This window comes from Saimiri boliviensis, chromosome 6 (assembly GCF_048565385.1).
Source record: "Saimiri boliviensis isolate mSaiBol1 chromosome 6, mSaiBol1.pri, whole genome shotgun sequence".
Taxonomy (NCBI): domain Eukaryota; kingdom Metazoa; phylum Chordata; class Mammalia; order Primates; family Cebidae; genus Saimiri; species Saimiri boliviensis.
The window spans coordinates 63610454-63854246 of record NC_133454.1 but is presented as its reverse complement, the minus strand read 5'-3'; the positions used below and the strand labels follow the sequence as shown (position 1 = coordinate 63854246).

At 41.3% G+C, this 243793-nt stretch overlaps 1 protein-coding gene across 4 annotated transcripts; it reads left to right on the top strand.

Moving 5' to 3' along the window:
* Positions 1–5947: 5947 nt before the first annotated feature.
* ETS1 (ETS proto-oncogene 1, transcription factor) lies at positions 5948–135354 on the top strand. Of its 4 annotated transcripts, none has more exons than XM_074400850.1 (10): positions 5948–6036; positions 19543–19625; positions 37060–37204; positions 103818–103937; positions 105339–105539; positions 108417–108494; positions 109493–109741; positions 114042–114302; positions 130470–130588; positions 131549–135354. In XM_074400850.1, exons 2-10 carry the CDS (start codon positions 19557–19559, stop codon positions 131762–131764), a joined length of 1458 nt encoding a protein of 485 aa, XP_074256951.1. In that variant the 5' UTR covers positions 5948–6036; positions 19543–19556; the 3' UTR covers positions 131765–135354. The 4 variants fall into 4 exon arrangements, with proteins under 4 accessions (XP_074256951.1, XP_074256952.1, XP_074256950.1 ...); XM_074400851.1 differs by having other exon boundaries at positions 5955–6027; XM_074400849.1 differs by lacking the exon at positions 5948–6036 and adding an exon at positions 17359–17377.
* Positions 135355–243793: the final 108439 nt, after the last annotated feature.

The window sequence follows — 243793 nt, the reverse complement described above, 5'->3', positions numbered from 1 at the left end:
AAAATTTTGTTTTTTGTTCTTGTTACAGGTGCAATATGACATTGTATAAAAATCAGAAAACACAAACATAACAAGACTAAAACAAAAAAACTTCCATAACACCAGAAATAACCTCTCAATACTCAGTTGATTTATGCCTTTAGATCGTAAAAATGGCATTATGCTGTACATAATGTATTTTGAGCTGTCAAGCCCCGACTTTTTATATTTATCCGGTCCATAATGTTCAAGGGAGTGTGCTGGGGAAGCAGTTTATGTGACTACTGGTGATAAGGAAATGTCAAGAGCACAGACCCTGCACCCCTAGAATCATATTCTAGCGGGGAGGTAAGGCAGGAAAGACATGGAAAGGAGATAACAGCTCATTGTGACAGTGCAGGAACAAAACACTGGCTGCGTGGAAAAGTGAAGGGAGAGAAAGAAGGGACTGGAGCTGGAGCTTAAGGGATGTCACAGGGGATTACTGGGGCTGGCTGAGGTGATTGAGGCAGCTCTGAAGGGCCAATATGGAAAGACGTAGCAGCTGAATGTGCTGCCGGATGCACGATAGCAAGTCCCAGAACAATACATCGAACACAATCCCATGAAAAAGACCCAGTATAAATATAACCATAGAGGAAAGACTGGAGGGCTGCATACCAAACCTTAAATAGTAGTTCGCTTTTTGGTGTGAGATTGGGCGGAAAGGCACCTAGGTGGTGATTCTCAGTTTTGAGTTCATACCCTTCTGTATGGTTTGAATATGCTACAACCACATATTCATCTCGTAATTAAATTGAGATTGAAAAATAACTTTGTAGGAGTTAGACTGGTAGAGAGAAAAAGTGAGAGGTATTTTGAGGGAGAAGGGACCAGGGAGACAGAGTGACAAAAAGTACATAGAAAGGAATGGGGGTTGAAGGAGGGGGTGGTAAGAGATGGGGTTTTCAGTGGGCTACCATACATCCCACAAGAGTCCGTTCTGCTGAAACTCTCTCTGTTTGTGGAGTCCAAAGGATGTTCATCAGGCCCAGTGGAACCAGAATGGAGAAGAATCTTTGACTGACATTAGCTAAGCTACTTTGCAGAGAGTCTAGCTGGGACGCTGTGCCCAGCTCATTCCACATTCTAGAGAGGAAGGAAAAAAACCAGAAAGTTGGTCCAAGGACTAATGGAGCAGCATATCAGGGTGTCACGGGAGGACTACACCAAGAAATCCGGGTCTCCATAGGCTCTCTGGCACACACGGAAGGATGAGCTCCTGCGTGCCAGATGTGTGCACACATATGCGTGCCAATGCAGCCTCATCTGTGGCTCAAGACAAAGGCTTTGCTTTTGATCATGGAAAGGAGAGAGTCATTACAAAGTGTAAGCTAAGAAGTTCCAGAGGTGGCGTGGGAACAAAGGTTCTCTGCTCCTTGCTTTCCTTTCATCGTATTTTCTTGTTTTCTTCAATATTTGGTGACAACCACCTTATAACGGTATCTGGATTTCACTCCACTCAGTTTTAGTAGTTTGTTTAGATACTGCTTCTCTGCATATATTCAGTCTTCTGAATTATCACAAGGTTTTTTTCTAACTGAGATGGAAAGTTAATATGTAAAATGCGATACACGTCTGATGTTTTGCTTTTCCTAAAATTTAATGCTATTTTCATTTCAAACTTTACTCTTTTCATGTAGAGGGTGGTTTTACAGAATTATTGTAAGTTGTTTTGAAGAGGGCTACTGCATTTTTGGGGTTTGGGGTGGCAGTGAGGGAAAGGTGTTGGTAGGAGCATTGAAGATCCTTGCAGAGCTAAAATTCTGGAAATTTACTTCCATGTTTCCTCTTAGGACATGCTAACTTACAATGCAGCTTGTTATAATTAGAAAAGGAAAAAGGTTTTCTTACAGTAAGAAATGCTATTCTAGAAATCCCTTCACGCCCTGTCTCAATTGTATCCAAACTATGCTGAGACTACTATTGTTTAGGCTGGGCTACAGAGATACTCCTTCAGAGAAGCAACTCATTTTCGCATATCTCTTTTACATCGGGGCCTAAAGGTACCCATGTTCCTGGATCACTGAGTTTTAATATTTTCCTTGGGAATCATAATGGTCCTATGGTCCTATCAGCAGAGGTATTTCCTCATAGAGTTCAATAGCTACGGACATGGAAAAGAAAAGCATTGCTTCTACTGTTTACACAGTCATCCAACAGCATGGTGACTTCAGCAACGCTGTGAAGTTGGGCCAGTATTACCACACCCTCTCTGACAGCTGGCAAAGGGAGGGGACGGGGAGCCACCGCTGTGCAGTGCAGGGATTCTCCGGGAGTTCATACCTTCTTCTTCTAGAGGATCGTTTTCTTTTGCCCGATATCATCCGTGTGAGTCAGAAAGCTTTCTTTCTGTGGAAGCCTACTTATCCCTAATGCCATATATATATATATATATATAATTATATATAATTTTTTCCCTTGGGACAACAGTATTTTATTGTGGTAAATATATATAACATAAAATTTACCATCTGAACCTTTTTTTTTTTTTTTTTCTTTTTTTGAGACGGAGTTTCGCCCTTGTTACCCAGGCTGGAGTGCAATGGCGCGATCTCGGCTCACCGCAACCTCCGCCCCCTGGGCTCAGGCAATTCTCCTGCCTCAGCCTTCTGAGTAGCTGGGATTACAGGCACGTGCCACCATGCCCAGCTAATTTTTTGCACTTTTAGTAGAGACGGGGTTTCACCATGTTGACCAGGATGGTCTCGATCTCTCGACCTTGTGATCCACCCGCCTCGGCCTCCCAACCATCTGAACCATTTTTAAGTGTAAAATTCAAGAGCATTAAGCACATTCAAATGTTATGCAACCATCACTCACATCCATCTTCATTCCTTTTTATCATCCCCAACCGAAACTCTGTCCCCATTAAACACTACCTCCCCATTCTCCTTTTCCCAACCCTGTTAACATCTATCCCTTTTTCATTCTCTATAAATTTTACTATTCTAGGCACAAATTATACCATATTTGTCTTTTGTATTTGGTTTATTACTTTTAGCATAACGTCCTCAAGGTTCATCCATACTGTAGCATGTATTGGAATTTCATTCTTTTTCAAGGCCGAATAATATTCAATTTTATCTATATACCACATTTTGCTTATCCATTTCATCTGTGGATAGTTGGGTTGTTTCTACCTCTTGGCTATTGTGAATAATGCTGTTATGAGCAATGCTGTGCAGAGATCTTTTTGAGTTCTTCTTACAATTCTTGCAGCTATATATGAAGGGGTTGAATTGCTAGATCAAATGGTAATTTCATATTTAATTGTTTTGAAGAACCACCACACTGTTTTCCACAGTGGCGGCACCATTTTACCTCCTCAGCAGCAATGCACACTTGTTCCTATTTCTCCTTATTCTTGCCATTATTTTCTGTTTCTTTGATAATAGGAATCCCAATAGATGTGAAGAGGTATGTCAGTGTGGTTTGAATTTGCATTTCTCTGATGATTAATGATGTTGACTATCTTTGGAGAAATGTCTACTCAAGTCTTTTCGCCATTTTTAAATCAGGTTATTTGTTGTGGCTGTTGAGTTGTAGGAGTTCTTTATAGATTTTGGGTATTTAATGCTTATTAGATCTCTGACTTGCAATTTCTTTTCTCATTCTGTGGATTTCCTTTTCACTTTTTTTCTTTCTTTCTTTCTTTTTTTTTTTGAGACAGAGTTTCGCTCTTGTTACCCAGGCTGGAGTGCAATGGCGTGATCTTGGCTCACGGCAACCTCTGCCTCCTGGGCTCAGGCAATTCTTCTGCCTCAGCCTCCCGAGTAGCTAGGACTACAGGCGTGCGCCGCCATGCCCAGCTAATTTTTTGTATTTTTAGTAGAGACGGGGTTTCACCATATTGACCAGGATGGTCTTGATCTCTTGACCTCATGATCCACCCGCCTCGGCCTCCCAAAGTGCTGGGATTACAGGCGTGAGCCACGGCGCCTGGCCCTTTTTACTTTCTTAATAATGTCCTTTGATGTACAACATTTAAAAATTTTGATGAACTCTAAGTCATCTATTTTTTTGTTGTTGTTGCCCAAGCTTTTGGACCCATTGCTAAATATGAAGTCATAAAGTTTTCCTCTTTTTTTTCTAAGAGTTTTATAGTTTTAGTTCTTATGTTCATATCTTTGACAGATTTTTGTTAATTTTTAAATATGGTGTAAGGTGGGAATCCAATGCCATGCTTTTGCATTTGGATACTCATCTAATGTTATGTTTTTGAAGATATTGTTTAAAACAAAAATTACTGTTTTCCTGGGCATTTGCTAGGCAATTTATGACAGCTGTGGCTTATTTTGCTCATTCGGATTTCTAGTTTATGTTCTTCCACACCATAAGAGGTAGTGGCAGAGGAGGGTGCTGCGGTCCTAAAGAGATGCTGTCTATATAAACTCAGCATAGACAACTCCAGACTTCAGAACCCCTCAGTAGCCACACTGTACACACCCTTATAGAGCAAGAATCCCAAGTCTTCTCAACTTTTTAAATTATCCTGCGAACATAGTGAATACAATTGTAATTAGTTATGATTGGTATAATTGACTATGGGCTCTTTAAATGGGGTAGTGTGCTGAAATTGACTGGGCTATAGAGGAAGGCTGAAACTTCCCTAGCTCTTTTTATAAACTTCTTTCATAGAATGTATTTTTTTTTCTTTCGGAGATGGTTGATTTATGGGTCTGTTTTCTCACTACAATGCAAACTCGCTATCTTTCTAGTGCCTAGAAAAGTGCCCAGCACAGACAGTTTATTAAACTAAACTGAACCAATAGCACTGCATCTTCCTTTCTTCCAACTTAATGTGCAAAGGCAGAAGATGAGCAGTAAAATCTGGCTTTACTTACGATGCCATTTTAACTGCTTTGCCAACTTTATACAATGAAGGCTGATGGTGATGTTGCTCTAAATGACAGTTACTAGATTTTCATAGACTTTCAGTTTGTATCTTCATTAAAAAGGGAAAGAAGCCAACTACAACAAATTTTAACTCCCACCTCCTACTCAAAGAAAATGGAACCTCTTAGGATACAAGTCTTAGATTAAGCAGTCAAATACTGACTTTTCAAAAAATAATTTTTGTAATAACTCCATTCATAGAAATGAGATTATGCTGTAACATTCTTACCATAGACCTGAATATGTGAATATGATACTGTATATTTTCACTTAGGACAGATGTAAGATTTTCATATTGCTTACATTTTCTCTAAATGAGAAATGTATGAACACTTCTGCCCTTTTATTCCTACACCACAAAGAGTCAGGGCTACTAAAGGTAACCTTATTCTAGAGATTGCCTAAAACCATACTTATATAAAAAGGGAATCTTAGCTTTACTTTTCAGAAATCCCAAGTCCCTATCCAGTCAGCTGTCTTGCACAAAATTATTTTCTTTCTTTTAGAAAATATCGCATTTCATATCAAGTTATTAGTGAGAAACAGGAAGCCTGAGCAGGTGACTAGGTGGTGGATGTCCTGTTTGCTGACAGTCTCCAGCTCTGTTTCTAAAGCTATCCCTTTTCCTTACCTGACCCTTGCCTAGGTTAGTGGAAGCTCCATTGAGAGAGTCACGGGAACGCAAAGCATGAATATTTACATATTCAGGAGAGAGCAAATGCATCAGCAAATGATGAGATGATATGCAATGTTATCCCACTGAGCTATTCCCCAAGGCTGAGTTGTATTCAGTTGAAACATAATTTGAAGAATAAAAAACAAAGTGTGATTTGGTGCTGCCACCGCCAATAAACACTGCTTTCCACCTAGACCACGGAGCTTGTGCTAGTGGCTGCTGTCCTGGTGCCAGGGGCTAGAGGAAGACTGTCTGTTTTTTTTCCAGCTTTCCCTGGCTTGACCACACCCCCCAATTTAAGGAGGCAGCTCTATTAGAAACATTATGGTCTTTGCATCCTCCTAAGCTACCGAACAGAGCATTCCCGCAGGTAGTTGGAAAGAGACCACGGACTTTGAGGGAAGCTCACTCAGGATCTGCTCTCCGGCAAAGCAGTAAGTGAGGTGTGTGTGAGTTTCTGCCTAAAACTTTTCAGTCCATTTTCCTTTTCCTGTTTTAAAAAAAAAAAAAATTCTGTGGAATTAAGGAGTAAGTTGATAGGGACATTCCAGATACAAGTGCGTTTTTGCTTTCTCTTTTCACATCTTTCTATATTCTCATTTAATTGTTTAACAACAATTTTCAAAAATACGTGCTAACCTTGTCAGAATAGTCTGAAAGCAAGACTATATTTTTAAAAATGTTACCTGCTTCTTAAAGCAAAACCATCCATGTTTTAGATACCCATAGACTACTTGTCAAAAACCCCGAATTTTTTTTTTTTTTCAAATTGGAGCACTTCCAAAGAAATAAAGCTGAAGTTGAATATAAAAATTTCTTTTTTTCCTCTTTCACTCCTCTCCTAGTAAACCTATTGGTTTACTTTTTTTTTTTTTTTTTCTGTCTAGCAGCTTAATGAATTGCTTTCAATAGAGAGGAAAGTGCTACAGGTTTGAATTTTGCAAGCAAAACTAACCTGTTTGGTGTTTTGAATCTGTCTTGGGACTGATTTGCAGTTGTCCAGGGATCTACAAGTTCTTAAACCTGCTGTTGAGACATGGTGTGTGTGTGGCCAGGGCTTGTCTCAGAGTCAGGGAAGGTTTCTTTTCCCCACTGTAAAGCTGGACTTCATGGCAGGAGATGTCGATGGCAATTCCTCTCCATCTGATGATTTTATCTGGCTGTGACACTTTGTATGTGACTTCTCATCCACTGTTAAAGGTCTCTGTTGCCACCTTTTAAAGTAGCGTTTTCTTCGGGCGAACTTAAAAGGTGCTGGGTCACTGAAATCAATGCATTCTATTGCAGGTTTTCCTTATTACCTTTTGGATAAGTTTTTGTTTTTAATCTCAAGGCCATTTTTCTTCCTACTTTAGACCACTGCTGTGCAACTGAGAAAAGAGATATTTGTTAAGCAGGAGGAAATATTGAATCTAAAATGATAACTGGCAGCTCCATTTGATTTGTAAAATTACTGATAGTATAACTCTTTCATCAGTTGTGGTTTTGGATTGCGTGGCCTCTTTTTTTATCCGAAGAGAAAACTTTCGTGCACAGCTGTGGGCTGTGCACGAAGGCTGCAGGGTGGCCACTGCTGCTGTTGAGAGTCTCGCTCACCTGTTGTTCCTGAATGGAGGGAAGGGAGAGCTAATGCGTTAATGTTTGCAAAGTGCTTTGAAGATGAAAAGGTCTTTTCATGTGTTCAGTAGTGCAGTTATTAATATTAATATTTGAAGAAGCATACTGCTTCTAATTGTAAATCAACTACTCCATCCTTGCCAACTCAGCAGTGAAATAACAAACAGTTCAGGCAGCCATGCAGCCTCTTCCGTCCTGGTTCCGCTGCTGAGGATGTGGGAAGCCAAGCCCAGAGCCTAATTATGGAGGGGGCATCTTCGCCTTGCAGGTTTCTTAAGCCGAGGTGCTAGTTGCTGGCTGTGAAAGGATGTCTTGAGGCAGAGCCTGGGGGAAGCTGGTAGAGGATGGAATCCTTTGGTATCTGTCAGCCTATGGTACTGCTGAACCAGCCAGAGCATGGACTTGGACCAGTGGCTGATCCCAGGTGGTAATGGAGTTTAAAGGCGAGTAGGGTCAGAACTTGAACCAGCGCTGGGTCGGAGTAGGGAAAGTGGCTGTGCACTTGGATTCTGTCAGTGATGAGCTTTGTAACTGAGAACAGTGATTGAATGTGACTGTAACTTATTCTCTTCATCTCTAAAAGGTAAACAATCATTTCCACCTCACCAGGTTTACAAAGATGAGAGAATAGAACTAAACAGCACAGGGCTATGAAAAATCAGAGTGCCAATGAGGTCAAGGACTGTCGGAAGTAATAATACAACAAACTGGTGTGTGGGTGCAGGTCCTGTCACCTAGGGGAGGGTGAGACAGAAGGCAAAACACTGTGCAAACAAATAATCAACACATTTCTCTCTTTGATTGCACTGGTGAATTGCTTACTGATAACCGAGGTTCTGACATACCTTGTGATTTTGTTTTATTGGTGAATGGATCTGTTTTCTTCAGCGACCATCATTTTCTAATTACCAGTTCAAAATTTCCAACTGTTCACATCAAACAGCAGAAGGGAATGATAACATCCCAGGAGCTGGGACCTCCCTTCCTCCCTCCCTCCCTTCCTCCATTCCCTCTTTCCTTCTTTCCTTCCTCTCTGCCTCCCTTCCTTCTTTCATTCTTTCCTTTTTCCTTCTTTCTCTCCCTTCATTCTTTTCTCTCCCTCTTCCTCCTCCTTTCCTTTCCGCCCTTCCTTTTCTTCTTGATTACGAAATTCTAAAGTATCTAGCATTTGAGCAAAATTAATGTGGTATGCAGCAATTTAGTGGCATTTGAGGCAAATCTTGTAAGTTTCTTCAATCCTAGGGAAATTTAGATGTGAGGACATAACTTACTTTTTGTTTTCTCAACTCCTTTATCCCTGTCGTACTGAAAATATAGCTTACCAGACTACACTTTTTAATCTAGATAATTCTCTGATTATCATACTCGTTTTTCTTCACTTCATCTAAGGAAGGATACTCAGCCCGAGTGTTTACTGAGCACTAAGTATGTTCCAACACCCTTGCTAGGTGGTTTGGAGGACTGCTTCATTTAATCTACAAGGAAGTTTTGAGGTGAGCCCTCCACTCTTGTCATCTCCATTTACCAGTTGGAGACTGAGGCTCAGTCATGTGACTACCTTAACTCAAGGTGGACCCTGCTTAGAGCTAAGGGAATGTGAACCCAGAGCTTGTGATTGAAACTGCATGTCATAGGAATCTCAATAACTCTAAGACACTTACATAAATTTAGGATAGGTTTTTCTGCTTAGGCTGATGATATGCTTATCTAGGGGAACACTGTGAGTTAAGCCTATTTTCCAAAGCGGTATCTGTGGATTACTTATTCATTGTTATGAAGAGACAGACTTTGAAGAAAGGCCACCAGGCCTATTTTGCTGCTTTAGTAAGTCAATCCCTTCTGTGACACATAGGACTTTTATTTCCACTCCATGCCCAGCCTTGTGCTGGAGACAGTGTCAGATACGGAAGAAGCAATACATAAGCTCCATTTTTAAAATTGACCAATTTATCTTAGAAAGCAGCATTTTACCAGAAAAGAGGATAAAAATAAAAGACAATATAATTATTAAGTGGTGTAATATAATCTATACTTGCTTTGGGAGTTCAGGTGGGAAAAAAATGATACCTAGAGCAGTCAGGGAAGGATGTTTCTGATCTGTCTTTTTCTCAAAAGAGGACAGATTCCATATTTCAGTGATCAAGCGTTGATGCTGCCTTCAGAACTTAGAGGCGACAGGCTGGGTAATACACACTAGGATGAGAGTAAGCAACAAACATTTAGTGCAAATGTCAGGAAAATATTCTCAATGAGGAGAAAAAAATATATAAATCTTCAAGAGATGTGGAAAGGTAGAAAACTCCAGAATTTTAGTCTTTTTAGAGGCAAAAAAAACAAAAACAAAAAACTTTTCACTTTAAAATAATTCCAGATGCATGAAAGTTTGCAAAACAATGTACAAAAAGTTTCCAAAACATTTGAGTCTTTTACAATTGTGAAAGAATATATACCATGCAAATAACTCTTAAATTATCTCTTGGTACCTCTGGTAATCCTTAATCCAAATGACTCCTGCTGATGGGAGACATCCATGTCTTCTCAGGAAAAGCAAGAAACCTTGGCAGATGTGCATCTCGCATGTGGCTCCAGAGACAGACAGGCTGAGCTATGCAATTCTCTGCAGCTGGGTTTGTGTTGCGCCTGAGATTACCAGCGTCTGCTCAGCCTTGGGACAGAAGTCTTGCCTGTTCCTCCTTTGGCTCTGCCTCCTAAATATCTGCTTTGTTATAATCATTCACGAGTTTAACCAAGTTAGTCCAGCGCTGCCTTGCTACTCACATTGAAGTCCTCTGATGGCATCAGCATCAGGTGGGAGCTTGTTAGAAATGTGGAATGTCTGGCCAGACCTCAGACCTACTGCAGCAGACCACATTGTCATAGGATCACCAGGTGATTCATATGCACATTACAGTTTGGGAGGCACTGTTCTAAAGAAAAAGCGAAAGCAAACAAACAAAAAAGCAAAAACGAAAAACATCAACAAACAAAAAAACTTTGCGCCGTCTTCCCCAGCACTTTACTGCTTCCTTATATTTGTATCTAGTTGCTAAAGTGTTACTCCACAAAAGATTGACATTATATCAAAAAGATGTTGGTTTAACTCAGGAAGTTGCAATATTTCACCATTTGTGCTATGCAATCTTTCAATGCTTACTTCTTGGTTTTATGCATAACAATGGTACAAACAGACTACCATTAAACAGAAATTGTGGCTCTTTTCTCCTGCAAAATTCTTGACTAATGCCACTCAACCAATTAGTATGAAAGGGAATCCTGTTTTCATGACTTGAATACAAGTCTTTAGAAAAAGAGATGAAGGATTTAGCTATCCGTGTTCTAGCTCTAATACTTAAATAACCTCTGCCATGTTGGGCAGTAGAAAAAAGTAATGAATATAAACCAGTAGTGTTACTAATTAGTAACATTAGCAAGCATTTACTAATGCTTACTAATTGCCGGGCACTATTGATAAAATAGCAATAATAACAATTATTATTTATTGACCATTTTACCATATATACAGGATGCTGCTAAGTATTTGTGTTTTGTATAATCCTCCTGTATAATCCCGAAAGGGTTGGTGTTATTATCTGCATTTTATAGTTGAGGAAACTGTGATGGTAAGAAATTTGCTCATGGTGACACACTCAGCAAGCAGTTCTATGTTTACCCATGGTATGTAACTCCAGGGTTCTTGATTGCTGCTAATCACTTAACCTCTTGGGCCTTAGTTCATTGAAATAAATGAGAAGGTTGATGAATTTCTTTCCAACTCCAAAATTCATTGAATTAACACAATCCCTCTTTATGTAAGAATGCTAGCAAGCTGTTTAGCATTATACTGAGAAATTGGAACCTTGCAATTTGGGCAATAAAACAAATGAAACTCCACCATGAAAATCACAATCAGACATAGTCCAAGAAGTTGCTTGCTGGATTTGAGAGATCTAAGGCAGCTGGTATCTTTTAGTTTAATTGTAAAGGGGCATCGTTGCAACTATCCAGTCCTCTTTAATTGTTTTCGTATTTTTTTTCTCTCTCTATTTATGGTGCTCTCAGTTTTGTTGAGAACACTTGAAGAGCCAGAATAAGTCTAAACTCTAGATTATGTCCAACATGCTCAACAGGCTAAGAGCTAAGATGTAATTATTTAAAATTCTAGGCTCTTCACAGGTTTCACTGGCAGCATTCATTGGGTTAGAGTTGACATTTTTAATCTTCCGGCCTTTCTTTGCATTTGACTTGGAAAATAATCTCTTATTTCATGGCTTCTTCTACAGCCATTCTTGTGCAGCAAATAATACTTTACCTCATTCCTCCAGTTTACTCTTTTTTGTTTTTAGGTTCTAAGTAAAACACAATTCTCATTTATTTATTTAGTTATTTATGAGTATCTACCATGCTCCTGGCTCTGAAGTACATCCGAAGGCCAAGTGTGATCATTTGTTAAATTTCAAGATAAAATATAGGCTTTGAGGCATGGAATTTGTGCACAGGCTATAGCCACTGTTACTGCAAGGCAGTGTATTGAATATTACCTTTGATCTTCCAGAGGATGTTCTGACGGAAGCATGATTGCCTAAAAAACAGACATTGTTAGTATTTGAAAGGTTTCAGACACTAGAATTGTCATTTTTTTGGTTAGATTCCTGGACATAAGAGTCAGCAGGTTTTAATGTATTTCCTTGACGCCTAGGAGAAGCAAGACTTTTCTGTCCATTGTTGACAATGCTATTTCAGTACTGTGTGTTGAGGGATTTGCTTCTACTGAGAAGGAAATGCATAAAATGATCCATGAAACATTTCTTATTTCCTAACTGCTATGGTATACCAGAGTAAAACCATCTTCTAGTCTTTCTGTTTTTCAGGAGATAGTAGCGAGCTACTCCTTAAGGCAGGGTAAAACAATATACTCTTTAAAATTATAATGACACGAGTTCACTTTAGTATTCTAAGAAGGATTAGTTGGTATATGTCAATTCATACAGTATTATGCTTAATTAGGAGATGGGTTTATTTTTAGAGAAATAGGAGATGGATATGACTCATTTCCATTTAAGCAAGGGTTGGGGGAATAATTATAGCAAAGTTGGGAAGAAACAAAGACTGAGATGTTAATTGTACTATGAGTTGCTACTCCATGACCTTAGTGAAAGAATAAGTGCACTTGGTTTAAGACACAGAAATCAGTAACCCATAATTCAGAACACCGCCTTCATTTGTCAGTGCTGGCACTTAAAATAAGAAGAAATATTTCCTACTACAGTAATATTGGATTACTTAGTTAAGCAAATGAGTTCTTACAGATTTAGTAGTGAGACAGAGAAACCATCTTCAGTTCTTCTCATCCTTTTTCTTTTCTATGTGTTGTAACCACAAAGTTTCCATGGGGAATGAGGAATGTTCACCCTTCTAGATATGATGGCTCTTAAACTTGAGTTCTTAGAGAATTGGACTTGGGAGCTTTTGTTACAGTGACAGATCAGGGGAGCCATCTACTCAAATGATTTGAGAAATAAGCTCAGGGGCTGACACGCAAGGATTGTACACACTAACTCTGTTTTAAGTACTTCAGGTACTTTCCCTCATGTAGTCAACGGTCACTTGTTGCATGGCTACTATGTGTCATCTGAAGAGACACTATCCTTATTCTCAAGTTACTCATCATTCAGGAGCAGAAACAGGCATAGATACGGGAAGTGTCATGAACTTTGTTACATTGTTACAGTAAAACCCATGGAGGGCATCAAGGAGGTCCATGCAATTGCCAAGTTGTGGCGGGGGTGGGGGTGGGAGGGGATGGGGGGGAGGCTTCCTGAAAGAGGCTATACTTTGAGTCTCCAAAGATACATTTCGGTGGTATTCAGAAAGAAGAAACTAAAAAGAAGTAACTAAACGTCTATACATTGCAGATTAAATATGCTTTCTTGGTAACACAGGTGTTGCCTTTAGTTTGGCAAAAGTGCTGTTGTTTGGAGCAAGTTTCATTTACATGGCTAGTTCTTTTGGAAGCCAAATTATCTCTCTCTTTCTCTTTGTCTGTGATGGAGTTTTGCTTTTGCTGTCCAGGTTGGAGTGCAATGGCATGAACTCGGCAACCTCTGCCTCCCAGGTATAAACGATTCTCCTGCCTCAGCCTCCCAAGTAGCTCTGACTATAGGCATGCGTCACCACACCTGGCTAATTTTGTATTTTTAATGGAGATGGGTTTTCGCTATGTTGGTCAGGATGGTCTTGAACTCCTGACCTCAGGTGATCCACCCACCTCAGCCTCCCAAAATGTTGGGATTACAGACATGAGCTACTGTGCCCCACCCTGGAAGCCAAATTCTTTATCTCCTGTATTCCAAGCCAAAAGGACATGCTTTTTGTATAAATTGACAGGAATCCTGAATTATTGACATTAGGATAAATGCTCATTGGGAAACTATTCAAATTTTGCATAGTTTTCAAAGAGGAAAGCCTGGGATGAGGGGTGCTGGGGAGAAATCTACATTTTCTGCCACAGCTTTATTGTGCTTTTCAATTTCCCATGTGCCATCTTCATACCCAACACATTTTAACCACAATTCCTTGCCTATGAAGCTGATATGAAGATGAGAGGGCAAGTTGAAATTTAAAACACAATGCCTTTGTTGGTGGGAGTCTAATTTTGGCTTATCTATTATGGAATGCAGCCAATCAATATGTATTCAAATATAGAATGTCCATTTTCTTTGTCTCCAAAATACTCCTTTTCGGCATTTAATGGGAATGTAAAATATTTTAGGAATTTTTATAATGACAAAGATTTGGGGACAAATTAATGATACAATAAGAGGCTTGTTAAAAGTATGATATTGACATACAATAGATTAATTGGCAGTCATCATCTTCAGGATAGAGAGCCACATTTATCAACAGAGAAAAATATCCATAGCATTATACTAAATGTCAGTGAACAAAGCAGATCACAAAAGAGCATGTGGAGAATAATCTCATGAAGGTGAATTTATAATCACATGTGTGTGTGACATATATGTTCCTTTAGATACATTGAAAAGTACTCAGAAGAATATTGAACAAATTATTAGTATAATTATCTCTACATGGTGGGGTTTCAGGTGCTTCTGATCCACTTGTGACTTTTTTGTGTTTTGATGTTTGCAATAACATTGTATTAGTTTGACAAAAACAATTTCAAAAGAAATTTTGTTTTTCAAAAGAAAAAGAATTAAAGTATAATTTACTTGGTATTTACCTAAAGGCATAGTTTTCCTTTTAGGAGCACATAACCCCAAATGAAAAGGGTTTAATTCATGTCAGACTTATCTAGAAATACAGCTAAGCCGGGTCAGAGTTGACGTGAACTGGATTCAGCCTTGATTCAAGCCTGGTCTCTTAGGGATTTCTTGTTCTGCTGCTGCCTTGGCCCAAACCGTCCCTCTCCTCCCTATTTTTTTCTTTATACTGTGTCTCTCAACCTGCCCTTCGCTGCCCTATCTTGCCTTGCCCTGGCAAGCCCCGGGTGAAAGGAAGCGACAGCCTACAGGTCCTGGCTGGATTGCCAGCTTGCAGGGGGTGGGAAGTTGGAGAAGTGGTCACTTGCTCTATGAAGAATAGAATGCTCTAGAATCAAGCAGAACGATAGTTTTAAAGTGATTTTTTGGACATAAGACACCCACATAAGCCAAAGTGTTTCCTTTTTTTTGTCTTCTCCAACGAATGCTTGTTTCTGTCCCTGCCATCCAGGGTAATGAGGGTGCTTAGGGAAACACAGTGGACAGAAGCTTCTTCTCTAAGCACCAGAGGAGGCTGAAGACTCGGAGTATGGTCTCAGCTTGGCCGATTAGAAGCATCACCTTAGTTTTTCTCCTCATTTGTAAAAAGAGGAACGTACACGAAAAGAGTGTGTACAAGTTTTCTAACTTATACTATTGTATTTAACAGTTACCTATGTGCCAGCTCCTTACCAACACTGGCCTAGGGATCTAGAGTGAAGAAATGAACTAAATCTCCCCTCCTGGGGAGGTTAAATTCTAACAAAGTAGACTTTGGAGAAGACAATGAACAAACAACTGAGTGTCAGAATGGGGAGAAAGGCGTTGCTATTTATACGCAATGTTGGGAAAAGCCTTCTTAGCTGAGGTGGCATTAAACAGCTATGTGAATAGAAGGAAATGGTTTTCCCTTAGAAATAGATCATGAAACAAACTGATTATTTCAAGTGGTTCTTTTTCTAGACCTGCAGTCTATTCAGAGTCTCTATTTCGAGGAACAAATATATTCACATCTGATCTACCTCTTTCATTTTTAGTCTTGTGAGACCAATTCATTCATTCATTCATTCACTGATTTAAAAAACAATGAGTTTCCATTATGTCCCATGGTCTGTCTTAAGTGCTGAAGACCCAAAAATGAAAAAGCCATGGTGCCTGCCTTCAAGTAGCTCAGAATTTTTTGGGAGAGACAAACAGAAACAGATGTTTCTAAAACAGTGTGACATGCACCATGACAGAAATACACTTGGGGAACATGGACAAGGAGCCGCTAACCCTGGCTGGGCTGAAGGGTGACTCAGGAAGGATTCCAGGCTGCAATAACTTTGGAGATGAGCCTAAAGCCCTGAGGAGGAGGGGTTCACTCATCGTGAGGGTTCCTAGCAGAGGGGATAACATGAGAAGGGCAGGGGAGTGACACCTGGCACCACATGCCTAAGAAAACAACAGAGTTCCGTGTTTCAGTAGAGGGTGCAGGGGGCATGGCGAGAGGGGGCTGGAGAGGTGGGAGGGAGTGCAGGGGCACAGCAAGCCACAGTGGACAGCAGGACAGCCTACTTTCCAACCCACTTATCCTGCGGCTTGGGTGGCGCAGGTCCTTTTCAAGAAAAATAACTCAGCTCTGCAAGACCCTCTGTTACCAAGCATCCAAATCATTTTTGCACCCAAAAAGGTCTCATGGATGCTTCTTGACTGGGGAGAGTCAATCTTCGAATGCTACAGTTGCTTTGTATTTGTGCAATGAACATGTGCAATGCTAAGAAAAAAAATTGGTGCAGCTGATGTTCAAGCAGTTGTCATGTGGGAGGGAATTCTCTTTTGCCAAAAAGCCAAAAAAACAAAACAAAACAAAACAAAACAAAACAAAACAAAACAAAACAAAACAAAACAAAAACAGAGAAAAAGAAAAAAAAACGCTACTTGAAAAACCACCTAAGCACTTCTTATACTTCTTCTGAGAAGGCTTACGTCTCTAGCAGCTGTTCTGTGTCACAATCTACAAGTGGAAAAAGGGCGGGTTCTTTTTTTCTCTCTCCAAAAAATAATAAAGCAGCAATCCATTTCTGTCCGAGAGTTATTTCCTGAGACAGGGCCCTTGAGAGCCCTGGCAGCTCCCTCTTGTCAGCTTCCTCTGTGGGCAAAGGGCTTTTCCCCAAGGGAAGTGTCATTCATACAGTCATAGCTTCAAGAATACAAACCAGCACAGAGTGCACCAGATGTTGGGCCAGAGCTTTCCTCCCTCACTCTGTCAATGAGAAGAGAAAACATATTTCCACAGAACCCTTTTCCAGGAGTGTTGCTATGAGGGGGAGTTGTCTGGCCGGCAGACAGAAACTCTTGGTGTCTTTGAGCTGGGCTTCAGGATGTGGCTGCCAATTCCAAAAGTCCTTTCTTTTACAAATATGTAAGTAAAATAGGCATTTGAAAGGTGAAGGTTCTGTACCACTTGTGGGACTCTAGGGATGATTTATAGGGCCATGTGGTTACACCTTGGTCTGTGCAATCTTCCACAATTTCCGATTCCCTGCACCCAGCAGAGCTGACTGCTTCCTATTTCTTTTTCCATATTGTTGGCCAACTACTCATTACATTATGCTACAGTAACATATGAGCTGATTGGTTCCATTGCCGGAAGACAGAGACCCTGTCTTTCTCAGCTTTTTCCTGAGTCTGATAGAATCTAAGTGCCATGAGGTCAGGAATCTTTGTTTACTGGTGTGTTTCAAGTGCCCAGGGCCATGCCTGGCACATAGTAGGTACATGGTGATTATTTAGCAAGTGAATAAACAAGTTGCTAACAAAGGAAGCCTGTGACATGATTGTTGGATGAATACGCTCCTTCTCCCTTACCTGTGGTTTTGCTTTCCGAGGTTTCAGGCACCCTCCTTCAACCAAGGTCTGAAAATAGGTGAGTACAGTAAAGTAAGATATTTTGAAAGAGTGAGAGAAAAACCACATTCAATAACTTTTATCACAGTATATTGTTATAATTGTTCTATTCCTTTATTAGTTATTGTTAATCTCTTACTGTGTCTAATTTATAAATTAAACTTTATCATAGGCGTGTATGTATAGGAAAACACACAGTATGTATGGGGTTCTGCACTAGCTGAGGTTTCAGGCCTCCACTGGAGGATTTTGGAACAAATCCTATGTGGGTAAGGGGAGACTACTGTAACTGAGGTCTGTGAAGACTCAGGAGATCCTTAGGGCTTTTTTTGGGGGGGGGGGAGGGAAGAAATCAGACAGTTGAACGCTTGCATGAAACAGCATTCCCACATCACTGGGGGGAATTCCAAAAGGCATTCATTTCTAAAAGGTATTAGTTGCCTTGCGGGACCCCGGAGGGATGACTGACATCTCCCTAGGGAATTTGATTGTGGTTAAGCCATTGTCAGTATGACACAACCAATGTTGTTAACTTTTGTGTCTCATCCAAAGATCTCAAAGTAGATAAAAAACTTTGAAGTGGGATAGATGTTTTGATGATGATTCATCAGGACTTTAAAACTTTATTCTAAGAGTAAAAATGAAGAACACTTTGGTGGGAAAGGGGCCATGGAGCTCAGTGACATGATCCTTACAGTTTATAGTCATGCTTCTTACTCTTACGTCATGATCAGTGCCTACTACAGAGTCTGACACATCATAGCTACTTACTGTTCTTGGAAACAAACACTGAATAGTGGCCCCTGATGCAGATGTTAACAACATCCCTGGCCTAGGGTACTTTGACCTTTTCCTACTATTCAGCTTCACCACTGAGGAGCTCTTCCTGGGTGGTTTTGCTGTAGTGGAGATCCATTTCCTGAAAAACTAAAGGGCAAAATCTTGATTAATATCGTCTGGCTATCCAGACCCTTAGTTAAATTTTAAAAATTAATGTTATTTTGACTGCATTCTACCTTTGGAAGAAAAAACATAATAAATAAAGAGGCAAGGTTTTAGTTAAAAACACAAAGCATAGTTCTAGGATAAGTTATGTCTTTGGGAAGTTTGTAGCTTACATCCCTCAACCATATGATATTAGTAGCTTTTGGTTGTAGCCCTTAGGCAGTATAGTTTTATGAAACATTTAAATATATTTCATGTGAAAGAAGGGCTCAAGATGATAAATTGAAACTGCAAATTGAACATAAGACATTTCTTAATACTCTATTTTTCTTGAAATGTATTAATTGCTTTAAATGTTAATAAGAATTAAGGAAAAGGACAGACAAATACAAACTGGAAAGCAGTGAAGTTAAAGTGTCACTTTCTAACAATAAGAATTTGGCCTCTGAGTGATATGCCTAGGAATTTAATCTCTAGATCTTTCAAGAATGACTTTTTAAATGCATAGTATTAAGTTTATGAAAGTGTGTGATGCACTTTCGAAAGCATTTAGGTCAACAGAGACATTCGAAATATAATGATGACCAGTAACTAGCTGGAAAATCCCTTCAGCCAGAATATTGCGCAAACATTCTAGTCACTCAGACTTCCAATGTAGAAAAGAGCTCTCCACAAGAGGTATTTAAAAGGCTTTCTCCTTTTCTATTTTTTTTTTTCCCCCGCAGGGTTTCTCTCTGTTTATCTGTGTCTTGGGGTAATGGGTGACATACCTCTTCAGGAGAGCTTTTTCCACCCTTCCTTTCTCCAATCCTTTCTCTGTTTATTTCTTTATCAATTAATTTATGCCCCAACTATGTGTTGTATGCCTACTTATGTGCCGGGGCTGGTTATGGGTGGAGGAGACACACAAGAATTGGTTCCTTCCCAGAAACCCTGCAAAAATGTGCCTCTTGTCCACTGGTTTACTGCTTGCTGTTTGCAGCGCGTAGACATGGTCTGTTATTCATGCTGCCTCCCAACCAGAAAACTGCTTCTGTCTGAGGACTGCTCCCACCAGTGCTGGGGGTTAGTCAGTCACTTTATCTTTCTGAATTTCCATTTCTTTCCCGGACATGCAGAGAAGTGAACCGGTTGGTTCCTAAGGAGACTCTTAGTTCTAAGGTTCCTGCCTACTTTGTGAATTCTAGTCCACAGACCTGTGAGCATCCATAGGCTCAGTGAATATCTTCTCTCACACAGGTGCTGAGAGCAGGATGAGCTACTTTGTGGATTCTGCTGGGAGCAGCCCAGTGCCTTACTCAGCGGCTCGTTCTGCAGTGGTGGTGAGTGGTGGCTCCCTTCCCCGCCCCCCTTGCCACGCAGCCTTCTCCCCTCCTCCCCGTGCTTCCTGTATCCTGACATCCCATAGACAGAGAAGACAGGAACTTGAACTCCAAGGTTCAAATCAGCTTTGGATCTTTTGGAGAATCTCAATTGTAAGATTATCTATGATTTTATCAGCATATAAAATAAAACCAAATACTGATGGATTTGCTGAGGAAGTTAATAGCATGTTTGAATTTGAGAGAAATGACTCCAATATGATGACCATTTAAAGCCATTGATTTTCACTGCCCAGTTTATTTGATAAAGATTTTTTACATGTTGATGTTCTTTATTCCAATTCATATTATAATTTCACTTATTTTTGGCCTCCAACATAAAAAGCCAATAATGCAAGTTTTCCTTTTTTTTTTTTTTTGAGACGAAGTTTCACTCTTGTTACCCAGGCTGCAGTGCAATGGCGCGATCTCGGCTCACCGCAACCTCCGCCTCCTGGGCTCAGGCAATTCTCCTGCCTCAGCCTCCTGAGTAGCTGGGATTACAGGCACGTGCCACCACGCCCAGCTAATTTTTTGTATTTTTAGTAGAGACGGGGTTTCACCATGTTGACCAGGATGGTCTCGATCTATTGACCTCGTGATCCACCCACCTTGGCCTCCCAAAGTGCTGGGATTACAGGCGTGAGCTACCACGCCCGGCCCAATAATGCAAGTTTTCTAATCACAGACTTTAAAAGTGAAAATGAAATACGACAATAAGTTTTTGGAAAAATTTCGTAAATCCTAGCATAAGAGAGGACAAAGCAACTTTAAAATAGGATTAGATAGAGTTTTTTGTCCATAGGTGAGAAGACTCTTGCCCAAGCTATATGTTGATCAGTAGAACAGCTTTGACAAATTTCTCAAAAAATGTATTGTGTTTTGATCTTATAGTGGTGTCATTGATCAGTACCAGTGTTAAAAGAAACTAATATCAGCGGCTGTGCCATTAATTATTCTTTCTAATTATGTTTTTATCCTAAGATTGCCATGATAAATGTTGAATTTTTTTACTTATAATGAAATACGGACAGATAAATTTAATTAATTAATTTATTTATTTATTGGGACGAGTCTCCCTCTATCATCCAGGCTGGAGTGCAGTGGTGCAATCTTGGCTCACTGAAAACTCCACCTTCCTGGTTCAAGTGATTCTCCTGCCTCAGCCTCCCAAGTAGCTGGGATTACAGATGTGCACCACCATGCCTGGCTAATTTTTGTATTTTTTAGTAGAGATGTTTTTTTTTTTTTTTTTTTTTTTTTTTTTTTTACCATGTTTGCCAGGCTGGTCTGGAACTCCCGACCTCAACTCATTTTTTTTGAGATGGAGTCTTGCTCTATTGTCCAGGCTGTAGTGCAGTGGTGCAGTCTCAGCTCACTGAAACCTCCGCCTTCTGAGTTCAAGCAATTCTCCTGCCTCAGCCTTCGGAGTAGCTGGGATTACAGGCACCCATCACCACGCCCAGCTAATTTTTTGTATTTTTAGTAGAGACTGGGGTTTCACCATGTTGGCCAGGCTGACCTCAAACTCCTGACCTCAGGTGACCCATCTGCCTCAGCCTCCTGAAGTGCTGGAATTATAGGCTTGAGCCACTAAGCCCAGCTGCAGATAAGTTTATTATATTGTTATTATTATTATTAACTTTTCCCAGTATCCTTATGGGTCTGAATTAACACCAATAAATAAGAACTTACTGCTGACTTGTCTCTATGTCTCGCTAGAGAGTGTATAATTTTTAACACTGGTGCGTTAACTATGACCTCTCACTGTAATTGTATATTAAAAGATCTGAATTGTTTGAAGTTTTTTTTTTTTTAGCATTTAAAAAAAAAAAAAATCAGCCGGGCACAGTGGCTCACGCATATAATCCCAGCACTTTGGGAGGCCGAGGCAGGTGGATCACTAGGTCAAGAGATCGAGACCATCTTGGTCAACGTGGTGAAACCCCGTCTCTACTAAAAATACAAAAATTAGCTGGGCATAGTGGTGCATGCCTGTAGTACCAGCTACTCGGGAGGCTGAGGCAGGAGAATTGCTTGAACCCAGGAGGCGGAGGTTGTGGTGAGCCGAGATCGCGCCGTTATACTCCAGCCTGGGTAACAAGAGCGAAACTCTGCCTCAAGAAAAAAAAAAAAAAAAAAAAAATCTCTCAGTAGCTATTCTATGTTCAATGGAAAAAGACACATTTAAGGATGATTGAGACATCTCTCTTCAGTAGCTGTTTGTATCACATTTTTCTTCTTTTTAAAATGGCTTCTGTGTTCACGTACACAACATTTACTATTACAAAAAATTACAATCAGAAAAAGGTTTAGACAATAATATACATCAGAAATATGTTAAAATTGTCCCTCCAATGCCCCTACTACATGACAAGTTCAGGCAAGAGGAGTCACTCGAGTTTGCTTAATAGGTAGAGATTGTCAAAAAACTTGGGGTTTAAGATCATAAGAGCTGAAGAAGCTGCCAGAGAAGGGTTTCTCCTCCTCTTCCTCACATAGAGGTCATCATTTAAGGTCAACACAAATGACATTAAATTTTTCTTAAAGATGATATTGTAGAGATTTGTTAAAATCAATAATGATACTGTGATTTCAAGGGAAATTTGTTATTGAGTTGAAAAAGAAAATTTAAAAGCCCGCCCATGTTAATTCTATGTACAGTTATTTCTACGTACAAATTAAAACAGATTAATATCGTAGCTAAGAAATGCCATAGCCGGGCGTGGCAGCTCACGCCTGGAATCCCAGCACTTAGGGAAGATCACTTGAGGTCAGGAGTTTGAGAACAGCCTGGCTAACATGATGAAACCCTGACTCCATTAAAAATACGAAAAAAATTAGCTGGGCGTGGTGGCGGGTAACTGTAATCCCAGCTACTCAGGAGGCTGAGGCATGAGAATCGCTGGGATCTGGGAGGTGGAGATTGCAGTGAGCCGAGATTGTGCCATTGCACACTCCATCCTCAGCGACAAAGCAAGACTCCCTCTCAAAAGAAAAAAAAAAGAAAAGAAGGAAGGAAGGAAGGAAAGAGAGAGATTCAGAAAGAGGGAGGGAAGGAGGAAGGGAGGAAGGAAGAGAGGTAGGAAGGGAAGACAGAGAGAAAAAAGAAAGAAAGAAAAGAAAGGCCACACAAATATGTACTTCATTTAGACACTGAAATAAAAAGCCTATTATAACTATAAAAGTTGCAGATATAATATAATGTCATCCTAGACAGAGTTATCTCAAAATTGTAGGAGAATAAGAAAATCCCAAACCAAATACCTCTAAGTGCATAATTTCAGCTAAAGTTACCTCCATGCAGTTGAACACCCTGGATATTTTAAAATAAATTTTGAATGGTTTCCATTGGTTTCAAACCAAGTAACTCATTTACTCCCACCCATGATAGCCCTGTCTGAAAAATGTCAAGTCAACGTGAGATCCTTTCTCTACAAAGTTAAAAGTTGTTTAGGTAAAAGCAGAAGTTCGCACAAAAGACCTGATGAATTATTGCTCTTGAGCTTTCACTGATAACTTCTCTCTAGGCCTCAGTTACTCTGTCACTGAAACTATTTAGGCAATCTTTTAGAGCAAGCAAGAAAGCCCTTTAATTTTTTCACATACTCTTTCTCTAACAAAAGTTAAGAAGTAAATAACACTTATTAGTAGAAACTCAAGTTCAATAAACCAACTCTAACCATAACCTCTAACTTTAGGCTGGGCTGTAATAAACAGAGAAAATTGTCTACAAAATATAACCTTAGGACATTGGCAGTAGAGATGCTAGCAAACAAACCTCACATTCAGTTGCAATCTGAGATTCCCTGGAGGGGTAAGCACAGCTTCATTAGCTTTCCTAGATAAGAAAGTCAAAGCCCCAGACAACCAGTGTCTTCTCAGTTCTCTTGGAGCCTCTCTGTCTAGAGCTCAATCCAGGGTGCTTAATCCAATAATCCAAGTCCTCCTACCTGGTGCTCGAGTCTCTGATTTAGTTATAGTAAATTGAGAGTGAAAAGAAAACCATGATAGCAGTGGAATTCTCAGTAGGGGGTGGTTTTGCCCCCCTAAGGGATATCTGGCAATGCCTGAAGATATGCCTAGTTGTTAAAATTTAGGGAGTGCTCCTGGCATCAGAGACTAGAAGCCAGGGATGTAACTATCACATCCAGTAACACAAGATAGCCCCCTATGGCAAACAATTATCCAGTCCCAAATTCTGAAAGAGCTGAGGTTGAGAAACCTGGTCTAGAGTAGCCACGGATGAAGCTTGAAGGTAGAATGGAACTATTTGTACAGACCGCTCACTCTAGGTAGGTCTTGGTTGCTAGTAAATTAATTGCTCTAGAAAGGGAAATCTAACAAAAGGAAGAGAGACTATGTTCCTACTCTGAGGGGCTCTTATTTTTCATGCTGCATTAGCTGGCCAAGAAACACTTTTTTTTTTTTTTTTTTTTTTTTTTTTTTTTTTTTTTTTTTTTGATACAGAGTCTCACTCTGTTGCCCCAGCTGAAGTGCAGTGGTGCGATTTTGGCTCACTGCAACCTCTGCCTCCTGGGATCAAGAGATTCTCATGCCTCAGCCTCCTGAGTAGCTGGGATTACAGGTATCCACCACCATGCCCAGATAATTTTTTATTTTTTGTAGAGATGGGGTTTCACTATGTTGGTCAGGCTGGTCTTGAACTCTGACCTCGTGATCCGCCTGCCTTGGCCTCCCAAAGCCCTGGGATTACAGGCATGAGCCACTGCGCCTGACCTGAAACAATCTTTTCTAAACTAGGATGTCAATATTTTCTAGTGCCTAAAGATTGCTAAGTCTCAGAGTCCTTGCTTTTAAATTAGAGGTCACATTAACGTTATCTGGTCATTTGCTGTGGAAGAATGCTTAGAAATCGAGACAGCCGCCGGTTGCGGTGGCTCAAGCCTGTAATCCCAGCACTTTGGGAGGCCGAGGCGGGTGGATCACGAGGTCGAGAGATCGAGACCATCCTGGTCAACATGGTGAAACCCCGTCTCTACTGAAAATACAAAAAAATTAGCTGGGCATGGTGGCACCTGCCTGTAATCCCAGCTACTCAGGAGGCTGAGGCAGGAGAATTGCCTGAACCCGGGAGGCGGAGGTTGCGGTGAGCCGAGATCGCGCCATTGCACTCCAGCCTGGGTAACAAGAGCGAAACTCTGTCTCAAAAAAAAAAAAAAAAAAAGAAATCGAGAGAGCCACAGTGGTTAAAATCCACACCACTCTCAGGTAATCACCGTTTTGCACAGAATTCATATTCTCTGCCTCAGGGTCAGTTTTTCAAAAGCAGGACTCATGTTTTCCCCACGTGCAAGGTCAGCCCTTCAGGAGACCATAATGAATGAGGGATGTCACAGTGGGGAGGAGGAGAAACACCACTCGGGGAAGTTGTCTGGCCATTGTGTGGGAGGGATGACCTTTCCAGGTACTTCTATGGGCTCTGTGTCAGGGAGCCTTTCATCCACGGGGAGGAAGCTCTCCTTCCTGTTATGCTGCCTCTGCAAGCCCAAGCCCACTGTGAGCCTGGAAGTCCCTTGCAGGCCCAGTACTTCTGTCCTCTCATGCGTCATTCTCCCCTTACAGCACCATGCTGACCCAGCGGAGAGTGGCAGGAATGAGCGGGCTGGGCTGCTCTCGATTTTGACTAAACATGGCTCAGCCTGGGCTGTCTCACCGGCAAGGAGGATGTATGGAGGGGTTCCTGGGGGATTAGTGACCTTTGGCCATGCAGCTTTAGGAAACACCTTGGGCTGTTCAGAGGAAAGGAGCTGCCCCCTCACCTCCTCCCAGAGCCATAGACTTTGGGGGATAGAGCAACGTGCTCTGGCAAGAGAGGCCCAGTGTGCTCACAGAAGGCGCCTATGCCCCAGGGGCTAACTGTATATCCCCAAGTGCCAGAATTTTCTGTAGTAAGACTCTGGGCTTAGGGGACATCCCTTCTAATTTGAGGGTGATGTAACTGCATTAAAAACTCGCCACTCTTGCCTGTAATCCCTGCACTTTGGGAGGCCAAGGTGGGTGGATTACCTGAGGTCAGGAGTTCAAGACCAGCCTGGCCAACACGATAAAACCCCATCTCCACTAAAAGTACAAAAATTAGCCGATCGTGGTGGCAGGCACCTGTAATCCAAGCTACTCAGGAGGCTGAGGTGGGAGAATCACTTGAATCTGAAAGGTGGAGGTTACAGTGAGCCGAGATCATGCCACTGCACTTCAGACTGAGCAACAGAGTGAGACTCCGTCTCAAAAAAAAAAAAAAAACAACAACAACAAAAAAACCCAAAAAACCTCGCCACTTTTTGACTTTCCCTAGATCAAATGTGTTTCTCTTTAAAACATGATCTCTATTTTTTTTAATGAAAACAGGGGTTCACAAATTGTCGAACAAAGAGTACTGTTTTTTTGACCTGTGAGTTAGTGCTCTGAAAGCCTTCAAAGTCGTATAAATGGGATCCCATTTATGAGACACTTAATTTCTTTTGTTGTACAGAACAAAATATCATGAAACCAAGGATATGGCAGACATATGAGCACTGAATGAACAGGGTACTGGAAATACATGAGTTCATGCTGGATGTCACCTTGGGAGGGACACCAGGGAGACTGTCAGTCATTGTCAACTCTGGGCATTGGCCTCCATCCTTCCCGTGCAGTTCCAGTGGAACTTAGGTCCTGGAAGTCAGCTGAATCTCTAGTTGGTGCCAGCATAGAGGGTAGTCCTCCCATGAGGCTTAGCTAAGTGCATTGCAGAAAAAGAGCTCCAAATTAACTACGGCCTTCAGAACAGCTTCCTGTCACAGAGACTTTTGGGCAATTCCTCTTTTGTACATTTTTTTTTCTTCCTTCCATAATTGATTAATAGACTGATTGATTGATACACAGAACTTTATTTCCACCTTCAGGCCCTCTGGTGAGGTAGAAGCAGACCCACCTTGCACTGTCTCCTTGACACCAGACATGAGATGGAGCCTTTACTCCTGATTCAGGCAGCTGTGGAATGGGTCCCAGCCAAATTCTAGTGAAAAGCACTTGGGCTTTAGAGTCAGAAAGACCTGGATTAAATTCTGTCTGGTACTCCTTAGCTATTTGATCTTGGGCAAGTTACTTCCTCCTTTGAACCTCAGTGTCTTCATCTGTAAAACAGGCATAGTATAAGGTACATGGAAGGTCATTGTGACGGTTTGGTGAGCACATGCTCATCAAGCGCCTCCATAAAGATGACCTCCATCAGTTCCCTTTTTCTTTAAGTTACTATCTCATTTCTTTCTACTCAGGGACTTTTTGATTGTGTTAGACGGATACTGGGGCTGGGAAGGGGTGATGATTTCCACTTGTCCATACAAGCGTGTTGCCAGAAGAAGATGGGGCTACTGGGGTGAAGATGGAGACATCCTCATTGGGAAACCTCCTTGTTTCATCACTACCCTGCATGAGAAACAGCTCCCTTGCCACCAGATCAAAGTTCTCTTGTCCCGGCCTGTGGTTTACAACCCCATTGTGTAAACAGACCTGGTTCTCTTATCTTGAGTAATTGCAGTTTAATTGGGCCTCCTTGGGATGCAGTTCCCTTCTTACCCAGGGCTCTGGCTGTTCGCACACTCAGTTCCCGCCCATAGGCCTCAGGACTTGAGCCATTGCATGTGTTCACAGAAGGGTCACTGTGCTGTCCCTGCACTTTTTGTGCAGTGGCTGTGCTTGCTACCATGAAGCTTAATGCAGACACCCTCTCCTTCTCTCTGGGAATCTCGGAGAGCCATGGATAAATTTTTTGGGACTAGAGAAGTGGGAATCCACAAAAAGAAAATGTAAAACCTAAGTGGGAATGAGACTGCTGAAACATAATGTTTAGGAAAATTATTTATACATATAACTCATAGTGGTTATCATAGAAATTGAAGAAAAAAGAGAAGTAACATTTATTTTTCCAGCGTCTTGGAATGTGGGGTTTCTCTAAGCTACGAGGTTCGATCAGCACAAGCTAGAGAATTTCAGAGTCAGACTACAATGTGAAGACCATCTCACAATATCAGGAAATTAAGATCCCAAGAGTTTAAATGAATTACTGAAGTTTCCCCAGGTATTTTGTATAGCACTCCTGTCTTGGTCCATTAGTGCTGCTATAACAAACTCCCTGAGACTGGGTAATTCCAAAAGAACAGAAATTTATTGCTCATAGTTCCAGACCCTGCATGTCCCAGATCAAGGCTTTGGCAGGTGTCTGGTTAAAGTCCAGTCTCAGCGTCCAAGATGGAGCCTTGCTGCTGCATCCTCTGGAGGGGATGCACGCTCTGTCCTCAGTGGAGGAAGGGAGGGGGCCAAACCCATTTCATCAAGCCCTTTTAAAGGACCCTAGTCCCATCCTTAAGGGCATCACCCTGACAACTTACTCACCTCATAATGCCCCCACCTGTTAATACTATCCCATTGGTGTTTACATTTCAACATGTAAATTTGGGGGGATACATCCATAGCAACTCCTTACGGACACGTTTATTTAATTAATTTTTTTTTAGATGTTTGGTGATATGTAAGAACTTATAATGTATTTTCACTTATGTATTTATATGCTTTGTTTATGAAAAATTAGCTTTTCCTGATTCAGGAAAAAACAAAACGAACTCCATTGTGTAGACTGCTGAGCAAGTTGAAATTACTGGGTAGTCTTCTGGCCATGGCAGGTTCTACCAACCTTGTCCATAATGAGGTTTTGAGTCAGCCTCAGCCTCCATCTCCATACCACAAGATGCCTAAAGCTGTCACCTGTGGTACCACTGGGCATCTGAAGGCTTCATGCTCATCAAGGGGCAACTTGGAACCTGCAGATCTAGAAGCTGACAAATAATACGTCTCTCACCTAAGACCTCTCAGCGAGAGAGTGTCAACTGCAGGCCCCCAGGACTGTGGTCTCAAGTTCCACCCCCTCCCTGTCCATCAGCCTGTTTCAGCGAGTGTTGGCTGAGCGTGGAGTTGTGGTGGTGGCCTCAGTTTGGTATGAGTTGTAGTGTTGGTGTTGGCTACACCCCCTCCGACTTTGTGTGCTGCCCCAGGGGGTCCCTAGGGAAGCTAAGCTCGGCTTTACATTAAGAACGTAATTGGACGTCCCCTTCTCTACAGACCTCTGTACTTCAGATTTTTTTCTGCAGAAACCTGCAGTGTGTCAGGCCTGCACTTTCACCAAGGCCCAAGCCCACTGCTCCCATTGTTTGAAAAAGAATTTCCTGGCCTTGAGTCTAAAATTAAATTGCCCTTTCAGAGTTTCCTATTTTGTCTGTTCCTGCGGCTCCTGATGGCTGCACCCCCTCACCACCCTCCGGCTCCATCAGCAAATGCCAGAGAGCTGGGGAGTGATTCTGCTTGCCTCCTTCCCTTTTGCCTCTCAAGAGAGCAGGACAAATGTGCCCCCTGAATAGCTGTCCTTCAGAAACCACCCCCCTGCCCCTGTCCTTCAGAGGCCAAATACCCTCTGACCAAACTATTCCACCCCAATCCCAAACAGCCTATACGTAGAGTGGTTGGCAGGGTATGGAGATGCTAGCTCACCAAGCGTCTTCTGAGGATGAGAAAGTCTAGACTTTATCAGCATTGCATGGAGTCACTTAAGGGTGAATGCATGCAACCAGGTGGAAGGTTTTAAGCGGAGAAATGGCCTAGGTATTGCACACACTTTAATCAAGCACCTGCCAGGCGAGAGTATCAAGGCTCTTCCTAAGCTTCAGTGTTCTCTGCTGAAATGTGGTGACAAAACTGCTGGAGCAGGGCTTCGAGGGAGAAGGAAGACAAATGATGTAGGGCCTTGCATGCATTTCGAGGGCATATTGTATGACACAGACCCACATTATGACTCCGATAACTTTTGGCTCTGCAGGCTCGCCCACCATGGTGGCTGTTTATCCAGTGAAAGTTGTCAGTCGCAAGGTCAAGAGAAAGAATGTGGATGAATCAGCAAAAATGAAACAGAGTTGGCAAGGAACTTGGAGATCATGGAGGCCGACCTCCTCAGGAAGCAAATGTTCAGACAGGTTAAGGAACAGCCCGGAGGTTACACAGCTCCTTAGATGTAGAGCAGGACTTGAACCCAGGCTGCTTGATTTTTAGTCTTGTGTCTTCCTGCTAAAGTGCCTGAGCATCTATGACATTCCTGGAAAAATAATACAACATTATGTCCGTGGTGGCAGATCCCAGTGCCCATCCACCCAGTGTTGACTCAGCCTTGCTTCTGGTTTTAAAACATTTTGAGAAAGCACCAGCATCTAGAAATATCTATAGTGTCTTACATGTTTATGGCCCTGTACTAAGGCTAAACCCTAGGATTCTGAAGGTAAGCAAGGAAAAGCCAGATCTGCTCCCATGGAATTTAGACTCCAAGTAACACATACAGAAGGTAAGCAACGAGGGAGTTACTCAGCATGTCGACATTGAAGACGCTCTGCTAAAGACAGAATCTGACCGAAAAAATGGATCACACTCTCCACAGACACAGACTCCTCATGTTCATGATTTGCTGTTGTAACAATGTTCTCCTCCTCTTCTTCTTTTTTTTTTTGTTCCAATTTTTTGGGACTTTAGGGAGTGGAGACAGGGAAAGCTATGAGCAAAAGGAGTGGCTTTAAGATCTGGCTGGCCGGAGTGGGCAGGTGAAGGGGCAGTTCCAGGGAGATACTGTGGGCAGTGGAGGAGGGAATGGGCTGGCAAGGTCCAAGTTCCTGACTTTGAAGCACTGGGAAATGGTGCTAGGGAAAGATCGCAAACCAATGAGCTCCTCCTTGCAGGAATGGTGGAGGTGGTCAGTGCAGGTGGTAGCTATAGGGCTGGCTCACCTCAGAGCAGAGCAGGGTCAAAGTGCATCGATTGTCCCAGTAGTTTCCAGACTTCCAGGGCTTCGTTTCATTCCCAGAACTAGATGGGTGGAGCATTCAGGCTGCGGGTTTGTGTCCTCTGGTAGCCTCTTTCTCAGAGGACAGGGAGAGCCATGCTGTTTCCTCTGCGGCTCACCACTGCATGTGATGAGCAGGGCAGAGGTATACGTTTTCTGAAGATGTCTGGGGGGGGTGGCCCTTGCTCCATGACTGCTGGGGACCACCCTTTTTTTAGTGGCCTCTTGTTCATTGCATCCGGTGCTTAAAGCTCTGCTCTTGGCTTCTATAACCCTGTACATTTCCCTGTTTTTCCTCCTATGTCAAGCAGTACTTCGTGTTTTTTTCCCCCTTGTTTCTCCTCGTAACTGTCAGCAGCTTCACAGATCCACTTTTGATTCTTTCCCTTGCTATCCTGAATGCCATTGTCTTGAGTCTGTGCTCTAACTCGACCCTTTTCACTGCTAGGTCAAGCTTGACTCTTTCCTGTCTTCTCCCACCATGCATTCATCTTAGGGACCCTCCACCAAGTTGCCATCATTCCATCTGAACCCAGCCAAAGGCGACATTGTCTTCCACTCTCCTTATTTATGTCCCATAGAGTCACCATTTTCACTATATAAACATAAGCAATCTAAGTGGCATCTAGGATTTCTCTCTCTTCATCTCCTATGACCAATCAGTCATAAAATCATGTCAATTTTTCCTTTAAAACCCCTCTACTATTTCTCATTTCCTCTTCACCTCAACACCAATGGCTCAAATCTTTCTTCAGAACTGGACTACAATGAGGTGACTGAGGCACTCATATGGGGTGCCCCCAAACTCAGTAATCAAGTTGAATAACATCTTAATGTAGTATCTTTTACAAATCAGAATTAATGTAAAAATTATTATGAAAAATATCAAAGTTTTAAACAAAGTCAGGATCAGTATTACTGATTTTTCCCACTGTGGCTCGGCAAGGCTCTGCTCCTGACTTGGGTCAGCCTCCTCACCTTCTTGCCTTGCCTTATTTGTCCTACTCAGCACCATCAAATGAGTTTTTCTTTCTTTCTTTCTTTCTTTTTTCTTTCTTTCTTTTTTTTTTTGAGACGGAGTTTCGCTCTTGTTACCCAGGCTGGAGTGCAATGGTGTGATCTCGGCTCACCGCAACCTCCGCCTCCTGGGTTCAGGCAATTCTCCTGCCTCAGCCTGCTGAGTAGCTGGGATTACAGGCACGCGCCACCATGCCCAGATGATTTTTTGTATTTTTAGTAGAGACGGGGTTTCACCTTGTTGACCAGGATGGTCTCGATCTCTTGACCTCGTGATCCACCCGCCTCAGCCTCCCAAAGTGCTGGGATTACAGGCGTGAGCCACCGCGCCCGGCCAAATGAGTCTTTCTTGAAGGCGTTGCTTCACCGTGTCCCAGGCCCCAGCACTGCCTCTAGTGGTTCACTCCTGAGGTCAGATTCCAGCTTGGCATGCATGCCTCTCTGCACTGTGGTCTTACTCTGCCCTCGGGCTTGAAGTTTCACTACTTAACTTCCCCTCCCACCACCCTCATTGCCCAAGGGCATACTTTTCCCTCATGCTTGTCACCTGCAAACAACAGTGTTTTTGTTTGTTTTTTTTGTTTTGAGACTGTCACTCTGTTGCCAGGCTGGAGTGCAGTGGCACCATCTTGGCTCATTGCAACCTCCGCCCTCCTGGGTTCAAGCGATTCTCCTGCTTCAGGCTCCTAGGTAGCTGGGACTACAGGCACATGCCTATATTTTTGTATTTTTAGTAGGGATGGAGTTTCATCATGTTGGCCAGGATGATCTCGACCTCTTAACCTCATGGTCCGCCCACCTTGACCCCCCAAACTGCTGAGATTACAGGCATGAGCCACCGCGCCCAGCCACCACACAGTCTTTATCTCTGTGTAACACCTCCCTGGATCTTTCTTATTGCTCCTTACATAGCTGTATGTGTTCTCTTTTACCTTTGGGCAGATTATCTCCCTTTTCTTCTGCTCATGTGGCCCTTCACCAAATAGTTTAGTACAAATCTTACTCAATCTTTCAGTTATTACCTTAATCTGCTTCCTCTAGGAAGCCTTCCCTGCTTCTCTTTCCCTCCCCCTACACACTGATACTTAATTCTGTCACATCCCTTGCTGTAATTTCCTGTTTACTTGTCTGTATGCTCCTAAGGCCATGGTTTATTTGTTGCTCATGTTGTATTCTTAACATCTAACATAATATTGGTCATAGACTAGGTGCACCAAATATATTGGTCCATGAATGCACATTGCCATAGTTCATTGAGCACCTATTATGGAACAGTAACTGCCATTCTTGAACAATCTGTAGTTCAGCCATGCAAGCTGCATATTGTGCATGTAGCAGAAAAGACAATCTGAAATCAAATAGACTTGGGTTGGAATTCTATCTCTATTATTTTATTAGCTGTGTGGCCTTGGGAAATCTACTTGACCTCTTAAAACCTCAGTTTGATCTTCTGTAAAAAGAAGATGAAAATACTAATCTTGCAAGATTGTTGTGAGGCTTAAAAGGGACCATCTCAGCCGGGCATGATGGCTCATGCCTGTATTCCTAGCACTTTGGGAGGCTGAGGCGGGCTGATCACTTGAGGTCAGGAGTTTGAGGACAGCTTGGCCAACATGGTGAAACCCCAACTCTATTAAAAATACAAAAATTAGCCAAGTGTGGTGGCACAAGCCTGTAATCCCAGGTTCTTGGGAGGCTGAGGCAGGAGAATCGCTTGATCCTGGGAGGCAGAGGTTGCAGTGAGCTGAAATTGTGCCACTGCACTCCAACCTGGGTGACAGAGTTAGACTCTATCTCAATTTAAAAAAAAAAAAAAAAAAAAAAAAGAGACCATCTCTGATGTCAGTGTGCCAGGGGCACTGAGCAGGTGTGTGATGTTTGTTATTTTTTTTTGGCAATCACCTGTGGGATGGATGAGTGAGAACCTGTTAGATGGTTTTCTTAAACCTGTGGTGAAGATGGGGAGTGTTGCTTGCATCTTGTTGACTCATTTCCATTTGCAGCCAGGAAAGGAAGACGCCAATGAAGAGACTCAATATGCATGCTTCGTGTGGTAGCCTTTTCAAGCAGTGAGGTGGCGGCTTGGGCTGCCCAGATTTCTGACCTGTTAATAACTTGCTTTTTTCTGCTCAACTGAGGCAGTTTCATAATGAATTGGAACTGGTGATGTGGTTCTCTTGAGTAAAATTATCATTTTCATACTCTATGAAATAGTTATTAAGTCAGTTCATGAAATGTCTAATAAACAGACAGGTGTCTAGATAACAAAACCACAAAAGACTTCTCAGGAACATCCCCTAGCAAAGATTCTAGTGGTTAATGGTAGGTTTTGTACATTATTGCCTTCTCATTCTTAAAAATAGGATCCTGTGGCTCCACTGAGGACAGCTACAGAGGAACTATGCCTTAAAAATATACAGAGGGTTTCATTTATGAAATAAAAAAACAAACAAACTATCCTCGTTGACCAACAGCCCAGTTGTGGGCAGGAGAAACTCCAGGAAAAGAAAAAAAAACCACCATGTCGAATCCAGCTGATTCTGTGCATGGCTGTTACTCAAAGATTGTTAGTTGACCTACAATATGGCTACCCTGCTATCACCCAGGTGTGAAGCCGCATCATCTTGTACCCTACCTACTTACTGAATATCTGCCTTCCCATTGTCCTCTGCACATTGTACCCAGATCATTTTTCTTCAGCCCCTCTTTACCAGTTTACACCTTGCCTTCAAGTGGCTTTTCTTTAGCAGAGAAAATCTAAACTTTTAAATCCGAATTCAAGTTCTTAGATTCCCACCACCCTAGCAAGACCTGTAACAAACTATCTACCAGCTTACAAGAACCAACTCATACTACATTTTGCAAGGATCTTTTGTTTTTTTGGCAAACCATGTATGCTGTCCCAGAAGAAGACAGATGTGGGTAACTTAGAGTTCTTCTTGATAGCATTTAGAATCAAAATTCCTTCACTCAAGACCCTATTCCTGCAACTCTGTTGCTTGATATTGCATTTTGAAAAAGGCTCTAAAGGAATATGAAAAGATGAGGATATATATCGAGAGCACAGGGCTTGATTTGTAAGACTAGAAAGTGTGTTTTGAATGGATTCAGTTTCAAGTATTGTTGAAGACCTGCTTATTGTTGGGGATTCAAAAGAAGTATTTAATGTAGCTGCCGCAGGAGCGTATAGCATTAAATAACATGCCAGCAAAATGGTTTGAGGCCAAAATTAAGGAAATATTTTCTGACTGATGCTCAGTAGTGTATCCTTGCTGATGGTTTCCCTGTCTCTTAGCCTCACACACATATAGGTGGCAATTCTGCCATTGCTCCATTTACATTCTCAGAGTGCTCATCAAGGCTCCTGGCAACAGCAGGCTAAGGATGTTAGCCTTTGATGCATCACAACTGGTGGCATTTCCATTGAGTCTCACGGGTGTTTATTACATCTTCAGTATCTTTAAGCAGTTGGAAGATAAACAGCCCCAAAGTAAACTTCATCCAGCTCTAGTTTGAATGATTTTATGAATATTATAGAAAACCAGGTCCAATATCATGTACCTGGAACCTTCCTCTACATTTTGGGTTCATTGTCATTTTTCTCAGTGCCAGTATATTCTTTTCTGCTATTTTCACTGAACTTAAGTGCGTGGCCATTGCAAATTGGGGGAGAGAACAGATCATGAGCAGCTGAATCTAACATAATAGGACCGAATTCTTGTATGGTCTGAAGAAGAGAGGACATAAGAAGTTCTCCAATTAGACAATCTTTCTGGTAGTTGCAAGCTAGTCTTTAGTGAGAATGCCATCTTATGAGCTACATTTATTGAGACCTTAATGTCAATAGATTTAACCATATTAAATTCTAGCAGAGTTTGGTTTTTCTTAGTTGGGGTTTTTATGAAGGTGCAGGGGCCATAAGAGAGTAATAAGAAAAAAAGAAAGTTGAGGATGGGCAAGTGCAGATTAGACTCCTAGTTTCTGGAAATCTTGTTTCCATGAATTTGCTGCTTTTCCTTTTGTGAAAAGTAGTTTTTAACCTACGTGCCCATTTCTAGGAATGTTAAGGATTTCTTAAATTAAAATAATGCCTATCTTATATTGAAGATCAGACCTCACATACTTATCACATGCATTTCATACAATATATAATTTCATTAAATGCAACTTTACATTTTATCTTACTTTATGGATAATTTTCTTATATGTTATTTCATTCAATCTTCCTACTTCATTAGGTAAATATTACTACTTCCATTTTATTTTTAGAGGTAGGGTCTTGCTATATTACCCTGACTGTGTGGCTGGCTTCAAATTCTTGGGCTCAAGTGATCCTCTTGCCTCAGCCTCATCAGTAGCTAGAACTATATGTACATGTTTCTAGTTTCTATTATTTTCATTTTACAATTGCATGAACTGAAGTTTGGATTAAGGAGCAGGCCCAGGCTCCATGTTGGTAAGTGGTGGAGCTGGGATTTGAATTATGTATACCTGACTTCAAAGGCTAGGGTTATAAACATGGCAAAACATGACTTTCCACATAGCACATTTGTCTTCCTTAGAGAGTACCATGTGGATCGTGATTGTATATTTTATGGAGTTCATAAAGCTACTAAGAGGGTGACACAAGTCCCCAAGAACTAAGGGAAATGGACAATTCCGTCCTAGCAATCAATGTCTTTAAAACCTATACACACTGATTAACCAAAAAATGATGTGAATTTTATTACATAGGTTCGTTTTTTTTTTTTCCTTTAGCATTTATCATTTACTGGTTGTATGGTAGTGGAGTAAGCCTTGTAAGAATAGCCTTTCATGCTGTTTTTATAAAGTAAGATATAATTAAAAACATGAGTGTATAAATTCAAGATGGTCAGTATTCCACCCTGCTTTTAACCATGGGTTCTTATTTGAAGGTCAGCAAAGTAGTCCTCAAAAACTAGACGAAATGGAGGAAGATAAATGCATAAGTAGTCTAAGTCAGAAATTCTTCTCGTTCCCTGCATCTTTTTTTTTTTTTTTTTTTTTTGAGACGGAGTTTCACTCTTGTTATCCAGGCTGGAGTGCAATGGCGTGATCTCGGCTCACCACAACCTCCGCCTCCTGGGTTCAGGCAATTCTCCTGCCTCAGCCTCCTGAGTAGCTGGGATTACAGGCACACGCCACCATGTCCAGCTAATTTTTTGTATTTTTAGTAGAGACGGGGTTTCACCATGTTGACCAGGATGGTCTCGATCTCTTGACCTCGTGATCCACCTGCCTTGGCCTCCCAAAGTGCTGGGATTACAGGCTTGAGCCACCGCGCCCGGCCGTTCCCTGCATCTTTATTGGGGGGTTAGATAAGAGAGGAAAACAATAGTTGGTTGTACTCTGTCATCCTCTATAGATGATTCCTACTTACATGTGATTGGATGAAGTGAAGTCATAGCTCCTTTAGGACTAAACAACAGAGATTTTCCTCCTAATACATTTTCTTCTATTTTTTTTTTTTTCTGGTTATAGAGGCAAGGACCTAGCAACATTTATGAAGATCCTCGAATGACCTGTGGTTTCCAGTCCAATTATCACCAGCAAAGGCCTTGCTACCCCTTTTGGGATGAAATGGCAACTCAGGAAGTTCCTACTGGTCTTGAACACTGTGTCTCAGGTAGGAACATAAAGCAGAAGCTGGGATTAAGGGTAGAGTTGAAGGCAAATGGAAATCTGATGAGGGCTGCATTCTTTCAAATAACAGCTGCCATGGCTTATGCGGGTATGGATGCTATTGTTCTCGAATGGAAAGTCGCAGGCCTTCTCCATAACTTTTGGGTTATTTTATTCCCTGACAGGAAGACTGAACTCTAGGAATGGGCCCAAGAAAGGTTGCTTTAGGTCTCCACCTTGCAAATAGTTCTGCTTACCCTGCATTTCCTGACACCCGTTTTGTCAGAGAGCCTAGAAGTTTTGCAGTCACAGAATCTGAGCTGGATAAACAGAGATGTGTGAATTGCTTGGCCTTCTTACAGAACATAGTTTCTTTCGATCTTCAACTGTTTCCATTGTTCCCTCCCTCTCTGCCCATGTCCACCTGGATCCCTCTCCCTTCCCTCCTTCACTTGCTGGTGGCAGTGCTGCCCTCTGGTGAGCGGGAGTCAAGCTCCTCCAGAGAGCTCTCAAATCAACGGATCTGCGTTCTCAGGGACCTCGGGAGTCTAAAGCCCTTATCTCCATGCTGTTTTCAGGAGTCACTCCGTTTCTCACAAACGGCATTAGTCCTTGGTTTGCTAGCTAGTGGTTTTTCTTTTTTTAAATAAAAAACATTAAATTTGAATTTGGAAATTCCGAAATGATCAATTCAGGTATTAAGTTTACTTTTACATGAGATCATATTATGATAACATAGTTGAATATCATATGGCCAGTCAAAATCTGTGTTTTCTCCCAGGATGAATTCTTGGCATAGAAATGTAATTTCTCTCACATGTTGGGAAATTGAAGTTCTGGGGAGTTACCTGGGCATGGCATGGCAGGGGGAGTCACTAACTTGAAGGCTACTCTTTGGTTCAGTCTTCTTTCACTCCACAAAATTCTTTGGTTAACTACTTTTATAACAGTGGAGAAATAAACTAAATATTTGCTTTGTTACATGCTTTCTTGCTCATCAGGAATAAACAGACACAGGGCAAGATGCTGCGACACTCCATGGGCTGTGTATATGGTGGGTGAGGAGGCATGGGGAGTAGCTTTCCATTTGCCTGGTTGCTCTCTAAGGCAGAATGAAATCAATTCATGTGTCCCATGTTCCCTTCACTCAACTGCCATGATCTTTGAGGCTTCTTTGGCATTGCCCTGGATTGTAGACATAATAATATTTATGCTGACACTTTCTGCTTGTTATCTCAGTGCCTCTAAACATAAATACAAATGTCTCAGCTACCTACCCATTTCACAAGGGAGCTGGGAGGATTTTGTACCTGTTCACAGGTACAAAAGGACTTAAGGACTTAAAATTTGAGGACATGAGAAAAGTGATCCTTTTAAAATTCTAAACAAAATAGATTTTGTTTGTATAAGCAAAAGGTCAAAATGGTTGTGTTTATGTTTGCATAATTCTTGAATCCTATTAATGCCACTAGGCTTAAGTCTTTTATCTCCCAATGCAACTGAGGTTAAAACTGCCTTGCTTTAACACTTTCAGCTCTGGATGGTCTCTGCTTGCCACAAGTTACATCTTATTAATGGCTGAGGCCATCTCTGCTTGTCCATAGCCTGAAGATCAGAATGTCTCTGCTTCATAGCAGAGACATAGCCCTCCTTTTTCTTAACTGAGCTCAAAGTATATAAACTCCCAAGTGAGCTGATTTTTCATGCTACTCTTTGTCAAGTTTCTCAAAGGCAATGACATTTTTATTTCAGAGCCAATGAGACTGTCTGGGAAGCATATGAAGAACAGCTTTAAAATGCAAGGACTTGCAGCAGGATAATATTGTCTTCTTCTCATAGTTTATAGTTGCAAAAAAGAAGCTGGGATGATCCCTACTTTTGATAGGTTGAGAAGATTGGGGCATATAACATCCATTCCTAGAATGACCCGGGTTGCCATCAACCACAGCTCAGAGATGGCACACAGCTTCCATCGGGGTGTGGCCCCTACCAGTTGGGGGCAATGTCTTCACAAATGTGATGGTTGTAGTTCCCACTGTCCTAGACTCCCTCTGATGGAAACGTCTGGCAAGAACCCTGAGCTTTTCTAGCCCCTCCTTTAGCTTTTGAGCTTCCCAGACGAAGGAGTTGGAGGGATTATTTCTGGGCTGTGGTCCAGCTCTCCTCAGTGATGGGTGTTGTTTGGACGGGGATCGTGGGGTTATAGGGAAGAGAGATGAAGACATAGACCAACCAATGATTTCTCCAGCTGTGGCACATTTCCTTGGAGATGTGTTGAATATAAAGAAAGAGAAAAAATACGCGACTTTTTTTTCATCTCCTTTTATCCTATTTATAACTTCGGTTTCCTTCCCGTCCTCCGTCTCATGGCTACTGCCCACCCCTGCTCCCCCGTCACGTTCGTGCTCTCAGAAGGGATGAATGAACTTCTTTTCCAAGGACTACACATCTGTCAGTGCAAAGAATACTGATAGGAGGGGCCATCAAGGAGCAAGCAGGCCTTTTCAGAATGTTGTTTCTGTTCACGAAGGGGCAGAGGCTGAGGAAGAGGAGGAGAAGGAGGAGGGTGGGAGGGAGGGGGAAGAGAGAATCAAGCAGAGAGAAAGTATGAATGAGGGGGAAAGCCTTACCAGGTGAGCGGGAGAGAATTCTTAGGCACCAAGGCCTGTCGGGGATCGACTGGACAAAATAGATGATAAAGCGGGTGTAGTGGGAGAAAGAAGACATGTGTGAAAATGCACAGAAAATGAAGGTGGATATTAGTAGCGTGGTGGGGAATAATGGGAAAAGAAGATGAACGATGAATGGGAAGGGGAAAAGAAGTGGGGAGCCCAGAAAAAAGACAAGGCAAGAAGGGGAGGGGAAGATGACATGAAAGAGAAAAATAGATGAATCTGAGGACATTAGCTATACAGCTAAAAAGGGAAGCCACATTTGCATGCAATTGCCTGTGCAGCTGTACATTTCTTCATAACAATCTTGTAGTCATCATTTTCTTTCATTTCTATCTCCTCCTACCGTCGGCCTCTTCCCCCTCCTCCCTATAAGCCTGGAGCCATTAGCGAGAGCCAATGGGGCTGAGTGCTGGTGCTCTGCATGAATGAATGGGCCCTTTCTGTCTCAGCTTCTCGTCATCCTTCTGTTAGGGAACCTTGTGAATCAATGGAGCCTCTTACACAAGACACGGCTGAAATGTCTGTTACTGTTTATAGTCTGACTGGAGTGGAGACACTGACCCTGCCTCCTCTCTGTTCCCTTCCTCTGTTCTGTCCCTCAACCTCAGCCCTTTCTCTCCAACCATCCTAACAAGAATCATTTTTGCATTTCAGTCTCTTGCTCTCTGTCTTTAAGAGCTCACTGACATCTTACCATCATCAACTGTCATGACTAGTTCCTACCCACAGTCCTGTTGGATACAGTGGGGTAACGGCAATGAGCCTCATAGTGGTGCCCAGGCCTTACTGAAGTCAGACACTGCCTGTTTTCCAAAACTGACATCAGAGACCCAACTGAGCACCCAGGACCCAAGACCTCAGTCCATTCAATCAATGCCAGCTGTTCACATTTGATTTCAGCCTCATGATTGTGATGCTCATGAATGCTCATAGTTCGTATCAGAAAATACGATGCTTACTTGGCAGTCTTTCAAAGTGTTATAGTATCAAATTATTTTTCATTTCAAGGATGGATTTGTCTGGAATCAGCCAAACTTAATGGATGTGATGTTGTGAGCAAAGCACACTTTTGCAAATTACTTGCTTAAAGCTGGGAAGCAGCCTGGAGCCTATAGAACATAGGAAACACAACTTAATTTTGTGAGACAGAACCTATAGTCTCAGTACTATGGTCCTTGATTTGAGAAACAAGACAATACTTTTTCTTCTTGTAGAATGCAGTTTGCTATGTCTTTGGCCACTGAACATAGTAAAACCTTCACTGAACCACATTCATAGCCTCTCTGCCACTTCTCATTCTTTATAAGAAGGGGCGTTTATTTAGTGTAGTAGGAAAGAACCCAGATTCTGGACCCAGGTAACTTATGTTTGCATCAGCTCTTCCTAACAGTGTGACCTTAGACAACTTAATCTTTGTACCCAGTTTCCGCATCTATACCAATGATTCTCCAAGCATGGTCCTCAGACCAGCAGCATCGCTCTCATCTGAGAACTTGTTAGAAATGTAAAATCTTGAGCTGTACCCAAGACGTATTGAAGCAGGAACTCCCAAAGTACATCAGAATCACTTTAGGGCTTGTAAAGACACTGGTTATGGGGTTCTACTTCCAGGGTTTCTGATTCAGTGAGTCTAGGTTAAGGCTCAAAAAATTTGCATTTCTAACAAGTTCTCAGGTGCTGCTGATGCTGCCGGGCTGGAGCTCACACTTCGAGAACCACTAAATTAATATGCGTAAAGCATAAAACAGTGCTGTCACTTAGCAAGCCTGATGTGAATATCTGCTATTATGACTCATCGTCCCAAAGCACATTTTGGGGGTCCAAAACCAGGTTTAATTGATTCATAGAGTGACCCACTGATTGGCTGAACACATATGGTGACCAGTGCCACGTCCAGGATACTGAGAAGATATATGGAAAAGGGAAAGACTCAGTTCTCCTTTAAAGCAACTTTTATGCAAGTGTGTATGTGAGTGTACATTTACATGCTGGAACAAATGATTTCCATATGAAATATTATACTTATTTATGACATAAAGTTTGGCAGTGCTAATGTGTTGCTTTGGATCTCACTAAAATCTCTAAAACAAATTTACTAACAAAATGGTGGAACTAAAGAATGTCTTTCCCAAATAAACTTTGGAAGTTCAAGTGGGAGACAGTCTGAAAGGCTGAGTTCATAGTCTCTCCTGGGGCTTTCTCAGACAGCCGAGCGGCTGGGAGAGATCAAACCTGGGCCAGTGTTTGGAAAGTGCTATCCACAACCAGGTGGGACAGCTCAGCAGGAAACACAGATGCCTCCAATTTGGCTTTTAAGTGTTGAGAATGCTGAAGGAGTGCCAGAGAGACTTGTTAAATGGAGACTCACCTTGCTCTGAAATGTTTATTCTCTTAGCAGGTCTGTGGTTTTACAGAATGGTGTTTCAGACTCTATCGTCTGCTGCACCCCTTCTTCTTTCCTCATTCAGGGTGTGTTTTTCTTTTCTAGAGGACCTGTGTCAGGTTCTTTGTTCTTCAGAACAGTTCTGATCCTGTGTGTGCATTTTAGGGATGTTGTAACATCGGATGATTACAATATTGGCCTAATGCTGTCCCTGAATTCCTCTCAGAGAAAACTTATAGGGGGTCCAGGTGAAATGAATTAGAAACACAACTGAGACACTCCAGTTTCAGGATTTTATTTAATTTTTTCAATTTTCCAGCTCAATGTGGAACTGTCTGCACTGATGCACAACTGTTCCCTAGCACGAGACTAGGGAATTAATCTGTCTTTAAATAAAGTCCAAATATTTAGGGAGATGGGGAAATGTGGACCTTCTTGGATTCTGCCTGGATGGCTGCGCTGTTTGGGAGGAGCAAGCTGTAACCCTATCTTAGGTTCCAGCCTTTCATAGAAGGCGGAGGTTGGGGCCTCGATGCCCTGACCAGCTACTCCCAGGGGACAGCACTGAGAGAGGCCTGATGCAGGAACAGCCTTGCCACGTATCCCTATTCCATCTCTGAGAGGACCAGGGGTTGGAAAGAGGAAGGAAAGCAAGGCCAGCCTAGCCTAAGCAGTCCACTAGGGAGAGTCCACATGCATAATGTCTCCTGCACACTCTGTCACTTTGCTCATCTGATTCTGAGATTCTGCGAATGCCGGACCCTATTCTCCTTAAGTGGAGGGCACGCCTCTGATCAGCTGTGGACTGAAGTTGCTCCTGCTTCCTACATGGCCTCTTTCTTTCTCCTCCCACCACCTGCTACCTTGGCGTCTTTTAAGCTGATTCTATTTCATATTCAGATTACAAGGACTTTTGGTATACATTCTGAGTCTAACTGAAGAGTGTTAAGTCTAAGCAGAGGGTTTGGCCTGGTCTTGTGGGAAGAACCGGCCCATGCCTTGGGATCCCATCAGCACTGCCCGGTACAGGCGCTCGGCTTTGGCTAAGTCCACTGAGCTTCCCAACCCTCACCTTTCACAGGTGAAATGCACTCTTTCCAAAGAGTTCTTGTGTCCACTGCATGAGGGTAATACACTTAAAAGGCCACGGCCTATCTCGAGCAATAAATGATGCTTTTCTTCTATTTCCTTTGGGCATGTTGTGAGTGCAGATTTAGGTGAGTCAAAGACACCAGATGCCCACCACATCTGAGCCCTGCTCATTTATACCTTGCTCAAGGCTAATGTGCAACTGCCCACTGTGCCCTTCACCGTGCCTCACTTCACCAGTGAACGGAGAGGCCAGCCTGGTGACGGCCAGAAAGAGCTACACAGCCAGGTTAGAGACCAGAGACCCGGTGCTCTCAGGAGTGACTCCCACAGCCCGGAGGAATGAGGGCTTGGAAAGGCCTTTACAAATGTAAATCACCCCTCCAGGGCCCTGGGAAGGAAGAGAACCGGGACGGAGAAACCGAAGCCTCCAGGCTGGGTCCGTGGCGTGGCAGTGGGAAGGCGAGCCTTCCGTGGGCCGGCCCTCGGACTCGCAGCTTCTCAAACATCCTAGGAAGCAACAGCTCTGCGCTGGGACTCCCAGGGGGCTGCGGAGAAAAAAGCGTTCTCTCAACTCTTTCAAACCACAAATATTTAGTCCGAGTTGGGAAAAGGTCCCTGGGGCACCGAGTTCTGATGCGATTCAAGCAGTTTGACCCCTCTCCTGGAACTCCTCGCGCGGGGGAGGGCGTCAGGCCGCGATGGGCTCCGGCCGCGGCCCGGCGTGAATGGACGTCTTCGGGTGGGCGGATGATGTGGGGGCCCGAGCCCAGCGGAGGGGCGAGGGGCGAGGGGCGCGGGAGAGGGGACAGCCCGCAGTGCTGCGTCTGGCCGCCCGGAGAAACGCGGGCTCTCTCCAGATGTTCACTGTGTTTATAGCTGCCGGGGCAGGAGACCCAGCTCCCTCATTAATAAGCCGCTTTCTTGCGCTGCAGCCAGGGGTCTCAGCCCGGAGCCTGCAGCTGGAGGAGGCGGCCCGCTCCCCTCCCCCAGCCTCCCGGTCCCTCACCCCTACCCCGCCTTCCTCCTCTGCAATCCTCCCAAAATACACGAGCACACAAAAAGAAAAACACCAGCAGATTTTTTATTTCAGAGAGTAAACACTTGGGCCATGGGGGTCTGGAGGTTATGGGAAAAGAGGAAACCATCAGGCTAATCAGGCAGCACACACTTCCCCTGCTGAAATAAAACAGAAATCATTGCTACGCAGGGCGGGCGGGTTAACCCCGGCGCTGCCAGCAACTAGGGCGCAGGCGAAGCCGGCCCGGAGCTGGGGGCGTCCCGGGACGAGCTTTCCACTCCCGGGAGAGGAGGGAGGAGAGGACGGGCGTGGGCTGCCTGGGCCTGAACCTCTCCCTTCGGCCTGTGGCAGCGTCTGTGCCCCAAGCGGGGCTGAAGAAACAGACGGTTGGAACAGAAGAGATTCTGGGCTTAGATTTAGTTTTGCAATAGGTTACAGAGAGTTCCAGATAGGTTGGGGAGATAGAGAGATAGGTAGGAGAGTGTGTCGTTACCGTTTAACAAAGGCTCAAGAGAGCTGGGTGGGGCTGGTTGGGGCACAGGTTTCAGCTCTGCCAGCCACCAGCTGTGCAACCCTGGGTAAGAATCACGGAGCCCTCTGAGCCTCAGTTTCCTCATTTGTAATATAATAGTGCCGACCTCGCAGAATTATTGTGAAGGAAGAAAGGGAAAAACCGTATTTATTGAATGTGGAAATGACAAAGCACCAGGCATGGCATGGAGAAGGCTCTTAATTCATGATTTCATAGGTTAACTTTTCATACATTACCGTAATTGCCCAGGGTACCCCTTCCTCCTTTTCTTCCTCTCTCACTCCCCTACTTTTCTCTCGTTTCTTTCCCCCACCCTTCCCTTTTCTTTCCTCCTTCCTCTCTCTTTTTTTCTTCCTTTCTCTCTTTTCTTTCCCTATTGAATGCCTCCAGGCTCCATTTTCACTGACTTGTCCCCTCACTGCTGTCTGAAGATCATAAATGTCTAGTAGGGCAGAGTTCATCAGTCAGACAGGAGATCTGATTGCACTCTGAGAAAAATCACCTTCCCAGTGAAGCATGGGGCAACCTTGGCTGTCCCCAAAGCTGCCCCTCAGCTTTCAATCTAGACCCTGCCCCCATATCTTGACCTAGACAGTTGGCCACACCCCATCCCCCACCATCACTATTTTTTAAAATAGAGATATGCTTTTCCCACTCCTCGTCCGGACATCCTAGTTAGATTCCTCATGACCTTTGAAGAATTGTTTGCCTCTTTCAAACATTCTTGCCTATTTAAGAAAACAGGACTTTGGGATCTCTGTTTATCCTTGTAGGTGGTATTAAAAAACCAACAAAACAAAGCCACCAATTTTCAAGGTTGTGTCATCAGCCTTTTCCATACCTCCTGAGACTTGCTGAAGTAGTGCTTGAGAGGCAGAAATAATAGTGATTTGAGTAGCTACGGAGTTCTAATTGCCTTTGCCAGTTTTACTGGATATCTTACATACCTCATACTTTTTTTTTTTTTTTAAATCAACCTTGACAACTCTCTGCTATGCCTTAGACCTGCTGTTTCTCATGAAGCAGGGGTTTGTGTCCCCGAGGAGTGTCAGGAAAGTGTGATCCTGTTGAAATTTTGTGCAGAAATTTTTCGAAGGATATGTAGCTTTCCTCTGATTCTCAAGTTGCATGTGACTCCCAAAGAGATTAAAAACTACTCTTCAAAAGAAAGGTACATTTGTACCTTCCTACAACACTTAGCACATTGTACTTCCAGAGTATGCTATGCATATTTTGTTGAACTGAGATGAATTCTCTGGTATAAACTTCCTTCCTATAAATCCCTTCTCCCTGCTCTGGTCAGTCCCAAGAGAGTGTATTTAAATCTGGAAGTTGTTTCCATTCTATTGTCTCAGAGACAGAAGCATTGCAGCCTTGCCCAAAGTCTAGCCACATTTCTCCCTTTCCTTTAACATACTTTTTTCATTTCATGCTCCTCAGGATGATCTCTGCAAACACCCTGGAAAACTGTGAACCTGGGACCTCCCCAAAGTGAGCTGGAGGTGGGGATGGGGAGCTTCAGTCTATGTCAAAGCACCGCAGGAAAGTCACACTATGATCTGCATCTCATGGACTTTCTAGTGCACAATAGACTTTCCCCAGCATCCTTACCTCGTGTAGGAAAGAAAATATGTAGAAATAGTGCCCCTAAAGGGTATACGGGTACAGAAAATCAGAGCGAACACCTTCCCCCATGCAAACAATGTACACTTGGCTCTTCATATCCATGGGTTCTGCATTCATGAATTTAACCAACTTCAGAGCAAAAAAAAAAAAAAAAAAAAAAGAAGTTTTAAAAGAATATTTGCACTGGGTATGGTGGGTGACTCACGCCAGCACTTTGGGGGGCTGAGGCGGGTGGATCACGAGGTCAAGAGATCAAGACCGTCCTGGCCAATATGGTGAAACTCCGTCTCTACTAAAAATACAAAAATCAGCTGGGTGTGGTGGCATGCACCTGTAGTCCCAGCTACCTGGGGGGCTGAGGCAGGAGAATTGCCTGAACCCAGGAGGTGGAGGTTACAGTGAGCCGAGATCGCACCTCTGCACTCCAGCCTGGAGCCTGGTGATGGAGTGAGACTCTGTCTCAAAAAAAAAAAAAAAAAAAAAAAAAAAAAAGACTATTTGCATCTGTACTGAACATTTACTAACTTTTTTCTTGCCATTATTCCCTAAACAATACAGTATAACAACTATTTACATACCATTCACATTGTATTAGGTATTATAAGTAATCTTGAGATGATTTAAAGTGTATTGGGGATGTGCATAGTGTATTGGGGATTTTGCATTATATGCAAAATCTACACCATTTTATATCAGGGTGTATATAAAAACTTGAGCATATATGGATTTTGATTTCTGAGGCAAGGGGTTATCTTGGAACCAATCCCCCGCCCTCCACCCCCACCCGATACCGAGAGACTGTATACAGGAATGACTATAGCAGATAAACTCCTGGATGCTACAGCTCACTGCCCTAGAACCCAGGTCATTCTTTTGGCATCTTAGCCCTCATTTCTGATCATTGACTTCTCTTGGAACCACTGACTGTTACATCTATTGCTACAAACTCGCTTAGACAACTGGAGGCCATTTTCAGACTTCTCTAGTCTAGACAGGTTACTCAACCCCAGTCAACTACTTTGAACTTCCCAGCGACATCTTAGGATTTTCACCTTTGGTCAATACATCAGGTAGATATTCTTGGCTGAGCAGGGCTTAAAGCTTGCATCCTGGTGAACGTTCATTGGTCAAATTTTGGTTTTATAATGAAAGTGGCTGGCTACTTGAGACAGGAATGCCTGTGGCTTGTTCCTGGAGCATTGAGTAGAGATTAGAAATGATAGAAATCTTGTTTTGCTCGCTTCAACCATACTTGAAATATTTGGACATTTCATCCATACTTTGGGCTTTGAAAACTTTGAATTTAGTTTCTGAACAAGAAAACTACCATGATGCCACATTTTCTGGAATTTTAATCTTTTGTTGTGTTTTTAACATGGTTTAGATCCCTCTGGACTTCCCATTAGATATCTGTGCATATTTATATGTTGCTTCTCAACTGATCAATTACAAATTAAGATTATAGATGGAAAATAGTTCATAGCCCATTCTCTTCCAATTCTAGTAATCTTATTCCAGGAAGTCCAAAAGAAAGCCTATTCTTCCAGATGCTTGAGAGGTTACCATTCACTAAATGCCTTCTCTATGCCAAGGATCTCATGTATGTGGTCTTTTGCCTTTACAATATTTCTATGAGGGTGATATTATTCCCATTTTACAGATGAGATAAATAAAAATCAGAGAGGTCAGGTTACCTCCCCAAAGAAGCTTAACTAATTCTGGGAGGCAGGCTGATAATTAAACTTAAATAGTCCTCTAAAGTGCACGTTCTTAACAACCATGCACATTTTGCCTGACCAAACATTTGTTCACATTTTCATTGCTGCCTCACCCTTTGTGCCAATTGCCCACCTCCAGGATGAGAATAGATAAGCTTTCCTAGCTTTCCTACAAAGCAGAGACCACAGAAGATTCCACAGAGATGGAAAAGGGAAAATGAGACACTGTTGCCTGATTTCTTTTGTATCTTCTTTCTGGTTTCTTTGAGTCTCACATTGGTCATTTAAGGGCAGGAGGAAGCCTGACAATTCGCAAAGCTCCTTCAGAGAATGGTTTTTCCTTTGCTGGGCATTCAGCTAGGGTCTAAAGGGTTTGCTTACCTCTTCACCTAAGCATCATACTTCCTTTGCCCCCTTACACTGCTCCCCCTCACCCGCAACCAGCCAGCTCTGTGAGCAGACAGAGTCACTGAGCAAGACTAAACCCTAAGAAGTTTCTGAAAGGTTATACCCTTGAAGCTACCCACAGTGTACATAGCACGTGCTGAAGTTTACACAGACTTCCCAGACCTCTGAATAGAGAGACTAATTGTGGGGAAGCTGCTTTTCAGCACACAGGATGGGCTGTTCCCTGTGGGTTTTACTATCAAAAGGCTTTTAAAAGTGCAGTGTAGCCATTGTTGAATATTTCACAATGAATTAAATACCATTTCTCTCCTCGCAGCTGTTCCATGTGAGTGAGCGTAGAGTGCTTTTTTTTTTTTTTTTTTTTTTTTTTCTGGCAGAAGACGTCTGCTGTATAAACCTAAGCACTGGGGTAATGAGATTATTTGTGTGTGAATTCTTTAGGAAAAGCATTTCTTTATTTTAAACTCAATGTGGTGCAGCGCTGCTGCTCCAGAGACGGGGAGAGGGAGAGCCTTGGAAAAGAATGGAATTGCAATGTCTCTGAGCAGAACTGGGAGAAGGCAGGGGTGAGGGGCTCAGGGATTAGGCTTGTAGCCTCAGTACATTTATCCACATTTCCCTACATTTCCCTAGGGCTGCCTGCATCTCTCAGCCCTACTAACTGGGCTATGAAGGAGGGAAATTCCATATTTTTTTTTTTTTTTTTTTTTTTTAGTAAACAATCACTTTTCCATCTGCCCTTTCAACATTCCTTTCTGATCTCACAGGTTTTTAAAGCAATTGAAACAGTTTGCTCTATGCCTATTTTTAGTTCAAAGAGTTTTTAATATAATTTAAATTGTAAAATATACAAGGAACTGACTTTCCTGTGACATTTAGGGCAGTTTCCACAATTTGGACATGTTCAACTTTAATAGTGCCCTACCATTAAGTGCTATGACACCTATTCACATATCTCTTGCTTGACTTTTCCCCTCTTCAGAGTTTTATCTTTCATAGAAATTGAGCTTCAGGTGAGCAGTGAGTCGAATTAAGTATAAAATTAATTAAGATTAAATACAACTATAGACTTAACTCTTCCTAAAGTATCATCAGGAGTGAACAGCTGTTTTTTAGATCCACTGAAGACTAAGGACATAATGAAATTAAATGGAAAGAGAGGGATTTAGATTAGTGAGGGGAAAATATGACTCTGAAATCCTTTATTAGAGTTTCTAAATTACTTCCCCTCTCAAATATCTTTCAGGATATTTCAGAAGGACTATGAATTATTATTATTATTTTTTTTTTTGAGGAGGAGGAGTTTCACTCTTGTTACCCAGGCTGGAGTGCAATGGCGCGATCTCAGCTCACCGCAACCTCCGCCTCCTGGGTTCAGGCAATTCTCCTGCCTCAGCCTCCTGAGTAGCTAGGATTACAGGCACGCGCCACCATGCCCAGCTAATTTTTGTATTTTTAGTAGAGACGGGGTTTCACCATGTTGACCAGGATAGTCTAGATCTCTTGACCTCGTGATCCACCCGCCTCAGCCTCCCAAAGTACTGGGATTACAGGCTTGAGCCACCGTGCCTGGCCTTTTTTTTTTTTTTTTTTTTTTTTTTTAATTATTAACCTTCTGGTTCTCTCACATAAGATAAAATTTTTGAAACCTTTTAAGGGAAACTGAAGGGAATGTTTTAGGAAATTATTCAGTGGGAAAGAGCAGGCCAGATATGAAAGGAGAGCCGTTGAGTTTGAGGGTAACCTTTTAATTCTGCTGCAGTAAGAGAGCAAAAAGGAGGCATGAGCTGGGCGTGCTTATATGAAAACTCAACCAGTAGATTTTGGGGGCTAAGGAGAGAAGGTCTGAAATGCACTTCTGCACTTCCCTCATTGTTACTGATCACTTAATTTTTTTCATTTTTCAAACTTCCCAATGTCTATGTCAGAATGGGCAGGTGGAGAGTGATCATTTTTCTCTGTGTTTAACAGAAGGGAAAGTTCTGTTGCAAAGGGCGGGGAGAGAATCTAAGCTGTTCGGGTAGCTTTGAAATGCACAGTCTTTTCCTCTTCCTGGCTGTGAACTAGTATTTTTCTATGTGCATATATAACACATTCAGTTTATTCTGAAAAAGAGATCACTATAAAAAAATACGTCTTTAAAGAAAATTTATAAATCAAATAATAATAGAGAAGAAAGGCAGTTTAGTGTCATCACTTATGGGTTAGTACGTGGAGGTGTCTTCCATGGATACTTTTTGTGACTAGTGTTCACCTGGGTTGCACACAGATACCTCAGACTAAAAACTGAGCTCACTGCTTTCTTCCTGACTCTGTAACCTGTAACTCTGTAGCTAGTAAAGGGACGGTTGGTGTCTTTATACTCTCTCTTGTTTTGAGGAAGGTCACTATCAGCTATCAATCACCAGGCTAGAGAACTGGTAATTATTGACTTCCTCGCCCCTGTTTTTTTTTTTTTTTTTTTTTTAATATCGTAACACTTGCTTGTGTTGGTTAAGGAAGGATCTTTTTGTTTGTATGTGGCAGAAACCTGACTCAAACTGTTTCAGTGTAAGAAAGAATTTCCTGACTTAACAGATGGGAAGTCCAGTAGAAGAGTCAGCCTCGGCAATTCTAGGGAATCCAATAATCTTCTCAAGTCTCTCTTTTATCCTCCTCCTCCTCCCTTTTCTCTTCTTTCTGCTCTTCCTCCTTCCCTTTCCCCTTTTCTTTTTCTCTTATTCTAGCTCACATCTGCTTTGGTGGAAGAAGAGAAGTCCATAGTCATAGACCTCATTAAAGAATGTGTTGTTCGTAATGCTTACATAAAACATTCTTGGTCTGAGTGCCCATCCCTAAGGCAATGAATGAGATAATGGGGGTGCGGCACTCTAATTTGCCATGTTGGACATATACCCACCTTTGTGAATAGGAGATGTAGGGGATTCTGTTATCAGGAGTTCCACCAGAGTCATACTTTTAAAGAAGAGACAGTTTCCTAAAGGAATGTAGAGGGTTCTCTACTAGAAAAAGAAGGAAAAGACTAGAGAGAGAAAAGCAGCAGGCAGCCACTGTATTCTCATATTCTGTCATCAAGTCCCATAGACATTATCTTCTATATAGCTCTTGTAAGGAGCCCATCTTCTCTATTATCAATACCTGTGTTCAGACCACAATTGTATTCCCATTACACTAGTGAATACCTGTATTGTAGAGATCGTTGCACCATATTGCAATCATTGTTTTGTGTTTCATCTGAGATAATAGACAGCTTGAGGGCCGGGTCTTTGTGCTTGCCATGTTTCTGGTACCTAGCAGAGTGCCTAAATTGTCACGAGCATTCAGTTAAGGTCTATTGGAAAAGCAAACCAGGTTATTAAATTAATCTGTCAGGATCATTGTGGTTACTACCCAAGATTTTAAAAATCAGTTAAGAAGTAACAAAAAATTAAAACAAAACACTTTGCAGTAATTTAGAATAAAATCCAAAGATCAGCTCAGAAGGCTTTCTGTGTTATGGTTCCTCTCTGTCTAAGGCAAAAGGACTTCACCATTTATTGCTGTACCCTCAATGCCTAGGCTAATACCTCCACAGAGCTGAGGATTTGATAAATATTTATATCCTGATTATCCAAACTTGTCCTAGCTAGTGGAGGGGTGGTTGATGTCTTTGTCCTCAATTGGATCATGGGTAATTCCAAGTTGCTGACTGGTTTAGGGTGTTAGTGACATTAGAACATCTTTATTTTGTTCCTCATTAATCAACAGAAAAATTTTTAAGCCCTTGTTCTTCATGAGGTATTGGGGCTATAAAGTGGAGGGCCATTCTCGTCCTCAAGGAGCATCATGCAACTTGACTGCGGTGTGGGCACAGACACAGCCAAGCTGGCAGAGTTGGTGGGCACCAGAAGACTGGAAATGATGAGCAGGATGGCCCTGTTGAGACTAGAGAGCCTCCTGAGGCCTCCCAGTTCTGTGAAACTGAGGGTGAGGGGGTGTGCCTTGAGGAGCACTCATTCATCCAAACTTAGTCAGCAGAATGAGGACAGAGCTCAATTTTGCAAGGAGTTGTTTTACTGGTGTTTGGAAGAATGGCCACTCCAGCTCTGCTTTATGTATCCTCCAGCGTTGTTATTCTTTCTTCCCTCCCTGTGTTGATTTTCACCTCCCTCACCCTGGTCTGGCCTCTCCGTGGCCTTCCTGCCGCTTTCAGAGATGAGCTTAGACTCCACATGGGCCTCTGGACCTGAATGAAATATCCCATTCCTGGGGCTGGGGCTCCCTCACTTCATTAGTGCTCCTTGCTGTTTATAAAACCAGGAGATAATATTTTTAAATTCCATTTGGAGTTTCCCGGGCAGCCTCTCTCTAAGCCACTTAGGAAGTTTAGAAAAGAAGGTCATGGAAATGTTAGCTGTTTTTCCACTGAACTTTGGTGAAGCAAATGGTCTTAAGATGATATTCATAGACCCAACTGGGCAGGCTTTCCTGGATTATAGGAAATTCTCCCTCTTTTATTTGTCTTGCCTTCGCCTCTAGAAAACCAAAGGTTTTTTTTTTTTTTTTTTTTTTTTTTTTTTTTTTTTTTTTTTTTTTAATTTCTTCAGGTGAGCTTTACTGAGATATGATTCACATACTATATACTTCACCTATTTAAAGTATACAATTTAAGTACTTTTTAGTGTATTTGTAGTATGGTACAACTGTTATCATAGTTTAATTTTAGAACATTTTATTCTTTTTCTTTTGAGATGGAGTTTTGCTCTTGTTGCCCAGGCTGGAGTACAGTGGCACTATCTTGGCTCACTGCAACCTCCGCCTCCTGGGTTCAAGTCATTCTTCAGCCTCAGCCTCCTAAATAAGCTGGGATAACAGGCGCCCATCACCAGACCTGGATAATTTTTTGTGTTTTTAGTAGGTATGGGGTTTCACCATGTTGGTCAAGCTGGTCTTGAACTTCTGTCCTCAGATGATCTACCCACTTCAGTCTCCCAAAGTGCTGGGATTACAGGCGTGAGCCACCGTGCCTAGCAACATTTTAATTCTAAACAGAAATCCTATATCCATTAGCAGTCAGTCTTCATTCTTTCGCATTCCTCCTGCTTCCACACCTCAACAGCTACTGGTCTAGTTTCTGTCTTTATAAGTTTGCCCATTCTAGAATTCTCATATAAGTAGAGTTTTACAATATGTGACCTTTTGTGACTGGCTTCTTTCACTAAGCATAATGTTTTCAAGATTCACCAGTGTTGTAGCAGGCATCAGTATTTCATTTCTTTTTGTCACCAAAATAATATTCCATTACATGGCCATGGTGCATTTTACTTATCCATAATTCGATGGCCATTTGGGTGCTTTTCATTTTGTGGTTATTATAAGTAGCTGCTATGAACGTTAATGTACAAGTTTTTTACGTGAACATGTTTTCATTTCTCCAGGGGTAGAGTTTCTGGGTCATATGGTAACTGTATTTGTGGAACTGCCAAACTGATTTTGAAAGTGGCTGTTTCATTTTACCTTCCTACTAGCAATGTAAGAGGGTTCCAATTTCTCCAATAACCTCATAGTGAATGAGCAGTAGTATTTCCCTGTCGTTTTGATTTGCATTTCTTTAATATCTTTAAATGATCTTGACCTTTTTTCATGTGTTTACTGGCCATTTGTGTATCTTCTTTGGAGAAATGTCTATTAAAATGTTTGGCCCATTTTTAAATTGGGTTGTCTTTTTACTGTTGAGTTGTAAGAGTTCTTTATATAGTCTGAATACAAGTCCCTTATCAGATGTATAATTTACAAATATTGTCTCCCATAAAGTGGGTTGTCTTTTTACTTTCTGGTTGTTTAGAGTTTGCAGCACCATAGTTTTTAGTTTTGATATAGCCCAATTTATATATTTTTTCTTTTGTTTCTAATGCTTTTAGCATTATACCTAAGAAATTATTGCCCAACACAAGGTTATAAAGATTTAATCCTGTTTTCTTTTTCTTTTTTCTTTCTTTCTTTTATTTTTTGAGACAGAGTTTTGTGCATGTCTCCCAGGCTGGAGTGCAGTGGCATGATCTCGGCTTACTGCAACCTCTACTTCCTGGGTTCAAGCGATTCTCTTGCCTCAGCCTCCCAAGTAGCTGGGACTACAGCCACGTGCCACCATGCCCAGCTAATTTTGTATTTATAGTAGAGACAGGGTTTCTCCACGTTGGCCAGGATGCTCTCAATCTCCTGACCTTGTGATCTACCCAACTCAGACTCCCCAAATCCCTGTTTTCCTATATGAGCTTTATAGCTTTAGCTCTTAAATTTATGTCTCTGATTCACTTCGAGTTAACTTTTGTGCTCAGGGATCTAATTTCTTTCTTTTCCATATGTGTATCTGGTTGTCCCCTATTATTTGTTAAAAGAGTATTCTTTCCCCATTGTCTGTTCACCGTTGTGGATAGAGATTTTTAAATACATATGCCACCTACATCTATGAACTACCTTTTTAATCTATGGCAAAATCATTATTTGTATTAAGTGGTTCCTCAATGCTGCTCACTATGATGCCTGAATATTTTGAGGATACCTAAGTTCAAACCTAGTTTGGGGTGTGTAGGTATGTGTGTGTATGTGTCTGTTTTGACCTGAATAAATTTTTTTTTTTTGCACTTTGGCCAGACACTGCCATACATTTTACATACATTACTCTGTTTAAATCTTACCAAAGATCCTGTGAATTATTAACTCAATTTTTACAGACAAGTAAATTTTACAGGCCAGTGAGTTTTATATAGTTAAAGTAACTTGCCAAAAGTTACACTCTTTGTGAGTGACAGACCCCAAATTCCTGACTCTGTAGCCTAGTATGAAACACTGTACGGGGCCTTGGACATATTATGTGAAATAATGGTAACCAGGAAAAGGCAACATAAAGCAGCCACTATGTTCGCAATTTGTGAAGAATGCAAATCTGAAAATCTAGTTATGCTAAATGGCTATCAATTTCCTCATCTCTAAATAGGAAGGTTAACGCCCCCCTTGCCTCCTGAATTACAATCAAAGTATTTTTTAAATTACATCTGTGCATTTGAACTCTAAGAAGGAAAACAGAAGTCAGCAAACTTTTCTAGGATAATTTCATCATACTTTTATAAGTCAATTGTTTAAATCTCATTTAACGCAAGTGTTTCTGCTAGATGTTCTTTTTTCTTTTTTCTTTTTCTTTTTGCTTTTCTTGTATTTTCTTTGGTAAGTTTCAAAGAAAGTCACTAACAGTTGTCTGGCAAAAATCCCAAATCTACTGAATTTACCATATAAAAGACTTTTAAGAAAATGAATATATTCAGTTTGAGGGAATAAACACTGTGAATCCAAGGAAAGTGGAAATACCTCTTACATGGAAGGTGTCAATACATATTATTCCTGAAGTCATCTTCTAAGTTCTCTTCCTCATCTCCTTGCTTCTTTTTCCTTCTTGTAGGTGCTTATTTGGCCTTTGGTGAAGAATTTGGGATATATGGCTTTAAAACAATGGAACATTTCCCAGAATGTACTGTTTTTGTGTTTGTAATGCTATGTCCTATTTGTCCTGAAGTTTCTATTGGAACACATTATTATAGAATTCCAATATACACATATAAGTGGAAAAAGCAAAAGCACAATTAGAAATATGTGTTCTGTGACCAGGTGCTCTTATTTAGGTTTCCCAATGTTTTCCTGCTGCAGCTGCTAGGAAGATGTGTACCCGACTTTCCTGTTTTGGGTGCAGGAGTTGATTTCATGTCAGTTTCCCTTGCTCCTTAGTTCCCCTGGGAAGGGAGCTGAGTCCTTGCTTTCCTTTCCCCTAACCCCCAACTGTGATTTAATTCCTCCTCCAGTTCATCCTTGAACTCAAGCAGATGCATCACTTGGGATCCTACTATATCCACTTTCCAATGACAGCTTTGCTTATTCCCATTCCGAGTAGAGATAAGTAGGAATTAGTGCATTAATAGTCTCTTTATTCACCACCCCATGCTTTCCCTCCCTCTCCCCCCTACACACTCTTTGTTAGTGGGAAAATAATGACTCTGGTAAATTATGGTATATAAGTGATAAAAGGTCTAATTTAAAAAATGACGACAAAAGATTTGGCAGGAGAAAACCACATTTTAAGATCTTTGCGTGGTAGGTGGGAGTTATTTTGGACATATGAATGATTTGATAAGAGTTGAGCTAATATGCATCTTCAGTATTTTGCACAGCTTACTTGGATCAAAGTTGTGTAAAACATTGGAGAGAATCTCTGTACCCTGGACAGATACTGCATAAAGTGAGGCTGGGATGCTTTCCCACCTCTTAGGCTTTTCTCAGAGGTGCTGTGAGGTGATGTTGTTGGAATTATTTTGTGATCTTCCATGCTAGATAAGGTATAGCATCCTTGCTATTTTAATCAAAGGAAAGAGGTGATGTATATTCATATTTACTTCTGAGGTTTGACACATAAAAAATGTAAAATGATCCAAACTCTATGAAGATAGTGTGAAATGAGTGTCTCTTAATTGCTCTTCCATAGGATCTGATTTGCAGAATTACATGGCCAGCTTAGCTCGAAGTCATTGCTTAAATAACCTGCTAACTGGAATGTATTGACATGAACTGTCAACACGGCTGCTCCCTTCAATCAATTCCAAGTTCTTCCTCCTCCTGATAGGTTTCTTATGTGTCTTGATTTGTCTATGTTATGCCTCTTAACATTATTCACAATCTCAATTGGATCTGAAAACAGCTATTTCTAGCCCATAGAATGTATGCTATTCTCTAAAATCTTAACATCTCCACCATCTGTTTACCCAATGTATTGAATTCTTGCACCCAATATCTCATAATGTTCATTCGTGATACATATTTCTTCTTTCCTCTTCTTACTCTTTGAATAAAGTACATTGATTATATGTACCTCATATTTTTATTTGATTAATACTATGACATTCACACTTTTATTCATCTCAAACCATTCTTTTCTTTCAACCATGTTCTCCATTGATCTTTGGTGAAAGGGTTTATTTCTGCCGTATAGTTTACTTGGTCTGTCCTTGACAAATTAACAGGTGTGATTTTTACACGCTCAGTTCTCAATGGCTGCTTTGTATACATACCAAGCTGTATCTGGAGGAGACAAATCTGTATAAAAATGCAGGTCGCTTTGGCTTTACTTTTATCCTATTTTTTACATATTTAGAGGCCTTAGGTTACTCTTCTTTAAGGCAACATCTGTGAATGGAGGCACACTGTGGTAAGGGAGAGTAATGAAGAACTTACTGCCAGCCAGAGTCTAATTTTACAGGTTTTAATCCATTATGATAATTATAAAGTGAGGATTCCACTTTAGCAAGTAGGAAACTTGCCAGAACAAAGTGACTGCCAAATGAAGGACAGTGTTTGCTCGCTTCATCTCAGGTTGGAGGTTACGAACTCTTACTGATAGGATTACTTATTAACTGCATAATCGTGGAATCTTCCTCTGTTGATTTGTGTCTTAATTTCCTTTTCTATCTGGAAGGTGCCCGTGAATATTAGAAAGGCACAACTTTTCAAAAGTTGAGATTGTGGTGGTAAAATAACAAGGCCGGCCCTAAATGTCATCATGCATAGAGATGAAGATAGATAAGATTCATTAGGCAGCGAGTGATTTTTGCCAGGAGACTTGATGTGTCAATGGATGGGATGGGACTCATTCAGTGACTTTGGTTGTTTTTAAATGTTTGGCATTTGGAAGAACTCAAAATCTGTTTTGCCAAGTCCTTTAATTTTTCTTGTTTTTCTATTAAAAACCCTAGAAGAAAATCTAGGCAATACCATTTAGGCATGGGCAAAAATTTCATGACAAAATCATCAAAAGAAATTCAACAAAAGCAGACATTGACAAATGAGATCTAATTAAAAGAAAGAGCTTCTGCACAGCAAAAGAAACTAACATCAGAATGAACAGACAACCTGCAGAATGGGAGAAAATTTTTGCAGTCTATCAATTCGAAAAAGGTCTAATATCCAGAATCTACAAGGAACTTAAATGAACTTACAAGAAAAAAGCAAACAACCCTATTAAAAAGTGGGTAAAGAACACGAACAGACACTTCTCAAAAGAAGATATTTATGTGGCCAACAAACATATGATACAAAGCTCAACATCACTGATCATTAGAGAAATGCCAATCAAAATCACAATGAGATACCATCTCATGCCAGTCAGAATGATGATTATTAAAAAGTCAAGAAACAACACACGCTGGCAAGGATGTGGAGAAATAGGAACACTTACACTGTTGGTGGTAATGTTAATTAGTTCAACCGTTGTGGAAGACAATGTGGCAATTCCTCAAAGATCAAGAACCAGAAATACCATTTGACCCAGCAATCCCATTACTAGGTGTATACCCAAAGGAATATAAATCATACTATTATAAAGATACTCGCATGTGTATGTTCATTACAGCACTATTCACAATAGCAAAGACATGGAATCAACCCAAATGCCCATCAATCACAGACTGGATTAAAAAATGTGGTACACATACACCATGGAATACTACGCAGCCATAAAAAGGAAAAAGATCATGTCCTTTGCAGGGACATAGATGGAGCTGGAAGCCATTATCCTCAGCAAACTAACACAGTAACAGAAAACCAAACACTGCCTGTTCTCACTTATAAGTGGGAGCTGAGCAATGAGAACACATGGATACAGGGAGGGGAACAACACACACTGAGGCCTGTTGGAGGGGTAGGGGAAGGGAGAACATCAGTATAAATAGCCAATATATGCAGGGACTAATACCTAGATGATGGGCTGATAGGTGCAACAAACCTCATGGCACATATTTACCTGTGTGACAAACCTGCATATCTTGCACATGTATCCGGACCTTAAAATAAAATAAAATAAAAACTTTTTTAAAAGGGAAAACATTTTCTTGCTTTCACTGCAAATTTTGAGGTCTATGAGGATTTCACGGAAAACTTAAATTGTATATGGGATTTCTTTGTAGTCCTTTATAGTCTAGTCATCTGTTCGTCTGTATGGGACATCTAAGAAGATTGGCGAGTCTTCTTAAAAGCATTTGGAAGAAAAAGTTTGTATGTTCTAAAGATTAAATGAGCTAGAAACCTCAAAGACTAGTTTGAAAAGTTAAGCTCTAGAACTATTAAGCAGAGTTAGAAAATAGCTGACTTGGTCTCCCTCCATTTTTATTATTTAAAAAATTATATGTAAAAAGTGCATATGTAAACATGTGCGCATGTGTATGAGATCTGACAATTTCAAACAAAGATAACCATGTCATAAAATAATAATGCCCTTTACTAAGCACAAAGACCATCTGCAGTGGAGCTGGAAGTAGGCCTGAATGTACCATCTTAGATCCCATTTGGTATAAAGTGGTTGTTTTATTCATTCATTCATTCCTTATTTCATTTACTCAGTTATTCAGCTGTCTATTCTTCCAGCACTTATTAAGCATTCACTAATTCCTTGTGTTTAAAGCTGGAAATTCATATTTGAGTAGAATATGATTCCTGTTTTTGAGGGCCTCAGATTATTTTCGGCAATGTCAGCGCACCATTGGAAACCTGATGTGCTGCTGAGTGCATAGAGGAGGCAGTGCCTGATTTTATTCAGCAATGTCCTGGAAACCACGGGGGAGGCGATTTGCTGCCGAGTCTTGACAGAGGTGCTGGACAGGTAGACCAGGGCTTTCCAGAAAGGAAAAAGCTTGTGAAAGTGCACAAAAGAGCGAAGAACTAGCGTGTGTTCACGGTATTGCCGCAAGTCCAGAATTGTTAGACACCAGGGGCCCTGTGTGGGGGAGAAGGTGACGTGTGGTCAAAGGTGAAGAGGACCAGTTTTGGCCTTTTGGACTGTGCTTGGATTTTGTCTGCTTGGCAGTAGTGGGTCTCTAAGGAAGTTTACCCTGAGGGATGGTTTTCCGCATCCAGTTTTTAGAAATGTGGTAGAAATGGTCACCTTGGCTCCATCTTGCCCCGGCTCTCTGACTTTTGGGAAAGTCCTTGTTTTAAGCTCTACTGCAATAGCAGTGGCAGCCCTTGTGTGCTGTGATGTGGGGGATGCCGGCCAAAGATTTTACACTGTGACGAAAACTTTTGCCTTTCCAAATAATTTATTTTAAAAACCTTATCCATTCCTTTAAGATGAAGGTGACTAGAGTCTGGGCTTTGGATGGATAAGGAGGATGAACAAACTTGCCAACATTGATAAGGATGGCTTTTCAAAGGCGATGGCTGATTGGTGATGGGGGTGGGGCTTAGGAGAAGTGGAACATTGGCTTGTCTATCACTAGGCTCCTCGCAGAGGTTTCTGACAGAGGAAAGCTAATCAGGAGACCTGCATGGGAAGAGAGGCGTGTTATTTAATTAGCTTTACAATGGGCTGACTTGAAGGCACGTGGTGGTTTTAATAGAGGGAGATAGATGTCCTTTTTTGCAGGGCTAATTGTTGGGAAAAAGCGGGGTCTTTGTTCAGGCCCAGCATGAGGGCTGTGATCTCTTGGAGCCTAGGGCTGCCCCTGCTAATAATTTTAGACAGAGCTATTCAAGGCTGCTCTGTAGAGAAAAGAAGAACAAGAACAGTATTGTGTATGCAGGATCACTGCCCAAACCTCCCCAAAGTCACTGGGAAAAAAAAGGAGAGCAAGAGGCCTCAGCCATGTGCATTTTGGAGTTTGTCCTCATCATTTATTTGCTATGGTTGTTGGAAAGGGCAAAGTGACACTTCCATCAACTTGGAGCTGAGGTGGGGTGACTTAACTAAACACCCCCAGAAAACCAATTAAGTCTGCTTTCCCAATGAATGATATAGCATTCATCTTGCCAAAATGGAGCGGGCAACTAGTGAGAAGACTCAGAGCGTTCTCTGCTGCCAGCCTTGATGGCTAGGCGCCAGGCAACGGTAGTGCCAGAATGCAAATTACATAGCTGATGCCCCCTAAAAAGCAAATGCTGTGTTTTTAGAGGACAGTACTAAGAGCATCGATGGTCTGACTGGTGGCCCAAGGGGCAAGATGGACGCTTTTCCCTAAGGTTCTTCTGGGCAACTGGTCAGCATTGGTAGTTAACATCAGGGAGCAGAACACTGTCTGAATTTCAGGTGGCAAGTCCAAGCTTGGAGGGAGAGGTTCAGAATTCTGTAGCTAAGATGTATGCGCATAGCATAATTAGATATAGATAGAGGTTTAGGTTTACAGCATGAGTTAAACTGTTCATGCCACCACACTCCAGCCTGGGTGACACAGTAAGACCCTGTCTCAATAAATAAATAAATAAATAAATTAAAAAAACCCAAAACAACAAGAACAACAAAAACTGTTGGCTGGCAGAAAAACAGACAGCCAAGGTAAATGTAAGATGCCACAACACAGCCAAAGACTTCTGTGAGTGCAATAATGTGCTACCTAATGGGTGCTAGTTTGGGAAGTTCCTCAAGCAGAAGGCTATGGGGGCATATTGAATAGCATGTGGGATTCCTTCCAGATTGACAGTCAAATGTTGAGGCCAGTTGCTTAAGAAGGTCTTATTTTGTTCAGGTTGTAAAAATCATTGGCTATCAAATGTGCAACCCAGAGAGTGGAAAATCCAATTCTGGAAGGAATTCAAGAGGGTACACATTCTCCTTGCTGCTAATTTGTAATGTAGCTGTTAGTATATGATCAGAACTTTTATAATTTTTTTTTTTTTTTGAGACGGAGTTTCGCTCGTTACCCAGGCTGGAGTGCAATGGTGCGATCTCGGCTCACTGCAACCTCCGTCTCCTGGGTTCAAGCAATTCTCCTGCCTCAGCCTCCTGAGTAGCTGGGACTACAGGCACGCGCCACCATACCCAGCTAATTTTTTGTATTTTTAGTAGAGATGGGGTTTCACCATGTTGACTGGGATGGTCTCGATCTCTTGACCTTGTGATCCACCCGCCTCGGCCTCCCAAAGTGCTGGGATTACAGGCTTGAGCCACCGCGCCCGGCTAGAACTTTTATAATTATATCTCACATCTATATAGTGGGAATTAATCCCCTTTCATCCAAGAGGGATGCTGTCAAGGATTTGCATGATTTGCATACCCAGAACTAAAATTATCTTTGTCACTATATTATGATTTTAACAACACACACCAAGAGAGGACACTGTGTCCTGATTTCTTCACAAGAATACTATATACTACAGTTAGGATGAACAAATTTTATGCTCACTAAATCCGAAGTGACAATTCTGATTTTTAAAATTAATAATAGCAGTGAATAGTTACTGAGTCCTGATTCTGCATCATGCACTGTGCAAAGTACTTGGTACTCACTCATCTCATCTCGGTTCTACTCTGTGAACTGGGCACTTTTCTCATCTCCATTCTGTAGATGAAGAAACTGAGGCTTTCTGAGGTCAAAGATTGACATCTGGAGAGCAGCCAAGCCTCGTCTATCTACTGCCAAGCTTGTTCTCTTAACCCACTCTACTATGCTGTCTCCCTGGTTATTTTAGAGTTTAAATTTATTCTTTAGTGAGGAAACCAAAGCCTAGCAGTTTCTACTTGGCAAGAAACTGCAGGTTTTTGTATGGACTGTTTGGAAACAGGAACACTTATTTGGAATAGCCTTTTTGCCTCCACACCTCGGTTCAATTCAATTCAATTAGACAAATACTCTCTGTGGGAGAAAGCATTAGCTCACTAAAAGTGGATGGATATGTAGATGCTGGACTTTTCCTGGGTCTAGACTTTTGTTGCCAGCCATCTGGTCTCTCTCAATGCTGTGGAATCCCCTGAAAGAAAAGTTTATAGTTTTCTCAATATTTAAAAATTCTCAACAATTATTTAGAATTTTAAATTCCTGGAAAGGGATTTCTCTTGGGAATCTGCCATGAGAGCACTGATTGCCCTTTGTTCTTTCTTTCTACAGTATGTTGCCAGCTCCCCACCCCACTGCACCTCCTCCCACCCCTCCCGGATGGGTCCCTTGTGGTACTTCCCACCCAAGGCCTTTTTGTGAAGTCTTTAAAGATGGTTTCCCAATCGGGGAGAACACATGTTTCTGATCATTCTGATGAAATACATTTCCATTACGAAGCAAACTCTATATGCTTTCTGCTTTCTTCATTCTGCACATTACCTGTCATTACCTATCACTGCCAGCCCTGGACTCTTGAAAGTGTTTCACAGGCCTGTTTGATTAAATGGCGTCCTCTTGCACATCACGCATGCCCATTTTGCTTCTCTTCTTTTCACCAACTCAAAGAAAGAAAGATTTTTATTGTATGGGAGCTAATCCAGATAGATGAGATGTGAGCTGGGTCTGTTCCACCTCATGAGTCATGGGCAGGACCATCTACTACATTCTGACTCCTTCACAGGGCTAATGCAAGATGTGGAGTGAGCACAGCTGGCTTCCTGTAGATTAAAGAAGACTTCATTTCTTTTTGGTCCTCAAGAGCTGAGAATCAAATATAAACTGTAATGCTGGAGAAATTGACATGTCCCTTTTTGAGTTTCTTATTCAAATCTATCAACTTTACATCATTGGCATGCTTGATGCTCAGTAAATTCTAAGGGACACTCTAAAGTTGTTTTAATGAGTTTATGCTCTTGCATATTTATGAAACTCAGATTCTATACACCCTTTTCAGGAGAGTACACACCAAAAAAGAGGTTTGAAGCAGCATGGGAACTTAAAAAGTGCCGTGCATTTTATTTCCTCTGTGGGTAGATTTAGCATTGGTGAAGCTAGGATTCATATTAATTCATTATGACACCATAATGCTGCTCAGTGAAGGGTGCCTAAGGTAAGATAGGCATAGATTCTTGAGTAAAATGTTTGTGGCATGATGTACTCAAAGACTGTTATATTCGTTGGCTAAGTAGGATGTTCTCAGTGTGACACATTCAAGTTTTTCTTGGGACTCTTATATGAAACGGATTCTGGAAGAAGTCATATAACATAATGTGTGATCATGATTCCCCATCAGAACTCAGGAGAAATGATGAGCCCTCACCAAACCCAGTATTTCCTTGGTTCTTAGGCTTTAAGATCAGCTGCCTTTTCTGCTCCAACATAATGTTGATTGCCCATTAGCAGATACAAACAATGACATGCAGAGAGTAACATTCTACCTTGACAAGAGTGGTTAGGGTTGCTTTATGTGTTTCTGTGCCACCTGCTAGGTGGTAGCAGCTCCTTTCATCCTCTCTGTCCTTTTCATTCCCATCTTCACTCTCAGCCCATCCCCATCTCCCCCCATTTCTACTTCCAACCCATACGCTTCCTCACTATACACTCACCTGTAGAGCCAGAAGATACATTTAAGAATAAAGTACTTCTGGAGTCCTGACTGATTAAACTTGAGAAGGCGAAAGGGATTTGTAATAAGCACTAGGCTCCCCATAAACCATGTAACAGTCTATTCTTTCTCATAAAGATGGAAGAAATTGAGTTCACTTCATGTATTTTCCTTATCTTACAAATAATGCATATAGCAGTTGTACATTTACCTTTGTGGTAGCCAGTGAAATAAAAGACTCAACCCAAAGTTTGGAAATTCCTGAAGACTGCTCCCATCTGAGAATATGAACAGCATGATATATAAGACGTCCAGGCCGACGATCAAACAACTGATTTGCTTTGTGACGAGCAAATGTCATTTTGTACGCGTCTATACTTAGATAAAAAATAAAATGAATATTGTGATCTTAGCAACATTCTCCTTTAAGGGGATAGGGGAATGGGAGAAACAGAATAAAACTTTATGAAGACCTTTTTAGTTAGAAATGAGTCAGTGGATGGCTCTTTAATCTTAAATTTTGGGTGACTTTGAGTCTTGCTTTAGACCAAACTAAGCAAACAACTGGTATCTGAGCAGTTTTTCTGTAAAAATGTTACAGAATGTTAGGAAGTTAACTGTTCATTAATTAAATAATCAATGTAATTTATGAGGCTCTTACTACTTTGAGCTAAACGTCATGTAGTGTAATAAAGACTGAAACTCAGTTGTTGCCTTTAAAGAGCATAGGAGACTGCATATTCAAATGTGTACTAGGAGGGTGCTCTTGCGCTGAGCTGAAAAGTGGCAACTTCCAGGGGTGGGGTGACAGCTTCTGTGAGGGAAATTCTTTGCATAGTGCAAATGTCCATGTGGGGAAAAGACTGAGAAACACCCTCTATGTTCTGCCTAGATTTTCAGCTTGACCTTCCCTTGCATCTTCTGTGACCTCCTGAGACCCTTTCACCTCCATTCTATCCTGGGTCCTTTGCAGCTCTTCCAGCATGAGGATCTCCCATTGATCTGTTTTTTGTAGTTCCATGACTACTGGCCATGCAAAACAATTAAAGCACAGAATACTTTACTAGGTGTTAACTGCATTTTGAAATCTTGGGGACTGAAGTCCCAGAATGAAAAGAACATAAAATCACTGTGACTCTACCTTCTCATCTCCTCCCGTTCTCTGTCCCTGACTTACCCCTCCATTGTTCTCAGAGGACATCCCTTCCACTACTTCTTCCTGTATCGCCTTCCCTTTTCCTCTCAGTGCTATTTCTCCTTTTGCTGCTCCACTCATCTCTGGTCCTTCATCTCTAAGGTGGTAAATGTTAGTCCTTTGGGGCAATTGATTTGGCTTTTTAAATGAAAGTAGTGGGGAGAGGAGAAAAGATTCCACAGTGTAATAATCTTGACTTAAGATTAAAACCACAACTGCGGAGACATCTGTTTTGAAGCTTGATGTTGTCTCTATAACCCCAGAGAAAAGCAGAGTATGATCAGAAGGCCTCAGCCTTTCACCAGGATGAAACCACCTGCAGACAGTGGGTGAAATCCTGTAGCCCTGGGATGCAGAGCTTCTAGGAGACTGGCTGTTCTCTTCTGTCCTATTATTAAAGGATGTTGGTTCTCTTGCCATCTGTGCTATTGCCATCATCCCTCTACCTCGAGTCCAACCCAGGACAACTTAAATTGGAATCCCAATTACATGATCCCCAAAGGCTCACAGAGTAGCCTGCATTCTGCATCCCCAACAATCCCATACAATATTCTCAGCCTGCTTCAGGGAAGCACACAACACTGGGTGTGGATGAGACCTCAGACCCTCTAACCTTGATTGGCAGCTCCTTGCCTCTTCCTGTCTGAGCCACGTTTGACTCGCTACAAGAGGAATACGTGATGTCTAAACTACTGGATTTTAAAATGCCTCTTGGTCTGTGGATTCGGCCAATCCATTCCACATTGTTGGGGCTGCAGATGCAGTTGAATGGTTCATAATTATAGTCCAAAGAAACTGCAGACAGCAATAGAGCCAACCCAGACCCTTTCTCTCCTCACAGCCTATGCCAAGCTGTCTCCCACAGGGACCCATAGTGTGGTTATCCTGCAATGTACTTGCCCAAAGACAATACATCCAGTGTAGACAATAATGTTGGATTTCTAGAAATTGAGTCTGCTCATCTATCTGATCCTATGTTCATTGTAACCTGCCTCATGTCTCAAGGGTGTCTGGTACTCCTCCTGCCAAAGTGAAATGCAAAGTAAATGTAAGGAGATGCCAGAAAGAGAAATGCTATCGGGGCATCTGGTTCTAGTACTGACACTGACATTTTTTAGGTTGTGTGGCCCTGGAAAGAATAATTTCCTCACTCAAACCCATTTTTCTCCTCTGGTAAATAGGAGTGCTGAACTTGGAGAACACTAATAAACTAGCATTGAGCTCTAACATGTGACAAATCCAAGAGCTAAGGTTTTGTCTCTAAAGAAGTACCACAAATGTGATCTTCTTTCAGAATTTAAACGATCACTTTTCTGTGACTCAAAACAAATAGAAAGATGTAGTTCTCTTCAATCAGGTAGTTCTGGAATTTCTCAAGTGAGGCTGATGCTGGGCAGGTTGCTGGTTTAAGAACTGAGGAAGGGGTTTGAGGAGATTTTTAAATTAAATGTGGTGACAGTTGTTCTATCTCTCCCTGGAGATAGTTCAAGTAAATTGAGCATCCAAGCTATTCTGCAAAGGGATGGCTGTAGAGAGACATTTAATGTGATTTCTCACATATTCTACTGTATACTAGATCTTACTAACAATAATAAAATACTAATTCTCACGTAGACGCTGTGCTAAACACTTTGCTTGGATTACCTCTTTTTTTTTTTTTTTTTTTGAGACAGAGTTTCACTCTTGTTACCCAGGCTGGAGTGCAACGGCGCGATCTCAGCTCACCGCAACCTCCGCCTCCTGGGCTCAGGCAATTCTCCTGTCTCAGCCTCCTGAGTAGCTGGGATTACAGGCGTGCACCACCATGCCCAGCTAATTTTTTGTATTTTTAGTAGAGACGGGGTTTCACCATGTTGACCAGGATGGTCTCGATCTCTTGACCTCGTGATCCACCCGCCTCAGCCTCCCAAAGTGCTGGGATTACAGGCTTGAGCCACCGCGCCCGGCGGATCATCTCATTTAATCATTCAAACGGCCTTAAAAGTTGTGTGCTATTATTATCCCTAGCTGAAACATGGAGGAACCAAGGTTCAGGATTGTTTAAATGACTTACCTGTGGCAGTTCAGCTGGTTAGTTGGTAGAGTAAGAATTTGAACCAGAGTCTTATTCCAAAGCCCACACTACTATCCTCTGTGTTTTCTTAGAGAGCTTTCCAGGGCTAACCGTTTCCCAAGTCCTCCCCTCTCCCTCCCACCCTCCCTCCCTTCTTCCCTCCAGACTGCAGCCCCTCCTACCCTCATTGTTTATTGTGCCTTCTAAACAATAGCCAATGAGTCTGTGTTCCATTCTAGGGAGAGCTAGGGGTGATTTTATTCCCTGAAACAGAAATGAGGTTGTGACACAAAAAGGTTAAGTGGCTTTCGTGAGGTCACAGAGCCAGCCTGCAGTTAGCAACAGTACTATCTGAGTTCCCTGACTTGGGTTCCTTAACCGACCCTAAGGCCACTTGGCATCCAAGTTTAATTAAGAGAGTTAGTTTAATTTTCCTTCCTATCTCTGATTTTCCATTTTATTGCTGCTTGATAATGTAGATATTGAAGTGCCAGGCATTTTTCTTCTCTAGTGTGCTTTTTAATGACTAAACTTGTCACATAGGAACCACTTGCCTTAGAGGTAAGCGTTCAAAGCCTGTTTCTGTGTATGACAGAGACTGTTGCCTTTTCTCAGAGAAAAATGAGACCACAAATGCAGCTCAGACAGGTTGTTGTTAATTGAGGGCTTTTTTTTTTTCTCTCTCTCTCTCTAAATCTTACATTTATACCAGTAAATCAACATCTGTGAGTCATAAACTGGTTCTGGATCAGCCGTTAGTGGTCTGAATGTTTTTGTACCTACCTTCAGTAAAGCATGTTTTAGCTCAAAAGTCAGAGATTCTTTGTTTTGTTGAGTTCAAGACTCAGGAGTGGACTGCATGCTAGGACACTTCTGGAGAGGGCAAGTTTGTCTTCCATGATTGTTTAACATTACATGTATATTTCTATTTCTTTTTCATTGAGGTTGGGGTGTATCAATAAAAAAGGGAGTTGAGGGAGGAGTATAAATAAAAAAGAAAGTATGCTTTTTACATACTCCATGTGCTTGAGGAATTCCTGTATGAAAGTGACAATTTTCTTAATATTATTGTCTAGCTCCACGATTCTGTCCACCAACTCCTGCAGACTTTTCTTGGCCCTTATTGACTTGATGTTCCTAGTGATCCAAGGCGATTCAGCACTTGGTGGGATATAATTAGCTGAAGTCTAAGGAATGCTTAAAAACACAATTCTGTTTTCTCTAAAATTGAGGAGGAACAGACTGCCACAGTACAAGCATAAGCAAAGAACTATTTCTTTGATGGATTTTTTTTTTCCCTAAGTGCCTTAAAAACCAGATATAATATTGAAGCATCTTGCCCAAGTGGATGAAAGGCAAAATTTGGCTGCTGCTGTTTTGCTGGTGGGGACACTGAGGTATACATGTAACTGAGTGGACATGAGTCCTGGGGATAGTGGTTCTGCTCTACTATGAAGGGAAAAGGGCAGATCTAGAAGGAGAGCCTCTGGCATTTTTTAGTTCATCTTCACAAGCCATAACATATCAAACTCACTTAACCATTGAATTAGGAAGCCCAGAGTGACCAGAAAGCTGATAGTTAATCATTCAACACATACATATTAAGCATCTATAATGTCTTATGCACTACATCATTTTTTAAGCATATAACATAGAAATGTCACTTAAAGTCCATATGAACATTTAGAAAAACCTACCTGTGTCCTAAAGAGAATGAATAAAAATTTCATTTATCAACATTGATTAATCAAGCATGACCCTTGCAGGCCTGATTGGATTATTATATCTCAAATATGTAAAAAATTATTTTAACCTGACCTTATTAGTGCTCTTTATCCAAACCAAAGGTTAGATGCACAACTTCTGATGGTATAAATATTCATAATTAATACCATCTGGATGTAACTTTCCTGGTAGCCTGTGGTGGTGCCTGGCTAATCTCTCCAATTTTCTGCTTTACGTTACCCCATTCCTTGATTTGAACGTTCACGCATTTTGATTCTGTGCTTTGGGACTGGGTGAGGAAAAGGCTGATTGACTATCTGCGTTGCCACTATTGAAGAATTAGAAAGAATAATTTTCCTCATTGCTAGAGTGGAAAGTGTTTACAGTTTAATCATGGTGGGCTTTTTTAGTATCTAATTTTGGTGGATGTTAGCAGCAGTGTTTAGGCTAGTCTGGGGGAGAAAGTTGAGGAGCAGACTGGGGAAGAGAGAAAGGAGATGCTCTGAGGAAGCTGCATTTGAAAATAGAGAACTCACTTGGATTAAAAAATGCCAAATTTTCTTACTACAACATCAACAAAACAAAATTCCCCAAAGCAACTCTAGATTTGTTCACTTCTTCTACTGATGAATACATAATGAGTAAGGCAGGATTGATTCAAGAACCTTTTCTTTGCGGTTCATTTGGACGTGTAAATGTACAATTCATTCATCAGCTGTTTCCCTAGGCTTTTCCCAGGACCAGAAGTGTCTGTTCTTGTCATCTGGAGGCCAGCATTGTTTTCTCATACCTTTTGGAAACAGCTGGATTGCAACAATCTTTGTTCTTTCAAAAATTAGAACTATCACATACAAATATTTCCCTCTGGTCACTAAGGAGAGACTTAATCTGGAGTTTAGACCAGGAGCCAGAGATTTTTCCTGGCTTCCTCCCCGATTTGCTGTGGGAAACCTGCAAATTACTAAGGCTTCACGGACACAAAACTGGGTTTACATGAAGGTAAGGATGGTGTTAAAATTTGCCAGAAGCAGAGATTACAGTTAGTCAAGTGTTGGGAGTTCAAAAGTGCTTAGAAATCAGGAAACATGTTAAAAATAGCTTTCTCTGAGATTGCTCTGAAAGATTTATGTTTAATCTTTTTGTTGATCAAAGATGGAGCTCAATGCCTGGCTCTAGCTATTTATTTGTACTGGTTGATTTGTACTGGTTGATATATGTACTGGTTGATTTGTTAATTAGGACAAACTATCTCTATTTATTACAACCAATTTATTAGTGGCAAACCATGAATTATTCGGGTTCATTTTCTCAAGTGTGGGAGTTCCCAAATGGAACAGAAACTATGCATTGTGATTCTGTCATGGCTGCCAATGAGGTACTCCAGAAATTTAAAACCACAGAGCCTCGGCATCACTTTTTTGGTGGCGGTCGTTGGGGGGGTTGTTTTATCTAACAGAGGAGCGTCTGTGAAAGGAGAGACAAAGCTTTGGCCAATGGCGACATAATTAGAGGAACAGGATAATTAGAAATAAATTATAACTTCTTCCACCAACCACTGCCGGAGGTAAACTGGCAGCTTACGGAAGCCCACGGCTGGGTTCTAGTTTGGGGTCCCGTTCTGGACGCTCCGGCCAACGCAGGAGCATGACAAGGATGGGCTCTGAAAAACTGAAGCCTTCCCCCAAAACACACGCCGTGACTCAAGACCCGGCTGGAGTCCGATATTCCTAAAGCCCCTTGAAGACACCGGCTCCCGAATCCCCCGCGCCCGCCCGCACGCTCGCCTTCGTCCACATGCCTCACGTCCTGTGTGTCAGTCTCTGTGAATGAATGATGCACACGCACTTGGGAAAGTATGCCGCTACTGGGAGGGGCGGGACCGGGTGACCAAGCCCTCAAGAATGCGTGGAGAATGAGACGGACTTTCCCGGCACGGTGGAGGCGGCCCGTGCGCCCTTCCCGCCCCGGCCTGGGTGCCCCGGCCCCGGGCTCCGCGCGCTGCGCCTCCGCGGCCCCGACGGGGTCCCGCGCTCGCCCGCCCTTCCTTTCGCTTTGGGCCGCGGGCGGCGATTGGTCGCGGCGCTCGGCCCCACCCCCGACGCCCCCCCCGCCCCGACGCCCCGCCCCTCCCCGCCCCGACGCCCCGCCCCCGTTCCCCACCGCGGACAACGCCGGGCCCGGGGCGCGCGGACCCAGCGGCCGAGACGCGGCGCCGCGAGAAACGCCCTAAAGAGGAGGGGAGAGCGCGGGACGGCGAGAGGGAGGGAGAGCGGCCGGGAGCGCGAGGGCGAGAGCGAGCGAGGCAGCCGCCGGCGGAGCGGAGGGAGCGGGCGAGGGCCGGGCGGGAGGAGCGGGCGCGGCGCGGGCGAGGCTGGGAGCCGAGCGCGCTCACTTGGCCGCAAAGTGCCAACTTCCCCTGGAGTGCCGGGCGCGCACCGTCTGGGCGCGGGGGACAGGAAGGCAGTGGGAATTTGATATTTTAGGGAAGAGATTCGGATCTCCCCCGTCCCCTTCCCCTTGTTACTGATCCCCATTAAAAAGAAAAACAACAGTAACTGCAAACTTGCTACCATCCCGTCCGTCCCCCGCTCCTGGCACCATGAAGGCGGCCGTCGATCTCAAGCCGACTCTCACCATCATCAAGACGGAAAAAGTCGATCTGGAGCTTTTCCCCTCCCCGGGTGAGTGGCGACGGCCGAGGCCCCCACCCAAGCTCTCGGCCAGAGGCCAGGGGTCCCCTGGACTTCTCCCTCCTTTCGCTGTTCCCTTCTGGGCGGTGCAGTTCTTCAGGAGCGGGGGATGCTGTTGGCAGCTGGATTAGGAGGACAAGGAGGAGGAGGAGGAGGAGGAGGAGGAGGAGGACGACTGTTGGTGGCCCGAGACCCTTGGTTTAGGGGGTGGCATTTATTTTCACAGCTGTGTTTTTGTTAGTGATGGGGAAAAGCTTATAGAATTTCCAGTGTCCCATTCCTGCTTTTTTATTTTCCCAAAAGAGCGAGAACCCTCTGGTCTTATTCCTTAATGATAAGGGGAGATGGACGCTGCCTCAGAGGACATCATCCCCTGACTCCATGTCCCCTAGAACGGATGCTGGGTAGAGGGCCGCAGGCAGTCTAACGGGCTGGCCTTCAGGCAGATTTTCAAATAACGTCTTGCCTCCCCAAGCGTCCATGTCACAAGCCTTGCCCCTCTTCTGGGTTGAGGATGAGGAGACCGGAGGAGAACTGAAATTATCCTCTTGACTTCGGGAAACGTCTGACCCTATTCATGCAGGTTGCTTACTTTACCTGTTTCTACTCTGCCATAAATTTTTCTTCTGGTACCAAAGGTCCATTGGAAGGAAAGCATCCAACACCCAAATGTGACTTTGTGTCTTTGGTTCATGGTGGTGTCCAACTCTCATTTGTATGCATTTGAAGAAGACAAGGATAGGAAGTTTGTTTGTTTGTTTGTTTGTTTGCTGTCTTTGACACACATATTGGTGCTAAGCAGTTTAAGGGAGTCTGGCCTTACAGAATTTTGGAACAAATGCAGTTGGAAAGGGAAAGATGCTTTCTTTTAGGATAAGGCACTGCCAGCTATCCTTAGAGATGAGTGATTTTGGAGGTGAAGCTATATAGAAATATATAGGGAGAAGGCAGTACATCCTGGAAAATAATTGCAAGAACAGGCTCCTCTGTTGTATCTGATTATCAGTAAGTTTAGTTGCTGCCCCCTGTGAATAACACTTCTTTGCCTCTGCCATAATTTATTGCTTACTTTAACCCTTTCTTAATCTGCTTAAACTTTCAACACAACCAAGCTGTTGTTTTGTCATTCTGAGGTCCTTCAGAAATATTAATAAAGACATGTAGGTCATGCTTTCCACGCCCCCCCCACCCCCCCGGGGCCCCCTGACATTCAGCTCCAGGACTGCTGTGCACAGAAGGCTGAGATTGTGTCACCTCTCAAGGATGATGGTGGTCAGAGCAATGCCCTGAGCGCAACTGGGGCCATGGAGACATTGCAGGCACTTAGGCCTACGATTCAGAGATGATGTTTCTAAAGATGGTTGTATTGGGGGTTCAAGGAAGCCAGAATGAGTTCTGTTTGTCACAGTTGATTCAAACCATATATAGAAGTGAAAGCATAGTTCACAACAAAGATATAAACTCAACGAATAGGTCTTTTCCTTAAGAACGGCTTGTTTATATGTGTGTTATGGGTGTGTATGGGGGAAGAGACAGATTTGGTCATCTGGGAAATATCGTGTCGATATGCCAGTCCACATACCTAAAATACATCTTTCATCCTGGGAATGAAAAAGAGCCCCCGGCAACACATGTTTCAGATCACAGCGAACAGCTGAAGCAATTTTTTTTGGTAATTTAATATTAAATATTAGTAGAGACAGCGTATATGGTGCTATTCAGTTATTGATTAAAAATAAACTCTGGGCAAGTAACTTTCTTTAGCTTTCTCATCTGTAAATTGGGGACGATAGGGCCTAACACTACAGTCAGTGTCCACTATAATAAGCATATTTGCAATGGCTTTTTCAAGAAAGATTTCCAAGCCACTGGTCATCTTTTGTATATGACCTTCAATACGACAAAATTTCAACTGGCCAAAGAAATTGGGCAGTCTTCTGCCATTCATTGTAAAGAGGTTTGATTTCTAGCACCATTATTTATTATCTAGGGGAAAATAAAGACAGAAACTTGAAAAAATACATAGACTATAATCAACTATTTTTTTTTTTTTTTCTGGTCGTTTAGTTGCTTATATGTGAACATTATACCCATACCTCAGAGAGGAAAATAGAGTTACAGAAAAAGTAAATAATTGACATAAAAATAGGTAGTGAGCCAGTGGCTGAAGTATAATCAATTCCTTTTTCTAACTTCTCAATGTCTATTGCTTTGAGTAGTGTTGCAAGTTACCTTCCAAAAGCTTAGCAAAGAAACCCCAACTGAGACTTAACTTGCAGGTGCAAAGGAAGGATGGGAGAAACTGTTTCTGGGCAGGGCTGTCTGCTTTTGTTGGTGGAAGGATAAGACACTAAGTGTGGATTTGCCTTGCCCATCCGACCATATAGGACATGTGTTTAAAGTTTAACTTCTTACAGCCTAGCTTTTTATCCGCAGCTGTGACTTAAATATTTGTCAGAATGATTTCTTTGGGTTGCTTAGTTTCTTATGCAAGGAGACAGCTAGTGTGGGATCTTATCTGGCTTAAATGATTAAACCAGAATTTCCTCCTCATCCCCTCCCCAATTCATGAGTGCCAAACAGAGGCAGCAAGGAAGTGGGGTGTCCAAACCAGAGCCGCAAGACCTGTATTATTTGTCTTCCTGGCTAGGACCTGACCAAGAACCTTTATGCACTTTTATTCTATTTTGAGACTTCACAGGAGTTTGACAGCGTTAAGTACCAAATTAACATATACTCTGAAATAACATTAGAATTGACTTTTCCTTGCAAGTGTAAGTGTAAGGTGGGATATGCTGTCTGATTGCAACAGTGTGATTGCAAGAATCTTAAATAGCTTAAAAACAAGCAGCCATTGGGTTCACTCCTGGTTCTCTCCTGGTGGAGCCTGCTGCGAGGGGCTGGGTGCCAAAGCCAACACATTCCCAAGCCACTTAATTTTTCCTTTCCTTCACCACTCTGCTCTACCTTCTTGGTGAGGTGAGCTTAATGCCTAGATAAGAGCAGGAGCTCTAATCCTGGATATTCCGTTTTATAAGAATAAAAGGATCAGCTTCTTAACCCATCCGCCCCCAGCAGAGGGTGTCCATCCGTCAGGAACATGCATTGTACTTAGAGATAGGAAGAAGCTTTGTCCTTGCTCAGCTTGGTCTGTCTTTGTTTCTTCATCAGTGTAGACAAGAAAGAAGGGCAGAGCTGCCCAGGCTATGAGATCACTCGCTCACTGTGCTCCCAGATCGCCACCGACCATACTCCATTAGTGACTAAAGAGCCCCGTGGTTCAGAGCAGCGACTCTGGAGCCAGCCAGTCTGGATTTGAATCTCAGCTCGGCCACTTAGTAACTGTGTGACTTTGGACAAATGACTTAATCTCTCTGTGCCTCAGCTCCTGCATCTATAAAATGAGTGTAATCATTCTACTTCATAGCGTGAATGTGAGGATTAAATCTGTAAGTATGTGCAAAATCTTAAAACAGTGCCTGATCCATTATAACTCTTGTTTAACAGTTAACTACAAAACAAGTCAACAAAAAATGATCGTGACCAGCGTAGAATTTTCAGAGACCCATGAAATGTTTTTTAGGAGATAAGGTGGCTGTATTGTGTATCTCCTGATAATCTATTATTTGAGAGGGAAAGAAGAGTAAAGTTAAAAGAGGACTTTTTCACCTGCTTAGCTGAGCTCTCATGCCATGAAGCTTCATTCTGTTCTCCAGGGAGCAAACAGTGAGAGGTAACTTTCAGAGTGTCTTGAAGGCCATCTCTCACAGTTCGAGGCACAGGGGTTTGCCAGTTACTTTGGGTGATGCAGATTGTCATTGTCACCTCAGAGCAGGAAGGCGACCAAGTCTAGGGGCAAGGGAAACATTTGCAGGTTTGATGGAAAAGTCAAGTTTTCGATTATACAGGGCTGAGAAATGCATCATGTCCAGTTATTATAAAGCATCTCCTATTTTATTTATTTATTTGGTTGGCAGAGCGTGCATTCCTGACATTTTTGGTTGGTTTGTGTTGCTGGTTTTTTTTTTTTTTTTTTTGTCTGTGTAGACTTTTTTTTTTTTTTTTTTTTTTTTCTCTTAAAGAGGTCAGACCACCCTGTAGGAGCATTGCCTCCCTTTAGGAGACAAACCAGCCCGTGGTCAACCTCCTAGAGCCCAGCTCACTTTGGGCTCTGTCAAATCTCTGCAAAACTGAGAGCTGCTTAGTGTAGGTCAGGATTTTTCAGGAGAGTTTCCCTGTTTCAGAGTGGAGAAGATAACTCTACAATGGCTACAGTGACAGTATAATTACAGATGTCTCTCTGGTTTGTGTAATGAATAACCCATGGCTGTGGTGGCATTCCATGAGCTTGCATTGAAAGTAGTAGGTTCGTGCCACTCAAAAGTTGTTGGGATATTTCTCAAGCACACATTGAGTCTGCATTGTGTGCTGGACACAGTCAGCTGAAAGAGTACTTTTATGCTTCACCCTTACTCTGAGGTGTCGTGGACGTATTACTTTCTCCATTTTTCAGATGAGGAAATGGAGATTCTGAGAGATGCATACTTTGCTTAAGACCACACTCTAGAAATTTATAAACTGATGAGATGTAGGCATTATATACCTAAAATAAAAGCACCATGTTATTTTCAAAAACTCTGGAAATCAGAACACAGCAGGTAAGAGGCAGTGGTGGTCGGTACTCTGGGGGTTTAGGAGGCACAGTGGCTCCCTGCTGTTTCGGCAAGACTCCCCTGAGCTGAATTAGGTGGCCTCCTTGTTAGCCCAGTGCCTCCTATGGCTTGGAGAAAGGGTCCATCCTGTGGGCTGTCCACAGGCCTGGCAGTCCAGATGTGCTGCTTTAGAAAGATGTTTAAAAGTTTCAGCAGTGCTTACCTCAGATTGAAAGACAGAGAACCAGGGTTCTTGTTTTTCCATCATCTTCCAGGTGGCCTTGGCTCCCTCACAGGTGGGAAGGTGATTATGTTCACCTCCAAGGTCAAACCTTCACTGAGCCTCCAGATTCCGCCCATCTCATCTCTTTCATCACGGACGTTGCTGTGTATTGAATCTCTCACAATCAGGGTGATGAGACGTAGCTTGGCAAACGAGTTCATTTTCTTAAGTCAGTTAAAATTTAGTTTTCCTGCCTGCAGAGAGGCCTCAGTTAGTTGCATTTGCTACTTAGGCCTCAAATAAATTTTGTTTTTTCCCCTAAAATTTAGTTTTTTAAAAAAGTTTATTTCATGCATCAGGGCACATGGTCTGGAGTTGTTCTGGCACAAGGAAAGAAGGACAGCCCCAGGTGTCTACCTGTAGACCTGCCAGCTGTCCCAGCCCTTGGCTCACAGACGGGCACACTCCCCTGCCACTTGTTGAGGGTTAAGGCATTGGTTTCTTTATTACTGCACTATGGGGAACATTTGCCCGAATAATTAGTATGTGCCCACACTGTCACCGCAGAGAGAAATTTGTATATCAACAGCATCATCTCCATATTTTTGTTTAGCTCCTCCTTAACGAAGACCTCGTCTCCATTTCCCTGCTCACAGGGAACCTCTGATAGCATTTGCCTGTATGTTTGCTGTGTTCTAGGTCTACTCTTCACTCACAGCTGTTAAGCTGTTCTTAACTCAGGGTTAGGAATGTCAAGGCTATTCCCAGATCTATCATTTTTACTTGTCATGTGTCTGTAGCTACTTTCTGCTTTTTTTTTTTTCCTGTTGGGTTGATGATATCTTTTTAAAACTTCAGTGGATGTTTTCCAAATTGCATAAACAGGCTATTTCTACTTGGCTGCTTTTCTGAAGCCTTTGCCTATCTGCATCGCCTTTTCCTTCTCATTGTATAGTTTTTAATCTCCATGCAGATACAGAAAGAAATAGGTCTGTAGGGTAGATTGTGGTAGGTCTGGTTTCATTGGCAGAGAGCCATGCTTACAAACACACTCAAAATATTGCTATTCAAGCCATAAATATTTTATTGATCATTTGGCCAACTCCGTCGTATTTTCCAGGTGCTTTCCAGTGTCTGCTGCTTGGGTGCAAGCCTGTCACTTGACACTTCGAATGTGGCTTATTACTGCCCCTTTCATTTTTCTCAATTTTTCTTTCTTGTAGCACTTAATATTGTCTCTAAGAGTTGTAAAATATTGAGCCAGATAGTGCTCTTCTTAGACCCAAAGTAGCACTAGAAATTTTAAGGCTTTTAGACTTCAGATCATAATGGTGTAGAGATAGGGAAATCATATAATTTACTACCTAAGCTGGGGTATCCTTGAGAGTATAAAGTGAGACTGCATCAGAATGATACACATTAACTGGGGCACTCCCCACAGATGAGGGTCACCCGAGTTAGATACTAAATTTGGTCAGTCGTACTTTCTAGAATATCTTCTCTAAATTGCTAATTTTAGGGTTTAGACCATCTAAGTAAGCTAATAGGGCATGATTAAGAGTCTGAAGCCCTTTAAATTTAGTACGGTTTCCCCCAACCCTGAATTATATTTACAATTTGTTTCTCAGCATCTGAGAAACCCAAATCAACCTCAAACAAGTTCACTTCAAGTATTTGAAACCTCTTGGTAGCTTTTGGTAGCTGTGATAAACCATTGATTTTTGCTTTGCAAGGTTCTGTGGAGAAACTGTAAACTCTGCATGTGTGTGTATATGTGTGTGTGTGCGTGTGTGTGTGTGACAGAGAGATAAAACTGAACTTTGAAGTAGAGGGAAGTGTCTTTATTACACAAGTGAAGACAATTACAATTTTTGTTTTGTTTAAATGTTTATCGAAGATGAGAAGTTTTACTTTGGGCTAAAAAGGGCCAAAAACATGTTATGTTTTCTTTTTGTACTATTAAAGTGGGCAAAAACAAAAGCAAAAATAAAAAAAACATGCCCTCAGTTCTTTAGGAGGGGAGGAAGGGAATGGTGTAGTAATTGCAAAATTCTTTTTGAATTAAAAAAAGACAAGAAAAGGAATGTGGTTAGGTAAAGAGTAAGAAAATGTGAAAGAGCTAATGAAAGAATGAATGAAAGGAAACTATAACACAAAAAGATGAACGAATTTAAGTGATATTACATAGACTTTTGGAAAAGCCTCCATCTGGGCCAAGCATTACACCTGGTTAGGAATTCCAGGCTCAGGTAGCCCCATGGGCAGTATTGGGTCTGTTGTTTCATTTCTGAATACTTTAAATCCCTCATGGGTGGATGGTTAGGACAACTCAGATGAAGTCTTCCCTGAGTTCCAGGTGCTTCCATGGCAAAAAATGCAGGAGGACCAGTGTTTAAATTTATGAAAATATGTGTGGATCAATGATTGTTTGTATTTTCTGTGTTACTCTCATAGGTCAGCTTGATGGGAAACATGGGCACTTCTGAAGCATTTGAAGGAGGTGTAAGAACAGGGAAAGGATTATTTTCCATATAGAGAGCAGTGTGGGAAGAATGCTGCAAGTTTGGAATGAATGAGATGCTTAGATAAACATGAAGGAAAAAACTTACTTGTGGAAAGGGATGAAGGAAGGAAGTAGGAATCCAGGACCCAAAGAGCGTTTTGAACCTCAGGATGAATTTTGCCTTTGAAAGTAGGGATATTTAAGGGCACAGCAGAGTTACTGAGTAGGCTTATGAGCTAGGTAGTTTTTTTTGTGTGTTACTTTTCCTCCCACTCATACTGTTAGTTGTTAAAACCTCCGTATCAGTTTATCAGAATAAGCGTTAAACCTCAGAGAAGATGACAAAATCGATCAGGTACATATTTTCAAGGTACAAATGGAAAATAAAAAACCTCGGTCAGGCACAGAAATCTTCTAAGCCTGGTGAGTGTCTGTCGATACAGGTTTTTTTTGAAGTATTTAGGGTCTCCTCCTATGTGCCAGGTATTATACTTGTTCTCAACTAATGACATTTTTGTGTGCAGTTAGAGTTGTGTAACGCATTTAGAGTTGGGTGATGCATTATTATCATTCATGTTCAAAATAAGAATGTGTTGTTGAGTCTGATTTTCTTTTTATTTTTTGTAGAAATGAGGTCTTGCTGTGTTGCCCAAGTTGGCCCTAAACTTTTGGCCTCAAGCAATCTTTTCACCTTAGCCTCCTAAACTTTTGGGATTATAGGCATGAGCCACTGAGCCCACCTAAGTCTGATTTTGAAGTACCCTTTAGAAAATTTATTTCAGGAAATTTTCAGTGAAAGAGTTTCCATGTAACTGAGTTTTATACTTATAGTACTTACACATTTTTTCTATTTGATATCTCTTGCCAAAAATTTAATTTCAATAGTTATGCATTAGTTGTCTGACATCATTAAGATATGAAATAAATGCACAGAATGCAATGAAGAATCACAGATAATAAGGGAGACCTTACCGTATTTATTCCTTATCAGTAGGAATAAATATTGTGTATGAAATAAACAGTGTTCACTGTGTGGGGAGAGTGCAGGCTGGAGAGTCGGGAGTGTTGGGCCCCGGTGACAGCTCTGCATTGGTGTCTATCTGTGTGGCCTTAGGAAAGCCATTGCATTTTTATTCACCTAATTTTCTTCATTAGTCAAATAAATTCACTGGAACGATGACCTGTCAGATTTCTCCTAACACTGACATCTTATGATCTTAGGTAACATTTAAAACAGCCAAGGCTTGGAGAGAGCGTAGACTGCCATTCAAGAGGTAGGCAACGTGGAGATTTTAATTCTAATCCCTGAATTCTGTTAATAATGACTTAATCATTGAAGAATTCTGGGTGCCTTTGTAAAGGGTTACTTCCATAGAAAGAGATGTTAGAAATTGTTGCCAGCCTCAGCCTTGCTCACCATTGGGGAAATGGAGGCATGTGTCACGGGTAACCCTGAACCAAGAGTCACGCCTTCCTCCTAGTCTCCCCCAGGAAACAGCTTCCCTTTTCCACGAGCCCTTGCTGCATTTGCAGCGGAAGGCAGCTCCAGTCCCGGTTCTCACCTGGTGGAGGGAGATGTAAGTCAAGGGTCTAGTGGGTGAAGCAGCCAGTTCAGCTGCTACTGCAGGGCCAAGCCTGTAGGCTGAATGATGAACTTATTTCCTCCAATCTGTCTCTTGTTGATAGGCTACTCTGGTCCGAAACAGTCCCTTCTGCCTCGGGAATGCATTCTGCTGTTAGCCATGTCAGTGCTTCTTCCTGACAGGTCCAGTGAGTCAGGCCTCCAGCCTACTGTTTGCACAGAGGGACGGGCCAGGCCTGCATGCTTTGGGAACCCACAGAATGGTGTCTGGGTGGCCACCGGCTGACCCTTCAGTGGGCACAGGCTGCTTGGCACAGTTGGAGGCGGGCGAGAAACCACCTGCCTCGGCTTCCCCAGTCATCCCGGAAGCTACAAACATGTACTGGGGTGTGGTGGCAGTGGAATAGTGGTGCCCGCACCCGGGTGTTATCTGAATTCTCATCTGATTGATGTTATTTCTACTTTTTAAGAAAGGTCTGTCACAGATACCCTTCTCTTTCCAAAGCAGGGACCGAAGTTCAGCATGCCAGTTTTTGGGGGAAAACAAGGAAAACTCGTGCTGTGTAAGCACTTCTCATCTCCACCCATCTTGGCTTTTTCCCCTTCTGTTCTGTTTATTTTCTGTTAGTTATCGGGTGCTAACTCTGTGCCAATATCCTCATTATTTCACCCTAATAGTGAAGCATTATGATTGCCATTTCATAGATAAATAAACTGAGAGATTAAACGACTTGCCCAAGGTTGCAAAGCTGCTGAGTAGAGGAGTTTAGCTTCAAACCCAACTGTAGCTAGCTTTAAAATTCCATGTCTGTTGTCTTCAAAATTCTCAGAAACATTTGGGTGTTTGTGGAAATTGGGGGAAACACTAAGGTCTGTCTAAGCATATTGTTTACTAGTTCACCTTAATACTTGGCTATATCTGGTAGCATTTTACAGTTTGCCATGTGACTTCACCACATTTGAGCTCATGGTAATCCTTAGAGTTACCAACATTTTATAAATAAGGAAAGTGCAGTGCACCGATGCCAAGTTACCCTCCCAGGGTTCCAGGGCAAATAAGCAGAGAGTTAGAACATGAAGCTCCAGTCAGTTCCTCCAAATCCCCTGACATTTGAGTTCAGCCACATGCAGTTTAAACATTTCTTTGATTTGATGAGTATCTAGTACATTCACTTAAATGTAATAATAATGATAATAATAAACATTAGCTTGAGATCAAAGTGTCAACAAGGCATTCTTTTCTCTTTTGGTGGAGGTAGATTTCACCTGCATATTTTATGCATCTGTAACAAGTCCCACATAGTTGGCTGATTATTGAGCTTTGGGTAGGTAGCACAGATCGCTATGCACAGATGACTATGATATAGGCTCTGGAAAGGTTGTGCAGAGATGCATGTTGCTAAAGCACTGGTAAAATTGTTGGTAGACTGGCAAGTTAGTTCCTTCTCAAGGAAAAAATAAATGTGAATGATCCTATAGGTTACTAGACAGATATGCAGTTTTCGTCTGGGAAGGTTGACTTTGGATTTTGAGAAGTACATTTTTTTTCTTTGAAAATGAAGAGATTTGAAAAGAACTGTCCAATTTTTATTTACCTATTCTGAACTATAAGGCACATTGCTTTGTTCTTCTGCACCTCAGTTTATGCCTTTTAGTAAAGGAGGTCTGTTTTAATCAGTGAGAGCTTCAGGTGGCTGGAGGAAGGCTTCAGGAAAAATAAAACAAAATGAAAAAAAAAAAAACGTTAAATCGTATGCTGCATGTTATGAAAAGGAACTGTACCAAGGAGGCATACACAAGTTAATGCCATCTTAGATGAATAACTTTTTCACCCTGCTAGTTTCCATTTGGGACGTAGGGTATTTGCTGTGGCACCATGCATAGATACTCAGAGCTTAGCCAAGTTATATCAGATGTTCTCCCTAAAACAATGCAATGTCCCTTCCCCAAAAACATAAGCCCTCCTGGCCGGACCTTATTATGGTCATTATGGGAGCCATAACATTTCAAGCTTAAATCACAGATTTTTCATCTTGGAGGTATCCTTTTGGCATGCTGTTGTTTCCTTGGGAGTGAGTGTAAATCCTAAGTAGCCAGTATTGACCTTGGGTGCCTCTGGATTACTAGGGAAGAGGAGGTGGGATGGGAAGTTGGGTGGTACACCTGATTATAGCAAGAATGAAGATAATAGTTTTAAGTTTGGTGTTTTGAATCTCGGCACTACCTTTAATGCTTTATGTTATAAAGCAAATCCTAGTGACACCACAAAGTGTGTCTCCTCCTCAAATTGGGGTTCAGCACTATGGTTTGGTGCCCTCCATGTTCCAGCAGTTTTGGGTCAGGCTTAAGGGGTCCTTGGTCTTACTTTTCCTGGTTTGAATATTTTCTCTGTTCACTGGGCAGGTTAACATGGGTGGTCATCCTGTTACCCTCTGTTGCCTGGTGTGAGAATCAGGATACTCAAATCTGGCTTTACTTTAAGCCACCAGATATGGACACACATCTGTATTTGTATTCTTTTCCAAGAAGGATATTCCTAGAGAGTGAGCTGCCTTTCTTTCAGAGAGAGTGGGAAAGTTAATGAGTTCACATTTAGAAAGTACTCTGGAGTCTTTGGTGATTCAAGGAGTGTTATTAAATTAGTGGGAGATATGATACGGAGTGGGAATGCTAAATACATATGAACTCCCTAAGGGCGAGTAATGTGTATATGTATAGGAAATGCATCCTTGATTTCATATAAGATCAAGAGTTTAATCTTACACCTCCCTTGTCTCCTAATGGAAACCAAGCATTCTTCAAAATGGCTGGATGCTTGCTTTTCTTTACATGTCTGTGTTTCAGTTGGAGACGTGAGAGAAGTGAAGCTAATATTTACAGAGTACCTATTATGTCAGATACATTGCAATGTGCTTTACAGAAATACATAATCACATTCTTTAAACAACCCTTTGAAGTTGATGCCTTAATTCTCATTTTGTAGATAAAAAATTGAGTCCAAAAAAATTCAATTTGCCCAAAGCCATAGAGTTTCCAAGTCATAAATTTGATCTTAGACCTTTCTAGTTAACCAAGGCCTGCCTATTTAGAGTCCATTTGGAGAGAAAACTTTCTAACATTCTTCTAAGAGGTCTTGATTCTTGGGACGTTCTTCTACGTGATGTGTTCTCTGTCAGGCTCGTCATTATCAGGGGTAGGAAGAATGCACTCATTTCACTTACACGTATCAACCATTGGGATGTATTAGTAGAGGGAGAGTGAAAAAACATTTCACATGATTTCCATGGTGCATTTTCAAACCCAAAGTAGACACATGAAAGGTGGCTAGACAAATTTACTAAATTTTTGTGCAGAATTGGTCCTTTGGCCCCCATTTTCCATACTGGACAATTGAGGAATGAAGTGAGAGCTCTACCCCTTCTTGAGAATTCTCCAGGAAGGGGATATTCAGAGGTACAAGTCTAGGCCTTGAAGCCACTTGATGCAAGAGGAACGTTTGTAGAAAAATAAACACACACACAGAATGAATCAACGTATCCACCTGATGTTAACCTCTGATTCAGTTGGAGATTTTTAAAAATAAAGAATCTATTTCTGGATTTCTGAAAGTCTCACTGGCAGGGAGCTTTGTGACTTTTCCATCCCTTCACCCATCCTCTTCTCTAATAGATGATCTGATGAAAGAACTTTAAAATTTCAGGCTGACTGCAAAGTCTCCAAAGGATCTGGGGTGCTGGGTGAACCAAACAGCAATTGAGTTTTTAAATGAGATTGGGCCCTGGGTGACTTGTCACTGGTTTATCCTGGCTTTGATCAAAATGTCCTGCTTAGTGGCATGGTGCAGGCAGAGAGTGGTGAGCGAAGTTGATGCAAGTCTCCAGTTAGCCCCTTGCTTGCCTTGCTTTGTAAGAAAATATTTTCAGTGTTTTTATGGACAGACAAGTTCTAAGGAAGTAATACTTGAATTTCCAAAAGCTGGTGCAGAATAGATGCTAGGGTCCCCCTACACAAGCTAGTCACAAATCTCTTTATTAATCGACTCTAAATTCCTGTTCTAGAGGAGCCTAAATGAAATTCACCTTATTTAGTAATTGGTTCTTGGTTCTTACATTTGTCAGGTGGATTTATTTATGCCACCGGCTTCTTACCATGATCTTATAACACAGTGTTTAGATAAACTTTCTATTTCTCTTTGGGTAGATGAGCGCTCTAAGACAAAGGAGAGGAATTTACATTTAGGGTGCTTGATAGTAAGTAATCGAGTCCCTGAATCAGCCTCCCTTTCATTCTGTTGGTTACAATGGTATTCCTCACTGGAGGCAGCTCCATGTCCTTTGAAAGAGCAGGGTTTGGAGGTAAGGCAGCCCTGCCTTTGAATTCAGGCTTGATCTTTACTGATTTTTCCTTAGACAGATTATTTAACTTCTGTAAACCTTTATTTTCTGATCCTTGCAAAGGAGATAATAATCAAGAGCTTTCAGGGCAATTGTTAGGATTAGAGATAATTCCTGTGAGATACTTTCATACTTTTTCATTGCCACAGGGGCTCAATAAACCATCATCTTGTAGGCCACCAAATTCTGTACAAATGTTCATCGCTGCTGTTGCTGTTATTACTTCAGCGGTTGTTAAAACTGTGGTTACTGTTAACCTGGTTACAGAAAATTTTCCACTTGACACCTCCATAACCAAGTGGGCCAGAGCCGTCCCTGTGGCCAGTTCAATTATTTTCAAATGCCTGTCACGCATGCTTACCAAACCTGAGTTAGGACTTGAGTTATCATTCCAACTGTAAAGCATTATTTTTAGACATTGCTCTGGCCGCTTCAACAAGGCAGTTTTTTGGAATTGGTGTTACTAGGATTTAAAATTATTTTAATTGCTGAAATACATTCCTCTTTGCCTTGGAATCCTTTCTTTCCTGGGAGGTGACCTAGCCATCCAGGGTTTAAGAGAAAAACTTTATACCTGATAATAGAGCCAGGCAGGATTAGAACTCCTGTTCTCCCAGGTGTCACTTCCTGAGCCACGCTGGCTCTGGGAAGGTCCGGGTCAGTGAATTCATCTGACAGCCCCCTGAAGATAATAAAACTCAGGACAGAGAAAGCCCACCGACCTTTCCTTCTTCACCACGGTTCTTCCTCCTCTCCCCAGACAATGGCCATCCCAGTTCTAGCAGGCTTCCCTTAAGGAAGATGTCTGCAGAAACCATGCACCTCTGGGGTTTGTTGGCTACTGATTGCAATGGTTGATTTATAGCCAGAATCTGGCACCTAGAAAAGGGGATCCTGTGTCTTTAAACAGCTGTGTGCCAGTGTGTGTAAATGTGCTTGCTAATCCAGTGACTAATTCAGTATATTATAAAGCAGCACTGAGCCGGCTGCCAAGGCAGGGCTGGATCCCAACTGGAGTGGTGTGTAAGGCTCAGAGAATTATGTCTTGAATTCTGCCACACTGCCTATCGCTGAAATCTCGTCTGGTGTGTTCCCCGAACCAGAGTCAGCGCTGGCCTTCTGGTTCGTGTCTGCCCACTCCGCTCCCTCTCTCCTTCCCTCTCCCCTTCCCTCTCCCTCCCCTCTATTTCTCCCTCCATTTATTTACTCATGGAGGGTGGAGCCCACTGGATCTGAGTCAGGGCCAAGGAACCAATCAGAGGTGCTCTGGGGCATTCCAGGGACAAAACTCATGATCTCTCTCGGAAAATAATTTCCCAAAAAGATCCCTGGCATCACAGTATTGTGACTGCACTCTCCTCAGTTCCTGCGCACTGTGCCTGTGCCGCCCCCACACCCCACCGCCCTATCAGCTTTTCTTCTGTCTCCTCACTAGGGGCTGGAGGGGAAGAGCCCTGTCTGATGGAGACTTCTTCCCCCTGAGAATCTTACGCATATAAGCACAAAGATGCAAATATCACTTTAAATGAGCACTCGGCAGCCTCTTCTGGCAGCATCTTCAGGGTAGTGAAGTTGAGGGATTTTGTTTGTCTCCTGGAACCAACTGTGGCTCCTGTGGCTCTTCCTCTTTCGTCCTCACATGCGTAGTCCCAGAAGTTGCAGATACTAGGTGTCTGCCTCTGGAAATGGCCCATGCCCAGCCTCCCCCACGGTTGGTCTCCCAGTGAGCACTGCCTGGCTTCCATCTCACATGGATTTCCAGGGGGCAGAGGTGGCTGTGGGAGATCTCATATTCTCATCGTCATCTTCCCTTCCAGTAATGCCACCATCTGTCAGGGGTGCCATCATGGACACCTTGCCCTCCGTTCTGTGCCTCATGCCCTACACCCAGGACATCTTACGTGCACTCCTTCCTACCCCCTCCCCCAGTGCTTCTGGACCCAGCCAGTTCTGCTCAGTCTGAATTGCAAAACCTTCTGCTTCAGCCGTGATCCCAGCACTCATTGTGCACCGTGAGCAGGTCACTGTTACTTGTGTACTTAGGCAGTGTTTGCTTCCCCCACTAGAAGGGAAACTCTGCCTGGAGGATCTATGGCGCTCTTCACCAAGGTATTCATTGTTGGGCTTGTAGTCATAGGCCAGTAGCTTCGCTCTTTCTCTTTCTCTCTCTCTCTTTAAAATTTACTGTCTTCTAAAATTGAGATATCATTGACATAGCATTAAATTTACCATCTTTAAGTGTACAGGCCATGTATTCACAGAGTTGTGCAATTATCATCAATGTTTAATTCCAGAATGTTTTCATCACCCCCAAAAGAAGCCCCATGTCCATTTGCAGTGAGTGGCTCTTTCTGAATAAAAGCATGCTGTCCAGCTGGGATGTGAGGTGACGGCCCGTATTTCTGATCCTGAGCTCGGAGCACACACCTGAGGAAGAGCTGCGTCTCCCCAGTCTCAAAGGACTTTTTCAATCCCTCCTTCCTCATCACTCAAGCCCAGGGTTTATTCTGAGGGCTCACTGGTTAGGTTCCACTGTGTAGTGAGCTACTGTTGTCTGGACAAAGATAATGAGCGCTTTTACCAGCTGCATGCAGACAGTTCAGTCTGGAGAGCTTGGGGCTGTGGTGGCTGCAATTTCCTAATGGCTTCCTGATGAGGCAGAGCCATTTATTAGCAGCGGATGAGGGCTGCACATCCCAGTCTCTCCCTTTCCCACCTACCCAGGCAGATGGAGAGTGGCTTCAGCTCCCTCCGCCTTTTGCATTGATCACTTTTTTTCTGCTCGCCACCCATTGGTTGGTCTCGCCCATTGATCTGGAGATTGGGTCTGCCTGGCGACTTATAGCCTCTTGGGCTTGCTACTGGAAGAGGTGTCTGAGGCTGTCTGCCCTGGGTTCGCATGGGCGAGACTCTGGGGCAGCAGCAGGAACAACAGAATGCTGAAGACTGGGTGTTTGGAGCCATTAAAGAGAGGCCTGTTGGGAAGGAAAGGAAAAAAAAATCTGTGGGGTCTGGAAGAGATCACAATGAGGTGCATCTTTCCTGGAACCCCTTAGGTCTCTGCGTTCCAACTGCATTTGAGTTCAGAACTAGAGCTGCTTCTATTGCTTCGGGCCATGGCCTTTTTGGGGTTCAACAGATAGCTTCACTAATTAGATAGATCAGATTCAACTTACTGGCCAGTGCTCCCGATACTAAGTTCTGGCTTTGTCAGTGGGGTTTGTTGTATCCCCTCAACCATATCACCATGGCTCAGTGATCCTATGATCCTATTTGGAATATCAGCAGGACTAGAAGGGTAGTGGTATAAAACCTTAAAATGATATGAGGCACTCTGTTTGTCTTTCATTGCTTTTTAGATAAAGGTCCATAGATCACCGAAGTTAACTGCTGTCTTCACTCCTGGATTGGCAGAAATGACACCCTCAAATTTCAGAGTCATCAGACACCATGATGTCATGCTATTGGAGTTGACTGTTGAAAGTTGCTTGCTTAATATCCCTGGTATGCAACAGGGATCTTGGCTAGGAGGAAACTTTTCTACCTTAGAGTCTGGCCATTAGTATTCCAGACTTAAAACCTGAAATAGGAATGGATCTCATCATGGGTCTATAAAATCCGATCATGTTTATCAGATCTTTGCATGGTTCGTTCTTCTGTGATTCTTAATAACTTGGGGAGGAGTGGTGTTTATCTAGAATGATGAAGCAGGGCTTGATGGTAGTGAAGACAGGGGAGAAAACCTCTCCCTTCCAATCTACTGTCCAAGTCAACGGCAATGGTGTAGAGGGAAAAAAATGCTGAGAAAGAGCCAAGAGTTCTAGAATTAGTAACCACGTGACTTAAGGCAAGTTGATGTCACCTTGTGTTTCATTTTCCCCACCAGTAAAAGAAAAGGTTCGAACTAGATGACATCGAACGCCTCGTCTAATTGTATTCCAGGAATACTGTAGGAACCCTGACCAGTGGCAGAGCTTAGCTCCTCCTTCTCTCCACTTTTCATTCATTTTATAACTATGTGTGGTTGCCAGGAAAGAGAACATCCCTCCAAGGAGTTGTTAAAGTTTTATAGCAAAATGCTGTAAATTCCTCTTTTCTGCTTTTTGGCCCTGGATAAGGCTTTATGCATCATATAGCTAGAGCGAGGGCAGGCTAGAGGGACAGAGACAGGGAAATGTGTGAACACACCAGGAGAGTACTCGGGCTGATGGTTATTGCTCCAGACCATAAAAAAGGCCAAAGCTGAAGAGATACAGAGGCCAAAATTATAGATTAGGTAGGTCAACACAAATTTTGAGGTAGCTCAGATGATAGGTTTAGCAGTAAACCTAATGGTTTAGGGAGCATAACTATGCTCTCTTCAAAGCTTATCTCTCTAGGTCCCTCCTTTTCAGTGCAGGAAACTTGAGCTGGGACTCCACAATTATTACCTAAATCCCTGAAGTCTCAGGATTTCTGACTCCTCATTAAATACATACATTTGGATTTACTGCACTCCTGTATTCCATGAGATATGCCATGTTGGGGTGGCACCATCAGTTTTTGGTGTGTTTAGCTGGCATGCAGCCATTTTTTGGAGCCTGTGATAGGCAGAGAGACGGCCATCTTGTGAGCTTACATGCTATGGGTGGGGATTTCTGTATCTTCTCTGATGTCAGCCTTGCTTTAGGGTAAGAATGTGAGTTTCTCTGCCTTCTCTTGGCTCTTACCATGTGGTTTCCATGTGGCTCTCATGAATTACACTGGGATGATTCAGCAGAGCCCTTAGAGAAGGGATTCTTTAGCCTGTTGGGAGCAGGGAATGGGGGAGGAGTCAAGGCAGCAGTGTTTGAATGAAATACTGGACCAGGTCAGGTGACCCATGCACCCACGTAGATCCTCGCAGTTTGGGGTGTTTTAGGTGGTCAGTTGCTTCATCTGAGTTTCAGTCTCCACTATCTGAGTAGCATGAAAGATGTGCTAGTATGTTTGCTTGTTATGGGCTTGTGCACATCATCTGTTGTCCTGGTAGTTCAAATTTATGAGCACACCCTGCAGATGGTCTGGACCCTGAGCATCTTGACATACTTCTGAAGTCAGTGAAGAGCATGTGGGGCTGGGGAAGGAACATGATGCATCCCTTTTAATCATTCCTTGGTTCCTAGGGTTCCTAGCAGTATCCCGCATGTGCCTGCTCTGTGCTTACGTTTTTAAATTATAAAACATTTACGTGTTTGCTACTAGTTCCCACCCAAGGGGCTGACATTATCTGGGATATTGTCACTAAAATATCTTAAGCTCTTTAAAGGAAAAGGAGGGAAAAACAATCTTACTTAGATTTTTCTATCTCCTTACATGTTGGTTTTCCAGGAACAAGGTGGGAAGTTAGTGACAGGAACTTGAGGCATGAGTGGAAATCTGAAGTTACTCCTCAGGGGATCTCTTTGTTGAGCCCTGAATTTCTTGCCTTTGGGAGATTGCAGCTTTGCACTTAGGATTCTCAAGGCTATACCGTTGGACTGGATCCAGGGGGTGCAGTTACTAACTGTTGGTTTCCCATTAATGCTAAGGGCTGTTGGTGGAAACTCACAATGAAGGCATGCAGCAGGATAATGCCTGCAGGGGCTCACAGACTGTACCTCCCTCCCCGGCCCAGTCTCTCCTCACGTTCAGGTTGGTGTCTATCACAGGCTAATCTACCGGTGGCTCTTTTTAGTAAGCCTGTAGGAGGATTAAGGATATAAGTAACACAGTTGGGAAGGATTACAATTGATTATCTCTCCAAAGCCATGTTAGAGCAAAAGATGAAATTCCAGAAAATACAGATACCATCAAAAAGGGGCTGAAATAAAGGGAAGAAGGGATTGACCCTGAGATGTAATGCATACATATCTGTGAATTTCAGCTCTTGGCCTCTTTATTTGGCTCCAAAGAAGTGAGGAGGGAACTTTCCCAGGGAAAAGCTCCTTTATAGTGCTCCTAAACACGTATAGTTAAGAAACCTAATAAGACTGTTGTTTCGGAAACCATAGAGTTGCCTTCCATTGATTGGTGATTTTTTTTCCTTGGCATTCCCACCTTTGTGCGACCTTTGTAAAGAGAGGCCTTAATTGCTTTGGGCTGGGCGGAGAAGCAGTTACTTTCCTCATCTCTTCCTTCTCAGCAGTGGCTGTATTTTAGCAGAGGGCAAGCAACCTCATTGGGCTGACGAGAACCTTTAGGCTAAGAAGCTGCTATGCGAGGAAAAAAGAAGCCCATTTCTAAGCAGGCAGTCTTCTTGTGACCTCATCTTCCTCCCAACTTGGGTCCAGTTGGAGCTGTGCATGCAGGGCAGACTTCCAGTTCCTCCTGTCTGGGACTAACAGTGGCAGATATAAATAGACCAAGACTTTGTCTGTAGCCATTGTTCCCTAACTGCCCATTGTTTCTGGAAGCAAAGCATTGCTGTGGCTGCCTCGCTCTCTCTGGCTCTCTCTTTCTCTCTCTCACCACCCCACCCGCTTTCTCTGTCTTTCTCTCATTGTGCAGAGGTCGGAATTCCAGCTCAGCCATTTGCACCATCAGCCACCTTCGCACTTGTCTGATGCTTAGAGAAAAACTCGAAGGGAGAACTGGTTCCGCAACTGGTAGACCAACTGATTATTGTTACCTCATATTTTGATTCCAGTAATGCTTTTGTCTGAGTCTTTCCATGATATATTTGTGGTCAAGACAAAGATGTGTGGATCTAATGATAGTAAAGTCAGGAGGATTTGTAACTGGTTGAGCAACTATACCCAACGGGTCTTGATTAATGTGTCAGTGTCAGAGTAATGCATGGTCTCTGACGTTATGTTGTGGGGATCAGTACTTGCTCATTGCCTTTTCAACATTTTTATTAGGAGCTTAGAATAGGGAAAGATGCAGCAAGCACACTTAGTTCATTGCAGATGGTACAAAGCTGAGAGTGACAGCTAATAGGATGAGCACAGATTCACAATATGAAAGAGTTCTTAGAAACATGGATCAAAACAAAGTGAGGTTAATATGGATAAATGTGAAGCCCTATCGCGAAATTAATAAAATTCAGTCAATAGGTACAGAACTGGTCCACTATCAGTTTCTGTGGAGAAGTCCTGGCAGTGTGCTTTGAGTGGCTTTTGTAGTTAGGCTGTTAGATCAGGGTTGTCTTAGTCTGCACCATTCAAAGCTTATGGAGTAAGGTGATCATCTCATTGTTCTCATTTAACTTCTGAGAAACACAGTGTTCACCTGTGAGTGCTTACGATGCTTTTCAGGAACGTAGGCTTAGAGGAATGCTTCTAGGTGGAGCGAGGGGAATGGCCAAAAACCATGCCAACCTGAATGGTTGAAGGAACGAAGGAGTTTGGAAAGCTGGGCAGAAGTGATGAGAGGAGGAAGAAAGCAGGGGAAAAGCTGCCAGATAAAGACAGATTCTCACCCAACAGAACAAGGGCTGATTGATAGAACTCATAAGAAAGCAGATTTAAACTCAGTGTGTCTAATCATCTTTAAATGATCGTTTGGCTTATAAGTGAAATTGTGTAGCTCAAAAAGGATGGGGCCACCAAATGTCTTAAGTGAGAAGACTTCTGGGGGAGCCTGGTGGTTGTTTTTCAGGGTCTGCCCTACCCCTGATTACCACTCATCACCAAGTGCTCCTCCGTGGGTCTGGAAGCTGGGGCAGGGCGTGCATGCGTACTGTGTGGCTTCAGCTCCTGCGGCTGCCATATTGGGAATCCTTGGTCTGCTGTACTGGGAAAATGGATCGTGGATTCTTATTTCTCATTGTGGTTTCCTTGGGTTGAAAACAGACAGTTGCACTATGTGAATGCGTATGAGTATGCTTTTTCCTTCTCTGTCCAGATTTATTTATTAAAAGAAAAACACATCTGCATAAAAAAGCCTTAGAATGCAGGAAGAATGTCCACTTTGTTTTTCTTTCTGTAGTACTAAGACGTGGGGTTTCAGCTTCCTTTAAGAAGTTTTTGAAGACTGGCTTTCATCTCAAACAAGACTTTTTCCCATTGGAAAAACGGTCCTTTTTTGGTTTAAAAATGTATTTATATAATGTATAAATAAATAAGAAAGTTGAGAGAGAATTTCCTTTCAAAATTGATGAAAAAATGTTGCTTTCTGAACATCATTAATTGGGAGTCAGTCATTGCCTCTTCCAAGCCCATTGCCACTCTGCATTGTTTCTTTATTCTGGTTTACAACTTTCCAGTATTCCCTTTCTCTGCTTCCTCCTTTCTTTCCCTCTCTCCTCCCTTCTTGGCCAGTTCTCCCCCTCTCTCTGCTCCTAGTTCCAGCCTTCTCCCTTGGCAGCTACCCCCATGGCCACTGCACCACCTTCCCAGCCCCCGCTCCTCTTTCTTTTCTCTAAGCCTTTTTTCTTTCTGCCCTTCCCGGGCTAGCTTTGAAGGACTGGAACCCTCACTGGAAGAGGCCTGTCTCTGTGTTTGTTTCCTGCGTGGGAGGGAGAGGCAGGCCTTGAGAAAACAGTTCAAAAGTGCAGAAAAACGTTACCTCTTCCAGCCTAAATAAACGGGCTCCACTCCATTTGTTTGCCCAGATTTTTCCTTTGCCCATGGAGAAAAGTCCTCATCATACACCTTGCCCAGCCTGACCTTCTTGGTGATTCTCAGGGCCACTGCCCCCAAGCCTGTTTTACCCCCAGACCAAATGCCAAGTGGGCCCTGAGCCGAGGTGTGATCAGGCTAGTTCTGGGTAGGATGTGCAATGGAGCCTGCTATCAACAGAGTCTCAGGGACTGATGTTCTTCCCTGCTCCGAAAGAAATTTTTCTGTAATGAAAATGTTGGAGAAAATGAAAAAAGAAATGTGATCATACCCCATCATTTTTGCCTCATTTGCTTTTAATTCTGTGAATAGGTACAGGGGGGAAACACCTGGCTTCAGTGTCTGGCGATGTGGGATTGAGTCCTTGTCATATCACTCTACTGGCTTGATAATCGTGATTAAGTCACTTTTGTGAGCCTCAATTTCCTCACCTACATGATAAAGATAATAGTATATGTGCTTGTTTTGAAAAATCATGCTAGAATATTCAGTAAAACACTTTCTAAAAGATACAGTTCCATTCAAATAGCAGGAGTGATAATTACATGTGGGAGTTAAGTGAAATTAAAATAAATTGGTTAGCACAATTCACCAGCATCTGTAAGATCTCAGAGGATGAGGCCTCAAAGACTGATACGTAGTGGAAGCTGGGATTATAGCAAGATGTCAATGTCAAATATTCTCCATTGTCTTCTTGAGTGGGGTTGATACTAAAAGCCTTATGATCCTGTCTTGAGAGTTTTAGTGAAGTCAGGGCAGGAGTTTTCCTCGTTCAGAAGTGTAAGGTTTGGGAGGAACCAATAGAAAGGCAGTGTGGTTCTCTGCAAAGCCATGGCGCCTAAAGAACTCATTCTTTCCTCCTGAGTAACATAGAGACCATGGCTCTGCGTTTTTCTTCATAAAGAAGTCACACTGTTCTGGTACATTCAGGAACTGTAAAATATGTCATGTGGTGGGACTCAAGTGTAATTGTCTATGCAGGAAATACTTTGAAATGTGAACTACTTTGTAAATGGCTTGAAATAATCGTTTAAGAAGCTTAAATAATTCTTTAATGTACCCTGTTGAGATGGTCCTTGTATACAGGAGTCATAATTTCAATAGCTAAAATTTCCTTTTAAATCACTTGAGTGTCGTTAATTTGCAGGCCCATAAGTGACAGTTAAAACGCACTTGGTTTTGGCAAATTCCAAACGAGTTCTCAGCATAGGATAATACTTTTGCTTTGTGCCATATTGATTCTAAGGTGGAACTCTTAGGAAATTTTTACAACCGAAAGGCATCTTAGGTCCATCGGATTCCTGTCGTTCTGAAGTGTCATGGCAAACATATTTTAGATGCTTGCTGCAAAAAGTATTTTTCCCTCAGCAGATTTGGAGGATGCAGGATAGGTAAGACATTTGTCTCTTCTGTTAGAAAAAAAGTGCCAGTTTCAGGGGGTGTCAATTTCCATTTATATCTCAGAATCTGTTTTTTGCATTTGTGTTTCTTATTTTCTCAATCATTTGCTTGTACCTGGAAAAATTGTCAGATTCCTTCTTGGTGTCTCTGTAAGCATTGGGAAATAAAACCTTCTTTTTAGTCTTTGTATTTTAGAAGATGCTTTTCAGTACAATCAAGCAGCCAGTGATTTGTTGAGCACCTACTATGTCTTAGGTTTTGGCGTTTTCACACATAGTCCACTTAATCCTCACAGCAAGGCTGGTAGAGCATCCTAGAGAATGAAAGCGAGTTTCATCTGAGGGGCTTTGAGACCTGGTTTATGTGCCTTCACTTGCCAGGCTGCCCGAGAAAAACACATATTTAAAAACCTTTCCAGCAGGGTGCATTCATTCATGTATTGCTTATTTCAGGCCGTTTGCCCAATGTTTAGGGTGGGAGATTTGAACTAGTCTAAGGAAAGAGCGAGAAAATTTAACGACGGGACCCAGGGGGCAGTTCTGCTTTCTGGCTTGGATCCTGGAACGGAAGAGCCTCTCTGGGTTTCCCTGAACACCTGGAATTGATTTGGGTTTTGCTCTGACTTCGAAACATTTGCTGAGGTGGAGGATGGTGGAGGAGGTAGGAAAGAAATAAATCCAGTGATTAAAAATAGCTTGTGCATGTCAGGTGCCTGAGCGAATTTGAGAACATGCCTGCGATCCCTTTTGTCTGGCAGGTCTGAACTCCGGCGCTGCCGAATTACAACTGCTTTCATTTGTTTTTCCTGCTTCCCTACCATGTAATGGTCAAGGGCTCATTGGAACCATGTGTGAGCCTGGTGAGTCACCAAATCCTCAGGACTTCAGTGGTAATAATGTGTTAAAACTCCTTTTGGGGGATGGGGCAGGAGGTGGATGAAGGGAAGAGGGAGAAGTCTGAGGTCACTTCCTACAGATGTTCAGTGTGCTTGGCCTTCTTTGCAGGCTTCTTTCTCAGGCCTGAAACCAGCTTCTCCATGCAATTTGGAGCCTGCTTTGCCTTGCAGGAGACCGTCTCTTTCGTCCTAGGGCGGCTTCCCTCTGCGGAGAGGCATCTCCTCTGAGTTGGCACGTTGTACCCAAAGAGCGTGTTTTCCCTGGTGGCTGTGTGCATTGGCAGCAAACTGAGATACTGTAACTTGAGACTGGCTTGCATTTTTGGTCAGTCAGGTCACTGGAGGGTGAATTGGGGATTTTCTATGCAGCTTCTCTCTCCCTTCTTTGGAGTGGTTTTTATTGGCTGCTGACTTAGAAAGGGTTAGGTATTAAAAGAAGGTCAGAAACCCAGTTGTATGTTTCCTAACTGATATGAGTCTGTTCCAGGTCTCATGGTGTCCTATTGTTTCGGACAATAATGGACAGTTTGGTTGGGATGTGTGGCCCCAGCATGAGCACTGAGTCATTTATTGCTTCACTCTTGCTGGAGCCAAGAGTCCTGCGTGCCCACATTGTGTTGTCACATGATTGGGTTTATGAAAACTGAGCCAAGGGGCTGAGGAGGGACACTTGCCTCCCTTATTTGCATTAATCTTAGCCAGAAGCTTTGTGGATTATAGCCCCTCCCCGAGCTGGAAGTCCTGCCTGCCCGGTTCCTACTGCCTGTCAAAGTAGTCACCTGCCACTCCCTTCCCGCTGTACTTCCACCTTGCCTTTATATGAATGAGAGAGGGCAATAGAGGCTGTCTTTCTTTGAGATTCCTTTGCGATTCCTTTGCACATTTTTCAAGAGATCATTAGCTTCTTTATCAGGAGAATCCTCTTGAAGACCAATGACCACTTTCCAGGGGCCGTGAACTTCAGAAGCAGAGCTATTCGTCAGTGTGGCTGCAGCCATTTCTCTATTTGTATTGGTCTAAAGGGGTAAAGGTACCTTATCTCCTACACTGGGACTTGTTCTCGGCAGTTCGGCCATGGTGTTACCTTTCATGCTGCCCTTCTGTGCTGGCCAGAACTCCCAACTTTTTAATTTCTTTTTTTTTTTTTTTTTTTTTTTTTGGTCTATTCTAGTTACAGTTGTAAGTCCATGAGGTTGACCATTAAGAGGAAACGTCATTGCAGTCTTCTGCTTGTAGGAAGTGGAAGTCCAAGGAACTGGCTCACCATCTTGATTTGAAATCGTCTCTCTGTGATCCCAGATTGGCACTTTCCTGATATTGACAGTGCTGTTTTGAAAGAAGTTCTGTGGTTTAAGTGGGCCAAGGCCTGAAATACAGACCTAGATTTAAACACCACAGAAAGTAACCTGAAGCCTCTTTTTCTTTTTCCTTGAGTTTATTTGCCTGTTACTAAACTTTCATTCCCTGACCTCCCTTTATCTAAAAAATAACCTTGTGACAATGAAATATCTGTGGATGAAATGACTTCTTGCCTGAGATTTGCTTTATAATTCTTCTCTGTGTGTGTATGTGTGTAGAAGATGAAATAAAATTGAGTACTATGGATAAACTTTGAATAGAGTTTCTCTCTACTTTTGTGAATGTTTGAAAATTGCCAAATAAAAAATGTAAAACTCTTGTGAGGGACATAGACACCACCTATGGACAGACCTCTTTTAAAAGTGGATTGAGCAAGTGACTTACCCAGTGTATGTCTCCACTAATGGCATAAGTGAAATCTGAATCCATGGATTTTGATCAACAAGTTGATCAACATACATGCTCCCCTCTCTTTTTTTCCTTTGTCTTTAGAATCCTATCTTTCAATTTGGAGAACTGTTCTTTTACCCTCTCCTTATGGACCAGAGGTTTATTTTTGGTTTCCTTTTACTTTAAAAAACATATTTCAGTAAGCCTTTATGTAACAAACTAAACTTCTGTTATATGCACAGTTGCTCATTAGGGTGAGTCAGGGTTGCACATAAACAGGGAAGGAAGCCAGGTCGTCGCTTAACCCATTTGCTTCATATGGAAGGAAGGAAGCCTCACTTCCCTGAGTCCCAGGAAAGGAAAAGATTATAGTTGATTCTGTAAATGGCTGTTAATTATGTTCTTACAGGGCTAGCTGTATGAACCCTGGGTTTCTCGGAATAGTTTTAAATTTTTAGTTACTCCTCAAATCTTTTAAAGTAAGAAAGAAGAAGCCCCATTTTTTTTTTTCTTTCTCAGCTCTGAAAATGTTAGTTTTCCTGGATATCTGATCCATTTCTGTTTGCAGTGGAATAGAGTAGAAAGACCCTGAACTTTAAGAGTTGGAAGAGTGACTTTCAGTCCCAGCTGGTCCCTGTTGGCCTTGTGACTTTAGGTGAAGCTCTTGATCCCTCACGGCCTCGATTTCCTAATCTGTGAAATGGGGATCCTATGATACCTTTCCAGACCCCTCAGCAGCTTTATGTTTAGAGGATATTTTGGAATAGTGTATATGAAGAGTCTTGGCAAACTGTAAAGCAGTTTTCAGGTGTAAGGCATGTTATTCACTCTTGGTATTTCTTTCACACTGCTATTGAGTTCACATACCCAATGCACACGGGTCTGATGGGGTTAGTCCCAGTCCAGTGGTCATGCAAAACTGGGTCACATTTACCTTGGATTTCTTGTTCTTGGCTGTATCCGTCATCTCCTAACCCTAGGAGTCCAGATGCTCCAGTCTTCCCTTGATCATTGATTGAGAATGGTGAGAAAATAAACTTGTCAGGTCAGTAAGGCCAGATGTCTTGAACTTCTTGCCAAACAAAAGCCACCTCAAGTTTAGATTCTGTGTACCATTGTTGGTAAGAGCCATTCAGCTTAAAAGAACTGAAAAGAAGAGTATGAAAAGACACATCAAACACCCTGGAAGGGTTCTTGGAAACTGAACAGCCCTTAACTTTGAGTTACATGTAAGTGAATGGAAACCCTTGTTTTACATTTCACTTGAAACATCTTTGAGGTGGTTCAGGGTTAGGCCACAGTGAAAAATGAGCAGATGTTTCCCTGCATTCAAATGCCGCTAGACTATTCTTCTTCAGATTCAGGGAATGCTACCTGTTCACTTCTGTCTAAATACTGTGCAATCTTGCAATGGTTATTTAATCACCAGTTTCTACACAACCGTCTTTTTAGCGATCTAGGGGAATTCCTATAAATATGAACTGAAATTTAGGGTCCTGAGGAAATCTAATATAATTGTAATATATTTATGTCTTCATTTTCCAGTGCATTGTGTTCAGAATTGCCACTGTATTGGCATAGTGTTTCTCCAGGCCAGATTCTCAGCATTTTGTAACAAATATGTTATTTGAATTTAAGATATTATAATTATTAATACTAAGGAAATTTCAGTATTTTTCCTTAAAATGTAATGAGTTAATGTCTATGGAGGTATTGATTAACTTCCAGACACTTATTCTAAAATTAGAAATAATTTGTACCTAATGTAAAAGTATTATAATAGGTAATCAAGTAAAGCATTTTAAGAATAAAGAGATATATACTTAGGCTAGAAAATCACATCAGATTTTCTAACTGTGTAATGATTTTATTATTGTTTTTGATCAGTGTAATGAACAGAATTGCTACAATCTACAGGCAACATAAAGAAAATTTTTGAATTAGTATTTTATATGATGAATTTATTTTCTATTTAATATACACTTTTGAACATGATTAATCATCATTTAAGTACAATGCTCACACAACTGAAAAAGACAATCTTTGCCAATTGTTCACTTACTTATAGAGGGGAGTTTGACTTTTTTGTTTTTAAACCACAATTCCATACTTTATAGGATAAAGTTCTGCTTTTACATCTGAATCCTTTGGCTCCAAGGACAATGTTCTGCCTTCTCTGAAGCTGATCAAGTCCAAATACAGGTGTCCCAAGTGCACAGGGATGGTTTCCCCCAGCTGGGATGTGAGTGCTTTTTTGTTGTTGTTTTTAAAAGAGATCTGGCACTTGAGTCCCATGGCCAGAGGGGCAGAGCCAGGCTCTGACGGGGCTGTGGCAGCACGTGGACTGGGCTTGTGGAGATAGCATTGAGGTGGAAAGGCAAAAGTAATCCCAGCTGCTTTTCTGGGAGAGAACAGGTGAGAACCCGGAAATGCCTGCCCCCTGACAGGAAGCAGAAAGCAGAAACTTACGTGAATTGTCAGCTCAGCGGTCCTGTCCAGCCCACACTGCTAGGGCATGTGGACTTATGGGAGGCAGACTCAGGGAACTTTTTTCTCAGGCTTTCTGCTGTCGTCCTTGGCTATCACATCACACTGGCATCCCGCTGTCATGTCGAGAAGATGCTGGGGGCTTCCTCACCAGTCTCATCTTTCAGTTTCTGTTGCAGCAGAACCATTGCTTGTCCATTTGGCCTGGCCTGTATTTTCCACATGTGTTGTCCTGGCCAATTTCCGCCGTCAGTAAGGTTCTTTTCATCAAGTCATAAATCTCATGGAGGGAACAAACATGCACAACAAAACCCACACATTTCAAGTTTATGAATTTGTGTTGGATGGGGGTGAAGGGAGGAAAGTTGCTTCAAATTTGGAAAAATTTAATTCACTCAACATTTGTTGACTGACTCGTGCTTTTAGCAGTGTGCTGGGAGCTGGGGCTGCTACAGTTGTTCCTTCTCTCAGAAGCAGTACTCTCTGGTTAACTGGAGAGTCCTTTTCCATATAGTAAAACTGATTTCTACTCTAAGGGAAGATATTTCTGGACCTGCTGCTTAGCTGCTGTTGGACGTGTAGAGTGGGGAAGAGCGGGGAGCACCCATGTGTTTCTTACTGACTCATTTGATGATTATTCCATTGTTTGAAGGGCTGGATTTTATGTAATCAACATTGATCCCCTCCCCCAAATTTCTTCCCCCTAACAATCTGGGATTTTCCATCATTTGGTCAACCTTCCTGGAGACATGTTGATTTTTCCACTAGATTTTTTTGGGCATGTCCCAGGGCAACCCAAACTCACCACTCCCTGGAACTTCAGATTCCTTGTCATTGGCAGGGCCTGGGAGAGCAGTTGGGAAGCCCTTCTGTTCTTCCAGGGCACAGCCTGGACTCTGGCAGTTTCCTGACAGCATCACTAAAAGCAAGCAGGAGAGAAAGTACCACCTGTCCTTCTTTTGTGCAGTGTAATTTCCACTTATTTCAACATTCAGAGGCAATATATTTGCTCCTTTCTTTGGAGGTCACTAATTGTCACTTTTTCCTGTGTTTTAATTTCCCTCAGCCCATAACACATTCTTTATGTCCAGGGTATACTTTTTAACCAACCAAGATTTAGAAATGGCCAGTTGAAGAATATCTGTAATAGCCTAGCCTAGAACTTAGTCATTATAAGTCAGTTTCATGGGATACACTAAAGATTTGGGTTTCCGAAATCACTTCAGCAGAGTGTATTGCTGTCAAAAGATAACAGGAAAGCTAGTAGGGACTCTCGGCTTGTTTCTTTGCTTAATTCACTTTTTGTGGGAAATTGTGCCTGAGGTGAATTCAGAAGATATTTGAGTTCAGCCATATTTGTGTACTGACACCATGAACATGGTCTGCAAATACAGGAGGATCGGGATGGACGTAGCAGAGATAAAGGTGCATGTGGGTATAGCAAATGATGATACATTTGCAGATCTGTAGACTGTAATGCCTCACTCTCCTTCACCACTGGCACTAATCAAGCTTTATAGATTTTACCTCCTGTACGCACTTCAAATTGGCTCACTTAGGTTATCTGCCTTGCCACTTTTGTAGTCAAAGCCACCGTCATCTCTCACCAGGACTGATGCAATAACTTTCTAAAAAGTCTTGCACATCCATTCATACGCATCTCCTGAAACACTCTTTACAGAACAGATAAGGTGATCTTAAAACAAAATGATCTTTTTTTAGTTGATGCTGATGTTGCTGCTCTGAGGACACTTTGTGAACCACTCATCTGGATTATTCTTTTCTTTCTAAATTCTCACGCATCCTTCACATCTCAGGTCAAATGTCTCTCTTCTTCTAAGGGAGGCCTTTCCTGCTTCCTCTAGACTTCCAGGAATTCCTATTGCACATTGATGCTGCATCATGTATTTCTCCTTTGAAGCCCTTATTGACATTGTATTTGAACATTTAACTGTGTAAGTAGATTAAACTGTATTTAACTATGTAAATACCCTCAAGAAGCTCCGTATCTGATATCGAGCAGTAGATTCAGATAGCTAGCTTCTTGAGGGTAGAGACTATTTCTTTGTTCACTGTTGTTTCTTTAATTCCTTGCACAAAGCAAGTGCTAGATGGTTGAATGAATGAATATTGTTATTTCCCTTTCATAGGTAACTGAAAACATGTAGTAACATTAATATTTTTGGTAAATGTGAAAGATAAGCAGGGACTGTGTGTAAACTAGTAGAGATGATCAGGAAGAGTGAACATATTTGTTTGTCAGGGATGCAGGACATTTTAGGTAAGAACTAGGATTTTTTTTAAGGGGCCTAGCATGATGTGGACAGCCCCTTAAATTTTGCTTGCTCATGCGGGGCCCAGTGGCTCACACCTGTAATCCCAGCACTTTGGGAGGCCGAGGCGGGTGGATCACCTGAGGTAAGAAGCTCCAGGCCAGCCTGGCCAACACGATGAAACCCTATCTCTACTAAAATTACAAAAATTAGCCAGGCATTGTGGCACGCGCCTGTAGTCCCAGTTACTTGGGAGGCTGAGGCAAGAGAATTGCTGGAACCTGGGAGGTGGAGGTTACAGTGAGCTGAGATCAAGCCACTGCACTCTAGCCTGGGTGACAAAGTGAGACTCTGTCTCAAAAAAAAAAAAAAAAAAAAAAAAGAATTGCCTGCTCTGGTGAAGATGCTAGCACAGTTGTTTCCCAGCTTGCTTTCTTACAGCCCATTCATAATGTTTTATGAGTGGTTCATTACCTATGTAATTTTTCTTATTCATATGCAATTTCTTTCATGCAGATATGGAATGTGCAGATGTCCCACTCTTAACTCCAAGCAGCAAAGAAATGATGTCTCAAGCATTAAAAGCTACTTTCAGTGGTTTCACTAAAGAACAGCAACGACTGGGGATCCCAAAAGGTATGTTTTTGTAGTTGGAAAAAGAGAGATTGGGGACAGACCTTTCGGGAAGACTCATTTTCTCACCTGGAGCATGTGAAGCAGGCGTTACACTAACCACGTTGGAGTCAGCAGCTGTGGGTCATGGATGCCATCTGTTAGGACAGTCGTGACACATATACTGAGGCTGCCCCATCTCCTGGGCTTGTCCCTGCCATCTTGGTATGAGGACAGTGGTCCTCAAACTTGTTGCACAGTAGAGTCACCTCTGGATCTCTGAAAACTTCCACAGTCCAGATCGTATTCCAGACCAGTTAAATCTTAATCACTGGTGGCATCAGTATTATAGAGCTCCTCAAGTGATTCCAACCTGCAGACAAGTTTGAGCAGCACTGCCTTAGGGCCACTCTGGGTGACCGGGAACTCAGGCAGCAGCCTTTCTTGGAAGTTACTGATTTCTCTCCTCTCTTCCATGTATTCTGGCAAAATGTGTTTGTCCTTGGATGTTCTTACCTGAAAAGGTTTATTTGAGAAGATAAGGGGACTAGAATTCTCAGAAACAGGAAGTGACTAGAGTAGGCCTTCTCCAAGGAACATTTCATGAACAATTGGGACCAGAAAGAGGTTTTCTATTGAGTAGAGAACAATATATTTTAGATCAGGTCAGTTCTCACATCTCATGAAGTAATCTGCTGGATTGGAGGGGTACCCTTGGAGCAGCTGTGATGTTGGGCACTACACCTGCTGTCAATGAACTTCTAAGTGTCATTGGCAGGTGTAGCCAGGTTAAACCTCAAGTCATCTATGAAGATTGTGTGTTATCAGTACTACAGTGCTAATCAAAGCATGGCTTACGATAACTACAGGCTTTGCAGAGTATCTGGTATAATACAGGCACCTAATAATGTTGTTATTACCAAATGCCATTTGAATGACTTACTACTACTAATTGCTACAGTTATTACCACTACAATTGGCTAAGATAAAAAATAATTGAGAATAATAGTCTCAAGTATATTATAAGTTAAGAGCATGGAGAGGCATGTGCAATCTCTTGTTATTATTGCTATTAAGCCATTTGTTCTCTTGTTCAGGGCTTTAAAGAAGTCCAGTGGGAATAAGGCAGTGAGAGAGGAGATTCGTGGAAATCTTTGCCTGCAAGGGCAGAGAATACTCACGTGGTACTTTTTGGCTGGCAGTAGTGATCTCCTAGCTGGTGAAATAGAGAAGGCGGAGATGTTGAATGTGGAGGGGAGGGTTATGGAAGGCACTCAATGGTGTGCATGCGAGGCTGGTGCTTCCTCATTCTATGAATAAAGATAGCATTCTCAGCTAAGTTCAGCTCCTTCAGTGTCCTCTCTGAGGCTTGGGTAAGACTTAGGAGCCCGGCCTGCTGGATCTTCATCTGATCTCTTTCTTCAGACCCCCGGCAGTGGACAGAAACTCATGTTCGGGACTGGGTGATGTGGGCTGTGAATGAATTCAGCCTGAAGGGCGTGGACTTCCAGAAGTTCTGTATGAACGGAGCAGCCCTCTGTGCCCTGGGTAAAGACTGCTTTCTCGAGCTGGCCCCAGACTTTGTTGGGGACATCTTATGGGAACATCTAGAGATCCTGCAGAAAGGTAAATATGTGGAAACAGGGAGAGGTGGAGGTTGTGTGGGGTTACCATGAGAATAGGTAGGGGACTCACCCAGTGGTGGGACATCAGTGCCTTTCTCTGTGGGTGTCCTACTGTGGGACATATGTGGGGATGTGCCTAGTACAGTGTTCAACATGTAGCAGGTACTCTTAGATGAGTGTTAATTTCTTTTTCTTCTGCATATTGGGAGTCCAGATTTTGATCTTCAGCAAGATTACACTCCTGAAGCTTCTTGGATTGCAACATTCTAATCCGGGTCCTTTTCTCAAACCCATGCCCTGTTTGAACAAACAGTGCCCACAGCCAACCCAAGAATAGTTTGTGTGTGTGTGTGTGTGTGTGTGTGTGTGCGTGCACGTGTGTGCGTGTGTGTGTTTTGCTGCAATCTTAATACATACTGCTTTGATGCATGGCTCTATAATACCTGATCACACCCCAGGAAAGCTTAGCTTCTGAGAGTGTGTTAATAAGACAGATTTCTCCGCCCACTAACTGGATTGGAATTGCAGTAGTGCATCATACCTTTTACATCTGGAGCAGGAACTGGGGTTATATCAGGACACTGTGTTGCAACCTTGTAATGACATGGCCTCTCCTAACAGCCTCTTCCAACCTTTTTGGACCAAGTGACTCATGTACCACAGTCCTGGCTGAGTATAGAAACAGCAGCAGGCGGCAAACTTGGGTGTTTTTGCGCTTATTTTTCTGAATTTTTTCTTAAAATAAATTTCAGTTACCAGCAGTCAGCAGTGCCCTCCAGCTGACTGTAAGCCTAGAAGCCCATTGCCCTCTCTAACCCAGGCCCACCCTTTCCCTGTGGTCACCAGCTCCAGCCCTTGGCACAGACACCGGGGGAGGGGAGCAAAACTCAGGATTAGCACTTTTACCCCACATAATACCTTCCTTTGTTGAAGAGTATATTCCACTCTGCAGTGCTCAAGAGAGACCCAAACATTATTTCTCTGTGCTCAAAAGTGGTATCTTTATTGTTTCTCTTCACCTTCTGTTGAAAAATAAGACATAAAGGAACACAGGAAAGAACTAGTGAGTCTTTCTGTGGCTGCTGTTAACGGGGATGGGCAGGCAGCTGCACAGGCTTCCCCAAAGCACCGGCATGTTCTCCGTGCACAGACACCCACTCGTAGGTGTTGACATGAGCGACCTGTTTATAGAGGGAAACGATATGGCAGGCTCCTAACAGATCTGATTTGACTGTTGACTTCTAAACACAATAGCAGATTCCACCAGACGGTGTAACCTAATATATTCTACTAAGAGACTGTTTTCCTTTATTTATCAAAATGGAGCTGCCAGGTGTTTTGGGCTATCTAAGCCCATCTGATTGTAGTTACAATTAGTATCTCTATTGTGTCTCCTTGTTTCCAAAGTTCTTTCAGATACATTTTCTTTTTGGATTATCACAATAACCATATGAGATAGTAAGGACAAGTCCTAATGTTGTCCTTGTCTATAAAATGAAGCTCAGGCTAGGTGATTTCTTCAATATCACTCATCTCCTTAAACTTCATTTTATTTTACCTTTCAATATATTTTTATTTAACTTAAAATTTATCTTCCCATCCTGTGCCTTTTGTATAATAATGTGGACTTACAGGGACCTTCTGGCCCCTAAACCAGGTTTGGCTTCCCTTAGGGCTAAGAAATAATGTAAGAAAAATTTAAGAAAATTAGGACATAAGTTAATATGTTTGAGAGCAAAAGCCGTATCATCCCACCCAAATTCTGTTGAAAAAGGCAGTAAGAATTCTCCCTCTTCAGGTTCAGGAACTTGAAGAGATGAGCAAGATGTTTGTGCTGAGGCTACTGCTTTTGTTCTGTAATTAAACTAAAGCAACACAGCACCAAAAGAACATAGCTGTTTGGGGTGGGGTGGAAGGCCAAAGGTACAGGGATGTTTCAATCTGATAAACTGCTAAAGCAAAGTTTAATCATTTTATCTCAACTGGGAACTGTTTTTCTGTGCAGGCATAAACTTGTTTTCCCATCAGACTTTGCTCCTAACAAGCTATCAAATACCTGAGGAAAAACCCAAACCCACACTCTCTCTATGTCAGATTCTTACGGCGAAATAGAATCAGACTACTACATACAAGAATCGGAGGCCATGGCATTTGTTTCAGGGTGATTAGAGGATCCCAGGCTCACTGCAGTGCCATGCAGAGCTGTCTATACTCCCCTTTTCTTAGGGGAGTTGGCATCAGGGCAGGAGCTTAGCTGGGTTTCTCTTCTCTTCCTTTCTACGAGCCCAATCGCATTTCACTGAATGGAGTCACTTTACCAGTGTCCTGCTTCTTGTCTGGGCCTGAACTTGAAATCTGAGGGCAATGGAAGAAACACAAAACAAAAACCAGGTATCTGTTAGGGGAAGCAGAGAACATAAAATCTACTGCCTAAAGATTGCGATATATTTCTGAGATGTTGTAAAATTGATCAGTTTGGGGATTGATTCTGGCAACCTCCTGGGATGTCCTCAAGGCTTTGGCTCTAGTGTGGTCGACGCACATGCAGCACGGATGCATTGAGAATGAGCGCGAATGCTTTCTCAGCCCTCAGAGATTACTCACGGATTCTCTTTCCAGGATACTACATCCCATTTTGCAGCCACTGAAATCATAAACTTAGCCATATATATATATATATATTTTTTTTTTTTTTTGATCTCATCTTTAGACAAGGCCACAGTCAGAGTAGACTCAGATACCAACTCAGTTAATGAGTATTCAGATTTCTTAGAAAAGGGGTTGAGGTCATTGTGGTCCTCGCATCCAAGATCCTTTTAGGGTCAAGCATGACTTGAATGCTGACCTCTTTGTTTCATTCCCTATGTGTTTATTACAGAAGATGTGAAACCATATCCAGTTAATGGCGTCAACCCAACCTATCCAGAATCCCGCTATACCTCGGATTACTTCATTAGTAAGTTCACTGACACTCCGTCTCTCATGATCATAGGAAACTAGGAAAAGATCCCTATCTCAGTCAATCTCAGGCTCCTTCATGGTAATTCTTTCAAAAATAATTATCTTCTTAAATGTAGACTCTTCTTTGTTACTTTATTATTTTCCACAAAGCACAAAGTTTCAACCTATGTACGTGTTTCATTAACCTACCAAGTTCCTGCACATAGGATCCCTCTCTGATGTCTTCAACCTGAAAGTCATGCAGAGAGATTACAACTTGACCCCGAAACTTTTGTTCTGATTTGATACTGTGCACTACGATGAACAAAACAGGGTGGGGTTAGGGATGTGATCTTGGCCTTGGTTCTTCCCTTTTTATGAGTGGAGATGACAGCATTTCCTCCAAAATCCTTCTTTAAGAGTGTGCTATGCAGCTTCAAATTCTATTATAGGAAATACAGCCTTCTCCTTTTTCATGTAAGTTACCCAATCATACTGAAGAGATAGCCTGAGGGAAAGAATGAGTGTAGGCCTGTTGCACTAATGTAAGCTCTGAGATGAGATGTAGGACCATCTTATCTGATGGCTCTGCTTTTAAAGAGAATAGTAAACAGGTTTTGTTTTTTCATTTAATATATTTACATTACTACAATTTTTATTCCAGTAACACAATGATATTGACTGTTCTTCGTCAAGAGCTTATTGTGTGGGGAATATTGGTGGACTTTTTACCTATATCCTCATTTCATTTTCCTCACAGTGCTCTAGGAAAGATTGCAGTCATCCCCATTTTATAGATGAGGAAATAAAGTCAGAAAAGCAATTATCTTGTCAAGGGCCATAGCTAGTAAGTAGTGGACAAGGTTAAAAACCCAAGCCTTTCCAATTTAAAGTATTTTCCCTTTGTTCTCTAAGGAGCTTGTTCCACATCATGGGGCCTCTGCAGATGGTTGAAAACTGCTTGTTTTAGGTACAAATCTCTCCTCTCTCTAATTGCAAACCCTCTGTTTGCAGGCTATGGTATTGAGCATGCCCAGTGTGTTCCACCGTCGGAGTTCTCAGAGCCCAGCTTCATCACAGAGTCCTATCAGACACTCCATCCCATCAGCTCAGAAGAACTCCTCTCCCTCAAGTATGAGAACGACTATCCTTCGGTCATTCTCCGGGACCCTCTCCAGACAGACACCTTGCAGAACGACTACTTTGCTATCAAACAAGAAGTCGTCACCCCAGACAACATGTGCATGGGGAGAACCAGTCGTGGTAGGTCCTATTTATTCTCTAAAAGCTCTTGGGTTTGCAAGAATTACTTGGCTGTGTGAGTTTTTCAGGTTCCATTTATTTCTCATTTATTAGACTTGTAGATTCTTCAGTTTCAGCCTTCCCGTCTTAGAATGTCCAGATACTAAGAGCTTTCCACTGTGGTGTTTTAGCCAAGTCCATGATTATGACAAAGGCCGTGGGGTCCACAGTGGAATCAAAATCAGGCAATTAAGACATTAAATGTCTTACTTGGGTAAAATGTTTTACTCAATAACTCTGGTTGAATTTGGTCATTTTTTTAAGGTATGCTCTATTTTCCTTGAGGTAATTTTACTTGAGGAGGATGTAATCAAATAAAAATGGTTCAAGTGACTACCCTGGAAAATGCTTACGTTTAGCATGTGTCCTGGTGCTCCTTCCAGAGGGCTTCTGGGTGTGACTGTAGATCCTGGCTTGCTACCTGGAATGACCTCTGCTGGCGAGCCTGGGATCTTTACCCTCCTGTGACTTCTTTGGTTTGGGAAGATACAAGATGGTTAACCAACGGTTTATTTGGAACCAGTCATCAGCAGTGTGGCAAAAGTGTGTATTTAGCTAGAGGACCAGGGAAAGAGGTGGCGAGGGGTTTCCAAAAGAAGGTAGTTTTGTTAACATGACTATTATAATAATAATAAAATCTTCACCGACAATGAAGAAAATGTTTCAAAATAGAGCTGGCTGACATAAAGCAAAAAAGGTGAAACACACCCAGTTTTTAGGAACAGGACATAAACATGCAGAGGTACAGCCTACCTAGTAAAGTGTCCAAATTGTTTTGTTTCTGAGAAAAATGCAATCTTTTGTAAGAAAGGGCTTGTCTATTTAGCAAGAGCTAGATGATTTCTAAAAAGGTGACAAAGATGACTTTTCTGGTGGGTAAATGGGAAAGAATTATAAACAGGACGAGGAAAAGGAGAAAGCTGATCAAGCAGGGCTTGGGTCAGATGTCAGGCTGGGGCTGGCCTGCTAGTGATTCCCGCTCACTGACTGACCATATGCGGTACCCATTCTGAGGCTCTTGGAGGGGAGCCCAGTGGCACCTTTACTTTGGAGAATCATGGGCCATGCACATTGTCGTCTTCTTCGAGTATTCAGGCTCGCACTTCCTCCCAGCAGGCCTAGGGTTCACCAACAAGCCCTGCAGAGGGAAAGTCCCTGCAAAATCAGAACCCGTAATCTTCCTTCTTAAGGCTCCAGGGTGTTTGTGTTTCAGACCAAAGGGGATGGGTGGGACCAGTTGGCCTTCCCCTTTCTGGCTCTTTTTTATTTTTGGGTGCGTGTCTATTTAAATACATATACACAAGTGTGTGTATATGTGTTTCTTTTTTATCAGGTGGGTCAAAGCATTAAAATGACTTTCATCCTTCTGGGACTTTCTGTACATCTACACAGGGAGGCCAAGCCTGTGGGTTTGGGCTCAGCCATGTTGTAACTTTGGGTAGATCTCCTATCACGTTGTTTTGAAATTGCATCTGGCTTTGCATTTGTGTAATTGTCTCTTTTCCCTCTCCTTTCTTTGGTTCTTGGTTTTGGTCCCCGCCACCCCTCCAACCCCAAACTAATGACTATGGACCAAAAGTGACCCTTGCAAAGAGACATGAGGTATTTCTTTCTGGCTCCACTCTTCCTCCCTCCCTCCAAGTTCAGCCCATAAAAACTCGAGGGGAAGACCGTTCTGTGCAGGGCTGCTTTCTGCATGTTAGAAGTGCTGCAAACAGAACCTATGCAAAGGACCCATCAATCTGAGATGCTGTGATTGGCCTACACCAAAAGCATTACTGTTAGCTGCTTGTTATTTATACTAATTATAGCACAGCATTCACAGGCTGCATTACAGCATAACAGAGTGCTTCTGTGTCTCACTTATTTGGGCCCTAAGGACTGTCTTTGTACGTGTCTGCTCAGTGGGTTGCTGGGGGCTGCCCCATCTTCTGTGTTGAGTGCTCTGAGGTCTGTTTGGTGGAGTCAGATAGCTTTGAGAGAAACTTGCCGAGCCCCTTCTCAGAAAGGCTGGCCAATGGACATTTTGGAGAACACACAGGTTTCCCTACATAAGTGCAGCAGTGTAACTAAGTGTCTAATCCAGTTGGATTCTACCCATTTTTGGAGAAAATACCCGTAAATGAAGGTTCCCAGCACCAGGGTTGTGAAATACAGCTAAAATGAAAGCTGCCTACTGCTCTAAACCACAACTCTCAACAGGGTTGCATTTGGCTCATGTTTGGGGGGTTGCCAGAGACTGGTTCTGGCTTGGTTTAGTCCCCTTGCTTATTGGGACTCCTTGAAAACTCTGCTGTCTTGCTTGTGAAAATTCTGATCTCCTTTTTCTCCAAATATAAATTTGGCTGATAGAGATGGAATCATTTCAGAGAGACTTTAGCATAAATACCAACTTGGTGGGGTGTTGACGAAAATATAAATTCTCCTTAGGCTTTTGGTGTGTTCTCTCAAAGAGAAAATAAATGACCATGAAGATCAATAGCTGGTATGAACAAATACCTTTTTATGAAATGCCACAAAATTTCCTGTTCTGCTAAAACAAAGCTTTGATATTCTGGTTGTAGGCTGTTTTCTTGAATCATTTAATGTGAATTTCTGGAAGGGAAAACTTCATTTTTAATAAGAATGAAGAGGTGCCATTGTGACAATGGACTGGGTGGGCAGGGCTGATAACTCCATGGAGCTCTTCAGTTTGCCTTCTGGAGATTACCCTCCTCTGAACAGATGAGTTGGGGAAGGCATGAGATGAAACTGACAACACCATCTTTCTGTTTGAAGCAGTTCTAGAGGAGTCAGGAAGTAGAGAAAACCTACAGCAGTGGATTTTACAGAAAGTACACACTCAACTGAATATATTTTATCCGGATCTTTAAAAAGCTTTGGGAGCAACATATTTTTCTACATATTTAATTTAGGTTTGGGCATTTGTTCATATTTGATTTTTATAGTTTGTACCAATCTCCACTGTCATGGAGGGGAAAATACACTAGAAACACACTAATATGAAGTTGTGTAAGTCAGCCTTATTCTGGGACTTGAAATTTATAGATTAACCACTCTTGAACAATTAAGAGTTGACTTACAGATATTTCGACATAAATATTTGTCACATCCCTTTGCCTCTTGGCTTGTGCTGAATTGAGGTTGACCATCTAGTCTCCCACGATTTAACTTAGGTTACTTGAAAGGTATCTGGAAGTTGCATATAAAAACCATTTCTGTGAGCCTTTTTAGCTCTTAGATGCATTTGTTTTCCTCCAAAACATTTTTTTTTTTTTTTTTTTTTTGCTAGCCTCCTTTTCAGTGGCATTTTCACCAATGGAAATTTCTCCAGGAGCTATTGTGCAATCATAGCAGCTGTTTATAACCTGGTTTGGGAAATTAATGAACTTGCATGATCTTGTGGTCAGTTAAGAATGCCTTGAGCAACTCACAGAGTAAAGGATTTCTGACACTGCTATGGACCTTAACTCTTTAATAAACCTTTTAAATATTGCCTACACTTTTCCAGTGACGTTTATATTTCGAGTACATAATTTTACCCGGAGAGGATAAAGAATATGGTTTTCTGTTTAGAGGAGTGATAGTATGTATAATGTTTGAAAGTCTCTTGGGAAAAGCATCTTATACTATCTTACTCTATTTGAGAAGGCATAGGGTCAGTACATGTATTTCATTTTAAAATAGTATTTGGGAAAAATGCTAAAAAATAGCACTTTAGTTCCAAGGTCAAAAAAGGCTAATCTGCTCTTAGTCTAATGGGATTCTTTTTTCTTATGACCAAAATGTTTTCCAAACTGGGCCTTTTGAAATCATCTCATTGGCTTGAGTTGGAGTGGGGGATTCAGCCTGACATTGCTCTGATTTCTTCATGTATTCATTGGGCCTACATCAGCCAGAAATTACATCATGACATGTGTGATCCTCAGCTTCTAGATTTCTGGCTTTAGAACTCTTGAGGACCCAAACACTACTCTGACAGATGTGAGCAGCATTTGACTCTGAATCTCTGTAAGAGGAATTCTCAAACCAGGCAGCAGAGTGGATGTGGACCCTCAGATTGTGGCCTAGTGTAGCCCCTTTCCCCAGAGTAAACCCATGACCCCTGAAGCTTCCATTTCCCCTGGACTCTCACTTCTTCATCCCTCCTGCAGATCTGATTAGCAATCTGTCCTCCATAAGAGGGTTTTTACAGTTTTTTTCCCCCCACTCCCTCCTCCCTCCTCCCCTGTCTTCTTCCTACCTCCTCTTTCACCTCCAGGTAAACTCGGGGGCCAGGACTCTTTTGAGAGCATAGAGAGCTACGATAGTTGTGATCGTCTCACCCAGTCCTGGAGCAGCCAGTCATCTTTCAACAGCCTGCAGCGTGTTCCCTCCTATGACAGCTTCGACTCAGAGGACTATCCAGCTGCCCTGCCCAACCACAAGCCCAAGGGCACCTTCAAGGACTATGTGCGGGACCGTGCTGACCTCAACAAGGACAAGCCTGTCATTCCTGCTGCTGCCCTAGCTGGCTACACAGGTAGGCGCCCTCCCACTGCTTAGGGCAACTCTGTCTGAACGTTTCTGTGGGTGGGGTCCAGGAAGGCACTGTGCACATCTGACCAGAGACCATGACAGACTCCTTTTGCAGGGCAGTGGGGAGAAGTCCCTTTAAGAATTCTTTAGTCTCTCCAGCCACTCTGCTTGTGAATAGCCATTGATTTTTGGAAGCAGATAGTATTATTCTATCCCAAGGGATCATTTCCGAGAATGGTAGGAAACTTATATTTTGGGTGTTTTTCCATGTCTGTGGGAAGGGAGCTGTCATGATTTGGTGTTCCTGGAAACTGAATCTAGTGGCCTGGCATCGGGGGATTTTTCCTGGTTTGCTCTTGGGAGGTCTTTCTAAATACAAAATCAGCAGCAGCATCTCTCAAAGGCACAACTGAATGGCCTCCACACTGGACTCTTCTGTAGTGTGGTTCTCCTTAGGCCAGCTGTTCAAATGTGGGAGCAGTGTCCCCAGTGGCTCTCCGCCCTGTCCAGATCCATCCTGGACTGTAGAGGAGACCCTTCCTCTCACTTGTCTTTATTATCAGTTTTCTTCCAGGAGCAAAAGCTGTGTTATGATGGTGATGAGTGAAGAAAGACCGTAGGGAAAGGATGCTGTAGGTTGAGTGCTTGAGCTTTGATTGAGACTCTGGTAGTAGAGCAAAACAATTCTTTGTTCAAATGGGTTGTAGCACATCATGCTACTTAACCAGAAAAACATGTGGATAGTATATGTGAGAAATAGCCAAGGAGCATTAATGTGTTAATTATCAGATCACTCTGTAAGATTGTAGTGTTTTCTCAAAATTAGAAAGTGTGTTGTGAGTATAGCTTATTTTAAAATAGCTTTCATTACTCAGGTGTGATCTAGGCCTTTATCCTCTTATAATTCTCTCCACACTGGACACGTTTTCATGTAGGGACCCTTTGTGTGGACGGTGACAAACAGCAAGATCTGTGTTTCTCTTGAGGTACTTCTCTGATCTTAAGAGTATGCTGAATTCTTATTTTTGCGTTCAGGGAAGCCTTAGGTCTTCTATGAAGAAAACCATTGACCTTTGAGAACAATTCAAATGCTTGAAAACTTGCTCGCCTTTCAAAGGTCAGGAGTGTGTCTCTTCTGTTGCATTCCACATAGCCCCTAGTGCAGTTCATTGCATGAATAGTGCTTAGGAATCATGTCTGTGTGTTGGGGTAGCAACAAGGTCAAGGCCAGGAATGGAACTTAAGGTCCTCACTTTATTCTTTCTACAGTACCCTGTGGTCTTAGCTTGAACATGGCTAGCATGTAGGAACTTACTACTTTTCAAGGGAGTCCTTTCCCGTCTCTGGAAGAAAATTGTTAGGAGGTGTATCCATTTCCATTAAAAACATGTGGAATGAGGAAAAGTACATTAAGTTGCTCTCAGGATGTATAAGAATGCCAGCTCATGCAGTTATACCTGTTAGGGGTTAAAGAACTAGAGTGCAGTTGAATATAGTGATAAAGGAAGGCAGATGTGCTGCTTAGTTGGGAAGAGAAAGGAAAGGCAGAGGTAGCTCTAAAATGACTTCATGGCTTTGGGAGGTGGACTTTATCTCTAACTGGCAGTGCTTGCTTCTGTTTTTGTGCTGCAGGAAAAACTATGCTCTAGGTCTGAGTTATGTTGGATAGATGGATAGTTGCCTTCCCTCCCTCCCTCCCTCTGTCCCTCCCTCCCTCCTTTCCTTCCTTCCTTCTTTCCTTCCTTCCTCCCTCCCTTCCTGTCTCCTTCCCTCCCTTCCTTCCTGTCTCCCTTCCTCCCTCCTTGTCTCCCTCCTCCCTCCCTCCCTCCTTCCCTCCCTCCTTCCTTTCCTTTCCTTTCCTTCCCTTTCCTTTCTCCTTCCTTCCTTCCTTCCTTCCCTCTCTCTCTCTCTCTGCTCTCTCTCTCTATCTCTCTCTGTCTCTCTCTCTCTCTCTCTCTCTCTCTCTCTCTCTCTTTCTTTCTCTCCACCTCTCTCTCTCTCTCTCTCTCTCTCTCTCTCTCTCTCTCTCTCTCTCTCCACACATGGGATTAGGGAATAAAACATTTAGAGAGTGGAAGAGAAGGGATGATGATTATAAAGTCTCAAAGACTGAAGTAGTCATTTTAATGAAGAAAACATTTTGAAGTATCTTACCATTCAATTATTTCTCCCTGACAATTGCAAGTTTACTTTTCATACTATCTCATATGGTGGTGAGAATAATAGCCCAGAAAACAGAAGTCCTCTGTGTTTCCTCCCAACTCTAACACGCTGTGTGGTTTTAGGCAAATACACCTTGTACGCTTTTCTACTTTTAGTGAAGTAGAAGTGTTCATCCTTACCTTCATGGCAGGAAATCTGTGAAAATGTAATTGACTTAAATCAACTAATTAAATAAATGAATGCTAGACATTGTGCTAGATATAGAGAAAAAAACCCTTACATTATAACAATTCCATTATTTCAGCAAATGTCTGAGTATATATTGAGTGCAGAAAAGTGAGTAGCCCTTGAGGGCTCACTGTCTCCTTGAATTCAATATATTTTAAATATCCTTAAACTTGAACTGGATTCTCTCGTTGTTGTGGTCTGAATGAAAGTTGGGATTTGTAAGGTGTGTGAGGAGCAGCCCACATTTTAGTGGCTTCTCTTCCTGTAACTGACGCCTGGTGAACACCTCCTGCCTGTACTGCCAACTCATCCTATGAGGGTGATCTCACACCTCATGGGGCCCCGCTAGCCTCCTTTAAGATGCATCCTAAGGGGATGAAATGTGCCCATTCAGCCTCACCCACTACCTGAGGCAGTCACTAGAGTGCCTATAAATGGATATCTAGCTTTATGCAGACATGTTAAGATGAGCTGAATTTTGTAAAGTGGAACTCATTGTATACAAGTGTTGGCAATACATTTTATTGCTTGTAAAAGTCAGGCTTTCTGTCTCAGGTTCTGCTCCCCTTTTCTGTCTGTTCCTTTAAAATTTGTTCCAGAGTATGTTTGACCACACAGTAGGGGTACACATAGCTCTATGTCACTATTACTTGGCCTGAACTAAAGGGCGCAGGCTTAGATTCTCCAAGCTGGGAAGATAATCCATCTTCCTGCCATTTCGCCAGGAGTCTGGGTCTTTGTCCATATCACCTCCAAAGGAATACATTTTACTTCTTGATAGGGTGTCTTTCTTACTGCACTGTAAGTGTGGAAATAAGTTAGAAACTGAATTTTCACATTCTCTTGCACAGTTACATTCTTCCTTCAAAGATAAGAAAATTGCATCAACCTTCACTGGGCTCCCATAGCAACTTGTTAAATTAGGTCAAGATGCGGGGGCAGATAACATGGCTTGAAAGCCTGCCTGTTAGCTGAGTTAAGAATACATCAAATGCAATGTTGGCTTCCGCCAAAATGTACCTCCTTACCTTACTGTGAACTGCTTACGGTTATCAAACTGATACCATCAGAAAGCTCTGTTTTCTTTTGTTTTGCTCAAAGATACATTATGAACCCCTTCTAATTACAACACAGTTTGAGAGAAGCAGCCTAATGTTTTCTATATCTACTTTATAGAACTAAGCAAAATGCTTTCCAAGTCCTTGAAAAACATAGGCATCTCTGCTTCTTCTTGCTTTTTCATTTCAGTAGGTATAGAATGATGTAACGGGCTGTCACATTCTCCCTTCCTCTCAACCCCTCTAGTTCCATTTCATAGATGACGAAACTGAGGCACAAAAAATAACTTATTCAGGGCTATGTATGTAATTGCATTCTGCACAGAGGTAGCTTCCGAATTGCGTCGTAAGCCCCAAATGTCTTTACCTGAGTGCAGAATCTTTTCTTCGTATTACAGAACGAGAGCAGTCCTTGGTTATCACAGTTGTCCGCCTGGAGTGATCAGGACCTTGTCTCCCTCTTGTCAGTAATGAACACTATATGTATGTGGGTTAGGGGTTTGTGGGAGGGAGGAGAGCTGGGCTTGGCTTCTATCCAGAGTTACTGACCTATAAATCACCTTTATTGAACTTCATTCCAGATTGTCAGACATAGCCACAGATAAGGAATGCTAACACCTCTGCAGCTGCTACCGAGCAGGTCTGGCGCTAATGCCCTTATCAATGTCTAGGTGTGTTCCCACTCTTTGATATGCAATTATGAATGAAGTGGTTTTCTTGTTTTCTAGGAGCCTAAAAAAGGCTAAACCCAAAGCTGTTTATTAACTGTAATGAAATTATGTTTTACGGTGTTATGCAGTTTTATAAATAGGCAGTCCTTCTGTTTCCTTAAGGCTAAATTTGGGACTATCTGGAAGACAACTTCCAAATTTTTTTGTGTATGTGTGAGGCATCACAGAAAAAAAAGTACTAGTCTTGCAGAAAAAGAAGCCCTGTACATTTTCCTCTAGGTCCTCTCAAATTGATTCTGCCCTGAAGTCAATCCTCTTCTTGTAATTTCATAGATGACTCTAGAACCAGTCTGAAATCATACAATAAGAAAGTCCCAGGGCCAAGTCCAGAACCTTAGAGTTCTGGCTTGTAGTTGAGTTTTAGGGTTCAGTAACCCAAAACTACTGCTGAAACATGTTTTTACACAACTTTACTGCAAAAGGAAGTGCTTCAAAGCCCTTCATTTCAGAATGAAACCTGAGATTTTGGCAGCATTAGCTAAAATCACAGTTTTCCGAAGGAAAGCTCAATTGCAAAATAATCTCAATGTATTCAGGTACAAACAACAACTGTGGAAACTTTTGATATGAGCCTCAGTCAGTGATTTTGATATGAGCCTAAGTCAGGTTACTCGTGCAGTGTGAATTTGTGCTGTGGGCATATTAGGAATAGGATAGAGCCTTTTAATTTGGGGGATGACTGGAGCCAAACTCTGGAATCTAAAGTCTCTCCTTTTAAATGCTATTGCATAAGACGGCGTGAAATGGCTGAAGTCAGGCCCAGAGAAGTTAGGGCACTTCACTGAGGTCTGTGGGCCAGGCAAAGCTGGGGCTGCCTCCCAGGCTTGCCGAAGCCATCACAGTCTCAATGTAGAGCATCCCTGGGCAGCACACCTGGTTGGATAAGAGGAAAAGAGCTTGGGAATGAGAAGGGCAGGAACAGAGTGTCTTCCCTTTCTTGCTCAGAGGCTGCTGTGATTAACCAGTTGCAGGAAGCTGACAGACCCCTCAGCTCAAACGGAGCCTTCCTGCCAGCTAGCAGCTGAAGACACTGGCAGGGATTCCATTCCCTGTGCTGGGTTTAGCAGTGGATCCTAAAGGGGCGCCTGGGGTGGATCTGGGGATCTCAGTGGAATAATAGACTCACATGCTGCTCAGTTGTGTGATTGATGGGAAGATACTTTGGAGCACTGAGGAGAATTCTTGGGAAGATTTGAACTGAATGGGAGGCAAAGCTCCTTTCTATTGCCTGTGAGTAATTTCACTGTTTCTGCTTCCTAATTAGTTTTGTATGACTTTTTCTTAATCATCTGCTACCAGTAGAAAAAGATCACATGGTAAAAGGATTCGGCCTCAGTATTAACTTTTTTTCCCAAATGTCTTTTTAAAAATGTGAAAAGCAGTGATTCCCTACTTTTGTCGTGGCTTTTGAAGGCCACAGCTGGCTGAACCACCTTAGTGTCTTGATTCAGCTATGATAATACCTTGCAAGCAGTCTCTGGACAGAAGAGATCTATTCGTACTGTACAGTAGATCTCAAACCCTGGTGCTGTATACAACTCCCTGAGGTCTAGATGGTGCCTGTGTTTTGGATATCAGCAGACTCACAGGTTGACCCCTCTGTTCTGGGTGTAGCCTACTGCCTATTTTAGAGGAGAGCTCTCTGAGTCTTACGTTTTTGGAGTCACTGTTTCTTTAATAAAGTCTCACTACAAATAATGGAAGTTGGGTGGTGACTGTTCTGGAATTCTACTCTGTCTCCAGTTTGAAGCTCCACCTTTGAAGGAAGCAAAATGTTTCCATTGAGCAGAATACAGCCAGCCTGCTGCTGAGACATCCACGCCAGTCCCCATTGCCTTTAAACAATGGGCCTCGGAAATTCCCCAGCACCGCTGTTGGGAAGGGCCCACCAGGTGTCCCAGGTGACCCTGCTTTTGTCCCCTTGGCACTTCTTTCTTTTCCCTGGATGGCCTTCTCTGCTGCAGAGAGCAAGCAGTGGCTGTTCTGTATAGAAGCTTATTTAAGAGAAGCTCTGCCCTTCCTGTCTCCCTAAAGTGACTTGCATGTGATGCCTGCAGGTTGGAGCGCTCATCAGCACCCCATCAGTCAGTCGGGAATGCCTGCAGATAGAAGTCCAGGTTAAACACAGGAAAGGGAGGCCATCCCCTGGGGTTTCCCCAGGGGTGATGTTCAGGGGCTACCCCCTGTAGAATTCAGAGCATGGAGTCAGCCCCTGCCACTGAGCAGCTATGTAACCTTTGGCAAGCCAAGATCTCTGTATCTATTTTCTCATCTGCAAAATGGCAGTAATAATAGTTTCTATACCATAGGCTTGTTGTGAGAACTAATGAATTAGTTTATGAAAAGCATCTGGAACAGTGCTGGGTATACAGCAATCTGTTCTCTAAGTGCTAGCTGTCACTTCCATTCCGTAGTATTCTCCAAACCTTTTACTTTTCCTGTATAACTGTAAGTTCGTTGAGGCCAGGGAACAATGCATTTTACTTACAGAATTGCAATAATTGCTGGCAGTGTCATGAGGCACAGCAGGTATGTAATAATAGATTAGGTCTTTTCAATTATTTAGCTCCACCCCAGATATATTAAGTTCCTACTGTGTGCTAGACTTCTTCATATACACTGACTTTTTAAATCCTTCACCAAATATCACATGAGGAAGTTTCTATTATGCCCATTGTATAAATGAGGGAATCGAATTCTTGTTTTTTTTTCTTTTTAGAGGAGGAGGTTTAGTTCAATGTCACACAGCAAACAACAAATAAGATGACTTTCAGGGTTTTCACAATGTCATATAATATTCAAACTACTGTGTTAGTTTGAGCGTGCTGGAAAGCAGGTGCCAAGAGACATGATTAGACGTGGTAAACATTTACGGAGGGAGCATCTATGAAGGAAGAAAAGGGAGGAGGCAGCAAAGAGAAGGTAGGTCTTGAAGGAGGAGATTTAGGTAGAAAGAGCCCTTCACTACAGCTTAGTCCCAAGAAAGCTTTGGCCAGGCCCATGGGGATCCTTGGGTCAAGGTTGCCTGCTGGGGGAGCTCTGCGTATCACAGGAGAGGGCCTGCATGCCCTCACCATGCTCAGTCCCTGGCTGGAGCAACCCCTAAGAAGGAGTGTGTTGGTGTGGACATGGTAGAGCCAGTCAATTATGCTTCCTGAAGCAGGAGATCTGAGTAGCACAGGTAATGTAACAGCCGCAGAGACCTGACCTACAAATGTGGCTTGTTGAGACCAGCACAGCTTTTCCACGTGGCAGGACTCAAGACTAGGTGTCCTGATGTTCTCGGCGGTCAGTGATGGGCTTCTGAGTTCAATGCATGTTGTTGACTGTAACTCCCCAAACTTTATTGTCTTTTGTGTGACTCACCTCTCCCTGAGAGATAATGAGAGTGAAAGTTCTCCTGGAGTGATTGAATGTGAAAGTTTAAACTCTGAAACGAGGATGGGACTTGCTTTGTTGGGGATGCTCACAGGGCACCGGTCTGTGGAGGTGTTTGACATTCAGAGCCGAGGCGGTGGAGTTTCTTATGGCAGCTTCTCAAGGCTAGGTTCTGGCTCTCTGTCCTTTTTTCTTTAAAGGCGTAGGTAGGACACTTTCAGCTCATCACATTATGGTGAAACAAAAAGTACTTGTTCTGCTATTCCATGCTATTGTTAATATTCTCTTTTGCTCTTCAACACAATCTGGCTACATTTGAGGAGTGTTCAGAGATTATATGCTGGATAAATGCTCACAAAATTCGGTGTGCAAATGATCACTTAGGATCTAGTTCATCTCTCTTCCAAGGATTCTAATATGCCTAACTTGTGATTTCTGTCATTCTTGATATGCAGGAGAAACAACCTCTAGGATAAAATAAATTCCAGAGATAAAGTTGAGAATCCTACCGAGAAAAGACTGTAGTCTTCGGACTTCTAAAGTTGCGTTCCCTTCCCCTGAGCAGTGAACATATCTTTTTTCTTGTTACCTACATACTTAGGGAGATATTTCTTTGTACATTTATAGTGGCTGGAAAAACCATTGCTTTGGTTTATAACAAAATTCTTATCCCCTTCCGCCAAATCCAACCTATCTCTGGTGACTTCTTAAAAGAACCGGTTACCTAGAAGACATCAGGAGGAAAGCTATAAAGAAACCCACTTCCTGACTTGAGCTTCAATGGCTCACTGTCCAAGTTTGTGTCTGAGTGTTAGCTTGAATGTGTTAGACAGAGTTACTAGTGGGTTTAGAAGAAAGACGTGGTTGCATTTGAATAGAGACTGCCCCTTTAAGAGAGGAACAGTCCCCTTTCTCCTGCTGCCACCCCCACACATGTGTACTTGAGCACTTGCAGGTGTGCAGAGCCAGAGCAAAAACAAAGGTCTTTCCCTCATACCCTAAAAATGCGTAACTGTCTTGTTCTCAGACCCAAGTCAGACTGGCCACATACGCTTCACTTAAGCCTGTTCCAGGTGGGAGGACTCCCCTGGCTGGTTGCCAGCCACCTGGTCTCACTGTCAAGCCTGTCTTGGGCATTGATGGCTGGACAACCCGTTCTGCTTGAACCCTGGTAAATGCTGGTTGGACCCATCTCTTTGGGCCCAAACTATTGACATTTATGGGGAACCGTGCTGAACTTGCTGTAGGTGAGGGCTATATAATAATTGGGTGAAGGACACTTGGTGAAGGACATGAATGACGAAGGAAAAAGGTGCATTGGGAAAAGAGGATCCAAGTCCATCTGTGGCCAAGATTTTCCTAAACCATAAATGCCTGTGATACTTTCACTTGCAAAGCAGTTTGCATCTGCCATCTCTTTTTGTGCATATGTACTTTTAATTAGAACAAGGATTTCAGAGTCTTCCCTAACTTAAAAGAATCCTACATTGTTATTCTCATTTATACTTTAACTTTCTTTTCCTTAACCTCCAACTTTCTGCGTTTTCAAAGTTGCCATACTAAAGGCCAATTTAGTCATTGGAAGTCTAATTAAATTTTTTCTAGTGCCTTTACAATTTTCTTAAATGTGTCTTTTTTCTTTCTTGTTTTTTGAAAATTGTTTTTAAAAATGTATTTTCTGCTGTTTCACTCTTCTGTTGAATTCTATTATTGTATTTTCAATTGCTTCTAAATCGTTGGCCTCTTTAAGTCTCTTTCTCTCTCTCTGTATATATATATATATGTATATTTGTAGATTTTTGTAATAAGTACTTAATTTAAATTTCTACAAAGTAAAGAGAAGCAGAGATTACTATTTCCATTTTAGGGATGGAAAAAGTAAAGCCCAGAGAGGTTAAATGAGTTGTGTGAGATTGCATGGTGATTCAGGGTAGAACTGATATCAAAGCCTTGTGCCCTTGACTCCCTGCCTGGGGTTTTCCCACAGGCATCATATATTTTAATTTTATAGGATGCTGTCATCACTCAGTACCCCACTGCCTAACATGTAAAATGGCTTTTATTTTTAATTTTTTTTTTAACACTCTGCCTTCTTTCGTTTTTAATCTAACATTCGAGAGACATGGACTTGGCAGTCAATGACTGGTTTTAATTGATGTGAGAGCTGTTTTCTCACTTTTTTTCATGGTTAGATAGTGGCTCTCTCAGCAACAAATACACGCAAGTTTATAAAATTGTTGTTCATTATTGTGTCCAGCAAGTCTGCTTTGTAAACACCTGTCAGAATGTTCTTTGTTGTTTGAGTCGAATTATTGGAACTTACATTCCCAGTCACTGCCCTTGAGTTATTAGCCATTGATACAGGAACATGTTTATAGAATATATTGCCATACAGTAAGTCATTAAACCAAGGCTGTATTGGCCAGTTATAGAATGTGTTATACACGGAGTGTGTTAGAGATGAGATAAGATTGGATCAGGATGGGGCCAAAGAAATTGTACAACTCAGAAGAAATGGGAGGCATAGAACTCAGCCAAAATATCAAGAATCCCTGGCCCTTAATCTTCTTAAAATAATTTCCCATGCCTTGATTGCCAGTCAGTCCAGCAATACAGTGTCTTGAGCTATTCATCCTCAGGCAACACGACTTTGTGTGGCTTTAGGTTGAGCTTGGTCCAGAGGGCAAGAAACGGTCAGGATGTTTTCTGTTTTGTCTTTAAACTTTATTTCATAGGGACTTAATGGAGATTGAGAGATTTGGGAATCTTTGTGACTGATGATTTAGAAGGGGGTTGACAGAAAGGGGTGAGGCTTGGGCTGGGGAGTCACCCACCCCACCCTCAGAGGTGCGTCCTCCTGTGGTAGCATGAATGGCAGATTGATACACTTGTGAACAGTTGGGTCATTTCTGGATTCGAATGTTCTGTTTTTGCCATCATCGTTTGGCTGTGGGTAGAGACACCTGGCTGGAAGGGAGGGGCCAGCTAGGCCCGTTCCTCTGTTTTAGGGCCACCTGCCAGATGTGTGCTATCAGGGCAGAGTCAGCCCTGTTGCAAGGGTGACCAACCATGAGAGTTTCATAGGTTAAAATAAATGTGGTGTCCTGCCCACACCGAGGTATTTGATTTGACTTTTAGAATACAGCTAAAGGGATTAGCTTCTCAAAGTAGCAGATTAACTCCCAAAGGACAGGTGATATGGTCATTTTCATTTTGGGGAGCATGTTGATGAAATGAATTCTGAGGGGCACTCATATTGTTTGCCCCAAATATAGTTTAATAGAGAGAAGCCATTTGAGTGGCCTTCCTAATCCTTACGGCTTTCTTCAGAGGAGGTTTGTTGTAGTTATAGAATTTAGAAAATACTTACTGAGTACCTGCTGAAGACAAGCTATCATACCTGGCATTGGGGATATATGGCTCAATAAGATACAATCTGTGTTCTCAGGGAGAACATGTCAGATGACAGAGTCATTCAACAGCAAAGAATTTTTTGTTTGTTGACGTTTGTTGGTGAGGCACTGTTCTAGGCTTTGGGTTGAAGCAGTGAAAAAAACAACGTCCTTGTCCTTAGAGTATATATTCTAGTGAGGAGAAATGGACAGAGAGCAAACCATTGTGGTTGGTTTTGGTATAAGCCAAGTACAATGGAACTATGAGGGGACAGCCCAGGAAGGTGCCCACCCAGCATTGACCTCCCATCTGTTGGGAAGACAACTCTTCCGTGTTCGCCTCTCAGCAGAGCACAGGTGACAAGAGTGAGAACTTGTGGTTGAAATGGAAATGAGGAAGGAGTGGAAGGAAAAAGTGAAGTTCAACCTGACCCTGAAATACAGGGCCAACAATATGGGTGAACCTCAGGCTGTAAGGATGCCCTTGTTACAGGCAGGCAACTCCCAGACCTAGAAAATGAGAATATTAATACTGACAGATTGGTAAATGGAAGAGATTTTTATTAGGAGCATGCTACTAACACATTGTCCTAGCCCATTGCTATATATGTATTTATGCTGCTGAGTTCTCAGCCTCAGGGCATGGGATCAGAATAGCAGGGGATTTTTAAGAACCAGCTCCTCATTGAGACAGATGATGGGCCTTGCAGCTCCCAGACAAGGAAAAGATACTTGAAATATGACCCAGATGAGCAGGAATTTACTTGAAGCTTCACCTTTTTTAAAGAAGTGAGATTGTTGCCTTAGATTTGAGGAGCCTCAGGGGTCCCCGTAGAAGGTGAACATCGTTAGCGTGATTTGCTCCGTGGGCCTGGGAGCCCTCCAAGTTCCCACCTGCTATTTCTTCTTTTGAGCATGTACCACGTTCTTCAAATCAGGCCTGTCAGTGTATAGTAAGAACTGTCCTCTTCTTCAGAGGCTGAGAAGAACACAGCAGTAGAAGGAAATTCCCCTGCAGCCGCTTGAGAGGGAGGGTGGAGAGGGAGCAGACAGCAGCGGGTATGGAGGCTCTGCGCCACGGGAGATGGGTGTGTGGAGTGTATGTGTGTGCCCTCCCGCCTGTATGGCTCTGGAAAGAGACCTCCTTCTAACAGGGACCCCTCTGTTGTTGTGGCTCAGAGCTTTGACTTGAGAAGCATACTTTCCCAGTGATGCCACTGGATTCCTGATGTGTGACACTCCCGGGCAGCGTCGTGAAGGGTGCTGTTGACTGCCTTGGGAATCCCAGACAGGGACACCATTGTGAGTCACATTGAACATGTAAGCTCCCCTTCCCATGACTGGCGCTATTCTTAGTACCATTTTCTGCTCTGGGGGACAAAGGTCACTGGAATCTCAGTCCATTTGGGTAGGTGGAAGGGGCTGGGCACAGGGATGAGTGGGAGTTGCAGGGGGAATGGAGGAAAAGGCTTTGCAAGTTTGGGATGTGTTGGAGAAAGGGCAAGGGATGGGGCCCTGGAGCCCTGTGGATCTGGGCAGACCTCTGCTAAGCGGCACAGAAACACCCTCAAGAAGAGTTTTAACTGGGAGTGCTAGACTGTTTCATTGTCTACACCAGTCTTGGGCGTAAGAACTTCCGATGGGCCTGGATGTGGGTGTCGCTGGTGGATCTGTGTAGCCAGTGTGTCTTCCAACCCCAGAGCCGCCTCTAAGCCGTGGCTTTACAAGTGGCTCTGAAGTCCCCTTCCAGACCTGAAGTGAGGGTGATGCATTGCTGTGGAAACAGGCTCCTGTGTTAGACCATCCACTCGCCCAGCCGGGAACTGAGCCCATCCTGGCCCAGCATTTCTGGCTAGAAGGACATGTCCGTGCCTTGCCTGGTTCTCTTGCCCCCCCGCAACAAAAGGGCAGTTTGGGAGGCAGCAAAAAGGTGCTAGTGGGGAAGCTTCGGGGGCCATCATGAACTCCTCTTACTTGGTACAAAAATGTGGGCTTTTTGAAGGGTGAGCCCTGTGTGCACCAGTTAGGCAGGAGGGGTTTCTCTGCAGGAACCCTGGGAAGGAGCCTGGAACTGACATCTCTATTATGTTGATTTTCCTATTGTGAAGCCAATGGGAGAGATTTCTTCCCATTCATATTCCTATTACTTCTTTAGGTATCTGCTTTTCTTCTCTATCTTCCCTCTTTCCTGGGGTGCAAAAAGCAAAAAAAAAAAAAAAAAAAAAAAAGAGTGAGAGAGCTCTGCACCTTAGACTTGGGCTTCTAGAGCCTAAATTTAATTTTTTTTTCATACCTTTCGAACAAAGAAGTCACGATGAAGAAAAAAGTCCTCCGGCAAGTACTCACCCTGTCCCAGACTCACGGAGTCCAATACGCTGCTGTCACAGAGAAAAGGCGGGGCGGGCATCTACAGCCTACAACTGCTTGACCTTTCAATTTGGAAAATGCACTGGTAGAAAAGGAAAACTAACCATTCCATCAGAAGGCTTCTCCTCTGAGAGCTGGTGCAAACCATGTGAATTGAAGGTCCCCTCTCTGCATTGTGGCTGCCAAGTCCCAAGGGCTGGAAACTGCAATGCGCTCCTGGGCCCTGTTCTCCAGCACGGGCAGATGTGCTGACCGCGCCCTGCCCAAGACTCACCCTGGGGATCTCGCTCTTCCCATCCCACTCGGCTTAGTGTCATGAGAACCCATGCCCCAAAGAAATTTTCAGATAGTGAGGGAGAGGTTCTCAGGTGAACACTGGGAGGCAGAAACAATGAAATAACGTAACATAACGGCTACCACAAAAGGATGCTGGAAACATCACCTGTGAAGGTGAATGCCATGGCAGGGGCTGGCGCGGCCACTGGTGGTGGGATGACTGGGAGAATCACTGGCTATCCCGTGTCCTGCAACTGCTGTGAAGTGGGGAGAGAGTCTTTGAAGTCGGGTCCCCTTATCCCTTATCTCTGCAGAGAGCACTGCACTCTGGCAGGCAGTTTACATGCCAGGCCTTTGGCTTGGTTGTGTCCAGGGGCAATATAGCATTGAGATGAAGAATTCGGGGCCAGGCTGCCTGGGTTCCAGTCCCGGCTACTCCACTGCTAATCTAAATGGCCTTGCAGTGTGTCAGTTTTCTCTGTTGTGAAGTGGTAGAAACAAATAGCACAACAGTTGCATTCACCCCACAGAGTTAATGGGAGGAATGAAGGAAATGACTCTGGGGCATGACTCCCAGTATCTGTGGCGTGACATGTGCACAGTAAATCATAGGTCTCCTTAGTTTTTCTCTGTCAGGGTCTAAAGCAACCCCCTCTCCTCTGAGGCTAGGTGGGTTTCCTTGTGCTTGTTAGGATGGCTTCTCAGTGGATTCCTCTGATCATGTCATGGTTCATTTTGTGGGCCCAGGCAGAGAATGAGTAGCTCACGACTTTCGGCAACTCCCAAGTAACCTGCAAATGTCACTGAGTTGACTACTGAATGGTTTTTATTGAACAAAAGTAGAAGCAGAGGAAGTTACGGCTTTCCCAGTGCAGCCCTCTAGGCTGTTGCTCAAATACTCATTTATTTTGTAGCCATTCACAGAGTCATTTTATTCTGGAATATATGCAAGGTATTTCTTGCAAGATGGTTTTAGAGAGCTAATGGTATATTCTCAGAAAGAGGAGGTAGAGCTGTTTCATTTATTTCATATTTAGTGTGGCAAGTGCTGAGGAGGAGGCTTGGAAACCGCCATTAGGAAGTTGTTACTGGAGGAGCACTTCCTTTAGCTGTGGGGTGATAGCTCGTGTCGTAGCTGTTTCCTTACTTCAGCGGAGCTTGCCCTGGTTCTTCAGGCCTGGTACTAACTAGACCCAGCACCACCATTTTGCTAGTTGTGGCCTGGAGCAAAGTCACAGTACTTTGCTAAGCACTTTTCCTGCACCAATAGAAAGGAAACCATAGGACCTCTCGTGCCTCTCCTTACAGCAGAGGGGTTGGGTGTGGATTTTAGGAGCAAGCAAAATGATGCATGTGAACGTGTCTTGTAGAAATATGAGACATAACAAGACATTACCCTGATAGATTTTGAATGCAATTTCTTTTTTAGATCAAGAGGGAAACTGAAGTTTGTTTCCTATTGAATCTCACTTTACTTTGGATCAGACAAATTTGCAACTCTGCTGAAAAATCAGAGGCTTAGTGAGCAAAGCTTTCCTGTGTGAGCTGGAGCTTCCTGGGCTCTATCCAGAGACGTGGACTGGGTCATTCCCAGTCCTGCTCTGCCCAGTTTGTTTCTGTTATACAGGGCAGTGTAGGCACATAGCAAGCAGCACAGACTTTAAACCGCTATTTCTCTCTCTGCCCACACCCATAAATTAAGAATCACTGGTGGCATTGTCATTTCAGATGAGAAAAGTATCCTAAAAGTAAATCGGTGTAATACAAACCCTTTAGCATAGAATAAATGGACTATCAGAGTGTTTATGGCTAAGATAGAGAAGTGTGTGTGTGTGTGTGTGTGTGTGTGTGTATGTGTGTAATTTAGAATATCCTGAACCTATGCAGAATGTCTGAGATAGTCCTCATCTGACCTCTGAGGATTTCCTGGGTGACAAGTTAATTCCTCAAATAGTAATGATGCTTCTCTTTTTTTCTTCTTAGTTTGGGTGCTTGCCTGGAAGGGCAGGGTGGTGGTGGTGGAGAGAAATATTATGACAAACAGACATTCAGCATCTATTTCCTTGTGAGAGGCCTGAGGATAATGATCCTTCTTACTCACAAATCAGAGGCCAGAGGCTCCCTACTAGAGAGCAGTGCTTATGAGCCATAACTTCTGCTCGAAACTGGCAAAAACATTAATTCCTTCGTTAATATGTTTCTTCTGAAGGCAAAAATAATGACTTTGTTTTTGAAGGTGCAAAAGATTATACTGCCTTAGAATATCCCACAGGATAGGCCCAATATTCTTTTTCTAGAATTTGCTTAGCAACAAAAATGAACTGATTCTTAAGTTCATCAAAATAAGGCAAAATGATACATTTTCTTCCATGCTTTCTTTTTTTATACGGAGGCCTTTGTCTTTTCTGTCTGTTCGAGCTCATAACACTTCCTCCGACATGTGCACTATCTGTTGCCTTCATTTTCTCCTGGCTGGATGGCCTGGGAGAAGAGGGAAGTGGGAGTGCCGTGTGTGGGGATTAGCTGCGGAGAGTGCTGAGTATGTGGTGTAATGATTCACAATGGCTTGTGTTTCTAGGCAGTGGACCAATCCAGCTGTGGCAGTTTCTTCTGGAATTACTCACTGATAAATCCTGTCAGTCTTTTATCAGCTGGACAGGAGATGGCTGGGAATTCAAACTTTCTGACCCAGATGAGGTAAGGAAGGAGGGGCTTGTGAGTTCTGTGCTGAGGAAGGATGAGAGAAAACCCCTGCAAGGGGTTGTGTGGACCTGAATGACACTTTCCAGGATCGGGATCCCAGCTCTTCCGCTTGCCGCTCCTGGAGCAAGCTAGACAGCCTGTCTGAGCACCAGTTTCATTATTTGGAAAATAGAGAAAATATCTATGTTACCCATTTGTCATACAGGATTAAGTGATAGGAGGCACTAATGTGCCCGGCAGCAGGTCAGCCGTCACCCACAGAGCTGCCTTAGTGACTCAGCCTCCTCCCAGCCTCATGGCTCTGTGAGTGCGAAAGGGGCCAGACAGTTCAAGAGACCTTGGGAGATGGGCTCATTAGTTTCTCCTTTTATTACACACATGCTTATGGAGTGGTGGTTCTGAGCCACGCGCAATTATGAGGATAACAAAAAATGAAAAGAGAGACAATATCTTTGTTCTGGCAGACAGGAGAAAATATTTATGCCCTGGTATGGAAAAAAAAAAAAAAAAAAACACGTCCTGTTGATGAAAGGCAGGTATGATTGCAGCTCAGCCCCTCCCCTTCACACCTGCCTGTTAGATTTCATGTTTGCAAAGCAAGGAGATTTTACTAATAATATAGGGAAAGAGGAGAGTGTATAGTGTGGCTTTTCTTTTTGTTTGTTTAAGTCAAATATTTAATCGTATTCCACAGAAGTTTAGGGTCACTGTGTTTTCATCAACTGAAAGAATCATTGTGACTCCCATCCCTGCCCAATCCATCCATGAAAAATGGAATTCAGAAGAGATAAACTAGAAAAATATTTTCTATATCCGCATGAATCTCAGATTGTCTTACTTGAGTGTCATGGTTCACCATGAATGGGTATGGAGCATAGGCATAGAAACATATGTATTTGGCCAATCTCATAGATTTTTACCTATTCCTCCTTTATTTTTCTTTTTGAATTTCAGGTGGCCAGGAGATGGGGAAAGAGGAAAAACAAACCTAAGATGAATTATGAGAAACTGAGCCGTGGCCTACGCTACTATTATGACAAAAACATCATCCACAAGACAGCCGGGAAACGCTACGTGTACCGCTTTGTGTGTGACCTGCAGAGCCTGCTGGGATACACCCCTGAGGAGCTGCACGCCATGCTGGATGTCAAGCCAGATGCCGATGAGTGATGGCGCTGAAGGGGCTGGGGGAACCCTGCTGAGACCTTCCCAGGACAGCCGCGTTGGTTGGACTCTTGAATTTTTAATTGTTATTCTATTTTTTATTTTCCAGAACTCATTTTTTACCTTCAGGGGTGGGAGCTAAGTCAGTTGCAGCTGTAATCAATTGTACGCAGTTGGAAAAGGAAAGCCAGGACTTATGGGGTGGGTGGGACCAGAAATTCTTGAGCAAATTTTCGGGAGAGGAAGAAAGGTCTTCTCAGAAGCTTGAAGGCTCTGGCTTAAGAGAGGAAGAGACTAATGTGTCCAATCATGTTTAAAAATCATCCATGAAAAAGTGTCTTGAGTTGTGGACCCATTAGCAAGAGACATTGTCTCATCAGAACTCATGAAACTGATGTAAGGCAATTAATTTGCTTTTGTTTTTAGATCTGGGTGGGCAAAAAAGAGGTGGGTTGGGTGAAACATATTTTGGGGTGGGACGTACTCAAAACTGAGAACTATTTACCTTTCACTCTAGTTTTGAAACAAAGATGGACTTCGGTGGGGAGGGGCCAAAACCATTGTTGTGTTCAAATTTATTTTATTAAATTTTGTGCCAGTATTTTTTTTTTCTTAAAAATCGTCTTAAGCTCTAAGGTGGTCTCAGTATTGCAATATCATGTAAGTTTGTTTTTATTTGCCGGCTGAGGATTCTGTCACAGTGAAAGAAAACTGTTTATATAGACCCCATTGGAAAAGCAAAACGCTCTCACTGAGATCAGGGATCCCAAATTCATGGGACTTATAAAAGAAGGACAGTTCATGCTGATTTGAGTACAGGGGAATGATGTGTGTGAATGTCATCTACAATTTAAAAAGTATTATCGCATCCCTTTACTTATGTGTTATTAGTGGATTCTCGGGGTTTGGACTTAATGTTGAGTTAAGAAGCATTAAGTCTTTGAACTGAATGTATTTTGCATCCCTGGTTTTGGACCACAGTCAACGTAGGAGCACTGTTGAAGTCATGGAAAGGAAATCGAAGGAGGAAGATTGACTTGGTTCTTTCTTAGTTCTATACCTGTAGCATAGATGACTTGGAATAAAAGCTGTATGCATGGGCATTACCCCTCAGGTCTTAAGAAATAAGTCCTGAATGCATGTCGTTCTAAACTAACACTCTGTAATTTATCTTTTATGTCTTATTTTCCAAGAATCCTCCATTTTTTGCACCGCCCCCGCCCCACCCCCACCCCCCACACTCTGTTATTTGGTAGAGAGAAATGTACGGCTTTCTGATTGGTGAGTGAAAGAGTAACTGGAGACATGACATAATTTGAAGAGTTTAGACCTGCTGAGTTTTAGAAGTGATGGGAATTAAGAGAGCATTTCAATAAAATGTGATTTGGCTGTCTTTGGAAGAGAGGTGCAAAGCTTTCCTTTGAAGAATTTACATTAGCGCGGTAGGATGTGAGGTGAGACGGTGCATGCAAAGTGAATGGTATGGGTGTTGTTTGGGCCTCATGCTTGGGGCTGATGTCTTGGCACAGGGTAAGTGAAGGTTAATTCCAGAAGAGAGGAATGACTTGAAGGCAAAGGAAACAAAAGAAGGAGGTTCAGTGAAGAAAATAAGGTTGTCCATGAGATTTGAATAGAGTTTTTAGTTCCCCCAAAGTTTAAATGCAAACATAGTCAAGTGAGGTGGTCATCTTTCTGCTGGTTGTGAGGGTGGATCTGAAAATGGAGTTTTGGGGGGAAAATCAACATCTAACTAGTGAGGAAAAGTGCCTAACACAATTAGAATCTCCTCACTCTATAGTTGCCCAGTTGAAAGGATGAGGAAGAGGGGCAGCTTTATGGACTTCCATGAGAGAAGGGAAGAAACATTTCAGATGCGCTTCTCAGGGCTGGCCCTTTTTGGGATTTGGATGAGAAAAAGGAAGTATTAACTACTTTCTAGTATATCTTCAAGAAAGTTGATCGGTGTTTACTCCCAGATCCTCTTGAAGACCCAGAATTATCAGGAACATATAGCTCTGTGATTCATGAATGTCCCCATACTGATGAATTGGAGCGTCTGCATGGAAAGCAAAGGCAGAATTATCCCAGCTGTGTATTTTGATCTTTTGGATGCAGGTGCCTTAATGAAGCTCTCAAAATATTTTAGGAGCTGCTCAGGGAGTGTTGGGTGGAACTGTTTGGACTACATTGTTTTCTCTTAGATTATGTGATTTTTGTTGGGCACTGGCAAAAGGTGTGTGTGAATGTGTGCGTGTGTGTGAGTGGGGTGTGTGTGTGTGTGTGTGTGTGTGTGTGTGTGTGTTTGCAGACATGCAAAACTGCAGCTGAAATAATACCCGAGATTTCTAGTTAAGTCTTTCCACATTTCAGTAATGAATAAGAGTAGAACCAAGGCCGGGTATCAGTTATTGCTTGCTGTTTGCAACCAGGCATAAAATCATTTTCTCAAATCATCCACCTTTCCTGTTAGATTTATGTTGGAAACTCCCCTTGTGTGAGTATAACGCCTGCAATTCCTATAGCAGATAAGATATTAGAAAGTGCTCCTCCACCCGCTTGTTCGCCAAGATTCCCTTTCTCTCTAGGTCCACCATTTTCAGGATTTGTAGATAGTGTATTAGTTAAGACAGCTTTGTCGATCTGGCCAGATGTTTTTTCTCCTTTGTCCAAAGGCCAGAGATCATCCCAGGAAGAGTGGTGGGTGGTTTATACACTGGAAATGTTGTGCTTATGCTTTTTAAAAACACACGTTAACTTCAGAGGAAGGATGGGCAAATCTGGTCTAGCTGGGTGAAAACCTCATTTTCCCAGAGATGCCTTAACCTTTGTCGGTTTTGGCTTTAGGGTTCAGAGTCACTTTTGTTCCCTTCTCCATTCTGGGGAGGGACTTCCCTACATAGAGCCCTGATTTTGTGGCCGTGGGGACTGGAGGTAGCATTCAAAGATCAGATGTGCTTTTCCTCACTTTGGAGATGAACACTCTGGGTTTTAGAGCATTAACCTGCCTAACCTTCATGGTGAGAAATACACCTTCTCTCTTTTAGTCATGCTGTGCATGCCGCTTCCTCTGTTGGGGTCTATATAAATTTGTTGAAGTCTTACCTACATTCCAAAGAAGTTTCAAGGAACCATAAATATATGTATACATATACATATATAAAATATATATATTAAAATAAAATTATCAGGAATACTGCCTCAGTTATTGAATTTTTTTTAAGAATACTTTTTTTTAAGCTGAGAAGTATAGGGATGAAAAAGATGTTATATTGTGTTTGACTATTTTCCAACTTGTATTTTCATATAATTTATATTTTTTAAAAGCTGAAAATTTAAAAGCAAGATTAAAAAAAAAGGAAAAGCAGGTGCTTTTTAAAAATCAGAACTGAGGTAGCTTAGAGATGTAGCGATGTAAGTGTCAATGTGTTTTTTTAAAAAAAATGCAAAAAAATTCTTATGGCGGAGTTTTTTGTTTGTTTATTTTAGTAGCTGATGCTGGCACATCATTTTGCTGGAGAGTTTTTTATATACTGTAGCCTGATTTCATATTGTATTTTAAACTGTGTGAAATTAAAAACAAAGAATTTCATTCATAATACTGTGGCTCTGGCTTGATTCTTTCTCGTCTGGATCATGTCTTAAAGCAGGGCAAATCCACCAACCAGAGGCAAGCACAGAGGGGCGCAGCTCAGTCTTCCTGATCTCATTAGCTTAGGAACATTGGAGATAAAGATTTCCTAATAAGGTGAGAACTATAATAGGCATATAGGGAAGTCAGCAAACATCCCAATCATTGAATATATTGTGTCATCCTTTGTAGAATGTCCCTGGCCTTGTCAGACCTCATTTCTTCACGTCTGAAGGACTAAGAGCCACGTGAAGAAAATTTTTAATGACTCAACAGATAAACATTTGGTTTCAACTAGGTACCCTTCCTGATGTGAATACAGAAAGTTGAACATCTTTAGTGGATCCTGTGGGCAAGAAAGAGTATTCTTGCATCCGCCACTGATACTAATTTTGCTTTTTGGCAACTCAGCCCTTCGCATCCATCTCCTTGGCCCCAACTTTATCGTTGGGGCTGAAGATTGGGAATGATAATATCTATCAGAACCGCTAGCAACTCATGCCATAAATAGAATCATATTTATAAGTGCTTTGGAGAGGAGTGCTTAGGAACGTATCGTGCATGGTGCTTTTTCCTTGTTGCTGAAACTGTAGAAGGTGGATGTTTTTAATTAACACCAACATTTGCAACATGAATCCCAGCTCACAGCTGGAAAGAGAATTTTTGCTGAATTGTTCACAAAGAGAGGTCTGTTTTTGGAAAATCTGTTTCTTCAGGCCTGGAGCTTGAGGTTTGCTGAGTACACGTTAAGCACAGACTGTGTGGTCTGGTGGTCAAGGAGCTGGACTAGCCGTGAAGAAGGCTCCGGCCCCCCAATCCTGGTCAAGCCACCACCACTCACTGGGAGACTGGGAAAATGGCTTCAGGTCCTAATACTTTTTTTGTTGTTTGTAGCTTCAAACCTGGGCAAAGCCACAACTCCTGAGCCAACCTGGGGCCACATTCGAACTCTTCCTCCCCTGAATAAACGGCACACAGAGAATAGGTTTCTGCCAGAGAGCTTTCCTTCAGTGCCAAGTTGCTGTTACCCCTCCAAGTACCTGACTTAATGCTGACAAGGGTAAAAGCTACAAGATGTACTTGAATGAAGTCAGCTTAGGACTTCACTTCTCCCACCAGGAGCTAGAGTTCAGATGAAGAGCCCTCAGACAACCGGGCTTGGGTGATTTCTCTTAATACTGCTGAGACCACTGTTGAAGCTGAGGTGGTGGGGCCATGGAGGGGAGACAATATCTTCAAAAGCAATTGCAGAATTTGGGAGGATCAGGTAGGGTGAGGACAGAAGGAGACAAGAGGGAAAGAGGAGGTGATGATCACGCTCTGTAGATTTGACCAGCTTTCAGGAGGTGATGGGATAAGAAAATGAACCAAGTCGACTCTGACAATAGTGCTACGAATTTGGAGCAAGCTACAGCACTCAAGACAAAAAGAAACAAAAATGGATTGGCAGAGGTGTCTAGTATAATGAAATGTAACTATTTTAACCTGAAAAGGAAAAGGATTGTGATATGTGCTTTGGGTACAAGGAGGCAAACAATGTGAACTGGAGGTCACACACAGGCTGGTTCCATGCCATAGAGATAGGCAGTGTGGCCTTCACAGTGTTAGAACCCCTTACCCCACACAGCCCAAGTGAAGAATGTACTGTTGCAGGGTAACGGGATGTCTTTGGATTCTGGCATTCCTTCCTAGCAACCACTGTGGGCACTGAACGGAAATGGCCTCCTTTAGGTGCGTATCAGTCGCCTATTTTCTCTCCCATAGGTCAGGCCCACACATTGACATTCCTGCCTTGTCCCTGTAGAATTTAATTTTGTGACCCCTGTGTGGATATCTATCCACAGTCCATGTTTACTTGGCATGAAGCTTATTTTATTCCAGAGCCTACAGTGGAAGAGAGTACAAGAGGCCATCAGGTTCATCAGAGAACCATCTGACTTCTGAGCCCTGTTCTTTCCGTGACGCCATATGACTGGCAAAGAACTGAAAAGTCTCTTTTGATGATGCTGACTGATGGCTCACCAACTCTGTGAGCCATAGGCCTGGTTACTAAGGGGTACGTTTCATACATCAAATATGGAACAAGGACAAAGTCTTCTCTTAGTAAGTGAGCTCTTTCACTTCCATACTGCTTTTCCCTAAGGACTGCTCCGGAAGGCGGTTTGCGACTCAGTTCTAGTTGTACAGAGTGCTTTCTCTCGCATGTATACAGGGATCCTTGATCCTCCCGGTGGCTGGATTCAGGACCTGGCCCTTGCCTTTATGGGCACATTGGCTCGGCATGCTGCTGGCATCTCATTACTCTGTGAGATCCCTCCATGCCGTGAGAATCCTCACCTAAATAACAGAAGAAAAAAGCATTCCCCTGTTACTTTTTGCAGTGAGGCAGAGATTTAAGGAGTCTGATAAAAGCAGGTGTTGATCAGTTGGTGAAAATGCCACAAGGTTTGAAGTTGAGTAAAAAACCATTTGATGAGAATTGAGAACCTTAAATTAGGGGGTAAAGTGGCTCTGGCCTCTCTACCCTTGGTCAGTGCCATTTCCTGATTTACTCAATGTTCCATTCCCTTTCCCTGTTTCCACTTTCCTGGCAAACACTTCTGTCCTGGAAAAGCCAGTTACATCAGATTGCCTGGTGTATCTCAGTGTCCTGACATCCAAAGTAATGATAGCGATGATCATCTGCCTGCAGCAACCCAGGAAATCAACAAGGGCCAGGCTCGTGACAGGCTCCACAATCCCCAAAGCCTGTTTGAGTTTACCGTCCTATCTCTAATCTCTCTTCCCTGCCACTCAGGCTCTCGTGCTCTCTGGACCACAGCATTTCTACAGAGCTTTGATGTCAGGTCAGCCCTGGTCATTCTGTGTGATACAACTTAGAATCACAAGGATGTTTTCAGCAGCCTCTTGTGGGAATTAGTGAGGGTCAAGATAGAGTCACTACCTTCTCCCTCTCCACTCCACATGGTCAGCCTGAACCACTGGCCCTGGGTAGTAACAGTCTCTTTTTAAACTTTTTATAGGCAAACCTGCACTTTCAGCTGTGACTTTTCTTATACCTTGTCAAAGACTGGCCCCAGATGTGACTAGACATAGTACATGTCCAGGGATACTCAAAGAAGTGGCAGCTGTTTTCACAAGCCTGAAAAGCTAATGACGAGTGCTGGTTTGGTCTGGGGCTGCCTCTGTGAAGCAAGGATATTCCTGATTTTAGAGGGGGAGATGAGATCAAGAGCTTCCAGATGAGTTTGGAACTGTGTTGTGTTCATAAGGCATAGTCATTGTTCTTACAGATCTCAGGGGAAGGCAAGTTCAAAACTCCAAGTGTGACTGAACTGGGGGACTCCCTCTGCCAGTCTACTCAGGTAGGCCAACGTTGTTCCACGTGTTCTTCCTTCCATGAGAGTAAGAAATTTGCAAATACAATGCAGTCTGTGCACCTTTAATGTGAGATGCTTATCTGTATTTGAGGCAAGGTAAGAATGACGGTGAAGACAATGACCAACGTGACCAGTGTTTATGGGTAACACATATTTCATTCAAATACCTTTTTTTCCTATGGCCGTGTTTTCATCACGATAGCACAGAGCTGTGCACGTGAGCCCAAGGGGAATTATTTTCTTCACTGGCTAATCCTGGAACACTGGGAGGCTGGGGTGGGTGTGTGAACTCAGCAGAGTATATATGGAAGGCTGTATTAACTCTAGGCACAGACTTCCCATTAAGAGCAGGAAGGGACCAGGTGTGCCACGTGCATGATGGTGTCATGTGTTAGCTGCTCTAGGAACCCCTGTATGTGGCCTCTGTGAAATCTCAGATCAGAGCCCTGATCACAAATTCCAAATAGCCTTCTCTCTGCAACTATAAATAGCAGCCCCAAACCTGAAGCCTGGTTAAGAAAGACAATTGAAACAAGAGTGACCACACATCCTGGTATACCTGGCATAGTCTCAGAGTCCATCCCTTGTCCTGGCATAATTACTCATAGCACTTCCTCTGCTCCCATGATACTTTACATGGTCTCCTAATTAAACCCAATCATGGCCTAGAGGTTGATGAGAGGAAGAGCAAATGCCAGAATTCCAAAATTCTACGTTTTAGAGTCAAAAGAGACCTTAAAGATGATCTGGTGCAACCTCTTCAATTAGGCATTCATGAATTCAAGGTTTAGAGAGGCCAGAGGACTTACCCAGTGTCACCTCATTAACAACAGAACTGGTACTAGAATGCAGACCTCACTCTTCCCAGGTACCCTCAGCCCTATCTCTTAGTCACATACTGTACTGAATTTTATCCAACTTCCAGGCAATGCATCCTGGTTTAAAGCTGAGTCTAGTTGATTCCGTATTGATCATGATAAATTATTTCTATTAGTTCTGATGGACACAAGAATCTGCTAAATAATGGTGCTTAGGCTGGGAATGGGAAACTAAGAAAGTTGGATCATTGGGTGGTGGGAGGCCTTATCTCAGTCTGCAGAAACTGAAAATGCAGAGTCACTGACATCTCAGTTTACGAAACTATAGGATGTTATATCTAGAAGGGGCCCTGCATAATGACGCCACCAAGCAAATTTATTCAGGTAATGAACATTCATTAAGCACCTTCTGTGTGGTTGGCATTGGGTTCAGTACTGGGAAACCATAAGGAAGAAGGTAAACACATTTTTTCCCTTCACTCTGGTTCTAGTAAATTACAATTTATAGACAATTAAAGAGGGAATACCATCCAGTGAAATAACATGATTTGACACATAGGAGGAACCTAACCTGAAGGAACGTATGGCCTGCAGGTGAGTAGAAGTTGCTAAATGGAGGGGGAAAGAGGTTCCAGTGGTGGGGAATGCGTGAGAAAGTGTCTACACTGACGGAGAAACTGGGAGTAGTTTTACAGATCCAGAGCACAGAGTGCACAGGAGTATGGGCAGGAGGAGACGACAGCAAGAATGGGTAGAGATAATCCAGGGCACCGTGGGCTGTGTGAAGAGTGACGTGGGATCCTGAGGCTCTTCCAGCAGGCCAAGTCACGTGGTCTGACCTATGCTTAGGGAGAGTAGAACGTGAATCAGAGCGGATAAGGGTGGAGGCAGGGAGACTGGTTGGAAAACTGTTTCATGCTCAGAAGAGATGCCTACAAGAGAAGCAGCGATGGCACGTCAGAAAGGTGCTGAGAACATAGAGTCACCAGCCCCAGGGTGACTGGTCAGTGTGGATGGGTGGTGGGCACTGTGCTAGGACATGACCTTGGGGGGCATGCAAAGGCAATGATCAAAGTCCCCATCCTTGGTCTCAATATCAGAGTGTGGATTTTAGATTTAGAGAAACTTAGAGGTGAAGTCCAGTCTCCTCTTGCATAGATACAGGGTTTCAGGGTAAGGGAGTTTCTGTGATTTGCATGAGATCACATTGCTAACTGGTGACAGAAGCAGAATTAGAATATAGATGTAGTAATTCTAAAGCCAATCCTATATATTTAATGAGAGTTGACAGCCTGTTCTTCCAAACACAAGAAAGGATCTCTTCGTTTCTTCCTTCCTGCCCTTCCTCCCTCCTCCTCTCTCTCTCTCTTTTCATTCCTTCCTTTGTTCATTTGTTGTTCCTTCCTTCCTTCTCCTCTTTCCTCTGGGGACAAGAGTCCTTAAGGTTAGAGGAATATGACAGACCGCTCTGAATGACAGCCACATGCCCTCTCTTCTTATCGGGATCTAGTCTCTCCTAGGAGCTCGGCATCTGCAGCTATAATTGGAAATAAAGAAGGGGTTCATTTCTCTATTTATCTAATCCAGCCCCGATCCTCAGTTTCCCCCTAGCACTGTGTGAGTCCCCTTTGCCAAGTGACCTCTTCACATTATTTCTGGAATCCTGTTTCGGACAGAGCAGGTGTCTGCCTAACTAGTACTATCCTACCTTCCAGACCCAGCTTAGCGCTTCCTGCCACCTCCGTAACTTGATCTCACACTCCTCCTGGGTGGATGGCCTCCTGCTTTTTGAACACATCTTTTGTATGTTCCAGGCCTTGGTGATTCTCCTCTCTCCCGTTCATTCTCTTTACGCTCCATCTTGAGTTGCCTCTCTTATCTCTCACATCTTGTATTCCTAGAGAGGAAATGTGATAAGCTGAAGAGAACACTTAAGACTAAACTATACCGTTTTAAATCCTGGTCCTGCCATTGTTGAGCACTGTGATCTTGGGGAAGTCATTTTACTTCTCTGTGCCTGGCTTTTCTCATCTGTGAAATGAGGATAACGATACCACGCTCGCAGCACTGATTTGCCAATTAATCTATGTTGGTGCTTGGCATTCAGAAAGTGCTATGTAAAAGGACACTGTCAGTAAATCCGAAACTACAGTTCAAGAAAGTCTTTCTCTCCCTTGTTTGAGAACTATTTTTTCACTGGAATCCTAGAACAAGAAAAAGACCCCAGCCTTCAGGGTGAGGACTCTGGAGGGCCTGTCTGGAGAGAGAGGAGTGTCTGTTCCCTGCCCTCCCAGCCCTGGACGGGCTCTGGTGCCAAGGCCTCCCTGCCTGCTGCGGCCCTGCTTGGTATTGCAGCTGCAGGTGGGCAGAGTGGCTGGCTCCGGGCGTGGAAAGGCGAACGCCGCTCCGGCCAGCTCCAGGACTCAGCATTTTCCACTACTCCTCGCTCAGTTTGTTTTGCTCTTTGGGCTGCCCCCGCTGAGCGGTGACTTCTGAATGATGTCCAACAGCAACCCTGCGTCTGCCCGAAGTCTTCGCCCACTCTGGAGCTCCCAGCGCCTCTTGTCTCCTCCCGTTGGCAGGCAGAGGGAAGGGGGCCCGCCGGCCCATGCAGAAGCTCTCGCACAAAGTGCCATTGTATGAGGCTGGTCTGTGGGAGACAAACGAAAGGGATTTCAAGATCAACAGCAAGTTATTTTTATCCGTGAAAGGGCTGAAATGCCTTTCTTTTCCATCTTGGAAAAGAAACCTTAAGGGATCATTGTGCTGCAGAGTGTTTTCATTTACTCTGGTATTTGAGCATTTAGGAGAGAGGTTTCTGAAAGACCTGGACTCAGAAAGAAAGAAATCCAGAGTCCACCCGGGATAGCCCAGAACGCAGCGCTGTGTGGCCCCACGCTTTCATGCTTTCCTCTTGCCCTCCAGAGTGGGCACCTCCTTCCATCCACCCCACCCACTGGCCAGTTCACTGGCCGGCTTTCCTCAGCCAAACTCTTAGCCTTCTGCATCTGAGTGGGGTCCAATTCAGGAATATGTAACCCCTTGCTGTAAGGCAGGAGTCTCCAAGGCCGGGAGTGCCTGGATCCAGGAATTGCACAGAATAGAACATTAGATAAGGAAAGAAACCACTAGAACTTCTATCCATAGGTACTTTCCATGTAAAAATGGGAACTACGTTTCTATGTACTAATATTGAATGTACATATGGACCCCAGTAGCGTCAGGCTCCCACGGGACATTTGCATCCATCCCAAGCACTGTGAGGAAAGTGTTCTGCAAGGTGAGTGAAGGAGGGTCCACCCTGGTGCCCTGATTTCTCTTTTAGCATATGATAGTGTTTTAAGGTTGCATAAACACAGTGAGTCGATGATTTCATTTTAACCAAATCACCTTTACAAAATGGACAAGTGTCTTAAAACATCGTCTGTAAGGAAACTAGATTTTTGACAATAGAAGAAATGCAGGCCCAAGAAGGTAAGAAAAATGCTGCATTTTTTCTACTCCTGGAACAAATTATTTGCCAGCTGTGTATGAAGCTAAAACAAAAATAATTTAATTAGATTTCACAAGATCTGGCCAAAAAGTTTTCCAAATTATGAAGACTACATTAAACATGTATATACATATTTATTGTCATTAATGACGATTACTGCTCGGGGGTATTATATTACCAGGCAATGCTAACAGATATTAGCTAGTGCATGGGGTTTATAAATAAATATACCTGTATTAAAGGCAGTTCTTAAAAATATTTACTGATGAGAGTATAGGGTCAGAAAAGTTTGGAAATGACTACTCTAAAGGAATATTTGCTGAGGGCCAGCAAGATTTCTGCTAGTGGTGGGAAAAGCTCAATGCCTGCAATCGGTAAAAATCAGAGTTTCAATTTTGACTCTACCACTCAAGTCGAGTGTACACACTCAGTTTACTATGTGACTTTGGAAATACAGGTAACCTCTCTGAGCTTCAGTTTCCTCAAAAATCGTAATAGTGATACTTATCCCACTTATCTATTGTGAGGATCAGTGAAATACTTTCTTTTTTTTTTTTTCTTTTTTCTTTTTTTTTTTGAGACGGAGTTTCACTCTTGTTACCCAGGCTGGAGTGCAATGGCGCGATCTTGGCTCACCGCAACCTCCGCCTCCTGGGTTCAGGCAATTCTCCTGCCTCAGCCTCCTGAGTAGCTGGGATTACAGGCACGTGCCACCATGCCCAGCTAATTTTTTGTATTTTTAGTAGAGACGGGGTTTCACCATGTTGACCAGGATGGTCTCGATCTCTCGACCTCGTGATCCACCCGCCTCGGCCTCCCAAAGTGCTGGGATTACAGGCTTGAGCCAAATACTTTCTATTGAGGGTCTAGGGTAGCACTTGACATAGTAAGCAATGATCAGGAAGTGTTTGACTTTTCCACTTTCCCCTTGCTTCTACTGGGAAGCTAGGGAAGAGCCGTGGGCTTGAGATGGAGCCCATTCTCTGCAAAAGCCTGCTGGTGGGCCCGGGGAGCTGCCCTCATGGCTGAGAAGATCAGATGTATTTTCTAACACATCACTAACTGCCTGTTCTTGGCATAAGAGGAGAGAGGGTCTGGGTGTATGTGTGTTTAAAACCACTTTGGGTAGGCCTTCCTGGTGGCTTCCTAACCAGTATGAAACAAACGGTTATGTGTTGGTTTAGTCCAGTTCCCAGCAGACAATATTTTTTCAAAAAACGTTTGTGTCAGAAGGTATCACACCACAGGGCCACAATTGCCAGGAATTAGTCCCCCCCCCAACCACCGCCCCGTATTATGTAACTGAGCCAAAGGTCTCAGAAGTGAATGAGCCATGGAAACTTAGAAGCCCCCACTGAGCCTGGGGCCTGGGCTCTGACAGAACATTTGGAAAGCCAGGCTATGCTATAAAAAAAGAAAAAGGCAGTGTGTATATACTGGAGGGTTGGGGTTCAGTTCTTCTGGTTCTTTTCCCATGCTCCCACTTCGCACACAAGGATACAAGAAGGATGCTGAAGACATCCAAGCCTGAGAGCCTCAGTCTTCTGTTCTGACACCTCTGATCCAAATTGCTGTTCAAACCGGGATTCATATTCTCTGGAAAAAGCCACACGCAAGCTCTGAGAGAGCACGACCAGCTCATCCATATGGAAGCTCTTACCCATCAGACTCCCCGTTCTCAGCGGCGGCACTTCAGACTCCAGCCTTAGTCCTAGATCCACTACCCCCTTGCAGCTGGTCCTGGGAGAGATTTTTGGGAGTTAAAGACTCCATTCCAAGCTGAAAGAACTTGATCAATAAATGCTTCTTTCACAGTTGTAAACTGGGAGATGAAGGAAAACAAATGAAGCCGTAAATGGAAAGAAACTGTCTTTATAAAGAAACAGTAAAGGAGGAGTGAGCTCGTCTGACTGCAGGGTCTTACCTGAACACAGTTTGCAGGGAAACTGCTGTGGCCCATTGCTCTCTGGGTGACCTCATGGGTGTGCTCTCTGCAGCCCATTCCAAACAGGTGACCAACCTGTGAGTCAGGCTTAGCTGGGCTGGAGGAAACTGATACAGGGAATTCACCGTTTCCATTCCTGTAACCTGACAGCCCTGAACTTTGGTCTCTGAGTTTTGACTCCAACAGGGTACAAAACAGCCCTTGTTTTTATAACTTGCTTATAAAGGTTATAAGGACGGAACACTTTTCTTCCCTCTTCCATCAGCTGCCATGCATGGTCTCAGGTGTTTGTTTGTTTTTTAAATTTTCTCTGAGCCACCCACCTCTTGTCTCAGGTCAGACTTCCTTTGGTTTCAGATTATCTGTGCTTGATTTGTGACTCTGACATTTGGATAAATCACTTTCCCTTTTTGAGAGTTAACTTCCAGAGGCCAATGTGACAGTTCCTATGCTCATAGACAGTAATATGTTTCTGGGATTCTTCCATCCTGCCAAATATTCTTTACTCTCCAAATTTTGGAATCCATCTTGAGGGCTTAATTCTCTTAGAATCAAAACACAGACTTCAGAAGTATGCAGACTGAAGATCAAGTTGAGGGACCTTGCACACATAAATACAAGTCTGAATCATTATTTTCTCTTTTGCAAATGGGATAATACCAACTTGATAGAGTTGTTACATTGTTTAAATAAAATCCTGTAATAAAGTGATTTTTAAAGGACCTGATACTTGGCAAATGCTCAGTAAACATTCATTTCCTTTCCTTTATCCATTCTACATGGTAGAGAGTCCCCCTTAACTGTTTCATTAAATATTAGTTCTATGTATTTTTAAAAGGTTATATATGTACTGAAAACTTAGATAACACAAAAAATTCAGAAGCCAATTAGAAAGCTACCTGATATTCTTCACTATTGAAATTTTGGTATAAATCTTTGCAGCATTTAAACCTGTAAACATCTATTTGATACCAAGCATGATTTTTATTGAGGTAAAATCGATATACACGGATATGCACGGATTTTGCTCAGTTTGATGAATTTGAGTAAGTACATTTGTGTAAGCAATCCCCCAGAAAATTCCAATATCCACACTCTACCATCAATCAGTATTCTGATTTCTATTGCCATAAGGTAGTTTTGCCTGTTCTTGAGCTTCATAAATTATGGGCATTGGATATAGTACTGAAACGTTTTGCCTCAATAGTGAAGCAAAATTAGCCCTACACTAAATGCTGTTCTGTTCTGTTCCTACTAAATAAAGCTTAAAAGCAAGACTCGAAAGGGTCAAACTATTTCCAAGTAACTTAACTCAAGAGTATTTTTAGGAAGACAAAAATATTCAGCAAGTCCACAATGTCTGGCATCTAATAAAGAATCACCAGGCATACAAAGAAGCAGGAAAATATGACCCATAATGAAGAAAAAAATTAGCCGTTGGAAATTTCCAAGACATGACACAGATGATAGAATTAGTACACAAGAACATTAAAAGAGAATAACAGTTTCACACGTTCAAGAAACTAGAGAAAAGACCAAACATGTCAAATAGCAATACGGAACATGTACAAAAAACCCAAGTCAAAATGCTGCAGTTGAGAGCTATATAACATATTACATGAACCATACACTAGATGAGATTAATGGCAGATTCAATGCTGTGAAGTCCTAGCATAGAAAAGATCCAGAATGTAGCACATATAAAATAAAGAGTAAAAAGGAAAAGGGGCAGAGTCTCAGTGAGCTGTGGAACAACTTTAAGTCTCTGAATAAACATACAGTTAAAGTCCCTAAAGAGGCTGGGCATGTGATGGGAAAAAAAATGGAAGCAGTATTAATGGCTCAAACTATTCAGAATTTGATTAAAACTGTAAGCTCACTGATCCAAGAAGCCCCACAAACCCCAAGCACAAGAAACACGAAAAAAAAAAAAAAAAAAAAAAAAAGCTAAGTACATGAAATTGCTTAAAGCCAGTGATAAAAAGAACTCTTAAAAGAACTCTTAAATGTCTTAAAAGGTAAGACATTTTACATACAAAAGATCAAAAGAAAAAAATAACAGATTTCTGATTAAAAAAATTCAAGCAGGAAGACAGTGTATAACATCTTTAAAGCAGTAAAAGTAAAAAAAAAAAAATCAAAAAAAATCAGGCAACCTGGAGTCCTATACCTAATGAAAATAATCTTTCAAAACAAAGACTTTTTCTGACACAATATATTAAAAGCTTTTATCACCAGCAGAACTACACAACAAATTATAAAAGACATCTTTCAAGCAGAAGAAAAATGATACCAGATAGAAATCTGGATACATCTGATAGAATTAAAAGTCTTAAACAATTGCATAGACTTCTTTTTCATTTTAAAAATTTCTTTAAAAATTTGATTGCTTAAAGCAAACACAGAAAAAATGTAATATAGGTCTTAGTACATATGTAAAAATAAAATGTGTGAAAATAGTAGTATAAAATTCAGGAGACAGAGAATGGAAGTACATTGTTGAAAGGTTTTTGAATACATGTACAAAGTGGTATAATGCTACTTGAAAGATAACTGTGATAAAGACATTAAAATAATACAACAAAGGAGATAAAAATATTTTTAAAAATTTTGTTTATCCAAAAGAAATCAGAGAGGAGAGAGGAAACAAAGAATGATAGATGGAATAAATAGGAATAAAATAGCCAGCTTGTAAATTTAAAACTGATCATATACATATTCACATTAAATACAAAAAGTTTAAACACTTCAAATTCAAGTCAGAGATGTCATATTGAATAAAAAGAAAGACTCGACTGTATGTTACCCACAAGGAATGCACTTTAAATACACGACCACATTAAAATAAAAAGATGAAAAATTATAGACAATGTTAATACTCATCAAAATAAACCTAATGTGGCTCTATTAATATTAAAAAGTAGACTTTACAGCAAAGAAGATTAGCAGGGATAAAGAGGGCCATTTAATAATGATAAAGTAGCCAGCTCATCAAGATGATAAGACAATCCTAAATATTTACACACATAATAACTGAGCTTCAAAATACATGAAGCAAAAACTTAAGAAAAAACAAACACATCCACAGTTACAGTCAGAGATTTCAATAATTGATAGAACATATAGACAGAAAGTCAGTAAGTATTTAGAAGATTTGAACAACACTGTTACCCAAATTGACTTAATTGGCAATTATAGGACATTGCACCCAACACCAACAGAATACACTTTATTTTCAAGTATTTATGAAACATTTATCAAGATAGACCATATAGTGAATAAGAAAACAAATCCTAGTAAATTTAAAAGGAGTCAAGTCATAGAAAACCTGTCCTACAACTATACTGGAATTAAATTAGAAACGAGTGTGTCAGAAAGATATCCAGGAAATCCCAAGTAGTCTCAAGATAATATTTATAAATAACTCACTGACAAAATCAAAAGAGAAACTGGAAGGTATTTTGAACTCAGTGAAAATGAAAACAAAACAAAACAAAATATGAGAGATGTAGTTCAGGCAGCAGTTAGGGAAACATTTATAAAACAAAAAGACTTCGTATTAAAAAAGAAAAATTTCTTCAATTCAATGAACTCAGCTTCCACCTTAAGAAACTGGAAGAAGAAAATCGAATAAAACCCAAAGAAAGCAAAATACATAAAATAATGAGAGCCAAAATAAATGCACTGGAAAATAGAAAAAAAAATCAATGAAATCAGGACATGGTTCTTTGCAAAACTCATTAAGATCAATAGTCTTAAAAAAAAGAGAAGACAAACTACCCTATCAGAAATGAGAGTGGTGACGTATCTAGTTTCTACAGATATTAAAATATAATAAACCAAATAGTACAAGCTGTATTATTATAGTTTTATAAAATTCTAGAGAAAAGCAAATTATGCTACTTTGAGAGAAAACAGATCAGTAGTTGCTGGGGATGAAGATGCAGGAAGAATGGATTATAAAGAGACACAAAGAAACTTCTGGAGTTGATTAAATGTTTGTTATTTTGATTGTGGTGATTTCATGAGTACCTACATATTCAAAAGCTGATCAAATTGTACATTTTATACATGTATGGTTTAATGCACTTTAGTTATACCTCAATAAAGTTTCTCTAAAATGTTAGCAGGGCCTGATTAGCTCAGTTGGTTGATGTCCAGTGTTAATGAGGCCGAGACCACAAGCTCAAGTCATTCATAGGCTGGTTAGCTTTTCTATTCCCAGTAGCAACAAAATGTGCCTCTATTTTCCTAAATTTGAAGGTCACTGGGTTAGAGTGTGAATGGCTCAGGGAAACCCATAACCACTACAAGGAAAAAATAATTTCTCAAAGTAAATTGTTTACAGATGATGGATTTTACCAGATTCTTGGTTTACAATGGTGAGTTCTGTTTTTCCTTTTCTCTAAAATGGTTTCTAACTAATCCCACTTAATTCTGAATTTCACTTTATCCCTTAACACTAAAGACCAAATTAATTGACACATTAAGACTAATTATTACTTACATAAGTACATATAAATATTTTCATGTCATTTCTTGGCATCTAAATATCTGATATTCCTTTTCCTTCTTTTAAATAAAATGTAAATAGTTTCACTGAGGTATAATTGACACATAATAAACTGCGCAAATTAAAATGCATAATTTGATAGGGTTTAACTTATTGTACACTCTGAAACTATTACCACATTAAAGCTAATGAACATATTGCCCAAAGTTTCTTCTAGCCTTTGTGTAATCCCTTCCTCCTACACAGCCCCCATCTCCCTCTCCTGTCCTCAGACAACCTTCTGTTACCATAGATTGGTGTATTCATCTGTTCTCACACTGCTGTAAAGAGCTACTGGAGACTGGGCAATTTATGAAGAAAAGAGGTTTAATTGATTCACAGTTCTGTGGGCTGTACAGCAGACTGGGAGGTCTCAGGAAACTTACAATCATGGCAGAAAGTGAAGTGGAAGCAAGCACCTTCTTCACGTGGTGACAGGAGAGAGAGAGAGAGGAGTAAGAGTGCAAAGGAGGAAGTGCCACACGCTTTTAAACCATCAGGTCTTGTGAGAACTAACTATCATGAGAACAGCAAGGGGGAAATCTGCCTTCATAATCCATGAACTCCCACCAGGTTCCTCCCCCAACACTGGGGGTTACAATTCAACATGAGATTTGAGTGGGGACACAAAACCAAACCATATAAATGAGTTTGCATTTTCTAGAATTTTGTATAGGAAAATCATGTACTCTCTCTCTCTCTTTCTCTCTGTCTGCCTATATATATATATATATATATATATACATACACACATATATTATATATATATATGTCTGACTTCTTTTCCTGAGTATAATAATTTAGAGATTCATTAAGTGCATTTATAAATGATTTGCTCCATTTTATTGCAAAGAATAGATACCCCCTTGCCCCTCCCAATAAATTTATCTGTTGATATACATTTAAATTGTTTTCAATTTTTGTCTTTGAGCAATCATGTAAAAGTCTTAGCACAGACATGTGTTTGTTTCTCTTGGATAAATACTTAGTGGAATTACTTGTGATGTGGCAAATGTGTGTTTAATTTTTCTTGTGACATTCATTTTTTATTTTAGAATATATTTGAGTTTACAAAAAAATGGAAAGGTAGTACATATACTCCCACAGCCAGTTTTTCTTCCTATTAAATTATTACATGAGTATGGTATATTTTTCACAATTAATGAACCAACCTTGGTACATTATTATTAACTGAAATCTGTATGCAACTGATAACAGTTTGTACTCAATGTCTTCTTTTTGTTCTGGAGTCCAGTCCAGGATACTGCATTACATGTGTCTCTAGCTCCTTTTGACTGACACAATTTCTCAGACTCATCTTATTTTTGATGACCTTGACTATTTTGAGGGGTACTGATTAGATATTTTGTAGAATGTTTCTCAGTTGAGATTTGTCTGATGTTTTTCTTTTTTCTTTTCTTTTCTTTTCTTTGAGATGGAGTCTTGCACTGTCACCTGAGCTGGAATGCAATGGGCAATCTTGGCTCACTGCAACCTCTGCCTCCCAGGTTCACACAATTCTCCTGCCTCAGCCTCCTGAGAAGCTGGGATTACAGGTGCACACCACCATATCCAGCTAATTTTTTGTATTTTTAGTAGAGACAGAGGTTTCACTGTGTTAGCCAGACTGGTCTCGAACTCTTGACCTTGTGATTTGCCCACTTTGGCCTCCCGAAGTGTTGGGATTACAGGCGTGAGCCACTGATATTTTTCTTATGATTAAATTGTGGTTATACAGCTTCTTAGAGGATACATTCAATTTTTCAGAAACTCGTATGCCATTTTCCATGGCAGTAGTACCATACTACATTATCACTAGCAGTGTTTGAGAGTTCCAGTGTTTGAGAGCTCTTTATCCTTGTCAACACTTGATATGGTCAGCCTTTTTACATTTAGATCTTCTAGTGAATAAGATACTATTGTGGTTTAAGTCTCATTTTCCTAATTACAATGATGTTTGGCACTTCTTCATTTGCTAATGGGAGATTCTTTTATCTTTTTTTAATTTTTATTTTTATTGCATTTTAGGTTTTGGGGTATATGTAAAGAACATGTAAGATTGTTGCATAGGTACACATGTGGAGTGTGATTTGCTGCCTTCCTCCCGTTCACCGATATCTGGCATTTCTCCCCATGCTACCTCTCCACAACTCCCCACCCCCTGCTGCCCCTCCCCATTTGCCCCCAACAGACTCCAGTGTGTAGTGCTCCCCTCCCTGTGTCCATGTGTTCTCATTGTTCAACGCCCACCTGTGAGTGAGAACATGCGGTGTTTGATTTTCTACTCTTGTGTCAGTTTGCTGAGAATAATGGTTTCCAGTTTCATCCATGTCCCTACAAAGGACACAAACTCATCATTTTTTATGGCTGCATAATATTCCATGGTGTATATGTGCCACATTTTCCCTGTCCAGTCTATCGTCTATGGGCATTTGGGTTGGTTCCAGGTCTCTGCTATTGAAAACTGTGCTGCAATGAATATTTGTGTGCATGGATCCCTATAGTAGAATGATTTATAATCCTTTGGATATATACCCAGTAATGGGATTGCTGGGTCAAATGGAATTTCTATTTCTAGGTCAACCATTATGGAAGACAGTGTGGCGATTCCTCAAGATTCTTATATCTTTAGTGTTCAAACTTTTCACCATCGTCTTCTCATTGAGTTGTAAGAGTCCTTGATATATTTTTAATACATTTTAATGTTTGTGTTTTTTTTTGTCAAATATATGTGCTTAAGTATGTTCTCACAGTCTGTGACTTGTCTTTTAATTTTCTTAAGGGTGTCTTTTGAAGAACAGATTTCTTTTCATTTTAATAAGGTTCAATTTATTAACCTTTTCTTCCGTGGTTCAGGTTTTTGGTATTATATCCAGAAATATCTTGCTTAATGCAAAATTTTTCTACCATGTTTACTTATAAAAGTTTTACTACACTTACTTATAGAAGAGTTAGGTTTTAAATTTAGGTCTATGATTCATTTGAATTAATTTTTGTGTATGGTTGAGTACAGTACAAACTTATTTTTTTTGCACGCAGATATTTAATTGGTGTACTTTCTTTGTTGAAAAGATTTTATCGTGTTTTTCAAAAATCAATGGAATAAATATGCATTAGTCTATTTCTGAAGCTTCTATTCTATTCTGATCATATGTCTGTAGAGTCCTCTGATTGATTTGTCTATTATGTTTACCAATTCCAAACTATCTTTGGTAATGTCATTTTATAGTAAACTTTGGTATTCAGTAGGGTAAACCCTCCAACTTTCTGTGTATGTCTTTTCTTTTGTTTTAATAAAATTTGATTTGATCCTTTGCATTTCTATACAAACTTTAGAATCCGTTTCTCCATAGGAGCCTGATAAAATTTTGATTGACATTACGTTGAACCTATACATCAATTTGCAAAGAATTACTATTTTAACAATATTTGGTCTTCCTATTTATGAATATGGTACACCTTACCATGTATTTTAGTCTTCTTTAATTTCCCACAGGAACATTTTAGTCTTTTCAGTGTAGAGATCCTGGAAATCTTTTGTTAGAATTATTATTAGACATATCTTCTGGAAACACTGTAAATGAAATTTAAAAACTCACGCCTGTAATCCTAGCACTTTGGGAGGCTGAGGTGGGTGGATCACCTGAGGTCAGGAGTTCAAGACCAGCTTGGCCATCATGGAGAAACCCCATCTTATTAAAAAATATATAAATAAGTAAAAAGAATATTCATATTCCGGATGAAAATAATAAATTTTCTATTGTTTACTGCTATTGTATAAAAATAACTTTGATTTTTGTTTGTTAACCCTGTATCCTACAATTCTACTAAATGTATTCATTAGTTTTAAAATTTCTCAGATTTTACTGACATAAAACTCATGTAATAGACAGAGGCATGTTTGCATCTTTCTTTTCAATAATGACATCTTCTTTTCCACCTTTTTGGGCTTTATTGTAATGTCTAGGGCCATTGACAATTTTTGGATGTCATTTGTGTAATGAAAAATGAAATGCCTTTTGAAATCCTTTCATCCTCGGACTTTTATTTAAAATACTACTAAATAGATTTAAAGCAGTGATTAAAATTAGTCTCTCATACTTAGAAATGTAAGAACATGAATAGATTTAACACAAAGATAGACACTTTTTTTTTCCACCAAGAATAGAATAATGGAGTGTGTAGTGTGTGATATGTTAATACCTACTAATTGCATGCTATTGCGTGAATTTGAAGATACTTTTGTGTCTCACACATAAGTGTACATAATATACTAAACAAAAAATTCCAGGGAAGTAGCCAGTTTGATGTTTTAAAAATCCAGCTACTGGTTGCAATATAGATATTTTTCATAACAAGTCATGGGAAATAGCCATTAAGTAATAATATTTGGTGAAATAAGGAAGATCTTATGGTCTCAGTCTGAAATATTCACCCAAAACCAAAAACCCATAGCTCTGAGCTGCAGCACTGATAAAAGAAATAAGCAATCACAGTGGGCATACTTAGAGTTCTTAGAGAAGAGTTACATTTCCAGCACTTGCTCATATTTCTGTAGTAGCATATAAGAATAGAAAACTCGGTCTTAGTTTCGGGCACTTGCCAAAAAGTTTTTGCGGTTAATATGGCCTTATTCGAAGAAATGACCTTCTTGACATGCGCTAGTAAGGATCATCATGAGACACCGAAGAAGCTTATTGGCAGTGAAAAAAAAGGAATCATAATTAGGGCACTGAAAGATCTCCCAACAAGCAAAACTTGGTATCAATTGCCCAATCTGCGACCACATCTTCTGATATTGGTAGAAAAGTGCACGTGTGTTTGCATGTCTGTTGACCATTCATACATAGTTCATTCCATATGTCGAATGTAACTTGTTTGGTAGCTAATTCTTTTTGTTGGCTTTTACACATCTTGAATTACCGTACTAACCTCTAACACTCTATCTAAGTACAGCCATTGGATACTTGCTGTCAAAATCAATAGTTGGGAGGGGGTATACCTGTGAGGTGCTCTGCCTGTCTCACTTTCCCACACATCATTACATTTTTGTACTACCTGAGCATCTTTGGAATTTTTGGCTATAAAGCTAAGAAAGCTCTAATTTTCTCATCTGTCAACACTGGGATAAAGTAGTTAGCATTTTTTTTGCAAGTCCTGCTATATGCAAAGCAATGTGCTAAACACTACATGTTTATCTTAAAATAATAGTATCCATCTTCTAGGGCTACTGTGAGGATTAAAATACATGTATATGAAGCATAAAACCCAACTCCTGATACAAACTGAATCTGAAATAAGACTTAAGCATTAATCAATGATATTAATCTTCTTCTACGACTAAGATGGTTTGTTTGACAAAAGTCACATTGATATCCAAATTGATCGTTTTTTCAAAATTACACACAATGTTATGGTATTTATCTTTACATATGTAACTGTGTACCTGAAACTGTTTCTTAAGGGTAAAACTCTTAGAAATGGAATTACTGTTCAGACTCATTTAGTTGCAAGTAATAGGAAGCATCTTAAGCTCTCCTTGGGAAAAAGTATTTCTAGATTCGGAGGTGAGTGATGGACCTCTGTGATTGTCAGGAAGGCAGCTGGAACTGTGCAGGTTCCAGAGCCAGGAACTGAAAAACTGCCACAACTTCCTCTCCATCTCTTGTTTCTCCTCTCTGTGCATCTATGGCATTCTTCCCTCTCTTGGCAGGCAAGTTTCCACTGTTTTTCTTGTTTCACATGAGAGGAAGCATGACCTTGCAGCAATTCCAGAATTTATGCATCATGGGTCCAGCTGCATAAGAAGAGGACAAATATCTCTCTTTCTCTGTGACAATTTAAAAATCCCAAGGACAGGACTCAGTGCTTACTCCTGCCTATGTAGCTGTGGCTGTGGGGAAAGACACCCGTCTCTGGGGGCTTCTCTTGAGGGTGGGCAGATGGGGTCCAGAGCAGAGTGCCTGGGGAGGAACTCACTGTTTCTACTTCTCTGGGTCAAAGTTCATGCACATAACACTTTAATGTATATTACCGGATTTCCCTCCAAAATGATTTTCTCTCTTGTATTTCTACCAATGGTGTATGTGAGCAGCTGTTTCTAAATAAAAATACCATCTCTCTGGTCTGTTCTAGTACATTAAATTCTTTCAACTATAATAACTAATGAAGGTAAATCAAATGTTAGCGAGGGAGAATCTAATGTTATGTCTTTTTCCTAAGGCAGAACATCTCTCCTGTATCTTTAACTCCTGACTAAACACCTTTCCTAAGGTCTCCTTCCCTTTTGCCCCTACTTTTGGGAAGCATGGGAAGCATCAAAGGAGCTAGGCTCATCCCTCAGCCCCAGTCACCCTCCAAAGAGGCTTACCAACTCTCATAATTTCAGTTAGCACTTTTGTAATAATTATCTTCAAAATCCAACTCCTCTTCTCTTATGTTATTAATAACACATTCTTATAATATATATGGTCAGAAACTGAGACATTAACTTTTGGACTTCTCCTTTTCCCTTTTTATCTATATCCAGTCTCTTACCAAGATTTTTGGTCATATACATAGGTGTGTTTGTTTTCATTTTGCCTGCCACCTCTCTCTGTAATTCAGTCTACAGGCAAGCAACAAATGTTAGATCCTCAGCTCCCAAATTTAGATTTTACGTTTGGGTCATATATAACAATTGACTCTTTTAGCCCCAATTCCAAATTCTCTCAGTGGGTCATGTACTTATTTCTAGACCAATTAGGTATGACCAAGGGTGAGGGTCACATAGCAGAAATATGAATGGTTGTTGGTCCCCGTAGGTGGGATGTGTTGGTTCCAGAACAGACTGCCTGAGAGGAAAACTCCATAGGAGGCTATTATCCGAGTCATTGAAACATCAGAGAATGAAGTTCAAATGTTTTAACAGTTATTAGAATTTGGGATATATTTGGTATCTTTTTGATGGACTTTCAGTTCAAATATTGATTTCCTTAATAAATAAACCTTAATTTTATGCTGGAAATTTTTATATAATTACTTGATGAAAAAATAATGAAAACGATAACGTAATTTTTAAAATAACAAGATAACAATTTTTTTTGAAAATGAAAATAATACAAATGGAAAAGGATACAACATTTGATCTTCCTGTCTTTGGTTTAGACAGAAAATCACAACACCAGGGACCAGTGGCCTTGGCAGACCCACATTTTCTTCACATGGACACGTAGCATGTGACTCCTCTGCTGTGAAGGTTTATAGCCTTCACCTCCTTGTTGTTTCATGGTGCTGGAGGGACATCAGCACTCCAGGTGTTCCCGGTTCTGAGAGGCTCTTAGTATGAGTTGAATTAGGATCAGGAACGGTAAGTAGACAGTTCTAGAAGAGGCTTCCCTGCAGCTTAAAATATTACCCTTACTACATTAACAACCAAAATTAAGCTCAAAGAAAACAATTAAACTCAAGGAGGCAGTCACTCTTTGGGCTTTCACATTTTCAGGCATCCCTATTAAGTATTCCAGGGTAAGGAAGTATATCAAGCTTTTCCTGCCTCATCTCTCATATTCTATACTTTTTTCATGCAGATTTTTTTTTTTTCTCCCAGGGCTTGCTATACAATTTTGCGTCTCTGGGCTTAAGCAACTGTTGTTGCCTTTGGGTTTTCTGTGAAGTAAGAGTCAATTTCTTCTGTGTACTAAGGGTCATGTGGCAAGAGTCTACTGCTTCCCCAACATCTGGGTCAACATCTCTTTTTCTATGCAGTCTTTCCTCAAATCTTTCCTTCTCTTTCACTTCTACTGACTGGTACAGAAGTTTCTCCCTACGTGAACCCACCACATTTTGGTTCTTCATTCTTCAGCATTTAACAAATAGGTTGAACACATACTTTTTGTCAAGTATAAGTAGTTGATTTGTATAGGATGGAAACATAAGATGAAAAAGCACTACTCTTGCCTACAGATAGCTTTAAATTTTATAAAGAGAAACAAAAACTAAAATGCTATATAACATGATGGCACTTTTCTTCTCTACTCCTGGTGTTTGCTTTAATGTGGAAGGAGCTCCATTAGTGTGACACTCCCAGGTTTTCTCTGTTCTTTACTTCCTCCACTCCCAGGAATACTATGTTTAATGGGTGGGTTTTGAAAGAAGAAATTAGTCCTGCTCATGAGGGTTTTATATTCCTTTTTGTTAGGCCATGCCATAATTCTGACACTGGTATAGGCCTCCCAGTGGGGCAGGCTGACCTGTTCATCTGAGCCTGCATTTGGGAGCGTCAATTAGCCTAATTCTGGAAATATAATTAGGATGCTCCCTTGTCCAGTTGCCCTCAGGTGTAAACTCATCATTGTTACATCAGCTTCATTGGCAATAAGGGTCATATTTTGGTATCCTGTCTCATCTGCTGTTATTGGTTTTTTATTTTGCAGAGCTTGGGTGGAAAAGGAGAGTGCTGTAATATGTTCTGCTCCTTCCCTCCCTTCCCATCATCCATGTAAACAGGTGCGGAACACAGGGAACTTGACAAAGGGGGACCCAGAGGAACAAGACGTTGTCACAGAAGAGGTGATGTGAAAATTCTTAGTGGAAACAGTCGGAGTGTCTGATGGACAGGACACAGGCTCTGTACCTGTCATGTGAGGCAACATGCCCACAGGTAGGAGCACGTGGGTTCGTGGAAGAATGCATCCACCGAGTGGAGGCACTGAGGGTGTCCAGGGCTGGGACTGGATAGGAAAATAGGAATCAGATCACAAAGGGATCTGCCAGGTTAAGGAATTCAGTTACTTTTCAATAGCCAATGGGGGACCAATTAAAGAATCTTGAATTGAGGAATGCTATGAAAAAACGTGGGCGTCAAAAATACGATGTGAGCAGCAGTAAAAACCTGACTTGGTGGGGTGAGAGAGGGTTGGAGGCCTGGAGACGGCTTGTGCACGGTCTGTGTGGGAGCTGACAAGGGACCTGAATAAGCAGTGGCAATAGGAACAAAAGGAAGGGACTCAGGAGATCTTGGAGAGATAGACGCTGGGATACAGAAACTAAATATGGGAGATAGGGGAGGTGAGAAGATCTATGCTTGCTCCTAGATTTTAGAATTGGGCATCTGGAAGTGGAAAGGAGGAGATATCTCTAATCATTACATCTGTCTTACCCTCTAAGATGTCGCATCATAATTTATTGATAATCCAACCACACTTGGTAGTGACCTCGTCACAAAGAGGAATGATGACATCCATTTGAGTATCCACATGGCCTAGCATATTGCCTGATATATAGTGGGCTCAAAATATTTCATTTTTCATGTTTTCTGAAAAGCACATATAGTACTTACTATGTGCCGGATACTATTCCATGTGCTTTATAAGTATTATTTCACATGCTCTTTGTAACACTCCTATGGGATAAGCATTCATATTGTCCCTTTACAAATAGGAAACTGAGGCACAGAGCTGAAGTGACTTGCTTGATGTGATATCTTAGTAAGTGGCTGAGCTGAGTGTCAAGCTCAGGCTACCTAGCTTTGAGAATGCTGCTCTCAACCCGTGTGTTACACTGAGTGATATACAACTCTCTTGAAGCCTGCTAGGTTAACACTTCCAAAGTGACTTCTACCTACTTTTGATTGATTAGCATCTTTGCAACTCAGCTGAGCGGTCCTCTGACCCTCCAGTGCCTCCTTGAGCCATGGCTGTGTTCACTGCCCCTCCTGTGTGTTTTCAGGGTCCAGTTCTTGCCTCTGTTGGAGGGCAGACTCTTGCACCTGCTTATTCATTTCTTGGTCTCCCTCGTTGGTTGGTGAGCACTTTGAGGGCAGCAGGTTGTCTAACATGTATCTATGGTCAGAGCACCTAGCATTCATTTATTTTAGCTAAAGTCAGAAACAAATCACCCAACAAGGTTGATGCCCATGTGGCAGGGCCAGGAAGACCCTTGAGAGGTGACACTTGAGGGGAGCTGGTGGGCGGGGGGAAGGAGGTGAATTGTAGGTGGAGTGAGAAACTGCTTATCAGGGCCCGAGGCTTCTCATCTCACAAAGAAAGGGAGTAGAATTGGAGAATTCCCTTCCAGTGAAGGCTCCAAACATCTGTTTCTCATCGTACTATCCATTTATGATTTTCTTCCTCTTCCTCCCTCTGACTCTTGGGGTTGGCTGCAGCTGGAAAGCCCATGTGGAAGTAAAATTCTCAGTAAATCGCCAAGAAGACTCCAGGGCTTTCAGGCTCATTTTTCACTGGAAAGAGCCAAATCCAGCAGAGGCTGCTGGTGAAGGCTGGTGAAGAAAGCTGGCCTGGAGCACCTCTGCATCTGGTTTCTGCTCTGCACAATGAATGGAGAGTGAGGGCGTGGGGGTGTGTGTGCAGGTGTTGGCTGGGACCCTTCCTTATCGCTCTTAGTGGAAGTCAGGGGCCCAAGCCTCTAAACGGCTAAGCCTGACAGACCTTCGAGGACTCTCTTGCTGTATTCCACTGAGGACAAGGCTGTTGTGCTTCCATGAGAACATCTCTGTAAAGGCCGTGTCTGCCCCAGGGCTCTGCACTTGCCACCCACAGACTTCACAGGAAAGGAAACAGGGGCTGGGAGAGGATGCCCAAATGACTTGGCTGCGGTGGGAGTTGCACTAGGCAGAGGAGACGGTGAGATCCTGAAATGCCATCTTCTAGACAGCTTCTGCAGCACAGGTGGTAAAACTTCACTTCTGTATACCAATACTGCCTTTTAAGTTTAAGCTGCTTTCTATTTAATTAAGCTACTTTCACATTTAGTGGGAGAGTCAGGTTATGGCCCAAAGTTCCACAGGCAACAAAATTGCAAAGAACCTGTTATGACAATCAAGTTCTAGTTTGAGCTCTCTGATAGATGCTGCAACTCTGTGTATACGTCACCTAATCTCTAAGTCTGGTTTCATCAGCCTTTATAATTCAAGTGATGCTCTATTAGGATAATAGACTTTGCTTTGAGAGTCTCCAGGGATGATAGTAGTAATAATTTTCTGTTATGAATGTGATCATTTTTGAGGGAGTTTTTTTTTTTTTTTTTTTTTTTTTACTGGAACTTCAGGCATTGGTGGTTCTTTCTGGAGGTCTTGGACTCATCTGGGATGGGTCTTTGTGGTGTGGTGCTTGGCTTTAGATATTATCTGTAATTTTTTCTCTTTCTTAGCCCATTAAAGTCCTCGAGTGACAGTAGAATACCTTCTCAATCCAAGGTTCTTTCCATTAATGGACCGGCTCAACTTAATGGACTAAATTTGAGACTCACATAATATAAAAAAGGATTTCTGTGCTACATCCAAGGGTGAGAACATCCTGGAAAATGTAGTTTCCAGAAAACATTGAGGGATTACGAAAATAACGAATGAGATGATTTGAATTGAGGCTCTTGTTGGCAGCCCAGCAGTTGAGGCTGCCATATACAAATGCCTTCCCTGTTTGTTTTACAGAATTCCAAGGAAGAACTTCGTGCTTACACATCCGCTCCCAAATTTCCATTTAACATTGAGAATAAGTGTCTCCATGTGACTACGTGTAATATTCTGATGGAATTCACACAAAGAGGAAAATGGCTAATATCAGAACTTGAGGAAGGTCAGGAGGCAGCTTGTGTGTCTAAACTGAACTGAATAGACAACACTGCCCCTACTACAGACAAAGGTGGAAGTCCCGTTAAACGGAAATTTGAGAATCCCCCCGTCGTTTTGGTTAAAGTTTTGTTGTTGGGACAATTCGCCATACCTAGCTCTAACTTTTCTTAGAAAGATTTGTGGCAGAGACACGACAGGGCTAAGAAAAATAGACTTCTTTCGTTTTTTTTTTTTTTTTTTTTTTGATACTCTCAACCATGAATTTGACAGAAATGCACAAACATGTTGAATCCAGCAGTATGATCCAATATACCGAATAATAGTAGCAACAACATCTAACATTTGTAGACCCCTTGCTATGTGTCTCGCACGGTGCTGGTCACTCTACATAAATTATATCGTTTAACTGTCACAACAATGTTAAGAGCAATGTACTTTGAGTATACCCATTTTGCATATGAGAAAACTGAGGCAAAGCTGGGGAGTGGTTAAAAAACTTGCCCAAATTCACATAACTAAGTGGCTGAGTTTGTTCCTAGTAAGACTGGTTGGTTGACTGCAGTGTCTAGACTCACTCCGTGGTATCTGCTGCTTCTCTGGAAACTGAGAGTTCCGTAATATAAGACAAGTTTTAGCTCACAGCTTTCTTGGAGTATCACCTAACATATCCTTACTTCTGTAACTAGTGAACAAGACTGCTGTTTGGAGTTCCAAGCAGGAAGGTCCCCAGGAGTTGAATGTTTAGTATGTTTCTTCTTCTATCTTCCCAGGAACAACTACTGATGATATATGTAGTTCTGTTACCCTTGTTAATTCCATTTCAGTGGCTGGATGGGGGTGGAAAACGGAAAGAGTGTACTTGGTTATTATCACCTACTGAAAATGGGTAAAGGCACAGTCATACTCCTGGGAACTTCAGGATATGAGACGTAGTAATACTCTGGGAATGTCAGAATATGACTTTCTCTGAGTAAACCCAAAGGCAGAGGGAGGAGAGAATAAGCAATTCCGTGGCTTTAACTTTCCCTTAGAAATATGTGACAGAAAGAATGAGAAAACAAGGCATGACAGAAAACATTCACAAAATGTCTCCTGCCAACAAAGGGGGATGTCCTAGGATCCAAGAGCTCAGCCAGAGGGGAGCTGGATCCTTCATGGTACCCTGAGAGCCCAGTGGGCCAGCTTACGAGCAGCTACCCCTGTGCAGGGCCTGCCATTCTCCTTATTTGGACCGTGCTTATTAACAAATCCCATGCTTTGGAGGAGGGACCTCCCATTCCTTCAACCCACACACAAGCTTTAGATCTGTGGTTTCCTCTCTTCCTTTGCCCCCAACACTGTGTAAGTCCAAGTGGATGGGGAAAGCTCTGTTGACGTTTTGGAGGGAAGAGAAGGGAACGAGTGGGTGAGTAGGCTCCCAGCCCTCTTTCTGCAGCTGTGACCTTTAGGCAAGCTTTGTGTTCTCAGGGCCCGGTGCTCACAGTGGGCTCTCTGGGAGCGTGTGTGACTTGCAGATCTTCTCCACCTCCTCAAACCAAATGAGGAGGAATCTCTAGAAAAAGAAGCAGCTGAGGTGGAGGGAACCTGTGTCAGCCGAGATGACACCAGTCAGGAATCCACGCTTGAAGATGGCCTGGCCCTCCCACCATAGCTGGCTTCTCCCATCATTCTCCAGAGGGCTCCTCAAGAGGTGGGCATATCTTTTTCCTGATTTGAAACATGATATGACTCGAAGGCAGGGAATATGGATGGTTCAAAGACCCTTGTCTGGTCTGGTCACTTGGAGGCCTGATTTCCAGTCCAGCACACTGTCATGTCTTCCCTAGCTCCACCTACCAAGCAAAACTCATAATGCTGGCCATTTTGTAGGCTAGTATAAGATCATTCTTCATGATCTCATTTAATTCAAAATGTCCTGTAAATCGTAAGGAATTATTCTCATGGAGAGGTGACTATAACAAAGTCACCCAGACTTGAAACTAACCCAAATGCTCATCAGTGATAGACTGGATAAAGAAAATGTGGCACATATACACATGGAATACTATGCAGCCATAAAAAAATGAGTTCATATTCCTTTCAGGGACATGGATGAGGCTGGAAACCATTATCCTTAGCAAACTAACACAGGAACAGAAAACCAAACACCGCATGTGAGTCGAACAATGCCAGCACATGGACACAGGGAGGGGAACATCACACACTGGGGCCTGTCAGGGGATGGGGGTAAAAAGGAATGAGAGCATTAGGAAAAGTATCTAATGCATGCAGAGCTTAAAACCTAGATGACAGGTTGACAGGTACAGCAAACCACCATGGCACATGTAATAAACCTGCACATACAGCACGTGTATCCCAGAACTTAAAGTAAAATAAAAAACAAAAACAAAAAATAAACAGAAAAACCCAAAATAGCATGTTTTCAATTAATAATATGTTATGTTATTAATAACATAAGCAGCTAATATTTACTAGATACCACATTAAATACTTTAATAAAACACACACACACACACATACACACATATATACACACACACAAATGGTGCCTACTGTGTGCTAGGCACTGATCTGGAATCTGAAATAAACAATATCTTTGCTCTCCTGATACTTATTTACTCCTGGGAGAAACAGACAAAATAATCATAAAAATAATTAAGATGATTTTAGACATTAACGAATATCACAAAGAAAATTGGCCAGGCACGGTGGCTCACACCTGTAATCCCAGCACTTTGGGAGGCCCAGGCAGGTGGATCATTTGAGGTCAAGAGTTTGAGACCAGCCTGGCCAACATGGTGAAACCCTGTCTCTGCTACAACAATTAGCCTGGTGTGGTGGTGGGCGCCTATAATCCTAGTTATTCGAGAGACTGAGGCAGGAGAATCGCTTGAACTCAGGAGGTAGAGGGGAGTTGGAGATCCCACCACTGCCCTCCAGCCTGGGCAATAAATCAAGACTCCGTTTCAAAACAAGGAAAAAAAAAAGAATATTACATAGAAAATGGGCTAGAGAGTCCGAGGGTAGGGAACACGGCAGCTTTAGATTGATGGCTCCCTGCTGAGGAGGTGACTTGTGCTGAGATGGAAAATGTGACAGTGGAGGGTGGGCATGTCCCTGAGGAGAGAAGAGCAGGCTGATGCTCCTGTGCAGAGCACACTAAAAGGCAGAATGAGGGCCTGGCAGGGTGGGTGGTTGGAGCAGATCCACGAGTGGACCAGGGCATAAGTTGAGGTTTTTGTTTGTTTGTTTTGTTTTTTTTTGAAACAGAGTCTCACTCTGTCGCCCAGGCTGGAGTGCAGTGGTTCAATCTCAGCTCACTGCAACCTCCTCCTCCCAGGTTCAAGCGATTCTCCTGCCTCAGCCTCCAGAGTAGCTTGGGTCTGCAGGCACATGCAACCACGCCTGGCTAATTTCTTTGTATTTTTCATAGAGCCAGGTTTCACAGTGTCAGCCAGGATAGCTTCTATCTCCTGATGTCGTGATCCACCCGCCTCGGACTCCCAAAGTGCTGCGATTACAGGCCTGAGCCACCGAGCCCAGCCACGAGTTGAGTTTTGTAGGTTGCCCATGGGTGTGGCTTGTGGGCCATGGTTAGGATCTTATTCCTGGTGGTGGGAAATTGTTGGAGTGTTTCAATGGGGCGGCAACATGATCAGATTCATATGTTAGGAGGAATCTACTTACATGATCTCAATGGAAGATCATAACCCGGCGAGGGCTGGCATGTCTTACATTGGGACACTGAAGCTTTAGGGATCCCAAGTGGATTTTGTAAAGCCACATTGCTGGCAAGTTGTGGAACCTAGATTTGAACACTGTGGCTGGGTTTCCAGAGCTTGCCGTCATAACCTCCAGCTTACCGTTTCTCCCATTAAAAGCTTATGGAAGGCACTGCCAGCACTGCTGTTAATTGTGGCTCACCAAGGCTTGGAGGGAGTGGGATGAGAGGGGAGCAGAGTCCAGCGTGGGTGGGGCTGGGCTGGCAGTGGCAGAGGAGAGGCAGCTGCCATTCGCATCAGGGTCTGGATGGCCTTGCTGCAGGAGACTGTGCTGCTCCACCCTCCTGAGGGCTGCCCGGCTCTGTCACAGGGTCTGCGTTCCCACCACAGTGTGTCCTAGCAGTGTCATATTATTTGTACCCAGAGTGCTCCACTGAGGCCTGTGGCCACAGAATGACTTCCTTCCATATTCTGCACAGGTTGTAAGCCATGAGGTGAAGGTCAGACAGCTCTGTTTGGCCATCACAGCTGCCTCCATGGCAACAGCGTGTGATATCACTGGAAAAGCCATTTGTGGGGCTCCAAGCTGGAAGGAAAAGATAGAACTGGATTGAGCTGCGGCGGGAGACAGAGAAAGGGCAGCGTCTCTCCGGGTGCTCCAAGGTGCTGGATGCACAGGTTCCTTACTGTAGTCCTTGTCACATGAGATCTTTTCATTTAGGCTAAGCAAATCCAGATGTTTTTCAAAAGCCCAGGCATATTTGGCCCAAGCGTAAGCTGCTCTTCATCTTTCATCCAATCTGACAAATGTTCGCAGTCGCCTCACCCTGCTAGTCCCAGAACACCATCGGGCTGGAAGAGGTTAATGAGAACAACCCTCCCTGGTGACTTCCCTTCCCCCTGGTGCTGCCCCTTGGCCACTCCCAGGCCAGCAGCAGGATTTGCTGTCCAAAGGCCCTCAAAAGACATCCAAGTAGTCTTTTCTTAGAAACAGGAAACTGGCTTCAGCCAAGTACAAATGAAGTGAAGCACCCAGAAACCTGAGGACCACTCCAAACTGAGGCCTGGAGGCAGACAGGGAGGGCTCAACTCCTGGCAGGGCCTCCAGGACTCAAGCTCTCATGAATGAGACTGAGCTCAGCCGCCGCCTCAGCCATTCTTCACTGCACTCAAAGCATTATGTAGCGACAGTAACACATTCATTGAATGACCTCTTCAGGATTTATATATATAAATACACACACACACACACGCAGACACACACACACATATATACATACACACACACACAATATTTACACATTATTAGTTATTTGTTTCTTTTTATAACCTCATCACCTTTTCATTGAACAGACACTAGCAGGATTGAAAATGTCACTGACAGGCTGCTGAGGAAGTGATTTGAATAGAGGAGGATGGGATAAAATGGACATCATGTTTCTTTCTAAATACGGCAAGAATAGCAATGTGGGGGGCACAGTACAGAGGTGGGTAGTTGGTATATCTTTTGTGCTGAGCTGTTTTGCAATTCTGTAAACTATCTTTCAGAGGGATAAATAAACATCATTCATCTTCCTTGAGGACTGGGACCACATCTGTTCACTGTGGACTCCTTAGCACCGAGCTTGGTGCCTGGAATTTGGTAGGTACTCAATAAATAGGTATTGGGTGGATACATGAATAAACAAATAAGTCAATGAGCCTAACTCTTGATTTCTCAAGATCATAAAAAGACAATATTGAATTGGGGAATGTTACTTGCCAGGGATTTGGGAAGGAAAACAGAGGAGAGAAAGAGAGTTGGTATGCTGGTGGAAAATCACTTCCTCTCAAGATGTTAAAAGAAGGAATGTTAGACTTGAAATCAGAAAAGCCTGTGTTAAATCCTGTGACTGAGTAGCTGTGTGACCTCAGACAAATTGTTCAACCCCTCTGAGCCTCCATTTCTTCATCTCTCAAGCAAGACTTTCTAATGCCTACAAGTATTATTATCTTGGGATTAAGAGAAACCAGGATGGAAGAGAACAAGATAGAGTGTCTAGCACCTAGTGTTTCTGCACTTTTGATAAGCTGGTATTTCAGCAGATTTGGCTCTGGGGCCCAATCTCTTTTAAATGTATGCTGTCATTTATTTTCCCAAGGATGGAGCTCATCATCTGTTTCTCCAATCAGCCAGTCCTCTTCTCCTCTTAGGGTTCTTTCTTATGTCCCAGGTGTGTGGCTTCTTGTGGGCAGGTGGCGTGTCCAGTCTTTCCTGCATGGGGACTGTAGCTGTCAGTGCCACTAGTTTAAGCGAGCTCCTCATAACAACTTGAGAATGCACCCTGCTGTGTTTGGAGCTGTGGAGCATCAAGCATGGATGGGATTTTTTGTGTGCTTTTACCTAACATTGGGCTGGGGAGAAGCACTGATTACTGTGCTGGGCTACCCCATCTTGTATGAGCAATAATTCATGCAGAAAGGAGAGCCGCACCACTGCCGGGCCCTCCTATGGCTCTTCGTGCTTCCCTCCCCGTCCCTGCCACCACCTACTCAGGGTGCCTGGGTGACAGCTTCTCTGTGGCAGCCCCTCCCCCTCCCATGGCACTGGGCTTTCCGATGAGCCTGCCAGCTGAGGGAGTGGTTTCTGTGGTAGGGGCTGCCTCTGCTCATTTTCCATTAGGGTCACCAGGCAACCACCAGACAGCGACAACTCCTGACGCAAACTCTACTGCACCCAGAGACGAGCTCTGTATCCCATTACGAGGCCTGGGCTGGCTCCAGGTCTGGCTGTACCAAGGGCTTCTCGCCTGACAGGGCGGATGGGAGACTTGAAGCCATACTATCAGCAGGGCTTGTGTGGCTGCCAATTTAGGACCAAAGGAGTGACGTTGTGTTGGGTTAGGTTGAGGCAGCAAGGTTTAAAATCAGATGTGGATCCCAAAGGAGACATCCTCCTTTGGCCCATACCATGTGGAACATTATTAGGACGTTACCCAGCAAATTAACTGCTAAGTTACTTGAAAAAAAATCCAACTTCTCATTTTTACGTGATGAGTTACAGTGTTCAAAGCAGATTTATTTCCATGTTTGAAATTTATCCTCCAACTGGCCGTTTGAGGTTAAGTATGGTAAGTGGCATTGTCTCCTTTTTAGAGATGGGAAACTGAGGCTTGAGAGCAATTGACCAGCCAATGTTACATCATTAACATTGGCTGTTAATGTAATTAACAGTAATTAACTGTAATTTAATTGAGTAATTAACTGACAAAGACCATCTTATTCATCCTCCTATAGCAAACTGTGGTGTTATCTAGCCTTCTTTCCCAAGGATCTCACTCTCCCTTGAAATATCGGTTAATTAATCCAGACACTTACTTATTCATTCATTCCAAATGCCTATAGAGTATCTGCTGTGCTGCATGCCAGGTGCTAGTCAGAGGTGAATAAAACATGCGACCACCCTGCCCTCATGATACTTAAATTCTTAGACGGACACGTACATGAGAGATTTCAGGTAGAGATAAGGACACTGGGGAACAGTGAAGTGGGGCGGGAGGCCAGGGAGAGCCATTGTGCGTATGTGTTGAGCTGGAGGAGTGCCTCTGCAGAATACAGACTGATTACAGCAAGGCTGGTAGTAAGCTGCCATTCCATCAGAGCCTGGAAGTGAGAGAGAGGGCCTCCTGCCCACTCTTGGGCATAGGCAGTGTGACGTCATGGATTAGTGTTCACACGATGGCTCTGTGAGGCAGATGTCACTGCCCCAGTGCCAGAGGAGAAATCCTAAGACAGTAACCTGTTTGGGATCACATAACCGTAAGCAGGGGAGAGAGGTCCAGACCCAGGTCTTTCTTCCAAACTCTGCTGTTTACTACCACCAATTTCAGGCAGAGGTGCCTGGGGAGATAATTTGGAAAAGAGTTCTTCTTACCAGTATTGCTCATAAAACACTTAGGATCTGTCAATAACACCTAGGTGACTTCAACAGAGGGCGTTCCAGCAGTGGTCTGTTTTTATTACTTGACTTCCTTGTAATTTTGTTTGTGTTTCATATCAGCCAGAGGACCAGAGCTCAGGGATCGCAGTCAACATCAAGTGTGCTCTGGCGAGAAAGACTGGAATTCTGCTAATAACATTTCTTCAAATCTCTGTTTAGTCAGGAACCATGCTAAGTACTTTATATGTAGTAACTAGCACTATGTGTTTCATCTGAGACTCAACTCAACTTTTACATCACCAGCGAGATCTTGGCCAGTTGTCCTAAGCAATAGGCAAGAGAAATTTTAAGTGGCAAGAGCTGACCTAGAGAAGGTATGGGGCAAGAGCTGGGGACATTTTTGCAGTGGCTTGGTTGGGTCATGTGTGTCTAATTTACTTAAGTGGAATAAACTGAGATTGGCTCTAAGTGAAACTTTTTTTCTCCAAAATTAAACTATAGGGTTACTGGAAGCAATTCACAGGCTAAGAATGAAGGGGAACTCCCTGACATACTTAATGTTTCATTTGGAAATTTCCACTTTTTTGATTGTTAAAATAGTATGCTTATTTTCAAAAAGGCGAAAATGAAGAAAATAAAAACATTTCTAATTCTACCACTCAAAGACCGTCTCCATCACCACCCCGATTCATTAGTGTTCTGCCTTCTTTCTAGGCCGAATTTTAACTGTGTAATTTAGTCAAAACAGTTCTTTACATATCGTGGTGTTTCTTGAGAACGGAGCTCTCCCTCTGTTCCCACGTGGCTGTATGCACACGTGAAACGGCTCAGGCTCAGGCTCCGATGGCCCTCCTTGTCCCTGTGGTGTTTCACGGGAGTTTTTAGGGAACACCAGGCCATGACTGGGTTCTGCAGTCTCTGGAAGGATTTTAGCTGACCCTCAGCTCTGGCACAGCCTAAGGGCATCAGCCTCTGCTACTGAGCTACACATATCTTCTGACAGCAGCTCCCTCTAGCCCTCCCTAGACTGCAAATTTGTGAGCAGACAGCAGAATTCATGACTGTCTGGCTTCCTCCTGTCCTCCCCCAGATGAGTGGAAGCCAGATGTCAGAGCACCAGGCAGACCTGAGGAGGATGGATGACAAGCCAAGATGAAATGGACAATATCTGGTCCCAGCTTGGGCTTTGACTTAATCGCAACCACATGAGCACAGTCAGAGGTACAGAGCATAGTTGGGATTAGAATAGAGTTTCATTTTGGGATGAGAGCTCTTCTCCATGAGATACTGTGCTGCCCCAGACATCATCCTTTTAACAGCAATCTCAGTAGTTAACGTTTATGGAGTGACTATCACTTGCCTGGCATGATGATAAATGCTCTACGAGCATTAACGCATTAGTTTTTATAAGGCGCGGCTAAGGTAGGTATTATTGTTATCTTCATTTTTGGAAAAGAAGGCTCTGAGACACAAAGACACGAAAGAATGTACTGAGGTTTCCCCAGCTAGTAGGTGCTGGAGCTGTGATTTGATACAAGGCAGTCTTCCTGCAGATCCTAAACCTCTTCCTTGGAGTTTACTTTCATTTATTCATTAATTCACTAAGTTAAGTACACTTATTCAAGCTACTGTCAGCTCTCACCCGAATAACAAGCGATAACAGCTTCCTAAGTCTTGCCTTTCTCTTACGCAGAGAGTTTCAACCTTGGTGGTTGCACATCGGTATCACTGGAGAAATTTTAGATAACTCTGATCGTCTCCCTCTCCTGCTTAAAACATTTCTTCAGATAAAGGCTGAAATTTGTAATAAAAACCCACACTACATGGCTCTGCAACATCCGGCCCTTTCCTTCTTACCAGCCTCATTTTGTACAACTCTGGCTTTCTTAGCTTTCCAGAAGACGGCCTGCTATTCCTTGCTTCAGGGCCTTGACAGGCTGATCAAGTTTCTCTTCCCCTAACTGCCCAGTTGACTCTTATTCCTTCTTTAGGTCTTAACTTGGTGCTGCTGATTACAAAAACGGCCACCCCTTCCTATGTCTACACTCTTACACTCTTTAAAATGTGACTTTGCAGCTCCTTCCACGGGTGAGGGGTGAAGTCTGTTTTCCTGTGAATTTGGGCTGGTCTTGTGACTTGCCTTGGTCAGTGGAATGCTGCAGGGTGGTGGTTGTGCCAATTCTGAGCCTGAGCCTCAGGAGGCCTTGCAGGCCTGGGCTCGCTCTCTTCAAACCCCGCTGTTACCAGAAAGCCCAGGCTAGTCTGCTGGAGGATCCTGGCTGTGGCCGTCTCAGACCAGCCAACTCCCAGATGACGACAAACTCATGAGGAAGCACAGCTGCAATTAGAGTCAGGGCTGGATCAGCAGAACCTCTCAACGGATCCACAGATTTGTGAATGATAAATCATTGTCATTTTAAGCCACTTTTGGGTCTATTTATTATGAAGCAATAGATAGCTGATATACTTAAGATACCGCTTTCTATCTCTCTTCCAACCTAGGCCTCATTTCTCTTTTTATACCCTAAAATGGCATCTTATACTTATTAATCGTGGCATTTAGGACAATTCTATAAAAGCTAAAAATCAGTAACTAATTCTTTTTTATCTTCCTGATTAAAGTTTAAGCTCCATGAGATCAATATCCATATCTGATTTGCTCACTGCAATATTTTTCTCATCTAGGATTGTGTTTTGCACATAGTAAGCGCAAAATAAATATTTGTTGTAGAACGAAAGCAAGAATGAATGAATGGATTCACTAAACACTTATAAAATGTCTTCTATATGTTGGGTACTGTACAAGATTCTAATGATATAAGAATAAATGAGGCATAGTCCCTGCTCTTAAGTTGTTGCCAGTGTAAAAGCTGGGACATGCATATATGAACACAAATCATAAACCAAGTTGATAAGTGTAAATTGAGGTTGTATTTAGTGTAGATGGAAGTAGGATAGGGTAGAGGTTGAACACATTTGCAGAAAAGATTTTTCTGGAAAATTGGCTGCAGAGGAACTATTTGAGATGATGGTACCGAAACTGATGGGTTTATTGCAATGGGTCTTCAAATACCAAAAGTGGTACTTCCACTGGTAACATGATTTTTTCCGATGATAAATTTCCATGTGAGACAAAACACAATCTTTCTCTAATTTACATAAAAGTTGCAAAAATTCAAACTGTACAAAATCTTGTATTTAAACTGTACAAAAACTAGGTCCTAGGTGTTTATATGTAAATGGCATTAAGTGTTAGATAAATATAAGTAGTTTTCATCCACAGAAATGTGTGGAGGGACATTTGAAGACCAGTTAGAAGATGGAGCAATTTTCTATTGCACAAGCATGCCTTACACACTGCAGGATATCTAGCATCCCTAGCCATTTCACAGTAAGTGCCAGTGGTATCCCCTCTCAATATTGGGGCAACTGAAACATTTTTTCAAATTTCTAGAGCTCTTTTACTGGGGTGGTGCCACATCTCCATAGAACTACCAATTTTAAAAAAGTTGCTTTGACTAATTAACATTACTGTTTTATGCAACTGCATTATTTGGAGGAACTCTTCCTACAAATGTTCTAACACTTACAAATTACTTTGACTTTATTGCCAAAAGATGACTCAACAGAGTTTCTTGACAGGGAAGGAAAGAGTCTAAATACTCCCTTTCTATTTCTGGAAGCAAGTAACCTTGAAATCTAAGCTGCTCACAAGAAGGATGTAGTAAGAAACTCAGCAACCCACATTTCCTCAGACTGGAGCAACCAACTACAAATTTGTTTCATGATTCTACGCAACAGCAGCACAAAAACACATGAAACGTATTCAGATGTGTTTTTGTGCTGCTGTTGAATAGAGCACATCCTCATTAATTTTTGCTAATGGAGCAAATAGTTGTTATATATTTATAATGTAATATAAATAATTAAATAATTATTTAATAAACTATTTTAAAAGGTACATGATCCATGAGCAAACATATGAATGCCGACATTATGTGAAATCACAGTGCTAGGTGCTTTGAGAGTATAAAGATGCCTAACAAATGTTTTCGATCCTCAAGGACCTGAACATCTCAATTTGGAGATAGGATATAATTATGCAAAATTAACAACACCAACTTCAAATGCCTAAGATAGAGATGATAAGAACTTTAGGAGTTCAAGGGCAGAGAGGTCTTTGAGAACTAGAGTGATCAAGGAAGGCTTCACAGAGGCTAGAACTGGGCACTAAAAGATAGATACGAATCAAGTAAAACAATTAAAGAAGGCATTCCAGGTAGAAGCAATGGCCTGGGCACAGACAAGGAGGTAAAATATAAGTGCCTTTTTATAGATGTTATAAATAGACTTATCTGGCCAGAGAGGAAGCGTCATACTAGGTAGTGGCAGTTAGGTGCCGGAGAGTGAAGAATCTTTAATACCAGGATAAGGTATCAGAACTGAATTGTTTAAGGAAAGAGGAGTCATTTAACATTTTAATCAGGAGAATAAAAGAATTAGAAATTATTTAGGTGTTGTAGGAAAATGTTTTTTCCCCGTTTGTATTTCATTACGGGTAAATCTCTCTCTAGTAGAGAAATATTCCTGGCTTTTTAGTCTCCCAACTCAAAAACCTCTCTAGGGAAGGAGGAATAATGTTTTCCAATTGAGAATTTGGGACAAATTGAGACAAACTTAGGCATGTGTCATTCAGCCCTCTCCTGCCACATATTCTGAGATATTGCTGCAGAGTGTACACATCCTTTTTTGCTTTGCACTCTTAACTTTTACCCATGTAAGTCCATGTGGAGAGGACTGTGTCCAGATGTGCTTGTGATTGGGTGAGCAGGTCTGTTTAATTCAGAATAAATTACATGCATGGTCACTAGCTGCAAACCTCAGCTGCATTCTCTGAAATGGATTTTATCTGTAATAAAACTGACATCTTGATCCCCACTTGTCTAACTTCTGTGTTTCCCTCTTAATTAATTCCAACTTGGGTAGAAGAGGGCTGGTGCTTAGTAGCCTCTACCACATAGAAGATAAAATATTCAGTTAGACGGAGGTAAAAGAAAAAAGCCTCACCAATCCAAAGGTCCATTAAAAAGTTCTCCAAGGAAAGCTTATGCTTCATATACCTTGTACTTGGAAGTTAAGTTGGTCCTGAAACATTCAACATTCCAGGGTAGCAAACAGAAAAATTTTAGCGTGCTTTAGATAAGGTGTTGACAAACTGTGGCCCACTGGGTCAAATCAGGCCCGTCACCTGTTTTTGTAAATAAAGTATTACTGAAACACAATCATGCTTATTTGTTTGCATGTAATTTATGACTATTTAGTATTTAGATACACTCTCCAGTATACTGAAAATTTAGATATGTTCATAAGAATTGACTAGTTGCAACAGAGACCATATGGCCTACAAAGCCTCAAAATCATTTTAAATTCTGAATGGTCACTGAGAATCCGCTACCTTTCACAAATGTTTAATTTTAGTTTGCAAAACCAGAGTTGGTTAAATTGAAAATTTGAGATAGATTATGATGGAAAAGGAAAGGTCTTTTCAAAGTTTTATCAGAATATTGAATATTAAAAACTAAATGATATACCGAATCACCATAACTAAATCTTCTTTATCAGTTCATTCCGTCCTATAATTAATTCTTGCACTGCTATACATGGGGTAGCATGTTGTTGACATTATCTGCTTTTGAACTAAAACGATTCCTGGAAACCCTCACTTGGGCCAGTGGTACAGTCTGACAATTGCGTAAGCCCTGAAAACCTTAAGTTCTAAAGCCCGTGCTTATGAGTTTCTACTTCTTGAAATATCAATTATTAAAAGTACATAGTATAGTCTTTGTATGAGGCTGTAGGGTTGTCCTTTGCTGAAGACAGAATAGGTATACAGCCTCAGGTAAGCATCAGAGGAAAGCAGAAAATATTAGTGGGTGAGATTAAATTAACACAGGCTGTATTGCTAACTTATTGCAGTCATCAATAATATCCAAATGGAAGAACGTAAAATTTTCTATTAGGTGGAAATACATAACTGTTTCATAAAGTTTGATCAATGCTTCTCCAAGGATAAGAACATGCCATGAAGTGAAGACATTGTAAATCTCCAGACACTTGCAATCCAAAAAATGAACAGTTTGTGAACATTTATATTAATGACATTTTACCTACATAAAATTATTCTTGAGCTGACAACTCTTCCCACATAGCTATCTGAACAGGGCACATAGGTAGGAAAGAATACTATTTTCTACCTCTTGTTGAGAGAAAACTAAATAGATAAAGATCAATTGTAATTTTAATAGAATGAAAACCTAATTTTAGTTTTTCATTAATACAGTAGCTATAAGGATGCACAAGCTCTCTTTAAAAAGTTATATTATGAATAAAAAGCAACAAACTGTCACAAATTTAACACATTTTATTGCATTTATTAGATAGAGTTTTGCAATTATTTTAAACAAGATTTAAAACTAAATTTCTAGAAACTTTTCACAAGTTTATATTTGCATTCAATTTTTAAAAATACATTTAAGGTTTTCTTTCACTATTCTTGATCATATTCTGAAAACATCAGATACTTCAGTTTAGGATAAAACCACTATCATCTTTTCTTTGATAAACTAAAGCACATTCCATCACTTTGCAAATATAATCTTATTTTCCCACTAGTATCTCTGCTAGAATAGTATCAATCACGCATACTGCTATAACTTGTAACTAAATTGGTTATCTTCACCTTTCATAGGAAAAACCTGAGAGGTAAGTGATTAATAATTGTCCATACACAAACATTTTAGCAGACTTGCAAGGATATGACATGCACAATGAAACCTTCTATGGTCACACAAAGACCTACAGTGGCAAAAAAGAGCATATTTATTAACGTGACCCAAAGGTATAGCCACTCCATAACATATGGAAATAAGAAACAAAGTACATATATTATGATATATATACCATAATCAATGTTCCAATATTCTATCTTACTTGGAAATTAACCAGGCATCCAAAGATTAGCCATTGATTAACTAGATTTAATATTAGTACATCTTAAAATTAACTAAGGATCTTGGAAGTTATTTTTAAGCAGAAACATTATAGAATATGTTAAAAACTTTGTTGAAATTGTGTTTCAGTTTGTTTGAAAACATAATTTTACAATCTTCACAATCATCATTTTATAGAATTCATATTACCTAATTAATCAATAAGTCAATATAAGAAATTTAGGAAGTTCAGAATAACTAGTCATTTTATAAGAAAACAACTCAAATCTTATAAAACTAAGATATATACTTATATATAATACACTAATAAGATCTGGGAACTACATATGTGGCTATTTTCAAATAAAATGGCCAAACAAACCAGCTTGATCTATTAAAAAATTCACCTTAAGTAAACTTGGATTTTTATATAAAAATGCTTCTGGGCTAATTATTTCTACAAAAAGGACTTTTAGTACTTTTTAAAAAATGCTTAAAGTATATTATATAAAAATACACTTAAAGTATTAAAATTTTTGTTTGTTTTCCCGGAAAATATTCCGAATTCTGGGAAAATATTAGATTTATGTAAGCACATATTGTCCCTAAACTAATTACAGCATATTACATAATTTAAAATACTTTATGACCTAATTTATTAATACAGTCCAGAGGCAGAAAAATATTTCACATTTACTTACTGAGAGGTAAATGCTTTCTTCACTTACAGTAATACAGAGAGCCCATGTCTTCAGTTCTACAACTTCAGATACGTGTCAAAGTAAACACAAAAACTCACTCCCAGGCTGGATCTCAAAGATTTGTTCTCTTTTTTGGAAGACATACAATATTTATTTGAGCTCACAGGCAGTCAGAAAGATAAACAAAAATTTATTAACCATAATACCTGCTATTAGTCACCTTAGAGAGACTGGATTCTTGTTATTCAAGAGATCAGCCCATAGTCAGATGATAAAACTAGATTCTCAATCATTGTTGCCATCTATGGGGAATACCACATCAGCTACAGATAAATCACATGCAGAGCCAAGCTTGGTCAAGTAGAGAAACGAAACTGGAAACATGAAATCAGGAGAAAAAGACCAGAAAAAGTCAAGACAGGTGAACTTCTACGTGCCACTTGGGAATTGCTCCAGGAACCCAAAAAAGACATTCTGGGACTTTAACAATTTGTGAGACATACTTTTAGGCAACACAGTTTAACTGGCTCTGGAAGATGGATTCCATGAGTAGTTCATGGGACCTTCAAAACTGTTAAAGACAAATTTTCAGAAATTTAAAAACAGAACTCTCATTCAAATGTGGAAGGACTACTTCTTAAGTATATATTCACTTGTTATTAAGGGAATCAGTAAGATGATAAAACTACTTAAAGAGGGAAGTTTTGAGGAACTGGACATTTACTGGAATTTAAGTAAAATAAGTAAAACAGGCATTAAATTGGTTAATGTTCTACAGGGGAATAAAACTATAACCTTTTGGATTATCTTCTCTACTAGACTGAAATATGCAAGTTAACCTGCAACTTTACAATGTCTGTGCTCTAATAAAATTATAAAAGAAAAGACAAACACAAATACAATTCCCAGGAAAACGAAAGAATCCTTGGGTGGGCCTACTAAACAATGCTCCAGCACGATGTTGAAAGGAAACACCACCCACCTTTCTTTGATTTTTTCCCCCTATTTTTGGATGGTTTTTCTTAATACTTTATTGCTCTTCTTGTTCTGTTTGTGTGAGTGAAACATGTTTGTTTCTTTGTTCTCAAACTACTCCAGTTCTTAGATTTTTCTGAGCAGGCTTGATTCCGAGACAGCAAGTATTTTAGGATTTAAATTTTGCTTCTGGCCTTTAGGTTAACAATAATTTCATCTTTTTTCCCTCTATATCATCCAAAGATAATGGTATGTTTAAAATAAGAACCCTCATTTGTTTTCTTTGTATACGAAAACAATCCCCTACTCCTCTATGGGAAAAGGCCCTTTTCTAAACTTACATAATTAACTAAGGCAATTTACTCTGTGGTGACTTTTGGATCTGTGGATAAACCACTTGAATTCAAAGTTATTTCTTCCCTACTTCCTCTCCAGGCTCTAAAAGAGGTTCAAAATAATAATATCAACAATAAACGAAATTATGGGTACTTAATCTAGGACTAACTATTCTTGGCTTAAAAGTGTAAAGCTAGCATCTCATGTAACAGTGTTCTGTAGCACAAATGCAAAGCAGCTGCATTTGAAGTTTAAAGTAGAGAGCCACTTTCTTGACTGAGAAACACAGTTGAGACAGCAAACAACTGTTCTGTGGCATCCCTTCCTCGACATTCCCGGACTCCTCCCTGTTCTGCCACAGTGTCTAAACGTGTGTAACAGGAAGAATCTTTTTCTTTTATCAGATCCTTGCCAGAATTAACACAGTGTGCACAGGTTTACTTAGCCCCCCACCCCATTTAGTTGGCATTTGCTTAGATTTCTGCATGTTTCAAAGGCTATCATTTGCAAACAAAGTTGCCATTAACTATAGAGACTTAGAAAAGTCAATATGCCATATTGTTTACTTCCAAAGCCTCAGGCCTTTACAAGGGGCACTAGTTAAAAGCCAGCCACACAACTATAGGAAATGACACCATGACATAGGGTCAAAATCCCATAATACCTCACATAGGGTTCCAGCTTCCATGGAATTGCCAATCTAGTATGAAAGAGATGGAAATTGAACAAATGCTTACTCTCATCGTGAATGCCAAAAATGTGAGAAGATTCAGGGCACTCAGAGTGTGCAACAGATAATTTTTCTTTTTAAAATGAGAGAAAATCCAAGTCAAGCTGATGTATGCTAAATAAATAAATAAATGAAGAATTTTGGAATAAGTTGAAGTCTTTAGGCTCCTCTGACAACAGTAGCTCCATAGCCATTTATATCTGGCATCTCTTTCTCCATTTCACAGCTCTGTGTCTACTGTGCTAAGACCATTTTCAGAAGGTTCTTGTAGATAGAGTGCCACTCCAGCTCACATTCCAGCTCCAAGACAGTAGGGAAAAGTGAGATCTCTATTCCAACATCCTCAGAAAAAGTTTGATTGGGTAATAAACACATTTTCATACCAACCACCATTTGGCATCAGCCTGTGACATGTGAAGTCTCACCAAAATGAGATGTGGTTCAAGAGTAAGGGGCAGAGAGTCCCCCAGAAAGGAGGGAATATGCCTATTAAGAGAAGACTGAATGGGTATGTGGGAACATAAGCCACAGTTGCTCACCAGCAGAGAGGTAGTCTGGAGGAGACCGAGGAGCTTCTGTGTGGAAGATATGGTGTCTCTGTAAGCGAAGGATATGTAGGAGTTGCTTACAGTTTAGAGAAGGTGAAGAGCATCTCTGGTTGAAGAAATAGATGTGTGAAGATTGCTAGGGACTGTGGTAGGAAAAAACATCAGGCCACCATCATCAAAAACTGATTAAGATAGGGAGAGGGATAGAAGAGGAGGTTGGAGACATAGCTAGATGACAGATTATATCTGGACTTGTAGGTTATAGTAGATCTTCTATTCTTTTCATTTAAATCTAGCCATAGGATCAAAGGATGGTAGAGAAGGGATTATGTGAAAATAAAAATTGAAGAAAATTCACCTGGGTGATGATATTATTCCACAGGCAACATTCCATTACGATCTCAAGATCTGTCTACTTTTAAAAAAGTGTTCTTGAATGTAGAAATAAGAGGCCATTTAGCTGAGCATTACTTATCTTCCTGCTCACCAGAGATATTTGAGATAGTGGTAGTTAGTGGGAATGGGTATGACTTATGTATGGAGAAGCAACATTATCATTATTCTCTTTTAACTTAGAATCACATATCCTTCATGTAACTTCTCTGTCTCACAGTGGTTGGAAGGAGGCCAAGTTTGACGCCAATAGCATTATGATATCAATGCTAAGGAAAGAAGAATGAGTGTGCAATGTCTCAACACAGATACAATTTCACAAAACATGAGATGTGAAGGCTGCATCATAAGGTGAATGTTTGGCTCCATTCTTCATGGAGATAAAGATTTTCCAGAAGACAGAAAAATCTGAAAGAGCAGAAAGGCAACAGAAACATCAGCCGGAAGCTCTTTTCCAGTTGCTGCCACCTTCATGTCACCACTTTCCAGATTATTAAGAGATCAAAAGCTACTATGGACATGAAGGGACAAATCAAGAGCATGTGCTACTGACACTGCAATGAGAAAGCTAATGGCTGGAAAAAGTCTTCATCATAGTCAAACTGAGATGAAATCAAAACCTCTTTTCTAAGAGAAACAGAAGAATCAGAAAGAAATGCTAAAGAGTCAAACTGGAAGGATATTAAATCATGGAGTAAATCCTCTTACTACAGTGGGATTAGCAAAAGTGATTTGACAATTTTTTTAAAGCTTTTCTTTTCTGGAACAATGGCAGAAAAAATTAGGGAATGGGTTTAGGGGGGGTTGCTGAAATTGACAGAATCTGTCATCTTTCAGAAAACTAGGAAGTGACAAATTAAAAAATAGTCTTGTTTATGCCAGATGTGTACAGCTGCTGATTCAGAAATATGGAAAGTCTTGGACTAAGAAAAAAAGGGGAAGAATGTATATTAATAGATTGACGTCCATCTTAGGAATAGGGAGATGGTGAATGAAGCCTCTAGCTTCCCAAGAAGAAAAAGTATAGAAAATATAAGGAGAAGTCTTAGGAACAAAAATGTAACAAACCACATTTGAGAGCTGTCTCAGTACTGATCCACACAGGAAAAAAAATGATAAAGATGACCCTTGGTCCTTGGGCTTATGTCTTGCAGGATCTCCAGTTCAGAATATTTCTAAAAGGGAAACCTAGATGCTCAGCGGACCTGGTTTAGTGTTGTGTGCAGAAGGGTCTTGGTTTGAAAACAGGAGTCTCTTTGCTTCTTGGGGTAACACTACCCCTCCTCCAACTTGTAAACTAAATAAAGGACCTATTCTAGCATTAAGCCAGCTGTTTCAAAATTGGTTAACAGAAGAAAAGCTAGAAAAATATTAGGCTGGACTGAAAGGAAATCAGGCTGTGATGTTTTTAAATTTGGGTTCAATTTCAGAGCTTTAGTACTGAACTTCTTTGGGCAATTTCTATCAGATATATCATTACTGGCCTGTGTCTAGTGTCAGAAGAGATTTGTAAGCATTCTGTGGGCTGAGCTGAAAAATTGCTGCAAGATTGTTTCAGTCAACCTCTCAAGGATGAATGATTTTTTTTCATATTTCTTTTTCGGATCCAGAATGCCATGCAAATGACCAATGTTAGTCCCTTAATTGTTTAGGGTCAGATGAAATCTGGCAAGGCAGCAATGGGCTTTGGCTTTGCAAATTGATGATTGCACAACTTGAGGAATGGATAACAGCTCTGCTCCTAAAGAATGGCTTTCTCAGCATATGGGAACCACAAAAGATCTGAGAAAATCTTGAAGCAAACTGTCTGGTATGAGCCAAATGCCTAGCAATAACACAATAAATCGCTGAGGGCTCTTCTTGCTGTAAGAAGGGTGTATGCAACAGTGCCCATCAGCTAATTATAGCATTGCTAATTTTTTTCCCACCTCTTCTCAGCCTTGTTCCAAATCTGAAACTTCTGGCCAGTTGCTGGGTCCCTGGAAAAGTAGTTTCTCACCATTCTTTTTGTCTTTCCCTTCTGAATAGATTGAAAGAGACAGGTAGAATGAAGTCTGTTTGCAGTCAGCGTGACAGTATGAACTGCTCACTTCTGTGTAAGGATATGAGGAGGACACTAGTCACTTGCTAACATGGTTGCTAAGAAATGGAAAGGGGAGATGTGTGTGAGACGTTATGGGATAAGGGAGACTAGACTGCCTAGGTAAGACCTGGTGAGAGAGGGCAAGGGGTATGGACAAGCTCAGTCTGCTCTGGGGTTTTCTATAAGGCACAAGATTATCTTTCTGTCCATTCAGGTAGAGGAATTCTTCCCGTGGAAATTTCCTCTCTCTTTCTTCTTTCAGTTCTCATTTAATTATTCACAAATTTCTCAAGATCTGTTCCTTTTGATCCCTCACCTCTCAGTTTTTTCCACCATTGCCCAAGACAAAGGCAAGGAGTATTTAGAGGCTGTTTAATGGACAGGCAGTCAGAGTTGAGGTGTGGAGAGGATAAGAAACTTGGTGAGAAAATGGGGGACCCTCAGGGACTTTTTTGTGGAGTGGAGGGCCCCAACTGCTCATTTTCTTTTGCTTTTTTTTTGCCCCTCTACGTCAAACCTTGCTGATTATGCTCATACATTTGAGTGTCTGCTTATTGGGTAAATATGTTTTTTTACCTTCCTTACCCTTCAAGACACATGAACTTCTCTCTGTAGTGGGAAAAAATAATTATTCTTCTCAATCACTAGGCTGAGGTATTCCCCAGGGCCTAGTCTGTGGCATATGTTTTTCCACATTAATGCATGGAAAATATTCCTGTAGATTTGAGCAGCTACCATTGCTTTTCCTACACTTTTCCTCAGAAGTAGGCACCAGTCCAGTAGCTGTTGGGCAAGGGCCTGCTGAGAAATCCAATGCCTTGGCTAACGATGCTTTGAAGAAATAGTAAGTGAGGCAGCTCTGACCTCTTCTCATAGGACTCCCTGATTCATAAAATCTAACAGCAAAGACTCCTAGAGACCACCAGAGTCCAAGCATCTTCATTTTACAGAAAGAGAAACTGAGGTCCATAGAAGCCCATCGTTATTATTATTTTTTTTTATAGAATGAGAAGAGAAGTGACTTGCCCAGGACTCCTACTTACGGCAGAGTTGGGACTGGCATTTAGATTTCCTACTCCTTTACTTAGTCCTTTTTGTAATAAACAGCAAAACACTGAGAGGTCCTTTTTTCCTCTTTCCAAACCCTGGAGGAGCCTGGGGTAGGGGAAGGCATGGGGGTTTTACTCCCCATGTTGTTTCCGACTCAGACTTCTCAGCTTCCACAATGAGAGACTTTTCAATTTGCAATTGCTTCTCCTTGTTGCCAAAATTCCTGGCTGGCAGTCCAGACCGACACCAGAGATTTCCTTCCTAGGGACATCCATCCCTGGGCAGATCAGCAGTTTGTATCTTCCCTGGGGCAGAAGTGGCAGAGTCTCAGAACCCTTGCTTCTTAAGACTCAGCTCAATCTCTACCTGACTCAGCAGAGGTTTCTGGAATCTCAGATGGGTGCTAACCAGAAGCAGCTAGGTTGCTTCTCTGTTTCTTTAATGAGAAGACCAAAAAAGCTGACGATGACCACTGAGAAAGACCCATGTAAACACAGCAATCTTTACCCTATAAATAACCCTAATTAAAATAAAAACACCCACGTGCTCCCATCTTTTTTTCATTTTTTTCTGCTGGACACCATGGGAGGTCTTTGCAGCAGAGCTCTGGTGCCTGCCAACAATAACTAGGCTCTGAGAAGAAAGGTTTCTATGCTTCTCTTGCCAGCTCAAGTCTAACGCTTTCCTGAGGCTTCATTCTGGTCCTTCTCTTTCCCCTTCTGTCTTGTAACGTGATTTTTAGAGCTCCCACTTCTGACTCCATATTTCCTTCTGAAGTTCCAAGCATTGTCCAGTTGATTTATGAATGCAGTTCAGCAGGGCTTGATTTATCATGCAATTTAAATAGTGCTATGAGGGTTTCCCTTGGAAGGAGGAGTTGTGGCGACGTTAGTATCATTTTCAAAATGGACCAGATAATATTAGACATAGCACAGAAGTCTCTTTGTCTTGTAAGCCGGTGGGAGTGGGAGAAGTGGCTCAGATGGCTGCAAGGGACTCAAAATGGGGCACTGGGACAGCTAGATCTCTGCACATGAGAGTGAGGATGTGCTGCTGCCTCAGGCCAGCCTAAGAGTGAGCCAGCTGCTTGCACAAAGCCTACTGAGACACCACTCTGACCTTCGCTTCTGTCTGCTGAAAGAGGGGCTTGAAGTTTTTACATTCTGTCCTGCAGGCTGGGAGAATTATAGGGGTACACACCATACAGCCCTAGAACACAGGGTGTGTAAGTCAACAGGGAAAGGGGTCTGGAACCAGGGAAATAATAAAGCCATCCAGCATAAAATTCAAGTTTTTTAAAATTTAAACTTAGAAATCATTGTCATGCAACTCCTAACTTTGTCAGCAAAAGAAGCATTCTGAGAAGGATGACTTGCGGAAGTTCATGTAGTTAATCAGAGGAGGGGCCAGGGTCTCTCATAAATGCAGCAATTCTAGGTGGCCTCTTTAAAACTAAACTCCGCATTTGTACATCTCATGCTACCTTTAGATCTCCAAACACTCCCACACAGTTAGGCCACAACTATTTATTGAGCATAAATATTTAGTGCCCCTCTGCGTTTCCCAGCATCCTATGAATAACTCTATCATTTTAAAAGATGACATTGAGTTGTGATGACATCTTCACAACCTCCACTAGCTGTGAAGACTGGAACCGTGTATGAATCATCTTTATAATGTTTGTACCTGTGCTTGTTGAATTTTACTGACTTTTTCAAACCAAACTCTATTCTAGAGGTTTAGGAAGGTATAAAAAATATAAAACATATTTCCTCTTATTTCAGCAGCTTATACCTAAGGGGAGCTATAAAAAGGGGAAGGAAGGAAGACCTTAAAAAATTTCTACAGAAAGATCTTTCAAAATCCTACTTATTAAGTAAATTTTCAAAAAATTAACATTGCATGCCAAGTGATTCTTTACTTGGTCTGGTCATTTTCTCACAGCAGCTAATTCTCTGCCTGTTTTTCAACCATGTGGACAATTTTAGGTTCTGTGAACATCCTTGCCCTCCCCAGCTTTACTCACTTTCTGTATGGGGAGCGGCCCCTCCCCCATATCCTATTTGGAATCAAACCTATCTTTCAACATCCATTTCCAATGCTCCTTCTTCCCCATCACTTTCATCAGAAGTGGCTTTGAAAGCCTTTCAGCACGTGCTTTGTCCCTTTCTCATGGTGCTTATCACATGGCCTTTTACTTCCCTAGTATCTTTCCATCCTCATCCTGCACGGGAACCTGTAGAGGATTAATCTCATGGATTAAGAGTCAAAAGCTGTCTAGATTCGGACTGAAAAGCTGCATGTGGATGGCTCTACTGAACCACTTTTCACTGCTATTGCCACTGACTGTACCTCTGTGGACCACCTTGCCTCCACTGAAGCTGTCAATGCCACCCTCTCAGCTCCCCTAAAGTGGGGATGCTCTTAGGTCATCTGCCGTACTGCTGGGACTAACCCATCCTTTGAGGAACTGACAGATTTTGGATTCTGCAATGAATTTCCCATGGCTTTCTTGTCCCCTGTGAAGTTCTTTTCATTATAACAAAATACTACTCTAGGATTAGTAGTACTCTAAAAGGTGACTTAAAGATGTACCTTTCTGGCCTGGTCACGGTGGTCATGCCTGTAATCCCAGCACTCTGGGAGGGTGAGGCAAGTGGATCACGAGGTCAAGAGATCCAGATCCTCCTGACCAACATGGTGAAATCCCATCTTTACTACAAATACAAAAATTAGTTGGGCGTGGTGGCACGTGCCTGTAATCCTAGCTACTTCTGAGGCTGAGGCAGGAGCCTCGCTTGAACCCGGGAAGCGGAGGTTGCAGTGAGCCGAGATTGCGCCACTGCACTCTGTCCTGGTAACAAAGCTAGACTCCATCTCAAAAAAAAAAAAAAAAAAAAAAAAAAAAAAAAAAAAAAAAAAAGATGTACCTTTCTAGATTTCCAGAGAGTTTTTTTTTACCATCTGAATTGAAGGAATTTTCAAGTAGAAAGAAATGTTGGTTCTCACAGAAAATGTTTGTGGTTGTATTTAACCCATTTTATTATTTTGTTGATAATTTTGACAATGGCAGATTGAGTCTGTTATTAGTAGATTAGAGCACCTTCTCTAGTGACCTACTAAGTAAACAAAGGAAAACTGTTGAACAAATGTGTCAGTATATGTGATATCAACACTTTTGGGTCTAAATTTAATTTGGAACCATCCTCTCTTTTGTAACCTAACTTTGTGATTCTATCGAATTTAGCAGACACATTCTCTGGGGCTCTTTCATGATAAAGGTCCTGGAATCTCACCTTAAATTCGATGAAAAAGAGAAAAGGAGGTTAAAAAAATACATCTAAACTCTCTATGTAAGTGTTTAAGAAACATACTGTTGTTTATTTCCTTTTGCTGCAACATAGATTGCTATATAATTACTTGACTATAAGGATTGGTAAATCAAGTAGAAATATTCTAGCAAACTAATAATTTCAATTGTGTCATTACAAGTTCAGTTTGTTTCTATTGGAGATACACAGTAAGTACAGGAAAGGGTGATAGGAATAGAAACAACACAGAAAAATTAAGGAAAACAAATTTGCACATATAAGTGAAGAAATAAAAGAATGACTTATCCATAAACAGAGAGGAGAAAATAGAAATTCTGTACTTGGCTCAACTGTGTATTCACTGTGCAAGAATCTGAAATTCCCCTTTCTTAATCTCTGGTCAGTTGAGTATCCTGACCAGTCTTTGACATGTCTCTTCCTGATACATGAGCTATCTGAAGTCCGAGGAGAGCGTTTAAGACTTCACAATTGCTTTGGCAGGATACAGAGAGATTATGTGGTTTTGTACTGAGCAGACTAAGATATCAGGGCCCTCGAGTGTTTTGGATGGAGTGGGCCAGCCCTAAGTCTAGAGCGAGTTGGATCAGTGGTTTCCAAAACATTTCCATTAGCTCACACTCAGGGTGTGTGCAACCTAGAGACCACTTCACAGAGTTGGATCATTAGATAAAAGATAGTCAGCTCCTATTGAAAACTAAGGGAAAGGAGTAGAAATAAGAAAGGGGCCATTTTATTGTCAAGCACAGTTACCCATTTTACTTGTGAGGTGGGCAGCAGAAGCAATTTTTTATGAGAGGATCCCAGATACTGAGAAGTATTCCTGCTTCTCAGAACCTGTCGGAGAAACCAGCCTGGTCCCTCCCTAGCTAATAGGCCCCTCCCAAACTAAATGACTCCCAAAAAAGTGTGGAGTCATTTTTTTTCTTGTTTCTAAGCTTGATTATTAACATTTCTTAAAAAATTTAGGAAGAATAATGTGTAAGGGGAGATGTATCTCCTTCCTTCTCAGGAAACAATGATTGACAGCTAGCAATGAAGATGAGAAGTCAGATGGTGATAGAGGTTAGGTACATGGGCTTTGAAGTTCGCTTGTCTATATTTGAGTCCTACTTGCCCTTAAAATCTGTCTGAGTTTGGGCAAGGCATTAATCTCAATAAATTTTCATTTTTTCATCCCAAAATCAAGGTTCTGGTAAAATTAGTACCCACCTCAAAGGGATAGTGTGAAGATTAAATTAGATAATGTATGCAGTGCTCAAAATGTATTAACTTTTATTATGCTGGGCCAGGTTAGAGCTGCCCTTGTCTTATTGTCTCTAAATAATTTAGCTGAGGTTTAGACTTGAGGTTTACAACTAGAATCTGCATATTCTCTCAATGGAAGAGAATTCTGACTGGCACCAGGCACGCTTGTGGTCTTCAGCCTGGCTAAAAACGTCCTGTAGTTCTCTTTGAGGGACCCCAAGCTTGTTTTTCAGGAGCATCTCATCAGTAGTGTGGTTGTTGCTGGTTAGTGTGGACCTATTTCCAATCTGAGTAAGTATCGTAACATAACAGGGTCGAAAAAATTAGCAGAGAGTTTCATGTGCATCAGCAGTGATTTGTGAAATCAAAAATGGCAGTTTAAACTCAGATCGTATTAACGGACATCCGAGAACCAGAACAAGATAATGACGCCCCTGCTGTATTCTGTGCTGGTCAGAACTCATCTGGAGTAGCTGATTAACTTCTGAGAATTGCACTTTAAAAGCAACACCAATGAAGCAGAACAAGCCCAGAAATTTGGAGCCAGTGTAGTGAAGAGCCTAGAAAACATGTAACTAAGGATGAATGTAGGAACGTAACAGACAAAGCCAAATGGGACACTATCACTCTCTTTAAATATTTTACATGGGAGAAGAACTAAGCACTTTTCCCACACCTAATGAGAGAACCTACAGAGTTATAAGTACCTCAGTGGGGAAGAAGGTTAGGTAAGATCAACTTTAGGTTGGCTTAGTGTAAGGAAAGCAAACTTCATAAAAGAGAGAGAGAGAGAGAGAGAGAGAGAGAGAGAGAGAGAGAGAGAGAGAGTGTGTGTGTGTGTGTGTGTGTGTGTGTGTGTGCTTGCTTGCTTACTTCTTTTTTCTAGCATCTAAAACGGTGTGGGTACTTAGCTGGCACTTAATAAATATTTGTTGAATGAATGAATGATGGTTTTCAAACAGAGTTGCCTCAAAATGAACTTGGATGGCTTAGGAAGTAATGAGTTCTTTATTCCTGGATTTACTCAGGCATGGCTTTGGTGAGATGTGATAGAAGACATTCACATGTGAAATAGGGGCTGGGCCAGGAGACCTTCAAGGTCTATATTAACCTTTATATAGAATTATTCTATAAATCATGGAAAGGACCAGTGTAAAAGGGAACAAACACGAAGTTTGGTGCCCTTCCAAAGCAGTTGCTCTGCAATGCATGTATCCCTCAACACCCCATCCTGCCCACTCCCAGTTTGGGTTATAATGAACTCATGGCCTATCAGGGAGGTTCATTCATTAGCTGAACGATTGTCGTGTCCGTCCACTGATCTGACAAGGACACAGCTTTCAGCTCTGGCTTCCATCATCTCCTCCTAAGTGTCCCTGAATATAGTCTGGTAGCATCAAGAACAGAGGAGGATACGCTTTTTGCTCAGAATCCAGGTCTAGGAGGCCCTCTTTCATGGGCCCGTCACCCTGCACCCCCACAACTTGTGAAATGCCTGCAGCTCCCTGCTTAGCTGCTTGGCTTCCTCCTGTCCCTCACCCCTATACTTTTTTTTTTTTTATCAGAGCTGGAACCAAATTCCCTGAGACCCTAACTGGTGTATAGATTCAGAGTATAAACACGATCCCTGGCATTCATCACGGGTAATAGAAACCAGAGATGAACTGTCACATAGCTGGCTATCCTGTTGCTGAGTCAATGCAACCTTATAAAAACACACTAAAAAATACACACACAGGCTGGGAACAGAGCATGAAAAACATTCTATGGAATAGTTTCCTTTTTTCCTTGCTTTTCTTATTTTCATTATATAGGAATTCTGTAACCAGAAAAACATAAAGAACTAAAAATAGAATCTGGACTTCTAAGGATCTGCAAATACTATGTGGAGAAAAAACTCCTTATTATTTATAGGCCATTCTTGTCGTAAGAGATTTAATATCGTAATATGAAAAATATGCATGGTCCATCTGCTGACTACCTCTTCACTTCAGTTGCTGCTCTCAGCAACCATGCTGTTGACATATATTACAGTTGCGCAGAGAACTAGTTTTGAACTTAAAAGATGAGTTGAAATTTTAATTCCTTTATTACCTATGTGACTTTGAGTAAATTATTATCTTCTTTCTAAATTTTAGGTAACTCATCTGCAAAATGAGAATCAGAATATCCATTATGCAGGAATTTAATGAAGATTCAATGACATAATCACCTGTCCAGTCCAGATCCTGAAATATAGCAGGCCCTTGACAAAGGTTAATTTATTCTAGATCTGTTTGGAGTTAGAAAATAGCTCAAAAGTATACTTAGACACTACTCAAAAACATGCTGGCCATTCTTCACCAAAGCCACTTGTCTACAGATAAATACATATGTAGTAAGTAAGAATAAATGAATACATAAATATATATATATATATGACATAAACATATAGAATTTTTCTGTTATAGCATTTTGCACTGACAGAATAATCTTTATAATGATATGAAATAATTTTATTTTTGATTAGGTCAATGCCCCTTTGCTATTAGAGCCAATAAATCCCCAACAAACCATGAGAAAAATTAAGCATTTAATCCAGTTTATTCAGGATTGGTACTTTGTAAAGAAAAGACATTTAGAAGATAGATGCAATTAAATAAGACAAGCAACAAGGCAGAAATTAGAGGTGACATTCATTTGGATGTCCATCACCCACAATCTCCTCAGCTATATTCCCAATTAGTACTTAAGCATCTCACTCAGTTTCTATCCAGCTCCTAAGCCTGATTACTTCCTCGACCATTATTTATTACCTGGTGTGGTAAGACTGTTGCAATTATTCCCATTTCATAGTAAATGCGAATAAACCAGAGAGAAGCTAAGTAATTTCCTGAAGCCACCCAGTGTCTGTTATGGAGTTAGGCTGGAATTCACACAGGCTTTGAGTAATTTTAAAATAAAATACCTTTAGCAGAGTGAGCTGGGTTTGCTTAATAACCTCTATTAAGTCCTGAGCACAGGGCCATATGTGAAAACGGTTTACTGCATGTTGAATGTTAAGTGAGCAAGCACACTCCACATGGCTAGGGTAACTATTTTATAACTCACCATTCAAAGCGGAACACCTTTGATTGTGAAAGAGAACACTATAATAAATATTCTGAAGCAGCATGTATAAACAAGACCGTCATGGAAATTTCAAGACATATGGTCAACCTATTGAAAGCAGATCACTCCGGTGAGCTGTCTAAGGTTCTTGGAATACCAGAGCCATTCTCTGCAAGCAGTCTGCAATTTGACCCTGGAACTTGCAGCCCAGGCTTTCTTGGAGATTCTTGGTTTAGAATTATGGAAATGACATCATCATGAATCAACTGATCATATCCTCTTTTGTGCCACGTTCAGTGGGTACCATGTGCTAAAGAGAGAATTTCATGTAATTACAGTTGATTACTTAAATGGTTCTTGTCACCTTAGTCTACATAACTGAAGTCAGAGTTTATTGAAAGTATCATAGAGAATCATACACATTATTTAGTGAATCTCTAGAATATGATATTTCTTTCTTTGGGTAAAATTTCTCTTTTAACTTTTTGAAGAAACTGGTTTTAAGCTTCTGAATCAAATACAGATTTTCTTAAACTATTTGCATCTTTAATTTCCTCTTTTAGGTCTCCTGTGAAAGCTCATTTGGTGGTTTTGTAAACCTGAGACTTACGAATTCAGTAAACTTAGCTCCTGGTATGTGATTTAAAGAGAACCATTGAACATCGTATTGTGATATAATGGAAACAATACAGGACTAAAAAGAATCGTGTTTTGTGTTTTGACCCAAGTTTGCCATTAAGTTGCTCTTGACTTGAAATGAGTTATTCGAGCTTTCTAGGTCTCAGTATTTCTCTCTCTGTGTGTCCGTCTCTTGCTATCTCCCCTGCCCCCAAATATACCGTAGTCATGAATCACTTAAAGGCAGGGATACATTCTGGAAAATGTGTCATTAGGCAATATCTTAGCATGCAAACATCGTAGGGTGTAATTACACAACTCTAGATGGTACAGCCTACTGCGCACTTAAGCTATGCGGTACAGCCTATGGCTCCTAGGCTACAGACATGTATAGCATGACTGTACTGAATACTCTAGGCAATTGTAACATGATGGAAAGTATTTGTGTATCTAAACCAAGAAAAGGTACAGTAAAAATACAGTATTATAATTTTATGGGACTACTGTGGTCAGTCATTGACTGAAATGTTACGTGCACATGATTATATATATACACATATATATGACATATATATATATATATGTTCACATACCACAAAATATGTGTCCATTCATCAGTGATGAACCTTTGAATTGTTTTCACTTCTTGGTTATTATGAATAGTGCTGCTGTAAACATTCTTGTACAAGTTTTTGTGTGGATGCATGTTTTCATTTGTTTTCGGTTTCTACCTAGGTGTGGAATTGCTGGGTCATTTGGTAACTATGTTTAAACTTCTAAGGAACTTCCAGACTTTTCAAAGCAGCGGTACCATCTTGTATTCTCACTAGGAGGTATTAGGGTCCTAATTTTCTCACATCCTTCCTAACAGTTGTTATTATCTGTATTTTTGATTCCACTCATCCTTGTGGGTGTTAAGTGGTATCTTGTTTCGATTTTGGTTTGCATTTCCCTGATGGTTCCCCTGTTACTACTCATAACCGTACAGTTATTTATCTTGATTGGAGTTCAGAACTATAGAATATTGCGAGTATATTGGACATTCGTAAACCTGAGACTGAGTGAACAATCGACAATGGAAGATATATTTAAAGTTTAGCTTTAACTTATGGAGGAAAACTTGATTTGCTGGGTTCCTGACTATTCAAGAGGCTCGTGGTTCCTGCTGAGGAAGGAGTGAGGGTCAGCTCTTCCCTCTGTTCTGCAGTCTCTGCTGCCAGCTGGCTGGTGTCCGTCAGTGATAGTCACACTAGCAGGGTGCGCCTGGTCCAACACCTCTGCACTTGCTCCAATGGTTTATTTGTCTAACGGCTCTTTACAAACGAGAAGGAGAATCACATCTCCCTTGAACATGCATCCATCTTTCAGTTCTCAGGATTACATTTGTTTGCTCTGACCTTGGCAGTCTGTCTCAGACAGCTTCTTTCTATATCAAATGGGTTGTTTTAAAACCTAGTTTAAGAACAAAGAGCAAGCCAGGGAAAAATGTGTCATTTTGCAAGCTTCAAAACCCAGCATTTTAAATAACTAACACATCAGTGAAGACAAATGATAGGACAATGGATTCAGAGACAATGTGTTCTCCCAAGCCCAGTTTGTCTGAATAGAGTGTGTGTGTGTGTGTGTGTGTGTGTGTGTGTGTGTGTGCATGCGTGCATACTAAAATTACCTGTGAAGATTTTTTTCAAAACATTTATGCCTGGACCTCAGAATCTGATAATCTAATTCAGGTGGAGCTTAAAAAGCTTTTATTTTCTCCCTAAATAAGCCCCATTATCTCCTATGTTGTTGAAATTTAGTAGATAATCAAAACTAGTGAATAATTCAAAGTTGTACCTATTATTTGGTTTCACTATATAGGTTATTTTCTGTATAGTAGATTTGCTTTTCATGTTGTGTTGCATTAGCATGCTATGAGAATGATATCTTGTGCATATGCTGGCAGGGAGAAACAATAGGAATATATTCTCTATTACATGTCTATAGGATACAAAGTAAATTTATATTTGTATTCAAAACCTTCCATGGTTTACTCCATGTCTATTTCTCCAACCTCATCTCTTGCTACTTTACCACTTGATAATCTAAGTATTAGTCAGTGTTGGAAATAGAACAAAGGGGCTATATATACAAATATAAGGGATAATTTATTAGGGCAATTGTCTCACGTGATTATGGAGGACAAGAAGTCCATGATACGTCATCTGCAAACTGGAGAATGAGAAAATCCAGTGGTGTCCTTTGCACTGAGTCCAAAGACCTGGAAACCAAGGATAGCAGTGAGGCTGGGGGTAGAAGTGGTGCTGGAAGCAGGGTGAGTGTGGTGTTAAGTCCTGGAGTCCAAAGACCCAGGATCCTGGAACTCTGATGTCCTGGAGAAGGAGGAGTTGGATATCACAGCTCTAAAAAAGGGAAAGAATTTACCCTCCCTCTGCTTTTTTTGTTCTATTTGGACCTTCAATGGGTTGGATGATGCCCATTCACATTGGTGAGGATGACCTTCTTAATCTCAGGCAAATTTTAATAATCACAATCTATACTCCAGATATGTTAAATGCTTACAGTTCTTTCTTTTTGGTTTTCTATGTGCTGGTTGTTTTGCCTGGAAATTTTTTTCTGAAATTTTTCTTCTGGTGAATTTATGTTAATTCTTCAAGATTCAATTCAATAGTCTCTGTGAAGATCTCTCTTGTCCCCTACTCCAGAATTGACCTCTTCCTCCATTATTTAAAAACAGTTAATTTATTCTTTCCACATTTTGAGCAATTGTATGTTATACATTGAGCTAGGCTCCAAAACAATTATAACATGACTCCATATTCTTTTAGCTTTCTCAGTATAGCAGAGGAGAAAGAAAAATACCCAGATAATTACAATGTTAAGTGTGTGAAGGCTTTGTTGGGAAAATTTGAGAGTTATTTGGGAGCTGATGGGAAGGACACATAACCTACCGGGAGAAGATGTCATTGTTGGCTTTTGGATAAACTGACATCTGAGCTGAGCCTAGAAGGACGAGTAAGAATTAACTGGGAAGAGAGGGCAGGGTAGCAGACCAGTGGCGAAAGGAAAAGTGGCGGAAAGTGGTGAAAGGAGAAGGTAGCAGACCAGTGGCCACATCTTGAAAGCAAGAGAAGGGATGATGCATATGTGAGGCTTCAAGTCATCAGATGCTTGCAGAACATAGTGTGAAAGCGTGGTTGGGGGCAGAGGTCATCATGGTGGTAGTAAAAGCTGGAGAGGTAGACTAAGATCCTTTCCAAAATAATTAGTTGTTTATACCTTTTATTCTCTCCTCTCCTTGAGAGAAGCAGTCTTGTTTCATGCACATTTATACTTCAGTGACGAGTACAGTACAAATTTATGGAGGGCATTCACAAAAAGCGTTCATTGAATGAATGAATGGGCAGATGAGTGAGATGAGGCTGAGACCACAAATTAACTGTGAACAGTCCACATGGAAGAAACATGGATTTTCACAAAGCGTGTGGGTGACTTTGAGAAAGGATGTTGATTTCATTCTTTTTACTCCTCATTTCATCTGTTTTATTACCATATTTTTTCCTAAAGAGAAGGTCTGGCTAATATCAAAACAAAGCAGACTACTCTGTTTTTAATTACCTTTTTCAAGGCCGCACTGGCAAGGCAAAGGCTGCCTGAGTCTAACTTGAACCACAATCAGAAACATATTGCCTGCTTTCCTTGTAAGCGCTGAATGGAGTGCATGAAGCTTATATTGATAAGGGTTGAATTTTAGGTTTTATCTTTTAATAGGGGTGATAAGATTCCAATGCCTCAGCCCTCTGTGCTATCTGGATGCTGATGGTGGGAACAGTCACCAGAGTGATGTGCTGGTCGGTGGCTGGGGCCCTGGGCTAACCTCAGAGAAACACAAATATGAGTGGGTGGAGTGGTTGCTTTCCATGAGAATCTTTCTCCCTCTCTTTCACAGCCTGGCCCACACGACTGGGCCCTTTGCCAGCCAGCAAAGCAACGGATTATTTTTTCCATTGGTCAGAGGAAGTTTTCTTTCTTTCTTTCTTTTTTTTCTTTTTGTGAATGGAGATAAAAACCTTTCATTTTAAAGGAGAACTTTAGGAATTTCATTTTAGTAAAAAGAAAGACTACCCATATTCCCAGGAAGAACTGGAGGAAGAAGCAGTGCCTGGGGCAGCAGGGGCCCTTGGAATCATGCAGATGTGACTGTCAACCCCATTTCTGCTGCAGGCCAGCTGTGCTCCTCTTAGAGTCTCTCTGTCCTTCGGCACCTCCACCCTCTTGATAATATAGGGAAAATTTTAGGTAAATAAAATGAAATGAGTGCAAATAACATATTTAGTAGACACTCAACATGTGTTATTTCGCTTCTTTTGCTCTTGAATGAAAGCAAAGGATGACACGGCCTTCCCATCAGTCTTCCGTATATTTGGGAAAAAAGTTGTGAATACAAATCTAAGAATCCCAAGGGAAAGCTTTGCATATACAATGTCTTATCCTGCTGGCTGATCTCATTCACTTCAACTCACCAAATATTTATTAAATATATGCTTGTGCTTATAACTGCTTATGATCGTGGAGTTTACAGTTGGATAAGAGATGCTTACTGAGCTTTGTCTTCAATAAACATCTCTCTCTTTTTTTTTTACAACAATGACAGCATTTGTATGCAAGGCAGGTAAATAGTACAGGGCAATACGTATGCGTGTGTGTGTGTGTGTGTGTGGGTGTGATCACGCACATCAGTAGTTTTGCGAGGGGAGAGATCAAGGGCTGGAGGAATGAAGGGACTTTTAAAATTATTTAGACTGATTCGGGAGTGGGCTATATATACAACAAGCAAAAATGTCATCTAGACAACTGTTTTTCCATATGGGCTATACTTTGGCCAAGGACGGAAGCCTTTGAATCTCCTAAATACTTGGTAAATTTCCCTCTTCATGTTTTTTGACGTGCTGAAAACATTGGTGTCTCCATGCCTCTGGGCCAGCTCTTCCTTCTGGCTGTAATTCTCTTCACGAGCTATGGGAATCGAACTCATTCTTCCAACCCCAGCTCAAAGCTTAGCTTCTCTGTTAAATCTTTCCTTTTGTCTATCTATTACCTCTTGTAAAACCAAGATACATATCTTAGGAGTGAATGAAATCAGTTTCATAAGTGGTTTTGAAAGTTAATTTCCCTCAAAAATTTTCCATTCATCCCCAAACAGGCCTGGGATTTTTAATAACACCCAGTAGTTCATCGGTTCTTGTCACCATCTTCTTTCACATGGCTTCTTACCAGGGTCAGAGAACAAAAGCTTCTACAGAAACATAAAGCCCCTTCTGCACTCAGCTTATTATTATTATTATCATATTTTGAATGTCATCTCCACAGTCAGAAGGAAAAACAGAACACTGGATGTTTAGCAACACATCTGCCCCTCTAAACAAATGAATCAATACCACACAGCTTAATAGTGCAAATGCTGGACAGACCCAAAAATTAAGGAAAGGCATAAAGAACATACAATTTTAAAATAATAGTGGGACACATGCCATTTATCTGCTTCAAGAGGGTGTGGACAAGATAAAATTCACACACCTCGTAGCAGCATAGCTACCAAACCAAGAGACTGAAAACAGAAGAAATCCAATGCAATCATTTACCCAAATCATTAATCTTGCCAATTTTCTACTATGACAGGTGGGAATCAATTTAAAGTGCTCTGATTCCACAGATAATATGAAACTGCCATCCTACTAGGAAAAACCCTATAAATATCCCTTTAGTTACTCCTCTCTAAAGTGGGAATGATCTCTAAGATATGAATAATGATCATCTAACCAGAAGGGACTCATGGTCTGGCTAAGGCTTAGGACCTTGGCTGATGAGTTTCCCAAAAATATCCTAAAAATATTGATTTTTAGTCAATTTTCAAAAATATTGAGTCCAATGGGACAACTGAAATTCAACAGGAAGCTAAGCCTTAGGACCTTGGCTGATGAGTTTCACAAAAATATCCTAAAAATATTGATTTTTAGTCAGTTTTCAAAAATATTGAGTCTAACAGGACAACTGAAATTCAACAGAAAGCCTGTGAGTCTTCTGGGATTTGTGGAGAGTGTTCAGAAGACAAATTCTGGGGGAACCCACAGAGCATGACTGAAATTTCACCTTGCTTTCTGGAGAAGCTGAGTTCTACTGAAGCCACACCCACCTCTGCTCCGGTCCTCCTTTGTTTATCCCTGTGGGTTATGGATAGGGGCCTGGGCAGGATGATCTCCTAATAGAATGGGTAGCCTATTCTCAGCTCAGCATTCACTCGCTTAAATTGCTTTCTATGGGATTTCAGTTGCTATCAGGTCTTGTTTTCAACCTTTTATCAAAAAAGGCTCTCTTGCTTCTTATGCAATTTGTCAGTGACAACTTTTCTTTAAAAAAAAAATTTGGAGGCAGCTCTAAATGGCTTTCAGAGCATAAGACAGCTGGTTGTTACCACTTTGCTGACCGAGTTCATAGCATTTTCTTTGCCTTTTGCCCCCAAAATCAAATGGAAATTCATTGGCAAGGATATAAACATAAGTTTTTTCCACCTCTTTTTTATCAGGAAAAAACACTGGAAAAACAGATTGCATGCCTGGGCTGTTGGCTCTTCAAATTCCCTCCCTCATCAGACCTGTTATCTCAGTAACAAGAACAGTTTAGACAATGTAAATCTAACCAGCTTTCACTTCAATTAGCCCCAGGACAAGTAGGCTGGACTCTCTCTTCAGGGACAGGAACTGGACATTTTAAAGAATCAGCTCTATCAGAAATGGAGTAAGAATTTGATTGGTACTCTGTCAGTCATTCCCAAGTAAAATAGATGTTCTTTTTGAAGGGGCCAGAGGCTACACAGGGACACGCATTTGGAATTCCTTGTCCAAATGGCCTCTAGCCACTTCCAGGGTATCCCCAGGCCCCTTTGCAGTGTGTGTTCTCTGGAGGGCAGGTCCTGGGCACATCCTAGTCTGAAGGATTGCCAAGGCATGGCTCTTTACGGGAGTACAGATGGAGACTGAACTTCCAGACTGCAAGACAGCAGTGATGGTAGGTGGGTGGGCCGGGAGTGGGCTGACTACATGCTTCCATGTTCTGGCAGAGAATCCCTGAGATTGAGAATTTTGAGGCTGGACAAGGCCTTGTAGATGGTTACAAAGATAAATTGATGGGTAAAAAAAGGATATTTTTAAGCTGATGGTCAATTAGCTTGATGTATCATGTTTGAATATTTAGACTTGTGGTTCCTGTCTCTCCATTTCTATTATTGCCCAAGGCCTCCAAATGTTAAATAAGAGCCTTGAGGATGTTACACTGTTTTTACTTAGGCCCCTCACTATGAGGAATTAGGTCAGTAGGAACAAGTTGAGTATATTTTGTGGGTGGACCTATCTCTCTACCTTCTCTTTGGAAATAGGGAAGAGGTCTACTCTTGTGGAAAGTGCCTGAGACTTGGAGCAAAAGAGAATTGGATTCCACAAACATTTATTTGTGATCTGTAACAAAAATTAATTTATTTGAGATTTGGAGCAAAAAAGAATTGGATTCCACAAACATTTATTAAACACCTATTGTATGTCAACCATGAAGCTAGACACCAGGTGTGGTAAAACACAGCCAAAATTATCAGGAAATTTACAGCAAGAAAATGGATGTCTAAAAAAAATGACCAATGTATTAAAAGTCGCTGTGAGCTGGTATACTTAAAACAAATAAGGGCAGACCTCTAAAAGTGGGAGCAGCTCACTGAGGGAAAAGTTTCTGAAGCCTTCACTGACGGGATGTATTTCACCTGGGATTAGTGGATGTTTGCCAGGAGAAAGGAGGAAAGTCTTACTGGAGGGAATGTGTGGTGCAGAAGAGAGGAGGCATAGAAGGGGATCTAATTTTGACTTGAGAATTATCTTTGTAACTTATTGGTTGGGTGACTTTTGGATACATAACTTCTCTTAACCCCAGTTTTCTGTATAAGTGGGCTAACAATATAATGTCATGATAATTACGTGAGATAGTGAATGGGAAACACATTTCTTAAATTTGGAATCACTAGTAAAATTGTAATTATTATTAAAAGTGAGATTTCAGGCTTGGATCCCTCTAAACCACTGTTGGGGAATACTCTATTGATTCTGGCACAAGAGCTGTTCTGCCTCCTGGGTCCCCGTGAGCATGCACCCTGAGAATAAACAGTCATATCTGGCTTTTCTTTTCTTTTCTTTTTTCTTTTTTTTTGAGACGGAGTTTTGCTCTTGTTACCCAGGCTGGAGTGCAATGGCATGATCTCGGCTCACCGCAACCTCCGCCTCCTGAGTTCAGGCAATTCTCCTGCCTCAGCCTCCTGAGTAGCTGGGATTACAGGCTTGCACCACCATGCCCAGCTAATTTTTTGTATTTTTAGTAGAGACGGGGTTTCACCATGTTGATCAGGATGGTCTCGATCTTTTGACCTCGTGATCCACCCGCCTCGGCCTCCCAAAGTGCTGGGATTACAGGCTTGAGCCACCGCACTCGGCCTGGCTTTTCTTAAAGAAGGAACACTGGGTTCAGAGACAGGTGGCCTAGGAATGATCCTGTGAGTTGGTTCAATGAGGAAAATCAGGACTGGAAGGACTGCCGGCTCTTCAGAGGCATCCCTCTTTGCTTGGAAGTTAACCAATGCTTTCCTATGGCCCAACAGTGAGGCTAAGTCTGTGATCTGTGATTATGCAATATAAACTATAGGATCTCCTACATTTGAGGTCAGGTTTCTCCAATCCCTGCTTGCAGAAGCCTCACCCCCAGATCCAGTCTTCTGTATCATTTTCAGGCAAGAGAGATTTTCAATCCTTCTTTGGGCACTAGTGTGGCTGATTAAAAAATAGTTTGAAGACAAAGACTGTGTCTTTTATAATTAGCATCCCTGGCATCCCGAACTGAAAGTGAACACAGCATAGATTTGTCACATGAATACTTTATTGGTGAGAGGCTGCTCTTCCAGGCTCTAAAGGGGCTTGTTCCCTTCTCTGCTGATGTAGAAAGACAAAGTGTTTTGTGTGCTCTGGCCAGTTCTCCAAGCCCATGGCTGTCTAGCCCTAATTGCTGAGTGCCTGCCCCAGTGAAGACACATTAACAACAGTGCATCTTACTTGGGGTCATCTCCTCCAGGGCAGACCCCCTTGGCCCCCAGGACATTGACAGCTTCTGTTTCACATCTGTTTTTACTTCTGCCCAGGCCTTCTGGGTCACTGCCTTGGCCCAGTAATCTCCCCTTTCACCTTGTTCCCACTCCAGGTCAGGAGAGAGAGACCTCCTCTTCTCTTCCCATCCCCGGAGGCCTCGCTCTGCTCCCTGACCAGACCCTGCGGGCCTGCGTCAGCTGTCCTGCGGCTGCAGAGTGTGCGGTTGTCTCTGAACCACTGCGCTTAGTTCTCTCCAGCCTAGCCTGCTCTCGCCCCTCAGCCAGTGCCTGTTTGCCACTCACATGTGCTCATCTTGACCTTTGGCTCTTGGAATGTCAGTGTGCGCATGTAGCGAAGGAATCCAATCTGCTAGAAGCATTAGGTCTTCAAATTGTCAGAACTCAGGGAGGCTTCTTGACATTAGCATTGTGTCAGCTGTGTATTTTCCCAGCTTGTCACCCTCTTCCTGCTTCTACTCAATCATCTGGGCCAGAGTTGATGGGACATGCCTAGATGCAGGGCTCAATTATTTACAGCAAAAGGGAGAGCAGAGTCTTCTCCTTTCCCTTCCTTTTTTTTTTTTTTCCCCAGAATCTTTATTTGGCACCAATGTATCATTTATCCTAAAGGGCTTGCATAAAAAACGTTCACTACAGAAAAGTACTGGATGGAGGGATAAGGGAGCCCACTGCAGTTATATTAGCGGTTGTTAAGGAAACACAGCAGAAATGAAGGATGTGGGCTTTGATCTCAAAAAGTTTATACTCTAGTTGTGAATACAGAACTAACCCATATGAAGCCATGACAAAACATCTGAAGGAAATGATTAAGTGCCTAGTTGTGGCACACAGACCCTAAATGTCATCAGCAGTCAGAAGTATGAGACTGTGGAAGCTGTGAGGATCTGGGAAGTCTTCTTGGAGGAGATGGAGTTTGAGCTGGTCTGCAAGGATGGAGTGTGTGTGTGTGTGTGTGTGTGTGTGCGTGTGTGTGTGTGCATGCGTGTGTGTGCATGTGTGTGTGCTCACTCTTATCTATCCTCAGTACTCAGTACAATGACTGACATCCCATAGATGATCGATACGCATTTTGTACGAATTAGTGAATGCACTGGAAGGAGAAAAGCAGAAGGGGAATGTGCACTCGGATGAATAGGGCATGTTTGTAACCCAATGGACGGGTGTGGCAGGGATAGAGGGGCTGGGGCCAATGGGTTGCAATCAGGCTGAATAGATAGGGAGAAGGAAGAAAGAAGTAAAACCTTCCAGTTGTCCAAGCCTCTATTCAGTGGGAGTTCATGCTGTCTGATGTTGCTGGTGGTGCCCATCAGGGCAGGGCATGCTGAGCTCGGATCACTTTTCACATTATGAGCTGGTTTTCTCATTCCAGGGTGCTGTGGGAAAATGTTGCCATATCGCAGAGATCAGAAACATGGGGCTGCAGATAAGGAGGGTAGGGTGACTGCAGGTAAGCGGTAAGGGTCACTGAGATAGGTCTCTATTCCATGGCAAAGCTAAACAATTCAGACTTTCACACCCACTAAATCAAACCCAAACAAGACTATAAAATGGGAGGGAGGGGCAGTTGGAAGAGAATTCTGTGCCCAAGGTACACAAATACAGCTGGGCAGGAATGACTGCACAGGACACATTTGCTTTAATATTATTGCTGTTCTAGTAATTGTGCGTTATCTGCGGAAAATTTTGCCCTATTTGTGAGATGTAGGATGTAAGCACCAGCACATATTGGTTGCTCTGAGGCCATAAATGTTATTGTTTGTTTACACTATCGACATTTATTGAGTGTCTATTATGTGCTAGGCCGGTATACATATACATTGAACATTGTATGTGGGCTATGGACTCTGTTCTTATGGATCTTAAAATCTACTGGAAAGAAAGAAAACAGAGGCAAATTAAATAAGTAGAAAGATGGAAAAAATGTATGTCTTTTATTGAAAATATTCAGATGGGTAAAGGATAAGGAATTTCAGGGCACTATAGCATAGTTCATGTTCTCTCTAGAAAGGGGCCTTTTCTTGTACTAGAAGTAAGGTTAAGATTTAAAAATCCCATAAACAAAAACCCAGGACATAAGCAGCTGGGAACAGAGCTGGGCTTTGCTTTTGAGAAGATGATTTCTTCCACCTGAAGATAAGGACACACAGAGCAGCATAAATGTGCTTATCAAGAGAATGGTACAGAGTATTTGACAGTACATACTCTCTAGAAAACACAGCTTTGTTGAGCTAACGCATCTACAGGAATAAATGAGGGCGATTGCAGAGAACCAGTATTGGGGAGTGGTTGGCTCTTCAGGCAAGTCTGGGTCTTTTTTGCCTCTTTAGTCAGAAATATTTGAGTTCCAATCAGAGTCCTGTTTTCCAGTTGTGTGAATGTGAATATGTTTAATCTTTATAAGCCTTGGCTTTGTCATCTGTAAAATAAAGATTTCATACCTTTTGGGTTGTTTGATTCCATCATTATGTAACGTATCTAGCACAGCATCTGGCATAGGGTATGTGTGTCACAGATTGGAACCATCTCAGCCTATTTCCCTAGAGAAGCAGTGGGTGACAGGTAGAGGTGGAAGAGTTAGGCACCAAGAACAGCACACAGGGAGCAGGATGTAGAGTGACATTTAAAAAATGAGAACTGTGGTGGTGGATGGGAACAAAACACACAAAAACCTGTTTGCTGGCTGAGAAGCAAGGATGAATCTTCCCATTGTCTGGATCCTTCTCTAAGGGACATTGCTTTATGTAGCAGTTATGTTTGCTCTCCCTGACGGGAAAGTGGTTTGGCCTCTTAGGATCTCTAAACAAGTTTAGCCCCAAATGCTTGGTCCTATTTATTAGCATGGTGGAAGGGGATGTTATTGCGTAATCATGGTCGTATGAGTGCATGTAAACACACACATGTAGATCAATCTCAAATTTATGAAGTGCATTTTGACAGACAGGCAGTTACTCTTCTTCATAAGTCATTGTTCATTCAGTAGGGTCTCTCCTCTCTCTCTCTCTCTCTCTCTCTCTCTCTCTTTATCTCTCTCTGTGTGTGTGTGCCTACACTTGCCAGAAACCAATGCATTAGAATTCAGGTTTAAAGAGTTGGAATCTTTTGTTTATTTTTTTAATTTTTGGTAAATTCTCTTTCCAGCAAGTACCTGGTCTCCCAAGATTCCCTTTCTGTTTTGAGCTTCTGCTTCTTCTTGAGGTGGCGTATGGGAATACTTACGTGACTTCATGGTGGTGGGAAAAGGAGAGCTTCAGGTTTCCTTTTTGGCCTTGATTCTTGCTGTTCTGTTTTGTGAAGAGGCTGGTTGTCTGCAAGGACTGATGTTCACTGAGGCAAGCCTGGCTCTTTTCGTCGCGTGAGGCTTTGTTCTGGCTCCCATTGCTAGAGTCTATGATCCCAGCCATTGGATCCGGTTGCAGTGTCCACTTGTTAGGGGTCAGAAACTCGTATTCTTCCACTTCCTCACCCCTCTTCTCCTGGAACCTGCGGTCCTCAGGATTTCTGCATTCTACACACACATTCTGGAAAGAGCCAGAATGCTGCCTCAGAGCCCACCTTTCTAGCCACCTGCCTCCTCCAATGCTGTGCCCTCCCCCTCTCTCTCCTGTGCTACCTTGGATGTGACCTTGAGCTGATTTCTCAACGAGCAGTGAATCTTGACCTTGGCTCCATATTGGAATCAGCTGAGTTGATTTTTTCCAAATACTGATTCCTGAATCCTGTGCCAGGACATCATTCAGTAAGTGGTCCGGGCATGTAGAGACAATTCTGATAGCCAAGAATGCCCCAGAGACTTGCAGTCTCCCACAGACTATGAGGTGGGTCATTAGCTTTTGTATTTTGGAGTCTGTGTTACCATCCAGATATCCCTGCTAGGGCCCAATCTACACCTCAAGGTTCCACACCCACAGCAGGGAGTGGAAATTAGGACATAGATTGTGACTTCTTTATCCCACATCTTCCTTTCTCTTCTCTAAAACCAGAAAGGAAGGGACTTGTACTTTGCTTTGCTTTTCTCTCTACCAAACTTCCCTTTCATAAACACACCTTGTGGTCTTCACCCTTGGCTTTCGATAATGTTAATACTTAAGTTCTTCAGGTACTGATGTGTCAATGGAAGCTTAAAGAATTTTGCTCGGCCGGGCGCGGTGGCTCAAGCCTGTAATCCCAGCACTTTGGGAGGCCGAGGCGGGTGGATCACGAGGTCAAAAGATCGAGACCATCCTGGTCAACATGGTGAAACCCCGTCTCTACTAAAAATACAAAAAAACTAGCTGGGCGTGGTGGTGCATGCCTGTAATCCCAGCTACTTAGGAGGCTGAGGCAGGAGAATTGCCTGAGCCCAGGAGGTGGAGGTTGCAGTGAGCCGAGATCGTGCCATTGCACTCCAGCCTGGGTAACAAGAGCGAAACTCCGTCTCAAAAAAAAAAAAAAAAAAAAAAAAATTTTGCTCAATTACTGATGTGTCAATAGAAGCCAAGGAATTTAGAAGAAAACATTTTTTTCCCCGTAACTAAAAAATTTCATTCTGGACTTCAAAAGCTAAATCATTTTTCTTTCTATTTCTGCTATAGAAAATTTAAATCTTCTTCAGGAAAACAAATGAAAATAAAAAGAAAAAGAGGAGTCAATTTTATGTGTTTGTATATATGTTTGTGTGTGTGTGTGTGTGTATATATATATATATATATATATATATATATATATATATACATATATATATGTATTGTGATGGTTAATACTGAGTGTCAACTTGACCGGATTGAAGGACATGAAGTATTGATCCTGGGTGTATCTGTGAGAATGCTGCCAAAAGAAATTAACATTTGAGTTAGTGGGCTGGGAAAGGCAGACCCACCCTTACTCTGGATGGACACAATCTAATCAGTTGCCAGTGCAGCTGGAATATAAGCAGGCAGAAAAATGGGAAAAGAGAGACTGGCCTCACCTCCCAGCCTCCATCTCTCTCCTGTACTGGATGCTTCCTGCCCTCAAACATCGGACTCTAAATCCTTCAGTTTGGGAACTTGGACTAGCTCTCCAGGCTCCTCAGCCTGTAGACGGCCTATTGTGGGACCCTGTGATAGTGTGAGTACTTAATAAATTTTCACATATATATATATATATATATATATATATATATATATACACATACACACACATATACATACGTACATATATATTCCCTTTATATATGTATTTATTTATTTGTATTTATATATATTATATATAAATTTCCCTATATATATATATATACATATATACACACATATACACAAACACACACACAAACGCGTGCGTGCACACACACACACACACACACACATATTCCATGAATTCTGTCCTTTAGACCTATATGGCATGCATAGCACATTTCTAAATAATATTTCATTGAATCCCAACAAATTTATCTAAAGTAACTTCTTTTATTTGGAGAAGAGAAAACTGAAACACAGAAACTAGGTGACTTTGCTCAAGGTCATTGATATATAAACTGGATGAGAACTTAAAACAAATGTGTGTGTGCATGGATGTGTGTGTTTCAGTATGTATTTGTCTCTATAGTGTAGGCCAAACAATAGTGGAATAAAATAATAAAATAACAATACTCTAACTTGTATTTTTTTGTGGGGTAGCAGTTGAGAAGAATGATTAATACAGTTATAGGAATTTAGTACATACAAATGACAATCAGACACCCAAGCTCAATCTAAAATAGACATCAGAGTGAAATATAGAAGGGGTTCAGTGAGTAATAAGCAGCTAGAACCATGAAAATAATTCAGACATAACTATTGCCTGAAACTTTACATTAAAGGAAACTCTTTAGGATGAAAAGAAATACCTAAATAAGTAAGACTAACTATTGGTTGCAGTCAAGAGTCTCTCTTCAGCCTGGATAAATGAAATGGAGAACACGAAATGAATTGATATAATTTGTGTTTCACCAGCTTTTTATAGTGTTTTTAAGTGAACGATCTCACTAAATCTTCATAATCTTCATAGTGTTCTTTTAAGAAAGTTAATAGCATTATATCTTCATTTAGTTTTTGAGAAAATTGAGGCTCACCTAACCTCAAATGCATTGCCAAAGATCAGTCAGCCAGCAAGCAGAACTGAAACTAAAATCCAAGTTTTTTTTTTTTTTGACACTCCATGTTCTTTACAGTGTACTATACTGCTATACCTTTAAAAAAATTTTCTTACTAAACAGAGATCTTTAAATCAGGCTATATGTTTTATATATTGTTTTATGCCACCACATTGCCCAGAACCTAGTACATTGTTGATGTTAAATAAGTTTTAAAAAGTAAATGAAATAAGTACAGAAAAGAAAACCTTCTGTTCAAAGGTGAAGGCCTAACTGCATGGGGTTATCCATTTTTCTTCTTCAGAAGCATCTTCAGCCATTTGGACCACCGAGAATCTCAGGTATTGGAAGTGTGGTAGAAGAATGTGAAATAGAGGCGGAACACAGAGACATTAACTTGTAGTTTATATACAGAACAAATTCTTCTCTTCCTGAGTGAATGCAGTCTGAAGAAACCAGATGTTTGCCCCGATTTGGAAAACAAAGAAATTGAATTGTGGAGGGATGCTTTTATAAAGATACTTGATTCCCCTACTGCAGGGGTTCTCAGCTTTGGCATGTTGGGCATTTTGTGCTGCCAATTCTGTGCTGTTGAGGGATGTTCTGTGTACTTAGGATGTTTGGAAGCACCCTTGGCCTCTTCGACTACATGCCAGTGGCATCCTTTCTTCCTCAGATGCAATAAATAAAAATATCTTCATATATTGCCAAATGATCCTCTGGAAGGCAAAATGACCCCTAGGTTGAGCCACTTTCTTAGAGAAACAGTTTCCACATCCTTTCATTTAAGAGATCTCCAGTATAATGTCCAGTTTGTGCCTGAGTACCTTAAGCAAAGCTCAATAGTATTCAGAGTATCGAATCAATTTCTAATGTCTGTATTATTAAATATAAACAAATAGAAACACCTGAGAAAATACGGCATAATACAAGAACAGGTGCTATGATAAGGGAAATGAAGAATAAAGAACTCATTACTTAGAAATATAATTCTATAATAGCACAATAGGGTGGCTATAGTCAATAATAACTTAATTATACCTTTAAAAATAACTAAAGGAGTGTAATAGGATTGTTTGTAACACAAAGATTAAATGCTTGAGAAGATGGAAACCCTATTCTTTATGAGGTACCTATATCACATTGCATGCCTGTATCAAAACATCTCATGTACCCCATAAATATATACACCAACTATGTACCCACAAAAATTAAAAGGTATATATATTTATAAAATATATAAATACTTTCATATAATAAACTGGAAAGTGAAGTCTATGAGATCAAGAATGTGTACTATGTGTAATTAAAATGTAAAGTTATAGAAAATAATGAGAACAAAATGTCATAGACATAGCTGATTAATCTAGGAAGTCAAATATTTGATTAACAAGTTTCCAAAAAGAGAGAACTGTATACAAAGAATTAATTTAAGGCAAGGCACAGTGGCTCATGCCTGTAATCCCAATGCTTTGAGAGGCCTAGGTGGGAGAGCTCTTGAGGCCAGGAGCTTCAAGACCAGTTTGGCCTACATAGTGAGAACTCATCTCTACAAAAAATTAATAATAATAAATAAAAATGAAAAATTAGCAGGGCATGGTGGCAGGTAACTGTACTCCTACCTACTTGTGAGGGTGAGGCAGGAGGATCACCTGAGCCCAAGAGGTTGAGGTTGCAGTGAGGTATGAACACATCACTGCACTCTAGCCTGGGCAACAGAGAGAGAACCTTTCTCTAAAACAAATAATAACAGCAAAATCTTATTAATTTAACTATCTAAAGGAAATATGTAAATTATAATGATATCTGAATGTCTCACACAATGAATGAAAAAATAGCATACTTAAACATGTGGTCAAATCACAGAATGCCAAGGAAAAAGAGAAGATTCTAAAAGCCCACTGAAAAAGAAAGAGAGAGAAGTGATGGGGAACAGGAGAGAAGACATTGGAACATTAGCATTATATTTCTTAGGAAAAATGAGTTTTCAACTAGAATTCTATACCCAACTAAGCTATCACTAAATTGTTATGGTAAAATAAAGACTTTATTTTTTCTTACAAGGACTCAGAAAATTCACTCCACACACTTATTTTTAGAAAGCTTCCTGAGGAATCGCCTATGTTGGATAAAGTGACTCAGTGCAAGAATAGAGAGCTATAACTAAACTGGTTTAGACAGAAAGACACTGATTATCTCAAACAACAAGAGGTCTAGAGTGTCTGGCTATAATGTTGACTCCATTATATTACCAACATTTTAAGTTCTTCCTGCTTTCCTTTTCTGTTGTTCTTGGTGGGCTGCATCATTCTTGGGATATCTCTCTTTGTGTTGGAGGATTACTTGTATAACCAGATTTCATGTAAAGATATGAAAATAGAGGAATAAAGGACATTCACTTTTTAAGAATTTTTTAAATGAAAGACTTCACCAGAGATCCCATAACAAAATTTCCCTTTCGATGTCTAGAACGGAGAATACGCCCACTTTTCAACCCATCTGTAGGAAGGTGAAAGGTTGACACAATTGAGTTGGTGAAGTTCAAGATCATTAAAATAGGGTGGAGTACCAGAACAAAAACTAGGATATGTTAGAAAGAAAGAGGGATGTATATTTGCTGCAGTGCTGCAACAAACCAGGGAGTAAACCAACAAAGAAGACATGGGATCTAGATATGGTAGAACTGACCCAGGAAAGGAATAAGAAGAATTCCCAGGAATATGAATGTACATGGTCTGAAGGCACAGCTGCCAATCAGAGCAGAAGGACAGAGAGGCCTGGGCAGGAGAATTGACATAAAAAGGGAGTGGGAAGGATTTTTGATGCGAATTTTTAAATTGTGATAATGGCAAAAAAATTAAAATCTGGCATTTAGAAATTTCAGAAAAAAAGACAAATCATTACAAGAAAAAACTATAACCATGAAAACACTACTTTATTCTGCTTTGTGCAATACTGACATAGTCATAATAACAGGGATATGGTTGGTTGACTTTAAACTTCTATAATCAGCTCAGTGATGCAAGTTGGCTATAGAATAAAATGTACCTTCCCTCCTCTGTGACAGTATAAAAGAAGTGCATATGTAAGAAATTGGAAGGTAGCAGGTAGTGTTGTGGGGAGAAGAGCTGAGGGTGGAGGGAAAAAACAGGGATGCCAAAAGATGCTGTCTTTAGTTGGTAAAACAAGAAAAAAAAAAGCATGATAATAATAAGTAATTAAAAAAGAGTAAAGAATAAAGGACATAATTTTTACTTACTAAGAGATTGGGTTTAGGGTGAGTTTGTATGAGCTAAATCCATCATAGTGGGTATTCAAAAGATGATGTACAAAATGAATAAATTAAAAGTACAGGCAAAAACATGCATTATCTAGAAAGATAGCACCAACCCCCAGAAAAACAGCCAAAAGAGTTACAGGAGTTTTCTCTGTGGAGGGGAAGGAAAAGAGGGAAGTGAGCAGAGGACTTTCATGTGTAAGCCCTTTTTATTATTCTTTATTTCAACCATGTGCACACATATTATTTGATAATTGAAAATGTATTGTAAGAAATTATTTTTACTTTTTATTCCCATAATGCAAATGTATTTTATATTATTCATTTTCTACTTACAGCTTTAACATAAACATTTTCCCTGATAGTACATGGCTTTTATGATGATTCATTTAAATGATGATGAAATATTTTGTATTGTTTCTCTGGCAGTCCCGATCTATTCATATTCCTTCTTGTCTTCCTGTGTCTGTGAATAACTGAAAGAAGTGGTTGAAGCTTGGGGGAGCAGTCTATGGCCAAAGAACAATGTTGTTTTTCTTTTTTTCTTTTTCTCTGAAAAGAACTAAATGTTGACCTGGGCCTCATTAGCACTGTGCATTAACCAAGTTCAAAGCTCCAGGCAGAGCTGGGTAGGGGTCTCGCTTATTGCAGCAGCCCCTGGGTGGTGCACACACACCTTGAGACCTACAAGACCAGAGACAGTTCTATCCCAGCCTGGATAGCATCAACCCAAGGCCGCCCTTTGCACTGACACTGCCCTCAAGTTCATTTGAAATGGGGGCTGCCAGAAAGACAAGGCTTCATTTGCAAAGCAAGAGCATGGTTTTAATTATCCTTTAGATCCATAAAAAAGCAAGGGGGGTGGGGGTAGATTTATGGCTTTAAATTCTCTTCTTTGCCATTTATAAAACAGTATTTATCAGGTGTGGGGCACATGGCAGCTCTGGGAAGTGCCAGACTGGGATCAAAAGCAAAGCATAAAAACCTTCCCCTTTCAACATACCTAATCTCTTCCTTCTATCTATAAATGGCCACATTTACCTCCTGGCTCAGAAGAGAGATTCATTCTGGCACTTTACTGTTTGAGGTATCAGGAGTGAGTAAGAGGCTGGCTTCTGTGTGCTGGGTCTGTACTAACTGCCCTTTGATGTTTCCTTCAGAAGAACAGAAAGATGGCCAACAGCCCCCGGTGGGTATTGTCACTGCCATTGCCTTGAAGAGTGTCCCTTTCATAGGGAGGCATTTGTATCCCTTCTACTAGAGCATCATATAGGAACACAGCTGGAGAAATAGCAATAAATCATTCATCCATTCAGTGCTGTTTAGTTATCTCCTATATACCCCCAACACTGCCAGGTCATGGTAGATTCTAGTGAAGTGTAAGATATGATACCTTATTACAGAAAGCATCACAGTTTGTTGACAAGCAAATTTTCTACAGAGTGAATTCATAGATTATTAAAACACGTTTTGGTGGTGTTGAGTTTTGGGAATGATCATTGGTGGGGCTTGGGTTTTGCCCAGAAGGTATAGGCAAAACTCAGATCAGACTGGGTTTTGCCCAGAAGGTATGATGTGGGCTAAGCCTAGAAAAATGGTTTTATGGACTGAATGTTTCTGCCTCTCTCTCTCTGCCATTTCTATTTCTAGGGTTTAAGTTCAAATCCTAAGCATGGCTGTATTTGGAGATGGGGACTTTAAGGAAGAAACTGAGATTAAATGAGGTCATAAATATGGGGTCCTGATCTGACAGGATTAGTGTTTTTGTAATAAGAGGTACCAAAAAGAGAGCTCCCTCTTCTTCCCTGCCATGTGAGGACATAGCAAGAAGGTGGCCATTTACAAACCAGTAAGAGAGCACTCACCAGAAACTGAATTTACCAGCAACTTGATTCCAGACTTCCAGCCTCCAGAACTGTGAGAAAATATTCTGTTGTTTAAGACCTCTCATCTGTGGCATTTTGTTATGGCAGCCAGGGGTGACTAATACAGATTGGTAGAATTTCAATAGAAAGAAAAAGAGAGAACATTCAAGATGGGTGAAATATATTTAAAAAAAAAAAAAAGCCCAAGATCAGCATAAACATAGCATAGGTGAAGGACAGAGGAGAGGGTACATAGTGGAATTGCCTATTGGGCCAGTGGTTTCTGGGTGTGATGTATCCTATTCTTTGGAATTGTGGCTTGATGACCAATAAAAACTTGTAGAGGGAAGATTTAGGAAGCATAAATACATTTGCTTCTAGAAAACAAAGCAGTGTTCCTTAATTCTTCAATTTCTAGGAGATATTTTATTTTACCTCTTTATGCAATTAGAGACATACCTTTGCTGAAATAGAGAATCACATTGTAATATCTTAGAAGTGTAGAAATCTTGAGGTTATCTAGAATGAAAATTTCATTAAAGTTGGATTTTTTTGTTGGTTTTATTTACTGCTAAATCTTTAGGGTTTAGCAGGCTGCCTGGTATTTAGTAAGAGCTCAGTGAGTACTTGAAGAAATAAGTAAATGAAAGCCTGGCTTCCCACACAATTCAGAAACATCTGGCTCCTGCACTGGAACTCAGTTTTCAATCTTTACTTTGAGGCTTATTAGTTTGGGACACATCACCACTTGTAACTCAGCTTTCTTATCTTTAAAATAGAAGATATTAAAACATTACTCACTTACCCCACAAAATTGTAAGGATCAGTTATCCTCTTAATGTATTATAATTTATTTAATTACTGTGTATTAGACTTTGGGAATATTATGTGGATTTAGCCTTCAAAGAACTTAGAGCCTAATGGAGAAGGCAGAAACAAACAAACAAAAATCAATTGTAGAGCCATGTTTGATAGCTGCTATGGCAGTGAAATTTTCGTCCTGCTACAAATGTTCTGTACACAGCAGACAGAGTAGTGAGCTTTCAAAAATCTGAATCTGATCATGTACTTCCACTGCTCAAAGTTCTCCACTTTTTCCTTTATCTTTAGAACAAAATGCAAACTTCCTTCCTTGGCATGACATGCTCTGCCTACTCAGATTTTATCTCCCACCGTGGTCTATTACAGTCATGGCTCTCAGCCATACTAGCCTGTGTTGCGTTCTGAAGGTACTAAGCATTTTCTTGCCTCAAGGCTTTTTTTATTTTTATTTTTTGGCAACTGTTATAATTACCTGAAGTGCTCTTCCTATGGCTATTTGTGATTCCAGTAAAGCAAACTTTTTCCTTTTCTATCTCTTCACATATCACAATATAAACTCCTCAGTTTCAAAGACTGCTTTCTTCACTGCTTTATCCCCAGTACCCAGAATAGGCCTGGCACATGGTAGATGTTTAATAAATATTTGTTAAATGAATGCTTGAACTCCAACTTAGTGGTATTTCAGGTAGAAGTGTTAGTTAATGCATGTAACTGGACAATAAGCATTTTTAATATAAAAATCAGCTAGACAGGGCATGGTGGCTCATGCCTGTAATCTCAGCACTTGGGGAGGCCAAGGCAAGTGGATCACTTGAGGTCAGGAGTTTGAGACTAGCCTGGCCAACATGGCAAAACCCCATCTCTACTAAAAATACAAAAATTAGATAGGCATGGTGGCACTTGCCTGTAATCCCAGCTATTTGGGAGGCTGAGGCAGAAGAATCACTTGGACATGGGAAGCAGAGGTTGCGGTGAGTAGAGCTCACACCACTGCACTCCAACTTAGGGGACACAGAGAGACTTGGTCACACATTAATTAAATTAATAAAGAGCTATAATTTCAGCTTCTGTTTGAGTGCCTGAAATTACAAGATTTCCCTAAGAAACGGTGAATTCCACCTGTAGGAAGAGCTAATGATTTTTAAAAACTGTCTTCAAAACACAACTCAACAATAAAAATCCAAACAACCTCAATACAAAATGGGCAAAAGACTTAAACAGACATTTCTCTAGACAAGAGATACAAATGACTAACAAACACACATGAAAAGATGTTCAACACCACTAATCATTAGAAACATGCAAATTAAAACCATAGCAAGATACCACTTCACTCCCATTAGGATAGGTACCATCCAAAAAAAACACCAAAAAACCAAAAAACAAAAAACAAAAAACAAAAAACCTATGAAATAACAAGTGTCAGTAAGGACTGATATGGGTTGGCTGTGCCCCCACCCAAACCTCATGTTGAATTCCCACATGTTATGGGAGGGACCCAGTGGGAGGTAACTGAATCATGGGGGCAGAGCTTTCTCATGCTGTTCTCGTGATAGTGAGTAAGTCTCAAGAGATACGATGGTTTTTAAAAGTGGAATTTCCCTGCACAAGCTCTCTTCTTTTGTCTGCTGCCCTGTGAGATGTGTCTTTCACCTTCTGCCGTGATTGTGAATCCTCCCCAGACACATGATACTGTGAGTCCAAAAAGCGTTTTTCTTTTCTTTTTTTTTTTTGTAAATTGTTCAGTCTCGGGTATGTCTTCATCAGCAGTGTGAAAACGGACTAATATAGGATTTGGAGAAACTGGAACCCTGTTTGCTCTGTGGGTGAAAACATAAAATGGTGTCACTATAGTGGAAAATAGAATGCTGGTTCCTCAAAAAATTACCATAGGGTCCACAAATTCTATTCTTGGCTATATACTAAAAAAAAAAAAATGGAAAACAGAGGCTCAATAAATATTTGCACACACATGTTCATAGCAGCGTTATTCACAGTAGCTGAAAGGTGGAAGCAACCCAAGTGCCCATCGACGAATGGTTAAATAAAATGTGCTGGGTCTGGTGCGGTGGCTCACGCCGGTAATCCCAGCACTTTGGGAGGCCAAGGCAGGTGGATCATGAGGTCAAGAGATCAAGACCATCTTGGTTAACATGGTGACACCCCGTCTCTACTAAAAATACAAAAATTAGCTGGGCATGGTGGCGCATGCCTGTAATCCCAGCTAGTCAAGAGGCTGAAGCAGGAGAATTGCCTGAACTCAGGAGGCGGAGGTTGCGGTGAGCTGAGATCGCGCCATTGCACTCCAGCCTGGGCAACAAGAGCGAAACTCCATCTCAAAATAAATAAATAAATAAATAAATAAATAAATAAATAAAATGTGCTAGATACATGTAATGGAATATTAGCTTCAGAAAGAAAGAAAGTTCTGATACACGCTACAGTGTGGATGAACCTTGAGGATATTATGTTAAGTGAAATAAACCAGTAACAAAACAGTAAAATGTTTTTGTCCAGTCTCAATTATGTGAGGTACCCAGAATAGTCAAATTCATAGAAACAGAAAGTAGAGTGATGGTAACTTCCAGAGGTTAAGGGAACTGGGAAATGGAGAATTATAGTTTAATGGGCTCAGAGTTTCAGTTTCAGAGCATGAAAAAGTTCTGGATGTTGATGGTGGCGATGGTTGCACAACAATGTGAAAATACATAATGCAACTGAACTGTACATTTAAAAATGGCTTAGATAGAAAATTTTATGTTATGTGTATTATATCACAATTTAAAAAATTGTGTTCATCTAAAATATGCCAGTCAGAAAATTTTATCTGAAGGATCTTGTTTATTTCTCTAGTTACAGGAGGAACCTCTTAAGATATTAATTAAAACATTTGAAGGCAGCAATCAATGACTGAGTCAGGAAGTTCCAAGTCATCTATTTTCTTGATTAATCCTCCCCATTCGAGTGCCTGTCATCTTTCCTACTTGAACTGGTTTCTTGGTTGCTATTCTCTGTCTGTCATTCAGTTTGGGAATACCAGAGACTCAGAGCTCCTATCAGTGTTCAATGGGCAGCAAGTAACTTTCTCAGTGTTTGTTTCATGGAAATGTTAAAGAGCCTTGTGACATTATGGAGTATTTTCAGAAATGATGAGTTTTGTGGTGAAAATGAGCTGAACAGTTTTTATTTGTGTGTGTGTTATTGTTTTTGCAGGATTTTCCAGAGCATGTAATAGGTGAATATGCATGGTCAGTTTCCAAGAACAGGACAGAATATGTAAGTCTCTCAAATATTTTTAATTGTAGCCTTTTTTTTTTTTTCACCTCAAGACAGTGGAACATCATTTGGGGAATTTTTCACCAGTGTATTTGCTAACTGCTGCATTTGCTGAGTTTCATCAACTCATGAGTTTTTATGTCTGTACTCCAAGTACAAGAACTGATTCTGGATCTAGGCTATGAGGCTTTTTGGTTCTTGGAAAGAATTTTTCTCAAATGTCCTCTGAGAAAGTCGATGTGATTTGTTTTGGTGTGGTGCAGAACATATGCTCTTTACATATAAGAGACAATGCCACTCAAAATAGGCTCAGTGCCTAGCTGCAAGACTTAAAGTTGAGTTAGATCATCTCATTTGAGTGCCACCAATCATGCACTGGATTTTTCCACAACTCTGAAAGCACACAAATTCCATATAATACAGCTCTACATTTTCTTATTTAAAATCCCAAATAGCCAGATGTGTCTTGTAATTTGAGATTTTGTGAATCTTAGAAACGTAATATAAGGCCTATACCACTACACTACCATCCCAGCAGGGTCTGAAGAAACACCTTTTAAACAAATGCATCATTATTTGCTGAATATTCATACTTAGTACGATAAAGATACCCCAAATAAATATATCAGTCAATATAAGGTTTTATTGCCAAAGGAATTTCAGTGACTCATTTACTAAAAATAACTTATGGTTTCAGATTACTTTAGATTTTGGAATGGAGGCTAAAACACTATAGGCACCCTAGTGAAAACCAAGCTGGGTTGATGCTAATAGACTTTTGCTAACACCAGGACTTAATATTTCTCAATATTCAGATCTTTTGAGTAACAGTGGAGAAATTTCCATAAAAAATGCTTAAAGGAAAACAGGTGGGGTAATTTCTCTTAAATCTACTTTTCCTGGCCCTTCCTGCTTGACTATCTCTAATACAGTCTTAGTAAGAACTAACTTAGTTGTTCCGTATCTCCATCTTTCAACAAGAAGGTGAAAACCTCCAAGTTAATAGAAAAATTAAGTGGTGAGGGTCCTAAGGTCATATAGCAAATGTAGGATGGAAGACTGATAATAAAATTTCCGTGAGTGAGTGTTGTCTAATCTATGGAATAAGATAGGTTATGTTATGTTATGATAGATTATGGGAGATATGAGAGCCAGAGCTGGAAGGCGTGACTATGTCACTAACCACCATGTGACCTTTGGTAAATCCTATATCCTTGCTGTTTCAGTCTCCCTGTCTAAAAAATGAAAATTTGATCATCATTTTATGGTCCACTTAGGATCTGTAATTAAAATAGCTTTATGCACTATCAAGTAAATTATCAGTGTGGTAACAAACAACTAACAATGGGATCCTCTAGTTTCCGGAGGATATCCTTCAAGAAAAAAAATGCTACCCTGAAAGACACACATAGAAATTCATTTCCTCTATTCTTTTGGACATTTTATTCTACTCATAGCATATTGGACTATATATTAAATGTCTCCAATAAGGATTTCATTTAGATTTAATAAGTCAGAATTGTAAATGTTAATGAAATGCCGAAAGTGTGATTAACAACATATGCTTTGAAGTCTCTCAAATATGTAACCCCCCCAGAAATTTTATAAGAAAAATGTCCAGACATGGAACTTTACCCTGCAGTTTGTTTATTTTTTTTTTCAGAGTCAAAATATCTCTCAAATGCTCAGTTCTGAACTAACAGAAAAACAGCAGGAGGATAAAAAAAAAACAAGGCTGAATTTCAGTCACACAGATCTCAGCAAGAAGCAAAAATAAACTGTTTAAATGATGTTCCTTTTGCACGGCTCCCAAAGGCAGGTTTGGTAAGGAATAATTTGAAAGTATACATATTCATCTTCACTTCCCCCAACCTCTACTCTTTGCCCTACTCTGTCTCTGTTGCTCTTGTAACTTTTTCCATATTAATTAAAGATTCCTGGGACTTTGTTCTTTTTTCCCTTCCCTGGAAGCAACCTAAGAACACAAATATTGAAACAGTAGCTGTCAGCTAATTTTGCATTATTCTAATTTAAGGAAAATATTCTAATTTAAAGAAAACTTCTAGATCACCTCGGAGTTTAATGGTTCAGCCTCCCCCTTTATCTATAGAATCTAGAAAAAAAGCAGTGACTCTCCATTGTCACAGCTAGTTTGTAACAAAGCTGTGGCAGATCATAGATCCAAGACCAGTGCAGTTGTCCCCCAATTCCCCCACACTATCCTTTCATCCCAAATTAAAATAAGATCGTTTCCCTCGTAACTCACCAGTGCAGTAAATAGCATGCCATGGCATAGAGTGAGACAGCTTCAACCATGACATGAGCTTCACGTAGTTGGGTTCTTACAAGTTCAGCACCTGAGAAAAATTAAGGAGAGAATTGAAAATTATCTCCAGCTGGGCGTTAGCATGTGTTAAACAGGGTTTTGATGTTAAAGGGTTTTAAGTTCGTGACTGGTACACCTCAGGGCAAGGCCCAATCTTCTCCGAGAATCTGTTCTTGCTTTTCTTTCTTTTCTTGTCTAATCAGTCCCATTCAGTTTTCAATTCTCTTTCTCACTTTGCAAAGTGCCAGACAAATTACTGGTATCCTCTATGAACCTCTGGTTTCTTTTTTGTTTCTGAACTCATACCCCCTTGAGAATATTTCAGGGTAAACATTGCTCAAAACACATTTTATAAAATTTTAGGAACATAATTAAAGCGAAGACCTTTGTATAACTTTTATGGCTCTTGGTCTTCCACATTCTAATTCTCTTCGGAATGTGCATATTTTCTTAATGTTGTCCTCTCATTGTTTTTCTAAAATTCTTTTTACTCTTCAGTTTCAACAACATGTCTTCTGAACTATGGATTATTTTAAATATTAGGTTTCTCAGTACAAACTTGGTGATATTCAACTGCTTTTGAACTACAAAGCAGGCAACTTTATTCGGTTTAACCTAATATATTATAAAGCCATCTGGAATATACAAAGTCTCATCTGAGCAGAGACTTTTTTTAAAGTAGAGAAACTATGTAGAAAATCCATGATCTTTATTGAACATTGTAATGTAGAAATTTAAATATTTTAAGAAAAATTTTGTTTAAAATGATTTTTTTTTTGTTTGCTTATGGTGGATTTGTCTGCTTGCCCTCCCAAATTTCAACTTGAATTGTAGTTCCCATAATTCCCATGTGTTGTGGGAGGGACCTGGTGAGAGATAACTGAATCATGGGAGTGGTTTCTCCCATACTGTTCTTGTGGTGGTAAGTCTCATGAGATCTGATGGTTTTATAAGGGGTTGCCTTTTTCACTTGGTTCTCATTCTGTCTTTTCTTCTACCATGTAAGATGTGCCTTTCCCCTTCTACCATGATTCTGAGGTCTCCTCAGCCACACAGAACTGTGAGTTCATTAAAACTCTTTTTCTTTATAAATTACCCAGTCTTGGGTGTGTCTTTATCAGCAGAGTAAAAATGGGCTGATACAGTAGGAATGATATATGTCTCCGTTTCAATAGACTCCAGGTTTTGCCTTTTGCTCAGCATCCTGGCTAGTTTAGCATTAGCTTTGGATTGTGTATTCTCTAATAGAGCATTAGTATTAATGGTTGCACTAAAATGATAGGACCACATTGATAGGTTGAGTTTGGGAGATCTTTACTTTGTATGTAAGGGTTCTACAGTGACCTCTTCTAGTCTATGTGAGACTCACACATAGCGAAAGGAGGTCTCAGCTTAACATGTAGTTAAGTCTCTCTTTTGGCATACAGCTAATTAATGCTTCCATTTCAAGGGAGGAATGCCAGATGCTCAATGATATAATAAAGTGTGTTTAGATACAAGCAGTGTGGGGTAGCTACTTCTTTCTGGCCATGAGTGGAGCTGGGAGAAGCTCTGGAAGTTGCTGTGCTCATGGGCCCTTGTTTCACCAGCCAGCTGTGACATGGCCTGAGAGACGTGTGAGGATGTCAGGCTTCCAGTCAGCAGTATTAATTGCAAGAGTGGGAAATTCTATTAGACGGACATGATATAGAAGCCAAGCAGTCCTGTATACCATACAGTGTGTAGACAATGGAGTCAGTAGTGTGCATGATTTTGCTATGGTACTTTTGTCACTTAATGTGTGGTATAGATCTGTAGCCACTATTTCATTGCTTTGTAATACTTTTTCATGTTTGCAATAAACCCTTTTGACAGAAATAAGTTTAAAAGGAATCAAAATGCCTGTTTAATATCAATTTAAGTACTTAGTTTTCATTCTCAAGAGAGTTGGTGATGACTCCGTAACTCGCCTTAAATGTTTGTCCAGGTTTACCATCTGCTCTGGAGGCTGTGGTGCTCTCACTGACCACATAGAAACAAGAAAACACAAAAAATTAGTAGTTATTTTAAGAAGATGGTACCTGAACACAATGATTTAATATCTATAGTTCTAGAAGTTGATTTTATGTCTAATGCTTAAAGCTTGACTTTCTACTGATGTTCTTAAGTGGCTGCTCTTCTGAGTAAATTTCTTTTAGTTTTTATTTCAAGTTTTTCTGTGGGCATAATACAAAGACTGAAGTAATACCAACCATTGCATTGGCCCTATGTAGAGAAGAAAATATTCACTAGCAGTTACATGTTGCCAATTTTATATTAGTATAGTCTACCAAGTTTCTTATCTGAATGACAGAGACAAAAACATTGAGAGATATTTTCTCAATGCTGCCAACATGGTACATAAGGAATACTATTTTCGTGTGCACAAGAAAAGTTGATTTGATTACCTACAATGAGGGCCTCAGAGCATCAGAGCTTAATTCTCTTACATTACTCTGGAAAAAGTTGAGTCACATGTTTCAAGTGGAAAGTCCATAAAAACAATACCAAAAGTGATTTTTTCTTTTTGTTAGAATCAAGTAAAGTTTTAGAAGTTCATTCTTTCAAAGTGAAATTTCTGATATTATTAATCCAACATTGTAAGTTCAGTTAAAAAGTTCAACACTGAGAGAAAATTATTTTTTAAATAGTAATACACATGTTAAGTTTTGTGGAGAATGCCATCATGGTATAGGCAGTGTTCTTACTAAGTTATGAAACCTATGGAAAAGAAATGAATGTGGAATTAGCAGTGAACACATCATTTAAATTGTGTCTATACAAATTGGCCACAATATTCTATTATCACAATAGGAGCTATTGCTGACAACATTTACAACAATTTTTACAAATGTAATTAAAACAGGTAAACTTAAATTTTTGTTATAAATTTTGAATATAAAAGCTATAAATAAAAAGATGTGCATTTCTACCTGCCGTAAGTTAAATTTTACAAATGTTTAAGTTTTGTATTAATTGATCTGAATATCTTATAAAGTTATTAAACTTTTGTTTTATAAGTAAGTCCTCTGAAATTTAATTGTGTTTTGATCTAAGTCATTTGGAAATCTTTCTTTAATTTAAAAAATTTTTTGAGACAGTGTTTACCTCTGTTGCCTAGGCTGGAGTGCATTGGTTTAATCAAAGCTCACTGCAGTCTTGAACTCCTAGACTCAAGTAGTCTTCCTGCCTCAGTCCCCTGAGCAGCTGGAACTACAGGCACATATGTGCTACTATGCCTGGCTAAGTTTTTTTTTTATTTTATCAAAACTTTTAATGATTCGCATACAACAAAACTTTCCCTTTTGGGCCGGGCGTAGTGGCTCAAGCCTGTAATCCCAGCACTTTGGGAGGCCGAGGCGGGTGGATCACGAGGTCAAGAGATCGAGACCATCCTGGTCAACATGGTGAAACCCCGTCTCTACTAATGGTGCAAAAAATTAGCTGAGCATGGTGGTGCGTGCCTATAATCCCAGCTACTCCAGAGGCTGAGGCAGGAGAATTGCCTGAACCCAGGAGGCGGAGGTTGCGGTGAGCCGAGATCGCGCCATTGCACTCCAGCCTGGGTAACAAGGGCGAAACTCTGTCTCAAAAACAAAAACAAAAACAAAAAAACTTTCCCTTTTGGAGATTTCAGAAAAGTGTAATTACCAAAAGCAAAATTTTCAAGCATAAAGATCTTGAAAATAACAGACACAGGAGAAGAACTGACTTTGAACACAAATACAGGGGCTTGCCTGGTCAAATGAGACTGAGAGCTCAAACAGAAGCTCTAATTCTGAAATTCAATGGAAATTTGAAATACATCTTTTTTGGAGGAAGATTTTTTTAAATGAAACTTTTATTTTTAATTAGATGCATTTAAATTCTCTAAAACAATGGAATTAAGTTGAGATGACTTATACTTTTACAGCATTTACATTCTGTGAGACATTAAAAATTGTAAATAGAGATATGTTATTTGAAAGGTTTTTGGGCCTATATGCGGATGTTGAACAATAAGAACACATGGACACAGGGAGGGGAGTATCACACATTGGGGTCTGTTGGGTGAGAATAAGGTAGGGACAGCAGGAGGGGGGAGGTCAGGGAGGGATAACATGGGGAGAAATGCCAGATATGGGTGACAGGGTAATGGAGACAGCAAATCACATTGCCATGTGTATACCTATGCAACAATCCTGCATGATCTGCACATGTACTCCAGAACCTAAAGTACAATTAAAAAAGAAAGAAAGAAAGAAAGGTTTGGGCCTATAAAGTATTTGTCAAAGAAAGTAATTTGGGCTGGGTGCATTGGCTGCACCTGTCAACCAAGCACTTTTGGAGGCTGAGGCAGGCTGATCACTTGAGCTCACGAGACCAGCAACAATGCAAAACTCTCCTCTCTACTAAAACGAAATCAAAAATGAGAACAAAAACAAAAACAAAAATTAACTGGGGGTGGTGGTGCATGCCTGTCATCCTAGGTACTCGGGAAGCCCGGGTGGGAGGATGGTTTCAGCCTGGGAGGCAGAGACTGCAGTGAGCCTGGATTGCACCCCTGCACTCCAGGCTGGGTGATAGAGCCAGATCTTGTCTTTAAAAAAAAAAAATAATAATTTGCTTCAAAACCAAAAGCAGAAACTGTAAGAAGCTTTGAGCTGAAGTACTTGCATATTTTCTTATAAAAAATTAGAATTAAGAATATCCCCTCTTTAGCAGAATTTGTTCTTACTTCCCCTACGCACTGATAGTATTTTCTCAGTCAGTAAAAAGTAATATGGCCTCAAAGAAGAATTGATAATGCCAGTAACTAGAAGTTTATAAAATGAAAATTCAGCTTTGAAACACATTGCAGAAAGCATTAAGGAAAAACTAAAAAATGACAGTGCTAACTTAATAAAATATATATTCTTCAAAAAAAAACTCCTGACATAGTTTTACAGGCAGCTATGACTAATAAATTGATTAAAGTATATAAATGTATGCCAAGTATAAATTGCTTTGCTTATGCTTTTAATGTTCAGAAAATTAATATGATGTTATTTCTATTTTTATTTTATTTAATTAATTTATTTTTTGAGACAAAGTTGTCACTATTGCTCGGGCTATCCTTTAACTCCTGGGATCAAACGATTCTCCTGCCTCAGCCTCTTGAGTAGCCGAGCTCACAACATGTGCCATCGCCTCCAGCTAATATAAAGAAGTTTGAAAATTTTTGCTTCAGTGTATACAAACATACAATATTTTTGTCTTTTAGAAAGATTTTTGAAAGTCTTTTTGAATAGAATTATGTTTATATATCTATACCAATATTAGACAACCAATTTTCAAGGCATAACCTGGGGAACAATTTTCCTCTTGCTTTCCACTGGGCTATGTTCTCCCCTTTCTTCACTGCTGGTTCCAGCCGGATATGACCCAGAAGAACTTCTCTGAACCTTTTATCCGTTATAGAGTACCATCAACTGAATCACACACTGCCTGTAGCTTTTTGGTGGTATATGACATGTCTCATAGCTTTTGCGTCCCTAAGTAAGGTTGATGCTCAAAATGATGTGTATTGTTGACAATATGACCACACCATATTGAAGGAAGAAATGATAGACAGTCTAGGTTCTAGATGAAGGGTGGGATGGTACACAAATAAAATGTATGGTTGTGGCAAATCATGTGTTGTTAAAATCCTCTTTCTAGCAGCAGTTAAAATCTGTAATAAACAGATGATATGAAAAGTTGAGTGGTGGGAGGACTTCCTTAGTGGGCCAAAAAGGATGAAAGGCAGGGGTAAGAAAAAGATAAGGAAGAATATAAGAATTGAGAACAGATGTATTCTAGAATGATCATGTTGGTAAAGATGGTATTTTGGAAGCATGTTAGGAAAAACAATGTCAAAATCAAGGACATTAACAGAAAAGAAGAGCTTTATTGCAGCAGGAAAATGGGAAAGAGAGGAAATGGAAATTAGTTTTGGAAAAGTATATTTATTTTGACAGCATTTCACCTTAGCGGAGCCTAAAATGTGATGTGTTAATATTTATGAACAAAAACTTACTCAGAAGGAAAATTGGCAATACAATGGTAATGCAGAAAGAAAAGGATGAATTGTTGTAAGTAGTATTACATAACAGTGTTTTTAAAGGGGATCCTTGGAGCACGGCACTTCTGGCATCAGCTTTCAGAACGAGCAACAACAGAAGGCCCTAGTGATTTTAAAATGAAGTTACTGACAGAAATATGTGCTGGAAATCAAGGCACAATTACCATTTAAAGATGTATTATTATGTTAAGAATACTTTGAATCAACCATATTTACATACATCTAAGATAATGTCTTCAAGGGAATGTAACCTCCCATTTCCTGTAAGGGAGGCGTATTACTTGGAAACACTGGTTTTCTGACATCTTTATGTCCCAACTATCCACAGACATATAAAAAACCCCAAATATGTAAGTAAATAAGATAGAGTTTTATCCTCTTCTAGGCATGGAGAACATGGAAAAAATGACACATGTCCCTTCTGGAGCACAGTTTCTGATTATGAAGGTGAGAGAGGAGAGAAAGTTAACTCTGGCAAATAAATATGTTGGAAGTTTCATAGCTTTCTTGGTTTTTCTTATTTTTAAAAATAATTATGAAGAGGAAGCTAGGGAGCCTTGGTATGTTGTAGAGAAGACTTTCAGAATCAGACTTAGGAGATCTGACATTTTCTTACTGCACTAGATAGTGACCTTGGACAATGTAATTCATGCTGGGTCCTAATTCAAAAAAGGTGCCCAATGACAGTTAAGATGATTTCTGATACATGATTTTAAAACCTATGTAGCCATATGACCCATTTATCCCAATGGAAAGATGCAAGGGGTAGAACTGATGAGAGCAAAGGAACTGTCCAGGGTGCTTAGAAACATATGGGTCCGTTCATGCTCTGGAGTTACGACCAGATGCCACAATATGACTCCATCTGTTATTGATCTAGCATTTTCACTATATTAAATACACAGTAAGTTACTCTGTCAGTATCAAGTGAATATAATTCAATAAGAGGTCAATTTTCTTTTGTTTAAGGGGAGAAATTACATATTTAAAGTCATCTCTGTTCTGTCTCCAATTTGTTGTTGGTCTTTAGATCAGTCATTTCATTTATTCATTATTTGGAGTGGGAAATCATGATAGTTTTCATGGCATTGATTTTTCAAGAGTCGTGCTTGATTTTTCAAAAGTCCATCTTAGGAGGTATGAGAATGTGCACTTCACATCCTGCCTCTTGTTTAACATGTAGGAGGAAGAGAGTGACTTTGGAAAACACACATTTGACCATGGTTCAAAAATAAAGATAAAGGAAAGGGGAAAAGACATGTACAGCAGATGAGGAGAGTTAATTATAATTAAGCAAGCCTCAGTGGCTGAATCAGGCTATGTTGAAAGGGTTGTGGGTGTATGGGTGGGGTGTTAAACTAGTTTGTCACAGCACAACCTTGCACCCCAGCACCTGCTGCCACAGCTTCTTGCTCATAAGCTACCTTGCAGTGGGAGTGGAGAGGAGCCGTGAGAATGTGATGCTGGCAAGTCATAGTGAAATGTAAATCTACTGGGTGAAAGGGCAGGAGTTGTGAGCTCCCTGGAGCCCAGATACTTGTACCAATTCTATATCCCGAAACTTTACTCTTGTGCCTACTACTTCTTCTGGTTCTTCCTTCATCTCATGTCCTTCTGACTGTTTTTTCTCTCTTCTATGCTAAATTTGAAGTCACAGTTTTCATCCCGTGGGCTCTTGGGCATTGGATTGCTGTGAGAATGAATGGTTTTTCCCCAGTTAATACGCTCACTGGCCCAAGGCCTGAGCTGCCTTTTCTCTCTTGCATGCACACAGTGGCAGCCAGGAATTCAGTCTGGTCATTATCACAGCATCAATAGCCTCTAATTAATTCTTCTTCAGGTCAGGCCTTATCACCAACTTACCATTTTTGTAAAGCTAACATAGAGGATTCTATGGTTTGCTGGACTTAGAGGGATATCTAGTGTATTGATACTATGTCAAACTCAGAGTTATTCTTTTTCAGTGGCTGGACATTACTTATTGGCCAGTATTCACTGGCTAACTCTTTCTTCTCTTGAGAAATATTTTTTCCTTCAAGATGCTTATGAGATCCTCAACCAAATAAACGTTGGGCAGGCAAAATTTGAATATACTAGTTATGCACCTAAACATATGCCCTGAGATACCACCATCTCAATAATTGTCTAGTTCAAGTTCAAGGTGTATCCCTATATGAAAGAAATGTTCTCCTTCAGGGTAAAGTTAAAGGCATGTTGACAGCAGACTTTCAAGTTGCTAAATTTGCCAGGATCAATATTTAGGCTAAGGGCAATGAGCCAGGAATCTGGCTGTAGTTTCAGGGTGACAGTGGATATATTTAGTCAAATGTGATGCCTCAAGTGACAGTAACATCACTGAGGTAATGCTGTTATAGCACAGAAGACCTCAAGGAAGGGTTTGGTAAAAACCAGACAGTGTCGACACCTGCTTCTTAAGAGGGACTTTGGTCTCAGGAGAAGATTTAGAGAATGCACAAGGTAAGGAAGCCTAGTCACAGGGATTTAGGAAATGGAGAAAATTAATAGGAATTAACTAGTTAGACACATAGGTACCAGGACTTTCCCAGGCACACTGGATTCCAGATTATAGCGGGACCAAAAAGAGGGTAGGTAAATTCCATAACTTAGAATTCTGGGACTGTATGAACAGAAGATCTATGATTCCATGTGCTTAGGATGGGAACAAATGTGAAGAAATATTTTGAAGAAAGATATTTAGCCCAATTCTCACCACATTGAGCTTATGCTTTTATTACATAGAGGAGGCTGTATAGTAGGTGGTCAAAAATATGAGTTTGAATTTTGCTTGAGAAAAGACTCAGGATTATTTAATATACCCTGCATACTAATTTTTTAAATTTCCTCCTAATTTCATGTCTCTTGGTGTGTTTCCCCCCTTATTTAAACTACTTCTTATATATTTACTGAGTGTTTCTAGGTATTTTGTAACTGGGAGGTTTTCAGATAATCAGCTTGCTATGTTTTTGGAAGTGGCATTGGCATTCATGGGCCACTTAATAATAATCCTATTAGCTAAGTGAATGAACCAAAGCAGAACATAACGACTGCACATAAGGGGAAGATTCAGATGAATGTCCCCCAAAATGGGTGGATAGAAAGGTCTATATAAGTGGAAGGCCACAAGCGCTGGGTTGTATGACAGAAAGTAAGGGGGGTGCTGTCAGATGGTAGAAGCGGTCTCTCTGCTGGGGGTCCACAGGTGAGCAGGAAGAGGTGTGAGAGGGGAATGGTATTTGGAAGCTCTCAGGTCACTTTTAAGTAAGCAGTTTCCATCAGTGATGGGAGCAGAACCCAGATTATGAAATGTCGGGGGATGCGTGGGAGGAGAACAAGAAATGTGTCCCCGAAGGGAAGGTGGGAGGTTTAAGGGCAGTTTGAGTAGGAAGCAAATTTGATGTTTTTTAAGATGGGAGAGATCATATATTTGAAGTTTTATTAACACCTCCCTTAGGCATTCTCTAGGGTTTCTAAAATAAACTTTGTTTATTAGCTGACTCCTCTGATTACCATTGGACCTTATGCTATTATTAAGTTTGGGGTGTCATATGTAAAAACAAATTGACACTCTAGATCATAGATTAGAAAACAGGGACAGAAACTATAAGTCATATCTGTAATACCAGGACTTTGGGAGGTCCAGGAGAGAGGATTGCTTGAGCCCAAGAGTTTGAGGTGAGCTTGGGAAACATATTGAGAACTTGTCTCTACAAAAAATAAAAAAATAAAAAAATAACTAGGTGTAGTGGCACATTCCTATAGTCTCAGCTACTTGGGAGGCTAAGGAGGGAGGATTGCTTGAACCCAGGAGGTTGAGGCTAGAGTGAGCTATGCTATGATCATGCCACTGCACTCCAGCTTAGGTGAAAGGAGAAAGACCCTGTCTCAAAAGAGAAAAGAAAATAGGTATGATGATCTGAAACCTTTAAAGCTTTATGCCATTTATCACCATTGCATAACTTACAGATGATTATAATGATGGTGAATGAAGCTATTAAGTTAGAACAATTTTAATCTTCATGTTAAAATGCATAAAAAATTGAAATGCCAATGCCCTAATGAGGCAAGAGCCCTTTAAGCAAGAGTGTTTGGAAGGCAGTTTATATAGATATCCCTAGAATCTTTGAGGGACCATGGAATATTTATTCAAGGAGTTGTCATAACTCAATTTTATTCGGGAATATTTAGTTCCACTTACTGAATGCATTAAGCTCAGCTGTGTTTCTCAAAGAGCCAGCTGAAGGAAGTGCAGAAGTGGGGACAGAGAAGCAGAAATAGAAGATGAGCAAAGGTGAAAAGCAAAGGCGGAGCAGGAGGAGGGATGGCAGCTTCACACTGCTCATAGCGTTTGTTTACTCTTGAATCCCAGGAGTAGGTGATGTATTAAATGAGGCCCTCTGCAATCATACCGCCAGCCTCTCCACTAAAAATAGGAGTGGTCTGGTTAGAACTTCACATCAACCTCACAAACTGGCATCAGATGTGTCTGCTGTCCTTTGACAGTGTGAGTCCCCTTGGGACTCCATGGGGCTGTCCATCCCTGTGCACCCCTCTAGTGTACTCCCTGCCACTTGCTTCTCAGCAGCCTAGCAGAGTCCAGTTCCTGGTGGGCTGGGATGACAACAAACAAGGCCAGGGTGATGAGGACTCATCAGAGACCTGCGTGGCTGCCAAGTGTCCTGAGGCATCAAACTGCTTGTGGCATTTTGTGGTTTCCTGGGAGGAGGTTAATTAGGGAATAGAATAAACATGCACATTGGTTTCTGATAAGAGGAAGACAGCCAATTCAGGACAGACATACAGGCTGCCTCCCAGTCATCACTTCCCCCAGGGCCCATGTAAACACACACACTCACATGTGCTGATGCAGACTTCTTCTCAGCCCCAAACACAGCCAGCTGAGAGGGAGGAAGGCCAAGATATAGGAAACATTTCTTTCCTCGGATCCTCAAACTCAATTATACCCATCCAGGAAACAAAATAGATCTTCTTATAACATGTGCTTAAAACTTGATTAACAGTAAGTTGAATTGGCAAATACATTTCTGCTGAGGATGTTGATTGGAGAAAATATTTAAATGATTTTCTACATGAAAAAAATAGAGTTGGAGAGAGTATGACTTGTTTCAAGATTACCCAACAGTGGTGCTAATGTTACTTTGCGGGACATGGACATTTTGGAGAATTTGATGAAAGCTAGAGACCGTGTCCCCAGAAAAATGAGCGATGCACGCGCGCGCACACACACACACACACACACACACACACAGAGCGAGAGAGGGAGAGAGAGAGAGGGAGAGAGAGAGAGAGAGAGAAACCTTTCAATGCCATTTCAGGAGGATTACGTTGCCTCTGAAGCTCATTTATGGACTCCAAAATGGGTTCAGAATAAAAGTCCTGGCCTAGCATATTATGGAAAATATCATGTGGGTTAGCAAAATCCAAAAATTTGGTGAGCTTTCTCTGCTAGGAATTTTGCTAGGTACTTGGAGGACATTATTTCTAATTTTAGTAACAATCCTGCAAGGTAGATACCACTTACCTCCCTTTTACCAATGAGAAGATTGTGGCTGAGAGAAGAACTGACTTAGGGAAATGCGATTTCCTAGTGTTTAGGAGCCTGGGCTCTGATGTCAAATTACATGGGTTCAAGCCTGTTTTTTTCCACTGATCAGTTAGAAGCTTCCAGGCAAATTTCCCATCCCTTTGTGTCTCAGGTTTCCCAGCTGTTAGTGGGAATACTGATGAACTTACTTCATAGGCTCTTATGAAGATTAAATAATATTAGACAGGCTAAGTGCTTAGAACACTGACCCATTCACGGTGAGCACAAGATACATTTTGTTGTAATAGCTGTTCAGGTCAAAGATCATAAAGCTAGTAAGTGGAGGAATAAAAAATCAAACCAAGGTTTTCTGGCTGGAGGCAGTATACTTTCTGCCACACCTTACACATTTCCCAAACCTGTTTTACATCTGGCCTTTAGGAAGTCATGTAATGTTTCCAAACTTGAGTTCTGCATCCGTAAGATACAGGCAATGTAGTGATAACAAAACACCATCCTACTTTTTTTGAAAGGATTAAATATGACAACAATAAGTACATTGTAGTAAACCGTCAGGTACTGTGCAAATATCCACTGTTGTTACTCTTAATGATGAGTGGATAAATCTAACTCAAACAAAGGGCTTTGTGTTTTCATTTCTACATTTATCCTCATAGAATTAAATTTGTATCATGTACAATTGCTTTCAGATCTATCTTGGATTACACAAGTCATTGGGCAGGAGATGGTCACAGTTCTGAAAAAAGAATTCTGTGATCTTAGTGACTCTTAAGGAGATAATGTAGGATTCAACCACCCCACTGGATTTTCAATAACATTCGGCTAAGGTAGAAAGAAAAAACACTCACACGAAATGTTTTTATTAAAACAAATGTTTGGGAGTCACATTTATGTTTATTCCAAAATTGAAAGAACATAGGAGTAGCCAAGGAGTTCATTATGTTGGCACAGAAGCTTATAGTTTGTTAAACATCAAGTTCATTGTCCTCAGCTGGAATGCATGATTTTGGTTACTTTTCAAAAGGTCAGTTTATTTCTGGGAGTAATATTTCTGCAATGCTAAGAATCAGAGGCCAAAAGGGGAAAGAGGGCAGGGCCTGTGGAATAGATTATAGTCCTGTCTGGGATCCCTTAGGGAAACTTAGAAACCAGAAATTAGCTGTCCTAAAGTGAAGACTTCCACTCTGGAACGGAATTGTGATATTGAAAGAGACCCATTTAATCAAATTTAGTTCTGTCTTGTTCATAGAGTCTAATTCCCTAGATCTTCTCTCTGCCAATTCGTGTCTATCAGCTCCTTCAAAAAGTGTAATTCATAGCATATCATCAATTGACCAGGCACCTACTGAATGCATAATACTTACTAGGCACAGGGCTTATGTTTACACTATTCTCAGACAAAAGGCATGGTTTCTGCTTTCAAGCTGTCCAGAGTGGTGGAGAAGAGACAGATCTGCCAAAAAGCAATCACAGGGTGGAGCTCAATAAATATCTGTTGAAGGGGCGGTTCCATGTTAGTAAAAGTACAAAGTGTTATGGGAGAGAGCATGCTCAGATATGATCTCTTCTGGTGGTAGGTAGTGGTTAGGGAAGTATTTTCAATGGAGATGACAGATTTCAACAGAAATGCAGGAGTTTTCTGGGTAGGAAGGGCATAGGAGCTGTGTGGGGAAGTCATAAAAGTGCAGGTAAGCCGCAGGGTGGTCCCTGCAGCCCTGCTTTATTGAGGCTTCACATGGGAGCAGGGAAGAAAAGGCAGCGGGCAAGGTGCACAGTGGGGAGACAGTCCTGGCTTTAATTGGTCTGTACTGCTGAGGAAGTCAGACTCTTTCTTTCATTTGTCCCCTCAACTCTTCACACTCACAGGGATGATTGACATTCTGTCCACATGGGCAGAGCCTTTGATACAGAACCTAGGTGGTTTATGTATGTCCTTCATTGCAATGCTGCCTTCTTCCATGGTTGGCCAAGGGCTGGGAGGCCAAGGTGGGAGGCTGACGGTGTTATTTCAGCTGTACCTGGTGTACATGGTCAGGAGGCAGAGTAGGGGTCCTGCCAGCCCTCACTTGAGTTGAAGGGAGGTGACTGTTTGTCACCCCAAAGGAATGAATATATAAGCATAATAAACAAGGAAAGGATAAAAACAGAGACCTGAGCCACAGAGCTGAGCCACGGGGACGTACAGGAGGTTTGAAGTAGATGCAGGGAGAGGATGTCAAGTCAGGAGGAATGTCCTGGGCTGCTTTCAGATACTTGTGATGGCTTTTAAACAATGGTCTGTGGCTTCCTACAGGGACATGCTGAGATCAGCATGTTAAAGGGAAGATTGTGTAGTGGATGATTCCAACCCCCTTATGGACTCCCACATGGTGACATCCTATGCATGCCTATCGATTTTGTAATTATTTTTTCAATGCTTATAATTCCTAACTGAATTGTAAATTCCATAACGCAGGGATTGTGGGTCCTCCTCCTCTGATGCTGCATTGTCAATACTTAACTTAGTAGGTGCTCAATAAATACTATTGAAGAAATTATTGCGTGAGTGTATGGGTGGTCACTCTCCCCTTTCTGGCCCTCCATAATATTTAATTAGTAACTTTGGTGAGACAGATAAGAATGAGTGAAATCTTGATGAAAACTCAATTCCATGGGAGCACTTTCCCTGGGAAAAAGGAATGGAAAGGCTCTTCTCTCTCTACCTCTTGAAGTTGTGCGGGGGGAACTGAGGAGGATCTTGCCCATTCGTCCACCAAAGAACACCATCCTCCCAGCACTTCTGTTCTCACACTGGCCAGCATTGGGTATTTTGTGCAGCAGACACTCAGGAAATGCTTGTGGAATTGACTTTTTAATGTGCCATACGAGAAAAAGGAAAGGCAAGAGATTTTTTTCTGAAATGAAGGGAGAAATTTGGATAAAGATCATAAGAATTAAGAAGAATTTTTTACAAGTATAAATTTAGATGTGGAGATTTGTGCTGCCTTCATTTTCTATATGGGCTCCTGAACCCTAGTGGGTGAAATACCTTGTTTGTCTGTGGTCATGGGAAGACCCAAAACTTGAACCCAACTCTTGGAACCCCTCTCCCACTTGGCATCTCCCCTTTTCAGGAGAGGGAAGGTAAGCACACCTGGCCTATGACTGGAAAACAGAGACTGAGGTCAGGGAAGCAGTTGAGTAAAGAGCCCAGGGTGTGCACCTTATGAGCCTTGATTTCCTCTTGGCTTTGAAGTTGTCTCCAAGGCTTTGAGAGTTTTCTTTTATTCATGCACACACAGCTCCATAACTCCAGACAGCTCTCCAGCTACACACACGTATCTATAATTTCCACAGGCAGCTTTGATGGATATCCGTGAGACCACATGTTCCCCCATTCACGCTTTTTCTTTCTCTTAAATATTTATAAAGGTTCACAAGCAGAAATAAAAGTCCCTCAGATTCAGAGCCAACTGAAAATAGCACTTCTATCCCATGCCAGGCAATCTGGCATCAATCAGGACATTGGAAAGGAGAGAGGGGAGAGAAGAGGAGCTGATAACCTTTTATCCAGTTTTTTGGTCATCCCCCTCTGTTATTAATAAGTTAGCAAGACTGACAGCTCGGGATGCAACCCAGATGTTTTTGGATTCCTGCTGCTGAAGATAGCTGCTTCTTTCTGGGTTCTCCGATAGCATGTGCCTCTGAGGAGAGAGGACTTTGAACCAGCTAATTGCCAGAGCACTCTGGTTATTGGGCAAAGGAAAGAATGGGTGGAATCTTCAGGATGGGATGGGGACTTCATAAGCTCTTTAGATAACTGCCTTTTCTGTGCTGTGGATTTAGGCTTAGCTTTAGGCAATGTTCATGGGGCTGGCGTTGGTTAATTCAAGTGATAATCTATGCCTCTGCTTACTGTCCCCAGGAGGGGAGACACCTGGGCTTGAAGCGAAGGTGTGGAGAACGCAGAGGCACAAAGAACCAGTAAAGAGGACTTCTGAACAGGAGGAAATGTAACCGTGGGTTTTGGATAGGAGCTTAATATACATTTAGAGAAATGAACGTGATTTAATTTTATGAGATATTTCCGGGCTTGTTTAAGAACATATAGAAAGGAAATGAGAAAATAAATGACTTCCAATTCATGAGTGGCTAAAGGCCTAGCATGACCTATGGAAGAGGGCCGCAGGGTGGGAAGCCCTGAGATCTAGCTGATTCCTGATGCTCCTTCGCTCTTGACTCTCTGGTCATTTGGGCCAAATTACTTTTTCTTGAACTTCCATTTCTCAGGCTGTGATATGAATAGCCCCTCTGGACAGGGTGAGAGACTGAATAAACTGAGAAAGTCCCTGAAAATCAGAAGGCCGAATAAGTCAGCCATGAAATGGAAATGGGCCCTAACACTGAGGTCCAGTAGTGTACCTACTGGCAACAAGGTAAGGGTAAGGTGGTGGGAGCCCTTCACTTCCACAGGAAGGAGTCTTTTACCACTGACATCGTTTTGAATTGCCTATACATAGTGATAACAAAAAGCATATGATTTCATCTGTTTCTGTATTGTTTTTCAATTCCTACAGACAGTGCACTCCCTCATTGCCTACACTGGGAGGACAACTGTCATCTCACAGCCATTCATTGCCCCTGTTGAGGATCTTTGGTTTAAAACTCTTCAAATATCAATCTTGCAGTCAAGAATGCACAGTTCCTCCCCACGCCCCTAAGTGTCTCTTAAGTCAACTATCTATAAAAGGAAGAGTTTCAGTTGGGACCTCTAAGGCTTTTTGAACACTCTAAAATTGGAATACCTCTTGCCTTCTTTAATTTTTGCTAAATTAAGATAAGATATTTAGTAGCTCAGAAAGTGGTAAAGTATGGAGAATAAGCTCCAAGTCAGAGAAAAAGTAGTCTTTAACAGCCACTTTATTACTTTATTTTCACATTCCGTAAGTATAAACAACACCAAAAATAGCCCGTGCTTTATGCAGGCTAGACATGTTTTTGATTAGGAATTTACAAAGGTTAGCCATTGTTTTCTGAAACATTTTTTAGGGATAACACAAATGTTAAACTGTACCAATGCTTCTTTGGGGGATTTACTAGTGTAGAGTTTTTTAATCTGTGCATCTTCAAGCTGTGCTGTGTCCCACCTACCAAAGCCCACAGCTATGACACCTGTCAGGACTTCTTAAATCTGTGAAATGTCTACCTTCAGTCACATTCAAGGAAAACATCAATAAAGCAAATGGATAATGCAAGTTTAAGGCTTAGATCTGCCACTCAAATGTGACCTTTGAGAAGTTACTTTCCTTTATGAACCTGAATTTCTCTATTCTCAAAGTGAGGGGTTGCACTGGAGAATAATTTTATTTTTTTCACCATGGACATTCAAGCTTTTGATTCTCTAGGCCATCGATCTCTGGAGGCTGACTCCATCCATGACATTGACACTGGCAGCTCAGACCTGCAGGAGCCACCTGTGCAGGGCATGCCAGCCTGAGACAAAGCACCGAGGGTGGGAGAAAGCCTTCATGCTTCCCAGCCTCTTCAACCATGCACAGACCTTCTCGTCTTCCCTTCGCTCGAATCTTTACATTCATATTTCGCACAGTTCTTTCAAAATGATGCTGAAATCATCTAGGAAAAATTTATTTCCTGGATTGAAATGATCTAAATTTGGAATTATCTACAATAAACTACAGCAAAATTACCTAAATTTGGAATTATTGACAACAAACTACAGCCTGCAGGTCAAACCCAGTCTGCCTTCTTTTACAAATGCAGTTACGTGCTATATCATATTTTGGTTAATGACAGACCACATATGGGAAAGTAGTCCCCTGAGATCATCATACGGTGATTTTACTCTACCTTTCTTATATTTAGATGTGTTTAGATGTACAAATAGTTATGATCGTGATACAGTTGCCTACAGTATTCAGTACAGTCACATGCTGTCTGGATTTGTAGCCTAGGAGTGATACTCTATACCATACAGCCTAGGTATGTAATAGGCTACGCCATCTCAGCTTGTCTAAGTATACTTTGTGATGTTTGCAAATGATTATATTGCCTAAGATACATTTCTCAGAATGTTTCCCTGTTGTTAAGCAATACATGCCTGTAAAGCTGTTCTGGAATACAGCCACATCTATTTGTCTGTGATACCTTCTAGCTATAATGGAAGAAATAAATAGTTAATAGAAACTAAAAGAACAACAACGTCCAAAATATTTTCTATCTCTTCGTCTACAGAAAAAAAAGATTGCTGATATCTGGTCTAAGATAATAGTTATTTAGGGCTTACCCAGGTCCTGAAGTCATTCCTTCTCTCTTCCATCCCACATTCTCTTGAGGTGGGGGACATTTAGGCCTTGGTGAATGCCATCTAGAGATGCCGCTCACAAGCCTTCAAACTATTACTTTGTTGCCTAATTCCAGTTTCAAGAATGTTTTTCTTCCTTTGGACCCATAGATTTTTCTCTTTTGCTTTCCATGTGTTTGCAACTGACCTACCTCTGAAGCCATGGGGAATAAGTTTCATCCTTCTTCAACCCTGCACTGTCACAATTGTTTCAATATTTGGATCTTTCTCAATAAAACTTCACGCTTCACTGTCTGTGGTGCCTAGCCTTACTCCTGGCTGCCTTTGGCTTTGGTCACTAAAGCTGACTGGGAAACCATGTTTCTTCTTTAAGAACAAAAGGACCAGCTGGAGCAAACTGGGAAGGGTAGACAGAAGCAACAGTCTGCTCCTCCCAACGACAGCCAGAAAACTGGACCCGGGGCACTGGGGCAGTGAAAGGAGGCAAAGATTCCCACTGCGGGGATCATGAAGCTTAGGTGTAAATGGAAAGGCTCTGCTGGAGAAAGGCCAGGGCTTAGAAATCAGGAAAATCAGAGTGGACACAAGAGGATAGAAACCAAAACTGTGATGTGATTTCTGGAGACAGAAGGCAAAGATTGCAATGTCTCTGGTGTAAAGAACCAACGGAAGCCCAAGTGCTGCTGCCACTGCAGTTCAGCTGAGAGGCCGTCTGAGCAGAATTCGAGTCAGCAGCCTCTGGAGCCCTTGATTGGGGTTCCAATCCCATTTACAAATCACTGAATGCCTTTACTCCCTCACTTGTGAAAGTGAGGATAGCATTACCTATCCCTCAACGGTTGTTGTGAGGATTACATGAGTTAACACATGGAAAGCACTCTGAACCATGTAAATGCTAGCCAGGATGCTTTTAAAGTCTGATGATGTAACAGGCATCACTTGTCTCTTTCTATGTTTACTGGAACCCGATAATTACAGAGGACACAGTTTTCAGAGACACACGCTTAAGGGTGCAAGTAAGTTTTTTTTTTTTTTTTCTGGGCAACTGAACTAAGCTCCTCAACCTCTACTCTGCCCGACAGATCTAATCACCTCCCATGTAAACTCAGTCTTATTAGGATTTAAACCCATTCTCTTCAGGCTCTTTCCTCTTCTTTTGTATTTCTTCTCCGTGAAGTAATTTCAGTTTAGGGAGGGAGTAAGTTTTTTGACCTTGAGGGTGTCTTTAACTGTCTTTCTATGAACATTGGAGGCTGGTTTCTACTGAGATGTGCAAATTCCATTGGCTTGTTTGCCAGTGCCTGTCTCCATTGAGCCTTCCCTGGGTCCTACACTTCACTTCCCTCCTCTGCTACTATACCCTTGTAGATTATGCTTCATTCATTTTTGTCTCCATAATGAGACGTCTTCAGGAACCCCAGTGACTCTTGAGCCACTTCCATTCTAGATGAAAATGACTAAGTACTCTCCTCACTCCACTGCAGTGCATTGGATTACAGAAGTCTGCTCTCTAACCCATTTGTCCAACACAGTGATGGCTGCTTTACAGCTCAGGTGCCAATAACTGGCTACTTTGGAGTCTTGCAGCTCTCCATGGATATAACATTGGGAAAGTAGGTAATCATTTCTTCTGCTCCTGGATCCTCCCTCCATTGCCCTTCGCAGATGCATCCAGTTTCTCTTGGGGAGTCTGTGGACTTTTAGTCTCTCTATGGCATTGTAGCAAAAAGTTGGTGTCCTTTATGTAGACTTACAAGTATCAAAACTCTCTTCACATTTCTATGATTTTCCTCTTCCTACTCCTGGTCAGACTTTTATCTTCTTTTGAGTAGGAAAAATGGTTTTTAGGTCATTTTAGTTCATTTGTGTTGCTATAAAGGAATACCCGAAGATGGGAAATTTGTACAGAAAAGAGGTTTATTTGTGTCGTGATTCTTCAGGATGTACGAGAAGCATGGCACTGACATCTGGTGAGGTGCTCAGGCTGCTTTTATTCATGGGGGAAATGGAAGGAAGAGCTGGCAAGTGCAGAGATCAAATGGCTAGAGAGAAAGCAGGAGGGAGCAAGATGGGAGGTACCTAGCTCTTTTTAACAACCAGTAATCATGGAAATAGAGTGGAATAGAGTGAGAATTTATTCATTCCTCCCCAATGCATTAATGCATTAATGAAGGATCTGTCCCCATGACACCTACACCTCCCATTTAGGCCCCACCTCCAACACTGGGGGTTACATTTCAACGTGAGTTTTGAAGGGGACAAATATCCAAACTATAACATTGATCACAATGCCTTCTATTCCATTTTCTCTCTCTTTTTCTGCAATCCTTATTTCATGTGTTTGAAAGACTTGATTTTTATGAATTTTACCACTGATATGGGTTTTAAGGACAGGTTTTTCAAACTCAATGCCTCCAATTTGACTATTGGTTTTCAGCTGAATCAATTGCTCTCTACAGAGTAAAATATAAAGAAAGTTATTACTACTAGTAGAATGGTAATAAAGACAATGGAAATTGAAGGAAGGTATAAGAGAGAGCTGTAAGTTAATAACTCAGTTTTACCTCGTTATATAATTCATAGAATCTTTTTGTCATCTGTTTGTTTCTTCTCCTGGATATAGTCTTTGGGAGAAGAAAGGAGAAAAATCATCTTCAAAAATGGATTTTCAGTGGCAAAAATAAGGATGCTTAAAAATGAACTAATATCAGAACCACGCAAATGACTTTATTAATAATTTATAACATTCCTATTTTGTGCACTGGTTTTGCTCTTAGAAAACTATTCTTTTGGCTTCAACTAAATTGGCTTATGGAAAGCAGAATAGATAGGTGCATTTTTTCAGTATTTAATTTGTCTGAAAATTCAGAAGATGAATCCCATTCACTGCCACAAATACTTTAGAAAGGAGATATACAAGATATTCCTAATTATGAGTAATGTCTATTTTCTTCTTTTTCAGGTAGAGATAACATGGTTAAGTACTTATTTTAATGGTCTTTTCTGTTTATTTCCCAATATTAAAACAGGACCAAATTTAATGTATAAGATTATTATGAAATTTAAAGGAAGAAAGGAATTCCAAATATAAAATACACTAACAGAAGAAAAATATTTTTGGTGTTATTGATGGAGATAATAATGAAAAAAATATGATGTATGTAACGTATATTGGGACATCCCATTATGTTACCCACTGTCACCTAATTCACTAATTCCAGATCACATAGCCCCTCAGCATCTTGCTGTTACTTCTCAACATTAATATGTTTTTTCACTTCTGTACAAATATAGATTTCTATTGTTCCCTTCTTGCTATAGATGAGAATAGCTGAGATGAGAAGAGTAACTATTGTGTCTTGAAGAGTGGTATAATTTTTCTTTTAATCTCCTCCCTTCCCTTAGATTCCTGGGCAATCAAATGATGTCAATTTCTTCATGCAGTATTTTTTGTTAAGTTTCTTTCAAATCTAATAAGGAAAAACAGACATAAAAGCAACTAAATTTGTATAATACATAATATAGGAAATGCTGACTAAAGTTACAAACAAACTGCTAAAAAAATCTAGTTGGAAACATTGAAACATTTTACTGAAGGAAAAAGATTGGAAACCATATCTGAATCTAAATTTTTACAGATGAAGTTGGTGCCAGAGATAATCCTAACTCTAGGCCTCGGACAACGTGATATGTGAATGTTTTTGATGATATTGTGATCTAGAGACCAGGACAGCAAACTTTTCTAGTGAACAGTCAGATAGTAAATATTGTAGGCTTGTAGGCTATGTAGTTGCTGTCTTAACTATTCAACTCTACTCTTGTGTTGTCAAGGCAGCCATAGACAGTACATGAATGAATGAGTGTGACTGTGCTTCAATAAAAGTTTATTTGTAAATGTACCCAATTTGGCCCACAGGCTATAGTTTACCAATCTGTAGTCTGGAGAATTGAGAGCAATATACCTAGAGTGAACTGAATATTTGCTGACTAATGGAATGTATTGAAATCTGGGCTATGGATTTTGGATATTTTTCTACGGTAATGAGAGGTCACTTGAGGAGTCTAAGGACACAAACTATCCAAAAAAATCAATCAACTTTTCTGATGATACTGAGGATGGATAGAAATGCAGAGAAACGGAAAGAGAACACCAATTTATATGGTTATAAGTAAATTCTATTACAGGCCAATACACTTCTAACTCAAGTGGCAAAGTTTAACAGAGCCTCTTCTGAAGTTAAAATATGTAGTCCTTTTTCAGAGCTCCCTTGTATCAGTCAGTATCTCAGCAGGAACCAGAAGGAGAATTTAAATTGGATAATCTGAAAAGGGTTTAGTAGACAGATAACTTACAAAAATGTGGGCAGAATATAGAGAAATCACAAGAAATGGTGCAATACCCTCAGCTCCATCAGAATAGGTTGTTGGGATCCCTTAAGGGATGAAGAAAAGGAATGGTTTCTGGAGCCCAGAAAGAGAGTTAAAGTGGAAAATGGTGGAACTCTAGTCTCATTCCTTGGTAATGTCACAGGAATAAAAAAGAATCATTATCTTGACCTTACTTTCCTCTTTCATAGGTGCTCCTTGTAGGAATTCAAGGAGCAGGAAGTGAAAGGGGAGGGATACATTTGATGCAGTGTATCTGGTTCAGTCTCCTGAGGCACAGAGAGACTGAACAGAGAAGGATAAAAAAGGGTAATGAGTGCCCCCTAAAGAAAAACCCCAAATACCCATTCTTGTGATGTGCTGGGTATGAGATTTACTGTCCTTGAAAAGTAGCATGGCAGGGAGAGTTCCAGCTTCCCAAACATCTAATCCATAGGCTCCACAGCTCCCCTGTGCCAGGTGAGGTCATGTGACTGGTTCTGACAAATGGGCTATAAGTGAAAGTGGCATATATTGTTTCTGGGTTGAAGCATTATATGGTCAAGGGACAGCACTTGACCATGTGCCTTTTTCTTTGCTGTGGGAACCTGAAGATCAGGTGTGTTGTAGAAAAATATTGAAGAAGTAGACTGGAGCCTGATCTGCCTCACAAAAGAGAGTTGTTCTGGAAAGCTATTGGTCCTTTGCATAGTGAGAAGTAAAACTTGATAGTTGTTACGCCAATGAGATTTTGAGGGCTAATTTCTTCCTGCAGCATAACCTAACCGTCCTGACAAATAAAGCTATTACACTTCCAGCCTCAAGCACTGAACTCTTCAAGAGGTAATTGGACAGAGCTATATGATATACTTATGAAATGATACTACCCACTGCTCACTAGCTGTACAACCTCTCTCTATAGGACAGTGGTTGAGTTTTTCTCGTCCTGGTATCTGAATCATTCAATTACATTATTTGTAAATGTACTTTTTCTTTCTTTCTCTCACTCTCTCTCTCTCTCTTTTTTTTTTTTTTTTGAGATGGAGTCTTACTCTGTTACCCAGGTTGGAGTGCAGTGGCATGATCCTGGCTCAGTGCAACCTCCGCCTCCCCAGTTCAAGCAATTTTCCTTCCTCAGCCTCCTGAGTAGCTGGGATTACAGGCACATGCCACTACACCCAGCTAATTTTTTGTATTTTTAGTAGAGACGGGGTGTTAGTCAGGATTGTCTCAACCTCCTGACCTTGTGATCTGCCTGCTTTGGCCTCCCAACGGGCTGGGGTTACAGGCATGAGCCACCGCGCCCGGCCTGTAAATGTGCTTTTGTCTTAAGTTTTACCTTCTCAGATTTTCCTTCTAGATATATCTAAGTTAGGATCATTGTCTCTTGAAAGATAGAGATCAGTTGGATAGCTGGATGTGACCTGGAACCAAGGTTATCTATTTGCAATTATAGACTCTCCCTGTGAACTGTGGGAAGAGCTTGAACTTTGCAGTCAGACATGCCTATGTTTGCCTTTCACTCCAGCCACTTATTAGCTATGTGACCTTATACAAATTACTTAACTGAGCCTCAATTATTTTTTCCTCTGTTAAATAATACTTCCTTTTGAAGAGGGATATTGTAAGTATTTTATTTATTTATGTATTTATTTTTCATTTATTTATTTTTTTGTTTGAGACAGAGTCTTGCTCTTTTTGCTCAGGCTGGAGTGCAACGGTGCCATCTCGGCTCACTGCAACCTCTGCCTTCTGGGCTGAAGCGATTCTCCTGCCTCAGCCTCTCAAGTAGCTGGGATTACAGGCATATGCTACCACACCCAGCTAATTTTTGTAGTTTTAGCAGAGATAGGGTTTCACCATGTTGACCAGGCTGTTCTTGAACTCCTGACCTCAGGAGATCTGCCCACCTCGGTCTCCCAAAGTGTTGGGATTACAGGCATGAACCACCATGCCTGGCCTATTGCAAGTATTTTTAAAAAGGCAGATGTTAAGAAAATAGCATAACGGCTGCCTGATATATAGCAGAAAATAAGTGGTTGTTAATCTTCCGTATATTTAGCCTGCGAGAATTCAGCTAAGTGGCTGACCGCATTTGAGTTACGGAACATAGTCTCAAGTATTTATTTCATTTCTAATTGTGCCAGACAGGCTTGATTCAAACAGAACTTTATAGAGTTTTGTAAAGATCAAAACAGAGTTTTTTTCCAGAGGGTATTTTATAAAGAACAATGTCCAATTAAAAGTGCAGAATATTATTTTGGTAAGACAATTTGAAATAGCAGATCAAAGTTTAGTCCAAGAGTAAATAGATATGGTTACTGACCCCATCTCTTATCATTTTTAGATGTATCGTTATTGTTGAAACATGTACTCTCACCAGCTCCTTGTGTCCTCATATTAAAGTGCAATAGACATGACTGGCTTGCTTATACTCACAGGATTATTGTGAGGCTCAAAGAGAATAACTCCTATGAAAAACCGTGGGAGGCCGTTAGTTGGGCTTAAGGTATTGCAGCTATTTCCATATCTAGCAATGTCTTGTGTTTGAATAAATGCTGCTGAATGAATATTGTGAATGAATAAATGAAAATCAAATGAAAAGGAAGTGGAAACGAGACTTAGATTACTCAGTTTCACGCGAGAAAGAACTTTAAAATTAGTCAACCAACTCAATCCGCTCTATCCATAAGGAAAGCAAATATAGAAGGGATAGATAGCTTATAGTTAGTGGCAAACTTGGAGTTCCACCTTTGTTTTCTAAATTTAAGACAAATGCTGTTTGCATTATACCTGGTAGTGTCTTTCTGGGCTTGATGGGATCTCTTTCAGCCTTCAGCTCTGGGATCGTGCTGATTCTAGGGAAATATATTTGCTCCTTCTTAGTACATGTGTGAACAAGATCACATTCATGAGCTTTGCTTTAATTTACAAACTATTCATTCATAAACTTATACTCATTCTTCTCCCAAATAAACCCTGAGGGTATTTATAGTTGTCTTCTGAAAATTCAATAGCAACTGGTAGGCTTTTCCAGCCTCTTGGCTCCACCTCTGCTTCTTGGGTGCTAAAGCTCCTCCTCAATGGAACAGAGGCCTTCACATTGGAGGTAGGCCTTCTCCATGTGGTCTAGTGTTTCAAGTAGTGTAGGGAAAGACTTAGGCATGTGGGTGATTTCACATTCTGCAACAGCTCTGTAGAAAGTGCACTTTCCATGCTGAACTGTTCTCACATTAAGTATCCTGAGATAACAACAGGGTTTGCCTTTGTCTCAGAGAAACCCTGGGCCTATAAGGTTGAAATTCTGTGCTAATAAAAGCTGCTGAATTTCTAAGAGCATCAGTTCTTGGCAGGTTGGCTGAGAAGTTACGGCTCCCTGACTCACTCCTCTCAATTGACTACTTATGAGAGTACATGTGGGTGTGGGCATGTGATCATTTGTATTATGGCTGGAAGTAGAATATGAATCAATCCTGTAAGGTAATGCTCTTTCATGTCATTGGCGGGTCCCTACTATAAGTTGGAAACAATCCAACACTGGATTTCAGCATCGCTCTGGCGTGTTTGCTATGGAGGAAGCCTACACTATGCTGTGTATGTTTCTTACATCTTCCAGCCTCAAAGAACAATGGGAAAATTTAAGTTCCTTTTTCTTTGGGTAGGATAACTGGTTGTTAGCTCAAACAAGATTCTGTGTCTTGATTACAGGGACATTTACTCCA

Excerpts from the sequence above, each read along its gene's own strand:
- ETS1 (XM_074400850.1), top strand. The coding sequence starts at position 19,557 with ATGAGCTACTTTGTGGATTCTGCTGGGAGCAGCCCAGTGCCTTACTCA. Across the intron at positions 109,742-114,041 it reads CATGGGGAGAACCAGTCGTG|GTAAACTCGGGGGCCAGGAC; the intron begins GTAGGTCCTATT and ends TTTCACCTCCAG. Across the intron at positions 130,589-131,548 it reads AACTTTCTGACCCAGATGAG|GTGGCCAGGAGATGGGGAAA; the intron begins GTAAGGAAGGAG and ends TTTGAATTTCAG.